Raw genomic sequence first — 244,885 nt, forward strand, 5'->3', positions numbered from 1 at the left:
TATGAGAAGTCCCGCTCCCTCAGCCAACTGAACGGATACTGGGAGGTATGTCCATCGGACCACTCTATACACAGGACCCTCTGGTCCACGTCCACGCTCTGCCGCAGGACCCGCACACTGGTGTCCAGATGGTTCCACAGCTGGGGCAATCTACTCAGTGTCTGTGGCAGATAGCACTCCTCGCAGCGGCAATTATCGCGCAGCCAAATGTCTGGAAACTGCATGTCCCGACGATCAGGATCGGGAACCTGAACCAGGCGCGACTGATCCTGCTCCTTTGGCAGAGCCAACTTAAGCGGTTGGCTGGGCAAATCTCGGCGGTCCGCTTGGAACATCTTGAGCAACCTACCACTATGTCTTCCGATTGCGGAATGATGTGCCTGATTAGGGCGGTGAGCAAGAAGCCCACGCTCAGGGGTACGTGGCCAAATTGATGGACCAGATTAAATAACGCGTGATGTTTACATAGCTACACTTAAAAAAAGGAAGTACGTACTATATTTTTCTAAGTTTTTAAGCTGTTTGCTTATATTTGCTGTTTGATATTTAAGAATTAGCTGAGAAATGACAAGAAGCCTTGCGTAATATGTTCGAATATCATATTATCACCTGATCCAATTTATTATACTATTATATATGTTATCCCTTAGATGATATACTTTAGATATATTGTATGTAGACATACTGTTTAGAATATATTTTCCTAAATACATACTAATTTATGTGAATACTTTGATATTTGTAACTTATTGCATAAATATAGATATCTAGAAACTCGCTTTTTTTTTCTTTAAGTGTTCGACCATCCAAGTCTAACCCTTATCAATCCTTTGTGAGCAGTGCAGATTGCTGTCGCAGCGTTTTTTTTTTTCTTGTTTTTAGCTGGGCTCCCCTTGCTTAAAGCCCCCGCCCGCCACTGGAGCTGTAAAATTAAAAATGCAAAATTAATTTCTGCATAAAACTGCTAACGCCAGCGATTTTGCATAATTGTTTGCCAGCTGCAGTCGAGCTGGAAAGGGGCGTGGCTGTGGAAAAGCGCGCCATCTTCGACAGCCCTTTCATGGCGCCTCCCCCCATGCCACGGCGACGCCCCTGGTCGCGGGAAGTGGCGTCAATCATTGTTAGGCGCATTGATCACTTCATTCACATGCTCACATGCCACACCCACATCGATTGTTTCACTCAAACCAGTGGTGATTGCAATGCGAACATCCTGCTCGACAGCGTTGGAAAATCATAAACAATAACCATTTCATGCCGGGGAAAACAACAACGAGCAGAGAATCGGCCGGCAACAAGCATATCTGGTAACCAGTATATATGGCGCGATTTTTAATTATCACTTTCGCATTCGCATTCGCATTCGCATTTTGTATTCGAGTGTATTGTCTGGCGCGAATACGACTCGTATCTATCCATCTACGGCGGCTCTATAACCGCCATTTCCACCATTTCCACTTCCATTTGCATTTCTCCCCGAAACAAAGAATGCGAGTGGAACAATCCATCGAATGCTCAGCTTTTAGCTGAGATTCTTCTCAGCGAGTAAATGTATCTTAAATGTAAGATATAAGGTATCGCAGATACATTGCCAACAAGTTATGAGAAGATATAGCTTGAATAAAGGTAGAACGTTTCAATGGATTGGTTTTAATGTATATTTTTAAGAAAGTATTGTAAAAAATTATATATCTTGTTGTGATAACTTTATTATATTAGTACTAGGCCTACAGCAGATTCTAAGAAACTTGAAGAGCATTAGAAATGCGGTATGCAGCACGATGCAGCGTCTACATTTCATGCATTGTTTGGAAGGAGTCCCAGTTTCCCCCAGCAGAACTTTATTGTTTTCAATTAAAAACACTCACAGCCCATTCAGCTAACGAATCCATTCGCTCGGCAGTTTTCATTGCGAGTATTCCCGTATTCATAGGCTCGAAGGCAGCGGCAGCGAAAGCCGGCGACATGACACAATTGCAGATGCAAGTGAAATGTAATGAGGTGTAATGAAAATGCATTCAAGTGACAGTTTTTCCCCATTCGCCGCGCAGCTCCATTTCGCCAGCCCACCTGCACTTAACAATAATCAGGCACAACAATAGTGACAAATATCGATGAAATGAGCGATGAGACAGAGTAATGAATTTCTCGGAGAAAAAAAAAAGGTAGATTCACTCAAAGTGTTTATTTTGAAAAGCAGCGATCCGAATAAGTCTGTTTTTATTTGTTATTTTTTAATAACATTTCAAAACAGGCAAATCCGTGTTATCGGTTTACTTCGCAACCGATCAAAACATACCGCAAATTATGCATAAACATCGAGTACAACACTTACGAAAATTAAACAAAACCCGCAGCGACCGCAACATATCCAGCGAAACATGGCCGAAAACCGAAATTGGTTTATTTATTTCGCTGGCCATCAAATTGCAAATAAATCAGTTCCAAGGCTTAAATGCCTGAAATATTCATAAAGCCAGAAAAAGCGGATGTGAACAGGTGAGTGAACCCCGTGGCTGATGATGAGTCGTGGTGGTGTGGATTCGAGTTAACAATACGCCCGTCTAACGGTTTGGCACAATGGCCAACGCTATGGGCCTAATTAGCCTCGTGGGCGGCGAGGATTTTGGATTTCGGATTTTCGGCTATCCATGACAATGCCAGCGGAACGCATAATTAGGCATAAAGCCCAGGTCCGACTCTACTCTTGAGAATGGGCCCCAAATTGGACTTGGCCGTATTGTGTTTCCATCCGGCTGAAGAAATCCTTAGCCCTCGGAAAAAATCACTATGCTTGCTGGCAAAGTGCAGTAAGTAGCTGCGGCCACTGTGGGACACATAAATAAATGTGCCCACGAAATCCGTAAATATGATTAAGTGCCAAATTTATTTACAGCTCCCTGGTTGCCTTTAAAAAAAAGGCAGCCAAAACGAAATAGCAACAAAAAATGAAAATGCCCAACCCCGTGGGCTGGCAGACGCAAGGTGGAGCCGCAAGCCGGAGTCACCGCCTTCCGGAAGTGGTTGGGCTGTGGCAGGTGGTGCCACCTGGCCAACCCGATTACAATTACGTGCGCTAATTGCACTTTAAACGCGTCCGAGCTTGTCAAGCCAGCCATCCATCCGTCCGTCTGTCTGTCTGTCCGTCCGGCTTGTTCGGTGCCCGCACAATTCTGTTTCCCATTTTTATGGCATTTCCTTTGGCACAACTTATTGTACAACTACATAAATTTGCAAACATGATGTCCTTGTGCCAGGACTCTTTTCGTCCTGCCCACGAAACTCCCAGCCCATGACTATTCCGGCTTCTGCATTGTAATGGCCCGGCTGCCAAGGCTACCAAGTCATCGTCACCGCCAGCGCCGTAATTCAAAGTGACGCTAAATTTAGTTTAATACACACACGGCACAGTGAGTGGATGGTAGTTACAAGTAAGAGAAGTTTTACTAACTAAATGTATTCTCAGAATTTGTAGTGCATTAAGTATTATACAAGTATTTGAAATTTACCAAAAAAAAACTCATTTTATTTATATTTTATTAATCTATGAAGTTTTATGTAATAAAATATATTTTAGTTTGGTTTACCAGGAAAATTAAATTAAATAACGACAGATGATTTCCTGTTCACCCCGTTCTTTATTAAATCGAATTTAACTTTTAATTCAATAAATTTAAATTAATTAAATTCCAAAGCAACAACCAATGTGCAGGTGAAATAAACACAAAGCTGTCTTCTTAGTCGGCAGCAAGTGGCCCTTATAATGGGCCAAGGCGTAAGTCCATGTCTGGCTGCCTGTTCACCTGGCTGACTTTCAGCCCACATTCCACCCACTTACATACAACATGCCATCCACTTTCTCACCTGCCCAATGGCAGCCGGTTCTTTTGCTCATTTACACCTTTTATTACGTATGCGTGCGTCGGTGCAAAAGCAAAGTTTGCAGTTTAGTTTGCCATTAACGTGGCCATAAGCGTTGGCCGCCCCGATATGTATGCCATTCCACCTGCTTGCTATTCATATGCAAATAGCCCCAGCGAGGTGTGCCACTGCAGTTTTAGCCAGCTGGCGTTTGTTATATTACGGAAGTCTGTTAGCCAACCTGGCTAAATCAGAGTGAGAGGCACGTTCATGCCTCAATGCATCATAATTGTTAGGTTGTGTGTGGAAGTGTGTTGTCAAAACTGAAGTTCGTAACGTTGTCCTTTTACTGAAACCACATATGCACTGAGAAAAATACAATTTTTGAAACAATTTCAAAGACTTGAAATTTATCTTTTGTTTTTGTACATTAAATATTAATAGAACAAAAACATAAAATATTAGAACACTCTTTTAAATATGTGCATATGTGCAATTGAAAATTAATATTTTCACTCGTTGAGAGCTGATTTTTTGCAGTGCCTTTAAAAAGTAATGCTTGTGTGTGTGTGTGTGTGGGCTAGCTTGCGGGTAAAAGTTTTTAATGTGAAAAGTGCAAAGGAGAGTGCAACCCTCATGCGAGTGGAGAAGCATGTCATTCCCTGCACCCTCCTTGCGCAGCAACCAACCCCTCCTCCCCCCCCCCCTGCCGAAACCCCAAGAAAACCCCCTTTTTGGGCCATGGCCCGCCACTGTCACTGCATTTTAATTTACTGCATACCTTGAGGCGCCATTCGCCTGCGCTCGCATGCCAAGTGGCAAAGTCCAATGTACGCTCCGTGCGCCGACAGAAGAAGCTGACTTGTTGCCTTCCTTGGCACACAGATGCACACACAGATACGCCCCCTCCTCTCACACACAAACACACACATGCACGCACCACCACGTACCCACACCAGTGCAGATGTTTCACCCCTTGTGACAAAGTGGCGCTGCGTTTTGCATTTTACTGCAAATTAAAGGATTTCTTTTGCCTTTTCGAGTTGACAACTTAAGATACTTAGGCATAAAAAGCCTGTCATACAAGTCTGCCCTCATGTGAGTGTGTGCTCGGTGAGTGTGTGTGTGTGTGTGTGTGCGTAAAGAGAATTAAGTGCAGTGCGCTTTGTTGAGAATCACTCGAAACAAAGCCACAGGATACTGCGGGCCCCTCGCCCGTTGCCAACCCCACTTTGCTGACATGCGGGGTCGTCCTGTCAATCCTCAAACCCATTTTCCGATTTCCTGCACCTTTCTCGCCTGCGTCCATTTTATTATTTTGCCTTGATTATTATTTTCCATTTGCGCAAAATTAAAATACCCCCAACAACACAATGACAACACAATTTTTTGGGTGAAAAAATAAGGGGAGCATGGAAAAAATTGCAAGCTCCATTCAACCGCAAAAAGTGTAAAAAAAACCAATGGATGGGGCAAGGCGGTGGATGCATGAATAATGTGAAACTGAAAACTTTTCATCAAAAATCAGCCAAGGGCTAAAACTGGACGTAAAACAGGCGCAACGAAGCTCCCAGTTTCCCAGCCGACTATCTTCCCTCTCTCTCCATCTCTGCCCCGTCTCCTGTACTCTACTGAATGTCCTGGCAGATAGGGAAAAAAAAGAACTGTGACAGGACGCCATGAAAAGCTCGCTTTGGTGTGACAAATCAAAGACTAACACTGAGCGCTTTGGTTAGAGCACAAAACGCACGCTCGGATGACTGGCAGTTTGGTGGCGCCGCAATGTGGGAAAGAGAGGGTCCGAGACGGCCAGAAAGAGAGGGCAGATCGGACAGGACTGGGCAGTCGCATTTGAAAGCCGTTGACAGCTGCAGTTGGTTAATGGCCAGCCAGATGGTAGACCACAAGAAACATGAGGCTTTAAGAAATCTAAACAAATGAAATACAGGAATATTTGAATTATTTATGCAAAGTAGAATAAGATTTTTTATCCTAATCATATGTGTACATATTAATTGCTAGACTGTACTCACACACTCGTTGCTCAAAATGCTTTGCAAGCATATCTGCTATTTGATTTTCATTCCCCATTTAATTGATTGATTCTCGCCCAGCGGTGTGTATAGAATTTCGCGAGGAAGCCACCACTCGATGGCTCGATTTTCCCACTCCACCATCATCGAGTGAAGCGAAAGAGTTATTTCAATTTGCAATGTTTAAAGATACTCGCTTCTTTTGATAGCGCATTTGCGAATGCAATACAGCAAAGCAAAATAAAAACAAAACATGGGGAACTGCAGCATGCCGCCTGTTATTTTTTGCTCTCTAATCAGAGCGCGCGCCTGCAAACAATGGCGGGAGTGTATCTGCATCCTGGCACTCACGCCCCCACAACGCCGCCAAGCCATTCCAAACCATTCCATGCCATTCGGGGCCATTCCGAGCCATTCCTTTCCAGCTCAGCTCTGGCCAACCAGAAACCGAACCCATTCGCAGCCCGGCAACCTGGTATCCTAGCAGTATCCTGGTGCCAGGACTGTTGTAATGAAAAAAAAAACAGGGGGGGGCAGCAGCAGCGAGCTGGTCGCTGTTGCTTTTGGCATTGTTCCTGCTACGGCGGCATGGCTTTACTTTTATGCACATGCAATTCTTTATATTTTTGCCATATATTTTGCCGGGCACAAATTTATTTGCGGCTGCAATTCCAATTCCCCGCTGCCAGGACGAAGGACGCAGGACGATGGTACTCCGGTTATTGTTGCGGCTGCAACTTTGGTTAATGCTCCGGTTACGTTGGGGGATGGCATTCGGCTTAAAGTGAAATACAGGATTTCAATTTGTCATTCGGCTTAAAGAGCCTGACAGGAAGCAAAAGCCTCTTATCCTGCGCTGTTGTACATCCATATCGTACCCCCCCCCCCCTTCCACCACCCACAAGCGACTGTGTTAATTGTTTCTGTAAAGTTTTTAATAACTCCGGGCAGCAGGCATCAGCCAGCAGGCAGCGGCTTCCATCAGTCTCATTATTTATTTGTAATTTAATAAACAACAAGTTGATGGCTGGAAACCCTCACCCTTACCCTCACCCTCACCCTCACCCATACCCCCTCCGTATCCTTAGCACTTAACCCCTTCGAGGCCGACCTCCTATATCAATTGCCGTGGGCCCAAAAATGGCAGGCAGCCATCGTCATCGACGTTAACGGGTTTCCTGACTATTATTTGCCAGCAATTTATTTTATGTGAAAACTTTGTCAAGCTGCCTATGTCGATTTTTATGGAGTCCTGGAGATCGCAGATCGCTTTGCCACTTTGCCCGCGGCGTCAGCTTGAATTTTATTGCCACCGTGCATATTTTAATGAGGCATTAAAGCCTCCGAATCGGTTGTGATTTCCATCCCGCCTTTCCATCGCAGCCTGAAAACATATACCCGTAATTTATGAGCAACTAAATATTTACTGGATGTGGATGGGCGGATGGTGGGTGGTTGGTTGGTTGGTGCCTGGTGCCTTTGGTTTTGTTTGAGTTTGTTTGGCTGCGTTTGCCGTTTTTAACACTCGATTACTTTAAATGCCATCAAGATGCCCTCCGCATCGACGCCCCTGCATTTGACTTTGCCTGTCAATATTTGCTTTTGGCTTAACTAGCACATACATACATACATACTGTGCACGCCCCAAAAGAATACCCCACATCAGCATATTTCTGGGGAGTTTTCATCAGTCCTGTGTTTGCCTGCCTCGCTCTTCTTCTACCCGCTTCCCAACTTATGTAATGAGTATTTGGTTACACAAATCTTGAAGCTGACCCTTCAACGATTTTGGCCATTCCATTCCGCTCTTATTGAACGAACGCTTAAATTACTAAGCAAATGACTCATTTATCAACTGCAGCGAACGTACTCGGGATTAGCATGGCCTGTCAGCAGTCCTTCGAGGGGAAGATTTCATTAAAAATGTTTAAAGGATGAGCTAGTGAACGGAACTGGGGGAGTAAAGAATAAATTAAAACACAAGGCATCCTGCATTGATTGCCAATTTGATGCACTGCAGCGGCGTGGACATCGATTGACATTTGAGTGGTGGTTCAATCAACTCATCAACAGATGCGTAATGCAATTAGTCAATTGAGTTTAAAGCGATTTTAAAAAATGACAAACCAGACCAAATTATATGTTGAACTGTCGTATATGTCCAACTAGACTATGTTTTCAATCACTCCAGCTAATTTCATGACACATTTCAGTATTTTCCAAAAATAAATGTTTCAAAATGCGTTTGAAAATATGTACATAATTTCTTGTATATATCTGTGTTCCAACTCTCTAGCTTTTAGATGCAGTTCCTGGCATAACGACGTTGATACGGACGGTCAGCTAAACGAACAGATAGACAGACGAATAAACGGAATATCGGAGGAATATGTGAATTTTATACCGCATATCAACGAATACAGAACAAACTATGAATAATTTAGAGACTACTAAGCTATAAAATTTAAAATTTGATATGCATAAGATAAAGCTTAAGTTATTATGTCATTGCACCATAAAAGTGAAATGATTGTTACCACTTTTAGTTCCAGGACGCAGGTGCAAGCTAAACGAATATTCGTTTTATATTCTCAGTTTGGTGATAACACTTAAGATATGGCAGATTATCTGTAATGGATATGACCATAGCCCAAAAACCAATCAAGGTGATCCTAAAAAGCGAGTGGATATATAAATATCCAGCGCACATTCTAGTCAGATTTATGATTGTTTGCATTACGCGTTTAATGTGCCTTGATTTACATTAGTTTGTGTCGCGAACAAAATTGAATTTGCCGCGCTTTTTTTGTGATTATTATACAAAATAGGGAAGAAAAAAGCGAAAACGTGCCCCTGGAGCAGACGCAATATGCAAATAATCTGCAAATTTATAGGCTTTCCTTGGATTCCCTGCCACAGCCGTACAGCTGCGACCCGGCATTAAGTTCCTGAGTGGCATGCGGCTAAGCCGGGTTATTATCTTTTATGAACTGAACTTCCTTTCGATTGGTAGTTGTAATGCTGTTGCTGGCTTCGAATGATTGATGCATGTGCAGAGATGTCAACGGTAACAACATGAGCCGCCCGAAAACTTGACATTTCTCGCATGAAGAGGGCAGATTTGCGATATCAAAAGGGGATGGGGGCATATTCAACTTTGTTGCGGAAAGGAAACGTTTGCAACGTGCATGTTCCTTGGGAAAATCCATTAAAACACTTGAGCCCGGCAGACGCGACACAATGCTCTCCAAACAAGGAAAACCAGAATGCATTTCCGTTAATAGTGAAGGCGGCTTTGAAGGCTGGCAGCCACACTTAGACGCAGCACTTGTGGTTACCCTTAAACCTTCAGGACTCCCTCCAGCACCAGATCACCACCCCATTCCCATCCCGTCAAGGGCATAAAATGTTATTGATATTGCAATTTTTAGCATTTTGTAATTGAGGCAAAAGTTGGTGCCTATCGCAGGCACATCAATTGTCTGCCAGATAACAGCCCTAGCGGATAACTGTCTAAATGCCACTTGAGCATGTGTTTAAACATGCCAAGCACTTGGCTCACTCGAACTGTGCAACAAGCAGCAGTAGAAGCAGCAGTAACAAGGAGCCCGCAGGAGCAACACCACCACACGGGTTGACACTCGCCGGCATCAAAGTTCATGGATGTCCTGGGCGGCTGGGTTGCCATCCTGTCGATGCGCTGATAAGTCCTTGTCCCCCAAATCCTTCCGCCCGTGCCCGCAACGCATCTTGTCTCGTCTCGAGAAGGCAGGCGAGTGCCAATGTTGCCAATGTTGTTGGGTAAACTCATAATTGGAATTAATTATGCATTCGCACTTTGCGGCCAACTTTTCAAGTGGCTGGAGTGGTTAGCTGGAGTCAGTTAGGTGGGCCAACTGGGTGAGTGTGTGGGCTGCTCCTTTAATTGTCCAAGTGAACATGCCTCGGATGTATGTATGTATGTAGCCACCGGAACGGGAACAGGCACAGATCCGCATCCAAGCAAACTGGCGGCTAAGGGCAAGGGTTAAGTGCAAATTGCAGTTATCGTAAGTATTTCTTATACACAGTTTAGACTTGGCATTGTCCTTTGAAGGAGGAGTGTTCCAAGTTGCAAATAGGTCTGAAATTCATACCACTTTAAGTTTAAGATTTTACATTTCAGGATGTTAATTAGAATACGTTGGTAAACTTATAGATTTTATCAAGTAGATGGTAGATTAAATGACAGATCTTATGTACATCCTTGGCTTCAGCTAACATCTTACATTTTTATGAATCATAATAATTGCTTTTGAAAGAACTTACCCGTTTATCCCATAATATATGTTCCAAATTACGTCCAGAATGACACTCCAACAATGGACCTCACCTGGACCTGGTTTGCATTTGAAAAGCAAGCGACTCGAGGTGGAACATCCCCATTTAGCAATTCTCGGCTGGCAGCCAGTCTAATTTAAGTTAGCCCATTTATCTTATGGCTTTCCTCTTTGTGGGCACTTTTTCTGTTTGCCAGCCGCTCCAATCTTTCTCCCTTAAGCAGTCCAATTTGCTGCTCCTTTATGGCTACTTATATTCCATGTCCTGCCCACACCTGAGTCCAATAATTACTGTGTGCCCACTTTGGCATTGTCCCGGCCGTTTGCAGTCCGGATTTGGACTTTTCTTGGTGCCCATTTGTGGGCAAAATGAATGCATAATGCCATGGCCAAGATGTTGCGAATTAATTAAAATTTGACAGCTAATAAAACGCAATCACAGCCATGAGGAAGCGTTCACACAATGGCCGTTTAAGTTGCGAATTGCGGACAATTGCACGCTTCATTTCGCCTGTTCGCCTGTTTTGACAAGCAGCCATTGGAATCAAGTCACAAAGGACAGCGGCAGGGACCCGCAGAAAAATGACAAAAGGATGTCGCAAATCACAAGTCCTGCAACGCAACGCGCGGCTGAAGGACACTTGAAAAAAGCGAGGCTAATCGAGAAGATATTAAATTATGAAATATGAAATATACCCTTTTTCTTGTTGATATTCAATTGCTTTAAAATAGTTTGCAGAACCTCGTGAACTTTTACCCACTCGAAAATAATTTCTGAGTCCCAACATAATAATTATTTGATTCCAAAAATATTTAAACATTTTTCTTTCGTGTGCCCAATGTCGACAATAGCGGGCAGCTAACGGCCGGAAACGATTCGACATGAAGGGACTTTCTGGGTCCGCGTCGCGTGTCATGAGCAAACAAGATAATGTTACAGCAGTCATCGCCAATCGGAGGTGGGATGGAGATGCTGGGCAGGACCACGGGCACTGTGCGGACACTCGAATGGAATTCGGTTTTGGCAGTTTGCTTTTGGGCCCCAACCCTCCCGGCGATTTGTACGAAAAATGCAAATGAAAACGTCTCAGCTTACGCCAACTTCCCCACGCCAGCAATCTGCTGAGTAGAATGGGAATGTGGATTTGGATGAGGATATGGACTGGAAGTCGAAACTGAGACGGAGAACTGAACTAGGACCAGCAGCAGGAGCAGAAAGTGGAGGAGGGTGCCAAGTGGCCGGTATCCTGTGCTGGTCTCCGTAGGCTGGGAAATGATTGATCGCCGGGCATCAATTTCGCAGAAATGTTATTGCCTTGCGTTCGACAGTCGGTCGATTGCCGGTCACCAAGTGCTTTAATTATGGCTTAAAGCGATGTCTCCACATGGGTTAAGTTACTCGAAGGAATTTATTCGGTCACAAGTTATATATAAAATGAAAAAAGAAAAATAAGCAGATTTGTAAGAGCAAGAACTAGATTAACAAATATTAGGATTTCCAAATGCAGTCTTACAAGCTTTATAAATCAGTAAGTAATATCCACTGATCTGGTATAAAAATACATAAAATGTCCTAAATTAAATGAGAATATCCTTACTGAAGAACCAATAACATTGTAAGCACAGTTCCATTTTAATTGCAACAATTTTGAAATATAGGATCTGTTACTCGGAAAATTCCTTGAGAGCCTGCCTGATCTTCGGCCAATCGGCGGCTGTGTAGTTAAGCGTTTTCATTTATGAAAATGTCTGAAACATGTTTCGCTTGCGCAAACAGAATGCGAGTGCGAGTATGCAATAAAATTCCATTACAGCAATGGCTCGACTTAAAAACTTGGCCGAAAAAAAAAGGAGGCAAGATGAAATTTCGTTGCATGAGCGAGAAGTCGTGGCAGGAGCATCGGGGGGAGCAGTGGGTGGAGCAGCAAGGGGATAAGGAACACGACCAGGAGAAGGAGCATCCTGCAAGTGTATTAAAAGCCCGCAGACATTTTCTCTCTACGTGAGTGCATCGCATGAGCTTGGCCCTGTTTGTTGGTGTGCAATGTGTGTGTGTGTGTGTGTGCAAAAGTCCTTGCATATTTTATGAAACTTGGCAAAGCATTTAACAACACAGGCACACCCACAGACAGAGGCAAACTCATTACTTGAATTTATTTAGCACTTAAACCAAATGTTTCATTCGCCTCAGCCGGCTGATTTGGTGGTGCTCATATCCGTGCATATCCGGAGTTTAGTTACCACTTTGGTGGCTTCAAAAGTACTCAGCACTCCTTGTCGCCCCTGCTAAGGATCAAAACTTCTGGTATTCTTAAGGATCCCGCGTGGGCAGCAAAATGCCGGGCACTCGGGAGCAGTAGGTACGGTGCCCTTAATCCGCTTTAGAAGCTTGGTCTTCCGCTCATTCATGGGTAACTGTGAGCAAAGATGCCCCTTTTTATGGACATAGCCACAGCGTGTGCAAAGGTCCTCGAGCGTGTTGATTAGCAGCTTGTTCTTGGCACAGGCTTCTATGGATCCGCTGGACAAGATCTCGCAGCTGGACGAGGACGACATGGAGAACGGGGTAGTGGGCGCGGGCACAGGCACCTTTACTCCACACCGAGGACACTTGTCCAGGATCATCGAATCACCAATTTTCTCAACTTGGCCTTCGCATGCCAAACACTCTGCGGAACAGGAGATCTTCTGCAGGCGACAAGTTTTTCGGGGTGAGTAGTAAAGTTCCTCGATGGGCCTAAGATCTTTGCTCCTCTTCCTTGCCGTAAAAGTGGTGGAACGGAATTTAGGACGCCTAAATTGTGCAGAGGTATACAATTCTTCGACTTTTCCCTTCATCTTCTTGTGGACCAACTGCTCCACTCGCGATTTGCGATCCAAAGCCTGAAAGAAAGAATAAAAATGTATTTCGAAGATGTTATTTTATAACTTTTTGGCGGTTGAGTATAGTTAACCCACCTGAAACATCAGCTGGTGCTGGTTCATCATGCTCCTAATGTTGTGTAGCGAGTAGCGCCACTCGATGTCCCGCACATCCTGCTCCTCGTTGGCCGCCAGATCCAAGCTGTTGTTGAAGCTTATAGTTGATCCAAAGGTGCTGCTAAAGCGTCTTCTCTTACGCTCCTCGCGCTCCAATCGTTCTGCATTGAGCTCCTGCTCGAGGAGTTTATTGTACATTCCGCCGTTCATCTTGATTTCCTGCGACTGGCGTGAGCTGTGAGATGGGTCAATTTTGCTCGTCCTTATTCCCCGCATGCCGAAGGGAATGAGCCGTGTGCTGACCCGCTTCCTAGACCACCAGTTTCGCTCCATAAACTTTTCCACCTCTTTCTTCTGTTTGGCTTTCATAGATTCGGTTTCCAAAACGTTAAGCATATTGTCCCGCGGCGGTTCCATTCGTGCATAGTTCTTCTCGGTCACTATTTCGTTAAGATACTCCAAGTACTTTTTGGCCAGACTTTCCTTAATTTGCGTTAACGTAACTCCTGCATCTGTGAGTTCGTTGTAGAGACTCTGAAGATGGGACCACATTTCATGGTTAGCTACTTCCTGCATAAGTCCATTAACATCGGCAATATACTCGATAACTTCGTTTCTTTGTATGACGTCCTTAAGGAGGAACTGCAAGTGTTTGAATTTGGCATCTGAGCGTAGATCTTTCAAATGAAACCGTTCGAATTCGAACTCTTTGACGTAGGGCTTTGGGGCATTTTCTGTTTTGTCGTGGCGATCTCGCACCGGTGCAAGGAGTTTTTCAAGATCATCTGGCAGCGCATCATATTTAAATTTATTTTTGGATGTCGATTTCGAAGATAGATGACCAAAAACTTGGCTTTGGGATTTAGTCGGATAAATACCAACTTGGGTATCGGAAGCCCTTCGTGGAAGATGCCTGTTCGATTGGTTCCCTCTGTGCAGAGCTGATTCGCTGGCTGTAATCCTAGATACACCCATATGCTCGCTGTTTGTAGGAAGGTACATGATATCCTTCTTCAAAGACTGATAGTGACTTTCCTCTTGACCTCTTGGAGGAGCAACGCGGATCTTCTTGGGTATGATGGGTGGCATGCGAATAGATTTACGGGTAAATTTTCGGTTTCGATTGCCCATAACTAATTTATTCAGTGATTCAGTGAGGGACGCAACGCTATCCCTTTTGAATAACACATGAGAACCACTCCTCTCGGCAGATAATTCGGGTCGGTCTTTGATTACGTAAACGCTGCTCGTACTGGAAAGCTTTTTGTGCTTATCCGACTTAGTGGCCACTTTTTCGGATCCGATGAAAACCTCTTTGGACGCAATCGAACTACTCGAACTAGAAGCTTGAAGTTTGTCACGTAGTTTTTTCCTATTTCTTCTCTCAATATCACGCCTCATATATAGGGGTATATCATTATATAATCTTTCGAGTACATTTTCTTGCTTTTCCAAGTCTCTTTTTTCCTTTTCCTGTTGAAAAGTTTCAGCTTCTTTAGTTTTTCCATGACGATTGCCCCTTTTCTTTGCCTTTGTCTCTAAAAGTGCATTTAATTCGTCTTTAATTACCCTATCCACATAGTGCATTTTACGCTTTCGAAGTTTAGGTCTTGTTACCTTGAATTTAATGATTTTCGGATCTGGAACATTTCTGGGAGCTCGTCCGCTTTTCACAATTCTTTTTATTCGTACTTTTGGGTTTAAAGTTGTAATATCGGAGATTTTGTCAAAATCAAATTTGGGGTTTCTTATGGCTTTTCTGTTAATTTTCGGGTTTTTAATAACTATCTTTTTCCAGTTGAAGCTGATTAGTTCCCTTATCAACATTTTCAGTTCCTCTAAAGATGGTTTTAATGGATCATGTTTCTTTGGCTTTCGAATGTCCTTCCGAATTCTTTTCAATTTTTTCCGAATAACAAGTTCATCTAAGCTGATATATAATTTTTTTCTTTTCCACAATTTCTTCTTTGATTTCCTAGTTTTATCATGTGCTGTATCTACTGGCACGTTTCTTCCTCTCATGGCCCTTTGTTTATTGATCATAGCGTTTGTTTGCAACACTTCAGTTTTCCAAAATTTAGCAAAGTCCTCGATTTCGAAATCCTTTTTAACCCTGCCACGGCTTAGCTTTCGTGGTCGCCTTCCCCGAACCTCCGATAAATAGTTTCGAACCTCCAGTGCCTCTGCCTCCCAGATCTTGTCCTGATCCTTGACGTGTTCGTAGTAATCCGGTTTCTTTTGCCACTTCCTAACTGCCTTGAACAGTCGATGGAAGCACTTGTCGACCAAGTTCTTTGGATTGCGGACTTTCTTCAACTGCCTCCTCAAGTGTCGAAGTTTGCGACGCATTCCCACTTTTACATGCTCCTGGTGCCGAATTAGCTGACTTTGTAACCTTAAAGCTTTTGACCAGCTGCGCAGCCAATGCTTGTACATGGAAAGCATACCGCCCACCGCCCTCCGTGTCTGCTCCCTCTTCTTCTGCTCCGCATCCCGCTGCCGGTGATCTATGGAGTTCCTCATCCTGTCGAGCAGATGGTCACGGATCCTTCTCATCACCTGAAGGCGGCGGTGGGCGTGACGCTTTCGCAGACGCAACTCCTTCGCCTTCCGCCGGATCTGCTTCTTCAGCAGCACCATCTGGGTGCTCCGGTGGAGCAGGGGCACTTGCATCGCGTACTAATCGAATTTGATCCCTTATCCTCTGAATTGTGTATACAAAGAATACCAATTAACTAGATTTTTAAACAGTCTTAAATGTCATGAAATGTCATAAAAAATTTAAAAGCTAACTCTATTAAAATTTGAACTTACTCATTGGCAAATATGTTATTATAAATTGAATTCAAATTGATTTTATTTTAAAATTCTTGTTTTATTATATATAAATTCATAAATATATTTAATTAAAATTGTCTTCAAAATAAACCCTTAAAGAGTTTGCAAATCACCGGCAAGTAGTTTCAAGGGGATGCACAATCTCTTATCAGACGGTGTGAACCACCTGGTCATTCGGGGATCCCAGTGCGAAACATTGCTCAGCTTACAGATAAGGCATCACAAATCTTCCATCTATAAATTGGTATTCATTGTCGGTTTCGATGGGAAGCCCCACTCAGAGATAGATTGCTATATAATTCACGGTGACCAGATCCCAGCATCGTCAGTCAACAGTCAGCCGCTTAGTCAAGTAGATCGAAAATCAAGAGATTAATACAGCAAGATGAGCAAAATTGTTCTCCTAATTGTGGTCATCGTTGGCGTACTTGGCTCCCTTGCGGTGGCCTTGCCCCAACGTCCGTATACCCAGCCACTGATCTCCACCACCGACGCCACCCAGAATCTACAGGGCACGTCGCCAGGTGTTGGGTGGATCACTCACATCCAATCCGAGTGGCGGTGCCGATGCCCGATTGGACCTAAGCAAGGCCGTTGGAACTCCCGATCACCATGTTATTGGACAAGTGTTCGCAGCGGGCAACACGCAGACCAAACCGGTATCCACTCCCGTAACCAGCGGCGCCACCCTGGGCTACAACAAGTGAGTCTCTTAAAGGATTACGATCTGAGCAATAGCGAAACTAATCTTATTTTTCATGAGCAGTCATGGACACGGCCTGGAACTGACCAAAACCCATACGCCCGGTGTGCGGGATAGCTTCCAGCAAACGGCCACCGCCAATTTGTTCAACAACGGTGTTCACAATCTGGATGCCAAGGCATTTGCCTCGCAGAATCAGCTTGCCAATGGCTTCAAGTTCGATAGAAATGAAGCTGCACTGGACTACTCCCACATCAAAGGTCATGGAGCTACCCTGACGCACGCCAATATTCCCGGATTGGGTAAGCAATTGGAGCTGGGTGGGCGTGCCAATCTTTGGCAGTCGCAGGATCGCAACACAAGGCTAGATCTGGGCAGCACGGCATCCAAGTGGACAAGTGGACCCTTCAAGGGCCAGACCGATCTGGGTGCCAATCTGGGACTCTCGCACTACTTTGGATAAAACTATATTCTTAAAAATATTTTACAATAACTAAGTGTTATTCAAAATATTTATTGACATAAATTCAAACGAATTTTGTTGCTTATTTCAAATGTGTTAAAAATATATGACTTAACTCAAACAAAGGGAATTTTTAATTGAAAAAAACAACTAATGAATTGAAACAAAAATCTAAAACGTTGATTAAAGCGGTCTAAAGACCCACAAATGCCTTGGCCTGCTGCTCGCCCGCCTCCTTATAAAGCTCCGCCGTCTTTAGCAGTTTTATAAAACGCGGTGAGTACTCGGTGGTTAGACTCTTTTCCAGGACCTCGTCCAGGCTGGTCTGTTTGAGCACCTCCTGCAAACGGGCGTTACGTTGATTGCGCTCTGCGGATTCGGCCATCTTCTGGAGATAAACCAGATCCAGGAGCAATTCATCACGCACTCCAACCGCCGCCTGTTGATCCTCCATCGGTAGATCCTCGTACTGTCGCAGTAACTTCTTGACAATTCTCGACTTTTGGCTGATCTTACTCGGATCGAGCAATCGCACATCCTGACTGAAATCCTCGGCAAGGATTTGAAGTGTGCTCTGTCGCTTCTCACGACACTTTTGTTGCTCGTTGGATGTCTTGAGAATTAGGTCATAGAAGTCCTGGAGATCCGGACGCAAAGGAATGCATGCTCTTCGTCGCACCTGCTCATCAATTATGCTGCTAATCGCCTCCATTGTGTCCCGCAACATGGTCTCCGTGTGATGTAGATAACTCTCGGTCTTGTCATTGCGGATTTGATAGAAGTTTTTGGACTGCTTCTGTTCACACTTGCGATTCCTCTCCAGAACCGCCAGTAAGCGGTCCATGCCCGGATCATTGCCCACTGCCTCGAAGACAGCAGAAACTATGTCCTCGGAGATTTTGCCCGTGATTAGCTTATCGTAACTTTCCGATCGGGAATCCGGTATTTCAATCCGAGGTCGGTGGCTAAAATAAGCAAAATTAAAATAAATTAAAAAGATGTAGAATAGAATAATTTATTAACCATTTTATTACTTACCACTTTCCCGACGATTTTTGTACTTCATTTGTAGCCACATTTGATGCATCTTTTGTACCTCCTTGTGTGGCTTCTTTGGAGACATCATTGGGACGTTCTTTTAACTTTGCCTTCGCAGCTTTTTGGCGATTTTTAAACTTTCTATTCCACTTAATACTTGGCCTTCTTATCTGACCCTCCTGCTTTCTTGGCTTCTCATTTCCAGTTTTTGGTTCCCACTCATCTCTGGACTCTTCGCCCACATCGCGTATACGCCTTTCGTCCTTGATCTTCAGATCGCTTAGATCGTTCTCCAATTGCGCAGCATTTCCATGAAGTTCATCATTCTGATAGCCGAGATTCAATTCAGAATGCAACGCCTTATAACCGGGCAACAGACTTATGGAGCCATTGCCATAGAACTGTTTGGTTTTAGGATCTCCGCACAAATTGGCATTTATGGAAACATTGAGTTTCATCGCATCCGGAGCTCGGCAAGCCAAATCCGTTTGACTCGTTTGATTGGTACATGGGGCTGGTGTGGATGACACTGGACTGTTGGGAACCGTAGTAGTTGTGCAATTGGCAGGCAAAGTAAAGGCGTTAGTTATATTTCCAACTGGAGTGGCGGCAGTAGCCGTAATGGCAACACATCTGGGATCCAAAGTAGTCAAGGTTCCTATCGCCGCCATGTAAGGGTCGTGTTTGACCTGCTTGTTGAAGAAGGGTCCAAAGTAACGATGGGCTCCAAAGGATTTAATAGGTGGCGAAATGGGCTTTTCGGGCAATTGTTGAATATTTCGTTGCACCGGCATTTGCTGTTGCGGCAACTGGAATTGTTGTGGCATTAGTGGCTGTTGTGGCATCAATTGCTGTTGCAACTTCTGTTGCTGTTGTTGTGGCTGTGGTGTCTTCATATTTTGCAACTTTTCTAACTCATTGAACAAATGGGTTAGATTAAAACTTGCCTGAAAATTACTTGATTGATGACGCTGACGGCTTAGATCGTGTTGTTGCGGCTGTTGCACTTGTTGCTGTTGTTGCTGCTGTTGCTGCTGTTGCTGCTGTTGCTGCTGTTGCTGCTGTTGTGGCTGCTGCGGTGGTTGCTGCTGCATATGCTGTTGCTGCATCTGCTGCTGCATCTGCTGCTGCGGCTGCTGCTGTGAAAATTGCATCTGCACAGGCTGCTGCCCCTGAAAGCCGCCATTCGGTCGCTGATTCACCATGGGTACCACGACCTTAGTGGGATCGTAGATCGGTACCATGGAATCGCCGTCATGAGCAGTTTCCAGTTCATCAAAGTGAGCCAGCATTTCATGGCTGGGATATGACCTTTCACCCGAATACTCTGCATCCGGTGTGAGCATACCATTACCCAGATTCCCGAAACCAACACGATTGCCATTGTGGTCTTCGAAGTCATCCAGCAGAGGAGCCAAACGTTTGGACACAGCATGTTGCTTATCATCTGATTCGTGCTGATCGTTATCCTCCAGCGATCTCTTGGATCTCCTGTTCTGTCTACGATATCTTCGATGCCTTGCTTGCCGCTTTCCACGGTCCTTGTCCATGGACAATTCATTTGCCAACAGTTTCACCACAGCATCGGGATTCACTTTCGGAGCCGATGCAGCAGCCCCTTTGCCCACCACTTTACTGATTTCCTCGCATTCTGATTTCTCTTCGACCGGTTCCTGAAGCTTAAGCTTGATGTTGACTTTGACAATGCTGTCGTCCTTCTCTGCATCCGTTTCCGACTTTTCCGCATCCTCCGACTTGCACTCCGTGTCACAATCGGGATTACTGTCATGCTTATCGGAATCATCTGACGTTGCAGAACTTTTACGTTTCTTTAAACTGTTTTGCTTTTTGGAGACGGCGGACAAATCTGTACCAGTACTTACATTGAGTTCGCTTCTTCTGGCCAAATTCGGTGGTACATCTTCTTTTAAAGGCGACTCTGCACTTGATTTAGCTACCAAAGTGGATCCATCATTCTTCAGCTTATTGCCCATTTGGTTGATTAGCTCTGCCTTGGCTTCACGTTTTACCGGTCCCAATGGTTTGTTTTCCACTTCCATCTCTGATCTATCCTCAAATTTTCCATTGATGCACGATACCTCCGAATCAAGTTTACTTTCGGGTTTAACTAAAGATTCCTCATCCAACTTTAGCTCCTCATGTAGGCCCTCTAATTTAACCTCTTCAAGTGTGTCCTTTTCTTTGGATTCCCCATCGCCGGTTGAATGTAAGGCTTTGTCATCCTTAATGTCCAATACTGCAATTTTCATGGCCATCTCACGATTGGATATATTTTCATCCTCGGACTTAAGGACCGGTTCCTCTACAGATAATTGGCCTAAACTTAATTCATTAGGGGCTTCCAGAAAAGACGACTCCGAATGCGGTTCCCTTTTGAAACGATCCAGGTCGAGCGGCATGCGATTACTCCTCTCGTAATCGCCCACATTAGACATTTGCCTTTGGTTCAGAGGATGAAAACGATCGTACTGATGCACTCGGTAGTCGTAGCTCTGTGGCAGCTCCATCATTCGATTCCCATCCATGCCGGTATTGATGGGCTGTAGGTACTCCAAGTTCTCACTCTGTGCCATTAAGTTATTAATTCCCATTCGCTGATCCATATCGTCGATATCCTCGCTAGACTCCAGTTGCTGCTGATGCTGCTGGTGCCGCTGCTGTTGTACCTCCAGCTCCCTCCGCCGGATCATGCTGTCCACCATTTGGTTACGATGGATGTCCAGCAGAGCGTTACTTGGAAGCGATGGACCTAGGCCCTTGAGCATCAGTCGACTGCTGGTCTTCAGTTTGATCTCATTCATGGGATTGAAGCCACTGCACGAGCTCCGCTTGAGCTGCTTCACAAGACCTTCGCTGATCCTGCCAGGTTTGGAGTGCTTGCTGGAGTCCTTCTCGGACGCCTCCTGCTCGACCTTGGAGAGCTTGTAGTTGGCCTCGTGGTCCAGCTTGTGCGACGTGGCATAGGGAAAGGCCAGGCGATTTAGTGTACTCTCGTAGATCCCATCCGGAATGGGGCTATCACCGAACTCGGGCAACTTGTCCACCCATTTTGATTCCTTAACCTTTTCCTGCCTCTCAGTCTTCTTCGCCACCTGCCTGGCCTCCAGACTCTCCTGGTCGGTCAGCATCTGCTGCACCTGCTTCAGCTTTACGTCTAGGTGGGTCATCCCAGTGTTATGCGTAATCTCAGGGTACTTAGTCACCTGGAACTTGCGAACAATGGTGTCATCGCCCATTTGCTTGTACTTCAACTTAACCTTCCCGACCTCGGTGCGCTCCAGGGCCTTGGCATGCTGGTCGATAATATTCTTGCCTATGGATCTCTGCTGTTTGTCCCCAGATCGCTTCTTATAGGGATTGCTCTTCGACATGCTGGCCTGAATGTCACGGAACCAAGCGTCCGCCGCCTCCTGGAGCATTCGATCTTCATCATCAGATTCATCCTTCGATTTCCCAACATCCCCTTGGGCAAAACTGGCCAGCATATTGTCGATTGAGTTCCGTCGATCCCGCTGCTTGAGAGCATCCTGCTCCTGGCGACCGCTGTAGGAAGCCTTAAGCTCCTGCAACTCGGGACGTACCAGGTCCACTGCCCGGCTGAAGCTGAGCAACTTATCGCTGCCCTCAACCGGGTGTTTCTCCTCCTCGACGGAGATCTGCTGGGCGGAGCCAGGACTACTGAACACCAACAGCGCCCACCAGAGTTGTAAGAAAATCATGCTGTCAGTTATAGTTTTGTAAAGAATAAGTCAAATGTGAAGCAGTCTAGACTGAAAACTAAATGCTTTTACCTACTTGGTTTGTGACAAGAGCGTGATGTTTGCAATTATAAATTAATTTCCAGATAAATTTTGATATGTGATCTATATTTATGATATAACTAACTTATTCTTAATATTCATTTAAGTAAACATTGTTCATGGAGTTCATTTTCCTGACCACAACAGGCTGGACTTCAATGGGGCTGCGAGTTTTCCACGCGCTGGCTGGCAACAGGTGTCTGCCGCACAACTTTGACAACGTGGCCCGATAAGAGTCGCAATGTCACCAGTCCGCCCACTCCCCGCGACAACACCCCCCCCCCCTCCTCCTCCTGAACGACCAGCGGCAACTGCTTCATTGTGTCAAGTTTTCGCACACGTACGACGACTGCGCCGGCGGCTTCCGACAGCTGTTTAACATGAGATGTCCTTTGTTGCCCACCCACAAACTACATATGTACATACGTATGTGCAGCCATGGGTATATGGGGGTAAATGATACCCATCCACCACGCCCACTCCGATTTCCCAACGGGCGTATTGTTTTCTCGCCCATGTAAATCAGATTTTTGTTTTATACCAAAACTTTTGCCAATGGAAGTGGAAAGGGAAATGGAATGGGGATGCACAGCGACAATAACATTTCCTATTTCCTTCTGTCGCTTCTAGTGTGTGTGTGAGTCTGCGTCTGTGTGTGTGTGTGTTATCCTGCATGCTGTCAATGCCAAAGTCAGCACAATGCGCCGCTCGAAATAATTGAAAATATTCAAACATTCAGCGGGAGCAACTGCAGCATCCAGTAGCACCATCTACGTGTATCCATGTGTAACTCGTACATACATACATACATATATAAGCCAACCCGCAGCATCAGGCAGAACTAATGTAATTAGCGGGCACAGAGCGCATTCGCTTTTGATTAAAAGTTTTACCATCACTTTATAGTCCCCCAACAATGCCAATGAAGCAGGCAATACGAATAAACGCATTGTTTGCTGTTTAGTTAACAAAATTATCGGGGGAATGGCTTGTGTACATATATCCTCTTGTATTCATCGAAACAAAGTAAACCGCCTTTTTTAATTGCACCATACGAAGGAGTTATACTTGTGCTTTTGATTCACGTCTTTCTTTAGACAATGGTTTGCTAACTTTATTTGTATTCGAATTTGGTGGGTTTAGGGTTGTTCATCCAGAAAGGATTCATTGTGGCAAAATATAGTTAAATATCGTTAACTTTCAGACAGTTTATAGTTACAAGTAATACGTGCTATTTTCTGTAAACAAGTGCTTCTATGCGCCTGCAAAGCTATCAATGCTAACGTTGCGTATACGCAATGTGGTCTTTCGTGATTTTGCATTATTTTCCTGAATATTGACAAATTGCGGCAAAAATCCCGCCACAGATTAGCGGATAGTTCAGGGGCAAAGAATGTCGGATTAATCTCACGCAAAATGCGTCAAGCGCCGCTGGCCAATAAACAATATTGCGATAATTTTGCGGCATGTAATTAAATTACTTAGCCAGAGTCGCAGTGACAGGACGCACGATGCAGGATGCAGGATGCAGGACACAGGACGCGGGGACTGGCAGTGGTGCGATATGCGCCCGGACAAATCCGTTCAACAGGGCCGCGAAGTACCGATGCGGCTGAGCCTGGGGACATATTTCCATAAAGCCACCGCAGGCACCGCTGTCAATATGCGGATTAACGCATCAATTACACGGACAAGGACGAAGGACGAGCAGGACGTAGTCCTGGACACGGATACATGCATATTGCGGGGAATGTTCGCGGGGCAGGCTAGCTGTTGCTTTCGGCGACAAAAATTTCATTTCGCCGGATAATTTAATTAATTGCTGGATTTCACAATCATGCCCAGATGCCGCACCGCACCCGTCCCGCACCCCAGACTGACTGACTGGACTGGCAAAAACAATTTGAATTCCGCTCCAGCTATCCGGTCGTCGTAATCGCTATAATCCCCAATTCTAGTCATTGCCGTTCGCATTTATGATGTGCATGAAGTGCAAACGCAACCATTGCCCACTTCCCGGACACTGGGCAACTAAATTAATTCGATAATTGACTTCCATTGCCTTGCCCGGAACCATTGTCATACCTTCCGGATCTCCAGCTACAGCTACAGTTCCACAAGTTCACCAGTTTACCAGTTTCGAAAACGGACATGGAGACGGAGATGAAGATGAAGACCGTGACCATGAACCGTCGCCTCCTCGGATGCCGCTCGTTTACTTTTTTATGGGCGGCGCACACAGAAAACATAAAAACGTCTATTGCGTGTTGCATATGGAAAATTGCCAAAAGTCGGACGGCAGCAGAGAAGAAAAAAAAAATTGAAGGAAAGGAAAGGAGGAGAATGCGAGCCCAAGGAAAGAAGTCGCAAAAGGAAATGTTGCAGAGCAGTAAAGGCCAGGCTAATGGCAATAGCATGACAGCCGGAAGAGACGGACAAGCTAGAATCAAGGACGCAGGGCGAAGGACACAGGACGGCGGACCAAGGACTCGGGACAGGACACGGAAGTTTTTATAGTTGTGCAAGTGCATGTGATTGCTTTATGAGCTCCAGATGAAGTTGCCGTCACGTCCGCGGCCCTGCTGTCATTTAGTTAATTATAAGCAATTAGCAACGGATGTTGCCAACGGAGAATTAAATATTTAGCGCCTAAATGCATCTAGTGCAGAAAATCGGTCGCCAACGGAATATTCTTCAAATGGCGCTGATACTTACATCATCTAAAAAGTAAAGACATTAACTGGCACTACTAAGGTCTGAATACAGATTGTAAATTAGGAGGTTAGTTGAAGGAATAAAGTCGAGTAGCGAATGTGTATATAAACACTGCCAACTGAACCAGTAATTAAAGATCAACAATTTTCGAGTTGCGTGAAAGTTGAAGGCAGGAAAACAATCTCATAGAAGGTAGCTCCTCGGGTCGATCTCTTGGCGAAGGCGGCTCTGGCTGGTAATAAAATAAAGCATTTTACTATTGTTGACTCATTTGAGAATTGTCTGTCTGTCTGCCTGCGTATGGGAATCGGGCAAAAAAATAAAGGAACGTGCAACGCGATTCCGGGGCAACGGTAAAGCTAAAGACAGACGCAACGGTGGAAAGGCAGCAAGTGGCGGTGGCGGTGGCATTAATTTGTGCTATTTCCTAGAGCGAGTGGGCGGCTTTCGGTGGGCGTGGGCCTCAAGGCAACGCGTAAGCAGATGAAGCCAGTGTTGATGATGATGCCAGGATGCTCCAGCAACCAGAAACCCACCAACCAGCTACCAGGATCCACCAGCAGCAGCAGTAGCATTTGTGGCCATGATAAAAGTTGCATGAGCTTGCACTGGGTACTTTATGCTGCTTTCCGCCGCCTGTTGCCTAGCTACTTGTGCACTGTTCAAAATTATTGGGTTTTATGTTAAGTAATGTTAAAGAAATATCCTTTCTTCTTATATCTTTTTAACTTTCTATAAAATTATTAAAAGCCAAGCAAATGAGGACTAGAGATAATCACGTTTTTGAACATTATGGTTATGTAGCTAAACTGTTATACACATAGAATGGGTATTAAAATAGAAAAGTTTGCTGTTAATAATCATATATCCCTATAAATACGAGTAGTGATTTATAACAAGACATTTAATGTACTACATTGCGTATGAATAAATCGAATCCCCTTTTGCTGACTGCACAGCATTTCCCAGAGAGAAGAAAGGTGAGAAAGCTTCGGTCTTCGGCCAGTCAGACGCGTTCCCAAGTTGCAGTCAAATTTTCATTTTTCCACTCACGTATTTCGATTAAATTCTCATTTTGGTCATAATTTTCCAGTTTTTACGTTGGCCTCGCCATTAAATTGCACCTCGGCTCTCTGGGACGGATGTGCGCCCAACTCCAAACTCGGTTTTCCCGCCAGTTGGCTTTGCTTCTTTATGTGCGTTGCGTATCGAAGGCATCAAGTTCTCTGTCGGCGAATACATTTAGAAAATTAAAAGTTTTCCAGGCAGCGGAGGTCCTACGAGCTAGAATAGATAGAATAGTAGTGTTTCTGCAATTGTTTGCGCGCTCTCCCAGCCATAAATCAATTTGCAGCGCCCAAGTTTTATTATGGCTGCATAAATCCGTTAACAAAGCCCCAGCCACCTGATGCCCAGATTTACGTATATATATACTTACATACGTATGTCGTGCGAATGCCTGGCTAATTTTGCGGCACGCACACTACCGCTTATTCCCAATGAGCATTGAACGATGTCAGGATGCGGATACAACAGGTTTATGCCACATATCGTTGGCAGCGACAGTTGGCTTATAGTCGCACAGCAAACTTTTTGCGCGTAATAAATTGATAAATAGTCCAGCACGCATACATGGCCCCAAAGTGGGGCTATACTCGTATATAGGTACATATATATATATCTGTGCAGCTGCCAAGTATGCAACAGTTTTCGATTGCCAGCGTCCATGCAGGCGACTGCAAAGTGTTGCATACTTCTTGGCTGAAACCACTTTGTATCCGGAATCCGGATTATATTCGATTTGGTTTAGACTTTGCTGACTTAAGGATTACGAGTCCCTAGAAAGCGAATAAACAATTCGAAATCGTAGTTTTGGTAGTTTTGTTACTGTTTTTATATTGTACCTTTAATTCTATTAAGGTAAAAATCTTACCAAATTTGTTTTAAGGAGTTTTAGGTAGTTCTTAAGACAAATGAAACTCTAATTAGAGAATTTGACTACCTACATTTACTATGACACTTAGTGATTAAACGCTAAGTAATTATGTGGAAAATTTATTAGTTAAATATACTATATTATATTCTTAAACAAAGGTTTGATGACTACTACTAAGTAAGCATAAAATTTTAATTAAAATACTCATATATTTATATAAACATTTAATATGAAATATAAGCATGCATAAATCTACTTTAACCAACCAGCACTAGCTCCTCCCCAACCATGAACAACACTCTGATGAAGTGCAGCATGTCCCCCTGAAATGGATCTTTGTAATCCCGGCAAGAGACGGTCTTATCAAACAGCGTAGTCAATCAAAAGTAAACATTTCAGCCCCCACAACTGGCCGATGAGAGAGGGGGGCTCCCACAATTTCAGCATAATTCACGCGAATTCATCCGTCTGTTGTTTTTCGATTATGTCGCATTGTCTTGGCTTAAACTTTTTCGGTGGCCCAACGACAAGAACTGAGCCGAACTAAGAACTGAACTGCAAAGTGATCCGAACTGGACAGCAACTCGGATGGGTTGTTGCCTGGCAATATTACAGCGATTCCTACTTATGCCTCAATTCGTTTGCCTTGTCACGGCGAGTGCTCAAAGGAGGTGATGGGTTCGAGGAAGCGAGGATGCGAGGATACTGGGATGCTTGGATGCTTGGATGCTCGGATGGCCGGATGGTTGGGTGTGCGCCATTCGAGCGACATGACAAAGGGGCGCAAAAAGGACACCCGGCGCATCCTTGGACCCGTGCATCACAAAACATGACATGGCACGAGCCATTCCGTTTGTTTTTTCTATTCCCATTTTACAGCTGTCCATCCGCTGGCCAAACAAATTTTTCCACTGTTTTTCGCTGCGATCCCTGAGTAAAATATTATGTTACACGGTGGACACAAAGAAAGCGCTGGCAGCCAAGTCGCTACGACTAAATATGGAAATGAACGAATGAAATGTTCGCCGGAGGCGCATTTAAATGCAATAAAGAAATAGATGGGTTTTTCTTTTTCCACCCACCCCCACCACCACTTATGCATATGCAACAAGCCGCACACAAGCAATTCATTAAGCGCAACGCAACTGTGGCAAATAGAAAATTACCGACAAAACACTGGCCGACAGTTTACGAGCCGCAGACACTGAACGTCGAATGGGGCAGCAGCATATTTACAACTTTCAAATGCCTCATTTTATTGGTCTCGAAATGAACAAATGGCGCACAGGCCACAGGGACATGGACCTTCTGCTACTCCTCTACACATTCGACTCCTTCGCCTTGCTGGCTGGGAAAAAATTTTGCATAATTTATGTGGGTGCCGCGCACACGGAGGTCCCGACGGATTCGAAGTATCCGAAGGATTCGAAAGGAAAACAACGCACGAGCACCACGGCCAACTGATTTAAATGCAATTGCACTGAAGTATTTTGTTTGGCGAACGAAGCTGGATGAAATAGGGGGGTGTGGGGTTTTCTATTGAGACATCTGCACGTGCAACCGGAAACATCCGAAGAGAACAGCACAGGCCGGGCTACGCCGGGCAATTTCTTTTCATTTGCCAAGGTGTTGAGTTGCACCAACATTCGACATCGACGTGGCCAGAAGCCAACAAAAGCCAAGAGCCAAACCCCTTTTTGTGGTCACAAGTGTCGTCTATTTGTCGTGGGCATCTTGGGCACCTTGGGCATCCTCGACATCCTTGCCATTTTGGTCTGGCCAAGACAAACAACCAGCAAATTTAGTGTATTTTGTGCATTTTTAAAATTGTCCAAATTTATGTGACACGCTGCGCCAATTGATCAGATTAAATAAACATGAGGCCAAGCGAATCGAATTTGGCTTCACCAAGAAGACAATGCAGTCTGTATTCAAATGGGTGGGCGCATCCACCAAGCGGTGAATACAGTGACCGCTCGCTATAATGGACGGTCAGGTGTTACTTTAACTTAAAAAAATATGTAACAAATCTTATCAAGTTTGAAATAGATTGAAATAGATTTGGTTATTGCATTCGAAAGATATATATTAAATTCGAATATTCCAAGAAATTTCATGAGAATGTCACTTATGTCATGAGATTATATTAACGTACGAATAAACAATGTATTTTCCAAAATTAAAAATAAAATTTAATTTAATTACGCAGTACCTTTACACTATCAGTCGGAGGTAATAACTCATATAATTAGATTAGCATTAGCTTTTAAAGCGAAAAACACTTAAAAGCTGAAATTATTAGACAACACTCTTAAATTAGTCGAGCTGATATATAGCCTCAAGTTTTGCTTAAATCCAAAGATAAAGGAATGCCTTCAAAAATATATTTTGTTTTATACCAAGTGACAGCAGAGAATGGGGTTGCAATATCTTAAAAGAGTTTCACTTAGCCAATATTTACTGCCATTGTTGGCCACCAAATAGTAGCAACCAGAGACTTCCAGGAATATATTCTCGTGTCAAATGCAATCCACTTTAAATGCAACTATCTGGCGGCTAAGAAAACCCGACAGTTTGATTCAAGTCGACGAAACAATATAAGCACGTGCTAAATAAAGAGACCTATGCAGTTAATACTCTTGTCATATTATAATATAATTTAGTGACATAAGTTGCATGGTATACGAGTACTGAACAAGTTATGGCAGCTTTTCCAAATAAGCGATCACATATTCCGCGGGATGATGGGTGGATTTCTAGCATATGTGGATGCTTAATGGCTTATTGCGGGTCAGGGCGGCGCAATCTGTTCAGAAATTCCCGAACGCACACCCATTTCAGATCAGATTGTGACGTTTTGGGAAATTCTTGACGATCGGTGTAAACAAGCTCAGCAACCAGATTCGATGGCTATGTGCCGGCTATAAATACTAGAAACCATTCGATTGCACTCAGTTGAAGCTGGGCTCTGGAACAGATCACAATGAAATCGTTTGGATTGATTGCACTGGCTATCTGTGGCGTTATCTGCGTCGGTAAGTAGTAACCTCTGGATATAATATAATATTTCGCGAAAGCGGTTACATAACATTATTATAATCCTTGCAGCTGCGGAACCACAACACACCTACGACGGTCGCAATGGGCCGCATGTCTTCGGTTCACCGGGCAATCAGGTCTATATAAGGGGCCAGAATGAAGGCACCTACAGCGTGCCGGGAGTGGGTGGCCAGTTCCAAAACGCTCCTCAACGGGGTGAGCATGTGTACACCGATGAGGCGGGCAACACGTTTGTTAACCGAAAGAACGCTGGTGGACCAGGTAAGTTTAAGTCTCTATACAGATTCTCGAAGATCCTAATGCTATATTCATAATTTCAGCTTCCCACACCATCAGTGGTCCCAATTTTTCCGCCAAAAATTTAGGGCCCAATGGAGCTAAGAGCGTGGGAATCCCACAACGTGCCCGGCGCAGTCCGCAGTTTCACGTAGAGCGTCCCGGTCGCACTGTTGACGTTGGAAACGGAGGATTCTACATTCAGCGTGGCCGACGCAGTCCACAGCTTCATGTGGCACGCCCAGATCGCACCGTAACCATTGGTAATGGCGGCGTCTATATTCAACGCAGTCGACGCAGTCCACAGTTCCATGTGGAGCGACCAGATCGCACTGTTGATTTCGGTAACGGTGGCTTCTCCGCTCAACGTTTCCGCCGTGGGATCAACGATGCCCGCGTCCAGGGTGAGAACTTTGTGGCCCGCGACGATCAGGCAGGAATTTGGGACAATAATGTCTCCGTTTGGAAGCGTCCGGACGGACGCACTGTCACAATCGATAGGAATGGTCATACCATCGTGTCCGGAAGGGGACGTCCCGCTCAGCACGTAAGCAATCTCACGCATTTAACCAGCGCAATCAACTAACTTATTTATGTTTTCAGTACTGAAACGGTTTCAAATAAGTGTAACTTTAGACTGTAAAATACGATTAATATGAGACTATGTATATAGCAACATAAATCACATGATATCTGAATATGAAATCTATATGCGCCCAGCGGACTTGAATTTGGTTTTGGATTACTATTTGGCTAGGAGTAATATGCATATATCTATACAAAACACGAGTGGCCCGAACACTGTGTGAGATTCTTGAGACGCAACGAATACAAAGCTCGTTCAATGGGCAGCAGATCGTAGGCAATGTTGGTCATTTGAAAGGGATCCAGTTGCAGGTCATATGCCTCCAAAAAGTTCTGAAATATTTATAAACACATGAAATATATAGAATGGCAAATGTCAAATGCTTCTTTACCTCGTTATCCCGAAATTCGCAGTAAATGCGATCCTCGCGATGGCGAATATTTCTTAAGCAGGCGTAGGTGTTGTTCCATGCATCCTGGCAATGGCAATCCGCTGCGGGGGTGCACTGCGCCAATCGATCCTTTTCTGGCCAAGGGCATTCAGGATTAAAGGTGGCCAGAGTTCCCTCGCCCCAGTACTCGATCAACAGGGAACGCTCGAAAAATGGAACCCTTCGCCTTTTGTTGAGCAAAAGCTCGTGAAATGATTGCCCATCCATGTAGGATGGTGTGTCGATGTCGGCCCAGGCCAATATAGTCGGTGCCAAGTCCACTAGACTGACGGCAGTGTCAATGTGGCTCTCAGGTGCTATTCCAGGTCCCCGGATTAGCAGCGGTACGTTAATATCCGTTTCGTAGGGCTGTCTCTTATCGAAGGGCTGTGCAAACTGCCCCACATGGTAGCCGTTATCCGAGGTGTAGATAATGTAGGTGTTCTCCAACGATTGCGTATCGTTTAGCACTCCCATCAAGGTGACGACCAGTTCGTCCACGGCCAGCAGCGTTTCCCAGCGTTTCTGGAAATACGTGTCTATGGTGTTGATGGTTTCGTTGGGCAGACGACGTGCTGCTCGCACCAACCAGTGCTTATCTAAAAAGGGTACTTATGTATATTGGTGGCATAGATATCATTTGATAACAACCTTACCCTGCTTAACTTGATTGAAGCTGGGTGTGCGCAGGGCTTCGATATGGGAGAACACACCCTCATGTCTTGGTGCCGGAGTGAAGGGTTCATGGGCTGCCGGTGGGGCGACCATCGCGAAGAACGGTTCCGAGGATTGTGTAGCATTTCTTAGAAAGTCAGCGGCGCGATCTCTTAGCAGATCGGTTAGGTAGGTGGACTCGTAGTGCACGTTGCCGCTATTTTCGCGCAGTGTGTAGTTATAGTATCTAGAGTTCCCGTGAAGGCCATAGAAGTGGTTCCAACCCTTTGGCACATCCCCAGCACCCCAGTACTGATTCAAGTACTTCCCGCCAAAGAAGGTGTTGTATCCGTGCTGCTGCAAGATGTATGGCAAGGCCCGGGGCTCCAGCGCTCGCCGCCAGTGTGGTCCGTAGCATCCACCACTTACGGAATTGTTCCGGGTGCCGTGATTGTGCGCATACATGCCCGTCAGCAGACTCGTCCTCGCCGGACAGCAGATGGGCGAGGGCGTGTAGGCGTTGTGGAACAGGGCGCCACCGAAACCCAGCATTTCGATCGTATGCTCCATGGGAAACATACCGCGCAGCTCCACATCCTGATCGTCGGACAGGATCAGCAGAATGTTGGGCAACTTCTCGCTGGCCGTGTTTCCCAGGCAAGCGAGGACTAGGATGATCAGGGGGGCTAAGCTGATCTGCAGAAATCACCTGATATAAAACATATAGGATATTAGTTTGGAATACTCACCATGGAGCAGATCGAAGTTTTCTTTTGTTTACATAAAATTTGTGCGATAACAAAGCCCGGCTTGCAAGTGCAGTGTTGTAAAAGGCAGCGGCGATCTTTTAGTGTTAGCCAATGGCCAACCGAAATAGGACAAACTCTAAACCTAATCAAATTATATTGAAAGTATCATTTTTACCTATTTAGTAAACTGCACTTACCACTTGTGAAAATACGAACATCAGCTCTCAGGCGCGCGAATTATTCAAATTCAAATATTCTTCCAGGGGTGCCATATGTCTAAACTTATTTAGCGTCGCGTTGCCAGACAACAGTAGGGTAATGGGGTGTACACACTGTACTTTTAATCAACTGTTAAGCTTACAGTTGGCGCCAAACAAAAAATTCAAAACTTCTTAGTTATTTCCAGACCCCGTATTTGAAAGCCAACAAGCCACGTTAGAGAAATATGATTTATTTCCATTAAATATCAGCGGTTCGGTGACCGAAAAATACAGATTCTTTGCTGACATCAATATGTTTTTTTGAAATTCACAATAATGTAATGCATATGTAGGTACAAATGTTTACAGTTTACTTAGAGATAGACTTTTTTAAAAAAGAATGCAAGTCTGTATCCGTATCACAAAGCTGCGCCGCGGACAAGGGGACAGATACAAAAAAAAAAAACAAAACCGAACTCTAGCCTCTTAAATGTGTTTTTTTTCCTCGCGATCTTACAAAATAAATAACAGCAAATAGAAAGATAAACTTACATATAAGCGCAATATTCAAATGTTTCAAATGTTGTGCATTTTTAAAATTGTCCAAATTTATGTGACACGCTGCGCCAATTGATCAGATTAAATAAACATGAGGCCAAGCGAATCGAATTTGGCTTCACCAAGAAGACAATGCAGTCTGTATTCAAATGGGTGGGCGCATCCACCAAGCGGTGAATACAGTGACCGCTCGCTATAATGGACGGTCAGGTGTTACTTTAACTTAAAAAAATATGTAACAAATCTTATCAAGTTTGAAATAGATTGAAATAGATTTGGTTATTGCATTCGAAAGATATATATTAAATTCGAATATTCCAAGAAATTTCATGAGAATGTCACTTATGTCATGAGATTATATTAACGTACGAATAAACAATGTATTTTCCAAAATTAAAAATAAAATTTAATTTAATTACGCAGTACCTTTACACTATCAGTCGGAGGTAATAACTCATATAATTAGATTAGCATTAGCTTTTAAAGCGAAAAACACTTAAAAGCTGAAATTATTAGACAACACTCTTAAATTAGTCGAGCTGATATATAGCCTCAAGTTTTGCTTAAATCCAAAGATAAAGGAATGCCTTCAAAAATATATTTTGTTTTATACCAAGTGACAGCAGAGAATGGGGTTGCAATATCTTAAAAGAGTTTCACTTAGCCAATATTTACTGCCATTGTTGGCCACCAAATAGTAGCAACCAGAGACTTCCAGGAATATATTCTCGTGTCAAATGCAATCCACTTTAAATGCAACTATCTGGCGGCTAAGAAAACCCGACAGTTTGATTCAAGTCGACGAAACAATATAAGCACGTGCTAAATAAAGAGACCTATGCAGTTAATACTCTTGTCATATTATAATATAATTTAGTGACATAAGTTGCATGGTATACGAGTACTGAACAAGTTATGGCAGCTTTTCCAAATAAGCGATCACATATTCCGCGGGATGATGGGTGGATTTCTAGCATATGTGGATGCTTAATGGCTTATTGCGGGTCAGGGCGGCGCAATCTGTTCAGAAATTCCCGAACGCACACCCATTTCAGATCAGATTGTGACGTTTTGGGAAATTCTTGACGATCGGTGTAAACAAGCTCAGCAACCAGATTCGATGGCTATGTGCCGGCTATAAATACTAGAAACCATTCGATTGCACTCAGTTGAAGCTGGGCTCTGGAACAGATCACAATGAAATCGTTTGGATTGATTGCACTGGCTATCTGTGGCGTTATCTGCGTCGGTAAGTAGTAACCTCTGGATATAATATAATATTTCGCGAAAGCGGTTACATAACATTATTATAATCCTTGCAGCTGCGGAACCACAACACACCTACGACGGTCGCAATGGGCCGCATGTCTTCGGTTCACCGGGCAATCAGGTCTATATAAGGGGCCAGAATGAAGGCACCTACAGCGTGCCGGGAGTGGGTGGCCAGTTCCAAAACGCTCCTCAACGGGGTGAGCATGTGTACACCGATGAGGCGGGCAACACGTTTGTTAACCGAAAGAACGCTGGTGGACCAGGTAAGTTTAAGTCTCTATACAGATTCTCGAAGATCCTAATGCTATATTCATAATTTCAGCTTCCCACACCATCAGTGGTCCCAATTTTTCCGCCAAAAATTTAGGGCCCAATGGAGCTAAGAGCGTGGGAATCCCACAACGTGCCCGGCGCAGTCCGCAGTTTCACGTAGAGCGTCCCGGTCGCACTGTTGACGTTGGAAACGGAGGATTCTACATTCAGCGTGGCCGACGCAGTCCACAGCTTCATGTGGCACGCCCAGATCGCACCGTAACCATTGGTAATGGCGGCGTCTATATTCAACGCAGTCGACGCAGTCCACAGTTCCATGTGGAGCGACCAGATCGCACTGTTGATTTCGGTAACGGTGGCTTCTCCGCTCAACGTTTCCGCCGTGGGATCAACGATGCCCGCGTCCAGGGTGAGAACTTTGTGGCCCGCGACGATCAGGCAGGAATTTGGGACAATAATGTCTCCGTTTGGAAGCGTCCGGACGGACGCACTGTCACAATCGATAGGAATGGTCATACCATCGTGTCCGGAAGGGGACGTCCCGCTCAGCACGTAAGCAATCTCACGCATTTAACCAGCGCAATCAACTAACTTATTTATGTTTTCAGTACTGAAACGGTTTCAAATAAGTGTAACTTTAGACTGTAAAATACGATTAATATGAGACTATGTATATAGCAACATAAATCACATGATATCTGAATATGAAATCTATATGCGCCCAGCGGACTTGAATTTGGTTTTGGATTACTATTTGGCTAGGAGTAATATGCATATATCTATACAAAACACGAGTGGCCCGAACACTGTGTGAGATTCTTGAGACGCAACGAATACAAAGCTCGTTCAATGGGCAGCAGATCGTAGGCAATGTTGGTCATTTGAAAGGGATCCAGTTGCAGGTCATATGCCTCCAAAAAGTTCTGAAATATTTATAAACACATGAAATATATAGAATGGCAAATGTCAAATGCTTCTTTACCTCGTTATCCCGAAATTCGCAGTAAATGCGATCCTCGCGATGGCGAATATTTCTTAAGCAGGCGTAGGTGTTGTTCCATGCATCCTGGCAATGGCAATCCGCTGCGGGGGTGCACTGCGCCAATCGATCCTTTTCTGGCCAAGGGCATTCAGGATTAAAGGTGGCCAGAGTTCCCTCGCCCCAGTACTCGATCAACAGGGAACGCTCGAAAAATGGAACCCTTCGCCTTTTGTTGAGCAAAAGCTCGTGAAATGATTGCCCATCCATGTAGGATGGTGTGTCGATGTCGGCCCAGGCCAATATAGTCGGTGCCAAGTCCACTAGACTGACGGCAGTGTCAATGTGGCTCTCAGGTGCTATTCCAGGTCCCCGGATTAGCAGCGGTACGTTAATATCCGTTTCGTAGGGCTGTCTCTTATCGAAGGGCTGTGCAAACTGCCCCACATGGTAGCCGTTATCCGAGGTGTAGATAATGTAGGTGTTCTCCAACGATTGCGTATCGTTTAGCACTCCCATCAAGGTGACGACCAGTTCGTCCACGGCCAGCAGCGTTTCCCAGCGTTTCTGGAAATACGTGTCTATGGTGTTGATGGTTTCGTTGGGCAGACGACGTGCTGCTCGCACCAACCAGTGCTTATCTAAAAAGGGTACTTATGTATATTGGTGGCATAGATATCATTTGATAACAACCTTACCCTGCTTAACTTGATTGAAGCTGGGTGTGCGCAGGGCTTCGATATGGGAGAACACACCCTCATGTCTTGGTGCCGGAGTGAAGGGTTCATGGGCTGCCGGTGGGGCGACCATCGCGAAGAACGGTTCCGAGGATTGTGTAGCATTTCTTAGAAAGTCAGCGGCGCGATCTCTTAGCAGATCGGATAGGTAGGTCGACTCGTAGTGCACGTTGCCGGTATTTTCGCGCAGTGTGTAGTTATAGTATCTAGAGTTCCCGTGAAGGCCGTAGAAGTTATTCCAACCCTTTGGCACATCCCCAGCGCCCCAGTACTGATTCAAGTACTTCCCGCCAAAGAAGGTGTTGTATCCGTGCTGCTGCAAGATGTATGGCAAAGCCCGGGGCTCCAGGGCACGCCGCCAGTGCGGTCCGTAGCATCCACCACTTACGGAATTGTTCCGGGTGCCGTGATTGTGCGCATACATGCCCGTCAGCAGACTCGTCCTCGCCGGACAGCAGATGGGCGAGGGCGTGTAGGCGTTGTGGAACAGGGCGCCACCGAAACCCAGCATTTCGATCGTATGCTCCATGGGAAACATACCGCGCAGCTCCACATCCTGATCGTCGGACAGGATCAGCAGAATGTTGGGCAACTTCTCGCTGGCCGTGTTTCCCAGGCAAGCGAGGACTAGGACGATCAGAGGGGCTAAGGTGATCTACAGAAATCACCGGATATAAAACATATAGGATATGAGTTAAGAATACTCACCATGGAGCAGATCGAAGTTTTCTTTTGTTTACATAAAATTTGTGCGATAACAAAGCCCGGCTTGCAAGTGCAGTGTTGTAAAGACAGCGGCGATCATTTAGTGTTAGCCAATGGCCAACCGAAATAGGACAAACTCTAAACCTAATCAAATTATATTGAATATATAGTTTTTACCTATTTAGTAAACTGCACTTACCACCAGTGAAAATTCGAGCATCAGCTCTCAGGCGCGCGAATTATTCAAATTCAAATATTCTTCCAGGGGTGCCATATGTCTAAACTTATTTAGCGTCGCGTTGCCAGACAACAGTAGGGTAATGGGGTGTACACACTGTACTTTTAATCAACTGTTAAGCTTACAGTTGGCGCCAAACAAAAAATTCAAAACTTCTTAGTTATTTCCAGACCCCGTATTTGAAAGCCAACAAGCCACGTTAGAGAAATATGATTTATTTCCATTAAATATCAGCGGTTCGGTGACCGAAAAATACAGATTCTTTGCTGACATCAATATGTTTTTTTGAAATTCACAATAATGTAATGCATATGTAGGTACAAATGTTTACAGTTTACTTAGAGATAGACTTTTTTAAAAAAGAATGCAAGTCTGTATCCGTATCACAAAGCTGCGCCGCGGACAAGGGGACAGATACAAAAAATAAAAACAAAACCGAACTCTAGCCTCTTAAATGTGTTTTTTTTCCTCGCGATCTTACAAAATAAATAACAGCAAATAGAAAGATAAACTTACATATAAGCGCAATATTCAAATGTTTAGTGGCGTCTACGAAATGTTTTTCAATTACTGCTGGTGTAAGACACATAGATAATAAATGTGATGTGTTTTGTGTGTTTTTTTAGTTTGGCCTACCAGAAGTGTGCTCTAAATATATACCAATGTGAATCGAAATCGTAGCTCCTTGCGTTCTCCTATATACATGTGCACCGTGAGATCCAGAGTCCCATCGTTTTCGGTTTAGTTACCCTCGGGCTTTGGCAGATTCGTATCATAGGCACGTATAATGATAGACTGCGGCACAGCTCCGCCCTCCTCCTGGGAAAACGCATAGCCATCTGGGAAGGTAAACAATGCCAGTTAGTTAGAATCGTATAGATCACAAATGGTCAAGTGATTCATGTGTGGTATCTGTTGTAATGTGTGAGTGTGGTCCCAGTGTCTCATACATATGTATGTATGTAGTTCTACCTCCAAGGGAGACCCCCTTGCCACAAAATGGAGGCCATACTCCATAGCCCAGCCCCGGGATGCGGACCTACTGCTCGAGGAGTCCTACCACTAATGGCTGGGTTCCTGCAACTGAGTGGTACTCACGCGATAGCTCGAGATCCGTTTCGACTCTCGTGTTGGCACGACGGGTAAAGACATTACGTAGCAGCCGGGCCGTTTCCGTGAATCTGTTGGGTTAATTTTTGAGCGGGTCGTATATGGTTTAGTAAAGGATTTCAATTTCGTACGGGGTGAGGTCAGGCGGGTCACTTAATAGATTAGTTTCCATTTTGAATTGTTAGCACTTTACGCAGAGTTCTTGCAATTTACACTAGAATTCAACGGAATATTGCGATAATCTGGGCTTGGGCAGAGGAGCATACATATATGTATAATCAAATCAGGATGAGCAATAAGGTGTGTACAGGTGTGTACCAAATCGATAGGGTCATGCAGAATACGTAATAAATGGAGTAGAGCCTCTACATACTTTAAAGATGGCAAATAAAAGGAATACGATGCGGTTCTGGATATCAAATTTACAACGAATCTTTGACGCTACGTAAATCATAAGGTTTTGTACCATAAAGTGTTATAGTTATACAAGTTTGAGGTCCTATCTACCCGTATATATATGTATATATCTCCCTTCTGAGGGAGGGGAACCCTCTATATCATAAAAAAAAAACAAATACCCTGTGACTGGGTGAAGTGACAAAGTGGGTGTATGCGTGTTTTTTGTGGATGGAGTGTGTTGTGACAGTGTAGATATGATTTTTCAGCAATATCTACTTTTTTTACTTACACCGAATTATCGATCCCAAGGCATACATGGTACTGCGCACACAGACAGATTAACGCAGAAAACGTTCAGAGAAATTTCAAATAAACATTTTTCAGAATTTTGCTGTTGACTCTTTGACTTTTATTAAATTATATATTGTTTTGATTAGTTATTGTTGGGTGTGTTTGGGTTCTGCGAGTAGGTGTTGGGTGTGATTGGTTAAGTCGCTTTGTTGGGTGTCGAGTAATACAAAATAAAACATAAGTACATACAACATAAGTGCAGAGCATATCGAAACAATTCGGATCGTATCGTATTCAGATCGGATTGAACAATCAGCAGTCATTGCGTTAGTATAAAGATAGATTATTGGCCGAATTAAATTGCATGCGAGCTGGGGAGGATTGTGCGGGATACATACATATATTCAAAACTGATACATACATATCATCTGGGTACCATCACATTCCAATAACGTTGGGATGATTATATATATATATCGGTTGGTTAATCATAAATTTGTTAATTAGGATCGAACGGAACATTCGTGACTGGGTTTGTTAACGTTATGTAACTTTACAACCTGGTAAGTGTCTTAGAAGTATAGTTTAACATCCAGCTAACACATACATATACGATTAAGGTACGATTAGAGATAAATAAACTCAGCTTGTTGGGAATGATGATAAGAAGACGTCTCACAAGATAGCATTCCCTGATTATTGGCCTATCCTACGTGCCTAAACACACCTGTCTACTTCTTAGACACTATCACAGTTGGCAAATAGTTTGTTAGCACATACAGTATGCGATGTAAAAAATATCCGCTTCTCGGGACTAGCATATAAACATGAAAATATGATATATATGATATGGATGCGGAATCGGGAAATAGTCCCATTCGGAATGCAATTACAATACTATACAATGCTCACTTATAAAATACGTTTTATAACTAGAAAAATAATTCGATTTGATTTGCCTTCGATGAGGGAAGAAGTCCATCGTCCACATCCTCACATGTGCAGAGTGGCCGTGATGGGTGATGTGGTGCTATTTCTCGCACTCCTTGCAACTCCAGTGGCCACCTGACCACCTCGCCACTTCTGACGCTGCCTGCTCTGCTGCTGCTGTTCCGTGTCGGCCTCCATCTCCAGGTTCTCCACCCGCAGATTCGACGTCCTACTGGATTCCGACACGGGATGATGATCGTGCGAAATCAGAATGTGGCTGGATCGTATCAACTTGCCGAGGGCGTATCCAAAACCGGAGTCACTAGTGCGTCGCATGGGTGCAGGGATTTCGAATGGGTTTATGGATCGATTGAATGCATGGATTTGGGATTGAGGGGACAATCGTCACCGCCATGGGATTGATGGGGGATAAAGGAAGACAGAGAGATTACATTTTAGGGATTTCAATTCATTAGATACTTGCTCATGGTGATGCAGTCGAAGATTGAGTAAATCTGAATCTGATTGATGCTTTCAGTTTTTGTCTTAACTCAGTTAAATTGTGTTTGTTTCTTTAAATGCGCCGATTTTATTGAATGACACAGCTAGGCGAGAATACCTCAACACAGCCAATATAATTTTATAAATATATATATATAAACCAATTTATGTTTTAATTGCATTCAAAATTGTTCTATTAAGTCTACAAAAGGCGTATCAAACTTGGGTAAATACATAACATTAGGATCTAAACATGAGTTTAAACTCGTAAATAACATTATCTAGGTGTGCTATGTTTATTATATGCATTAAATAGGTAGGTTACATATGAAAGAACACTTGTGGGTGGATATAACAAATGACAAGAAAAAATAGTGTTTAAACTTATCTTACTCTAGTCTCTAATATTATTTACACATTTATCGGCTAATACAATGCCATTTCTCATTGGTCTCAGTGGTCTTATTCATAAAGGTCCTTTACTATTTGTGTGTTCGATTCTAGTTATAGGTATATTTGAAGCTAATATTCAAGTAGATACTTTGGTTTTGATATAACAGCAACTAACATACATCGAAAGTTGAACAAACACAATTCGAGGAGGTGAAAGTGCGATAAAGTAATGATTTGGATTTAGTAATGCATTTTTATGACCCAAACAAACTCTAAATAATAGCTAAGGTTGGTTTCGATATTGGTGCAATGCAAAAACTACAAGAAGCAGGGTATAAAGTGCAGGCACATATGTTCAATCAGCCTTGTTTCGGGTTGTGGGATAGGTTTATAGAAATATCAACGTCTTTAGGGGTCTAGTTAATATTCAGCAAATGCGCAACAATTCAAATTGAAAGTAGGTATAGTTTGATTTCGTTTTTGGACAAACAAAAACTAAATACGTATGGAGGAATGTAGGGGAACCTCCGGCCCGGAGGAAAAGCGTGACTACGGGGGTCTGGTAGGCGATTGCTTCGATACTTACGAAGATCGCGGTTCGTTCATCACTTCGGAGATGTCGCTGCGTCGGATCTCCGTTTCGCGAACAGCCTCCGTCAGTGTCTTAAACACGGTATTATGTACGCTGAAAAACAATCACAATTCAATCAGTTATATTCCATGGTGAAAAAATCTCTTTTACTCACAGTTTGCAGATCACATCGATCAGCAGCGTGGTAATGGGCACCAGCATCAAGCAGAAATAGAAAACTGGCGTCGATAGCAACTGTATGTCCATGCCGCGGAAGTTGCTCGCGAACTTGAACATTGGCCACACATGGCTATAAATCAGCAGAAATCCGAACCACAGGACAATTGAGCCCCAAATGGCCAGATGGGTAAGCCAGGTCCACGAATTGGTGATGAGTCCAGCCTTCAGGCAAACGGTAACAATCACGTACTAAAATAGGATGTAGCTTAATTAAAATCAATTGAATCAATTTCGCACACGAAATATTCTTACAGTATAAACGAGGTTGCCCATCAATAGGTAATCACTGGTCTTGCCATCGCTCCAGATCACTTCCTTTGTGTATGCTGCCAGCGGTAACCAGAAAAGGAACACCGAGTGCAGTAGCGCATTGAATATCCAGATCCAAAACACCTTCACATTGAAGAGCTTCGCATTCTGTGATGTTTTATAAAGCATCGGGTACCGGATCATCGTTTCCGCCGTGCAGAATTTCTCAAAGAGTCCCATCGCAAACGGCGGCATGGCCGTGAATAGCACATTGTACAAGCCAATTGTCCAGCGTTCAAACAGGATCTGGCCCGACCAGCCGGAGTAGACGGCGAACCACAGTTCGATAACATACAGACACACGTTCTTGTAGAAGCTGTACAGGATCAGCTTGGAGATCCTAGCGTAGTTCCAAGCACCATGGACCAAGAGTAGGCGCTGCAAATAGCGAAACTGGGCGATCGAGTAGTCCGATGCGCATGCCGCCTGGAGACCCTCAACTCCAGATATGCCGATTCCCACGTTCGCTTTTTGGATCATTGCCACGTCGTTGGCTCCATCGCCAATGGCTAGGGTCACTGCATTCGTGCTCTGGGTGACCATCTCGACCACCTCAGCCTTTTGCATTGGAGACACTCTGCAGCAGATGACCACCCGACACAGAATGCACAAGTCTTGGAAATCATTGCGCAGGTCGCAGCTAAGGGCGTACTTCAGCGTAGTACCATCGATGACTAGTGCCACATTGGCGTCCTTCGCCGACGAACTCTTGAATTCTCCATAATGGCGATGAATGACTTCGCGGGTGGCCTATAAATAAATATTAAAATTTTCAGTAGAATTTCTATCAAGATATTTATAAAAAATCAACTCACATCGAGGCTCTCCTCGTTTAGTATTATGATATCCATGGAGTGGCTAATCAGACGGCAGGAGTAGCCAATATTAATGGCCGTCTCCTGCTTGTCACCGGTAAGGACCCAGATATAGATGCCGGCGTCCAGCAGAGAGGCAATCGTTTCCGGCACACCATCCTGCAGTCTATCTTCGATTGCCGTGGCGCCAAGTAGACGAAGATTGTTCTCAATCAGATTGGCCGCGTCCTCCAACTTGCTCTCGCGATTCTGAAGAGCCACCGATGCCTTGTCGAAAGTCTGGCTCCATTCTTGGTAAACATCCGGCCGAATGTCAGCAACTGCCAAACAGAGGGTCCGCAATCCATCCGATGCAAACTCCTCCAAATGACGCAGCGTCTGTTCCCGGAAGGCTTGACCCTGAGGAGCCAGACGTTCGTATATCACCGTGTCCGCTCCCTTGCAGAATAGCTTGATCTTATTTTCCGGCGTGCGAACAATCAACGACATACGCTTACGCGACGAGGTGAACTCCAGGACATTCAGAACTTCGTATCGCTTTCGCACGCCTAGCGCATTGATCTCCACATACTTTGGCGTTCGTGTATCGAAGATGTAGCCAAATTTCTGGGCACCTTCCACCAGAGCACGCTCATCCGGACTGGCAGCGTGGTAGATCATGTTGCCGTTTTCCTTGCGCTCGGGTATTACCGTATGGCACACCGATAGGAGTTCCAGGAACTCCTCTATCACGGCGGACGTCTCATGACGACCGAGGATATTCTGCACTAGCTGAGATTCCTCCGGCGTTCGCTCAGCTGTGTATACGTATCCGGCGATGGAGCATTTCTTGAACTCCATCACGTTCTGCGTGAGGGTGCCTGTCTTGTCCGAGAATATATACTTGACCATGCCCAGCTCTTCGTTCAAGTTCGAGGTGCGCGCCATGGCGGGCGTGTTTGATTCCTCGTGATACATCTCAATGTCGTAGTTTATGAAAATGGCCTGCAGGAAACGCACAAGCTCAAGCGTCACCTGTAGCGAGATGGGGATCAGGTTGTTGTACAGAATGAAGAAGGTCAGCAGGTTGTAGCCAAGGCTCTTGGTCTTGAAGTCGGTTAGGCCCAGGTACCAGTCCGTTTCCGAATGTTCCCTTGTCCAGAACAGATTGCACAAGCCGCTGATGATGCACAATGAGATGAGGATCATGAAGAGCATGAGGATCTGGGTGTTGGTCAGCTTGTCTACGGTTGAGCGCTTCAATGGCGCCGAGGTAGAGTTCTTCATCAGCTTCGTCTCTTGCCCGGAGTAGACCACGATCCCGAACACCCATGCCGTGTTCCGAAGAATGGCGCCACGTTGGAGCACCTGATCATTGCCCAAAGCAGCGGGTCTACAAAAAAAAAAGATGTTTTTATTCATTTGAAATAGCAGTAGGGTGACAAAAGTCACTTCTGAGACTACACACATTGTTTAATTAGTTCTCTTACTGTTTACATAACTATTTAATAACAAATTACTCACGGCTTTCCAGTTTCCCTGAGCACTCCGTTAAACTCGTATAAATGCCGGTTGGGCAGCTCGCACTCGATCCTGCCCTCCAATCGTTGCAGATCCTTCGTCTCCAGCAGTTCAGCGGTGGCTGGGAGGGCCTGTCGAATCTTCAGGTTGGTCTCACCATCCAAATTGGCCGTCTCTATGAAGCACATGGCCTGCGGTTCACTGTGGAAGCATCAGATTCGTATAAAGTATCAAAACAAATTGGGGTTAACTTGGGTGCGCACCTGGACGACAGCAGAATCAGATCGGCGGGGAAGAAGGTATTGATTCCCACTTTGATGATATCGCCCACCGTCAACTCCGACCAGCGAACTGTGCACCACGAGCCACTATCCAGGCGCTCTATCGATCGGTGATTGATCTCATTATCCGCCCGATGTCGTTTCTGCAAATCATGGAAAGATATCAACAACTCAACTGGCTATATGTTACTCTTAGTACTTACAATGTCCTCGATTATCTCCTTAATGGCGCTCACCGAAAGGATGAACATCAGTGGCACTAGCGTGGTGTAACGACCCGTCGGCGACACCTCCGGGATTTGTTGCAGTATGGCAATTAGCAGGAAAAAGCAGTTGGAGTAACGCCGGAATTGCTCGAACAGGAACGCGGGCAAAAAGCTGATGAAACTGCATGCAAATGGGACAGATTGTTGTTTACTTTGTGTCTAATCCATTCATTTAGGTCATGATAGTTATCAGGCGCTAAATGGCTCGTACTCACTCACCTATATTTTGCCGTCGTTATGCGATTATTACCGTACTTAGTGGGCTGTGGCCCATTTAGGTTTATGATACGCCTCTCCCCATCATCTGCATCGTACCCAGCGGACGAGGTGAAGTCCTCGTCATCTGAAAATATGTATGAAAACGTTGATTAATAGGTGATATCAAAACGTGAGAAATCGGAAAATTACACGGCATTTATTACCGTGGACAGCGATGTTTCAATTAAGTTCTCATTTTTTGCTGATTAGTAATCGGCTATTATCTTTTGAATGCTACTATATCAATGATTTGATATTATGGCTATATATACCAAGGACATACAAGTATGAAATTATAGTCGTCCCAAGAACTGTATTATAAGAACAAGACTAATTTAAAACTTCGAGCTTTTATTAATTTTCATTTCCATTTGAAGGTTCGAATTCATGTTCCGAGACGAGGTATGTTGGTGTCCATCGCCATAACCATTCCACCAGATAGAAATTGGCAGCCATCGGATTGCCAAGCGCATACTTCCTTGCAAAATTATGGCAATTGAAGGTGCCACGACCCTTTTCCTCGCCCTCGGGAACGAAAGTCTCGTCGAAATCGAGCTCCAGATACTGCTTGAAGGCCAGGAAGACGATTCGATGGATGTTACTGCCGTGGATGGTCCGCCGGTTGTCGTAGGCCACAAGCGTCTGACCCATGGCGACATCGCAGCCCGGAATATTACCGACCATCCAAATGAGCCACTCCGTATTATTGTCCGGCGGCACGTCCAAGTCGACCATCATCAGCGTGTGATAGTGTTCCGGATCGGCCTTAAACCGAATGATCGGTTGCTTCAGCGTCTCATTAATCACTACCATAATGCCCGGTTTGATGTCGATATCGCAGGGATATAGCACACTGATCACCTTCGTTGGCTTGCAGGCAAAGAGGCGGGGTATCACGTGGTGCCTCTTGAGTTCCGTGACCAGTTTCTCAACTGGACAAAGGATCGGGCAGCTCACCAGCATGGTGGTGGAATTTCAAAATTTTGGTTGACAAAACAGGAAAGAGGAGCTAGGCTTGCTATAATTGGCATATAAGCTTTTTTTATTGTTTATGGAACAACAAGAACCGCAGATGTCTGTTGTTCTAGATCAATTAAAACTGATCAATCGATCAATCGAATAAATAAATTCATTGTTTGGTTTCTATAGTAGTTACTCTAGATCGCATTTCAGTTGTACTATTTTATAGACTGTTGGTCTTCAAAGAATCCCATATTTGTGTACACAATTTCCCCATCATTTGAAAGATTTGAATATTTTTCTAGTCACTTACGACTCCAACGAATGCGCATCGCCTTGTAGACATTACGAAAGTCCATTTTGGCCCGGCGAAAAAGCGCGGGACAACGGAAGCGTCCTGCCCGATCCCTAGATGGCGCCGCTACCACCGACTCCACCGTCTCCTCCTCCGCTTCCTCTTCCTCGGGCCCGGGTAGCTCGTCGGATCCAGAATCGCAATCGCCCACGGGCACGAATGCAATGCACTCGCCAGCGGTCTCCTCCTGATTCCGCTTGGGAAACCCCAGGATGGAGGGCAGTTGGTCACTGGTGACAGCCTCGGCAAGGATAATCAGCCACAAGTGGGCGTGGCGATTGGCAAATGGTATAAGAGTAGTCCTGTGGGATGGCGCCTGCGCCTCCTCTTTTTCAATCAATGCGTATAAGAAAACACAATTTTCATCCCGTACGGAGGATTCTGTGCCATGCACATTTGCCTATACACACGGCCAATGAAGGGATTCCTACGGAGCACCATTTGACCACCTAATCAAAGTGGTTCACCAATGTTCCTTGCGTGGCCAACTGGTCGTATAACTTTTTCACATCCATCACCTGGCAACGTGCCTGCACTTTTCCGTTTCAGGTATCGATTTGTCACAATTAAGTTGAATGCGTTAAGCACGTGATTTTCCGGCCAACAGATTTAAACGATTTTGATATATTCAGTAAGTTAATTTGATTGATAATAGCTTAGCTGACACTGATTGACGAACGATTATCTAAAGTTACTTAAAATTAGCAAATATTCTGCGACACACTTTCACCACCACACACTTTTCACTATGTGCGCTCTCCTGAGCTCCGATACTACGACTGAAATGAAATTTCCACGAGCTCGAAGGACCCAGAAAGGACAACAGGGATGGGTTTCCCGATGTGCGGGGTGTGGGGTCATCCCCCCCCAGGTTGGAAACCCCTTGAGTCCAACCCACCACCCCTCAAAAGCTGCGTAGTGCATTCTCCAAAAGGAGCTTATGAAGCTTGCGATTTATCAGTAAACCCAAAACACTGCGTACCTACCACTGGGAAGCTTGGGAGATCGGGTTGGGGGGTGTTTGGAATGCAGGAGCAAAAGCGAAAGCGAAACGTGCTAGCAAAACAAAAGGTGAGAAACAAGGGAGAGCTACGTACGAAAAGAGAGCGCGAAGAGAACGCGACTGCGCCTTAAGTCAAATGTTTTGAAATGACTTGGAATTTGAAGGTCGACCAGAGCCGACCAACGAAGTACCCTAACTATCATATATCGTATTGCAAGCGAGTTAATGAATGCTAGGAAGCATATTTTCCCAACTTTATATTGAGTTACTCATATTTCCGAATAACTATGGCTAGAAAATCTGTGGACCGTAAGTTTCACTTTCTAAAATAAATATTACATTTTATGGCAAGATCATAATAACTAACCACATGGAATTTTGATAAATAATTTGTAGCGATTTAAAAAATTTCTAAAAATTTCAAGTGCGGTTCAAAAAAGAAATTTTAAAGAAATTCATTTGTTAGTTGGGATATGAAAGCTATATATACGCACATATATATTTTATATATATACTTTAACAAGTATAATGGCTTAGTTAAAAAACATATGCACCTTTTCTTTTTTTCCGGCCTGGGCGTGTTCTTTTAATATAATTTTTCACTGACTGCATACTGCCCATCACGGACGATTCGTCCAGCCTTCGATGTGGATTACTGCCGTCTGTTTCCGTGTTCCCGTCACCGCTTCTGGATGGCGCAGCCCGATCATTGTCCGAGGGAGGTAAGTCCGCTCCACCGGACGGAGCCATCGCTGGACCCGTGGTGGCTGTCCGCCGGAGCAACTGGCTCCTCAAGCGGCGAACACCAGACTTTATGCTTGGCCACAGACTGCGCACATTGAAGGTGGCTTGGCTGGGGGGCGGATTGTCCAGGAACTGCAGCTGTCGTCCTTGACTGTGTCCGTTGTGTCCATTGCGTCCGTTGCGTCCGTTCTGGTCGTTTCTGCGTTCGCTGTTCGCTCCATTGTGACCACCACTCGCGTGTTTGCCGGAGTCTGCCATCCTAACATGGCTCCGCGAATCGCTTGAATCACGCTGCAAATATACGGGTACACCTTTCACTCAATTTCCAGATCTTATCTGTTGCGACACGACACGATTCAATTAGTGGTTTCAGTCGAAGGACCGTCGAGACTTTTCGCTGTCGCGAAATTCTATTGCACTTTGGATTTTGCGTTTCACTGTCATTTTAATTCAACGTTGCCGATTTTTATAATTTATGGCTTGATTTTCAAAAGCTTGCTGTGTGCTAAGGCACACTGGACTGGATTAACCCGAGTACTAGAAGATTTAATATATATGTCCACATATTTCAGATATCACGCTAAAGTCGATTGCCAACTCATCGTCATTAGGCGCAATCACGTTTGAGTCACTTGTATTGTGTAAATGAAACATATTGAATCATTTAACAATGAAATAAGTATACCCTTGTTTAAAAACAGTTGAAACCGTAAACAGAAAAGTATTAAGTAAATAATTAAGGCCTGAAAACTCGCCTCAAGTGCTTCTCATTGTGTGTGAGAGATTTTCTATAATATAAATATAAATAATATAAAGATAGATAGTGCTTCGATTAAATCGCGTGTTTTACTTGAATTGCAAATATTTTACTATTTCTGCTACTATTTTTTCCATGGCCTAGTATTGATTTACTGACCACCCATGAGGGTAATTTAGTTGTCATTACGCGAAGAAGTAAGCCAACCAAACAATCATCAATGCAAAATGCCTCTGAAAAACGTCATTAAGATACACGATATCCCCTAGATCCGCATATATAGTCACTGTTGAGCTGGTATCCTTGATGTGATATCCTTTAAATCTAATTATAAAGCGGTTTGGCATTGTAGCTACGCTATTCTGTATATCTGTTTACACGGTTGCTTTGATTCAGTATTCCTGCAATTTACTTTGGATTAATTAGCCCTAACAACCCACCAGTTCCCCCGGGAAATCGCCTCGTGCGACCAGGTAAACACGAAAGGTAGTTTAGCCATGGATAAATTCAAATATTTATGTTTTTTTGGGGGGTGGGGAGCGTAGGTGGATAGGAAAGTCCAGCAGCGATCATCGACCTCGGAAATCGGAGGCTAATGAAGAGACTTTGTAGCTTTCTAGCTGTCTGCACTGACCAAGTGATATGAGTGACGAAAAAGTATCTATTTGCGTGCCCGCTACGTGTTTTCCGGCCATTACCACATGGTCACCCGGAGCAACAAAAACAAACCGAATTATGGCGCCCGCAGAGCCATTAAAACGACCATAGGGGGGGTTCGATTGTGAAAGGATTCTCCGGTGGCGTTGCACGTGTGGGGATTTGAGAATTGGATTCCTGAATGGATGGCGAATGGTGCAGTCAGTGGTCGTCTATGGGGTCTACTCAATGGGGTTTATCGATTGCTCCAGTTTCTTGGAATATGCCTTGCATTCTGTGAGCACATATAAGTACCCGTAATCAACTCCTGATGACCTTCGCACAAGCAAAACGCAATTACAACTGGGCTGGAAAATCGACAAAATTATATACATATGTATGTACTCAATTGGACTTAGTTAAGGTAAATTAGTCTTTAATATTTATAGGCAAAGGCTTTCCTCCACCGATTCGTTTGAATGACTATCAATTCGATTTGGTCTTATGGAGTCTGACGTAAATCGCCTCAAGTAGATCTATCTGGTAAACATATGTGGCAACCAAAATATACATATCTGCGACGCTATTAAATTTTATTCCGCCAGCCGCGACGGCGTCTAAAAATACCGACATAGACATAGGAATAAGTAGGTTTTTTTTGGATTCATTCCAAGCGAACTTACTTATTTGCGGATTTCATATAAAATTCAACAGCCGCAGGAATGCCAAATGGTGTGCATTTTGAATAAAAAAAAATTCCCTCTTTACTGGATCCAAATATGTATAACTAATTATATTTATGCAGATATAGGCTGTCATAATCTCAAAAGTCAGTGAATCCTAAATTAAACATTTGGTGCGCACTTAAACCGCTAAGTAAACGAATGGCAATGAGTTCGGAATCTTTTTACACCAATGAGAGGTGATAATTTTGACCCGACTGTAATGAGTTTAAAAAACAGAGGAAGATGTCTGTACTTGTGCTGCTTATCTGAGAAAGATAAACAGATACGCAACTCGCGATTGCCAACGATGTATTTTCACTTCTTTTTACTTTGAGGGGGGAAAAGTCGCATCCTTAAGACGACAAAGGTGTCTACACACAATCGATACAGAACTATTGGCAACCGACCAACGTTAGCGCACAGTAACATCGTTTGTTTAGCTGGCCGGTGAGCAAAAAGCCCGCATTCTCTGGAACACCTCCGTCGTTGGGTTCGGAAGTAGTAATGCTATGCTTGATTACCATTATATAAGTAGTACAGGGTGAGCCAATGTTATGGTGCATACCCCATCAATTCCCCAGACAGATGGAAAGCGCAGGGCAGCGTGACGATATTGTCAAGTCATTTGCTTTAATTTACGTTTATTTTTGGCACAACATTCTTTGTTTTCCCTTCGCCAATAATTTAATTAATTTCAGTTTGGCAAATAAAGGCAAAGGTGACGAAAATGAATAGATGAAAAAAACATTCCACAGCCATTTTGGCAACGAAACGATCACTGATCAGCTGGGAACTAACTATGCATATACTATACGAATTAAATGCAAAATGTGTCACAACGATGACGAACTGACTCAACTCACCACCACTCACTCACTGACTGGTGTTTACCTTCAAGTCTGTAGATCTGCTGGTTCCCCCAAGCGCACCGATATAACAATGACATCTCGCTGAGGACTAATCGGATGCCACTAACCGATTCGATCTGCAAACCCCTTCGATTTGAGAGGGACTAATGCAATTTACTAGTAAATTGGTTAGCACATGCACTGTAAATGCGGCTAATGCCCGATAAAAGGGAAAATGTTCGGCAGAAAAGAGCATCCAACCGATGACGCCAACGAATGGCAAAGAAAACTGGTCTGAACAGCATTTGCAATTAACAACAATTGCAATTGTTAAACAACATAGAGAAAGAGCAGTACATTAACAATGAGAAGATCGCGAGAGCAAGTGAGTAGTAGCAGAAAACAGCAGTGAGAAAGCGAATCGACTTTCCATAGCGTATCCATTGGGTGAATGATAATAAAAAAAAAAGCTTTCAAATTGTCTTTTCCACACTGAATTTTACATGTAGAGAAAATGCCACCCACTTCCGTTTTGGATAAATTGGTTCTAGCATTAATTTGGATATGTCATCAAGCATTTTGATAAATACTTGCGTTTACAAATATTCTAAGTTTTCAGTGCCGACTAAGTTATAAATAATGACATATATGTTATGCATTTTCACAGAGAGCACTTTCTATATTTTTAAAATTATTTCTTATATTTCCTATTTATGTTGCTCCTGCATATTTTTATTTATATTTTAAACTTTTTTTCACTGTGCCCGTACATTTTGTACATTTGATTAGACAGCTGCTACTCTTCATTGGTCGGTAGCATAGCCATAGCATATGAAAATCAAACGATAAATTGACGCGCTCATTTTCTCGCACATATGTATGTATTGGTATATGGAACAAATTGTACAGCTGTATGTATGGATGTTGTCCATGTAACAAATGTCCCACTGATAATTACATTTGACCTTTAGCGGCGCGGGATTTGTGGGATTATTTAAATGCCGTCACTAATATTCGAAAGCGATTTGCGTTACGGGTGACTGTGCAACACTGAGATCACCATCATCGTAAGACTCGGCTGTCGTACATTCAGACTAAATATCCGATATCCAGTATTTACTTTTGCCAGTTAACAATTCGCGTTGGCTCACGTCGACCTCGTTAACCGGTCCAAAAAGCGTCTATCCGCTGGCACGACTTTTTTGTTGGCGGTTCGAAAAGCGACTGAAATACTAAATGGCTGAAAAAATGAGCAGAGAGCGCGTCGCCGAGTGGGAAAGCAACAGAGCAACTCAACATCAAGTGCTTGCCTTGGCGGGGTGGGGCGGGTGGATTTTGATTTTTGTATTAGCGGGCGGCGGTTGGTTGCCAGACCGCGGAAAGTAAGCGGCCAAGAAATCAATTTAAGCTAGCTTTAGCCCTTTGTTAATGGGTTATCAAGATTTACATGCACGCAACACGCTTGGTAATTAGTTATCACACATCTGGATGTCAAAACTGGAAGGCCAAGTGTCAGACTGACAAATGATATGAAAGGTCTAAGGACCAAGCCTAAGGGTATTCATCCTTACGCATCTACTAAAAAACGTAAAGCATTAAAAAAAAAGGTCGACTGGCCCATGAGGGGATCGAACCCGCGACCTTCGCGTTATTAGCACGACGCTCTAACCAACTGAGCTAATGGGCCATGTATTTACGGATGCAAGAGGCGTAGCAGAGTGGAAGGCGTACTAAACTGAAAATCATAGCAAAACAAAAAACTTTGCCTAATAAATTTTAAGTGGGCATTAATTTAAACAATTTAATATACAATACTTGTTAAGTTCTTGCGCGAAATTTGTGGAATAAAGTTAATAAGTTAGTAATTTTCATACTGTAATCCCCCTTAAAAATAATTTTTATAATTATGTTATGATTGAACAACCGCAATTCTGTATTTCTTAAATTTTATTGTTAAATATATTTTTATACGTTATATAGAAAAAACTTATCAACCATTCAAAAACAAAACCACTAAAAAAAATTTTGTCAGAAGTGGGATTCGAACCCACGCCCTCAGAGAGGACCAGAACGCTCATACGCTTTCGTTCAGAAAGTAAGATTTTAAATCTTGAGTCTGGCGCCTTAGACCGCTCGGCCATCCTGACATATGCCAAACTCGTGTCCGATTCCGTAGTTGTCTGCGCGAGCACAGCGCATGTGCCAGTACTAGAACAATTCTATTCGTAATATAACAGTTGCAGTCAAACCAACATGGAAGGTATTGTTAGCTTCGCTATTTACTGAAAATCGCATTTTGTTAAAGTTACAGACATGGCCCATTAGCTCAGTTGGTTAGAGCGTCGTGCTAATAACGCGAAGGTCGCGGGTTCGATCCCCTCATGGGCCAGGTGAAATTTTTTGTATCATCCCCCACAAGGTCTTTTAAAGATACTAAGAAAAATCACCGAATTATATGATAATTTTGAAAAGATATGCTCAACGCATCATTGAAATCCTTATGCTTTTTATTTCACTTTACGGATAGAAATTTATGTCTTTTACACAACTTGTGGATAAAAGCTCAATATTGTGTTTCATTGGCGTAAATGCGTCTTTTGACAGAAACCAGCACAAGGCCCATTAGCTCAGTTGGTTAGAGCGTCGTGCTAATAACGCGAAGGTCGCGGGTTCGATCCCCTCATGGGCCAAACGTATTCTTTTTTCTTGTTATATACATATTTTTTACTGCTGAATAATATACATAATTAATAAATAATAATAATCCCTCGAAAATAGTTCTCAAGTAGAGTGATTTCAATATGCGTACTTATGAACTCAATTATTGAGACAAAATAGTTAACTTGTACATATGCACACAATTTTTGTGAATTTAACAAATGCTAAGAATACCTAGGGTATTTAAATCATCACTAGTTCTTTTTTGCCCTAGGAGATAGACAATTTACTGATCACGAATGCGTTTGCCTGGTATTGACTAAGAAATGGGAATTATCAGGAATTGTCCGACGTTGAGGTCCTATGCATCCGAATCTTTGCTTCAGTGACCAATTCTACGGCTGTTCGTCGCATTTACTCTCAAAAAGCGTTTGGCAAAAAAGAATGTATGGCCCATTAGCTCAGTTGGTTAGAGCGTCGTGCTAATAACGCGAAGGTCGCGGGTTCGATCCCCTCATGGGCCAGATATTTTTTATTTCTGAACATCCTGATTACTTTGAGGTTTAAAGTTTGATCCTTGGCTTTCCAATTGCCAACCGCGATAAAACTAAGTGTTAGCAAAAAAATTTTTTTTTAATGCACCGTGTATAACAGTGCTACAACTTATACGCTCCCAACATATTATACTACTGTTAAATACAACTGTTAACAGATCTAATAGAATTGCTATTTGGTAAAACTCGCATTTTGGCAGCTACACAAACATGGCCCATTAGCTCAGTTGGTTAGAGCGTCGTGCTAATAACGCGAAGGTCGCGGGTTCGATCCCCTCATGGGCCAGAATAATTTTTTTTTTATTACATTTCTAATGCACTTTGAAAATTAAAAAGTTAGTATAGATTTGATGAGAACGTGTCCCGCAAGCTTTTTGTACAAACCTAGATAAGCGAAGCCCAATTATGGACGGCTGCTAATGTTATCTCATGCCGTGCATGCTAGGACAGTGAGTATCCTGCGATGATGTCACATAAAGCCGACAAGGATGATCTAACGTGGTCTATTTCTCGCAAGGCGGCTGAGTGAAATGTCAATTCAATTTACCATCAAGGATGATTGAATTTCCCGTCCCTTTAGCCGACCAACTTCTCCGCGTGTGAGGTATCTTAATTTGCTTTGGCAATCAAGCTAAACGGTTTATTGAACGATCTTATCTTCGCAACGAGTTGAAAATGCTTTTAGACAATATAATGGCAAACAGAGAACATCCTAATTTATTGGTTCAACGCCCCATTTTGTATATACTTTTATGACACTAGATTTTGGGCGTTTGCGGAATCAAGTGTCAGGATGGCCGAGCGGTCTAAGGCGCCAGACTCAAGATTGAAAATCTTACTTTCTGAACGAAAGTGTTTGTGAATGAGCGTTCTGGTCCTCTTTGAGGGCGTGGGTTCGAATCCCACTTCTGACAAATATTTTTTTAAGCCCACAGAAATTAGCAATGATTTGACAAACAATGCAAAATTAATAAATAATCAAATATATATTTGCGTATACTTTTGAAAGATCTCTCTTTTGGGTTCACCTATATAAATACGTGACCAATAAATAAAATGGTAACAAATACATTTGCCATTGTATTAAATTAATATATAAATTCGTGACATATTTTTAGCAGGAAAACGAAAAACGAAAAACGAAAACTATCGTAGTAGCATTGAAACATATAGTGTCAAATTTAGTTCTTATCAATCCCTGAATCCAGATTTCAGTCAGGTTAAAAAAGTTGTATATTTTTATATCAATATAAGCCATGTCGGAAGAGCAGCCATCGAGCTCGTTGCTCAAGCCCATTCTAATCATGAAGGATATCGAATTGGACGGAGCAGGTGATGGCATCGGTAAGGAGTCCTCGAAGACAAAGAAGCATGTAACCTTCAACCGGATGGTGGAGTATTATACCTACTCGGAAACTTTGACCAGCTGGAAGAGGCGCCTTATGTCCGACAACGACTTGGTAGGTACTGAAACACCACAGACATGAATTCCCCATTGATACGGTCTGTGGGCTTTTCAGCGCCAGAGCATGCCGACCGAGTCGAAAACTTGCTTTACAAAGCACTAGGCCAATTTATGACTCCGGCCCACCCACATTGCCCATATTGAAGAACCAATACTGAACAGGAACGAAACGCTGGCGGAAGTTGTTAAACTGAACGTGACACTTTTAACCTAATTGGCAAATAAACGAGAGCCCGAGTCCTGCCAGCGAAGCGGATGTGGACTTGTCCGTTGTTTTTAATGCATTTTCCGTGTCCTGCGATGGGGAACGAAGTCGAGCAAATGACCAATGAGTTATTCATGATTTGTACCTACATTTCTATATTTTTTGTTCGTATATTAAAAGCATAAGCTAGTGCAGAGTGGTTACGTCTATTTTGGCCTTCATGCTCATTCAAAGCACGTAAGTGGTCATGCAATTTACAACGCTTTTTGCGCACCGAACGGAAGAAGTAATCTGTATTTGAAATATTTACAATTGGTAAGGCCCAGTCAATAGCTGGAGAGAACAGAGAATGGATTATAGCCAGATTAAGACGTCAAAACAAGCATTCCTACGATAAGTCTAAGCCCAGCAACTGACCTATCCCACCTATCTCACGGCTAACTAATCAATAACCAGTCGGTAATTAAAAGCACCCATATTCTCCTGCCAGCACCTGGAGACAATTGCCGGATGATGGGCCTTTTGGGTAATCAGCGATTGATACGAATGAAATATGGCCGTGTCATTTGACAACCTTATCCGCACGCGGGCAATGCCCAATCTGTGGCTATAAAAGGCCACCCATCGCAGTTAGTTAGCCATCCAAGGTTGAACCGCAAACATGTCCCTACTAATAGCAACTTTCTTAGCCCTGCTGGCCCTCACGAATGGCGCAGTCATTCCCATTGGCCTGGAACCACAAACATCATCGCTAGGTGGCCGGATTGTTGGAGGCACAGCCTCTTCCATTGAGGATCGTCCCTGGCAGGTTTCTCTGCAGCGTTCCGGAAGTCATTTCTGCGGTGGATCCATCATCAGCAACAACATCATCGTGACCGCCGCCCATTGCCTGGACACTCCGACCACGGTCTCCAATCTCCGGATAAGGGCTGGCTCCAATAAGCGAACCTATGGTGGCGTTCTCGTCGAGGTGGCTGCCATCAAGGCACATGAGGCATACAACTCCAACAGCAAGATTAACGACATTGGAGTGGTGCGTCTGAAGACTAAGCTGACCTTTGGCTCGACCATCAAGGCCATTACGATGGCCAGTGCGACGCCGGCTCACGGATCAGCAGCTAGCATCTCAGGCTGGGGCAAGACCTCCACCGATGGCCCCTCGTCAGCGACGCTGCTCTTTGTGGACACGAGAATTGTGGGCCGTTCGCAGTGTGGCAGTTCCACTTACGGATATGGTTCCTTCATCAAAGCAACCATGATCTGTGCAGCGGCGACGAACAAGGATGCATGCCAGGGTGATTCTGGTGGACCTCTGGTATCCGGAGGCCAACTGGTGGGCGTCGTCTCCTGGGGACGAGATTGCGCCGTCGCCAATTATCCCGGCGTGTATGCCAACATTGCCGAACTGAGAGATTGGGTCCTTCAGGCCCAGAAGACTGTCTAGCTTTAGTTAAGCACAATAAAATCGCACTCATAGTACGTATAGTTAAACTGCAGCTGGCAGGGCTTTTATTTCAACTGCTGCTTCCGCTCATTTACTGCTCAACAGCAGTGACTTCTGAATCCAGTCCCCAGAGCCATACATGCGGCAGCAGGACGTGCCCTTCCTGTGGGCCACGCCGCTCGTTTGGCTCATGCAATCTGGGTCAGTCCACAGGGGTTGGCTGCCGGGTGGGGCCTTCAATTCTGGCGGGGCACAGGGGCGGCAAGCCCATGGTAAGCCAGTTACAGCGTTTGCATACTAAAGTCGGGTGACATATCTGTGACATGGCTGCGAATGACATGTAAAATCTCTGTCTATTCCATTTACACGCTTTTGTATTACTAAAAATTAAAGTTATGTATGCCATTTATTTAAATATTCAAATTTTTTTAGTTCATTTGCTGGAACATTTTTTTTTTGCTAATGGTTTAACTTCCTCACTGATAGTTTAGTTTGAAATTCCTTTGAGTTCCCGTTTATGCACTGCATGTGCACTTAAAATTTGCTATCTCTATTGTTTCTAATCGGTTTAAGCGTTTTACAACTTTTGATTGTCGTCATTTAAATAACCAATTTATGGCTAACAATAAATTTTGAATGCAAAAGTGCCTGTCAATGACGTGCAAACATTCTGTTTACTTTTTGTAATTGCTCTTTTAAAGCTTTTTTAATTGTATATCAGCGGAAAAGTTGGTGCACAATGTACAAAAAAAAAAAAACTGTTGTAAATTATTAATTATACTAAAAACAGGCTATAATTTTTCATAACAATATATTGTATATCAACTGACAAAAGCGCGCCATACTTTAAGTAGTTAAGTGGAACCGAAAACTCCCTTGACCTTCCACACGCTGCACATCTAGAAAATCAGCACAGCATATGTTTGCGCATATTGAAAAGGCCAATCGAAAGTGTACGGTCTATAAACAAATGAAGTTGTTAGCAAACGAATCTCCGGGAGGCACTGCCACTGAAAAACCGCACCCTCGCTCCACTGGGCCACAGACCACGGGGCGCCAACGTTATTGATCCAAAACGACAAACGAGAAGGCGACAGGGTGGTATGGAGATGCCCCCACCCACGAGCAGCATCTACGGATGGTGTGACTAGCCTATTGAATGCCAGGAATTCTTGGAAGTCCATCATCTACGCCAAACTCGCACTCACCTTCGTACTCCGTGCGCTTCCTTCGCAGAAACGAGGCCGTCATTCGCAGTCCACGTTGTGCCAGAAGGGAAACCCGACTCTTGCCGCTCTGGCGTGATAGTATGGAGCCTTTGGAATCCTTGCGGTTGGACGACCGTCGACGGGAGGAGAGTGTCCCGCCCACGGAGGTGGATACCGAGGCAGGGGGCTGTAGTCCAGAGACAGGGGTCACCGGCGTATTAGGCGTATCCGAGTCGATAAAGCCGAGGTTGCTATTGGCACTGTTCAGGTGGATGCTGGAATGGTCCGGCGGTCCGCAAAGCGTAACACTGCCACCGCTGTGCACACTGTGCGAAACGGAGGCGGCTAGCTGCTCATCCAGGCCATCGGAGGCCCTTGGCGTCAGGTGTTCCAGGGACTCAAAGTCTCGGTTAATTGCCGGCGGCATCGAGTGTCGAAACCATGAGTCTTGCCGCTGCTGGGCGATGCGTTGCTGTCGCCTTCGCTGGCTAGCCGATGATCCCAAATGGTTCCGCAAACATCCATCGGGATCGTCCACAGATCCATGGTCTGGACTCCGGAGCTCCAGGCTCTGGCGCTGGTAGCTGCCCGACATTCTGGGGGCTTCACTCCAATCAGGAACTTGCTCCCAAGGCACTACTTGGTCAGTATTTTAAGTCTGCAGGCACACTCAAGGCACTTGTGGCTACCAAATCGCTTTCCAATCTCGTTATGTAAGTCGTTCAACCGCTGGCTTGATGGGTGGTTCCATGGTCGTCTCCAAACCGACTTCCTTTACCCAATTCCCGAGCCCAATTCGTGGGCCTTGACTCTGACAGGTGTTGAGAACCGGAACAACTGCCGCCGAACCAGACGCTGCCATTAGTCGAGCGACTTTAAAGGCCAGGAATCCGGCTAATACATCAAAAATTCATTGCAGTTCTGACATTTAGGGGTAATGGTGTTTGCTTGTCACGCATATCAAGTAAAGGCACGCTTCTGCTGGAGAAGATACAAGTATCTATCTATATAATTTTAAGTGCTTTCATTTCCTACAATCGAATCGAATGGTATCGCAATCTCCTAGCATAAATCTGTGACAGTCAAAATAATTAAAGCGTCGCTCACGGCGGAAACCTTCAGATTATCGAACTGCACTCACGACTTCAAGTGGCACAACGACTGCAGTGCTAAATTGTGAATTTACACCTCTCTCCAATTACGCTACGCCGTAATTGCTAAAAGTACGAAAAGGAGCGCAATTGCGGGGCCGCTTTCAACGATTTCCCCTGCCAAGGGAAGGCAATTGGTCCTGGCGGAAGCGCCGCGGAAAAAAAAAGCACGTCCAAACCGAACCGAAGTCAAAAGCCAACTGCGGATCCTCCACGGGAAAAAGGAAAAGGGACATCAACTCGCATACAGCCGCATTCGGTCCATGGATACGAGTGCCCGAGCCCTTTAGCCGAAGTTACCCGATTGTGGGACTATGAAAAGTTTTCAAAAATATATGTGTCGCTCAGGAATACACGCTCCAATGTGGGCCACGCTACAGCACTAAATAAACTACGAGATAAATTGGGCAACTATGAAAGTGCGACTGTTTATATTTTACATTTCTCAAGCGAGAGCGCACTAGTCTCTGCTTTTGCAGTTCAAGTTGATTTCGGCTGCAGCGTGTCATCGCGGCCCATTAGCTCAGTTGGTTAGAGCGTCGTGCTAATAACGCGAAGGTCGCGGGTTCGATCCCCTCATGGGCCAATTCGATTTTTTTTGGTTTTTCTTAAATATTTATAAAGGCCATGTGGAAGAATTGGTATCCAGGTGCTCGTAAAGTAATCTTATCGTTGTACTGTCAGAGGCCGAGATTCACCGCTTCTTTTATAAATATTTGCTGGCATATTCTATTTTTAGGGGGAGCGTACAGTGCACACTAATTGGGTGGCTATAACGAATTTGAAGAAAAATTCGCGGAGGTATTGATGTAATTCTAGTTTTAAATGTACATACAGAATATAATGTGGTACATAATACATGTAATATAATGGCTATCTTGAATTAAAAACTATGTGGACATTAGTTACAGTGACTAATTTGATAGATCGGGGGAAGTGCACTTTTCGATTGGATAGGAATTTTTATAACCTGATTAGTTATTTTAATTTCTCTTGAAATTTTGTTCAAGAGCAAAGGAGCGGAGAGCTCTACATCGAACAGCTCTTTTCTACGCATACAGTGACAGCCAACAAAATATGTCCTTCATATTAAAAGTTCTTAGACTAAGTCTATATTATTTTTGATCAATTGGCACCATGTAAAAAAATTCTTGTTTTGCATTAACTTGCTTTGGTAAGAGCTTAACTCTAGACATGAGCTTATAGCTTAAAGATCCTAGAGTCTGGAGAGCTTGAGGTTAGGGATTACTTACAGGTATTCAGGAGACCGGTTTCGGGTAACTCGCTGCGGCGAAAAGGCAGACGAAAGCGGAAAATGGAAGGCATAGCTTGCTGGTGAGCAACTGGTGACAGAACATAAACATCCGAGACAGATTCGCAGCGGGGAAAAGCCAAGAAAAGCCGCCCTTGTTTGGCTTCCGTTTGTAGTTGTACACAATCCGTTGCTCAGTTCCACGTAGAAGGCAAACTCTTTTGTGGCATCAAACATAAATACTACATAAATTAACGCACTGATAGATTGGATCGTATTCTACTTAAGCACGGTGAATAATGCATGTGTATAACCAACGTACATACATATGAATATAAGTTGATAAGGCGGTAAACAAAGCCGATAAGGAGTCAGTTTGTCTTTAGTTATAGTCGCGACGTTTATTTTTGCTTTTTGCCATTTTGTGGTTTTATTAACTACAGCTGTCTTCATTCGAAATTGAGACAGTCTGGCAGCGCTACCTCATAACAGCTGTTCGCAATCTATCGAATATCGCTAGCAGACCGTTCAAAAAGTCCGTTAAAAAGTACTTGCTTATATAAAAGATAATATATAAATTTGTAAAATATATATATATGCATATTTTTAAGTCTTGATCGCCCCAAAATTATTATCTAATTTACCTTAATGCCTTTCATTCAAATGCATCAAGCCCACAACTCAAGTTAATACAAAACGCAAACCAATAATTCTAACGCAATTGTTTATTCCATAAAACGACGGGTACAAATGACTTAAGTTCTAGATCTTGTTCTCCAGGACAACGCACACTACTTTTTACACATTGTACAAATGGATGTTTCGAACAAAAAGGGTTATTGGATGGCAACGTAGCTAAACTGTTTTGTCCGGCAAGTCAAACAATTATTTCAATATCCGTTTCGATGGTTAACTGAAATCAAGGATTAAGAGCAGTTAAGCAGCAGGAGAATACATTAATCAGGCAGTCACTACACGCAAATGATTGGAAAATGGAGGGTTATGCGAGACAAGAATCAGGTCGAGTATGCTAGAGAATATTCGTTAAAGTTATGGTACTAGGGGATATATATATATATACATTCTAATATACATGTGTCATTCAATATGAATGAGTGCGCCGGGTTAGATACATATTTTCAGCACTTCAAGTTTCAAGTTAGTTTCGTTTTGTGCTTAAAACAGGTGTGTGTGTGTGTGTGTGTGATAGTTCATTCAATGGGTTCGATTCCCTCAACAGTCTTTAGAAAATGCATGGGTATTTCGTACTAATAGCTTCGTTGTTTACGGTCTTTTTAAACAAAAAAAAAAAATAGAAGAAAACACATAAATAATTGATATCAAGTTAGCAACGAGACAACAAAATACAATGCATACAAAATATAAGAATGGCAAGAAATGGCAATTGAACATTGGGTGAATGGCCTCTCGGGTTAATGCTGATATACTGGACGTCGGCGCGATCGTTATAACTCATTCTCCATGTTTGAGCGAACGTTTCGCAGCACATTGTGCGTTTTTAGTATTTGATTTTTGATGTCTTTCTCAACTTGTGCTTTTGCTTTGTTAGCCATACGCAACTTTTCGTAGGTGTCTTCAAATGCGCGCTTGGTGCGGATTAGTTTGCGCCGCAACTCGGCGTTTTCAAGATCTACCTTGGCACAGTCGTGTACTGTGGCTGCACCAGTTGCCACGTTGCTCTTGCTGTCCGGTGATGTAGATTCTGTGAAAAAATAACACTTTTTAGTTGGGTGATCTCTTCGGTGCGAGGTTAATCCAAACATACCCTCTGACTTTGCCTTTGGACTCGCTGATCCCTCCGTTTTCATCTCTACAGTCTTAAGCATCGCACGTTGGGCGTTGGATACTTCTACGCTAGATATCCTGCCGGCATCGCTTTCTATGCCCAGATCGGGAGATGATGTGTTCACCCTCTGGCCCAAAACTGCGGCAGCAGCCTGTTTGCACGTTGTAGCCTGACCCGAAGGTGGCCCCATGGGCACCGCCACCTCTTCGGATGTGTAACCGGACTGGGAAACGTCGCTGCTGTTGGAGCGCTTCTGCAGCAGCTTTTGATGCTCTTCCTTGAGCGCCTCCAGTTGCAGCCTCAATTCCTCGGAACGCTTCTCCAGTTGCAGCTTGTCGTTGTAGGCCTTTGTGCGCTCCATCACCGCCTTGGAGGCCTGCAGAGTGCTTTCGTCTAGCTGCTTTTTGAGGGCCCGCGTGGCCAGCTCGTTCTCGACAAGCGTCTGCTTCAGCTCCTTCTCATTTTCTTGGTGATAGTCCAGGGATCGTTGCAGTTCCAACAACTGTTGAGCCTGCTCCTGGTAAGTGGTCAGTGCCACCCAGTCGCGTTCAAGAGCCTCGCGATGCAGGCGCTCGTGCTCTTCTAGCTGCTGCACGGCATCTAGTTTGAGTTTCTGTAGCTGGGATTGCAGGGTTTCTACTGAATCGGCGTGCAGCTGCTCTATTTCCTGCATTTGCTGCTGCAACGCCTGCAGCTCCATCTCGGTTATCTGCGAATCTGCCGTCAGAGTGCTGTGGGCCAGTTTTAGTTGATCAATCTGCTGGTTCTTAAGCTCCAGCTGGCGTTGCAACTCGACCATGCGTTCCTCTTCGTGTGATCCTATAGCATGCAGGTCTGCAGTCAGAGCTTCGTTGATAGCACGCAATTGCTCCAATTGTTGAGTAATATCGAGGCAGCGCAATTGCTCCTGCTTATATCTATTGTCCAGCTCCACCATTTGGCATTGCACATTAAGCATACGTTCGTCTTTCTGGGCAATCTGCTCCTCCAGCTGGGCAATACGCTCACTGTTGCGATTGCGATCCTGACGGGTAGCACAGGTTCTTCCCTCGCTCTCCGACTCGCTGATCGCCTGCTCAGGCGCTGCCAAACTGTTGGAGGTTTCGTCCAGGCCAATGCGTGCCAAGGAAACCTTGCGGTCAGGCTCTGACCAGGCCTCTGACTCGCTCTGGTTATCGAACTGCTGGGAGGGCAGCGGTAAGGAGCGGCGCTCTTTCCTCTGTCCTTCTGAGCTGCGTCGCTTTTCCAACTCCTTTTTAAGAGCCTTATTCTCGGCCTTTAAGTTCTCTACAGTCGGAGCCATCGAAGTAGCGGCGTGCAGCTCTTCGTGGGAATTGAAAGTTTTGTGGCTTGCATCACCTTCGGTGTACAAGATCTCGGATAGATTGCACAGCTGAGCGAGGCTTTGATCAGCCAAGGATGTAGCTGTTATATTCAGAGTCATATTAAGACTCTTGGAAAGATCCAAGCTGCGATCCACCGCCTTACGCATGGCATTGCGTCGATCAGCGGCCAACACGCCAAGAACATCTTTGTGCTTCAGCAGAGAGTTGAGGAAACCAGCCAGCTCTTCCAATCGGTTTGTCAGCACACTGCAGACATCGACGCATTCAAGACGCCACTTATCCGCCGTCTCGACTTCCGTGCGAGCTTGTTGAAGTTCCAAACGCAACTGCCCAATCACAGCGCTGTTCTGTTGATCGTCTGCCAGGCGCTGGAAGAGCACATCCACCTTTCGCTGCAGCAGCTTGTTTCGCTCCAATGCCCTCATGTACTCCGCCTCCGTGAAGGATTGCTGCAGATCTGCTTCTCCGGCGGATTCCTCACTTATCTGTGGCAACGTCTTCTGTTGGTTAGCCAGCAGCTTAGTGAGGCGCTCCACCTCACGATTTTTCTCCCATAGCTCCTTGTTGACCAGATTTTGCAGATTCGCCGTCTTCTTCTTTACTTCCGTCTGCAACTGCTTGATCTTCTCCTCCTGCTCGTTGATCTTTAGTTCGTAGCGCACCCTGAGGTTGGTGGACATTTCCTGGGAGCTGGCCTCGTTGTCACTCATGGAACGGCCGCTGGAGGATGGCGAAATTACCGTCTTAGCGCAGTCGTTCTAAAAGAAATATATCATTTATATAATACATTTATACTTTGTATAAAACAAAAATCAAATATGTCTTTAAATAATATTTTTCTGTGTCACGCATTATTAGCAGTCTGCAGTTGGCCGACATAAGTATGTCAGACCATTATAGAAGCGAAACATCTTTACGTATTCCTAGCAATTTTAGCGACCTAGTAGCCCACAGTGCGTTTAGCTCACGCACACGAGAAATCGAGGGTCATTGTGTTTAAATTTAAATTTGAGCACAAAACACTTTTTTAATAATTAAAGTACTGTGACAAAGCAAACACAAAAAGTTCATTAATTTGTGGAATGAGTCACTCAATTCATCTTTGCAAATTCAATTAACAATGCTATGCAAATATTTGTTTATTTATGCATTGTTCCTCTTGAAATAAGCCTTACCTCCTTGTTTGCCGACTGTTCGTTCTCCTGGTTGAGCTTCTTTATCTCCTTCTCCTGGCTGCTTAGCTTTTGCATTAGCTTTTGAATGGTGCGGCATGCCTGCTCGTGGATGCGCTCGCGCTCCTTGAGCTTCTCCTGGGCTTCCTGCAGCTCGCAAATCTTATCCGCCAGTTGGGCGCCCAGATCTCGATTGGCCTGAAAGTGAGCAGAGAAAACCGGAAATGGCTACAGCATTGGGAGGAATAAAAAAAAAAAAGACCTTAGCTTAGAATTATCTGATACGTTTAATGAAACAATTATTAAATTCAGACGGGGGGATATGTGAGCAAATTTAATACACTTTAACAAAAAATTTGTCGACGTCTGAGAGAGCAACATTGTTCTAATAGAATATGGACAACATCGGATTCATTTGATTGGATTTCTTTGAACGATCAACGAAAGCGGAACGATCAAATGATGATCAAATAGAGTACAGAATGCCAGCCAACGGCATGGAATGCCCCAGCTCAAAGGACACCCTAAGAGGGATATGGACATTCTGGAGGCAGGAGTGCAACCGCATAGCCAAGAGGATGATCTTGAGGGCTAAGTGCCCCAGCGCCAAAGGAACTGCCGAAATCCAGTCAAGCTTGGCAGCGAATAGTTGTAGAAGGCCGTACTTGGCGCGGTCATGGCCATTAACTGGGTATGTCTGGTCTGGTGGTGGCCCTGATGATAAACGTACTGCGGACACGGATACGTTGCTTGTTGCTGCAGCTGTGGACGACGACGTTTTAGGAGCTGACCACACTGTTCGCTGGATGGTAAGTGCTTCACCTGACTGCCTTTCCAATGGCAAAGGCTCTTGTGCGACGATGGTCCCTGACTGCCACACAAAACGCTGATCGATGAGAAGTTTGAATGCAATGAGGATGTGCTGCCGCTACGTTCAAGAGAAGATGTGATACCAACCCCGGCATCCGCCGTCATGCGCATCGGCTGCACGATGGCCACGCCGCGATCCAGTTGCCGCACCTCCTTCTGTTGTAGGTTTTCGGAGAGCTCACGGAAGTAAACATTCTGTTGCCTCATAGTCTCCAGTTCGGCGTTTAACTTGGCTATCAGTGCCTCATAGTTTAGCACGTTCTTCTGCATACTTCCGCACGACTTTTCCTTGCGCTTGATTGTGGCCTTTTTAAGGGGGAAGGATTGCTAGGTTGAGCTGGGTATGGCTGAGGAAGTGGAAGGTTGCGACTCACTTCCAAGAGCAGGATGGACTGACGCTGCACGTCCATCGTATTGGCGGCCTCCTTCATCGAGCGGACTTGTCGCTTCATATCATGTTTTAAGGTTCGAATGGAGGTCACCAGATCCTGATTCTCTTTCCTACAGGCTTCTAATTCAACCTTAAGAGAGTCTATGGCCTCCTAAATATACAGGGTTCTCTCAAACCCAATTACCAAACACTCTACCTACTCTACAGGGGAATTACTATTAAACGGATTTACTTACGTTGGATGACTCGGCGGATGCTGTTTCCTTTTCAAGACGCTCTACCAGTTCGGAATTCTTGATGGCCAGCTCTTGAATCTTGCCCTCACAGGCTGTTAGGGATTCTAGGCGCTCGGCCAACATGAATTCCAGCTCGTTCCGGGCTGCAACGTTACGAGCTTCGATATTCACCAGTTCCTCCTCCAATCTCTGCACCTCCGATTCAAGGCGCAACATTTTCCTGGTTTTGGCAATATTTTCGACAGGTTGACCACCAGACTCCGCCATCTAGTTAAACAAACAAATGCAATTGGTTACTGCTTTCAGATAAGTGTCGTGCTCGTAGATAAAAACTCACCTGATAGGCGTGTATTTGCTCTTGCAACTCGTCGATTATTGCCTGGCTGTCAATGTCTGCTTTGCGCTGCAATTCCTCGTGATGAGAAATGGCTCGAGCGGCATCCTTGAGCAGCTCCATCTTTACATCGACAGTTTTTCTCAATGTCGCGATTTCGATCTTGGCATCGATGAGCTGTTTGCTTAAGGATTCTGTGGAGCTGTCTGCCCGGGCACCCGGCTGACCCTCCTCGAGGAAGTAGATGCGCAGCTTTAGATTGAAGTTCTCCTTGCGCAGCGCGGACATCTGCTCCTCCAATTCGCGTACAGAGCGACCCTGTGACGGCAAGGGCGAGTTGCCGCCGCCTGGAGGTCGTGGAACGTCAAAACTGGCATCTGCAAAGGAAACAAAGGGATTGATATTGATTTAGAGTGTCTAGGATAATCCATAAGGTTATCTTTACTGACTAAGAATCTTTAGATTTCTCGAATTGTGCGAAGACGACGTTCGATTACTATTCATGATTTTATAGCTTTCTCCTAGCCGTTAGGGAGCAACCACATATAAAATATAAAACGCCAACAGTGCGGCCGAATAAATGTGCTAATGCTCGTGTGTGTAGCCAAAACGGAATCCTAATATGCAATGGTTTCCATTCTAATAAAACATAACATTAAGTTCATAGGCTGCTTGAAAAGCAGTGGAAAAACAGGCGAAATTCACAAAGATCTCTCAATTCTAACACCAGTGATATAAGCATTTCGAAAGCAGGAAATATTTGGCATATTCATCGTGAAACTTACATGAGTTCTCCATGGTGACATCTTGCAGGGCTCCCGGACTGGTGCTGTAAAAAAAAAAAGAAGAGAGAGAGAGAAATCTGTTAATTAAGCTCACTAAAAGCAACTCGCTGTGGTGACCTCGCAGCACAACATCCAATAAAACAAGTCGACTTTAAACGGTAATTAAGATTTTAATTTCGCATACATAAATTCTCATATTTCGGCAGTGATGACCTAATGGGCAGACTATCTCTAACAATCTTTGACCTCTGCCAGCTCGTCGCTGGTCATGGATTCTGTGGCGTTTCCTGGCTGGAAACACACATCGATGGCATCCAATGTGCCATTGCAGAACTCCGGATAAACGGACCAGGCCGTCCAGCCCTGTTGCTTCTGAATGAGCCGGGCGCACTGGACGGCCATGGTGATGTCGTCGCTCAGAAGGTGAGTGCAATTCACATTGCAATCGTTGAATGCATAGTATTCCGTTCGATTTGGCGGCGCACACCAGTAGCGATCGCTGATTTGGAACAGTCCGTAATCCCGGGATCCATCCGCATTGGCCTGGCCCACAACGTGCGTGTTGAATCGGCTCTCGAATTCGGCAATACAAAGCCATAGGGGTAATTCCGATTTCGGGACATCCAGTATGTAGAGTTGGCCAGCTAATTCGCAGGGCTGCAAGCGAATGGCCAGCAGGGGAATCCCGTGGAACAGGAACCACAGCAACGGGAGTACTCTCACTTTCGACCAACTTGATCGGACCATTCCAAGCGGGCTCCAGTCACGAAGTGGCTCTCCAACTCCGGCCATCAAGGTATCTCTCTACTAGTATCTAACGATATTGGCTAGCGCGCTTAATCCGATTCTATAACCGGTTTACATTATTTGGCCCGGCTTATGACTTAAATTGGCATTAAATACTGGAAAATCGACGGACAATTGCAACAAGGTTTGATGATTGCGTTGCACTTTGTTCTGAATACTAAATATCTACTATTAATTAATGACATTTCTTCCATGTACGAAAAACTAAACTGGAAACGATTGAGATTTCTATTTTGAGCATAGATATATTGTCTAATTAAGAGATTTACCCAGTTTTCACGAGATGTTCATTGTTGCGGAAAAGTAACAGAAACATTTTCAATCAAATGAACACCTACAGTGGGATACTTTAATGATTTATCATCCAAAATGATTTTTAATAGTTATTAATAAAAAGGAACTATCCCTTTTTATTCCTATCCCATTCGAAATATTTCCAGTTAAGTTTTAAAATGAAATCCATATAATCGATATAAAAATCCTTATGAATAGCGTCTTAAAACTATGATCCGCAACGTACATTTTTTCTATCAATTGTAGACACACCCAATATTTGCCCAAATCGGCAATCAACCTCTTTTTATTCGATTTCGCCCAATTGCGCTGTGAACTAAATTTCAGCTAAAGTCACACTTGAATGATCACACTTCCAAAAACCACAAGTCGCAATGGATGAGATTACACTTCCGCGCCTTAAATCCGCCGTGAATCGGGGAACAGGGAGGGGGGCTATAGATTACATACAGTGAGCCCAACTATTATAGAATACATAACCTACCAGAATGTTGAGTTGTTGGAATTCAGAGAGTATCTCTTGAATGGGGTGCCAGGTACATCCGACGAGTGATTTAGTGAGGTAGATCGAAAGATACCCGCCATATTCTATGTTTCATTTAACATTTGCGCTCTTATTAGCGTTTATTTATATTCTTTTCACTTTCCTTCAGTTCTCTTCTGTAGATATTTGCAGCGACTCTAATTTTGAGATTTAATTAGTTGCTTTTACACGGGGTGGACACGTCATTCCTGGCTGCTGCTGCGGCTGCTGTTGTTGTTGTTGTTCTTGGCTTTATTCCCTAAATACTTTCGCGGCGCACGCCAAACTTCGTTACGTATCCGCCATGTCGTCTTCGAAGGGACGGGCAGCCATGAGTCATGGGCTGCTGGGCGATGCGACGTGCGCAGCAGCAATCAGGAGCATTCAGCCGTAGAGCGGAAGAAGAGTCTTCAAAGAGTCTGGCGCTCCTACGGACGGGATGCATCCCCAACAGGACGGGGGGTTGGACGACGGCACATGTGGGCCACCGCATCGTTGAAGATACTAACCACCACATACACTGCACCACGCACCGCCTCTGGTCGTTATTTATTTTGGGAATTGAGCAAACAGCAAAACGGCGACCGCATTAGAAACAGCAATTTGTGAACGGGACAAGAAAATTCTGCCAAACATTTTCACTCATTGTTTTGTTTTGGCATTCGGCTATCGCTGGTTACTATGGTGGTAATGAAAATCAATGGTTTAAGCCGACAGCTGAGCGACCTGGTCACTGGGAACAACAGGTGTGCATTTTGAACCGTGCCGGAACATGTGTCTCTTCGTTTAGCACCTGAACTTTGCCGCGAATGCATTTTAGGGCCCTCACATCGACAGGTAAACTGCAGTTAACAGCCCATTCTCACCTCACCTGGAACGCAGACGCGACTCATCTACCTGGCTGCCTGGCGCGCCTCGAGTGGGTGTCAAACTATGGCCAACGACACACAAAGGCGCCTGCCTTAATCAACAAAGAAATACAATAACAATAAACAGAAGTGGATCGAGACTATAGCGAGTGATATGCGAGGAAAGCATCTTAAGACAATAACCATATGACGAAGGACGCACTGAATCTTGAAGGCTTTTGAACAGGATGTCAAATGTCACTCATATTCATAAATCGAATCAAAACATTCATAAAATATGCAAGATGTTTATTGTTCAAAATTAGAAAGGAAATTTCAATTGAATAAGAAATAAAATATAACATTACTCAATTAAATTATGACTAAAGTGTGTTTTTTTTTAATTCCTTATTTAAATTTAAATGAATGCGATAAAAACAAAACTAAATGAGCCATTTGCATGATAAATTCTACTTATGATCCCTCAAATTACATATCATACAAACGATACTGTACTTTACCAACCAGGATGCTTTGTTTTTCGAGGGTAGGGAAGTCAGCGTTGCAGTTTTGGAAGGGCAACAAAAGAGGTGCTCTGTTCGGTTTTTACCCCATAGGGGTTAATTCCACGAGTCCATGACCCCTGATGAATGCACATGTGTATATAACTAACTAACCCACACACACACACATGGAGCATACGACGAAACTGCAGTCTGATAAGACGACTTGTGACGAAATTCAGAGTTCCAGGAAGTGCGAAAACGCAGATAATGATATAGGTTGTTGCGGCTGTCGATTGAGCCATGGAATGCTCTATTTCACAAACAAATTAATTCGTATACTTTTTCTCCGACTAAAATTAGCCGCAGCATCGTGGCGACAAAAACGACAAACGAACAACAACAACAACAGCAGCAGCAGCAGCATCAGGGGGCACAAGCACAGATATCTTTAGTATTTCTAAGTATATATTACATTTATTGTAAATCCGAGCACACTTTGTACTTTATATATCTGTGTATTTCGATTTGGTTTTTTGTTTTTCATCCGAGAACCACCAGCATCCCACTAATCGCTTATCCACAGCAACGAATGCAATAAATTACAAATCAATCTATCACTTTTTGTATCTCGCAGTGCAATATAAACAATTGCACTTATGTACAGATATGTATGTACAATCAATCACTCACACACCCGCACAACGCTTGACCCGCTGATTGTTTCTATTTACATATATGTATGTATATATGGGTAAGTGAGTATATAGATATGTATGTATGTACATATGGCACGATTGATAGCCGAGAGGCAAGCAAAATAAACCGAAAAACGCTCTCTGCACGTCCAAATAAACCGAAAGCTAGAACATAACTGACTGAAACTGCGATGCGACCGATTCAGAGCGACCAAAGGCAGAGCAGCAAACGGGCGGAAAACTCGGGCTCATCTGCGAGGAAAAAGGAAAATGCGCTCAGCAGATGTTACGCATTTCCCAATGCCGTACACAGCGAGAAAGCGGTCAGCAAACTCAGTTCATTGGCTACGAATAGAATACAGAAATATCTGTTGTATACTTAAGGGATTACATTTGTGTTCCCAATTCTTTTTCTTTTAAATTTTCATTTTCATTAGGAATCAGAATAGTAATAGTAAATCTAAAGATTATAATAAAAAAATGTATTAAACTTTGACTCTATTCAGCATTTGAAAAAGTGATGAAGCATACAATCTTAAAAATAAAAGTACATCTTATAAGAGTACCTTACAAATCTTATTTCATTTAAAATCGTAAATTAATCCAAATCACTTAATGTTTTTAAAAAACATTTTAAAATAAATATTGATGGAAATTTAGCTTTAAAATTTTTTTCAGTGCAGATGTATTATTGTTCCTCTCTTCGAATTTTTTGGGGTGGGTAATACGCCCATTGTACGCCTGTGCTTGTGAGTATGCCTCCCCCTATGGGGCCGAGCAGTACGGATGCGGGAGAGCTCCAGCTGAGAGCGTTAGTTCCCGATCACAGTGGGCACGATCACCATGTCACATGGCGATCATCTGCTGCGCACTCGCAGTTGCCAGGGATTTCGATGGATTTGCCACACAAGTCTTATTGGTAAGCTATTGTTTATGCTAGTGTTTTGGACTTACTCGTCTATGCTTTTGGACAGTGCCTCGGCTAGTTTGCGCAGGACCCTTCTGTCGATTTCGGCGGCGCCATTCTCCTCCAGGAAACTGGTCACGGTCTCAATTAAGGTGATTTCCTTCAAGGACGATGCACAGGTACCATTGCCGTCGCCGCAATAGTCCCGCAAAACCTGTTTAGACTGGTCCATGGGAGGTCCTCAAATAGTTAACTTTCGCACACAATAATTCTAACACTTGACAATTTCACAAAGGACGCTAACAATTACACTTTTTTTCTGTTTGGAAAATGAAGCGCGCTGGAACAGCTGTTTCTGGCGTCAGTTATCGAAATGCTGCCATGCGCACTGGCAGCACTGCCGTACAACGGGAAAAAGTTAACACAGCGGTATGGCAACGCTGTTCGTCGATTTACGTTACTGCAAAGTCGATTCTTATCGATGGTAAACAACATCGACGGTTTACGAAAATTAGCATTCGCCTGATAAGCAAGTAGAACACTACGGCCACCAGATATAACGCCATGCTATAAACGCTCTGTGGGCACGTTTTCGTCAGCCCCAGCCACAAGCAGGCCAACTTCAGTCGGGGGCAGTACACATACAGAAAATAGAGCAGCGCAACAGAGAAAAAGCTCCCCCCTCGAAAAACCTAACAATGTTTGCTACACTGAAAAACAAGATCAAGGAGGAAACTGGCGATGATGTGGTCCAATCAGCCAATCAACGTTATCCCGGCAACAACAACAACAATTACCGGCTACGTAGTCGCCGCGTTAGCATTAATTCCAACTCAGCTGATGATGTGGGCGGTGGCGGATTCTACAATGAGGTAAACTGAGCGAAAAAAAAACAGTCTATTTGTGTATACTTACACATTAAACAAAAACACGGATAAACAAACACCTTCACTCTTTTCGCAGTCGGAGCAATTGTGCGAGCTGCGAAGTCAGTGCAACGAGCTCACCACGAAGCTGTCCACCGTCACGCAGGGATTGCAGCAGCTGCAGGAGGAGAAGACGCGCGTGGACAAGACCAACGAGATTCTGCTAGAGAGTGTGCGTGTGGCCCAGACGCAGAAGGACATATACTGCGAGGAGCAGGAGAAGATTCAGAATCTACAGCAAATCGAGATTGACAAGCTGAAGAATCTGCTTAGCTTTCGGGAGCAGGAGTCGGTGGATCGCATGGGTCTCATGCGCCAGCAGACCCAGCAAATCGAGTCCTTGAGCGAGGAACTAGAACGTCTGCGTCCCATTGAATCCGTGGCCGAAGATTTACGCGACGAACTAGAGCAACTGCGACATTCTACACAGCAGGAGAAGAATCTGCTGACCACAACACTGGCGGCTGTACAGGAGGAGAACCGGCACCTCAAAAAGCGCATGAAAATCGTCGAGGAGTCGCGACTCGAGTCTCTGGGCAAACTGAACTCCGAGCAACAAGTGCAAGCCCTTATCCGGGAACATAAACTGCTGGAACAGCACTTAGAGGAGGCCCATCTGCAGTTGTCGGACATCAAAGGCTCGTGGAGTGGCCAGAATCTGGCGCTGGAAACCCAAGTTAGTCGTCTATCCAAGCAAGTGGCCGAAGAGACCACCGAAAAGCGAAAGGCCCTTAAATCCCGCGACGATGCCATTGAAAGCCGCAAGCAGGTATCATTCGAACTCGAAAAAGCCAAAGATGAAATAAAGCAGCGGGACGATAAGGTAGGTTAGATAGTAATACCTATGTGCCAATACTTATGCACTTTAATTGCAGGTCAAGCTGCTGGAGGAGGAAATCGATGAACTTAGTGTGGCCCTGAAAGAGTGCCGAGAGGAGAACGAGCAGCAAGTCCTCTTTGAGCGCAATAAATCTGTGAGTATGCCTCCCGATTCTGACGATTTCCATTGGGACTTGTAACACTAATTTAACCAACAATGCAGTACTAACTCTACCAATTAAGCTCCTGGTTTACTTGGAATTTTCCAACCACACCTATTATGTAGTTTTTGATTGTAAATGTTTTCCTTTTCGTATTAAACTGATTTAATCGTTGGCAAACTTTTTGGTAAACTTTTTCCTTCAATAATGCACGCATATATATGTTTACCCTCAATATCCAAAACTGATTGATGGAGATTTTGTAAACCAATAAACCGAATGTTCTCAGCAAAATTTGGAAACAGAGGTAAAAGATCTCAAGACTCGTCTCACGGCAGCGGATGACAGGTTCAGCGAGTACTCCTCGAATGCCGAGCAGGTGGCCCAAAAGCTACGGGTTCAGGTGACTGAAAAGCAGGAGCAGCTGGACGAAACCATAATGCAACTGGAAATCGAACGAGAGGAGAAAATGACTGCAATACTTCGCAATGCGGAAATCGCCCAGAGCGAAGACATTTTACGGCAACAGCTGCGCTTGGAGCGCAGCGAAGCCAGCGACCTCCAGGAGAGGAATAATCAGCTGGTGAGGGATATATCCGAGGCACGGCAAACGTTGCAGCAGGTCAGCAGCACAGCACAGGATAATGCCGACAAGTTGACCGAATTCGAGCGAGTTCAGTTGGAAATAATCGAAAAGAATAAGGTTAGATTTGTTATGAATGGTTTTGGCAAATTTTATTAACCAATTTTCTGTCTAGACAATAAAAACACTGAATCAGCGTTTGATTGACTTGAAAAAAACAGTGCAGAAGGAACTACGCAGTGCGCAGATATCCACGGACAGTGAATCTCATCCGACAACGACACCAGGTCACAGAATCTCAAGTTCATCGCTGGAGGCATTTTCAACTGGCGACAAGGGAAATTGCGTCATAATGGACGAAGTTAATTTTCAATATTTGAAACACGTAATTGTTAAGTTCTTGACCAGTCGCGAGGTATGCAATTTCATCTGTTTCCTGTATAATTAATTCGATTTCATGTTTGTTTCTTTAGGTGGAAGCTCGCCATCTTGTTCGTGCCGTATCCACATTACTTCAATTGACAACCGAGGAGGAAAAGCTGCTACACGACACATTGAATTGGAAGATGAGTTGGTTTGGCATGAAACCAACTTAAGTAGCCACAGCAATACATCACATTTGTACTCTAATCTATAGTCAATTCATAACGTTCGTGTAATATGTACATACCAATTGCATACGCAGCACTGTGTTATTTTGTTTACCAACAACATTCCATTTTGTTGAATAGTATTTATTTCTACCGTTGTGATTTTTATAATAAACTAACATTTATGTAAAATGCCGTTTTTCATTTAGTAAATCTTAGTCATCCGTGCATTTGTCTTGAAGGAAAGAAAGACTATTCAACTATTTGAAAGACTATTCAAATCCATATCATTTTTTATAAAATCGAATTTACCATCGTTAGGTAGAATGTGTGTATAATACATACATTTTACTTTACACGATATTAACTTCCACTCTACATTACCTGGTGGCGCCATCTAGGAGTCCCGGTTAGACAATTAAAAAACCATTAATAAAAGTCAATATTTAATTTTTAAAAATACTGCATTTTACAATTAAAAATATTGTTTGTTACATTTTACGTTCACTAAAATTAACTATAAATATGAATTTACTTCAATTTGTTTATTGCAAAGACCTACGTCGTATGAATAACTAACTATTCATTTGTATTATCTATGAATAAATGATATAGGAGGATTAAAGATTAAACAAAAAACACACGTATTAATGAGGCACTTTTTGGTGTTTATAACAATTAAGAAGACAGTTCAATTAGTCGCATATTCGTCAATATTGCTTCATAATATAGTTATCTATTTACACTTTTTAAACTAAATATTAAACTAAGTCTAGGCGTTAAATGCATTTAAATCAAAATTGCGTACTTAGGTTTTAACCAATTGTGAATTTTCTGTCAGGTTTCGGAAAATTTGGCACACGGAATTTCAAAAGACTGTCTCACCTATCGAATATTACATCATTTATACCTAAGGTAATTGCTAATAATCTGCAGTCTATTGTTGCGTATGGTAGCTGCAAAGCATTGTACTGCAATCTATTTCGGGCTATCTGGCAAAATGAAACTTAACGAGATCGAATAAGTCCTTCAGGCATGGACGCTCTCTCTAAGCTATGATTAAAATTAGTTAAAGCCTTAAATGACCAATTAAACTCACATACATATTTACAAATCAGTTGTAGCAATTAGAATTGGGAAAATAATAAAAAAAAAGTTCATAAAACGAAAAGCTTTGCAAAGAAGTGATATGTTGCTCCTCCTCTCAATTTACATGTAACTCTCAAAATGTTACGTAAATCCCCGACTCGGCGACTGTACTGGTGATGGCGGAGGCGGGAGCGGCGAGAAGTACGTGGAGCTCCGCGATGACGGCGATGGCGGGCAGGAGGATTCCGGCACAATGCGCACATCGCTGTGGTAATGGGAGCGTGGTGTCGGCGGCGGCGGATACGGCTCACTATCGTAGCCATATTGCAAGCAGGCGGCCGCCGAACTGGAAGAATGCTTTGTGGCTCCCCCATTACTGTTATTGCTGTTCGATTTGCTCGTATAATTCGAGTCAGACTCATCACAAATGTCCGTTGAGCAGGGTGTTGGCGGTGGAGGCTGATTGATGATCTTGTAGTGCCTGTACGGGCGACGCGATCTGGTTGCTGGCGACGGTGGTGGATTGATTGGATACGCCACCATACTGCTACCATTCGTCGTTGAGCTTGAGGCGCCTGTGATATGATTGCGATCGTAGGAATTCATGCTGTTGCGCGAGTTCAGCGTAGACATGCGTACTGCATCCGCAACCGAAGCGATTTTGGAAACCCTTTGCGATTTGCTCAGCGTCGAGGGTGACAATGGATCAGTGGCCTGGTCATCCTTAGGCTCTGTTCGACTCTTTCCAATACGCGTGCGACAGAACTGCAGCAAATAGACAATCGAAAATATGGTGATCATGGTAGCGCCAATCAAAATCATAAAGGCACGTTTGTCGGTAGCAGGTGCCATGCGGCGTTGCAGGCAGATATCCGAGGATTCATCAGCTCCATCGGCGCAGTTCTCCCATCCATCGCAGAGCAGTGCGGCCGAGATGCAGAGCTAAAAGATTTTCAAATGAGTTAAAGCAATTCAGCTGTTTGTGGTAACTAACAACATACCTTGTTAATGGGACACTGGAACTCCCCTGGTCGCTTGCAACAATCGGCTTCATCATGACCGTTGGCACAATTGGTGGTGCCATCGCACACCAGCGACTTGTCGATGCACTCGCCCGACTGACAGCTGAACTGATCTGCCCGGCAAGTGGGACAACCCACCTCGTCTGACTTGTCCGGACAGTCCTTCTGTCCGTCACAACGCCACGAGGCTGGGATGCAGTCTTTGTTCACGTCACTGATTCCCGATACGGGAGCTGCGCACGTAAAATGATCCGGGCCACAGGCGGGAAAAGCGCCACAGTTCTCCTTGTCCTCCAGCAACATTAGATGCTTTGGGCAGGAGCAGACGTCGCGGGTTCTAGCGATTCCTTCACCGCTGGCAATACAGATGTGCGAGCACTTGGTTCGGCTGTGCATGCACGTGTGATTTCGCAGGACTTTCGGATCTGGCGTCCAAACGGCCCGGATATCGGTGATCTGAGGTAGGCGCTGCAGTTCAGCAGATCGTCTTTCGCCATTCACCGTGATACGTTCCACGCCGGTTTTATCATCCAGCCAGTAGACAAAGCCACCCAAGGCAGCGATGTTGATCACTTGCGAAATGTGCATAGAAACAAGTGTTTTTCTAGGGGAGCAAACACAATGATATTCAAATCCAAAATAAGTATAATTTTCCTTAAAACTTACTTGTTTTTTCCGTTGATGTCAATGGCATCGATCCGCTTGCCATGTGCATAGTAAATCATATCGGACTGCTGATCCAAAGCTAAGGCAGTTACGCCCTCCAGTTTGTAAGCCAGCTCCACGCGCTCATTGCCATCAACTCGGGCACGTATTATAGCCTGATGGCTACCAACATCTGTCCAAAAGAGCAGGCGCTTCATGGCATGCACTGCAATGTTGCGAGGCTTCTCTGAATCTCCCGTATCGATGACGCCAACGGATTCGCCCAGGAAACTAAAGATACAAAGTATTATTAAACCCATTTTTGTTATTCTAATGGGTATATTAGATATTTACCTAGTAACGTTGATGCTGTTAGACTGGGAGCAAGTCCAGAAGAGCAGACGCCCAATAATGTCGATGGCCAGGTCAAAAGGCTGGCCGGAATTGGCCAATAAGCTGACTTTGGTCCCATTGGCAAGTGATCGTTTGATGCTGTGACTTCTGCCTTCAATCTAGGTTTGAAGTTATGCAATTATTAAAGTTATTTCTTCAATAAGATAAACTACAAGCTTACCCAATAAATATGGTGAGTGATGGGATCATAGTCCACAGCACGAATATTCTTGCCAGAAACGGGCAGTGGAATATTTGGGCAATCCGTAGTGTTCGGTAGCAATCGCCCAAAACAGTTCCTCTGACTGAAGATAATGTAGTTTCTGGGCGGAATACATGAGACGCCGTCCTTGGCCAACTGGTAGTGAGTGGGACAGGCGCAGGTCATGCCCCGTCTTCCGGGTTGAGCCAAGCAGAGATGTGAACATCCTCCATTGTTCACCTTGCACGGATTAACACCTGTCTGGCGTTTATCGTTGAACACCAGCAGCGAGGTGATGTACGTCATGCCCGAGTGCACCAGGCTGCGATTCTGACCCGTAGTCTTGTGCACACGCTCAATGTCTCCAGTGTTCCAGTCGCTCCAGTACACATAGTCTTGGTACAAGGACACCGCATACGGCTCATCCATATCGCTGCCAACCAGTATCTGCCGCTTCTTACCATCCCAATCAGCACTTTCGATTTTAGCTGGCCGCGATTGGGTGGCCCAGTACAGACGTCTTGTCTCCTGGTCGAAGGTTAGTCCGGCGGCATGATTGGCACCCGCTACGATGGTCTGCAAGTCAGATCCGTCCATTGCCGCTCTGCGAATCGAATCTGTCGGCGATTCCGTCCAGTACATATAGCCTCGTCGCGGTTCTAGGACCAAGGAACGTGGCTCCTCCACTCCTTTCCACAGAAGCACCCGCCGACTGCTGCCATCTAGGCGAGCAACTTCAATGCGACGCGCTTCTGCATCTGACCAGTAAATATTATTGGCCAACCAATCGACAGCGATGCCATCAGGACCAATTAGACCTGAGTCCACAATTCGCTGAACGTACGAACCATTTAAAAAGGCTCGGAAAATACACTTGCTCTTCTGATCTGTCCAGTAAATCCTTCGCTCAGCCACAGAAACATCCAGAGCATGTGCATCCCGCACATCCTTGAACGGTATCCGCTCGTCGTTGTGGTTACCCTCGTTGTACTCTATAGAAATCCGACCAATGTGCTCCTGGCGTGAGAATAGTAGGAAAGCAGCTGGCACCACACATGTTCGCTTGTCGTTGGCCAGCTCGTAATCAATGGCACAACGGCAAACATAATCCCTGGGACGATTCAGGCAGAGATGCGAGCATCCACCATTACGCACGGCACAAGCATTCTGTCCCCTCACTTCCCGCAAACGTGTCACCTTTAGGCCCATCAAATCCGGATACTGATCCACAACCACTATCCGATTGTTGCCTGTTATCTTGTGGGCGCGATCTATCGATCGACGTTGCCAGTCTGTCCAGTATAGGTAATCATCCAGGATGCTCAGGCCAAACAGATGCTTCAGATTGTCGCTGATCACCACTCGTCGGCCAGACCCATCCATGTTGGCCACCTCGATCTTGTCCGTCTTGCCATCGCACCAGTAGATGGCCTTGGCCTCAATATCCAAGGCAATGCCATTGGGCCAGCCCAGATTCTCGGAGACCAGAACCACACGCTCGGATCCATCCAGCGAAGCGCGCTCCACCTTGGGCTTACGCTCGTTCCAGTCACTCCAGAACATCCAGCCCAGCGAAGGAGCCACTGCAATGGCTCTCGGCTCCTCCAAATGCTCATAGATCAGCACTTTTCTTGCCGTACCATCCAGGCGGCAGACCTCTATTCGATCCGTCACCGTATCCGTCCAGTAGAGATTGCGAGCCAGCCAATCCAATGCCAAACCATCGGGATGCCTGACCTCCGAGGTCACAAAGTCAGTCACACCGGTGCCATCGGCATGAGCTCTCTTGATCGTGTACGTCTCCACATCGGACCAATAGATATGCTCCTCCACTGGATCGTAATCTATGGCTATTGCGTACTTAACCTTCCCCAAAGGCAGCGGGAATATAGTGTAATCCGGTGAGTCCAGGGATATCTTACTAATCTGCGTTCGCTGCACAATGAACATCATCTCCTGCGAACCATTGGCACACGTATTTGCAGAGATTAGCTTCACTCCAGTGGGACAGGCGCAACTAAATCCTTGCGAGTTTGTCGCCAGCAGGCAGAGATGTGAGCAATTTCCATTGTTGTGAGCACAGGGATTATCCTCATAAGGCTGGAGTGAGGGATCCCATGCTCTGACAGAGTTCGGTGCCTTGGGCGTGTCTATTAGCTCCTTTAGTTCACGGGTTTGCAGATCCAAAGCGTTCAGGGAGCCCCTCTGCCAATCCGTCCAGTACAAACGATCATCGTAGAAGGTCAAACTAAATGGATACTTCAGGTTGTTGACTATCGTTCGCCGACTGCTTCCATCTAGTCTCATCACATCGATGAAATGGTGCTTGCCATCTGTCCAGTAGATGAGCTCGTTCTTTAGGTCTACTGCCAATCCGTTGGGCCAGAACACATGCTCCTTGACCAATGTCATGCGTGACAATGGATCTCCGTCCATGCTGGCTCGCTCAATCTTCGGATACTCCCCCCAATCCGTCCAGATGAGCAATTTTCGAGCAGGAACCACGGCCACCGCTCGCGGCTGATCCAGATCTGTCCAGAACAGCACCTTCTGGTAGCGACCATCCAGCGTGGCCACCTCAATGCGATTCTTTTCGCCATCCGTCCAGTAGATCTTGTCCGTATACCAGTCCATGGCCAGGCCCTCGGGCTTGTCCAGACCCGTGGATATCACAGTTTGCTTGGGCGCCCGCAATAGCGGCTGCAGTGCGGATGAGTTCGTTTGCGCACACTCAATGATCTCCCGTCCGGAATCCGTCCAGCAGACCAGATTCTTAGCGTAGTAGAAATCGATGGCCATCGCCTCGGCCAGATCCCTAACGATCACATCGATCTGAGGTCCGCCCGTTGGCCTCGTGATGTTCGCCACCTGGATGTCGTGGCGCGTGGTAAAGAGCAGGGTGGCCGGCGTATTGACAAACGCACTGGCTGGCGGGCTGGCGATCAGGGATGAGGAGCTGGGCATGTGAACTGCAAGTAAATGGGAGTATATATAAACTGGGTTAGTAGTGCAATATTTATGATTTAAACACATTGCTCTCGCACTTATTTTAAAGAATTTATAGCTAACAGTTCTAGTTCGGTTTCTTTCTTTCTAAGCAACTTTTAATTAATATTCAAGCATGTTGCCTTCGCCACCAACTATTAAATAAGCAACAAGATTCGCGGGCTCAAGTGGTTAACAATATGGCAGAGCCGGAATTGTTGGCGTAGTAAATGGTAAATGCAATCGCAACTATACGCCCAGGCAGGTCGGTCTTTGTTTACCATTTATGTGCCTGAACATGTGCATATGGATGTGGATGTGCCACATATGCGAGTGGGTGACTGGTTGGCCAAGTTCGTCGGCTGGGTGGCTGCAGCACTCCGAGCTTCTGTTCGCTGCAGCGCTGATCTAATTGCGTATGAATAAGCTCATGGAGGCGCACCATGTGGAACAAATTTCAGCCGCTTGCCTACTGCACTGCCACTAAAATAATAATTTGCTCATGAACTGCGTAACTTTAATGGGCGGCTGCGAAAAATATTTATTAAAAAATGCTTAAAAGCAGTGGTTGTGGTGGTCTGCAGCAACAAGTTTAAAAACCAATTAAAAAACGTATGCAGATTGGGAACTTAATAAAAGGCTTATAAAATAACAATTTCCTTTTAAAATATGGAATAAAATATGCTTCAAAATACCCCCCATTGAATATTTAAGCAATTCAAGTATTTTTACTAGACCATTTTGAAGATGGGTCCACTTTCAGCTGCTGAAAATGTTGACCCACAAGGCAACAGGAGCTGAGCTGCGCGGGATGCAATGCCTGCCCCACCCCCGTTCCCTGCCATCATCCGACCTGTCAGCGCGTCAGGCATTTGCAATATTTATGCAACCAGGCGGAGGAGCCAGCAGGCACTCGAGTAATCCATCAAGCACCGAGGGCTTTTGGCGGCAGGTGGGGGGTGGGTGGGTAGAAACTGACGTGGAGGACCGAAAACAAAAATGGTGACATTTTGCAAAGTGGGTTGGTTGCTTGCTTGGTTGCCTGCTCATATGCCATCAAGCGTGCACACGCCCACTTTTCCGCACAGCCCTCCCCCACCATCCCGTCCAGCGCCAGGCAGTTGCTAGTTGGCCACGGGTGGAGCAACAGGATTTATGTGCCAAGTGTGCAAATGCAACAATATTATTTGCATACATCCAGCAACTACACCTATGTACATATATATGCATATACATACGAGTAGTACATATGCGAGTAGTACATATGCGAGTGGGCAAATGTTTGCCTAGCTGTTTGGTAATTGTTCAATAATAGTGCTAATGCAGGAATCCTATATCATTATGTTCGGAAGTAATGTGCACCGTAATCCCTGGCTGCTGACAATGAAAATGCGTTGCGGCTAGATGACGCTGCTGTTCGAGGGATCAGCACTTAACTGCATATCCTTCTATATTATTCACATATTTTTTATGCTCCTCCGCAGACGGCAGTGAAGCGTTAAGAAATCAACATCATTACCAGCAAAAACAAAAAAAATAAAAACAAAACAAAAAAAAAACATCAACATCTACAGCAGCGGGAGCAACAAAAACAACATCAGCAGACATGCTCATCAAGTCGAGTACCAAGCCATGATGCGAAGTCCCCCAAACAACCATCTCGTTTTCCTCTGCACCAAGCGAAAAAGTGTGGAAAAACTTCAAACTTGTATTAGGTTTCCCAATGGAAATAATCGAAGTCCCTCTGTTTTGTAAGCCCTAAAGCAGCTTACTAGCTGCAGCATTCTGAGCGATTTTCCAGCTTAAAAGATACATTTCTTCAGATGATAAGGCTATAAAAGGAATCACTTTTACCTTAGATGGCTAAAAAATCGATTGATAAAGCCCTGCAAATGCTATTCACTGATTTAAGTGACTTGATTTGAACATAATATTGTATATACGTTTTTTCTTGCAGTGCAGGCACACACACTCGACCGAAATTGAAATGCAGACGTAGCCGGAGATGGAACCGTGGCGTAACCCGTTGATTCCTCCTGCCTGCACCACTTCATTCAAACTTGGGAAAATATTTTAATTATTAATGTATACAACTGGGTTTGGGTCGGAACAAGAGGCTCCAGTGGGAGCAGGAGTGCCAGTCGGCTGCCAGATGGGAATGGAAACGGGCGATGGGAAACCAGGAGCTGGCAAGGGTATTGAAATGGGCAACGGATGCGCATGTGAATGATGCGGCTTGACGATTGGCACCGACTCCCGGCCCCGGGAGCTCTCCCCATCCGCCCTACCCATCCAATGGCTTGTGGCAAAATGGCATAATTCGGATGACCGAGTCGACAATTTGAACGCGACGGCAGCACATGGCGACCCCCATGGTCCAGGTGAGTTGGCTTCCACCAGCTGGCAGCAACAACTGCACTTAAATGCTAAATGAGTGCAAGTGCTGTTATTGTTGGCCAACTGGAGCGGGGCGGGATCTCGGGAAACTCAGCGAATCCGGCGTATAGTGGGCATTGGGGATATGGTGGTGGTGCAGTAAACTTTAAGTGAGCACAACGGGAGGAGGAGGAGGAGGAGGAGGAGTAGGAGGAGGTGCAAGAGCAGGATGCTGCCACTCCATCCGCATCCCGGCACTGGCAACACTCGAGTCCTGCTGCCAACCAAAATGGGTGGCAGCTAGCCGCACTAGTTGCAACGGAAGTTGCAGCTATTTAAATGTGTTGAAGAGCCTGGCCCGGTTAAATAGGCAGCCAGCAGAATGGCAGAACAGTTCACCAGTTGGCTGCCAGGATGCCAGGATGCCGGCCATCCATCTAGTCAACCATCCGTTCGGTATGCTCACTGCTCATGCCACGGCACTGTTCCTCCATCGCTGTGGTTTTTGTCCCTCGCAAACCGTTATTATACTAATCATCGGTTTATGATAAATTGCTGCAATTTTCAAGAAAATCAATTATTATAGTCGCATCTCCAATTTCTTGCACTGCGCTGTAGAAACTCACTGCCACGCTCCATAATTAATTTCGCCCATGAATAATTTTTAATTAAATGTGCAAAAAGCAGAGGGCACAAAAAAATCTGGACTAAAATAGCATTGAAGGGAGCAATGTGCCCTGGTTTTTGTCATAGTCTTCCTTTTTTTATTATTTGGATTGCAAAACTGAAGAGCTGCTGGGTAACTGGCACTTAATCAAATTGAACAAAATATATAAACATATAAGTAACGCACGGCAGCTATCTCCCAATCCAAAGTGTCAGTTGAAAGCCACATCATGAAATGCAGCTACTTAAGGTAACAAAGTTTCCAAGACATCCCCTCCCTGTTGACAAGGAACTGTACGTGCATAAACGAGGCTGTTATCAACTGTCGTCCATTAGGCGTTCGCCACATCTCACAGCGCTCAACATGCATCATGCTGAATGTTGGATGCTGAAGTGCCGGCTGAATGCTCAATAAATTATATATGTAACATGCTTTTTATCAATTACTCGCACCTTCACAAAACAGCCAGACGACAGACGACAAGCTGCAGCAATGTCCATGGCAAATTGCGGGACAAAACGTGAAGTTGGTTACGAGGCGAGCGCAAAGAGGCAAAGAGTTGAGGCCAGCCCATGAAGACCTGGCCAGAGCAGACCAGACCAGACCAGACCAGACGACGATGCCAGCGTTGAGCTGTGACTGTGAAAACTTCGTTGGCAGCAAATGCAATTCCAGCGAGTAAATGGAGACGGCAGCTATCCGAGTCCAAAGGCGTTAACAAGTGTGGCAGCGAAAAGGGAGCTTGGCCAGCTCTGGGCTCCTGAAACTTTTCCATTAGGTTCGCCCTGCCTCCGTTCTCAGAGCACAGTGAAGCCTCTACAGCGGCAACATGCTCTTGGCATTTGTTGATTGTGATTTAAAGTTAAGATGAAGTAAATTTCTGGACTTTAAAATCATGTGAAATCAACCATTACCTAAAGTAATCTATACATATATTCCAACTAAAATTTTAAAAATTCAATAGCTTTGCATTTGGAAATCATTTATTTTTTTTTAAGTGAACTTGTCGAGATTTCGTCAAACAAGCTGTGCTCTTTTTTTTCAGGGAAGTACGCTTTTATTTAATTTTATAATTACAAGACTCTAGCCCATCATTTGCATCACAATCTGCTGGCTTTTTTTCCACATCCTCAATCTCTGAGCCCCAGCTGCATAATATTCACAACTTATTCATTGTTTCGTCAATCAGGCGTTGACATGCCAGTTCCGCCCTAATGGCCAACAAACTGAGCAACAGGAGGAGCACACTCGGCACACTGGAAACGAGACGAGAGGGAATTGGAACTGTGATGGCGATGGCGAAGGAGGAGCACCTGCCACGAAAGCCAGCCAAAGTTATTCAAGCAAAACTCCTCGAACACACAAAAAAGCCAAAGCCAAAACCAAAGCCGAACAAAGCCAAGGAAAGAAAGCAATTTTGTGAAAATTTAAGATGTGTTGCGGGCAAACTTTGGCCTCCATCCCAAACCATCATCTCCATCTCCGTCTCCATTCCATCCACTACGCTCCCTGCTCCGTGTTCTGTGCATTTTACATACAACACGATGGAAACATGAGAACAACAAGCCCACGAAAAAAAGGTAAAGAGATAAAAATGCGAAGATACCAGAGGAGACCACGTCTGGGATCCCAGCCAAGCCAAGTCAAGCCAAGCCAAGCAGCTCAGGCAAAGCAACCATCCGGACCCAGGAGTTCACTCATTTAAATTATCAACACGAAGAGGGAAGCTGGAATGGATGCAAGATGTTCTAGAGGAGCGGACAATCCTCCAGCGAATCCACTTAACTTCAAGTTAACACATATGCTTGGTTGCCTGCGTACGATAATAATAATCATGGTCCCCATGATCACCTTGATGATGAAGCTCTTCCCCATTGCTCCCGATGATGATGAAGTTTGCCTGGCTGTCTTGTTTTTTCGTCATTCTCCCTTTTTTTTTTTTAGCTTTTTTCCTTACCAGTTTGCCAAATTGTTAATGGTTATCAAGGACGAGATGGGACTTCTCTCCTTTGGCTGCAATTTGAGATCCCAGCCGAAATTGCGAACCTTTTTGGTCTGCTGCTGGTGTTTTGTTTTTTACTTCATTGCTTGGACAGAATATGCAGATTGAGCTGATTTTGCTTTCAGCTTACCTAACTACAAGCTTGAAGTTTTAATTAAAGAGGAGCGAATGTATTTTCTTTCTTACTAAATACAATACTTTCGAAGTATAAATTAAACTTATATACCATCAACAGTGTGTTACATCATGGTTACATCATGGTTAAGTACTCAAGTATCCTGCAGGCATTAAATGCTTTTCCAACTATTATGTTATTCATTTTCTTTTAGAAAATAATTTCAATTTGATTATCTCACAGCTAAAAGAGTGCAATGGCTTAAAAAGCTTTTATCCTACGATTTTAATTAAATTGCACAATAGATGCGCGTGACAACCCTGAACGCGAGCCAAAAGGGCTGTCCAAAATGTGGACAACCCTGGTTAATCTCACTACACAGCATCCCTGACAGCTTTAAATTAAAAACCAAAACCACTGACACGAAAATGTTCACACACCTACTTAAAATGTAATCGCCGCGTGCTGCGAAACAGATCGGGGCGGGTAATCCGGTGGACGAGTAGAAGGAGGAATCTGATCGGAGGATGTGGATGAGGGATGATGGTGGCTGCGGGGTGCCTGTCTGTACTCGCCCGATATGACAACTGGCCATTAACGTTAAAATAAATACGCTGCGATGGCCCCGGCCAACGCCAATTGCCAACTAAAAGACTGGAACCTGGACGGATGGCAGCGCGACCATAATGATTGTGTTGCTGAACGCTGGCTTGGCAATGGGTTTTTGCTGGGCGGGCAAGCAAGAAAGCGATGGAGCGTTGAATGAGAAAAATCAACAAACCACAAATCGTATGAACCCGTCGACGGATGCGGGAAAAATGCTAAATAATCTCTGTGGTGGCGCAAAAAACAACACACCAAAATGGAAATCAGCTCCTCCTCCTGGCCCGATAATGTGCATGGAAAATTGTGAGTAGCCAGCAGCATGGCGAATTTTGATGGCATGTCCACTGAAGCGAGTCGGACGAACGGACAAACGGACAACTGGACAACTGGACAAGCGGACAAGCGAACTCGCGGCAACAGCAACTTAAAATGCATTAAAACTCGGCTCGCAGCATTAACATTTAAAAAGTTAAACATAAACATGACTGCCTGCATCCGGATCCACATCCTCATCAGAGTTCGTTGAGGCAGTTAACAAGCTGCCAGCCACTACTTGATCAAAACAACATTAATAAAACGACGATGGGGAAAAGTGCGAATAATAAGCACTTGTATAGGAACTTTAATCTTATGCTTGAGTTCCTCGAATTCGCATTATTCTGATTGCATTCCAGGCGGCAATCTATATTTTTGCTTAATTTCATTTTATTAAATTAATTTAATTAATATATAAAAGTATATAATATAAAACAGTATTTGTTTTCTTCCATTTTTTTATAATATAAAATCTTAGGAGTGTTGTTAAATCATAATTGCTGATTGCATTAAAATTTATGCCAAAAACCCCAGTTCATTGAGAACCCGGAAGGGCAGCCTCATCATAAGCGCTGGCTAAGGCTAAAGGATGAATCTGTAGCTGCAGCCGAGATCATCAGCCCATCCCATCAGCTCGTTGAAAATTGCCCACAGCCCGATTGCTCCTCCACCAGTCCTCCCAGCAGCCCACTTATCGGGCAAACATCATCAACTCCAATCCACTCCAGTCGACGACGCGACGCGAAACAAAACGCAATGCAAGTATATAGTAGAGCAGCACTCAGTGGATGCAGCTGTGAACGGGAGTTATACAGCGATGGCTATAGCTACAGCTATGGCCGCCAGTCGAAGCCAAGTGTGGAAATTGCAATTGTGCCCGAAAAGGGGACGGGAGCATTTGGCTCAGCCATTGTTTGGTTTGCGCTCCTGGACGGAGCAACTCATGTTTTATTTAAAATCCTCAACATTATATTACAATGGGCGATGGACGGATGCGACGATCTTTCCATTTGCTTGATGGAATGGAGCATTTAAATATTATGCAGATGGATATGCCTGTTCAACCCCAAGCCCGAATTTCTCTACCAGTGTGTGTGTGCTAAGAACAAAGCCCCAGAAGACGTGCCCTCAGCCAAATAAAATATTGTGCAAAAAAAAAAAAAAAAAAAATGAAGTCATGAACTTTATTTTCTCTCAACTCGTTAGCATCAACACCCATTTTCCCCGCCCCCACACCAGGCAAATCCACAGCGAAACGCCATTAACTCGCACAGCATGCAATTTGCACGTTCGGAAGGGAAAGACTTGCCAAAACTCAACTCGTTCGCGCTTCGGGGGAGCAGCCAAAAGAAGAAGCTGGCCAGGCTAAAGCTGCACCGCAAAAAAAAAAAATAGTTCATGTATCTCAAAACTGTACTTACCATAAAGGGCTTCAAGTACAAAAAACAATCATATTTTAAGCTGATGCTATATGAAAGTTTTCTAGATAACAGCTCTATGAAATTCTCGGGAACCATCCCCCCCGATTCTCTCTGTGTACAGAGAGCTCCAGAGCTACAGCAACAAAAAGCATTCCCCAAATTGGTGCCACACAGAAAGAGATAGCTGGCTGACAAAAGAAAGAGGCAGAGAGGATGGAAGGAAGCGAGAGGCAATGGTAGGAATCGTGCCAAAACTGTTGAAAATGTTGCACAAACGATTGGGTTTGTTATCTTTTCCAAACGGAAAACGTGCTGTGCCCCCAACAGAAAACGGGGGGGGAAAAAAAACACACACACAACAGCAGCAGCAAGACGACACAACATGGAAAAAGGCGCAGACATGCAGCAGCAGCAGCAACAAACTCTATGCCACAAAGATGCTGCGTTGCAGTTGCAGCACAACGGCGCTGGAGGAACACGACGGAATGGTATGGAGTCCAGAACAAGGTACATCTATCTATCAGTGAAATCGGGGGCGGAGGAGTTACTCTTCTCGTTTTTATTCGAGAATATTTCCTCAGCTCATTGGTTTGGTTAGCCGCCGCAGGGTTAAAGGGGCCAAAGACACTCGAGTGGGCCAAGAGCTCTTTGAAGGAGATTCGGTTCTGGAAATGACAGTGGCCCAAAACCAAATCGGCGTCGTTAGCTTGAGCCTGGGGATGTGGAGATGGGGGATGGATGGGGCTCGGTGCTTCACTCTATTTGAGGTGTGGAGAGGTCAGTTGCTGCTGCTTGGCGCTGGATTTCTTTGCCAACCGTCCATCATCAGCCCTTGGGCCATAGAAATTTGCATCAATTTCAAGTCAAGGAAGACGAACTTCAATTCCCAACAAGAGGCACTCAGTGCGATGCTTGGCATATCGAAGCACTGTTATGGCTTGTAAGTGGTCGATCAACTGCGCCAATTATCATTTTGAGAAGGAAATAATATCTTGGATAAACTGCTATACTAGCTATTTGCAGAAATGTTTTCATTTAAGCCACTTTCAAATGCAACTCATTTGGTTGGTTAGAAATATTTATATTTAAGTCCTGCTCCCCTTTGGTTTGACCCAATTAAAATAAAGTCTTCACCCATTTGAAATTTAAAGTTTGGCTGCCAACAAAGTTTTAATGAAAATCTGATTAAAAGTTTTAAAATATCCCAGCAAGGCTAGCCACTGCACTGCACTGCATGGCTTAATTGAAGCTTTAAGTATATTAAAAGTTCTAATTTCTTGTGCAGCAATTTAAGTTGGTCCTGTGCTGATTTGGCGTTGGAAAAATGCATTGTTTGAGTGCTTACTTGAAGCGTAAGCACTTCCTAATTAAATACTTGTGCCAAATACGTGACAACGATGGGCAGAGGACGAAATGCAAGCGCAGCTTCTGCTCCTGCAGCCGAAGGATACAAGCCTAGTCAGCGTATAAAGCACTGCATCATTATCAGCAATGCCAGGATGTGCTGGATATGCAGGGTTTGCTGGCTCGAATCACTGGGGGGGCTGTTGGGCTGTCGAGGAAACACTGTACCCACATGTCAGCAGCCAGAAAGCTGGCGGGGAATGGGCCCTGACAAGCACATGACCATGCTCAATGTTTCTGTTCCGTTCTGTTCTGTTCTGTTCTGTTCTGGTCTGGTCTGGTGTTCTCCTCGTATCGGTTGTGTTCCCATGGTTGTGGCGCACTCACTCATAATCAAGCCGAGGTGGAAGGTAGAAAATGGAGGCGGCCCCGCCCACACAGCCAGCGACGGCACGACTGGGGCCACCACCACCATTCATATTATGATAACGATGTGGGTTGGTCAGAGGAACAGCAACAGCAGCAGCAGCAGCAGCAGCAAAATCAGCAGAAGCAGCAGCCCCAACAGCCGCATCAGCACACTGAGAGAAATAAGTGCGTGACCCAGATTTGTAAAGCCTTCTTAATTAAGGCTTCCATGCGATTTATTAAGCTTAGATTTTTCCACTTGGGAAATCGTATTACGCTTTTCTTTAATCACAAATCAAGTGCTACTATAACCATTTAGCTACTAACTTGATTTTTTCATCAAGTACTTGCTGTTAACGCACAAAACTGGTTAGAAGAATTATGAGCTTACAATGCTTACAATATTATTCAATATGTAAACATGTTTTTAATGAAGTGTATCTCAAACTATAAATTGCTTAATCAGCTCAACTTTTAATTAACGATTGAATTGAATTCAAAAGCTAACAACGTTTTGGTCTTCTTTATTAGCAGTGCAGTTCAGCAATCTCGCTTGAAAAATATCGTGTTAATATTTTCTGCAGCTCTGGCTCTGGCCCCACGAACCTTGCCACTTCCACTTCCACTGCCACTGCCCCACCTCCTGGTCTGCAGTCCCCTGGACCAGACCAGTGCCTCATCCCATCTAGGATCCGTTAATTCTATGGCAATATGCCTCGTTCGTCCGCCGTACACGAGCATAGTTGTGTAGTTGTGCAGTAGAGTAGTTGTAGTTGCTGCACTCAAGTGTTGCCCATCAAGATTGCGGGGCTGTGTGCCTCGCTGGCTATGAATTGCATTCCCGGCGAATCCGGAGGGGGGTAACCACCCAGTGGGGGCAGTAGAATGGAGGAACGCGAGGAGGAGCAGGTGGGCCATGTACTCGCGCACAGCAGGGCAAAAAGAAAAAAAAAATATATAAAAAAATGAAGAAAAATTGTAAATTTAATATTCTTGCGCGCCGGCTTGATGATTTAAATTAATTTGCAGTCAGTTGGGCACGGTCTCATTATATTCATTATGCCAGGGTTTACTTTGTATGCCATTTATATGTGTATATAGCTAGCTATCGATAACGGACTACAAACCTTATCATAACATCTCATTATCTCTCAGCTTTAAATAACAAATTTGGATTATTATATTATTTTTCCAACATATATAATTGTTTACCATATCTATGCGCATATCTGGCTATTTAAAAAAGGGAATTCCCTTGAGTTTGTTTATTTTCATTTAATCAGTCACCCCTAAGAGAAATTTAAATGTTCAACCCCGTGCTTTCCCATAACAAATTAATCCAAATTGTGGTTTACTTTAATTAAATTCCTAATTCCGCCGGAGGCTATGGAACAGATACCGATAATGGGCACAAACAGAGAGAACAGCCACCCGGCTGTACAAATATTTGTCTATCTTAAAAAAAAAAAAAACAGCAATGTAAAGGGTAAGTTGGTCACGGCGATAAATAAGTTGGGTAAATAAATGCATAAATAAGGCAATGGAAACACTGGTTGCAGAACGGCCTATAATGCAAGTTCAATATTGGCTGTGCAAGGGGCAATATGTTAATGCAGATGAAGTCTTGTGACAGGCATACGAAATGAGTAGCATCCACATTTACATTCACATTCACATTCACATTCACTTGGCAGTTGGCAGCTGGAAGCGAGGCAACAAACAAATTGACATTCAATTAGTTGCCAGCAAGTCGGGCGCGTCCTTCGAGAACACACTTCAACCAACGGCAGCACAGTGGAGCCTCCACCTTCGTGCCCCGCCGTCGAAGCTGAAGCTGAAGCTGAAGCTGTCAGAAGCAAACATTTGTGCAAAATAAAAATTTGTACACATGTACAAATAAAGCAACTACAAGTTCGTTCGAGGGCCCTGGAATTGCAAATGTACAAAAACAAAAATAAAAAAAAAGGCAAGGGGAAAATGTCTACAGCAGCAGCGAGTCTGCCAATTGAGACGACGAGTCTGCCATTGGTATTGGGACTACTCCACTTGTGGCCATTAGCACCGCATGGCAGATGGAATTGATTTATATTGAATTATTGAGCTGCCTGCCAGCCGCGAAACAAGTATTTGTGCACACTGATTGAAGTGAATTGGAATCGAAATTTCTACAGCGCCCAACTGACATCGAGATTTACTTTTGGTTAATTGCCACATGCGGTCCAAAGTCTGGGCCATGTATGGAAATATGCTGGCTTTCGTGGAGGAGCAGCCTCCAGATCCACAGAGTTGGTTATAAATTACAGCATAAATTATACCGATTCAGTCCTGGGTGTTGTAAAAGTAAATTGCCAAAGCAGGAGAGCCGAGCAGCCGGCCAACAAATCACCATTGCAATTGGCCCCTCGCCTTGGCCTTTTAGAATGAATCTCCATCTGGGATGCCCATCTTCATCTTGGCCAAAAGGAGCGAACAACCGACCAACCAGCCAACCAAAGCTTTTGCAAATTGATATTTTATTGCCATTTACCTTTTTCTCTTAGCTCGGTGTTGTGGCTTACTGCGATTGCCAGACGGTAATTTATAAATCAATTTCAGATTTATTCCATCCCAAGTGCAAAGTGCCGGCTAACTAATTGCTCTGTCACCGATGAAGGCAAATATTCAAGACATTACAAATTCATTAACCAGCAGTCAAGTCATCTCTAAAGCCATTAGAGTCTGGACACAAAACTGAATTGTTGGTTTATTATTCAAGTGTTACAGTGAGACTATGAAGCTATAATTTCGAAAGAATCAAAGTAGAATGAATTCTTTATCGCTTTCGCAGTTTAAAAATATATTTCTTAGCATTACGGAAAATCCGAAAAAATAAAAAAAGGCATACTAATTTAAATCAAATTTATGTTTACCACATTTAGCATAACAAAAGTTCGACAATCCTAGCGAGAACAAGTAAACCAAAACTAGTTGTTTTGAATTTTGGCCATATTTTGTGGCTCCTTTGTGGGCGAGATTTGCTTTTCACATGCAAATAAATCGGCCACAATGTTCGCATTCAGTTGACAAATTTAGCATTTTGAATGGAGTTCAGGTGTTTCTATACCAGCTCCTCCTCATCCTCATCGGCATCCATCCATCCATCTATCCATCCTCTTTGTAGCTTATGTGTTTTCTTTTTTTTCTGCCCGTCTGTCTGTCTGATTTCATTTTAATTATTATTCTCGCTTGTTACCCCCTACACGCTTTTATTTATACAAATTCTTTACGCTCGCCGTTGTTGTCTTGTTTGGGTTTTTGTTTAGGGACAAAGCCAGATACACAAACGAGCTTTGGCTTTGGCTTCGGCTTTGGGATTTGGCCATAAAACGGCTTGTTGTGTGGCGAGTGCGACTGCCGCCTCGAGGCGTTTTGTGGGCACAGCCCAGAAAACAGAAGAAGAAGAAGAAGAAAAAACACATTCAAAACCCAAACACAATCCTCTCCCTCCGCCACAAATCCAAGATGTGATTAGGACGGTGGAGTGGGACCTACGTACGTACGAGTATAAACTCTTGGGTTCGCCAGTAGCGTAGTCCAAATTCGTGAACAGCTGAAGGGAACTCAGGTAGCGCAGGTAACTCTGGAAAACGAGGAGAGCAAACAAGACGTGTCCCAAAACAAGCTAAGCCAACCGATTCCAGCAAGAAGAGATATCACTACAGTGAGCGAAATTAGTGTGAAGTATACTGGACTGAAAATATTCTTCCAAATATTTAAGCAAAATTATTCAACTGACAGAAAAAAGTCATGAAAAACTATAAACCATATTTTAATATATCCCAATTAATCAATACAATAATATTAAAAAAAACCTTTGAATACTGCACATGCTCCCTATACTCAGGTAACTTGGGTTAATAATTTTTATATTTTGTGCATTCTTTGAAATCTTATCTATTTGAACAGAATTTACACGACTTTTTCTCAGTGCAGACACAAAATCAAGCCATGAAGGCATCTTTTTGGGCTCGTTAAGCACTTGGAGACTGCGGCTCTCGATAAATTTGGCCGTAATCTCGATAATGATTATGTTTGCATTGTTGTTCGTTCGTCCCCCCCCCCTTCCCCTAAGCATACCCATTGTTTTAAAGATTTGCTTTTTTGGTAGGCTCTCTCTCTCTGGCACGCATGTAATCGGAGCTTATGCGATAATGAAGTTGTTCTCTACTGGTGTAAAATTACTTTGACGATATCACAATAAGTGCTGCCAAAACTTTACTCAATACTCGTATATCAACATAATGAAGTTCGACATTAATGGCGCAAACGCAACAGGTTATTTACTGTTAGCTGATTTGTTTAAACTTTTAAAGCGTCGAATTTGCTGAATGCGTATTTAAATGCGCCCCTCAGTCGCAAAACGTGTTTTTTTTTTTTTACTTCGTGCCTCGCGCCAACTTGAGTGGAGTGGAGTTGAGTTGAGTTGACTTGACACCTTCCTATGCATATTTAACCGCCTGTCCGTTGTCAAGTGAGGTGTCATAAGCGAAATTTATAACGCTCCCATTTGTGGTTATATACCCAAGTCTGGATTTTAGTATTTAAAGACTTGCTTAGCCTCTTTAAAATGTAAGAATTTTGTTTGTTTCTAAAACACACACATCTTGGGCACTATTCGCAACACAACTTTGATTTCAGCCCAATTAGCAGTGTGTTGTATCCCTTCAGAGTGAAGCAGGCAAATAGCCAGCCAATCGAGTGGCCAAGTGGAAACGGAAACTTGTGGGAGCAGCCACACATCAACGCACCCGGCTAAATAAGCTGTTTGCACCCAGTGCAGGCATGAATGCGAAATTAGTCAAGCGCGCAACTGCATTTACCGTGAAGGTGAGCGAGTGACTCTGAGTGCCACATGCAAGCCCACCAGCACCAGCACCAACACCACCACCACCACAGCCACATGCAGCGCGTTGTTGCAAGACCAGGCAATTCAATTTCAATATGTGGCAAATTATAACAATTGCCAAGATCCATCGGAGGAACTCACTCACACGCACCTCAGCAGCTATAGATGATTGCTGAACTGAATCGGAGGAGGTGTTCAGGTTCAACGTACACTGGCCAACGTGGTGGGGTGTTATGAAACAGTAAATTACAAAAAAAAAAAGTAGCTTTTTAATGCTTGAAACATTTGTTAGAATGCCATCAGTTTATTTTATTCATTTCTTATTTGGATGTTAAAGACTCTCTTAGAAATAAAACATTTTCATGCTCAAATTGTAGACTTTTTTTTATTATAAATATGCAAACTTATGCTTGTCCTTTAACTTTTGTTAGCCAGTGTAACCGTGTGCAGCACTAAAGTTATTACGCATACCAAAGGTAATAAGCTCGAGTCATGGAAATTGTTATAGCTTTTCAAGCCAATGTTGCTGTTGCTCGGCAAAAATGGTTGCAAATTGTTGAAAATTGCCCGGACTGCGTCGAAAGTTAAGGTGAGGACAGGATAGAAAGAACCGCATACAATATAAGTGTATTCATACCCCACCCCACCCTCGTCCAGATATTCCATACTCAACATGCCAATGGAGATGGATCGCTCACTGGTATGGTTATGTGCTGCATGTTGCTTGTTGCATGTTGTGGACGGGGCAATTTAGTATCTTAACACGTTACAAATAAATGTCATTATTAAGATGGCATGACATACCACAACCTCGACTCTTAATGCCACAGACATGGTGTGCGAATGAGTCGAGTAAGAGGGAAGCTAAACAGATACATGTACACTGCAGATACATCCACGTATCTGCAGAGGAAGTTGTTGTGGAAAGAGAAAGGAACGAATGCTGTGGATGGTATCTCCATCGTTTGCTGTTAATTAGCATGCTGGGCCCCATAAGGGAGAAATTAAACACAAACGGCGAACAATTTGTGTATCAACACATTAGAGAGAATGATTCGTTGGCCTGCAATGTGTACTGCAATAACCCTCTGGGACCAATGATTCCGATACCGATGCCTAATGATATGTGCCATTGGCCCCAAACCGGAACTGCCTGGCCATTGCAACAATTACAAATGGGGCCTATTGATAGATTTAAACGCACGCACTCGCAGCAGCGGTTTCAATGATTTGTTTGTGCTGCGCTCAGAAAGGCTTTTTCCCAAACAAACGACACGCACTGCAGGGCAAGAAAAAGTTGTGGCCACAAAAATATATGTTAAAAAAAAAACAAAAAGATTTCAAACGAACGAAAACAGTGTCAATATAAAGTAGTTATATACTTTTATAAGGAATTATCTATTATTATATATTATAATTGATTTGTAAAGACTAAAGATCGACTTTTCTTGCAGTGCCTGTGTTTACATTTAATTTGATGTTTACTTTAAGTGTCTGCTCATTTTCGTTGCGTTGGCGTGTTGCAGTTAAATTTTGCATTGCAGTTTTATATGAATTTATGGCAACGGCTTGATAAACAATTTACATTAGTTTATGGCTTTCGTATTCAGCGAATAACCCATTCGAATTTTTTCTAAAAAAAAAAAAACATGGTATTCCAATACCATTCTTTTGGTTGTGTTTTTTTTTTTTAACTTTGACGTTATCGAACTCTTTCCCTTTTGTCCATCAAAAACCATTAAAACTTAGCATGAACCATCTGTGTGATAAATTAGTTTTTGTGGTTTTCTGGTTTCACTTGGCTTGTTTTCTACCTATGTATAACTAATGATGCTGATGTATCCAGGAGATTGCTGGAATTCGGCATCGTGGTTTAATTTATGCGTTAGCCAGTGAATTTTTATTCTTCTCTGGCTGCCAGTCTACAAAGTTTTGATTGGCTTAGTTAAAGGATCTTCTAAAAAAAAATACAAACCAGACGAAAAAAAAATATATATAAGCAGCCTTAATTTATCGTTCGACAAAAGTTAATTAAAAAATCAATCGAGGCGTTTTCGCTTGGCCCACAAATCATCCAAAGTGTCACTTAAATTATGGAGAAGATACCCTCTCCGGGGAAAATCAAATACGATATAAAAAAAAAAACGAGCTCTGGACAAATTAGTATGCACAACAGGTTAAAAATTGACAAACGCCAGTCGAAGAGGCAGCTGCAAAAGGCAAAAAAAAAAAGAGCAACAGGAAAAATGCCAAATATAGAGAGGGTATAAAATAATAAAAGCCATAAATAAACTTTAAATTGGTTTTTTTCCAACGTCTAGATAGGAAGCGTGTTCCGAGGTACAAGAGTGAAATAAATTAGCAATTCGTCGAACGGGGAGACTGCTGGCTGTTGGACTATGAAGTCGAAGGATCTGCCAACGAGCTGCGAATTAATGTTTCCTCCCAGCAATATTAGATAACGAAACCCGAGACTCGACCATCGCCATATGGAGTTCAGATCTTTGGCCAAAAAAAATAAATATATATATATATATATGAAAATAAGAAGGAAGGAAACTCGGGAGCCAATGAAACGTAAACAAGAACGGCAGTCAGAACAATTACACGAAAACAAAGAGCAGTCAAAAGGCCAAAACAAGCCAAAAACCAGAAAAAAAGAACCGAAAAAACAAGGTATAAAGAAGAAAAAGAGGAAAAACATTTCTGGCCAGGTTTGTTGATTGTACGGATATGTGTGGTGGAAGGCATGCTGGGCCTGGCCTCTAAATGACCGGCTTGGCTTGGAAACGAGTCGCAAGTGGCCAAGTGGGACCGGGACAGGGCGACTGCGGGGACTGCTGGCGGCCCAAAAGGGTCTGGGCCATGATTTTGGGCCTGGGTCTGAGCCCGGTCTCGTCTCTTAACGATGTGCATGTTTATGCGCTGCTCTGCTGCGTTGCAGGCAACGCACGAACGCCCAGACATTTAAAGCGGCGGAGGCAGCAACGACAACCAGCAACCAAAAGGAACCCCACCAGCCACTGCGGCCGACGAAGGTGGCCAGGAGCAGCGGGATGGTGGAGCCGGGTGGGGAGCTTGTTAGCAAGGGAGACACGGCCAAGATGCCAGCTAGTGATGGGCAACTCAAGGGAATCAGAAACTATCGTTTATTCAAAGTAACCATAAGCATTTACTTTACTTATATTACTTTAGAATATTTGATCATAAAATACTATTAATAAAAGTTTAGATTATACAGCTGGCCTAATCTTAAAACTTTCTATATATTTTATATAGTTCACACTTGAAAACTGTGACTTCACCTGTGACTGCGCTGGTCGCATTTGCATCGCCACATCCCTAAATGTTTCCGGAGTCGAGGAGTCCCCTTGTTTTTATTTCAGTTTCTCGTTCAGTTCGTTAGTTGGCCAAAGCCAACGGCTATGTTAAGTGGCACCATACACACAGATACGCACGCATACAGGCGCACGGAGAACAGGGTTGCCTGCGCGCCTGCAGATATGCAAATGGGTATAGAAATTTAATTACTTGCTGACATGTTTTGTGCCTTTAAATTGGCAACTTGTTGGATAAATTATGGTCGTATTATTATTTTATTCTCACCTATGTGATATGATGGCTTTTCAAAAACTGACAATATGTTGGAGAAAATTCAAGTGAATAGCTGTTTCTAACATGGCTTTGCTAAACAAATTCTTTTGTTGCTACTCGATCAGCACTGGAGTGGTTGTGATAGGAAGTTCCTATGTAATAATCGATTTACTTCGCCTGTTCTATCACCTGACTATCTTCTATTTCCCAGGGCCTGTTTGTAAATGCAATTTGCTTGTGATCGTTAAATGAATTTTCATTAACTTTTCTTCAGTTCGACATTGGTATTTTGAAAAACACAGCGGCGACGATGTCCACGATCTAATCACTGTTACAATGATGAAGAATCGTATTCAGGTTATCCTTGTCCTGCTGGTCGACCTTTTGACGGATATCGGACTGCTATTGAGCGTGAATGTAAGTAGCTAAATTGTTAAGTTAGTTATAGTTACTTTCTCACACTTAGTTATTAGTCTGGTATAATACCCATATTGATTTGGATATTAAAATCGATCTTCTTGGCCCTCGTCTACTTGATCGTTATTCTGTCCCTGTGCTTTGCCTATGCCCACATTATATTGGCCTTGATTTTCGTTCCCATATTTGGTAAGATATTGGGGCAGACAAATTATTCGTTTCACATTAATTACTTTTCCCATCCCAAGCAATGGAAATATATTTCCTGTTTATTGTGAGCCTGCATTTAGTGGAACTAGGTCTATCGAGTGACGTGAACGACGAGAGTCCCGATGAAACAGCCGTCTAAGTTTTGGATGGTTTTATTATGCTATTAAAGAGAGTTCCTAAAAAAAAAAATAATAATAAACACAATCGTTAAATTAACGATTTGCCATGCGAACAACTCGTTTAAACTGCAAACGGCAAAGGAGTGCTGGCCGAAGTGCGAGTGAATCGAGATGGTGGATAACCAGCTGGGAATGCCCTTAGCCTATCAATGTTTCCCTTTTCGCAATTAACATTTGTGGAACACACGTAATTACAAGATTACGATAAGTGATAAGCGACGGCAACGGCAAGAAGGATGCAGAAGTTGGCCAAAAGCAGTTGGACGGGTTCGCGATGCGTTTTGTTGTTGCACTTGTGGCAGTTGCATACACATATTTGCATATGCCAACCGCGCTGCATATGGTAGCCAATTTGTTGGCAATACCAAAACCAATTAAGCAGATGCACAGGAAAATAGAATTTATATCAAATATTTTAAGCATTTCGTTAAGTAAGAAACTGTAGAAATACAAATGTTTCTACAGGCAGTCAGCCACTTTATCAGTTCGGAACTCCTTAGCATTTTATTTTCTACACCAATCCAACTTTATAAAACTAATAAATTAGATTATTTTTCTCTGTGTAATATATACGCAATACGCACAGCCGTATCAGCCAACACACAGAGGTCAGTGCCAGACCAACCCGCCCACACACACAAATCTGTGGTCGGAGTAGGGCGTTCGTCGCGTTGATGAGCAGGATGATGCCATGATGCGATGATGATGTGGATGCAACCGAACTGCCGGGCATGCAACACAGATGCATTACACAAACGCCAGACTGACCACACCACAACATTATTGTTTAAATTGCAAAGTGATACATTTGTGCCGGCGGACCGAGAGTTTGCCATTGGTTTTAGCAGTTTGCATACGGAATGCAGATGGCTCCCAGGATGATTGGGTTAGTTAAAGCCCAATTGTGTTTGCTGTTCGTTTGAAGCGTTTCATTGGGCTTAAGTTTAAGCAGATATTCGGATGCAATAACTGAGAGGAAGCTGTTTAACAGCTATGCATTTCCATAGCAAACTAAATCAACAAGCTGCCAGTTGTGGAAAGTTTAACCGAGCTTTGAATAGTATGATTAAAGGTTTAGTTGATTAATTGCAATTCATGAGCTCATTTGGTGTTAGTATGTTTATAATTATGCAAAATTAGGTACGATTTTAAACTGTAAAACAGCTCAGGGAATTATAACCATATTACATTGGCATAATTGCCATTGTACGGATTGTGAAAAGCTTTAAACAGATTATAGAAACCCAATTAAAATAATTGCATTAATCTTTGTCCAAAATCTTATTTTCTACAGACAGTAAATTTGAAATGATTCTTTGCTAAAGGCTATTTAGACTGTTTTCTTTTGGCAGCTTACTTATGAAAATCACTTTCATTTATATAATTAAACTAGTTCATGCAATAGTTAACATTCTGATAGTATGCTAAACATCAAATTAAGATTTTAATTGCAACGAATAAACTGAAATTCACGCATGACTAATTGAGTTGGGCATTTTTAATTGGATAATTGGGAAATACTAGCGACTAATGCTTCCTAGGCAAATCCCGCGAGGAAAGACAAAGTGTATCAAGTGTTGACTGACATTCCTAAGCCAATGTCAAGCTGGCTGTTGGAAAGTTGAAAGTGGAAATGGTGCACACATAAATGAAATCAAAATCAATGTCAACAACAGTGAAATGTCGAGTGTCCCGCGGGGACGCAAAGGATGTCAGCCAGGATGGCAGGATGACTGGCTGGCAGGATGCCGTCAGTGGGCGGTGGATGTGGCGTCAAAGGCGCCGTCGCCTTTGAAGTGCTCCCATTACTACTAAACTGGCGTTACTACGGCGTAGTAAATAGAAGCTAAAGCAAATAGCGCTTACGTAAAGGGACCAAAAAAAAGGGGGAATCCCCCACACGGCATGACAGCAGCGCGCAAAAACGTCAGTTAGCTGCAAAAAAGAACAAGGTTTAAAGAAGAACTGGGTGGCCGGTGGGTAGTGTGGAAGTGGTGGCATGGGTGGCATGGATGGCATGGGTGGCATGGGCGGCAAATCAACGCTGGCAAAAAACACTTTGTGCGCGCGTCAAAGTGTTAAAGAAAGTAAGCATCCAACCAGCCGCCCACACACCACCCACACACGACAGAGAGCTGGCCGGGAATGATGGAAGATGGGGTTTTTTTTCCGGAGCTTTGTGTACATATTTGATGCGCTTTTTTTCCTCCCACCCGGCTCGACAAATTTAAGTTTTCGGGCTTCCTTTTCGGTGCGGCGGCACTTGCTTTGTGGATGCCCCCATGCATGCTGGAGTACTCGCAATTCCGGACTCCGAAAAAACTTCGGATTGCAACTGAAGGAGAGAGCCGGAAAAAAAAAATAAAAAAACGAAGAATCCGAAGGCTTATCTTTCAGCCAAACACTCGAGCGTTTTTGGGGCTTAACGATGTTTGGACGGCCTTTGTCCATTTGCTATTTCCATATTGACTTGTCCCGTGCAGGTCCCTTCTACTTCAGTCCTTTGAGCCCCTTTTTTGAAGCTGCACTGAGAAAAACTTTCAAGGAGTCATGCAATATTAATCTATAGAAGAACTGTTTCAGCCCACGAAATTTGTAAGTTCCTCTTACAGACTTCATATCTTAACTTTACATATGATTCCCAACAGAACAGTTCATATAGAGTGGATCTATCGATTTACCATTAGATTTTAAATAATGTACAAGTTATACAAGATTTAATTGATGAGAACTGAACATTTTTCTGAGTGTATAATTTTTGAGCCTGGGTCAATGCTTTGTGCATTTTGAAATATGCCGGCAATTACCGGGCAACTTTGCCATATTACAACTGCTGAATTATTAGTGAGCTGCTTTTTTCAGCTCATTAGCGTCGCATCTAGTGGAAAAGTGTTTGGTGGGGCCGCAGAGTTGTAGTAGTCGTAGGAGTAGAAGTAGATGAAGAAGGGGGTACTAAATTATGCGCAGTGCAATCAAGTTGAGTGCGTACTACAGTCTAAATAAGTAGTAGTTGTTTATTCATAAAAGCATTGCGCCGAGAAATTGTCAGCCTTTGGGCTTTGACAACACGAAAAAGAGCTTAAAGGAAAACGCAAAGCGGCAAAGGAAGGGGCTAAAAGGCTGGGCGAGGGGCGGGGAGCGGGAAGCTCAAAAGTGCAGTTGAAACCACATAAACAAACGCATACAGTGGGCACTCGAACAGGCAACATGCCTGAAATGCAGTTCAGTTACTCATATTTTATCTATGGGATTTTAAGCTTTTAAATTCAGTGAATCATTGAAATAAGGAACTATACTATTAAGTAAATATTCTATCTGAATAGTAATTTTTGATGTACATATTGAAATTTTGCTAAATTAACTATTTAAAATGAATATTGACCAATAAATATAAATATCAAATATTGATTTGAGACTAAACACTCTCAATTTATAATTCAATCACTTGGGAATCACGCAACTACGTTGGTTCACATTAGCGAGCGATACCTGTAGTACAAAAGCCTTTGAGGAAAGTAGAGGAACGATATCAGCGAACCCCCATTCCCATTACAAACTGTCTATCCCTGCGGTTTTTTGAACTCAAAGCCCTCGCCACTCGTCAAATTAATCGAACTGCCATCAAATGCTTGTCAGTTCCCAGCTCCTTTGGCAAAACCGTTGCCCTTTGTTCGAAATGAAAGCACAGAACTTACCATTTTTGTACTGCCAACTGTTTGAGATGCCAAAGCAAATCAGTAGAAAGCCGATCAGCATTTGTCGCCAGCCCACTCCGCTGTTAGATTTCGTGCATTTCGTCGCTTTCGTTGTCACATCTTCATTATTATCTATAACTTGGCACAATTGAGGTTCGATTTCAGCAGACTTTGTGTATGGCTCGAGAGCCATCTTATTTTGGAAGCACTATCTCCGGAATTTTAAGACATTTGGCGCAAAAACAACAGATGACGCGACCCGATCGTGTTTGTCTTTTGTTAGGCGCACATGGTAATCACACGGAAAAACTGCAAGTGGAAGGGAGAGGGAGGTTTGAAAACAGGTCGCTCTCGAAAATCTTTCACTCCCTAGGGTATCAAATAACACCCTTGTTTTGAACTCTCGTTTGTAGTTACAACAGTATTTGCAGAGTTATGCCTGTTAGTAAATAGGTTTTAGGATTTTTGTTTTACTTTCTACGTATCTTTTTTAATAGATTAATATTGGTTCAACTGTTATGACTACAATACAATTCAAATTTATTTCAGTTTTGATCACTAGTGAGTTAATAACTTTTAGTTCCTCGTGCTCGCACTTTTGTTGCGTAGTGTAAGCTAGCTGTTGCTTATGTTGTTGTTATTTCAGTCTTTCAATTGAGTTTCCCGCTTCTTTGTTGACGAGTGTGATCGTCTTGTTTGCATGTGTGCGAGCCACCAATTGTTGTTGTCGTTAAGTAGCGAGTGATAAGCAATTGTGCAACTGTGTGAGGGCCACCACACCGCCATCACCCCCTCCGATCAACTGGTCGCCAAATTGAAATACTGTAAGTGATAAGGTGACTCTGGGTAATTAGGGAACCTCTTTTGCCGCCGCTTCTACGGCGCAACAAGCCGGCAATCGACGAATTGCGGTGCGTGCGCGTGTGTGTGCAACCCCCAGAAAGGCGCAGCGCTGCACTTTCCAGTGGAAAATTTCACGACGCAACCAAAACAAACGCCGTTTGCCGCTGGAAAATGCAGCAGCAACAGAGAGCAAGTGAGAAGAAAACACACAAACACACGCGCACACATGCACAGACGCACACACACACTGGGGGAAAACAGAACGTCTTTCAAGCAGGCCGTAAATTTAGATGCCCGAAAATCTCTTGTTTTGTTTTTAGAACCATTTGATACACATTCCAACAACAACATCAGCAACATCTCGCATGCTGCACAACAAACACGAAAAGCACGACAAATTCCACAGTATCTATGGTTTATGCCCGTTGAAAGTGTATTAATCGTCGCCGTTTCATCGCTATTTGTTGTTAAACCAACGCAATTCGACCGAGCGCAGCCATTTTGTGGTTACTTTGTTTTGTAAATATTTGATTTACTTTTCACTGAGTTTTCCGTCCGCCGTGTTGCCGTGTTTTTCGTCTCGCTCTTTCGAACAGTGTGACCGCACTGAGGCGACGTACGCAGCCGTCAGTATGGCTGCACCTAATTTGCCTAAATATTACCAATTGAGTGTTCTAAATATACCAAAAATATACTGGAAGTAGAGTAGACGTTTGGTTGCACACCTTGCTAAAAAAATTTAGAACACCATTTTGTTTGAATTATTTTCGAATAGAATTACATAATTTTACCAAATGGCGAAAAATGCACATTGCAAATATATTCAAATGCAATTTTTACAAAACCCTTTTTCAGTGGTTATAAGAAACACATAATAATACATACATACACATACAATACATATACTGAATATTATATTCTTGTATAGTTATAATTAATTATAATAGTTTTCAATTTTCAGAAATTACAATATTTGTTTGATATATGTTCTATTCTTTTATAGCAAAACTTAATTAATTTTTGCAAAATGTTATTAAATGTTATTTCAGTTGTTAAACTTGTGGAAAACTTTAAGTTTACTACTTGCACATCTAAACTGTATTTTTTGTAACGCCAACATTAATATAAAATTTCTTAAATTACATCTAGAGCAGAGCATTTACAAATGCTAGGTATGATTATCCATGAACTGCAGTTCCGACCACAGGAGCAGGGCGTTCGGGGGCAAAGGTCGCGGCTGCGGCGAAAGCAACATCACTGCCTGTCTTTCCATATCCACTTCGGTTCTGAGGATAATCAAATAACAATCATATATAACTAGTATAATATCTAGTTTAGGTTCAGCAGCACTTACACGCAACAAAAGCCGGCCACATTGGTGCCAATCACATCGTCCTCCACGGACTCGGCAAAGCTGAGGGCCAGCACATGATGGATTAGGGCGGGCGTGGGTGTAACCGCCACCACCTTGGTCTTGTTGTCCTCCGCCTTCATTCCAATTGGCATGCAGGAGTCGGGCAGCGGCGGTGCGCCGATCTTGTAGAGTCGCAGGTCCTGGAACTTCACCTCGAAGCTGAACGGATAGAAGGGCGCCCTTGTATTGCCGTAGAAGTACTCCTTGATGCGCTGATCCCTCGCCTCGTGTCGCAGTTCCTTGCTGCGCTCGACGACGCCGCCGCTCTTGGGCAGCAGTACCACATGAACTCCCTTGGGAACATCTCGAAGCAGCTCGTTGTATAGTCGCTCCTGGTCCAGAACAAAGATGGCACAGGCTCCATAGGCTTTGGCCGCGTGCAACAGGTGCGCGTAGCCGGATCCCTTTACCCAGCCACAAGTGTTTATAATAATGCCAGAGCTTTTTGCTGCAAAAAGCAGATGCAGAAATTTGCAGTTTATGAACGGGAAAATGTATTGAAAAGTGCAAAGATATGTGTTACACCTTCCCAACTTACTTCGCTTGTTGCTATTCAGAGATTGCAGTGTTACCTCTGCCATTTTGGAAACCACGGCATTGTACAGCACGCTGTTTCCGCTGGGAGACTTATGGCCAAAGTGATAGACCAGCGGCGCTGTCTTGGCGAATCCCTCCTCAACGTTCGCCGGTCGCTCGATGAGAATGGTGGCCACACTCCCGGAAATGGCAATCGAGCCCTGTCCAACATCCAGGTCGGCGTACAGCGGTCGACGACCCACGCGCACAGCATAGTTAAGCAGGATGCGGCACAGAGTGCTCTTGCCCACGTCCATGGGACCGACGACCATGGCCACTGGTCCGTAGCGATCCTTCTCCTCGGCCTCCATGCGGAACTGCTCCAGTGCCGCATGACAGTTGACGTACTGCACCATTGGCGTCTCCTTGGAGATGTAGCACACGTCCATTTTGCCGGAGACGTGGAGTACACAGCCCTGGTACGTGAAGATGGCCACCTTGGCGCCCACGCCGAACTCGTACTGCTTTTTCTTCACCAGCTCCGTGCCGAACAGCTCCGCAAATCCACTGACCAGCTGAAATCAACAATTTGATTATAAATAACGAATTTATTGTAATCCAAAAAGGTTTTTGCACTACTTACGGACACCAGCACTTTGGCATCCTTCTGCTCGATTTCAAAGCGCAGCTCGGAGTCGGACTCCAGTGTGTAGTCTTTGCCTTGGTCCTCCGACATGGCTGTATCTTCAGTGCTCTGCTAATGAGTTTTAATGGCGAAATAGGGTAATTATCCAAAAATTTAGGAGGTAAACAATTTCACATCAGCTGTGCACTAACGATGGGAATTGATCGATACCTGTATAGTAGTAATTAATCGATTTCTAGGGGTATAAATGATCACTGCAAAATAAGTTAAAGTACTGGACGTCTTTAAACAATTACCATGTATTCCCATTAATATTAATTGTCACATAAATAAACATATTTTAATTCTCAACTGCTAGAAATATATTTAGTTAGTCAGTGCCCATTCAAATCGGTATCGGTACTGGGCATTATTTGCTTTGCTTTATACGGTCACACTGTTCCAAAAAAGCGGGAATTCTTTAAAAATATTTTAAGCAAATACCGAAAATTTGAAAATGCCACGACACAGCAGAGCCAAGCGCGCACCCAGGCCGTCGGCGAACAACTCAAAGTCGCCGAACGACGACGACACGGCCTTCCGCTCGCCGGAGCCAGAAGACGGCACCGACTACGGCCTCGAATTCACCACCAGCCAACTGACGCTTCAGGACAACAATCGGCGTTCCTCGACGTTGCGCAGGGACGCCGGACGGAGGCAGCCGGCAGCGAGAGACAGCTCCACCAGTGGCGAGGAGGAGGACCAGGAGAATCGCTATCCCACAACCAGATCGCCGCAGACGCGTCGAATGACCGTGCAGCAGGAAAGCAAAACGCGAGCAGCAGGGCCAGTTGCTGCGCAAAACCAGACCAGGCGGCGCAAAGCGGCCAATCCCATGAGCAGAGCCAAGAGAATGGATCGTGAGATCCGGCGACTGCAGCACCATCCCGGCACACTGATACCCAAGCTGCCGTTCTCGCGTCTAGTGCGCGAGTTCATCGTGAAGTACAGCGACGACGAGCCGCTAAGGGTCACCGAAGGCGCCCTATTGGCCATGCAGGAGTCGTGCGAGATGTACTTGACGCAGCGGCTCGCCGACTCCTACATGCTAACCAAGCATCGCAATCGCGTCACACTGGAGGTGCGCGACATGGCATTGATGGCCTACATCTGCGACCGGGGTCGGCAATTTTAGTCCAAAAGAGAAGTTTAGGCTTAGTTTAGTTATTTGTTTGAATAGTTGTGTATATCCATTGTAGTGTTTACGTAATGAAAAGTTCAAAGAGTTTGTTACATCCCCCTTTTTGTACCAATTAGAATTAGCTTTAAATAAATATTTTTGCTCGACAAGATTGTTAATTTCACTCAAATGGTTCAAAGTAATCAATTCACTCAAATAACTCGTGATTTTTATAAGAATCGGGATGAACTTCACCAAATAAATAACATGTCATTGAGATACGTATAGCATTTCGTTTTATTTCTAGTTCTTGCTGCTTGCTTCGTCTCCATTTTCATGTACAACATAAAACATAATCCATAATAGTTTAACTATAAAGTTGCCGGCCAGCGCCGTGCGAGCTACAAACATAGGGTTTCAGCTAGGATTAGGATGCATAAGATGTAGTCACGCGAAACGCACTTAAATTATGGGCCTAGTCCAAGGTAGGTAGTGCGCTTTTTGAAATGAGTCACCATTTAGAATGTCGCGGCCCATCGGACGACCTCGATGTATAGAGAACTAAGCACTTAAACGAGTAACATGAATAGATAGATAGTTTAGATACTGGCCTCAACTGAATGTGGCAACTGCGCTCGCACTTGATCTGCTGTCTTTCGTGGGATGGATCGATTGCCAATGGGTGGTTACAGGACTTAAACGTAAGTTGAGCTTTCGTCAAGCTATTTTCTGGCTGGCGGCTCTGCTTTCTTTTTGGCATTTGCACATGTGTTAATTGGGCGCAGTAAAAGTACTGCTGTCTAGATATATTACAACTTACACAATCATACAAAATATAGGTATTTATTTTCTTTAAATATTTAGCCATATAATTGATATCCGGAGACTGCAACAGTTCTGTCTCCCAGCAGCCTTAGCCACTTTGCCTTCTTTGCTACAACGACGCGTTGTAAACTATATCCTAAAATGTAGGAGCCACATCTTGCTTCGCCCTTTCGCTAACTTCACTATCTGCTTTATTGTTTAGTTTCATTTCGTTTGGTTGTTTCTCAGTGGTTTTGGTTATGTTTATTTAGCCAAAACATCGACGGTGAATTTTGTTGGGTTTGGTTTGTATTAATTGCGCTCCCACTTCGCCTGCTTCTACGAGTATCCCTCGGTTCTAACGACGTAAATTTGTAAAATTACTAATTAATGTAGCGCATAACCGGAGCCTAGTGCGGTTTGCTCTTCGACTTTCGATGCGCGCTGCCACCGTTCTTGTCCGCACTGCTGCCAAAGTTGCTCTGGCTGCTCACCGATGCGGTGGCTGGATGCGGGGTCGCGCCTTTGGGCGTGTACGGTATCCGGAAGAGATCGATGCGCAGGTGCTGGCAAATCTCGAGGCACACCTGGGCGCAGTAGCGCAGCAGATCCTGGGTGCCCCAGATGAGCGTGAACCACAGTAGCCAGATCTCTGGCACGATGCAGTTGAAGTACTGGTTGAGGAACAGCAGCGAGGGGCCGAGCAGCGACCAGTCCAGATACTCCATCTCCGCCTTGGTCATGTGAGCGATCTGCGTGAGAATACATAGTGATTAATGCAACGAAAAACGAATACGAAAAGGTTGAAGCACTCACCACCAGCTTATTGGTGACCTTGGCGGCCACCATGCCGAACGCCATGATGTACACCGATGCGTGCTCGGTGAAGAGGTTCTGCGGCGACTTCTGGGCAATCATCAGGGCGGGCAGCACCACCAGCGTGAGCGGAATGCTGGGCGAGAGGACACTGGTGCCCTGCGGGAGCATGGAAGTGACTCAGTTAGTTACCATCGATCTTTGGGCACGTTGCACGCTTGCAAAGTGTCACCGCTGTGCGCGTGGGACGACATCAAACGACTGATGGGTTGGTTGATTGTGATCTATGGCACATTTTGCAAGGGTCACAACGAATCCGGGATTGTGCACACAAACAATAGTGAACAAAAATTGTTTTGGCTTTTGGTGTTCGGGGTGCAGCAATTTCCCCTCCAGACATGAAACCTTCACACTCGAGGGGAAATTGCGCTTACAGATTTATTTATTACATGTTTTATTTACAAGGTCTAGCGCTATTGGGCGGGTGTGTGGGTGGGTGGGTGGTTCGGTTGGTTGTTGTGGGTTTTAAAATGCAAAATGTCAGTATACGAAGCCCAGTCACCAAACGCAAGCACAAGGCCCAAATTATAACAAACTACATGCCATGCCAAACTGTCACCCAAATAAGAAATACGAGCTAAACAAATAAATAAACAAGGACGTGCATTTGGACCGAAAACAGTAGCATTAATCTACATACTTAGAGTCAAGACATTCGGGCTATCAGATCTGTACTGTGTACTGTATATTGTGTATCTACTGTAACTACTGATGCCGATTTACAGTGCGTTTAAGCCACATAAGACATAGGATACCACATGAAGTACATATGTAACATATGTATGTATGTTTCTGTTCCCAAACGCACTGCACACCAGGACATGGACGAGGCTATCACGATGGGTTTTGTCCTGCGGATACAACTTAAACGTTAGTTTCTTACAGCAACCGATGATCCGTTCTTGCCGCAACCTTCGGTCAAAATGCATTTCGTGTAGCGCAGTGCTAGAATCAAATCAACGCCGCAGGCCACATAAATTGGCAGAAATCGCGATTCGCAGTTGAAGTGCGGCAGCTGCCAATGTCAATAATTGCGGATGGTAATGGGGTTTTGGGTTCGTTTTGGATCGATTTGATTCATTGATTGATTGATTGCGTGCGGAAGAAAAGAACGACGCGCATTAAAATTTCATTTGTCATTACGAAACACTTGCGGTTTTTTCAGAATGCTTTCGTTAGCAAAAGTGTGGCTTAAAAACTTAAAGGATAACGTGTTACAAGCTCCAGATCTAGATAATATGCTTAGGCTAATAAATCATAACTTTGATAACAAACACCAATAAGTGTCATTCGATTAGTAACTCAATTATAGTATAGTACCACTTAAATAACTAGATAAACCCAAGCAGCAGCATGCTTTCAATGTCATTCAATGGTTATGAAGTTTTAGTCGATTTGAGGTGGGAGGGATTAGGATATTATATCGTGTGCTAGGGGCCAAACCAAATTCCAGAGCCCTCCACCGAACGAGCCGAAACTGCAAACCATTTCCAAATCGAAATTCAAAGTTCAAAGGAAAATGCAAAAAGGATATTAGTAGAGAACCCAAAAAGCAGAACCAAAGATTAGTTAATTATGTTATTTATGGCTGGGGCTACGGATTGATTAATGACCCGCTTTCAAGTTAGTCTGTTTAGGTTTTTCTTTTCTTTTTATACTGGTTTCATAATCGCCTCGTTTGTTGCGATATTTTGGGTGCAATGCTTACAGCAACTGAGGAGCCGTTTTTGCCACTGCCGCCTTGAGTAAACATTTTTAGGAAATTGATTATATTCAAGGTATAACCGAATGTGATAAATACTAATATTGTGTAATTCCATGAAAGGCCCACGATTGGTATCTAGTAAAGATGAAAGATTGCAAGAAAACAATTAAATTTAGAATCTTCGACTACATTCAGGGGATGGAGTTAAAGAGGATTGGTAATAAGTTGCTAAAATGTTTGAATTGCTAAAGGAGTTTGTGGAGTGTTAAGAGTCGCATCAAACTGTGAACACCCCCCATCACTCTAACTTACAAACTATGCTTACGAATATAAATACGAAATAGAGTAGATTTTAATATTACTTTTGGGTTAAATAGTTATGTATGTAGTTCCAGAACCGATAGACAATAAAGACATAAATAGTATTATAGAAGGACCAAAAATGTCAACTGGACAATTGGACAGGGCAAATACATAGATCGATATTAGGCTTTACTAAAAATTAACTTAAGTTTCGCATTCAGCAGCCTCAGAAATAGTTATTGTGTATGAGTTTTTTTTTTTTTTTTTTTCAGGCATGCTCTCGTTTTGCTTCCGAATAGATCATGTTTAAGTGGTGTCAATAGCAACAAAGCGGGAGTAAATTATGTTTGCAACAGCCGGGCCTTTCGAACCAAAAGACACATGAACACGAATCAACAACGGCACAGATTAAATAGGCAAGCAACTGGGGGTTAAAAGAGTGGGATAAAGAGGGGTTAAGGGTTTATCCTCACGCCACGCACCTTCCTCGAAACTCAGCTGAGCTGGTCAGCAAGTAGAAAGCTAGTTGAAAACTGAAAGTTCTTTCAATTTCGATTCATCTTTTCTTTTTGAGCAGCCAAAATATTTTTTGTTTTGTGTGCGTACTGGTATTAGTGTTTTGTCTTATTGTGTGTGTGTGTGTGCTTAGTGTGTGTGTGTGGGGGGGGGGGGGGGGGGGTTGTGTGTTAGGGACTTACAGCAACTGTCGAGCCGTTCTTGCCAACACCACCGGCTTTAATGACGGAAAACACATAAGTTAGGGAGAGCAGACCGCACACAATTGTCGTCACTGCCGGCCCATACCAAAGCTGTATACTGCCAATGCCGATCTGAGTGTTATATGTGCGTGTGTTGGTATTGTTTTGTTGTTTGTTAAGTGGTTTTACCGCGACAGACATTGGATTTCGGCAGGTTTGTTTAGAGAGGCGAGCGCACAGTACGCAATATGTACATAGAAGTAGAAGGTATTAGACATTTGAAATTACTGGTCGTGGTTAAAGTTCAACTAGAATCTATATGACAACTATGCATAGATATTTCAGAGAGCTGTGTGTTTCGTTCGGGGACCTCAATAACCTAACATCTTTCGTGGTTTCCTATCCATGCTAAATGAAAGAAGAAAAAAAAAAATAAACATGGGAACTCAACGATTGGGTAGCTGAATTCAAAAACTAAGCTAGCACGCTAATTCGCATTGAACAAAACTTAAGCTAGCCGAGCCGAGCTTAATCCTAAGCAGCCTAAACGAAACTCGAACTCTAAACTCTAGTATAAACGTAACGAAATAGAACTCTTAAGAATATGCTTACATAACTACAGAAATAATTAAAGGATATGCAAAGAAGTTCCGGTAACAATGATCTTCGCTGGTCGCCCTCAGAACCTCGCCTACCTTGGTGAGCCAGATCTCAGGACCCAGTGCAGCCGAAACCAAATGAATGGCTATAATTGAGAACTGAGCCTCTGTCACATCAATTCTGCCGAACCGCATCGTTCCAGACACATACGTCTGCCAGTGGGCGCAGTAGAAGAGCGCAATAGCACAGAAGCACTGCAAGAGAAGACCAGAATTTATCGCGCTCTAAATAATCATCCGTGCGTTATCCACTCACCTGGAAGAACAGCCAGTTGGGATAGTGGCCCAGTTGGCAGGAGATGCACGCCGAGAGGGCCACAAACACCGTCGATATGGAGTCACAGCCATGGTCGAAAAGTTCGCCCAACGGCGATGAGGTATTCGTGCGTCGCGCCTGCTTCCCGTCGATGGAGTCCAGACTCTGGTAGATGAACAAACCCAGCGCGCAGAGCAAGCAGGTCCAACGCGGCGGAGCCTCAACGCCATTTGGGCTATAACTAAAAAAAAGGATTTACAAAAAATAAATAGTTAAAACGAGTCAATAGTAGGAAAGCTTTCATTAGAATAGTTTCTCTTGAATTATTGATTAGGCTACCCCGTTTTTATTGATCACACGTTCTGTGTTAGCTGACTCATTTCAATTTATGAAAGAAACTGCAGTTTGAATTGAAAATACCCAATCTAAATATTATTGTAATCCGACTACGCGCACTCGCGTTTATTTATGTTGACAATCCCATATTACATTTCTGTTAAGTGTCATAATTTCTTGTAATTTATTAATGAACACAGGCACCGAGAATTAGAACTGTGCGGTCTGTCAAGCGTAGAATTTCAAACCGTTGCGTGCGTTTCCATGTCAATTAGCCCCCCAAAAGCCTGACGTCAGCGAGCATACACGATCGCCTGATGAGCAAAGTTCCCAAGCAGAGCTCCTTAATTATCACTCAGGTTAAGTAAAGAAAAAAGAAATCACTACTTTGCGGCAGCCACTCGAAACATATGTCCGATAAGCGGACTGCTATCTCCTACAAAATGTCGCCAAATCAGCTGACTTTGCGGTTCCGGCTCGCAATTTAAGCACACTACCAGCGCCTCATTCCAGCTGAATCATCAGCATGCACAGATCGACACTACTTTATCGAGTCCCACTGACCTAGACAAGGTTCAGCTAAATCCCCGAGCCGGCTGGCTGGCAACCAAAAAGAAAAGTTGAAATTATTAAAACAAATACGAATGTGCCAACAAATGTGGAATAATAATAACTATAATAATGGGTAAAGTGCAAATAGAACCGGTCTACTCTTTTGGCGAGGTTTTGTGAATGAGTATATAGATTCTATAGCATGTATTTTCATCTATAAATAACATGGACCGCCGACACGTGAGCAGCTTTTAAGCTGATTCATCTGCCGGGGACCAAAGTAAGATACTTTTCGGCCTCTTTGATTGACATGCCAGCGCTCAGAAGCAATCAACCATAATGGGGCGAAAGTGGGCACACGTGGGCTTGACCAGGTGATTTATTAATATTCCATTTCTCAAACAGTCATAGCAATATTTTCAATAATTAAATTCACATGACATTTGCCCCTCTACTTAAGTTTAGCTCACATTCTGGTGCTAAAAACAACAAGTTCTCAGTGTTTTACTATTTTCATACCACTATTTCACTTACTCACTAAGTTTGAAAGATTAGGGAATATGGAAATACGCTGCTTTCTGGGCCATATGATTAGAAAGGCAAGGTTTTCTCCACAGCCCCAGTGAAAGTCTCTTTCTAAATTTAGTTCTTGTTACGGCGGCCACTTTTGTGTTTCTCAGTTTTGGAGTAGCGAAACATGCTCAAGTGCTGTACTTGGTTGGGCAGGCCCATAAAAATCAATTAGAAATGCAAATTATCATTCTAATTCAATCAAAGGTATCCCAATTGAATGGCAAACAATTGGAAAATGCAAAATTTACCCCCGGGGTTAACTCAAGTGAACTTTGCCTTATCGGGCGGAGGCTTTGTGAAATGCTTTACTTCTGTCTGGCACCTGTTGGTTTTCAATGCAGTACTTTAGCAGTCTTGAGATGCAAAAGCGATGATTAGCCGCCTTTGTTTCTTTTTACTTATCATTAAATGTTGGCTTTTTTTGCAACGCGCTCAGGCTAAAAAAAAATTGCGTCATAAACGGCGACAAACGACAATGATTGCGATTACTTATAATTCGCGCTGTTCGTGTGTGGATGGGTAAAGTGGCGAGACGCCCTCGCTATCTTATCGCTGGCATAGTTTGTGTCCAAGTTCGGGTGTTCCACCGAATCCAGCGCCTCCCCACCACCCACTGGTGGTGGTGTAGTCAGTTGGCTAGTTAGCATGGTTATGGAATGATACGCTATCGCCACGCATTACGAAACGCAAACGAGTGGTGGCCTGATTTTCTTGTTTAGCTAGCCAGCAGCAATTATATGCTGTTTTCATATTATATGAAACTGAGTAATTGGGATTTCAAATGAAAAACCTACGAATATTGAGAGTTTGCAACTATTGTAATTGGCGAAAATATTGCTCAGTTTGTGATTGATTAAAAACATATTGCAAAAGTGGTTACAAATCAAAATGAATCAAAGATGTTAAGCATCAAGAGCACTAGGAAAAACTTTCTAAATCAGCAAAGAATTTTGCTTTCTGGCCAACAAATGCTGCAAACTGCGAACGACAAGTGACGGCTGATAGATGGACCAAAGCAGCTGATGTGGATACCCGATCCCCGCAAAATGTGATGAAATTTGCTTGCTAAAACGGTCCCAAGAAGTTGATTTGTTGGGGTAACCGGCAAATGGCGACCAGGGTCTGTGGGGCTCACCAGATTAATATCAGGGTGGTGACCACATTGAGGATCAGTCCCACGATGGTAATGAGATTGGGGGCCAGCCAAAGGGGCGTCTGGGCGACCAGCCAGTTCCACCACGGCTGCAGCAGCGGATCGAGCAGGCTGACACTGAAGCAGGAGTACTTGTGTTCGCTGAGCTTCCTCAGCTGCTGGGCACTCAGGATGTGCTTGTCCCGGTAGGCGAGCAGCGCCATTTTCCCCCACCTGGTTACGTCGTCCGATTCCTGCGTCGTCGCGCTCTCCTCACGCTTTTCACTTTTCACTTTCCTCTGACCTAGCGCTTTTCCCTCGCGCGCATTTGTGTACGTGTACTTGACGTATGCGCGCGTGTGCGTGTGTGTCCGTTTGTGTGTTCGCTTTTCCTGGCTATTTTCACACGTGGAGCGCGATGCTGGCGCAACTACGAAGCGCGTCTATGATTTGCGTTTATCAACTGCGGCGTGGTCAGTTTTACGATCGCTTGGATGCGCACGGAGTATCTGCACTTGTATGTTTACTTAGAAAAATTAACTTAATTGAACGACCGTGCCGTGGAGTTTTTTTTTCTTATTGCCTATGACCAGTGTGACCGCGATTGTGACTGCAAAATAAACCATCTGCGCTTGCAATGAAATACCAGAAAAGAACGATGTCCATTTGCGATAACACATAGCCCAGACTCAACCCAATTTAACAGCAGTCTTGGTGTTCTCTGTTAGTTGCATTTTGCGCACAGCTATTTAATATCTTAGCGATATTGTTTGTGCAACTTAAAAAAAATAAATTTTCAATATTGAAGCAACTCAATTAATGACAATTTTGTATAGACTAACAATGACACGATCATTTGCTCTGTTAATGTAACATCAACATTTGCAATTTCCTGTTAATAGCCCGTTATAAGTCTTTTACTATCGGTCGTCTATCGATATCGGCCTTTTAGCCGCCCATTCAAATTCAAATGTATATATCATAGTTTATTAGATAAATCAGTTTGTTGCTTAAACTACGTCCTCAACTTAACATACCGTATGCAATGTTTCATTTGTGTATTCGCTTGTTAGTTAATATCTAAACCTTGTCAATTGCCTGCTTTATTGTTACGATTAGAATTTATGTTTAAATATGCGGCTACTACTGGTTCTGGGCCGGGAAATGCTCGCCAACGCCTGCAAATATGCTCAAAAAGTACAAAACTGTCGTGCGTCCAGCTGCTGGCCAATATAAATTGCGGCTTATGTAAACTATGGCCTATCAAAAGTTATTTTTGATGTGTTGTTTCCATGAGGCATCGTCGTCGTGTTTCTTAGTTTGGTGGATATTAGGAAAATGTATAAATGTATTTGCTTCGATATATAATATTTATATATAGATAAAAAAATAGGCTTAAAATGTTTCGTTTTAGCATTTTGTTGTTGTTTAAATTACTTTATATTGGCAACTCTCATTACATTTGTTAATGCATATAGTTATGTAGTTGAAAAACGCTCGAACGTGCAACTATTTCGCTTTGCTGATGACAAAAATGGTTACACACAGCACACTCAACCAATTATATAAATAGTAGTAGTAATAATTTATAGCACAATATGATATAGCAGCAGTTTGAAACTTTTTACACATGTCACAAATGTTTTCTTCCCGTTTGCAAGATTCATTTTTCGTTCATGGAGTTTTTGTGGTCAGAAGACAGAGTGCAAATTATAATTACTGACAATTTTCAACTTTAAAGCGAAGGGACAAAATTTCACATAATCAATTTACAGTCGCCGCAAAAGTTGCATGTGCAGCCGAGGCCTAATATCGTTCAATTTGCATTAAGAAGATACATATTTATTTATAGATGCGTGCATGTATGCATATAGTAACCAGCGATGCAAAAATTAATTTAATTTATGTGGTAGGCATTTACGATAATATAATATAAATTTTGTTTTAATTGTCTTCAGCTTTGAGACATTTAGGCAAAAGTTTTCTTTTCATAGTGAATTTGTTTTGTTTTCTATAAAACGTGTTAAGCATTAGGTTGGTTGGTTGGTAATTCGTTATCATATAATCATAATAATATAAGTGTTCACTCGCTGCGAAACGCACTCCTTGAAAACATCAAAACATAAACTAAAGAGCACATGTAGGGCAAAATCCTCAACACACGTTCAAAAGCACAGGACAGAACTTCTCTTTATCGAACTTAAATTATATATTTATATCAAAAATCCGCTTGTTTACAATAATAATAATAGTGCCTGGTCTGGTATGTAGACATACTTGCATATGCCTATAGTTGCGGTCAAGATTGTAGCAAGTGAGTTTCGTCCTCTGTGCGGAAGGATTGCAAAGGAAAACTCCGATCAAATGCCTTTTTCTTCGGCCGCAGCTATAAATACACAAATAAATTTACATATCTAGTTTAAAGTGTCACTCAGTTGCTATTAAACGATTTCGTAATGTTATCGTAATGTAATTGTTTTATCAAAAAACGTCAAAACGTAAAAAATGCATTCGGCTTAAAGGCTTAAACTTGTGTTGTTCTATACGTTGTCTACAGAATTTATGTCCACGTTTCTTGTATATAAATATTTAAAATTTGTGTTTTTTAGTTTCTTCTTGTTGTTATTCGCAATTGCTGATAATGCTGCCTAATCGTTATGGGTGTGTGTTGTGTTTTTCGCGTTTCCCGGAGAGGATTGTGTGTGGCGTCCCTCCTTAGAAGTTATCTTATTATGAATGATATGGCGTCACATAAGTTGCTGGGAAGATGCCTTTCCTATTGCCGATCTCGCCGTTCCACCAGTTCTCATCGGAGCGATCTGTGACGGTGATGACATCGCCGCGTCTGAAGTCCAATTCCCCGGATTCCTGTGGCACAAAATCGTACAGCGCCTGCACGAGCATCTGCAATAAAAAAAATCGTTCGGACATAATGAATCCAATCTAATACTCTTGGCATCGCTGTTTGTTTATAGTTCAAATGGGTGGGCGGTGGCGGCGGCATCGTACGCAAACATGACCTCAATGTGTTATGCGAAATTTGTATTTTTAAAATGAATCTGCATGTTTGCTGAGCAAACTCATCACATCAAAATGGAATGGAATGGACGGCACACCCACCTCTTCAGGTATCATATCACGCAATTTGACATCCTGCGACCGGGACACGCTCGCCGTCCGATGATATTCGACCAGTTCGTTGAGGGAGTTGAACTTGACCACCCAGAGGAAGAATTTGCTTTGGGCATCGCGCAGAACCTTGAAATGCTGAACGCCATCGGGGCATCTGAAGGGGCAAAGAATTTCGATTATATACGGTTTTCAATCATAAATATGAAAGCTGAAGCCATTCAAGCGCAACTCACTTGACTGATAAGGAGAAATCGCCGGGACTGGATTCGCTGATGCGTATCAAGAAGGCGCCTTCGTGCTTATTTGACAGCAGCTTCTCAGCATCGGCGCGTGTGATGCGTCCGTAATACCAGCTACAATAGAAATGATCATTATTTGGGTCTCGATATTGGAAATTTCAGGCTCGACTTACTCGTGATTCTTCATTTCTATGTAATTACTAGGTATGAGGCCTTCCTTTCCATCCAGCTCCGCGCGATACCAATTTGAATCGTCTTCCATATTTAATATCTGTGTAAAAAGAAGGGATGTAAGTTAATTTAAGCAATACAAATCAATGGGTTTGTAAATGTAATGAACCATATTTTTGATTAAATAACTAATAAAGAAAGCTTGATTTGTGGAAAAAAGGATCTTAATGGGCATAAAATTACCTAAATCTTCTACCCCTGCCTAATAAAACAATCATATATTCAGCTTCATGAGGCTGAGTTAAATGTTAAATATGTTCTTTGGTTTTTCCATGAAGTTATTAAAACCGGAGCATCTGATTTTAATTCCCATTTCTCACGAAACCAAAGTACCAGCTGCACAGTGAGTAATCCGATCCCCGAAAATTTGTTGTAAGAACCTGCCTCCGTTGTTTCCATTTTGAGGGCCACTCCCCTTTAATCCCAACCCCCCCAGACAATGGCGATCAATCGAGACATTCTTCCGCTTTGTTTATTGGCGACTGGCCCGATTCCCCAGTGGATTCGATGAACAGTTTTCAATTGTTTGTTGATTGAGCGTTGTCCCAAAAAACTGTGTCAGTGCGCAATCAGCGAAGATAGGCTTATGGTTTGGTATGAAACGTACATATTTATCTATTATCTCCACTATTCTCATATCTTTTTTTTCTTGCGAAACGCTAAAAATAGGCAAGCATTATGGCCGCGACATGTGATAAGAATGTTAAGTGAAACGGAGCACTCACTCGAATGGACGAATTTCACTTTTGTCTATCTAATGAACTTTTTCCTAGCCCATTTCGCATGCCAATGACACAACAACAGGCTGCTGCCTACGTAATCATCGACTACTTTTATGATATCTTACGATTGACAGCCGAAATTGAAGATTGTCTATCTGCAAAGGTCTCGCCATTTGCTTGGCCACTGGGAATTCCCAGATTCGAAGGTGCTGAGTTGAGCTTTTATGAATGAATCTCGTCGCTTATGACGGCGCCCAGCAGCCTTCAGTTTTCGGAATCTGTTTGCTTTTCTCAAGGAAATCGGTTGCACAAATACCCAGGAAATGTGTTTATTGTGCAAAGGTCAGGATTTCGACTTTTAGTTAAGTCTTAAGTAAAGCATATTCCTATCTTTATGGATTTCTGCCATTTTTCCCTTGAGCAGTTCAGTGTTTATTTGGTAGCTTTGTTGTTTTCCAATATAGCTTGTTCGTCAAGTCGGAATAATGGAATGGCATTCAAATGAGTCACCCACAAAAAAAACCCCTGTTGATACTGTGTAGTTGAGGGTTGGTTACTTTTCTGAAGTTGCAACTTGTAATTACCCCATGAATGTCTCATCGTTAATTATACACGCTACTAACATACGAGGTTAATAACAAACATAATACCTTAACCCACAGATCGATTTCTTGTTAATTAAAGATACAAATATATATATATAAATATGAGATATATCATATTCGATTCGTATAATGATGTTTCGAGTTTTTTGGTTACATTTTCGCACGTCGGAATGTGGAGGGGATTTGGGTGATGTGGAGCTGGAGGTGGATGGGGTGTCAATGTCGTTTCCAGCTTATGTAAAACCCAATTATTGTGCTCACTGTTGGCTGTGGCAGTGGGATTTTGCCCGCTCAGCTGGATCTGGCCGACTAATTGGCATAGCTCCATAGTTCTAATCCACCCCGCGATCACCGACCATCCCGCCCGCATCTGTCACCCAGACATTGTTCATCGTATATTTATTTTATTTTTAGATTGTTTCATTCATTGAAAACAGCCGCCGAGAAATTCATTTCCACGGATTCGTCGTCTATTACAGAAAGTTTTCTCGCCGCTCAGCACTGGGAAAAACCAGAGGGTTTAGAAATAATATAAACTTAAATATGCTGAAATGCTTCAAGAACATAAACTTTCCAAGTATTCCATGATCGCATATTTATTTTCCCAACTGCATAAGGAAGTGCACCATTTTTTTTTCAGTGCAGGCAATGTGCAATGTGCCTGTTGGATAATGCATAAATATTTAGCGGCGCTTTCGGAAGGCAGGCACGTAGTGGCCATGATTGTTATTATCAATTGTTTATACTCGTATGCTTATGTAATTACTAGAGAAAAAATTCTATTGTCGTTTCGGAAATCCGACGCTGAAAAAAGTGTCAAAGCAACACGAACGTTCACTTTTCGCTGTTTTCGCGACAAGCGAAAGTTGAGCACAGAATCCCATTTCGTGTGTTTCACATTGTTATGATAAAACGTGGCCACTTTTGGTGCCCACACAACAAGGCCGTTAGAATTGGAGGCATTTTTTTTTTTGGAAAATGGAGCTCCAAATATCCAAGAAATACGCTGACCTGTAAACCAGTTTTCTGGAAAGAGAACGAACCCCAATGAAATGTTTGATGATTCACAGCGCTCCTCTCTCTATCGCCTTCTATGCCTGCTGTATGTTTGCTGGATTGGGGCATCTTTTCAGATAAGGCTATCGAGAAGTGACTAATCGCTGGCAAACAAACAAATGCGCTGGGAGTTCGAACAGATATGCGTAACATACATATCTCCAATGCGAGATAATCGTGTATTTCTATTTATCCCCCGCATCAATGGAGCCCAGAACTATGGGCTATTAAACGAACTATGACTATCAGTGCGGATTGTTTACCCATTGATAAGACCGTGCAGCTGGACAGAGGGCTCATCTACGGCGTAGAAGCCCCTCTAATGGACGGGAGCAGCGCACACACTTGACCTTCGGGCGGCGATAAAGAAGCCTCTTCGGCGAGTCATTGACACCATCAATCAGCAGCAGCGGCAGCAGCAGCAACAAATGCTGCAAATGCAGCGGCGGCATATGGAAAAGAGGCGCAAAAAAAAGAGGCACAAAAAGGGAGAAAACCTGCCACGGGCCTGGGTTCCTGCTGTGACTAACCTACGACAAGGTAGACACACAGCAACGAAAATCAGCTTACATCGCGCCCTGGCAACAAGAAACCGGAAAATTCGCCAGCCAAAACAAAGGGTTTGGCCTAGGACAGCCAGCCAGCCAGCCATCGAGCCAGTGAGCCAACACAAACACAAACACCTGGAAGGAAGCAAGGCGGCGAAAAAGATCGAATCGCAGCCTGCCAGCAGCCTTTTTCTTGGCCAGAAAAGCCAGCGAATACAAGCAACACGGGTAAGCATCGGATGTCCCCCACAAAGTTCCGCAAAGTCAAAGGGGGCATCGAATATATCATCACTACAAACTGTTGGAATTGTTTTTCTAAGCATTCGGAAGAAAACGAATAAGGAAAGTTGAAATAGTATATATACTATAGGAATGCTAACAATAAATAAGTTCATTCAAGGAAACACAGTGAAAAATGCTAGATTTGCAAAGTATAGTATATAGATTAAATCATATATGCATGTTTATAGCTTTAGAAACCCCCTCCTCACATCATTTTTTAAACTTACTTTGTAATGCTAATCACAACTATATGCAGATTAAATGGGGTCAAAAATATGGTCTTGATAGATTTGAAGTGCAGTTGAGAAATGAAAAAATGTAGAGTAGAATGTACAATATTTCAGTATGTGATGCTTCACAAGGATTTTGTACTGATAGTGGAATATATTTGACTGAATCTTTTCGTTCTAGTAAGAGTATTCGGGCTGCGGTGGCTAATGAGTCGTAATCCTTTCGTGTTGCCTTCTGCGAATGCACCTTTTGAAACTCTTTAGCCAGCTTTTGCGACTGCTGTCTGTTTGGTCGCGATTTAGTAACAAAATCTGTCTGGGGATTGAACCTAGGATGTGGGTTAAGGCAACGACCTGGACGGCGGCAGCTGCATCGCAGCGGATTATGCATGCAGGACCTGCCACGTCCCCCTGTGCACCCCCTTACACCCTTGCGTGCCCCCATTCAGTGTGAAGTCTATGAATAAATGCAGATATTATGATTTGAGGTGGGAATTGATGATTTTGGAACAGCACTCACCTTTAGAATCTGAGTTTTGCGAAAACTCAGCTCGTCGTCAGCCGTCGCAGAGAAATCGTGTTTGGCAATCGCTTCCATTTTGCTGTGTTGTTTTGTGCGCAGTTAGAAAACGCTTTCGGAGTTTGTTTTAAAATTTAGTTGCAATTGTAGTTTTGGATTTAGTTCTATCAGCCTTGATGCACCACACACACGCACACACAGAGGCACAGACACACACGCTCGTTCTCTGCTCTTTCTCTCTAACTCTCTTTGAATTTCTCTCTCACTCACTACTCAGTGCTGTGGAAATGAAAACGAAACGAGACGAATCCGCGATTAGTTAGCGCACATTATATAAACGATAAATCATGGATATTCGGCAGTGCGCTTTTCTCAGTTCGGTTAATAATAATATATCTTGTGCGAAGGCAAGGGAAGAAAGCGATTAAAAATACACCGACGACGACGACATTCCCAGGCGGAGCAGCAACAGAGAATGAACACAGACACGAGCCGCTCTCTCCACGGCGGCCACTGTGTGGGTGTGTGTGCGTGAGCGTGGCAGCGTTGCCAGCAGCTTGCGATTTGGAATTTCGGGGAAAAGCAGGTACCGCAAAAGCAATTAGACGATGTTTGGCTATTACTTGTTGTTATGCGAAGTAATTTGCCTTAAATAATATGAAATGTGTCGCTTAGAACACAATTAACATTTGGCAATCTAGGGCGTGGGTGCTTGCTGTTGGCAATGCTGCCGCGGTGACGTTGTTGTTTGTTTTATTTTTTGTAACCCCAATAAACACACACACACACACACACGCGGCGCTTATATTTCTATATGCGTAAGTTGCGGCTAACTATTTTCGAGTCTCTGGCACGTGCAAAGAGGCCGCCGGGCTTACAATTTCAAAGGGCTAGGGTGGCTGCAAGCTTAAGCGACACTAATTAGGCGCGGGAGCGGTTTGGCTAACATATTACTACTGCTAAATTTGTAATTCACTTTTATTTTCATAGCAGCGTGACCGTGGCCGGGTCGCTTTATTATTCCAAGAAAATATACTGAACACAACACTGTGGGAGAGGCATACCGCAGGGCTTTCGTAGTTTTCCTTCACCTGGTCACACCGCAAGACGCTTCGCCATTTTAAAAATCAAAACAGGAGACGCTTCGCCGGAAAAGTCAGCATTACGTTTCATTCCCAACCGGACACTTCAGTTTGACTCGCCCATCCGTCACAGCAGTCGCCATGCAGCGCCACAAGGAACTGTACAAGGAGCAATCGCTGGTGCTGAGTCCGCGCAATCACTGCCAGGAGAACAGGGATCGGTTGCAGGCGGCGCGCGCCAAAAAACGAGAGGATTGTTTTTATCAGAACCGCATCATCAGCGTGAGCCCGACGCCCGTCAAAATAAAGCAATTGGCGGCGGCCCAAGCTGCTCTGACCCAGGAAAATGTGGCACCCAAACTGGAGAGTCCGGAGCGGCTGGACACGAAGCCCGCAGAACTGCTGAAGGAATCCAACCCGAAGGTCTCCCGCCAGAAGCTCTACTTACAACGCTACATGGAGTGGAAGATAGCCAAGACCAAGGAGCATAAGCAGCAAGACCAGAAACGTCGAGGCGCAGCCATCAATGTGCCGACAGTAAAACAATCAAAGGCCTTGCCCAAATCACAAACATTTCGGGTTCCCGATAATCTGGCTTCTGCAAAGCAGAAGGAGGCGGCTCCCATGTTCCAGCCTCCCAAGCGGTGTTCTCTCTACATGATTGCCAATCCGACGGGCAAGGGAAAAGCCGCAGAACCGATTAAACCTTCAATACCCAAGCCAACGTCAGCAGCAGCTCCTCCGTCATCCAATACCGTGGCTGCATCTTCCGCCTTGGCCAGGCATAAATCAGCTGCTTCTGCAACAAAAATAGTGCCTGCAATTCGTCAGAACAACAATCCAGTGGCCTTGGCCAGGCAAAAAGCAGCTGCACGACCCATTCCCAACACAACGAAGCAAACTACCAGTGTAAGGCAGCCTGGGATTGAAGCGAAAAAGATCACTACCACCATACCCAGACCCACCCCAGCGACAGTCACGAAAGCGAAAACGCCAGGCATACGACAACAGCCACCAGTGGTCAGCACAAAGCCAAGATTACCTGAGCCGCCAGCGCCACGGACAGCTAGACTGCCCAATGTGTTGTCCAAGCCGTTCGAGAAACCTTTAGGAAACAAGGCACCAGTGACACGACGGGCGAATGTCGTGAAACCACAGCCTATACGTGGCGGAGGTGGTGCCGCGGCCAAGTTCAAGGACACAGCTGGAGCGACCAGCAAGGCAGCAAGTCACTCCATACGAATGAAGGCCACCAAGATAAAGAGCCAGTACACGAGGCTTCAGGACAACGTGCGAAAGCTTCCTCAGCTCAAAGCCGAGTTGCTGCACGCAGCCACGCTAGATATACCGCCTCTCACGCCGCTAGACGATATCCATAATCCCTTTATCGACCAGGCCACATCAACGCAGTGCAAGTCGAACAATAGCAGCGGTCATCTTTTGGAGGCGTTTGGCGACACCATCTTGTTGAGCCCGGTGGCACCGGTCAAAGCTGAAGGAGAAAGTTCGGTGAAAAGGCAGTTGCTGCCGGAAGGTAAGAAAGAGGCGTCAGGTCCGGTGGCAAAGAAAAAGTTCGACTTTACGCGTTACTCAGTGGCGAATTCGCCGGCGGAGGACTCGCTCATCTTGGATCCTCAGCAGACGACGGGTGAGTTTGGGATACGCCTTCTCCAATCTTAAACTCAAACTCACATTTTCCTTTCAGTTAAAGAAGACACTGGAGATTCCACTTTGGTGCCAGAGGGTACAAAGACACCGCCACGTCGCGAATCCAATGGAATGCCCAACTATCTCAGTCCGTTTGTTAGTGTCTCGCGGGGAAAGGTGAACTCGCGCTGTGAGAAGGAGAAACGCAATAGCTTCTACCTGTCCAATGAGGAATCGCCCTTGGAAGTTCGCCGTGCCATTGAATCGGTTCTGTACTTCCGACTGCAGCTGGAAAACGAGATCACGCGCCTCCAAGCGCTTTGCGCTGAATGGGAGGCGTACAGCAAGGAGAATGAGGCACGGCTGCAGGAAACGGGCGGCATTGACATGATCAACGTGACCATCGGTCAAACACGTCTGCTGACCACAAAAAAGATGATGCAGTTCAGCGGCCTGATCGATCGTTGCGAGGCTGGAGCGACCGGCAAGAACAGTCAGCCAAACGATGGCAGTGAGGATTCGAAACCGGTGCAGGCTGAGGATCTGGAGGGCTGGTGGGACATGCTGCGCCTGCAGAGCGAGAACGTGGACAAGCGTTTCGATAACCTGAAACGTTGGAAGGCCAACGACTGGCTGGATCCGGATGCCGTGGCCGAGGAACCCAAACAGCCGAAGCCCAAGCCCAAGATAAGTCGCAACATGAAGATCAAATCGAAGGCCAAGCCGAGCAGCAATCTGCAGCAGTTCCTCCGCAAAGCCCATGCCAACATGAAGAAGACCAAGGTGGAGGAGCCAACGCTGGAGGATGGCCTGCCCGCCACGTCCTCGCGCCACAGTTCGCCGCGAGTAATCGTAGTTCGCAACCGCCGATCCTTTTCGCCCGCCCGCACAGTACTCCGCATGTCCACCGGCGAGGGCCGTCAGTCGATTGCGCCAAATGCGCTCCTGAAATCAGCGATTCTTGCGGCCGCCGAGCAGAACGCTGCCAAGACGCCGCCGCCTAAGCCGCGCACCTCCATCCTCAAGACGCCCGGCACCACGAAACGCCAGAACCGTGGCGTGCTCTTCAGCGCCAAGAAGAGCGTACGACGATTCCAGTTCACCTACGAGGAGGGAAACATTAGCAACGACGAGACAGTGGGCGCCGACAAGTTGGAGGACTGCGAGGAGGACATGTCGCTGGAAGCCTCCACGGAAAGCGGATCCCTGGAACAGAATCCGGGAAGGGATTCCAATCAGGAGAATGAAGCAACTCCTCGCACGTACACGCTGCGCAATCGGCGGGTGAATCTGCGTCCCTCCTCCGAGTTTATGTAGTTTTGTCTATTGACAGTAATTGTCCGTTGTGGAATTGTTTATACTTTTATCTTCTTAGTTTAATATTTTTTTGCGGATGCCATTAAGTGTTAATTTATTAAGATGTTGAAAATTACATTTGGCGTTTTAAATGTTCGACGAGTATGTTCTGTGAAAATGAAAGCTTATTTTATTTTTAATTATCTATCTTACCTTGATTATAATTTAGACATAGTTAAAGGAATAAAAAAGAGAAGAATAAATAAATTTGAAATGCTTTTCTTATTGAAAGGGGATCGAAATTTAAAATTAACAATTTAATATCACAACACAGAAATTTGATTACGCGACTCAACTAGTAAAACTTGAATTTTGGAGTTCCAGAAAATTAATATTAAAATATTTGCATTTTTCAAGTTGTCTAAATAAATTTTAAGAATTTAGTTTTGGTATGAGTCTTTGCTAACATATTACCCAAGTCATTCACCTTCATGGCTCCGTATAATTTTGAAGTATTTTCCAGTATTTCCTAAGGAAATTTCAGTATATCTGCGTGTGTATGGCGGTATAATTTAACGGTAGCGACACGGTCTCACCCTGATTCATAAAAGTAAAGGAAGACCACTCGACGGCAATTTAAATTGAATTTTGAATTTTGCTGTTGCACTCGATTGTAAATACTCGTTGATAAGGCCGCCAAATGAAAGTGCACATAGCTGTGATATCGCGACGCGCATCTCACCGCAGTGACTAACCGCCTCGCGACCGTTTCGTTCGCCCGCGACGCCCTTTGAGTTCAACGCATTCACATTTCCCAGTGTGCAGATTTTCTTTTTGTTTTGTCCGCAGTCACCGCGCACTGCATTCAAAACAGCGCCCAACACACAATACGCGAACCACAGCGGCACAGCATACACAATACACACCCAGCATGGACACGAGTGGCGGAAATTTGGGTAAGGATCTGGTCATTTCGTATTTCAAATTGAATTTTCAACCTCTGGTACAGCGTGTACTCGCCATGGCAGTTGGGCCATTCGCTGGCGCGCAAATTGATCTCCTCGATTTGCGGCTCCCCCTTCGCTTGTCTACCCCCCTGCCACAACACCGGCAAGCTAACTTATGAGTGCGTATTGCATTGCGGTGTGCATATATCTGGCAATGGGTCTGAATTTAGATTTTTCGTAAGTTTGTGCACTCTGCTGACGAAACGAAAAAGTGCTTTTAACGATCTGGGAACATCCCATGGCGCTGCGTTGCCAGACAGCTTGTTACACACATGGGCATTTGTATGCTTGTGTTGGTGTTTTTAGTGGGGTACAGTCTTGGGGGCAAATGTTTTTACACTGTAAAAAGTATGCTAACGTGCAATTAGAGAATTGGCAAGCACATAAATTTAATTAGCAAGTTATATTTGGCATTGGTGTGTCCTATGAGTTTAGACGAGTTGTTGAGATGGGTGGTTAATGGGTGGAAAAAAACGCGCACAAAATAATAACGTCAACAAGGGGCTGCCACCCCTTTCAATGTTCTTATGCAAAAGTAGCAGTCAAATATATTACTCTATTTCAAAGTAAATATTTAAAGTAGTAGCCTGTTTTAATTAATGTTAATGTTTTATAATTATTTTACCATTATAAATTTTTTTTTTTTTAAATAATTTAACGTATCGATAAGTGGGTGGCCTATCGGACAACCTCCACCATGTGGCAACTCTGGCGCACAGCACATTTCAGGGTTTACGCAATTTCGAGCCGTAAGATTTTCTTCGACCTGTGAAAAGGCTTTTTACCCCCTGCCAGGATAGCTAAATCTTCACTCGTAAGTGCAGCAGGAGCTATCCATCGCGTAGCTCATATTCTAATCCACACATTTAGTTAAAAGCGCCAATAGGAAGCCCAGAACCATGTCACATGCATTTGCCGCCGCCGTCTGCCGGTCCACCGCATCCATGTCATTGGCCCTGCGCTGCAGCCGGCGCGCCATGAGCTCTGCCAGAATGCTGCGTATGGCGGGTGCCACTGCCACCTCCACGGCCTGCAAGGATTGGCAGAGAAACGGACTACTTGCTGCGCCCAGAACCGGCAACATGCAGCAGTACCTGCGCGAGTACGCCAACGAGAAGAAGGTGTTCGAGCGAACCAAGCCCCATTGCAATGTGGGCACCATTGGCCATGTGGATCACGGCAAGACCACGCTCACGGCGGCCATTACCAAGGTCCTGGCCGACAAGCAGCTGGCCGAGAGCAAGAAGTACAATGAAATCGACAATGCGCCCGAGGAGAAGGCTCGTGGTATTACCATCAATGTAGCCCACGTGGAGTACCAGACGGAGACGCGTCACTACGGCCACACAGATTGTCCGGGACATGCCGATTATATTAAGAACATGATCACCGGCACAGCCCAGATGGATGGCGCCATTCTCGTTGTGGCCGCCACCGATGGCGCCATGCCCCAAACTCGCGAGCATATGCTGCTAGCCAAGCAGATCGGCATTGATCACATCGTGGTGTTCATCAACAAGGTGGACGCCGCCGATGAGGAGATGGTCGACCTGGTGGAGATGGAGATCCGAGAGCTGCTTACCGAGATGGGCTATGATGGTGACAAGATCCCTGTGGTAAAGGGCTCGGCGCTGTGCGCCCTCGAGGACAAGAGTCCCGAGATCGGCAAGGAGGCGATCCTGAAACTGCTCCAGGAGGTGGATAGCTTCATCCCCACGCCTGTGCGCGAGCTGGACAAGCCCTTCCTGCTGCCTGTTGAGAATGTGTATTCGATTCCCGGACGCGGCACCGTCGTCACTGGTCGCCTGGAGCGCGGAGTGGTCAAGAAGGGCATGGAGTGCGAGTTCGTGGGCTATAACAAGGTGCTGAAGTCGACGGTGACGGGCGTGGAGATGTTCCACCAGATTCTGGAGGAGGCGCAAGCCGGTGATCAGCTGGGAGCTCTGGTGCGCGGCGTTAAGCGAGATGACATCAAGCGCGGCATGGTCATGTGCAAGCCGGGCAGTGTGAAGGCACTCGATCAGCTGGAGGCCCAGGTGTACATCCTGTCCAAGGATGAAGGCGGTCGCACAAAGCCCTTCATGTCCTTCATCCAACTGCAGATGTTCTCCCGCACCTGGGACTGTGCCGTGCAGGTGCAGATTCCCGATAAGGAGATGGTCATGCCCGGCGAAGACACCAAGCTCATTCTGCGCCTCATCCGGCCAATGGTCCTGGAGCAGGGACAACGCTTCACGCTGCGTGACGGAAACCTGACCCTGGGCACTGGTGTCGTCACCAGCACTCTGCCCCCATTGACTGAATCGCAGCGATCCGAGTTGACGGAGGGCAAGAAGGCGCGCGAGAAGAAGGTGGCGGCTAAGAAGTAGATCCCCGGAACGCCGTCAGTCATTAACTAAAATCATATTCTTAAGCGATTTTTATGCATATTGTATAAGTTGTTGGCGCTCCAATCACAATCGAGTAAAATATAAACAAACACCTATGGACAACGAAGTTTTAAAACTTGGAATATTAGTAGGGATCTTAAAATTGATTTAAAATAGTACGGCTTTTAAGTATTACTGTTGTTGCCTGACATTTCGGCATTTCAAAGGACTATTTGTTATATAAAGTTATGTAAGTAAGCATTGATCATTGATAAAGGGCAATATTTAATTTAGGCGCCACTCATCGATTGCTTATCGCTCTATGTTAACGGCATCCGAAATAGAGTGGTATCGAAATGGAGCCGATAAAATCAAACAAGGCCGATAATAACCTGACTACGACATTTTACAACACTGCTGCAACCGCCTTGAACGCAGCTGATGATAAAGAACATTTTGAAATTGATTTGAAAATTGGCAAAAATGAGTACCTACCGCGTAGACTACTTGACCGGTAGATTCAAGCACCGTAAACGTTTGTTTGCAAAGTAATTAATAACTTATTTTGTCCGCAGATTCCCTAGACGACACGGAACCATTGCCGGAGCTGAGTTTTGAAGACTTTTTGGAGCCAACGTCGGAGAAGAGTTCCCAGCACATGGAAATCGAAGCTCTGGACTCAGAGGAAGACAATATCGGCGGTGAAGATCTGGCCGATCCGGCCAACGATTCCCTGAACACGCCGCAGTTTAAGAAGAACGTGGTCCACATACTGGAGGACAAGAGGTTAAACTCGTCCGGACTAACCGTTTTGAAGTCGCACGCCATTAAGATGGTGACTGCCGGAGGTACTCCTCCGGCCAAGGCGCAAGTTACAGACGTAAAGATACTAAACAAATTGAAACCAATACCCAGCAGTACGCTAAAGATCGGTAGCACGACCATAGCGACCAAATCCACACCGGGCAGCATAACCAAGACTTTGGGCAACTTGACCCAGATTAGGACGAAAGATGGCCAAGTCATCTTTGTCCAGAAGTCTGTTCCTGGAACACAAAGCAGCACTGCGGTGACAGGGTCACCAAGCGGTGGAATAAGACGCCTCGTGGCGCCTTCTGGTATCCAGAAGGCAGTGCTTTCTAAGGGCGTGACCATGGCAAGCACGGGTCTGGTCAAGGCGGCTGTTCCTGCCAAAGCAAGCACCTCGGTACCCGGCTCAGCCATAACCTTAAAGGGCATCCAACCGCTGGCCGGAGGCACTGCGAAGGCGTCGACTTCCAGCACGACGGCAACCACATCCCCATCTTTGGCACAGCCCAACAAAATTCAGGTGGTGCGCACTGCCGATGGCAAAATTATCAAGATCAATCAGGCTGGTCCCTCACTGCTGGTGAACGCCAAACAGGGAACTGGGACCACAGTCACACCAGGAGGTTCTGCCGCCACTTCTGTCAAACTATCTCCCTCCACGGGAAATGTGGTGCTCAACAAGCCCGTTGGCCAGGTAGTGGTGAGAACAGAAACTCCTGTAAAAACGGCGACGGGCTCCGTTGCCAGTGCATCCGCAACACCGGGCAAGATGTTGGTTCAAAGTGGCGGCAAACAGATTCTTGTATCCAACAAGAACATCATTAAGCTGTCGCCGAATGCGAGTGCCACCAGTTCGACAACCCACACGACGGGCGGACAGACACCTTCCACCTCGAGCGGATTGCACGCTATTCAGCTGCCTGGCAAGGGAGGAATACAATATGTACGTGTCCTGAACAACAATAAGAGTGCCGCCGGAACAAGTGCAACAGCCTCAATCCCGAAAACAGTGCAAACTCAGAAGATCACTGTGGTGCGGCCACCGGCTGCTACTGGTGTTCCTGCCACATCTACTACAACATCCGCAGCAGCAGCTTCACCTGCAGCCGCATCGAAGGCAAACCTTGCCATGGGCAACACTAACAAGATTGTAATGCGATCAATGGGTGGCAGCATTGTGCCGCTGCCTTCCGTGCAGACGTTGGTCTCAAAGGTTGGTACTTGTGTTGGTACAAATTTATTTCATTCTAACTCAATTTCCATCTTTAAAGCGTGCGCTGGGCGCCATCTCCAACGCTTCAAAACCAGCCAGTGCGGCGAGCAGCAGCGCCACGCCGAGTGCCAGCCAGGAGTTGCCACGCAAACACCGTCTTACTGATCTCAATGTGCAGCTAAAGCAATCGGCCTCGGTCAGCAGTGAAGCTAGCGACAGCAGCGATGCGGGTCCTGAGGCCAAAAAGCCGCGTTACGTTATTACCATGCAGCAAGGATCACAGAAGGCAGCTTCCCAGCCAGTTCAGAAACTAATTAATCGGACAGCGAATGTACAGCGTGTGGTGTCTAGCAGTACAAGTCCCAGTTCCAACTCCACAAAGAAAATCTACAACTATGTTCAACCGACTGGAAGCAATGGGGCCAAGTACATGATCTGTAACTCGGGTGTGCCCCAATCATCGACGAGTGCCATGCGACGGGGATACACTGGATATGTGGAAAACAAGACGCGACGCCCGCCACCCATTTCCCCGCAACAGCACCGCTTTAAGCAGATGGGTCCCCAGCAGCAGTCCAAGCACCAGCAACTTCAAGCGCAGGCCAAGCAACGGATTAGACAGCAGCAACTGCCTACCGAACAATCGACGCCGATCAAGGTCGAGCCAAAGTTGCCGACACTGCCTCCGGGGGTGAAGGCCAATGTACCTGCCAAGCCGCTCTTTGAAGTCCTAAAACCTCCAGCAACCGCGGCAGCAGCCGGAGCCGTCGATCCATTGGGCGGCATGACTTCGCGGCGAAAGCACTGCAACTGCAGCAAGTCGCAGTGTCTAAAGCTTTACTGCGATTGCTTTGCAAACGGCGAGTTTTGTCAGGACTGCACCTGCAAGGATTGCTTTAACAATCTGGACTACGAAGTGGAGCGGGAGCGTGCTATTCGCAGCTGCCTCGATCGTAACCCCAGCGCCTTTAAGTAAGTTTATTTGAAAGGAAAAGCTTATGAGGTCTATCCTATGTTTCTAAAGATGCTAATCACAACTACTTTTTTTTTTTTTAAACAGACCCAAAATTACGGCACCCAATTCAGGTGATATGCGTCTGCATAACAAAGGTTGCAACTGCAAAAGATCGGGCTGCCTCAAGAACTATTGTGAGTGCTATGAGGCAAAGATTCCCTGCTCCAGCATATGTAAATGCGTTGGTAAGTGAACTGATAAATCTGTTTTATCTATGATCAAACTAACTGAATCAATCAACTTATTATTTAGGGTGTCGAAACATGGAAGACCGTCCGGACGTGGACATGGACTCTCTGGACGGATTGATGGGTGTCGAGGGTCAGAAAAAGGACAAAGCTAAAAACAAGCAATTGAACGAGAATCGCGCAAATATATATTTTACGGACGATGTCATTGAGGCGACCATCATGTGCATGATATCGCGGATTGTGATGCACGAGAAACAGAATGTGGCCGTGGAGGACATGGAGCGCGAGGTTATGGAGGAAATGGGCGAAAGTCTGACACAGATCATCGCTTTTGCCAAGGAAAAGCAAGAAACCTCTCAGATAGACGAGTCCAAGCCTTCTTCTTAGGCATGCAAATATAGTCACACATTAATTAGTTTATAAGTTCAAAGAGTTCTTGACCTTTTCTCAATCATATTCTAATTTTGGCTTTCTAAAAGTTGACCTTAAAGTAAAGTGTTTACCCTATTTAAATAATTTAAACACAAAATGTATATATCATACATAGCAAATTTCAGATATAAGGCTATTTTAATTTTTGGCCGAGCATTGTAATTGTGTTGTAAACTTTTCCCTTGGATTGAATGTAAATAATTTAGATACCTAATAAAGTTTAATGACCATTGAACACAAATGAAAAGAGACGTTGTGTTGTTTTGTAGCTTGTTTATTCACCAACAACTTCAGTTACATATTTGTATTTTGCATTTGCATTGTTTCAAATTTATTGATGGGCGAGTATATTAAACTCAACGCAATTTAGTTTGGTTTTTCACAATATCGGTATCAGCTTAGTTAGCAATATCTCTATAAAATAAACACATGTCGAATGACTACAGTATAGGTAATGCATATATTAGTTGATTGTATTGATAGTAGGTATTTAGTTTTGTATATATGTAGTTTTTTTTGTTTAAGTATAGTTATATATTCTACTTGGTCACCATTGGTATGTATAAATAGCATATAAGTATGTTTGTGTTCTGGTTTCTCCCGGTTCTCACCCTATAAACATGGCATGGCATGACATGAGTACATATGTGTGTATGTATGTAGTTTCAAGGTTTGAGTAAAAATGTGATAATCGTTTAAGGACTATAGTACATATACGTGGTTAGTAATGCTAATATATATATATATATATATGCCCTGTTATACATATTTTTCATACACTGTTTTGACTAATATGCTCGCGCTAAACTATACGTTTTATTTGCGGTCATTCGAATACGAACTTTTTCGAAGAGAGAGTATGTGTGTGCGATTATCTTAAATAGCAAATACATACAGTAAACGTTGAGTATATCGATTTAAGGATAGTTTTGAATATTTGAATACTGTGCACAAAACGCTTTGGTTAGTTGCATTAGCATTGTTTGTTTGTTTGACCCCATACCAGCTTTTTTTTCTTGTGAATTGTTAGTTACGTAACACTTATGCAACATTTGAACATAGTTAGGCAACAATAACGATTTGATTACGCATAATATATATGTATTTGTATTGAGAGTATGCTGAACTATTCAGTTAGAAGCTATATTGTCTAATTCACACGTTTATATTGAATGCTGGGCCCCCAGAAGGGGAGCTAAAGCATAAACTTACACAACAACTTTATGAAAACCGAACAAAACCATTTGCTAAATATCGTATATGTACGTTGGATTTGCATACCCTGTACAATGTCTTTTTCTTAGGTTGTCGTAATATTGTATATGCAATCATTGAAGAGTACCTTAATTGTTAAACGCGTGTTGCATGATTGAATTCGGCAATTCTTCAAAGCGTGAAAAGTCATAACGAACACAGCGTAGAATTTATGGATATTAGTTGAGTAATTCATCTTTCACAACAATAGAACAACGATGATAATCAGCAAGTATTTCAGCTATTCGTATATACAGTTTGTCAATATAACCTCATTGTATACCTGCGATTAACTACATTTTGTCGGCTTTCTTTAAACTTTTTCGACCATTACAGAGCTATAGTTTACTTTACACTACTTTCGATTAGAATTGCTGGGACTATATGCGTTCAAAATAATGATTTTCATTGCCCAAATGAAGAGGAGCATTAGTTTTAAAGAGGATTTTACGTGGTGATCACAACGCTTAAGGACACTTGCAGCCATTCAAGTGCCTTGCGGCAATATCCTTACGATCCAATACGATCTGGTTAAGTGACGAAATAATGTCGGTAATATTTATGGGCTAAGATCCGAAACTTTGGGTGGGAAGAATTGAAGTTATAATCAGTGGGTACTAGTCTAAATTTTGTAGAACACCCAATTTAGCGACTTTATTCCTCACTAGATAATTGCAAACTAAAATACAACTTAAGACTTCTATTCAAAATTGTGAACGCTTATAGACCCTGTATATATTTTTAGATTCTATGGAATGGTGTTTATATTCCACGTACCATTTGGCACCAAAAGCCTATCAAATATTCCCTTTTTTTGTCAGATAACTTGTGTGTGTGCTAATGTGGGCAACAATTTTACAAGATTCAATGATTATATATATATATACTTTATTTAACTTTAACAACTTGAAATATGAAATTGATTTACTTAAGGAAGGTGGGCTTCCGTTGTGGAGTAGTGCCCATTAATTCCGTCCAATTTCTACGCCGTATTGCCAAAAAGTTTTAATGGATTTCAGTAGCGAGAATCATATAGACAGAACCGAAAACCAAAGTTACCTGGGTTTTCGGTTCTAGACCTATGAAAAAAAAATTTATTTATTTGGACTCATTTGAATATATTCTAAAAAATAAAATCCAATTTATATGATTGGCACGCTAATTTCGAACTCGCATACCTTGGAAAACTCAAAATTATCAGCCCCAAATGAATCGTATATCGAGTGAGTTGCTGTTCCAGGTTCAAAGCACTGTCAAAACTAATTCCCAGGGCCTTCTTTTGTCCCAGATCCTTCGCGTCGCCAGGCGAGTGACGTCTTCATTGGTGACCCCTTCAAAATTCACTCATACAACTTTCGCTATGCCGACAAGCCATTTTATCCGGTCCAGAACTATCAAAGACCTCCGGCGGCACCGACTCCGCCGGCACTGGTGAAGAAGGCCTCCTTCCAGACCTTCTACCACAATCCCAGATTCAGCCAGGATCCCGAGTACATTCCGGCAAAAAAGAGTCCACAAACTAGCTCCTATAGGCGTCGCCTTTTGCTGGAATCTATGGATATGCCCTTGGGATCTACGGTGACAACGCCGGAGAGACAGAGTGTACCGGTGGCTCCGCAGACGAAGCGTTCTCCCACAGCCACGGATTCGCCGCTCCTCAGGACATGCTGTCAAAGTGTGCGCTACGAGGCTATGAGACGGGGTCCAAGCAACACGACTTTGTGCCAGAGTACCACGAATCTCATACGATCAGCTGGCGGCGGTGTGCCTTCTACTTCAACCACCACCTTCTCCATGGACTCCAACGCCCATCTGCAGAACAGAAGAAGCGGCTGCGGTATCAGCATCGACATCTGCAGTGTGGGTTCGCAATCTGAGGTGGACAACAATGTGAGCATCCAGATCGCAACGGATGCCTATCTGCTGAACAATACGGACAAGGTGAGGACCAAGTCCAAACCGGTGCGCTGTACGCCCAGATCCAGCGGCACCTTTGGCATCGACAAGCGACTGTCCAAGTTCAATGTGAGCGAGACGAAACCTCGGACGAGTCCGGAATGGGAGCTCCGGCAGAGAGAGAAGGCACGAGAAGCGGAGCGCCAACAAAAACGGGAGCGGGATCGACAGTTGTTGGAGGACCGACGCTTGGAGCAGGAGAGGGAACTTCAGGAGGAGCGAGAGCGTGCCCGCCAGCGGGAGCGAGATCGTGAGCAGCTCCGCCAGTTGGAGCGCATGCGAGATGAGGAGCGACTCCTAGAGTTGGAAGTGGAGCGCGAGAGGCAGCGATTGCGGGAACTAGAGCGGGAAAACCAGCGGCACAGAGAATACGAGCGGCTGTGTGCCCTCCAGGAGCAGGCGCGTCGGGAGCAAATGGATCTACTGTGCCAAGAGAACATACCTCCCCGACCGTCAGTTCCAATGACCTCGCACTTGTACACAACCACCTCTGATGATCGTTTGCCCGGAATGGCCTTTTGTGATCTATCGTCCCGAAGGTCACGTCGATTGGAGAATCCGACCAGACCGAAAGAAAGACGGAAGACTAGAGTATGTCAGGATCCTAGAAGTGTCTCGTCCGCTACCCGTTCACTTACTCCCCCGCCGATCCTTACCCGGAATAGCAGCTCCCCATCACCCTCTTCAGAAGCGCCGTCTTCTACACCCACCTCCCGTTCCTCATCTCCAAATCGCAGGTCAAACCGCTGCTTCAGTTCAACACCTAATCCCGATTCCCAACGATTCCCTCCTACAATTCCAAGAGATCTAGTTCGCAGTAGTTCGGGAACTTCGAATGGCAATGTCCATGTCACAGTGACCACCACCGGGCGACGGAGCAACTGCAGCATGAGGCGTTCATCCAATGACCGGGCTAGTGAGCAAAAGCAGCTAAATGGAAACCAAACCTGCGTCGCCTGTCTGAATAATATGCCCATTAGGATAACCACATCTCGGTCCAGGGATACGGATCTAGCCTTCAGTCTGAACCATGTGAGGATGAGGGGATCATCACCAGCGCCCACGGAAAGGAGCAGCAGTCAGGAAAGCCAAGATTCCTGTCAGGTTAACATCAGCGTGTATGCGGATAAACTGCGTTTGATGCGTTTATAATAATATAAGGGAAAAGTGGGGGATTATATGTGTGATTTTTGGAACAGATCATCTCTAGAATATAGAGCTAAGCTGTTCCAGAAGACGCTCATATACTCCCCTAACTTTTCTATATTAGAATAGCGCCAAAATTAGTTGTATCATTGCTGTTTTTTTGACTTTTAAATGTTCTTAACTAAGCTAAATCCGAAAATTATATTCCAAACTATAGTTTCTATATGTTCCTCGCTTCTTGGGATTCCTCCATTAAATCATTGCAATTGCGGGCGTCTGCTTGTTGGATCGGCAATTAATCCTTCCCTGCTGGGAGTAGAGTCTTCCAAAGAAGGACTCTCACAAGCTCATTAAGCTCTTCGTACAGTCACATCATGCTATATCTGTACTTAAAAAAAAAATACATTTTGAGATAGTTTCCAAACCTTTTGGCCACTAAATTGCCTCCAATATGTAGTAGGGTTCTTAGGATCCTTACTTATTTTTATTTCTTTCTACCCGTCTCATCGAACTTCTGGCTCATCACAGAGCCCTGCTTTCACTCAACTTTCTCTTTCTTTATCTTCACAAATTTGTGTGCTCTACTTTAACATGTGCAAAGTTTTTGGGGGAGGTTACTTCTTGATATGGTATAATACTATAGTGCAACTTGGGTAAAACATTGAACAAGAATAACGATTTGGATTGGATTTTCATATGATATTACTGATATTGTTGGTTGTGGTTACGGTTACTCTCTGATCTTTTCTTTTTTTTCTTGATTTTATTACCCGTTTTTTTTTTTTTTGATTTTTGGTTGCACTTTTGGCAACATTGCGTTGTAGTTAAATCGTTTGCTTATTCGTCTTCCTCGTAGTTTTGATAGGTTACATAACGTACCTGAGCCCGATCGCGTCCATAGATCAAAGACTGCAATCACAGAAATGAAATGGAAAAGGGTATGGGTTAGTCTAATGCATTTCCTAGAATGATTTTGTATCGTGCAAAATGAAACTCAGGCAGCGCTTTAAATAAAAATTAATAGTTTTATTACAAACAAATTAAGCTGAACTTAGGGCTAAAAACAATGATAATGACTAAGTATACGAAAAATAATAATAAATTAAAATTAAGCAATGTATCGAGACTCAAAGCCTCTCGCTCTCGTACGCCTCGTTCGTCCTGCCCGCCTCGGCATCCGAATCGGGAACAGATGCACCATGCATGATGGCCGGGCAGGATGCGGTCATCTGGGGTATTCCAGAGAATTCCCCTGAAGCGGCAGCAGCGGCTGCAGCAGCCTCAGCCGCCTCTCTGGCCATACGTACCTTCTTCTCGTCGCTGGTCGGCGGATTCTTGAGCAGCGTCAGCAATGGAGCATACATAAAGCAGAGTATGGCAATTCCAAACAACATCCACTCGAAGCCGATGCTCTTCACCAGCGATCCAGATAAGGCGGGACCCACGGCGAAGCCAACACAGAAGGCCACATCACCCAGGGCGTAAACGCTGCCGTAGACCGCCGAGTGTCGGATGTCCACCAGATAGCCCAGTTCCGGCATCATCGACGAGTCCACCATTCCAATGGCAAAGCCAAGTCCTGCATTCGGGATGATCAGGTGAGTGATCGAAGTGGCCATGGGTATCTGAAGAAGTCAACATCAAAATTATATTATATGACGCGAATTCTTGAGCAATTCTTAAACCACTTAAAATTATGTACATTTTTTTATTGATTTTAAATAAACTAAAGATTGTTATACTTACAAATATCAAGCATCCCCCGATGATAATCAATCCCAAGCACGCGGCAAACCATCGTCCAATTTTGTGTCCCAGCGGTCCGAAGAGATTGGTGCCAATCAGGTAGCTAATGGAGGCGGGCAGGAAGGCCACGCCCTGCTCCCAACGAGTGGCGCCCATGTTGTCCACCATCCACAGCGGTAGCGATGGTTCCAGCATGGCAATGCCCATATTGGCGAACGTGATGGCACCAGCAGCAATCAGGATGTAGGGATCACTGATGAGGCTCTTCAGCGAGGGCGGTTCCGTTTCGGCCTTCTGGATCGATGGCTGCAGCATGAACAACTGTAGCAGGCCATCGCCCAAGGCCAGGGCAGCCAGGATCAGGAATGGAGCCGACTTGCCCACAAACTCGTACATCACGCCACCGAATGGTGGACCGATGAGCACGCCCAAAGCCAATCCTCCCAGTGCTATGCCCATGGCATTTCCACGCTCCTTGTCGTCCGTAAATCGATCTGCCAGCATGCCCATTCCGGAAACCGAGGAGCAGGATGATCCAATGCCCTGCAGTGCCCTCGCCACGAACAGTACCAGGTAAGATCGTCCAAAAGCGAAAACTAAGAAAAGGTTATGGGTTCAATACCATTTCTAGTGCAGAGGAGCCAGTGGAGCTTACTTATCGTTGAGAGGAACATTATCACAAAGCCAGCGAACATGGGAATACTATAGCCAATCCTGCAGGAGTATAAATATGTGATCAGGAAAGTAATAAAGATAAATACTTAAAAGTCACTTTAACATGCCAGTTTCATCTTCTTGCAAGCTATTTATGTAAGGCAAGGATAATCCCATTAGTTCATGAAACTTACCTGTGAGTCAGGGGTCCAACAATTGGGTTAACCAGCAGCTGGACAAACGCCTTGGAGGCAAATAGAAGTCCCACCTCGACGGTCTCGCCCACCAGCTCGTTGTGCCGCTCCTCCAGTTCCCGGTAATAGGTCTCGTTCTCTGTGAATATTCAAGGACTTTCGTTGCAGACTGTTGGCCAATTAGCGGCTACCGAGACACTTACCCTCCGGACTAATCGTGGAGATCTCGAGCGGAGCCGCCTCGCTGCCATCCTTGTTGCATGGACACGGCGTCGGTGGCGGCGGAACGTTGGACGTTAAAGGTGTGCGTGGAAAGCTGTCGAGCGGCGCATCCGGATGTCGTATGTCGTACAGGAACTCGGGTATGATGGGCACTAAGCGTTGGGGTTTGGGCAAAATGGAGACCATTATAATTTGATTGCAACAAAAAGAATTTGCTCACAATTAACCTAAACGCTCTTGTGCGCCCTGGGCGCAGTTTTCACCAGGCCGCCGGTTGGTAATTGCGTTCTCCGGGCACCAGAAAGTTTTGTAATTGCCTTGCCGCTGGCAGAGATTTTTCCCCCCCCCCCAAACCTCCTATACCACCCTACCTCGATTCTAATTGAGTTGCAACCAAAAATTGAGGGGAAAGAGTACAAAATTGCGCATACGCCACGTTTACAACGATGCGTTTAATGGACTCTGCGATGTCTAGCATAAAGCCGCATGCAACTTTCGTCTCCGGCGGGCAAATTCAATTTGTTTATTGCATGCTTCGACTCTGTTTATATTTATTATCAACACCCGGAGAACTCGGGAGCTCCACTCCAACGGGCTCCACTGTAATTGCATTTCCTGCCAAAGTGCTAGGCCGAGGTCAGAGGTTGGCTCCCAACGGAGTGGCTCTTTCAATTGAGTGAGTGCCGAGTTTGAAGTATTGTTGGGGTAATTTGTTTGCTTGTGCAGCCAGTTATTCGTGGTTATCGCACTGACAGCCCATAACCATATATGTAAGGTCTGCCAGCCAGCCTGCCAGCTTGGAGGTTTTGTTTAATGAGTGCCATTCATGCTCGATGGGATTGGGGTTGGGGGCTACACAGTTGTATAGATAGATGGTTAGTTGAACTCCAAAGTTTGGTATTAGCTCGTGCCCGTTCCTTGTGCCTCGTGCCAAAGTTCAGCGAAAGTGGAAGTCTCAACTGACCTGGAATCCCACTCAACTGTCACATATGTCGGCCATGTGGACGAGCCAACATCATGGCAAACATGCCATTTGTGCCATGCAACCGGAAATATATGCAAATTTGGCAACATCTAACTAATTGGGGTTAACCACTTGCCGATTAAGTAGCGAATTTAGTGCTGCCGTGAAAAAAAAAAAAATGTTGCATAGTAATTCCCCAAGCTGGCAGCCCCAACAACTCATTAAACTGTCTCCCGAGTCTTTTTTGACATAAAAATGATAATTTCGGAAAAAGCACGTGCAGCCGGGGTCAGAAAGTGGATGGCGTGGGATGTTAGGGGTTAGAAGGCGGATTTTTTGGGGCAGGTGGAGCAGCCAGCGGAAGTCACTCGGTCGCTTCGGTTGCATTTCGCGTGTCGAAGACACTTAAACCGCAATGCCAAAAGGAAGGCGACTCGGGCAGCTAGACAAACCAAACATTCCCCATCGACGATTCAGGGCTACGGGAAATGTGATAGACTCATGGGATATCAGGGATTTAGGTGGAACAGAAAACTATATGGTATTAGGATTCTAATCTGTTACTACATATAGAGACTTATCAAAAAAATAAAGATTATTATAAATCCAGTACGAAGCATATATATATATATATGCTTATATGCTTCCTTTATTCAAATATACTAGCTTTTGCAGCTTCTTTGAAAAAACTTCTACCCTTTTTAGAACCATTTCCCGCAGCCCTGTGGCTCCGTCCGCAGGTCACCCAGATACATGACTTCGACATGCCGGGCGACACTGGCGTCGTCGTCAAGCCAAACAGAAGCGGCAGTGAGGCGGCAACTGGCGAAGCAACCAGTCATCCACCGGCGACGAGGAAGAGGACAACTCAACGCCCAAACTGGGGACGCTGGAGTACGCTTTTGTTTATCCGTTTAATATGCACAGGATTTAATTAGCCATAGAATACGCGGAAGGAGCGGGAGAAAATGCGACCCATTTGGGAGTCGGCCAGCAGGCCGCTGTTTGTGCGCTCCGTGTGGCAGGAGGCGATCGGGAGGCGTCACTTCATCCTCGACTACGAGCCGCGACAGAGGCAGCGCTGGAAGCGACAGAAGACCAGACTGAGAGGTGAGTGCTACATAATCTTATGTCGAAACGGAATCGAGTCCTTTCAAAAGTTACGCCCATAATTGGACATCGATTTTGATACAAAAAGTTTAGAAGTTTAGAATTTAAATGTTATACAACATTTGAAGTTATCTTTGAATCCATCTATAAGGATAAGGAAAAGAATAGCTAATATAACCATCATTTGTATTCCAGGCAACTACCAGCAGTCGGAATCCTACGAGATTCTCGAGCAGTCCGTGGAGGACAGTGTGGAGTACCTGGACGAGTACCTTTTGCTGGACGCCACCAAGCTGACGCTGCAGCAGCAACAATCGCTGCCCACCCTTGGTGGGCGTCCGGGCCCCGTACCCTCGACGGGTGGAGGTCAACGAGGAGAGCAGCGCCAGCAGAGTCGCCAGTCGAAACGACGAGCTTGGCTGCTGAGTCGCGGGCGCACCTATAACATGGAACACCACCACATCGACCATCAGTCGCGCAGGAGTTCGCTACAGGATGCAACTAGCACGCTCTCCACGACGGCAAATAATCCCGAGGAGCGTCTGGCCGAAAGAGTGCTGCACTGGTTGGACTTGGCAGGACGCACTGATATAGTGAAAGAGAAGGTGGTCACTCCGCCGGCCAGTGGTAGTGCCCAGTTGGCCAGATCAGCGCAGCGGATGCAGCGCAGTCACCATCGCAGCATAAGTCTCAAGCGCGTGGCGGCTGCGGCAGTGAATCACCACCGATCGGTGGCCAGGAAGCCCAGCGCCAAGCCAGCACCCGTTGCCCAACAGGTCACCAGCTCCTCCCTGACCGCCTCCAATGCCAAGCCCATAACGATTATCTTCAACAAGGAGGGCGTGCCCGTGCGCCTCAATAGACCCGCTCGCAACATCGATCTCTGCACCCTGAGCAGCAGTGCCAGCACCACGAGAAGATTGGCTGGTCAGTTGGCCTCGGCGCGCCTGTACAGCGGAGCCACTGCATCCCCACTGCCGGAGGACAGCCGTACGCCACCGCTCAGTGGCCGGGGAATGGGATCATCTGCCGCCTCCGATAGCCGGAAACAGCTGCACATCTTCATGCCCAGTCTGCCCAAGAAGGGTTTGCTGGCAGCGGGCTCCACAACGGGCAGTGGCATGGGTGGCTCTGGCGAGGATAACCTGAGCACCAGCTTCAGTGAGCTGTGCCAGTTGTAGACAGTCTTACTCATTAAAATGCCTGTCCGAAGGTCATCGATAAACAAAATGTCTTAATTAAAAATTTAATTTAATTTGTAGAACTTTTTAGAACGATTTTAATTTACTATGAATAAAAGGAATCATTATTTTGTTTCCCTTTTAATGCAAATAGTATATCATTAAATTTAGGAATGGTAAAATAGGAAAGACTTTCACTTCTTTTGTACTGCCTAGTTTCACTGACTTTTGCGTCGTTTGTGCGATTAATTTTGGAAAGATATTGTTTGATATATTTCTAACCTGTCAAACTTCTAATTGTTATCCTTTCCCAAAATAACAGTACTAACAAAAGGTTGAGTTTGTCAAGAACAACTTAATAATATAGTATATTAATAGCTAAACTACTAAAGTAAACTAAATTAGATAATTTCGTTGACTTTGTATACTCTAACCGCAACTAAAAAATTTTCAAAAATCTAATACCAATTAAAATGGATACAGCTATGGTAGAGTACAGTGTGGAATCTGTAAATGAGCCATAATTTTTTGGCATTATTAAATTCAATTATTTTTTTACAAGTCAAGTACCTTTAAAAATTCGTCTTGCCCCATTTTTCTAAGGGTATTTCTTGTGCTTCGGAGGACTACTTATTAATATCACACAATCTTTTCTTGGTTTTATTGATTTTCGTTTTTGTTCCGTTGCCATTGAAAGTTTCTTTTGTTTGTTTTTTTTTTATTCGTATTTGGTGAGTTTATTTTTGGATTACCCCGAAAAGTCGGCGGCATGTGCCACGCCCATTTCCTTTTGTTTTGATTTCGCTTCTGACTTCATTGTTGATTCTTTTAGCCAGCGGGGGCGGTGATCCTGCGGGGATTCCCACGTGAATGGAGCGTAATCAATGTAATTGTGGTAATATTGCATGTTTAACAATGGCATAAAGTTGAAGTTAAAGTTTTACCCTAATGAATGTGGTAATTTTGCGCAGAAAGGCAGAGAGTTTAAGTTTGGAACGGAATCGAGGCATTACTTGTAAAGTTAATTCATTAAAAAAAATGCAGAGGAAGTATTATAACCTTTAGTAGTGCAAAAGGTCTTAAAAATGTACACTTGTATTAAAAAGAAGAGGTGGTTAATGCTATGAAAATATCTAGCTTAGTTCAAAACATGTTTGCATAGCTCGACTTATTTTCTTGAAGATCCTTTTTTTTGTCAACTATTTTTATGGGTCTTACGACAGTTAAAACCTAAGCGGTCATAAGCTAATTATGGACATTACATATCCATCAGTCTGATGGGATACAACAACCGTCAGCCGTTGCGAAGGAGATGCCTTAAATATCCATCAAGCATCATGCAAGCAACACCCAAATCTAAACCTGCCACACGTGGCAAGTTGTCGTTGTCGTCGTCATTGTATTATTTTATGATTGACGCGTCGGTGTTTAGATTCGATTTCAATATTACCAGCGATACCTAAATACAGGTAAAAAGGAAATCCAGTAAAGCGAAATTATAGAAAACAGAGGAAGATTTAAAAGATATTCGATCCTGAAGAATTCGCTCTATTTTTAAAGCAGACGATATACAACAGGAACTGCTGTCTTTCGTTATATACCTCCTCTTAAGATAGTAATACTAACTTATAGTTATTTTCTGTGCATTTTGGAGATACATCGCAATAGCTATAGATGGTGGGGGATAAGCGCAAGGCTCAATGAGTCATTGCGTCTGGCATGACAGCGAAACGACACCGAGAAAGCCGCACGTTTGTGACCTTTCTGGAAATGGGTCTGGTTGGGTGGTAGCCACGGCGGAATCCGAATCCGTGGCCAACGGAAAAACGGGGAAAAGTTTTCGACTTCAAGGCAAGCGACAAAGACAAAGGGGGAGCAATTACTTTTGGAGGCAAAAAAAAAAAAAAAAACTTTGGCCCGCCTGACGTTTGACTTTTGCCCGCTTCGTTCACGGCAAAAGAAAATGCGCAACAATATTGGGTGTATTTTGGATTGCACACATAACAGGCCTAAACGGACTTATAGACAAGTCGTTCCGCCTGCCGTGACTTATTCGCGTTTCTGCAACGGACGCGGCAGGTTCTCGCGGCGACTGGAGTTCCACTTTTCCCCATTGTTGGCCACCTAACGAGCAAAGTTTTTTCACGGCACACATTAATTTTCCGGCCATTAGTGGCATGTCCACCGACGAGGATTCCCTGGGCAGTCCCCTCAAGCCGGCCACGCCCACACCCGGCGAGCGCGAACCGACGCGAGAACGCCATCGAGGCGGTCGATCTGGAGCCTCGGATCTGCTGCGCCATCAGCAGAGCTTTGAGGCTCGCTACAGCGGGATCATCCAGAAGCAAATCTGGGAGACGAGCATCAACAAGGATGTGCTGGAACGTCAGCTAAATGCGTACTTCCCTTTCTCCAGGAGCGCCTCGCTGACCAAGGACGCATCCGGCGGATTCGATCAGCTCCTGGCGCCGGCGACAAGTGGAACTGGTCCGAAGTCTCGATCCCTGGCCACCACGCCCACCAGGCGACCGGCGGGCGTCTGTCTGGAGAAGCTGGAGACGGTGGATGTGGCCTCCCTCGATCAACAGAAGCAAGCGAAGTAAGGATGCCCAAGGATTATGAGTATTCTATCATTGTGATGTCCGTAAGGTTGAAAGGCAGTTTTGAACATTTTTAGTCTAAGTTAGGATAGGTTGGATATTTTGGATAGACCCCAACATATAATTCAGTATATTTAATATATAATATCTGTGAAAAGACGGAACTAGTGTTTCTTTTTGGTGCTCTAAACTGAAAAATTCTACATTTACTTCAAATGTTAGATTTAAAAATCTAATGAACAAAGCAAAGAAAAAATCCAAGCTCCCTAAAAATGAAAAAAATTTCTAATATACGTAGTTTTAAGATTTATTACTAACGTGTAAGCTGCAAGTCCAGTCCAATCATCCTGAAATCTATTGTTTATTTGGCACCCCTACAAATTGTCTACAACACTAAAAACAATCAATTTGTATAGTTCAACCAATTTCGATGCAAAATACTCCTTTTATTGGCTAAGTTTAAGTCCAGAACATTCCCGGATCAAAGTAAGACCCATTTAAGCTACTATTATTCAATCTTCTTCAATAAAACGAGAGCTTATTGCATATTCAATTTGTTATCGAGTCAAACGGATAGCACCATGGTCCATATAAATCTCCACAGGCTCACTGCTAAATCTAATTTACGACAATATTATGCGAGAAAAGAAAATGCTGCGGGGGGGTGTGGAAAAGCGGGGGAATTGCGTAGGGCAGAGATCAAATGTAATAATCAAATGTATTTGCAGCAATTTTCACTTCAGCACCTTGAGCGCGAATCGGGAAAGCACTTAAGTGGAAATGCCGCCAGTCAAACGCTAAAAGCCCAGCCGCTTTTCCCCTTTTCCTTTTTCCCATCCGTTTATCCTGTCAACTGGGGGGTGGGAAACTTCTCCTATGGAGCTAATAGTTTTTCCACTTTTCCTTTGACTTTCACTTCCGTGCCATCTCAACAAGTTGCTCGAGTGGTTCGGCTATTTCCTCTTGGTTTTTCGCCCAACTTGTTGATTTAAATTCATGAACGTTTGGCACAAAGAAAAATCTCGCCCCACTTTTTTTTCGGGTTATTTGTTTTTTTTTTTGATTCCTTCGCCCTGCTGTATTTGTCAGGCTGGAGGACCGGAGGATTCCCACTCAATGTCCATGTGTTTGGCCAGACACTTGACACAAGCACTTGGTGCTGGACACATCCACCACTGACTGGCCCCCATCCACTTCCGCTGAGTTTTCCCCTGGTGGGGTTTTAGTGTCAACTGCAGGAGGGTCTTCGCCTCCAGTGCGTGTCCATTTAATTGACTGTCGACGGCTCGGCACTTGGAGCTGCCCAACTCAGCCTGCTCCATTGGCCATCGTATTGGCATCTGATAATGACTAAGCAGGGGCACTTCAGCATTGATTAGTTGCTGGCTGGTATTTGATTTAATTGCACATCTTCCCACATAAATTAAGGGTGCACTAAGCTCTTTCTGAAATATCAGAGCAACTACTGCAGATAATACTTATCCTATGTCAGAATGAATGCCTTACGCTTTGCTAATTAATTAAGCTTGTGGGAAGTATTATACTTAATTCGATATAAGATATATATAATATAAAGTTTAAGTATTGCTCTCTAAACGATATATTGCTTGTACTCAAGGGATATGCTTTCTTTCAAATACGGAATACTATTTTCAATGAAGTTCTAGCATAGAATCTAAGAATCCTGATAAAATCTCAGCACTCAGTATCCCTGGGATTGATGAACTGACAACCACCATTCGCATTGACAGGAAGGCGTTCATTAGCTTAAGTGCCGCTCAGTGGTAATTTTATGCCACCACTTGCGCCATTCCCCAAGGAAATGGACAATTTCCAGGCGATTGACTGGCAAGGATAACCAGCTCCCGGTAGATAAATGCTCATGAAATGCTAATGGCCAGCAGGGAATAAGATTTATGCGTCGTAATATATGTATGGTATCTATCTTAAGGTATCCCCATCAGGTATAAGTGTAGTTAAACTCACCCACTGTGGTCAGCAGCATGTTGTCGAGGAGCAGGGCTATGGCCACGATGACGAGCACCAGGCGATTGGATCCCCGCCAGCTGACCATCCAGGATTTGGCGGCGGCCCAGGACCCGGCAGCGCGTGGATCCTCCTCGCGGTACTGATCCGCTGGCGGCGGAGCCTGTCGTCCTGCGTAGGTCTGCGACTGGTAGGTGGGCGGCGGCGGTACCGGTGGCTCCTTGCCGACGCCCATGATGCCGCAATCCGGCTCCATATTGCCATTCTGTTGATTGCTGTCCAACTGCTGCTTGAAGGGATTTTTGCTGGGCGTATTGCTGGCGGGTCCGCCGGGAATCTGTTGCTGCTGGCTGTTGGTGGTGGTGTTTGCGTTTACGGTGAAGGAGGTGGTCTCGCTAATCTCCGACTGCTTCTGGGGGGCTGTGCTCTGCGTGTGTTTTCTTGGTCCACCATTGCCCGCATCGGTCGATGATTGCATTGCGTCGCTAGCCGCTGGTTGCTACGAATGGCAAGGCAGTAAGCCGATTGTCTTTTTAAAATGTAATCAAATCAAGAGTAAGCAGCTTTCCCATACCAATTCCCATTCCCAATCGCATTTCCATGCCCATTCCCCTTCCAAATCAAATCCAAAAGTCGCACGCTCGCTTTATGCCCCAATGATTTTCGCTAATTAAAAGTAAATTACAAGTCTTGGGGCTGGCAATTAAGAAGCGTATCTTTCACACGGCAACACGACTCTAATTGAATCATACGCAATTTAAATATTTATTTAATTGCCTGCCACCCCGGAGCACTACCAGCAAACACACGGGGCGTATGCGCAACATTTGTAATTTTGACATTTTCTGTTGCCTATCGCCAGGCGCAAATTCAATTTGCCAGCATAATTCGCTCGCAAAGTCTCACAAAAGGGAGTCGAAAAAGAGAGGCAGAGTTCTTTAAGTTTTCGGTTGTAAAATTGAATTAACCCACTGCTTTTAGCAAAAAAAAGAAAAGGTCTCGTAATTGAAGGCGTAGATGAATCAAGTCTTCCGCCAATAGTCTTTGCATAATGCCTTCTCAATTTACTTTGCAATTGATCAAGTTTACAATTGATGCCTGTCCCGTCGTACAATTGATTGTTTATGACGTCTTCGTATTGATAAAGTGTTGACATTGAATGACAAATGAAAATTATCTGACAAATAGACGAGGAAGCTGCTGAAAGTTCATACAACTGCAACACGTTTGGGGGCGTGACAAACAAACGGCAGCAAATTTTGTCATTTCAATTGATTAAATCAACTAGAATTGGCTGCCTAAATACAAAGCTGTTGCGTTAGTTATAGTATTGTACAAGGGAAATCTGGCATCGTTTTAATTAGCCCGTATATTTGTCCATTAATCTCTGTTTTAATTGCGCTACTGTTGTTTATGGGAAGATTTTTTAATGGCTAACAAATGGGATAACTTTTTATAACAAGGGATAAGTTGTATTCATATAAATAAACAAATATCGGCTCTGTTTTCTAGGATATATAGTATTCTATTCTTTCTCATCCCTTTGCCAAAATGCACTTTCAATTTAATGTGCATTCTTTAGAAGAAATTATATGATGTTAGATATGAAGTTCAATCATTTACCTGGCAGCTTTTCCTGATTTAATAGATCTGGAGATTAATGCTCCACAAACTGAACTCTCGCCCCTAGAATATCACGTGCACTAATGAACCTGAATCTGCTTTAACGACCGATATTTATATGGCTTTTGGCTAATCACTGAAAGCCGCCAGAAATGCGCACTGAAATCCCAATTAGCCGATGACTCTGTTGATCAAAATCAAAATCACAAGTTAAGGCTGTGTGTTTTGCATTTGGGAAGTGCTGATGTTTGTCTGGATTGCACTTTCTTTTTCACAATTGGTTCACTTTGGAATCTTTTTCGGGGTGGATCGTTCATTCCGCGGATTCCAATTCTACCGACAAGTCGGCGCTCTGAACTCAAACTAAAAACTTTAGCGTGCCGCCGGCGGTTTATTAAACGAATTAATTTTGAGCAAGCGAAAAAGATTCGCTTAGTTTTTTTTTCTATACAAAAAGTGCTGGAAGCGTAGTAAATGCATGGGTCTTTGCATTTCAAATGAATGCACAATGAAAAGTGTGTAAAATACATTTTAATAATTATTAATTAACAATTGGCATGCGATTTTGGTTTATGGGCGTGGGAAAATTCGATTCAAACAAAAGATACTGTTTTTTTTTTTTTAGATTTCAAATTATGCTAATTCATTGGATTTTCAAGTTTGACTTTCAGAGCCTGAAAGTTGAACTTTTTCATTTCGATTTGATTCAAATCGAACTTGATTCAATTGCTAAAACAATTCTTGAGTACATATCGCGTGTATGTTTTTATTCCATACCAGAATAATGCATGTAAACCAGGAGAATTTATTGCAATTTTTTTAATTCAAAGTTTTAATACTCTTTCAAAAGCTGAAGTACCAGTATACCATTCAAATTTTCAATAATTCAAGTTTTAGAAATACAATTTTTTTGAAATTTGTGTGAAGTTCCATATATATTATCTTTAGAATAGAGAATATAACATAGAATTCCTGCATTGAATTAAATTGAGCTGCATGTGCGATGCGATGTGACGAATGCGATTGTTTAATTCTTTATTTATGTTCCCTCAGATATTTATTTTGATTACTGTTTGTCGTTGCTTTTTTGTTTAATTGTTGTTGCTGCTGCAGCTTGTGCTAATTGCCCAAGATTTTTCAAATGGCGACGTTGGTTTAAAATGTAGTGGCTTGCTGCCTCTTCTGAGCATCGGCACGCAACTTTATTTAAATTGTGCCCATTTTTCAGTTGTGTATTAATTAAAACGTAGCTCATGCCTGCGCTTAGTCAGTGGATTTGAGCTTGACATTGAGGCAGATGGAAGAGACCTCGGTTTATGGAAGGCCATAAACTGGTTTTCCCGTATAATCAACCAGGAATTGGCAGCCCTTCAAGTCGGCTTTTTATCCAACATTTAATTGCTGTACAAATTTGCACCGACGCCCGAAGGTGCAGCTGATTATACTTTTTTTTTCCACCAACTAGCTATAAATTGCAATTTTAATTGGAAAACGGTAGCGAGATACATAAATATATAGCTGGGGCGTGTAAATGAGGCCCCTTTTAAGCTAATTAGCACAAATCTATTGAAGCAAAAAAGATCGAAACGTGCCAATAGTAGGCTTCAATTGAAAACTTTACAAAAGTACCATTTAAAAACAATTCTTTGTAATTTGAGCTTAAATTGCAAGATTTTTTAAGCTCTGGAATATGTACATATTTTGTTTATAAAATTAAAATCAATATCTTGATATGCGAGTTGGAACTTCTGCATCTTAAAAAATTGAATGCATCCCTCTTTCATTCACAATTTAGGAAACTGTTACAATATTTTAGAAATATAATGTTCTTTAGGTTCTTCATGCGTTTTTCAAAATCTTTTCTATATAAACACCACTTTCCCACTTTTGCATTTTAACTTACCTGAGTAATTTCTTATAAGCGACTCGTTTAGCTTTCTTTGGGGGAAATTCTGCGGAAAAATGGTTTCGTTGGGCGAATGGGTTGGGTTTTTGTGTCTGTGGTCTGCTAAATGCCAATGAGTCTATTGCAAATTGCCAGTTGATGAAGTCAGGTAGTTGTTGTAGCCGGATTTTTTTCGGGTGAGGTTGTGCGTTGTTGGAGTATTCCTGTGGGAGAATCGACAAAGGAAAAAAAGAAACGAAGTCATTTAAATAAAGACGCTTAAAGCGGATTTGCAATGTCTCCGGTGGCCCAGAGACTTCTGCTGGCGGTGGCCACTTGTGGATTCAGTGTTTTGTGATGCCACTCAAGAGGTTTTCCTTTGAGGGGAGTGTTTGTTCTTCGCTGGGCTGGCGGCAAGGTCGTTGGCCAACAAAAGACAAGCAAAAGTGGGCATTATAAGAGATCTTAAATAATAATACATTAAAATGTTGAGAACCTTATGCAACGATATATACTATAACTGTACATTAAACAAAATAATGTTAGGAGTAACCACCGAGTGCTGAAAGCAAATACGATTGAATATATTTGCGGATTTATTATTCAATACCCAAATATGCCACAGTCAAATGAGATTGCGGCTATTTGCGGAGAGGGCACATAAAGTAAGGTAAATACTATTTACATCTATATTTGTTAATACTTTTATTTGTCTTCTTTTTTTCTGTGCACCAACACGCTGTCGGTTGTCGAACCGAGCGAAAAATTTTGTTTGCCTGGCAGGCCCGATTCAAATCGATTAATAAATAAACACAAGTAGGTCTAAATAAACAGGCAGTTGTAGCCGCTTTAAAATGCAAATTTCGATTGATTTTTGATTGATTTTCATTAATCGCTAGCGGGGCGAGGGGAGATTTAAAGGAATTAACTCTTTAACAACTTTATAATATCGTTGTCATCCCATCTTGTTATATAAACATTACAGATGATAATAATAATTGCAATAATACTTTTAAGTACGTTTTAATTGCTTTTTCCCATTGCAATGTAATTATAATGGGACTATAATTTTAATAGAAGAAATTAGCATTTCCATTTTGTAGCTTGTAAGCAAAGTTAGCAAATGAATATAATTTTTGCATTTTAATCACTTAAAAATGAACTTAAAATTACTTAAATTTAAAGTAAGCTTTATATGTAAATCTGTTAAAATATAATATAAAAATTAAATATCACTTGAAATTAAATTTCGCTTTTAAACTTACACCCTTAAATCTTTGAAGTTTTCACATATTTTTAAAAGATGCTTGCTTGCGTGGTGCTTGCGATTTAAACACGGATTTTGACGCACATTTGTTGGAATTGCCGCGTGTGATTTTGTTGCTGGAAACTAAAACTAAACTAGTGCTAGAACGGCAGCTGACTGCGAGTGAGTGCCACAAGTGTCTTTTCTGGTGCTGAGGCTGCACTGCGAGCGTGGGAAACGGGCACGTCCATCAGCCACGAGATCTCATCTCGCACTGAACGCAGTTGCGCTGAATGCCGCTGGCCAGCGGCGCACGAGGCGCCTGCGACGTCGACGGCGAACGACTGCGTCCAGGATGTGGCCGGGTGTCCTGGTGGCACAAGTGGTCGTGGCGCGGGGGTAGGTGGTAGGTAGAACGAAGCTGGCAGCGCTGCCACTTGTTGTCTGCTGCCTGTTGCAGCACCAGCACCAGCCGACTCCCCCTATCCTTATCCGTTCCTGCCCACTTCCACACCCACACTTGGGTGTGCTCCTTCCCATCCTGGCATATTGATGGAAACTGCCAACGGCAATGATTCTGCTCAATTGCCTTCATTGTGTTCGCTCTCTCTACGTACATACATATTTATCTTTTTGTATGTGTGCGTTGGGGTTTCCTCTGTTTGAATTTATTTTCGCTACGCCTGTAAGTATGCAACGCATTTCGGGGTTGCCTGCCACATATATGTACATAAAATGGAGGGAGGCGGTGGCACACGCATATTATGCCTAATTGATTTTCGCCTCCTAAGTGGCAACTCAATTTTTGGGGACCAGAAAGGACATCTTCAATGGGTTTCGAATTTCGCTAAAGTCAAATACTGAATGTCTTTAAGGAAAGCAAAATGGGGTGTAAGCTTATTTTGAAAATATTCGGCTGGCAGAAGAAGTGGATTTTAGTCTGTGTCTGTTTAGTAAAAAACAAATTTAGATGTTTTAATTTTTAATTCTCATGTGGAATTAAAAAAAATCGCTTCCTACAAATTTTTTTGTAATCTTAATATCTCTTTATATCACAAAAATCAGCACTCTTAAAGAATTTACCATATTATATCTATCTTAGTCACTAAATATTTCAAGGACCGACGGCAGTATTTCATTACATTTTGCATTTACAGTTTTGCATTTCCCGCATTTTTCACAACATTATCAACACTCGACAAAAAGAAAACCCTCTTTAAGTCGCACACGACCCTTATTTTCGCATAACGAGGTCACAATTTGCGTTTTCTTGTCGGGCGAACAGGTGTAACAGGTGTATTGCATATACCCCAGGACATTGGCCTTATGGTAAATATGAATTGAAACGTGTTGATGCACTGATTTAACCAATTTCCGGTGTAAATTCCCTGCGGGCGGACAGTTTGTAGATACAATCAACCACCTGATGGATTTTCGAGGTGAAACCGAACGAGTACACACTTACTCATAGGCCGCTTCAATTAATCCATTTAAGCTGTTGTAAATTTATGCAGCTAGCCGGATGAGACACGCGACGAATGGCAAAAGTGAGATAAAGATACGGATGCGCAGATACAAAGACCGCTGCGATTGGAAAACGACACGCGACTGAATCGAAGATTGGGAAAGAGGCAGAAGCCACCGGTGGCTTCGGTTGACGGGCCCAGAAATATTTATAAGCATTAACGATGATGGTGTAGCTTTGGCGATCACGTCTAGGGTCCGAAATTTGCATATAGAAGTCGATGATATTAAACCGGGCATCCGCAACGAACTGAAATAAAATGTCTAGAGTGGATTGTATAAAAATATAAACAGATTGAACGGCTTAAGCGGTTAAAAATGGGTATGGGTATCACCTTGATATCGAAAAAAAACCTACCTTTAAGTAGTTTATATGGTAAAGAATATTTAACAAATTAATAAGGTGGAAAATATGGTAATTTATTTTAATGGGTATTTAGCACCAGCACCAGTTCCATTTAGAATAAGAATTCGTTCATTTAAACAGTTTAGTGACCTTGAATGAGAAATGAAGAATATTAAAATATCTTATCAGCTGTGTAACTTATGAATAAAAATCAAATTGCATTTGTAGATATGAAATTGTTTTACAATGAATATATTCATATAAAACTTCCATTTAATTAATATTTTTTTAGATGAACCTAAGCTATACTTAAGTAAGCTCAGCCTTTAATTGCATGCCGCAAACTAAAAACATTTCCCTTAACTTAAAAAGAAAACCAATACGAAACCATGCCACTCACAAATCGATTTCAAGCACATGCTTTGTGTAAAAGTCTTCGATGGAAAATCGGGGGAAAATAGCATTGGCGGCAACAACTACAATGGAGCTATAAAAAAAAGGTGGAGAGTTTCATCGAAGTGTTAAAGTGGCGACGCCAAAATAACTTCAAAGTTAATGGACTAGAAATCGACCAGGACTGATGGCATTAAATAATACAATAAATGCAGAAATGCTTTTGGGAGCGGATTAAAATGCGGCTAAAAAGGACCGTTTCGGATTTTTTTTGTGAGCCTGACAAATTGAATTTGCCACATATGACAGCTTAACTTCATATGCTCTATATGTATGGGGGTTAAATCGATGACAAATGTGCCTCTAGAACTGATGCGGGTCATTCCGATGGAAATCTCTGGCCTCTGTGGTCAAGTTTTCATCACAATCGAGAATAAAAAGTGGAGGGAAAACGGAAACTGGAAAAACCCATTCGGCCGCAAATGTTTAATTTCCTTTTGTTTTGAAATGCTACACACAATCCTCGAGCCCGAGCTGTCATTAGCATTTGCGAAATCTATTTAAAAGGACGAGTGCCAGTAATTCCCCGGCCAAAGTTCAAATGTCACCCGGTTCGTGTGGGTATGCCTGTGGTGGAGATATATTTTCCGATTCCCCATGCTCTGGGGATGATACGCCGAGTCCTGTGTGGGTTCCGCATATTTGGTGGCATTCAATTGGAATATCAACACGTGCCACATCATCTTCAGCAGCATCGGAAGCTTGTGAAGCTGCCTGCTCCTCCTACTGCTTTCGCATAGTTCAGTTCGCCTTTTCCGCTCGGCATTTGTCTTAGTGGAGAACGAGCCCGACTTCATTAGAAAATTCCGCAAATATTTTGAATTTATTATTGCGTTTTTATATTCCAGCCGAATGAAAAGGCTTTGGCTATGCTGAATGGGATTTTTCTTCTTTGGCAGTGAAAGTGAATAGCTGACTGGCTCATTGAAGGACTTAAAAGTATTTTTACTTTTTTTTTATTGAACGTAGATCTATAATATGTTCTATTTTGATTAATATACGTTAATAAGTATTAGTGAAATATTCTAGGTTATTATATTGAATAAAAAATTAACATAAAATAATTATAAAAAAGTGTTTCGCCCAACGTGGGGCTCGAACCCACGACCCTGAGATTAAGAGTCTCATGCTCTACCGACTGAGCTAGCCGGGCACTTGCAAACTTATCGGGCAGATAACTTATAAGCAGTACGCTATGGTGAGAAGTTATTTATAGAATTTTCAGAAAGATCATTTTGTAAAAGGATTCCAAAAATAATCTTACAACTTAGAAGGTTTCCAAATTATAAAAAGAAAACTATAAATGAAGATAGAATTTTTTATAATTAATAATATTCTACATATTGGGTACTTTTTGAATGTTACAAAAATATTGATCCTACTTTATAATATTCATACAACTTGAGTAATGTGTCGATGTTGAAAACATTGATGTTCTTTAATTTCTTTAACTTATTTTAATAGAATGCATTTAAATAAAAGCGGTTTTTATTTGACCCGATTAAGCGGGCTTAGGCCAGAATATAGAGCAAACCATTTAAGACGGCTAACGAATAAAAGAAAAATTAAATTAATGTGCTTTCAGCCGTTTCTTTTTACTTTGAGGAACCACTAGCATAAAATTGAGGCAAATGACTAGTCCTGCGCAGTGTCCAAAAAGGGGGCGTGGCCAAGGACGACCAATCGGATGGCTCGGATAATACGCATTGCTTTTTATCCGCCAGTCAGAGGAAAATGCCGAAGCGATGGGAAGCTGTGGAAATCACTCGGCTCCACACTTGTTGCTCGCCAAGTGAGCAAGTGGAAAGGCGCCGAGGAAAAGCGTGAAAATTGATAATAAACGCACTTCGCACGTACGCACACTTTCGCACGAGCATTTAGAGGGTGTGGTCGCATAGGACACTTCTAGTCACATTTATTGCCAGCTTTTATTTTATGCTTTTGATTTATCGTGCGGCTTTTACACTTAAGAAATCTTTGGAAAGAAAAGTTTTCGGTCAGCTACAGAATTGAAATCATTCACCATTCTGCAGACAATGAACGATGACATACTTTTAGGCCCAGTCCATAAATAATTCGCAATCCAAAGCAATATAAAGATGTACTTGATCATAATCTGATGACCATATTCAATCCGTTACATTTTCTAACTTAGAATCCTTTGGTGATTTTATGATTAATGTGCACCACTCCCTTCTGCACTCCATCCATCTTCTCAGTTAGCTCTCTGGACATTGACCAATTGCCGAGCCATTAATTCCCCTTCTATAAAAGCACTTGTCGTCTTAAGTGTCCTTGCGGATTGCTACTGTTCCGGCCATTCCACCCTCTTCTTATCTAGTTAATTGCATTTTTATTTGCCTGTTGCGCGAAAACAAAACCAAAAAAAAGAAACACAAGTGGAATGGATTTTGTGGCGCTTTAAGTAAATAATACAGTTTTTATTACCTCCATCGAATTGTACAGATAACGCGAGTCAGCTTAAGTACTTAGCACTCGACGCAATTAGTCGTATGTTTTGTAATAATAAAAACTTAAGAGCTAAGCGTAAGCTGTAATTTTTTTTTTTGTTCACAAGAATCAACAGAATAGGTCTAGCTTAAGCAAACATTGCGATCGGAATCAATTAACATTTAACATTTCAACCAAGCGACTTAAAGTGTATATAGTACAACAGAGTATTTTTCCTACATAATTAAGCCTACCAAATTGCACACTAGCACACAAGCCCTAAAAACTACGACTACAACTAGTCTAATTGGCCACGCTAACAAACAGTGATTGGGTTTGGCTGCCATTACGCATCGTAGATCTGAAGATTGTCAAAGTCATCGAGCGTGTCCTCCGACCCCGAAGTGGTCAAGTCCGACAGCTCATCAAGGCACTTCTGCCGCTTGCGGACATTCCAGTGCAGACCCTCGGCCAGGGAGTCAAACCAATCGGAGATTTGGTCCTGGGAGCAAATGCTGGGCACGGGATAGATTGAGGTGGTCACTCGCAGGCTGTCCCCATGGTTCAGCTCCTGGTCGTTGCGTCCGTCGAAGGAAACGCGTGAGGTGTTGCGGCTATCAGGTGAAATTGATATCTGCAAGGTCAAGGGAAATCTGTTAGTTGTCGTGCTATTAATCGCGATCTAGACAGCCAAAGTCCGCATAAACTTTGTTGTCATAAAAAGTTGCTTAATTGAAATATAAAATTTGTAAAGTGGCGGATTTAATTATAAGCAAACTCACCTTTAGCTCCACTCCGGCGGGCACCACAATGGGCCTGAAGCTCAGCGAGTGCGGGCAAATGGGCGTCACCAAAATGGCCGGCACGGAGGGATGGATCATGGAGGCACCGGCTGCTGCCGCATATGCTGTACTTCCCGTGGGCGTCGATACGATCAGGCCATCGCCCTGCACCGACGTAATGTATTTGCCCTCCAAGAAGATATCAATGTTGCTCAGGTACGGCGAGGGTCCTCGGTTGATGACCACCTCGTTAAGCACCAGGATGCTATTGTTGTGGCCATTGTTATTATTGCTGCCAGCTTTTCCTGTTTGTCCGTTGTTAAGCTCCACGTAGTTGAGCTGCCTTTGGAAACTCGGTATCAGGAGATTACCACCCACCGAGTGCAGAAGCGATTCCTTGCGGCGTTCGCCCTTGCGGTGGATGGAGCAGCGCAGGCGACTACGTAGCGTTAGGGCAGCATGACCCTCCAGGACATTGGTCACCTGTTCCTGGAAGTTGTCGCACTGGAAGGGCGTAAGAAACCCAAGGGAGCCCAGATAGAAGGCCATCACCGGTGGGACAGATTGCTGGAACAGCTGTGAGGCGTACAGCAGAGTGCCATCGCCTCCCAGGCAGACGATAAAGTCAATCCGATCGGTCAGGTCATCGCGGCCATCTCTGCGGATTCGGAAAGGGAATTTATAAGCTTAATTCTTCCTAGAAAACTACTCTCATTTGCTGGTGCAATGAAAAGTAACTTAAAAAACTCTCATTAGCTACGTAATTGTACTCACTTAAAGGTCACTAGCTTTTCACGGAGATCCAGGAAACGCGCTCTTACTCCGGCGTACTGTTGATGCACTTTTTGGAACTTGGAGCTCTCCTGCTCCAGCTTAACATCATCCCGTAGCAGCTTGTCCTCTAAGACGGCTGACTCCACCCAGACGACCATGTGCTTCTCCTGCACCAGCCACTCCACCAGCTGAACGAAGGGCGGCAGGACCTGTGAGTCCTTCTTTTTGATCACGAGTACGGTGAGAGGTGGCTTGTACCAGGTCAAACGCTGACTGGCCGGATCCTGAATCTGCATCACCATGGCGGAGTTCTTCATAATGCGACCACATGGCCCGAAATGCTGGAATGGCGACGGAGCATTCAGACTTCTAGTGCGCCTGGAAATATTAAAAGAGAAGAATCACATTAGAGATCAGATACACAAAGAAGTTTTGCCATTACGAGTACACCTCAAAATACGCGGATCGGGCGCCACTGGGGTCACCTGTTGCTCCTCAGTTTCGGAAATCTGGCGCTGCATGGCCGAAGCTAGTCTTAACTTTTGGTGCTGCATAACGCCAAATTCTTAGCTAATTTCGATGGTCACGCCCTTTTTATTATCGGTTTATAGACAGGTACGTAGTGCTCAACACACAAACTTGTTGGGAATTCCGATGCGAGCGCGACTGCTGCTCGTTCGAAGGTTACAAAATCACTGACAGGCCAATTTGGTGTTCGAAAACACAAAATAAAGGTATGTGTATAACGAATTTATATTTTTGTTTTCATTACAACAACACGTAGCAGCGCAAATAAACTTGTTGATTCTGCGGCCCAAACAAACAGGAATTGCACATGCCAACAGAGAGCGGAAGAGCGCGAAAGAGAACCCAAAGAGAGCGGAAATGGAAGTGGTGGAGCAAGAGCAATGCTCAGATTCTGCTATTGAACTTTGTGCGTGCGAGTGTGTGAGTGTGAGTGTGTGGGGGTGCTGCTAACGGGTTTGATTGATGTGCTAATTCACAGTGACTCAGCACAAAGAGACTCAAAGATATCAGAGAGAGTAGAGTAAACCAATGAGCGGTGAGATAGAGATAGACTGACAGGAACTGGACCACTGCACCATGGGCGCTGTGGATGCTGAACAGTGGGATGCATCGGGTTCCGAAATTTAATTAATTAATATTTGTATTTATGCAAATTGGAAGAGATAATTGCTCTAGCTACACTTAATATATTGTGCAAATGTATATAATCGCTGGTTTCCATCACGGCATTAGTTATTAACATTAAAATATATGAATAAAATAAAATCGATACTGAATTTCTTTTTCCATAAATCATGCGTTCTGATCTTTAGAAAGCATCAAAAAGCACCAAACAGTAAGGTAAGATAACGCAAAGTGCTAATACTATATTTTAAACACGTTTTAATATATTGATACAGTCCACATCATTTTTCATCAATAACATAATTTAATCGCATTGCACTTTTTTCATCAATCAATCACGGACATAGTGCCATTGTGATTATAAAAATACGAACTGACTCACTTAAAGACAAAGCACAACCGACAAAAAACTTGGGCGAAAGGAGCCCGTCAAGGAAATTACGTTAAGATGACGCATACGTTCTGAGGCAGGAGGATGTGATGACAGAAGGTGATCTTGTTTCTCCAACGACTCAATCATGATAACGACTTCTGAGGAAATGCACATTCATTTCTTAACTTACGCGACTTGCTTCGCAGTAAATGCTCGTTAAACGCACGCGTTCTTTTGCTACTAGACACAGACTAAACTTAATTTCCAGGTGAGAGTATCGATCGGCACAAGAAGAAACCTAATTGCCCATGGAACGTCAGCATGACAATGTTTTAAATTTCGTTAAATCACTGGCATATCGCAAGCGCTAAGTCCGGTTCATTTTCAATTTCCCGAGGGCTTTAATGAGGGGTCTACTACATGTACATACATATGTATGTATAATCGATTTACCGTCCAGACAAGCCATGCAAATGCGGTTAAAGCCACCTGACCTGCACACCTTTGGATTTCGGCACGGCGAATCGGTCACGAGCGACTGTCAATCCGATTTCGTATGTTTGTCTGTCTGTCTACCTGTTGCTCTTGGTTTATGACCGGCGCCGAGCACAAACTGGCACCGATTTCGAATCTAACTGGCATCTCAAGTTCTTCGAAACAAACTGTAAAAAAATAGTAGCTGTCAAAGAGAAAAAAAACCTACACATAAATTAACAGACGGCGCCAACGTAGTACCAATGATTGAGGTGTTAACAAACTCGTTTTTAAGTGGCCAAAAAAATGGAAATATGAAAACACGCAGCAGCAAACGCTGAACTATGCAGAAAGGTCAAGGACTTGTTTACCTGAATGAATTAACTAAAAAATAAAAAAAAATTCAGCCCAAAGGAGCTTATTTACTGATAACTTGCTTGCTTAATCATGCTGATGGCGAAATATCAGTTGTGAAATTGATACAAAGTTCGATGTGTACTATTAACCGATTTGATCTGTGTAAACAATAAACGCCTAAATGCACACCACACTTCTCACACCTGATAAGCACCAACAAAATGGTAAACACTTGATTACGGAGCTACACTTCTTATCGCGGACATGCCGCTAACAAATGCTGCCACGACCTGATAACTTTCAGACAAACCCCACTGAGCAAAAATACGTCATCTATGATTAATTATTTATAATTTTTTGTTCTTTTTCTTATTATTGGTTGCTTTCTGACTTTCAATAATTTGTTTATATCGAAAATAATTTGTTGACTGAGAGTTATTTCTAGAACTCAAGGTCTAGTTGTTAGTAATTAAATGTATATATTTTAAGACTTCATTATGAAAATATATAAAAAATTCAAGGTCATGGAGTAAAACAAAATATCTTGGGTGAATATTACTTGGCTTTTAAGTTAGCTCATACCAATAAAAAAAGTTTCACTTTGTTAAACAAATATTCTTGGTGGATTGCAAACATTCTTTTAGCTTTCATACGTTTCTATTCTTAAGCTAATTTGGCTTTTGGGCATGAGCATTCAAAGTCCATCACTTTTTTATTTAAATTGTGAATCATTTTCCCATAGTTTTATCTAGTTCATAACTATTCTTTCTGTCTTTTGCTTATCAGGATTTTTTCGGGGTTGCCGTGAACTGTGATTAGTTGGGATTACTTACGGCCAAGTGCCACTACGCGTGCGTCGTGTCGTGGAATCGAAGTAGCCGTCATCCGGATCCTGTTCGGATTTGGCCTGAATGTTTCCTGGACTGGTGGCCACACAATCATCAGTGGATGCTTGATCCTTGGCCCTTGTGCTGGCCCTATTGGCCGTGTGTTGGATGATTCTCTGTCGCTTTAGCGACGCATTGTGGCGCACGAGGAGATCATTGTACTGGGTCTGCTGATGGCCAGTGCCACTCCAAGCCAGCTTGTAGCTGAAGATCTCCTCCAGGCGATGCTGGTGCAGGGTGGCCAGGTCAATGTCCGACAGGCACGTCATGTTCAAGTCTTTTGATTGCTAATTATGAAATATCACTCAAAATGTTCACAGGTGATTCGCGTTGCTAAAACATTTTGCCACTATAAATTTGGATTGGAAAATTCAGCTTAACATTTCGCTTGGCATTTCTTGGAAGCTCACACCCTTGAAATGGCCCTGATTTTGAGCCAATGGTAAAATAGACGAGTTAACCTTGCTCCCTTTTGCTGGAGGTGTTAACAAAGCTAACATTTTTTGTAACAAAAGAATGCAATACATTTTTGTGGGATATAAAAACGGTAACTGCTTTGGCGCGTGGTAAAAGTTTATAAACAAAAACGATCAGTTTTTTTTGTATTTTGGGGGGAATTTTCGTATTTGAACCGGTTTTGTGTTTCTTGTGAAATTTGTGCAAAATAAATTTGTTATAAGCAATCGAATAGTTTGTTTTGGTTGCTTTTTTATTTTTGTCCAACCTAACGGACCAGCAACGTAGTTCCGGCTTTGACGAAAGAGCCATACAAATCGAGGGAGATGCGAGTCATTAGGAGATGGCTAGAAAGGAGCGACACAAGGCCTCATATGCGTCATTAGTCAGCTTCCGTCAGCGGGGAATTTGGGGTGGTTTAGCGGTATTTGGACTTGGCCAACTTTTATCGCCTGCTTTAGCCAGCACCACGACATAACGATGTCAAGTATAAATCAATTGGCAAGAAATCCGCTGGCAAAGCGGCACGAAAAAATAACTCGGACGTACTAAACACAGTTAGCTTTATAACGAGAAATATAATTAAATCTTTTTCGTTCGTGATCGCGTTTGCGTTTTGGTCAACAACCTTTGAGCAAGCCAAAAATCGAAAAAAAAACGTCCACTTGGACCACAATTAAACAGTCTTCTCTGCAGCTCTTTTGAAAACAACAACCCACTTGGGCATAACAGTATCGCCAGCCATTAATCTAGAAATCGTGACCTGTGTGTGCGATCAGCTTGAAGTTCCCCATCATTTCGGTTTCTTTCCGAAAGTGCCCCATCAGCAGTTCATTAACAGAGGTCGTCCCAAGATTCTGTTGAGTGGCCTGATAAGATGGAGGCCTTAACAGACTGGGGAAGTACCTGTGGAGGAGGTCTTCTTGAAGCTTGGATCCTTGCTGAATTAGCAGGAGTACAGAGAGAACATGGGAAATAGATTCTTCAACTGATTTTATCAAGAATTGCAACTATTATTTGAGGGGCGTATTTGTTATTAAGCTGCACAACAATCCAATCATCTCTTCCCAGTCGTTTCAATCGAGTGATCACTCGCTTTTGGAATTCTAATTAACTATATAGTTATTATATTGCATAACCAAAATGTTAGCATCGCGTGATCCAAAGCCCGCCCGCTCTTCTATTTTTACCCAGATCAGGAAGCAACAAGTAAGCACAAGTCATTGAAACGCTTCTGTAAATCAAACAAACAAACAAAGGAAGGCACAAGCCACCAGTCGCTATATAGCCAGTTACATCCGTAGTAATCGGACTATGACAATAGAGCGAATTGTAAATGACTTATGGACATGAGTTATACAAAGAAAACTGAAACAAAATAGGCGGCGAGCACAAATTAATTAATCAATAAACGGACGAAGCGAGCAGCGCTAAATGCGCAGCGGCATCGACTAAGTGCAGCGATTATCATTGAATGGATCGGCAAGTGGACAAGGGAACTGCACCTACGAATTTGTGTAACCACTTGGCCACAACGTGCCCACATGTCAGCACGGGTTTTGCCATGATATACATAATTCAAATGACGCCTTTCGTTATGAATTCATAGGTTCCAAAGTTGCAAATGCAGGTACTAACGCTGAACTTTCATAGTACACGTGCAACCTTTGTTTTTATTATTAAAATGTAATCAGTGGGAAATTGCTTTGCATAGATTATTAAACAATTAACAAGCAATTTTCACTTTAAAAATAATACATCGAGCTATGGACCGGGCTTAGTCCATGGCTATCTTAAGTAGTAATAAACTACAATATTGACGCTTTGATTTATATAATTTATATATTCCAAAAATGTACTATATTTATAACTAATTTGTTTGAATTATTTTATGAAGCGCCCAGCTAATACAGTGAATACATTGCTTTACTTTCAGTTGTGTGTTCAAACTTTGTGCTAGTTTAGTTTGAATAAATAATTAACCCCCTTTGGGTTTATTTATTCTGGCCAGCAACATTGCTTTATTGTTTATTTAAGTGAGTCAAAGAATGTGACAGTCCAACTAGGTTACTAAATTCTTTATGATCTGTAGTAGATTGGACTCTTTAGAATAAAGAATTATGATCTTTTACACAAATTTGGCTTTAATTAAGTTCAAGCATAAGTTTTTAAATAAGTGCACGATTCAAGGTAGCAACATTTAACGATAGCAACTTATTAGAGGTGATAAGCTCTTATTAAGCAACTAAACTGAGAACCCGACTTGTATAATTTGACCTCCAGTTCTTGAGTGGATTCTACAGATTGAGCTGAGTTTAATGCAGAACCATCTAGCAAAGTCTGCAAGAAGTTGGAGTGTATCTGCAATATCTAGTCTCTGTAGTTAGATGGATTGCTAGCCAGCTGGCTGCAGACCGTAGAAGGAAATCGAAAGTGGGCTTGCGGCTCGGAGCCCAGAAATGCCAAGTCATGTGTGCGCTAGAAAACAGCGTTAACGTTAACGTTAACGTTAACTAGTGGCATGCCAACAAAGTGCTCTAATTACACGTTATATAATCTGTTTTATTTTCTCCTTAGCACTAGCTCGAGCCAAGGCGAAGCTTCCAGCATTCCGGCGGCTTAAACATTTAAACTGACCAGCGATCGACGGCAAGCGGGTAAGGTAGGTAAACGACCGAGTCGAAAAGCGAGCAACAAAACAACGTTCCACGATCGACAGGTGAGTTTCAGTTTGAGAGCGAACACGACCGTGCTGTCCGGTGAATATGCGATAACTGAGCTGCGACGCCGAAAAGGTGATTAAGTTGGACGATTTGTGCGCGATTCCGATTCGAAAATAAAAGTACGCGAGCCGAGCGATTGTAAACAATGAACGGCCAGATCGTTTGGCGGGTTTTTGCCGGACATCGCTGGTTGGAAATCAGCTGAGCGCAGCCACGCGTCATGCATATGTATGTATGCTTTAGAGCAACAGGTGCTCTCACTGTTATGTAAATGTAATCAGCGGCCAGTGGCTGTTTAATTGCTGCTATCAAAATCCCACAAAAATATGATTGATGCATGCAGTCAGCGGGTAATTCCGTTTTATAGCGCCATAAGAACAATCTAAGCACGAAATTATTACTTTTCGAAAAGCTGGCATAACAAAATGTACAGCCCTGTTAACAGAGGCTTTAAGCCTATAATTTCCGACACTCAAAGGAAAAAATCGGAAATTAAGTGCAGAAAATCGATTTTAGTGGCCTGCATCTGGCACATGTCACACATTCGTCACACGTGTTAACAGTAGTTAAAATTCGCAGAAAATTACGAACCCAAACAACATGTGTGGGCCACTCGAGAGGCAAGCATTTTCCCGCCAGCTCTAATTGATTGCCAACAATTCACTATATACTGTATGTACATAGTGTACGTAGGTGGTACATTTCCTTTGCTGTGAAAAACAGGGCTGTACTTATTTGATAACAATTCAAATTTCGTCTCCGTTCGTACTTAAGTTTTGTTTTTTTTAAACCAAACCTCTAATCTCGAGACAGGTTAAAAGGAATGTCTGAAATGAAATGTGATGGTTCAGCAACTGGAAAAGAATTGTATTCCATTTATGTTTAAGACATTATGTTTCTTATATAGTTGTCAAAACAAATGATTTTAAAGAACTAGCAATAACTAAAACATCTGTTATAATAACCGTTTTTTAGACGGATCGATAAAGCAAATGCAAATATAAACTGCAACAGCCTAACAGCTGATCACGAAACAGCTGATCCTCAGCTAGCAAAAAAAAGGCCAGATCTGGCGTGAAACCGCAATCAGGTGTTGTCATCACTTTGAACCGCCCACTTACCACCACATACGCATCTGGAGGTCATCGCTGGCAGTGCCGTTATTCAGGTCAGGACCCGGTGCTGATGATGCTGCAGTGCCTCCTTGTCCCTGTCGTATGCTGTTCACATGGAGCAGCTGATTGTCGTGGTCGTCGTAGTAGGATCCATTGCACTGGGAGGCCGACTTCGGCACCGTTTGCGCGGCCGACGGGGTGGTCGTTGGGGCTGGGTTAACCGTTATGGAGCTAGAGGACTTCATTGTTTTGGCCACCTGCTTGTAGCTGTATGTGTGTATATCTGTGACTGCGCACCTATGTGTGCGCCAATGTGAGTGATGTGTTGTGTTGGCCTCAACTTGACCCACTAACGCGTTGCACCTGCCGACGACACCCACTTTCGATGGACAACTTCCCGATTTTGGGCTAGGCGGCGACTAGCTCCTGATTTGCAATTTCACGAACGCGAGTTTCAATGGGTCCATGTTATTTGTTTTTTTCCTGCACCAATTCACGTCTGTGTGGCAGTTGTGCGCGTAGCAAAAAATACCCATATCAGCAGTTATCACCGTATGGTCACACTAAGGCGCGAGAGTTTAAATTGGTCTTTCGCTTATTATCAGATTTGTTTATAAAAAATAAACAGCAAGTGTTGTTGGGTTTTCAAGTTTACTGGCTTATATGTTTAAATAATAGGTATACCAATGATTTGCTTGGCAACCGAAATAAAACCATCTAGGTTCGTACAATTAAAGTATTTGAGTTACACTGAATATAAAAAAATGAAAAGCTTCCTAAAACTATATACAAAACTTAATTTTTCTTGTTCATTAGCACTTCATAAAAGTATTCTTAAGTTATTTTAAAAACTTTTTTTCATTTAAAGACATTACACCTCTACTCAAGTTTAAAATTGAAAAATGCCTGGCACTTCAAGGACATTTTTCGCTACAACTTACCGAAACTGAGTTCGCTTTTCCAGCAAACTGATTGGCAGTGCTTTCCTTAGCGGAGCTGGCGAACTCCCAGGCGTAGAGGCGTCTCCATTGGCCATTTCACGCGCCCGCTGCATATCTTCGGGATTCATTTCGAACTTAATTACAACCGTTCGCTGGCAACGTTCGCCATCAACTACGCTCAGATTTTATGCAGTTCACACGACCAGATAGGCACGCATCGCACACCTGCCGCACGCACACGCAAAAAAAAAAAAAAACGGCGAGCACACCTTGAGTTCGGCGGGCAAAAAAGGCGAAAACATGCGGCTAAAACACGATCGCGCGCATTAACACAATGGCACAAGATTTTAGCCGCGTAATGAACATGGCTCGTACCGCCTGAGGGCGCAAAACATATAGCCTCAGCATCGGCGATAGCAACATACACTTTCGATTCGCACCCAAATCGATGCAAACTAATGCTTTCTGACAGGCCCAAGTGCGTGGCAACCACGTGAATCCAATCCAATCCAATCCGATTCCGATTCGATTGGATCCAAAGACAGTCGCGAGGTGAACAACATGCAACAAGTGGCCTGGGAGAGGCGCTCTAAAAACCAGTCCAGATGATCTGGGTGTGCCGGCTGGAACTACACTAATGCGAAATCTACAAGGCGAAGCTGGAGGAGAACACATTTCAATCAGTTTGCAATCAGGCTTAATCTACAGCACAACTTGACAATGTTTTATAAGTTATGTTCAAGCTAAATTTGGTAAAATGCTTGAAACATTCCATTAATTTGCGGCTACAAGCTGAATTTACAGGTATTATTTTATTAAGTAATATATAATTCAATTGCTTATCTTTTTAGAAGTGGGACTTTTTAATGTTAATTCTCAAAGATTTGAGATTCATTCATTCAATGCTCTCTACAACTTTTTGCTACAGTTTGCAACTGCATTTATATTTAACTAGCTGAAATGTACAATATTGCAAGAGCACTGGCGTTTCGAACAGTAAAAGTTATAAAATGATTTCCATACATTTGGCAAATGTGTTTAAACAATTTGTTACCGAAAATACTACAAAAATTACACACTAAGCAAAGGGCGAAAGCATTAGAACTACAACTAAAAGCCCTAACCTACGGTTTCTATTAGCTGCAGGGACTTACGCACTACACATCGTACAATTTCATGTTCTCGATCTCGTCCAGCGTATCCTCCGATCCGGATGCCGTCAGATCCGACAGCTCGTCCAGGCACTTCTGTCGCTTGCGCACATTCCAGTGCAGTCCGTCGGCTAGGGAGGCGAACCAGTCGGATATCTGATCCTGGGCGCAGATGCATGGCACGGGATAAATGGAGGTGGTCACGCGAAGGCTGTCGCCATGGAAGAGCTCCTGCCTGTTGCGTCCATCGAAGCTAACCCACGATGTGTTGCGGCTCTCGGGGGATACTGATATCTGAAAATGTAGCAGATGTTAGAAACGGATCTATGGGAATTATGAGTAAAGCGACCCACCTTCAGCTCCACTCCTGCTGGCACCACAATGGGTCGGAAGCTAAGCGAATGCGGGCAGATGGGAGTCACCATAATCGCCGGCACGGAGGGATGGATCATGGACGCACCGGCCGCCGCCGCATATGCCGTGCTTCCCGTGGGCGTCGATACGATCAGACCGTCGCCCTGCACCGACGTGATATACTTTCCGTCCAGAAACAGATCAATATTGCTCAGATACGGCGATGGACCACGATCAATGACCACTTCGTTGAGCACCAGTATGCTGTTGGCTGCAGGTCGCGCCTCACCATCTAGATCTGCCTCCAGAGTCTTAGCCTCGTGTTTCCTATCGCTCCTGCGATGCATAACACAGCGCAAACGACTGCGAAGCGTTAGGGCAGCGTGACCCTCCAGGACGCTGGTCAGCTGCTCCTCAAAGTTATCGAAACGGAAGGGTGTGAGAAAGCCGAGGGAGCCCAAATGGAAGGCCATGACGGGGGGCACAGATTGCTGGAAGAGCAGCGAAGCATACAGCAGGGTGCCATCGCCACCCAGGCAAACTATAAAGTCTATGCGATCGGTCAGATCATCTCGGCCATCTCTGCGGGCATAATGAATAGGTTATTTATATTATATACACATTCTCATTAAACACCGACTCACTTGAAAGTCACTAGCTTATCCCGAATGGCCTTGAATCGCACATTTTCGTTGAGCTGGACATCCTCCAGCACGGCCGACTCCACCCAAACGACCATGTTCTTCTCCTGCAGCAGCCAGTCCACCAGGTAGACGAACGGTGCCAGCACCGAGGCATCGCTGACCTTCTTGATCACGAGCACGGTGAGTGGTGGCTTGTACCAGGTGAGACGTTGACTAGCCGGATCCTGGATCTGCATCACCATGGCGGAGTTTTTCATGATGCGACCACATGGTCCGAACTGCTGGACAGGCGAGGGTGCATTCAAGCTGCGAGTGCGCCTGTAAAATAGAGTTGGGAAAACAGAACAATTAGTATGGATAACTTTGTTGTACCTAGCTCCTTAAAGACCTTAAAATATGGCGATTGGTTTTGGGCCTTAGAATTGGCTCCTCCCGAATGCAATTGTTATTGCAATCATTTATATCCTCCCACTTCACATTGTTGAACTCTTCGATGCTCAAGGAGCTGTGGAGCGGAAACGAGGCAACCGCCTGCGGCTGATCAGGACGCAGGGGAAACATTTGTTCAATATTTCAACAGGATTTTCAGAATATTTGGCTTGTTTTCTCCACCTTTGCAGTATGCAGACTAAGTTCTCTCAACTGTAAATCAACCTTATGCAAATGGCGACTGCGAAGGCAGACAGAAGTCGAGAGAAAAACATTGGGGAACATTGGTGGGATACGATTCCCCAGAATCGCATTTCCAATTCCCCTTCCTGCTTGCATTCGTAGATGCACTAAGAAAAACAGGGGCTTGGTTAAACATTCAGTTGTAAGGGAACTTATGTACAATAAAGTAAGCAACAATAAAGTATTTGATTTAAAAGATCTACTTTAAATGCTATAAAAGTTTTGAAATTCGAACATTTGGAACAATAAATCTTTATTCCACTTGAATATGTAAGTAGGAACCATATTTTTGCCAGTGCACTTATTGCGCCATCGTACCGATTTGGATTTGGATTACGAATTCCATGCTTTTCGCATGCAATTTCATAGCTAGGGGAACCTTTCAGCTGTTTGTCCACTTACGGCCAGGTGCCGGAACGCCTGCGTCGCCCACCACCTGACGACGACGAATCAATGGCATTGGCATTCTCCCGGGAACGTCCCCGTGCCAGACAGTTTCCGTTGTGGTCCGGCTGCACTTTCCTCTGCAGATTGCGCTCGAGACAGAGCCGCGTCATGGCACTGAATCCGACATGATGATAATGATGCTGATGGTATATGTGGTGGCTATTGGGCAATCCGTAGTGCCAGCGCTGCTCCAAGCGATTCTCGTGCAAGGTGGCCAAATCAATGTCCGACAATGCCATTTCTGCGATTGTAACTCCACTTTTGTGTCCAAAAAAGAATGCGGTTTCATACACTTGCGCTCATGGAATGCAGTCGGACGGCATTGTTTTTGGCCAGCGGAAAAGGGACCAAGGTTAGAGTTTTGTTTTCACAACACGAGAGTCGGTTGCTTTTAAAAATAACACGCCCACGCACTTTTCATCGATGAGCCAACAAAATATGAGCCCAAAAAATGTGAATGTGTCGGCCGTAAAAGAGAAAGTGTTTTATCAGCGAATGTGACACACAAACTGGTAATCAGAAATGCATTACGCTGATGGAGTGTTTAAGAAAAACTAGGCTTTATGCTTTATGTGTTCACTTTAACTTTATGCCAAGGGTGAGATAATTTTCCAACGATTTTCCACCACTGATTATTGCGCACAAATGGGCGGAAAATTGATGGCCATAATGGAAATGACGGAGGGCCCTGAATTTGTCAACCGGGCGATCGCGAGTGCGAGCAACAACTGAGCGCCTGAGTTGACCACGTTGGTCCGCAGCGGACTGGGTTTTCTACTCCGCACCATTGACAGCTTCCCGATTCCAATCCAGATCGCACTTAGCTGAGCGCAGGCGCAGAGGCCTTGGCGATCAATTAGCAGTTCAATTGATAACATCGAAGCTATCAAAGCGTATCAATTGCCGAAATTGGCACAAGTCTAGACCAAATCGCTTTTCAATTTCTTTCGTTTAAATGGAATTAAGAAAACTATTTTAAGATGGGTTATTCAACTTTTACGAGGAAAACATGAGTGAAGAGGTTATATCTATGAGTTCCTAAACTTACTTAATATGGTTAATTATTTATGCTTACAAAATTCCTGCCAAGAACCTAGTACATGCCTTTTTTGCCATTGTACTAATAAACTTAAGCAACATAGCACTTTTGTTAGCCTAAAATCGATGTCAGCCTAGTTAATTAATAATTAGTAAGCTTATAGTAATATATTAAAAACAAACAAACAAAACATACACTGAATGCTAGTCGCGTGCCAGGTCAATGGAATTATCGCTTAAAGCACCTATTCGTACGGCCACCACTGTGTTGTTGCATGTGAGATGGGAATCCGATAAGAGTTGTGTATAAGACCGCATGATTACAAATTCGGGCAGGTGATTGGGACCTTACCACCACCAGCTGCTGGTCATGTGGTTGCCGCCCAGTCCCGGAGCCGAGGTGGATGCAGTTGCTCCATCCACCGTTCCAGGGGCATGCAACAGATGACTTCCATCGGCAGCGGCGTCCTTTTCGGTGCAGAAATATTCCTCTTGGTCGGAGGAGTTTAGGTCCTCTGGTGCTGGCATTCCACTTGTATGCCTGCAGATGCTTGGAGAGATCAGGGACACATCTGTGCCCTATCTGGAGGAATGCCGTGCTATATATGCCGTTTAAATGCAGTACACCGCACTGATTGTTAACGAATTCTTTCGATGCAAAAAAAAAACTGGTCAAAGTTTTGGCTAGGGCTGTCAATAAGTCGATTAAATAATCGATAGCATCGATTTCTTGGCCCATCGCGAAAGTAAGCGCGAAATTTAAAAACCCAACGGATGTCTTCACCTTCGTCATTCAGAAGAGCATTCGTCATTCATAATTAATGTCGACAAAGGAGTGTACTTGGCATTGCAAATTAGTCAGGCACGTGAAAACACCATTTTTATTTTTAGCCTAATTTGTACGTGTTTTTGAGTGCTTTTAACCTCTCAAACAAACATTTTTGTTGTTTATTTTTAGAACCGCTTATAAACAATATACAACTATATGGCGGAGAAATGGCATTGTGTGAAAAACTTTAATTAGATCTAAGAATATCATTTAATATATTGTTTTTTAATGTGTTTTTATTGCACAGATAGCTATTAATAGCACTTGGAATCTTTCTTTAATAGGAAATCTACTATAGACACTGTTGAAACTAGCTTTAGCTGTAGTTTTTGTATAAAACCTAGTCTAAACTACATGTTTACTATGTTTACCTCTTTATTTCCCTTCCTGTGAAGCTTTCTTAGTCCACCCACCTGAATTGTTTACGCCTCTCACTCAAATCCAGGACTCTTCTCAATGGCTTGGGTGAGTTGCCCGGCGACGTGGCTGCCGCTCCATCATTTTCCTCCTCCAGAGAACTGGACACCGAGGTACTTGCCACCATTTGGAGGGCCAATTGGAGATCCTCCTCACGCATTTTTTGTTGTTTTTTTTTATTGGAAAAGTATGAAAAAAAAACCGAGTTTTGAGACGACAACCTCGTTGTTCCGGTGGCGAGATCCAACTAAGTGACTTCTCGTGCTTCGTTTTCCAAAATATATACAATGCATGCGCATATGTAATACTTGGCAGTGCGATCGGAGAGGTAAGTTGTTGAATAGATGCTATGCCCGCCTCGTACACTCGTACTTTGAATTCATTAAGAGCCTTCCGATATTTACATTTCCAGAGCAACTTTTTTCGAGCGGTCCATATTTTGGCGGCCCCGGGGCGTGGCCGATCTGGTATGAGATCGATTTATAAGCTATGCGTGGATTAATAGCCGGTGGCGCACTCTTAATAATATATGTCCGAAGGTAGCGCCAAGAATATAGGCCCATTTTTGCATTAACACCGATCGATTTTAAGTGGACCTGCGCCTGCCAATATTGTCGATACACATTTTCACATTTTTATATGCCATTTGCATATTCCGTTTGTCCATTTTATATAAGAAATATTTTGTCGCTTTAAATTTGTATTTATGACCAAGGTGAATTCTCAGGGGTGTCAGGAACTACTGATCAAGTAGGGATTTCTTTATTAATAATAATTGTTTGTTTATTGCATTTTTGGGTTTAAGTGTGTAAAGTGGTAAAATTTCATACATTTTTGATTTCATTTTGGTAATATTGATGCTATTTAAATATTTATTTATTACTTGCACCGATTTCCTTCTTAATTTATTTTTAAGTATTTTAGTTATATAAAGAGATTTTCTTTGGATTTAATGTAAATAATTTTTTACATGAATGAATCCGAGCTTACATCTATTCTACATCCGACTTGACTGTTGCATTCTACAGCTGCGCTGCGGTCACACTAAGCGGCAACACCGGGTGGAATCGATAAACAATTACTATCGAACACACATCGATTGTTGAGAGAGCTGTGAAGCCGACGATTTTACGTCAAAAGCGGAATAAGTTTATTTAACGTACGAAAAAGCTAAGCATAATGTCAGCAAAGGCAGCCTTACCACTGCAGATGTTTGGCCGGCGACTCGTCCACCTGAGGTCATCGGTCACTTCTCAAAATATGAGGTAATTCCGGTTGCATTGCTTCCTCTTATCTGTGACGTAATGAGGGCGCACGTTTGTCGTTTCGCATGTAATTCTAACATTGCCTCCCGTCTCACTCCCAATCGTCTACCACACAACCAGTGCCCTGCGTTTGTACAGCACAGAGAAACAGCCGGAAGAAGCGACAGAGCAGAAGGCCACCGAATCGTCGCCAGAAGTTGAGAAACTCACCAAGGAACTGGCCGCCGCCAAGGAGCAGAATGCCGAGCTAATGGACAAATACAAGCGTTCGCTAGCCGACAGCGAAAACATGAGGAACCGACTGAACAAACAGATCAGCGACGCCAAGATCTTTGGCATCCAGAGCTTCTGCAAGGATCTGCTCGAGGTGGCGGACACACTGGGACATGCCACACAGGCGGTGCCCAAGGATAAGGTACAAACTATCTTATCTTAAGATTTAAGGTTTAAGGTATCTTAAGGATTCAGACTCGCAATGAAGTTGCATATGTTGAGATAAGAATTTCGTAATTATTTGTTGCCAATACTTGAAAATCTTCATAGCATTTTAAGGTGTATTTTCCCGATCTTTCCATTTCTATCTGAGAGATAACAAACCCGATTGCATTACATACATCTAATTGTACATATAGATTTGTTGGGGTATTTTAAATTGAGATATTTGGATAACTTGTTAGCCATTTTAGACTTAATAGATAGTTTAATCGTTTTGCATTAACATTCTTAAAGCTACCCTTACTAATGATCTTAATTATTGCAGCTCAGCGGCAATGCTGATTTGAAGAACCTGTACGAGGGCCTCACCATGACGCGCGCCTCGCTGCTGCAGGTGTTCAAGCGACACGGACTGGAGCCACTGGATCCCATCAACCAGAAGTTCGACCCCAATCAGCACGAGGCGCTGTTCCAGAAGGAGGACAAGACCGTCGAGCCCAACACCGTGGTGGAGGTGACCAAGCTGGGCTACAAACTGCACGAGCGTTGCATACGTCCGGCCTTGGTGGGCGTGTCGAAGTGTTGATAGCCATGCGGCTGCCCAGAGGCATGTAAAATTCCCAGTACTCCCCCCCCCCCCCTAAACCAATTTACATGGCGTGTGTCTCTCAATTGTTTGCAATTTGTTTTCCGCTGCAAAATTCATGTACGTAAACCCTGTGTAAATACAACCTATCCCACAAACGCATCCTTCGGGCAAAGCTTGCGAATTTAGAATTCCTCCTAGTTTCTAAGAGATCTGTGACTGGATTTGATGGCCACAATTTGTACCATACGCGTGGCCATCGAGTGTTCCACTTTAAGGTTTAATTACGATAATAAAACATGTTTTAGTTTGTTGAAATATACCACGGAAATTTGTATTTCATCCTCATCTGGAGGAGACTCTGTTTATCTAGGTCTCTTTTTAGTTTCCTTTGATTTTCCCCGTTTTCCTTAGCCCTTGAAATTCGAATCCCTCATGAAAAACCATTTCTTTTGTTAACAAAAACCAGGTAGCGAAGCGTAATCGCATTCCTGCTCGTCGCGTAGGTGGAAAATTCAATGGAAATGCGTGATTTTCTATGACCCAGCAGGTAGGCTTCCAAGCACGTTCCCATGAATTCAGAGGTAGCACAGATGGTGGGTTCCCTAAAACGAGATTTGCGCCAGAGTTGAAAGTCTACTTCAAACGGTTTTGAACTATCTCGTTGGTTAGTTGTCCTTAAACATTTGAAGTGAACGGTATGATTGGTGTGCTAATGCGTTTTCTCTGGTCCTTGGCCATGGTGCAGTGCATCCAGGCTAGAGTGTCGATGCTGCCTCGTTTTTATGGACAAGACAGCGCTGTTATAGTGGACATCAATAGAAAATTCCCACCTAGAATGGACTCCAAGCTGCAGAATGCCCTGTACTACAACCTGCCGGTCTACAAACTGATAAAGCCAACCACAACAACTACGACAACCACGACGGCTGCTCCAACCTCTGGCTATCCTGCTGATCTCCTGAACATTGCTCACAACAAGCTGGGCCTCAAAGATCTGCCCAATCTCGAGGAGCTGGGCGAGATGATTGGTACGGATGGTGCCAGCGAGACCATAGACTATATACGCACGCTAACTGGAACGGAGGAGGGTTTGGCCCTGATGAAACAGTATCTGGATGCCCTGCACTTCGAGGAGGCGGAGGAGGAGAATGTGGCCGAGGAACAAGAGAAGGCTGAAGACGACGACGACGATGATGATGACAACACCATGGGCAATGCCAGCTACGATGAGATGCCGCAGGAAAAATCCACCACCACTGCAGATCCCCGTCCTGAGCTGAGTTTAATGCAGCGTTTCGGTGACTTTGTGAAGCAGTACAACCTGTGGTCTGGTCAGGTCACCACTACCACCACTCCTGCTCCGTTCATCGCTCGGCCAAGTGGCTCTTTCCAGCCCGTCTTTGTGGCTCCTCCTCCTGCTGGCTTGAAACCTTTTCGTCCCATCCTGGTTAGGCAGCCACTGCCGTATCACTATCCCATTCCCCTGCGTCCCGTATCGCTGGCCACCACAAAGCCAATCCAGGTGACCACCACCACCACGACCACAACCACACCTGCCCCCGTGACCAAGCCACATCTCAACACGCCCAAGCTGATCATGCAAGAGGATGCGGAGGGCAAATACTCAACATTGCCTCCGTACATCCAGCAGTTGGCCAAAATGGCCAATATTTCGCCGCAAGTCGTGGAAATCTTTCTGGAGCGGCAGCCCAAGTTGGCGGAACTGGCCAAGCGCCTGAGCACCCTGGCACTCAGTCCCGAACAGACCCAGGCCATGGACACCCAGGTGCTCAAGGCCGTGCAGCACGCACTGAGCAACAACGATGATCTTCAGCGGCTAATCGAGGCGTCCCAGGCACTTAAGTAGGCGGAATGTGTGACTAGTCTTAAGACCATTTCAAATGAAATACATTTTCCATAAACCAACTAGCTTAGTGATCTCATTTTGTAATTGATTCCATATATAACACTAAAAATCAAATGAGTTTTAAAGTAATAATGGGGGTTTATTTCGAATGTGTATGATCTTACAATAAATCTATTGCAGATTGTATTTATGAGTACATTCATATTATTATGTTTAAATCAGGAATTTCATAAGAAAATTGGATATGATATTATTATGGGTATACATGCAAGCAGATTTGAGAGTTTCCCTTCAAAAAAAAGTAATTTTAATAATATGTGAAATGCCACATGGGTTTTTAATGGGTTAAGCACGTTCCATAGCATTTAACATAGATTTTCATACTGTGGTTAGTACCTCAAAACGCAAAGCTTCTTATCCGCAGATGTTAGTCAACACGTTATTAAATACTACCGTTTTTTTTCTAGCGTTTATTGCATAACTGTGGCCTATTTTGTGAATTCAACCACAGTTTAATATCTAACGCTTTTTGGTTAATAGAATTCATAATTGTTCAACAATTTAAATGAAAAGCAGTGCCAAAAAATTAGCAAAACGTTTCGGTAAGATTGTTCACATGATTTCTATATGTCCTTCAAAAATAGCACCCAATTACCCTGGAAAATGGGCAAATGGGCGTGCATGGGACAACGCACATTTAATTAACCAATTTATATACATATACGTATATGTATATATGTATGTATGTATACCTAATTGTTTGACAATTTAAAGGAAATGCAAGGCCCACGAAATAGGCCAGACATTTGGTAAGATTGTCGATGGGTTTTCTATATGTCCTTCAAAATAGCACTCTGCTACCCTGGAAAATGGGCAGTTGAGCGTGCATTGGACAACACGTGGTTCTGAAAGATAAGAGATGAGGCCATCTCCACGAGCAATAAACCGAATTGGATTGAGACGAAGTGAAAAATTAATGTGCGGCCAGCAGTGAGACCTTCAGTCGTATCCGAAAATATGCCCAACTTATAGGGGGTGTATTCCATAAAACTAGTGTTATAAAATACCAAGAAAATTTAGCATTTCCTAACCTATGCCTAAAAGTATGCTTTTTAATTCATATAAATTAAATACAAAAACATTCTGTCAACTTATTCGTAACATAACATTTTAATTATAACATAAAACTTTAATTATAACCTAAATAACTCATATAAAAAATAAGAAATCAAAAAAGTTGGTAAGCATTTTGCACAAGTTAATCCAAACAAATATGTAAGGATAAAAACTAATCCAATCTAATCAAAACAAAGAGATAGCAAGTACGTATCTTAAAAATGCGATACTAAAAATATCCGTAGGCTTAGTTCCAGTATTCCTTTTTCGGTTTCAAAATTCAAAATTAAAAAATGACACCAATTCAGCTGATACGACTGAATATGCCGCATTTCCGGGCCAAAACGTGGAATACTAAAGCCATGTCCACCAAGTCGGTCAAGTCCTGCTTCGCCAAGTCGATGAGGCCCATGAAGGAGTTCAAGCGACCGCGAATATCGAAGATCAGTGTAGTTGGCGCCGGTCAGGTGGGCACGGCGATCAGTGCCATGTTGTTGCTCCGGAATCTCACCAAGAACCTGGTCATCCTCGATATTAACTACGAACTGGCCAAAGCGGAGGCACTGGACTTTCAGCACGCATCCGCCTTTCTGAGCGATGCTCGGGTGGTGCCCTGCGGCGATAGTACCAACTCCAAGGATTCCGATGTGGTGATTATTACGGCGGGAGCTCGGCCCTCCGGCAAGGATCGTTCTCGCTTGGCTGCAATGCAAAAGACCGTCGAAATCCTGAAGAAGGCGGTGCCCAAACTGGTGGAGCTCAGTCCCAATGCCACCTTCATTATCATCTCAAATCCCGCCGATGTTATGACCTATGCTGTCCAGCGAATAACCAATCTACCCAAGCATCGCTGCTTCACCACTGGCTGTCACCTGGATACGGTGAGGTTTCGCAATCTGATCGCAAATCGACTTCGATTGCCACCGTCTCAGGTTCACGGCTATGTGATCGGGGAACACGGCGCCAGTGCGGTTCCAGTGTGGTCCAGTGTCTCCATTGCCGGCATTCGACTGAATGATGTGGTCAAGAACCTGGCCTGCGGCGATGATCCGGAGAACTGGGCGAAGATCAACAAGCAAGTCACCACCGGTGGTCTGGCGGTGGCCAAAACCAAGGGCTATACCAATTGGGCCATTGCCCTCACCTGTGCGGATATCGTGCAGGCAATGAGCGGCGGAAAGGGAAAGATCGCATGCGTGGGCACGGACATGAAGGGCCTAAACGGAATCCAGGACAACGTGGTGCTATCGCTGCCCTGCTTGGTCACCGCGGGTGGCATTAGCCACGTGTTCGAGCTGCCCCTCACGGATGTGGAGCAAAGCAAGTTGCTGGCCTCCGCCAACATTCTTCTGGAGGCCCAATGCTCTCTGAGTATTTGATTCGCGGTTTGGCCAAAGTCACTGGATTTTAACAAGTTTTAATCCATGAATTCTTTAGTAGCTGAGCTACTGAAGAATTCTATGGATGAACTTATACTAATGGTTTATTTGTTGTTCCGAAATATTTATATCGCAAACGAATACCTTTTGGAAATGTACATATTCTGGAAAATGTATATGGTATGTACATATACAGATAAGAAAAAAGAACTTATGCCTCCATTCAATGCATTGTTCATGGAAATAGCCCATAAAAAACACACCCAAATCTCAAGTGGAAAATGAAAACCCGGAGAAGACCAGCTGTGGGAGTGAGTAGGCAAGCCCTTTGCCCTTTCCCACTTTCAGCTAGAGCAAGTGAGATGCACACACACACACACGAATCTTTTGTAGAAGAGCTATAAAAATGCAGCGATACAAGAAATCTTTGCTAGCATTTCTGTGACCCTGTTCGTAGACGTCTAAAATTTTGTAATTTTTCCAAAAAATATGATTTATATCGCTTGGTTAAGTGACAATTCTTTTGAAGATTTTGGATCCCCAAAGGCCTTGGGGCAGGACGATCAAGAGAAATCGAAAGTCAAAGGTCTTGGAAAAGAATAGGTGAACAGCGCAAAGGAGAAAGCAGCCGATGAGCTCCGGCAAAGAAATGCGGAGTCTTAAGATGTTTGGGGCCTTCATTGCGCAACTTTTGGAGCCAAGGTCTACGATTGTAGCAGGCGCCCACGAATCTCAGCAGCGATCAGCCGATCGCGTTCCGCTCGCCACATTTCGTTTGTTTATTCCACCATTATTTTTATTATTTTTGATGGCGATGCGACGAAGCGAATCAAGTGGTTGGTTGACCCGGGGTTGCGACACGCCAAGATTATGCAGCATCCCATCATCCAATGGATGCAAGTGTAGCCAAGTGTAACACGCCACCAGGCGAACAGAAGTTGGGCACGTGGAACTCCCACGAAACTTGGAGATTTTCAACGCCTCGTTGCATCGTCTGGGAAAATGTTCCGCTACGATTTGATTTTTTTTGGGCTATTGTTGCTAGTAGACACGCCCACGCAGGCCCTCATGCCTTTCCCTTGAAATTTGTTTAAATAAATGGAGAATGCTTAGCACAATTTAGCAGTTTGTTTGGCTAATGGAAATTCATCAGGCGCACAGTGCGTGAAGAAAGTAAGCACCATCGTTTGATTTTCCAGCTACCTGCTAATCGATTTTCGGGCCTTCATTTTGTTTTGTTTATTCCCTTATGTTTGCCTGATGGAAATGCTATAGTTTTCCCCCAAAATCACAAACAAATTTTATGGAGAGACCCCCACGGTGCATGACAAATGTACATTTGTTTGTTTTGATTGTGCAACTTATGAATAGGCCTACATAAATTCTAGACTGCGTGCCGTAAGATACAAAAATCTTCGAAAAAAGAGTAACCTGCTCCATTTGCTGTTGACCTATTGAAATGCGACAGTTTCACATGTGTTTTCGGGATTGCGTGGGATGATCGTGGAGCACGTGTGTGTTGACATACTGACCGCAGAGAGTGTACTTGAGCAAGGGACTTCCCCGTGAATCTGCCCGCCTGCTCAAGTGCTACGTAATTTGCATGGTCTGGATTTTTTCAAATTACATGACATTTTCCCACACTGATTAGCCCGCACATGCCATTCTCTATTTTCGATGTGCATCCGAGTGCGACCTTCGAACAGGCAAACAGCCAGTGCAGCCTGCATCCGATGCACATCCATTGCATCCAGTGCAACGAAGTGCAACGCCATCATTTTTTCCCACAGCCGAGGGCTCTGGGTTATATTTAACAAATGCATGAGAGATTTGGGTGCGCTACGTTTTCGTTTTCGTTTCGGATGCTGGATGCAGTTATCCGTGGCACGAAATACACCTACTATCAATTTTGTCAGCCTGTTTGGCTTGGCTACACTTCAGTGATCTTCTGAATGGGATTAGCTTAGATTTATGGCCCATTCCATTGCTCTTTTGTAGAGTTAGGCACATTCGCCTCCTTGATTTGCTGTCAACCTGTTTCAATGATCTGTTTGGTCACGATCCAGTGATTTTTTTCCTAGAACTCTGCCCTTTGACCCCTGAAATTGTTTTCCGCATAGATTTTCCACCGAAATCTGGCATTGGTTATTGATGCTGGCCTGGTCGCCTAATCCGTTTGGTCACAGCTCAGCGATTTTCAATGATCTTAGGGATTACCGATGCACCCACACACTTCTCGTGGCTGCATTCTACAATTTTTGAAAACCTGTTCGAATGCTATAGTTTTTGTGGCTTTTAACTCTTTTTATGGCATTTCATTTTCATTTTTGTGGATTTAAAATCCAATTTATTCGTTGGATCCTTTTCCATATCTTTGCTTACCTGGTAAGTTGAACCATTTCTTTAAGCCTGACTGATTTCTTGGAGGCGGATTGTGATTCTTCTTGAGAACCAGTTCTTGTATGTTTTTAGGCTATTGATTTTAGGCCTGCGTTTGATCAAATGTATATATAGCTTACTTACTTACTTTGAATGCCTGGTGTTTTGGTGCAGGATGTTGCACTTCAGTGATTTTCTACCTGTATTTGCTAAAATCCATTGCATATATAAATGAAAAAATTGTTCCTAAATGATGTGAGCCTGTTGAAATGATACATATATTTGATCTTATATAACCATAATGATGTTCCTTCCGTAAGCCTATCTCAAAATTTGTTCTCAAATCAAAGGGTTAGGATGCTCGAAACTGTAGCAATGTAACAGGAGAACAAGAAAAAAGGACACGAATGTGGAAAAACTAATATCTAACTACCAAGGTAAAAGGGAATTATCTACAGGTATATTCTGTGGGTCCTTATGTGTTTCAATACAAATCTGGTTCTTATTCAGGTAGTTTTTCGTTGAGATTTCTGCGTGGTATTTATGTAGGCCTGTTCGAATTTTCTGGCTTGGTCACGATTCATTGGTTTTTCACATTTTCATGAAAATTTTCAAATATATAAACACATCTTTGAAAAGTTAAAGATTGCTAGAAGAATAATTTTCCAGCGACTATTTAAGAATTATGTTCACCTGCTATATTTTGGAAAAATTTCTCCGCTTCGCTGGTTTTCACGATCATCTTCATTAAGGGAAAGGAAAAATATTTCCACAACTGATGCTGCACACCACTCGGCCTGACCTTTGCTTGTTTAGAAATTAAGTCAAAGGTCACAAAAGTGTAGCATTTGAACAGGTTCTCAGAGTCCTGGGGTAAGGCTAGAATCTAGCAATCCAAATACATTCTGTACCATTCTGTAAAATTCATCATAAACCACCTTTCTCATAAAACAATTTACATGTGATCAAGTTAATCAAACTGCCATCAGTGCACAAGATGAAGATATAAATATTTAAATCGTAGCATTCGAACAGGCAAACAACAAATGTCGCAAGCAGACGGCAGGTCAAAGTTGAGCCCCGAAAAGGTCATCTAAAGGTTTCTTTCGAAAAGATGCTGCACATTCAGAGTCTACATTTCATGATAGCCTATTCGTCTGTTCAGCAATGGTTACGGTTCCTTGATTTTCATCCAGAGACAAACACATCCGTGGGAGAATCCCACCAAAATGAGATCGCACTTGGAAATTCTCATCTTCGGCGGGTGTAGATCTCCTGCTGCGATCGTTGGCCTAAAACTCTTGCTAACCTGTTCCCTGGATACAGACGATTGCGCTCCACTGATTTTTCCCATCATCGAGCGATGCTCCCTGCCTTTGGGCACTTTCTTCATCTCCTGGCTGGCCTCCTGCAATTTGCTGTGAACCTGTTCGAAAATTATGCATCGATGCGCATCAGTGGCAATCATGGATGGCAACATAATAATGGGATGCTGCTGATGAGTTTGCTCATAAACTGATGAGGGTACCTGGCTGTCTACCTAGCTACCTGTACCTGTGATTCATTTCGATTGCCTAGCTGCTGATTCTGTTCACCTGTTCGTTTGCTACACTTTATGCATGCTTCGGCAGTTTTCTAATTATGACTTATGATCTCTGGGATTAGACAAACAATGGATCGTGGCACGTGGTTCCCAAGATGCTTTCGCTTGTGCCTGACCTTTTCCCACGATCTGTTTGCGGTTGAGCGCTCGAGGCCCATGATCACCGCAAATCCCCTGCAGACAAAACAGCCAAAGGCTTAAATCTGTATCATTCGAATGGGCGAACAGAACGGCGAAGATGGGCTCCTACAACTGTACCTTCACTCCGCCAGGTAGGCCAGGTAAATGCGCGGAGAAATCCCTCTATACACACATATTCCTGGCCCAAAATCTCAGCTGGCTGGGATGCTGTTGCCCTGATCGTGAGGTTCGGCTTGATTGCACTTTAAGCCGCAGGCGTTGGATGGCCCGAGGCAAATGTCGGAGTTCCTGGAAGTCAGCACAACAAAAGGCTGGATTTGATGGATGGGTTTTTTGTTTGTTTTGCTAATTGATTTTGATCAGGTCAGCAGAATTGGTACGTAGGCAGTTAAAGAAACCCAAGAATTGACTTCCTATTCTTAAAGAAACACTTTGTATTCCTACACACGCAAATTGCCATAATCGAGACAACTTCCTGTTTATTTTAATGCGGCGTGAAATTGGAACAGGCTGTCAGGAGGGGAAAGCAAGCAAATCTGCTCTTCGCACTTGAATGATTCTTGGGCCCAATCATGGGCTATTGTAATTCGATGCGTGTCGAAGACCATTATGCGGGTCTTTGGTAGGCGGCTGGCAGCACTGCGTAGACTCCCTCCTTTCGTCGCTGTGAGCCTAGTGAAAAACATGAAATTATCGTGACAAACATCAGGGTTCATTAAGTCGCTTAAACACATGTATGTTTGTACTTGTACTTACCACACACCACGATCGCGTTTCATGTCGATCCATATGAAGAGTAGAGTGCGGCCGAGGGGCGTTTCCTTTGCCGCGGGCCATTTTTGAGACCCTATAATTTTCCAGTTGATAATCTTGGCTGATGATCGCTAATTGGCTGTCAAAGGGACAGGAACGCAGGGTAGCCTAGCAAGCAACTGGTTGATGATTGGAGAGTTGTACATATGTATGTGGAAGGTACTACTCACACTGCGGGGTTGAAACTCTGTGGCACGTGCCACACTTTCTTAAGGTCTTCGAGCTCCTTTTGTCTGAAATTTGATGCTTGTAAATGTCTTGGGACCGAACAGGAAAACAGAGTTTGTAGAACGACGAGAAGATGTTTTTGGAACTCGTGTTTCTTTCAGTTCGCTTATTGCCGGTGGTTGGTTGAAGTTGAATTTGATTTCGAGCTGGGAGGGGAAAATGATTGCTGGCTTGTGCGTAATTGAATTACTTAATGATGCGGTCGAATTGGAATGCATTTTTTTCAAGACTTATGAAATATACTGATATACTTGGGCGTTTATAGTTTAGTCTGAGATTTGAAAGAAGAGAATAGCACAACACACACTTTTTGAGAAAAAAGTCCACAACCGGATTTTGATTTAACTTGAATAATACAAATATTTGAATTATGCACAAATTAATTGTTAACAAGAGAGAATGCTTAAGCCTTCTAAGTCCTTCTAGCTGTTATAAACCGCAGTGATGGACATGGCCAGACCGACTTGGCTAGTGACCCTGATCAAGAATATATATATATACTTGACATGGTCGTACTCGCAGCCCACAACCCGCACCATATATAAAAGAATATGTCAATAACACAATTATATAAATTATAATAGTATAACTTTTAACACAATTATATAAATTATAAAAGTATAACTTTTAAAGTTTCTTTCCGTAAAACTGGTGTATAATATAATATATTTTAGTTACTTGCGCAGCACAAAATGTTGTAACTTTGGTTACAACCTTTGTAGTTCCCAGCGAAAGTTTTGTATTAATTTGCCTAACTTGTGCCTTAAGTCGGTTTCATCTAAACCTCTGCTGACTTTCTGTTTTCCTGCTCGAGATCTTCGCTTGAGCATAAACAGTTCTCACGATCACTCGATCTCGGCAGAGAACATTCGTTTTTGTAACGGATAATGGCCAAGAATTTCCCACACGATGTTGACACAGCGAACCGCGACCAGCCAACCAAACAGACCTTAAAGCCCTCCGCAAACACTCACTCACACTCACACACACACACAGCCGTTCCACAGAGTCCACATCCGCTTAACGTAACGATCGAGGATCTCGTTAAGAGCAACTGCGACCAATGTGGAGTGGAGTAGAGCGGCAACACCGCTGGAAAGTGGACGCAACCATCATATTCTTCTGCGCTCCTGATCCTTTTTCCAATACCTCGATTCGGAGTTCTCACGCGAGCACATGCCAAAGCGAAAAAAAGGGACAGGGAAACAATTAACAACTAATTTAGGCCTCTGCATATAATTTTATGGAGAGTGGTGCGGAGAGTCGCAGTCCCACAGGGAGATGCCTATCTGCAGGAGCTGTGGGAAAAAATACGTTACATTCCTTTCCTTTGCTTTCCTTCTCTCTCTGCCTGTCGTTGCGGCATTTATTCCCACGCGATCCTCGACTCTCGTTTTTGTTGGTTTTCGGGGTTTCGCTTTCGTGGAGTACCCAGTATTATTAAAATGCAGGGGTATATGGGTGGTGAGCAGGTGTAGGATCCTGTAAGTTCTGCTATTTTTCAATCTATATTTTAATACAATTTTTGTTTTAAGAATAAGATATTCTACAATTATACTCGTACAATTTCTTCCTTAAGGCGTACGATTAATATTTTGTAATTCACGATTAGAACTCGGTAACTGATAGTCGGTATCTCATTCCAGTGCAACGTTCTTTCTCGTTTTTTGTGGGTCTTCGTTCACACGCTCTGTGCGTAAAAAAGAGAAAATGAAGATATGGGAAAGGCAGGGATGCTGGCACTTTTTGCTGGTCGCCTGTTGCTAGACCAACAAATATTGATTGAAATTCTCACGCTCGAGGCAAGGAATTTTACCTGCAGCGAAAGGATTATGCCCACATTAGCTGAAAGATCTTCGAGGTATTTGTTGAATATGCTCTTAAAATTGGTTGTCTTTGGTTTGCTGAAAGCCGCTTATAGAAGGTGACAGTTTCAACCCTCTTTTGGATTCAATCCAGTTGAAGATGCTCTTTGGGAAACGTATGAATCTGCTGTTCCCCTAATGGAAGCCAAGACTTGGCACGACTTCTTATTTTCTTATGAATGAAAGCAGTTCAACCCTCATTTATAAGGTGTTGTTGCGTAATCTTCGCTCCTCCTGCTTTTTCTGTCTTCCTGGTAAGGACAAGACGTATTTTTCAAGGCAGTCCAAATTACGAGGGTTGCAAACGTCTTAGGAAAGGAGAAAGAGAAGGAATAACTTCTCCGTAGCTCAATAGTTTGGTGGTAGTTTTGCACTACCCAAAGGTAAGACGGCGGTAGCTAATCCTGGAAAGGTGAGATCCGCTTTCTGGCGAAACTGTTTGCCTGGTATCCGATTTAATTGAAGCGATGATGCTTTAATCCAATTTGCATATAAAGTTCGTTGGAAGAACAAGGACTCCCTGAAGGAATCCTAACCAACTGCTGCTCGCTGCTTGCCTGATGATTCAGAAAACTAATTAGTATTCCATAAATAGCCCGCATTCTCACGCCTTCGTGGAATCGGAGAACATGCGGGCCAAACGAACCCAAAGGAATCCATAAAAAGATCAAAGATATCCTAAGGTTTCGCGTATCATGTGACCATCATCGTGAATGTCGAAATCTGTTCATTGCCTTACGGATGCTGTTTGCCTAGTAGAAACCGACTAATTAAGCCGATTTCGTTCTCACGCCTATCCCAAAAAATCTTAGCATGTGGCATGTGGAGTTCCAAGAAAAAGGCCGCATAAAAAGATGTGAAAAAAAACGTGTCATAAAAAAGAACCCACATATTGTATGTCAAATAATCAATGTTTATTTTGCAAAAGAAACGGAAGCTGGTACAGGAAATGGAATCCGTAAGATCAGAAATCGATTTCCTGTTTGAAAAATTGGGTTTCAAGTGGTTACAAAAGCCATTTCCTACTTCCGTTATCCTGCATGTGTTCTTTAACATGCCATCCGGCAAATATTTCACCAGATTTAGGTCATGAGTATAATCATTTTAAAACACGTGCCAGTTTCCTGCATTCCTGTTAGAGAATCCACAGATATAACCACCACCGGGATACGTTTCCCACGTTCTTTAATTTTCCCAGGAAAATTCAGTCTTGGTAGAGTGTGCTATTTAAAGATGTTCCGGTTCCTTTTTTTTTAACAAGTTTTCTTGTGTTGATGCAATCAATTATTCCCATTGTGGAAATGACCTTTAGTGTAAACAAAGATAATTTCCGGTTGAAAATAGGCGTACCCTAAGATTATGATTCCGCTGCCGTAGTCCTGCAGGTGATCCCTCCAAATGGCATATGTTTTTCCGCTTGGCATAGAATACGTTTTCAGCCTGGGAAACCTTTATGGACACTTATCAACTGTCCTGTAGTCCTGTTAGAAAATCCCTAATCTTACAGTCACTTGAGCAATTTTCCCACAACATATTTTGGGAGCAATTTTCCCACAACATATTTTACATATTAAACAACTAATTTCTAAAGATTTTTTCCCAGGATCCTTTTTTACAGATCATTGCCTGTTGCTCTTCTTAAATCTTGTTGAATTTTACGGATCTTAGTTTCAATTAACTAAAAAACGGAAATGTAATTTGAAGTGTGAGCCATATCACTTCCGGTTGATGATCAATGTTTCCTAAGGAAGCGATCTTTTCTCAATCCTACAAGTGGTAATTCCTTGGCCTGTTCTTAGAAATTAGTTGGGACTGATTTTAAATTGCGGTTTAGGGTGCGTGCTGTCATTTCTGTTATCCTGCTGGAAAATTGTTAGCCACCACCACCACTTAAAGTTTGTTCCCATAATGGAAGATATACGATTTTCCCATGAAATATTTATAGCTCGCCTTGGTTTGTTTTAAACATTATTTTGCTTGCACCTTTTGCTAATTCTGTTATCCTGGTAGGATTTTCGTTAAGGGGTTAAATATTCTTTAATTTCATACACGCTCGAAATCAAAATTTTCCAAGGAATGGAAGTCAGAGTTTTCCTCGGAAGTCAATTTCCATTGTGTTGCATATATTTATGTTCGCTTGGTCTTTCAAATTTCAATTTTGCTGATTAAATTTTTAAATTGATACAGTTGAAAAGTATGCTATAACTATTTGCTTTAACTATGCACATTTTCCAATATCTTGTATGCAAGACGCGTTCTAAATTGTGTTGAGAGTCCTGTAGGTTTTTATGTTTGCCTGGTGAATGAATATTGATTTTTTTAAATTTATACAATTTTTCACACGATCAGACTATAGTAGGTTTACAATCTGCATAGGAAAAAAATAAACGATCGTCTTTTATTTTCCCATGCAACAGGTTTTAGGATGAAAATTAAATATCACAATTTTTCCAGGACTCAGGTAACATTCCTTTAAAAAACTATTTGTTTGGCCTGAGCCATGTAAGGTCACACGAAACATGAGAATTGATCACCATCGACAGATTTTCCACGGTTTTCCAAACAAAAGGCAGCAGGAATGTAACATCGTGTGCTCCGTGCCACTTACATTTTCCCAGGACTCGTTCTTAGGTAGACTCCTTTTCGGAAAACTATAAATAGCAAGCATCCTACAAATTTGTATGTTCGCCTGGTATTATTTAATTAATTTTTTCCGAATATCTTGAATTTTCACACGGTTAAGTAAACAAATTTTCCCAACAACCTTTTAAACTACGTAAAATGTTTGATTATTTTCCAAAGCAACAGGTCAAATGCATTTTCGTGTGGCTTAATCCATCTTCACTTTCCCAGGACTCCACTTCAGGTAACATTCCTTCGGAAAAACTCTCTGGAGTGTGCTGCTGTTTTTTATGTTTGCCTGGTGCATGAATATTGATTTTTCTTGATTAAGCTGCAATTTTCACACGACCGGCAGATGCATTTTCCCACATCTGTCCAGGCTGCATTACAAATGTATTTAAAATGCATTTATTTTTATTCCCATGCAACAGGTTGCAGGAAAAGTCGTATCATCGTGTGATTCGTAACATCTGCTGGTTCCCAGGACCCTTCAGCAGGTATAAGGTCGATCTCTCTTCGGAAAAACTCAGTGGCACGTTCTGCTGTTTTTCCTGTTTGCCTGGTGGCAATGTTTACATTGTAAACATCTGGACCGGAAAATTCACACGGTTGGTGGACCAAAAGCAGATGAACATTTTCCCACAGCTGCAGTGGTTGCAACTGAATAGATCTTAATTTGTAGAAAGACCGTTTTTTAAACAAAGGACGTAAGGTTTCCATGTGAAATCAACAGGTTTCTTGGAAAAAGGGTGCTCCTTTGTACCGTGCTGCATTTTCAGCTGCATTTTCCAGACTCGAGCAACAGGTAGAGATTCTTTTGGGAAAACTCTGTGGTAATGCTACCATTTTCGCTGATGCCCTGGTAGAAGAGTTTTCCATTTACACAACAATTTTGGAAAATTCACACGATCGGGACAGATGTATAGATTGCATTTTCCCACAGCTTCACCAGCTGCATCTTCAAATTCTTAGGGCATCCCGCTTTTTTATGATTCTTTTTATGTGGGAGGTCTTCTTTTTCGAAAAGATTTCAGCTGCACTTTCCCATGCCGCGTGCAGGTAGAATTCTTCGGCTTTTCTTCTTAAAATGCTACCGAAATTGCTGTGGGCCTATTACATGATTCTTCAGGGGTGTCTTCAAATTTTAAGAATTCTCACGATCTTTAAAAGATCAAGGATCAGAATAGTTTGATTTTCTTCTTATGCAACAAGTCCTGCCTGCAGTTCTTTGAAGATTTCCAGATTTTCCAGCAACTGCTGTTTTCGTTTCTGATTTCCTGATCGAAAACTTAACAAATTATAAGCAATTTTGAACATTTTCACACGCTGAAAATTCATTTTCCCATAACGTCCCAAAGGGCCAACAATGAAAGGATCAAAGACAGAAAATTCTCACGAATTTTCCCAGTGCTTCCACATGTGCTAGCTACCTGCTCTATCACATTTTCATTCGATTTCCCGTAGTGGCGTGCTAATTTTACTGTCAGCCTGTTAGATATTTTCCGAGGTTTCCCAAGCATCTCTAATATTTCACACGGTCAGCCCGTGTCAAGAGATCTTTTCATGATTTTGGGACTACACCAACCACGATTTTCTTTAGCCTGTGCCGATCATTGTTCTCACGCATCTGCCATCCAGATTGTGGAATCGGGACGGGGAATGTGGAAACGTTAGAATGAAAACCCACACACAAAGCGATCTCTGGTTTTATGTGACTCCAAATTCGAGGAATTATTTCTAAGGCTTGGAATGTTGCAGCGGTCCCTTTGAGTGGCTCAAATTCCAGAAATGGTTCGTGCGGGTACCTGAAAAAGGTCCAAATCCAGTTTGTCATCTTATTTTGCGTTGGTACTCAAGAGTCCACTGAAATGATTCTGTGCTCCTGGTGAATTGGTTGGAACTGGCATCTTTCCTTTTTTACTTCTTTTTTTTTCAAAATTGATAAACCAAGTAATAAACCACGAGGCTTTATAATTTGGATGGAGCAGGTGGTGCTACGAATTCGCTTTATAATCTTCATAAACAATACAATGTTTACCCAGCTGGCAGTTTTTGGTGCTAATTAAAGAGGCTATAAAATCTTTTTAACTATATGTACTTATTTATCTTGGTTTTGCTTAATAATCTACTTAGTTTATATATTTTTATTAATTCGCTTCTGGAAACAGCACTTCAAGTTTTCTTATCAAAACTTTATAGAGCAAAGTACATATTTATAATGCTGGTAATAGTATTTATATTTATTTAAACATCAAAAGCTATACAAATTAATAAATGCTGTAATATTTTCATTGACTCGAATGAATTTGATTTATGTAAGGATACTTTAACTGCTGATCAGGACCTCTACACAGCTCATAGCATTGGTTACAAACTTGAAGGGATTCCGGATGGTATCGTTGCGAGGATTGATCTCCGACAGAGAAACATATGACTTATTCGGACACGATTGCTCTTCAAAGGATCCACAGATCACCTTATTGGAAATGCAGGAGTCGATGAGTTGCAGCGCCAGTTCCACTTTGGAGGTAATAGAGTACACCTGGCCAAAGGAGCACTGCCAGGAGTTCCTAATGCGATTATCAGCCGTGCATTCCGAACTCTTCAGGTTGGTATTGAAAGTATTCTGTGTGGTGATGGTATACTTATTGGCATCACCAATCTGCAAGTGTAAAAAGAAGTCTCAGGATTCTGCTCTTAATAATATAGAAAGTTGTAATACTTACCACCTTGGTTACACAGAGTGTGTAATTTAACTGGGCAGTTGGATGAAGTTTTAGGCATTGTGCCAAACCATTCTTCACGTTATTTTTATAGTAGTTATTCAGGGTGTTGTAGGTGCTCTCAGGTGCATTTAAAATGCCACTAATACTTTCCTTACACTTGATAATGGAGTCCCTGGCCACGGTGATCGTTGGTATAGTAACACTATAGTTCTGTACGCATTGTTTGCTCCAGGAATCGATCAGGATAATGGGATCCAGGTGAGCGGAGGCTTGTTCCAATTTTAGCTGCATCGAATCTGCTTGCACATCGAGCGCATTGATTTGCTTCTGAAATAGCTGCTTAAAATTGGCTAATTCATCTGCCAGCTGTTTGATCTTCGCGTCATATTGCCGCTGATTCTGGAGTATATAGAGATCCATGGACTGGGAGCTGTTCTGCGCCTGGCTAGCCACCAGGCTCAGAAGAGCCAGAATGATTGCTACTCCCAGAAAGCTCTGCATCTTGACTGTGTGCCGAACGATTGGGAAGCCTCTGTTTATATATACTCTCTACTTTCTTATCACTCTACGTACTTCCCCTGCAAAAGTCGTCGTATCAGCTGCGGCTCCCCCATAATGAATTTTATTTGCAAGCTCCGAAATCCGCCTCTATATTTAATTGGCTTTCATTTACTTTTCAACTCAAGAATTGTTTACATAAGGTTTGGCCGTTGTTCCTAAGAATTTGTGTGGTTATCCTCTCTTATCGGGGCCTTTTATAGGCGAAAAGTTAAAAATTAATTACGTGTGCCAACTTAAAGCTCTAAACAAGGTTATTTAATGGGAACGTCAACGTGTGTCAATAAGGAAGTTTTTATTGATTGGGGACTCACACAAAAACAGTTTGTATGAATGGTTCAAAATATCATATTACAAAATGGCAAGAACATTCCTTCTGTTGGGTCTGGTCAGGAAGTGAATACTATGCGAACATTTGTAATTGTTTCGTAAATTGTATTTTTTAACAACCTAATAAGTTGTGCGATAACTTTGAAATACCAGCGTTTTTTTCAACTCGAAAAGGTTGTTCAAAGTGTAGAGCAGTTTCGAAAATGAGTTCCTGAATGAATGTTCAATTTGCTTTCCAAAATTTTATAATTTAAAAGTGTTTGTATTTTCAATGGACAAATCAGTGGGAAGTCACACGGCTTAATCGCGACATAATGAATGTGAGTATTATCAGCGAATGATGCATATATGTAATTTGTAATCTAAATGCTGTTTTCCATACACCTCATAAAAGGCAATCCCCATTTGTTGTTGATCTCAACAAATACTATAATAACAATTTTTAAAAACGCTTTTTCTTATTTGTTTTATTATTTTGCTTGCAAATTTTAATCGAATCTCAATAAAAAGTTTGAAAATTCTTTCTCGCACTTTCACTTGCTGTAATGGATATCTGATTAACAATATGTCGATATACCTTGCTATTTAAATGATTTTGCAAACCTGATCGAATTATTGTCCATAAAAGGCCACTAATTATTGCCACCGCCCACTGCAAATCCACCAAGGCGATTGCGGAACGGAACTTTCTAGTATTTCAGTGTTTTTTTTTTTTGGTTTATTAAGTATACGAATAAATATCATAAAAAATAAAATACAACAAACGCTTAGGTTAGGCGACAATTACAATGCGAAACCGAAACAAACGCAACATTTGCAGGATTAGTTTGATTGAAACGGGCGGATCGGGATCTCACTCAGTGCTGGACCAGTTTGAATCGGGATGCCTCTGCATAATCCCTGGCATCCGAGAAGTTGCGTTCCGGCTTAATGCGCACATCGTTGGGATCGTTGACGAACTCGCCACTCCAAGTGGTGGGCAGTACCGTGGGCTCGGTGTTGTAATCAAAGTAGTCCTGGTCATCGGATCGATTGCGCTCCTGTTTGATGCGGGTCTCGCCACTCTTCACGAAGGTGCCATCCCATTCGGTGGGCAGGACAATGGGTTCCGTGTTGAATCCGTAGAAGTTGTTGGTATTGGTTACGTTCTGGTTCTGGCGACGTATCTTGGACACATTATTGACAGCTCCATCCGGATACACGAACTTGCCGTTCCAGCCCTCGCACTTAATGGGTATGTAGTCCTCTTTCTTGCGCAGCGGCATTTTTGAACTCTGTTTTTGTTTTTACTTTTCCAACAGTTCGATCTATTCACAACGAGATTGCAAACACGATTGAGTCGCATTCGAGCAGGTCTTATTCTAAAATATGATTTCACCTTGTTTGAGCGCAAAACTCGTCATGTAAATGATTGTTATTTGCCGCAGAGAGTCGACCCCCGCGATTTCCATTTGTTTTGCTCGTATTTTGAATCGCTGACGTCAGGGGCGCGGATCTTAACGCGATTTCTTCCGACAGCTTCAAACGGGTTCAGACACTCAGACACTGGCAGAAAATGTTCGATGTCAAACGGGTGAAAAGGTTAAAAAAAGAGGATAAAAACTTCTACATTTCTACTAGAAACAATTTGTAAATGTCTTTGCATGACTAAGAAGTCTTTTCTTTTAGAAGCACTTTTTAAATACTTTCAGTTACGTTCATATGTACATATATTGTTGTCTCGGACCTTTCAGGAAAAGTTAGGAACTCCGACAGCAGAACAATTTATTGTACATATTTCGAAAACTAAAAAAATAACATTATAAAATGCTTACTAGCTTATTTTGTATCTCAAAACTGTTTAGTCGCTTATTATTTATTGCAACATATGTTAGAATGTAATTTTCGTCTTGCAATATTTATTTTCTCTCAGTGCACCTCCTCCGCAGGTTCGCACTTTCGACGGCGCGTCGCTCGGCGCTTGGCCATATAAAGTCATCGCGTCTGGGGCGGCTCAATGGCAGATCGGAGCCCGAAGCCTCGGAGCAGAGTTATGGTGGCCTAGCTGTCATAGGTGTCTTATGTAAAATACAGAGGTATATCTTGATTGCCAGCAGATTAAAGTGATTCATTCATTCGACCCGGCAGCGAATATGACTTTTTCTGGGGGCGGATCGCAATTAGAATGTGTATCGTATCTATGCCGCATTCTAGTAGTATGAATATTTATTTTTGGAGTCTTGCCCATCTATTTGTGTAGATAAATCCCACTTATAAGTACGGCAAAATAATTGAGATATTGTTGCCCGTTTATGGGGCAAATGTATTAATTTGCATTTTATTATTTTTACAAACCTTTAAAGGTAATTTATTTACTTTCCAAGTACAGCAAATAATCAGATAAGAAATATTTATTTAGCTTTACTTATTTATATATTATAGCACCTTTTGAATATTTTGTATTCCCAGTTTCGGTATGCATTCTGTCTAGACGTTTTCGCATCCGAACTAACTTAATTAAAACAAAGTTATGAGTGTTCGGGCCATTATTCATTTTCGCCATGGGTTCGTGTCCAGGCTAGTTGCTAGTCTCATCATCAGTTTTGCCAATTAAGCTTCGCACAGGCAAACAACGAAAGGTTGTTCCGACATAGAAAAGTGCACTGCAAAATAGTTACATGCAAAATGTCGAAAGAAAATTTTTGTCAATTTCTTTACAGGTATGCGTAATTAGTCGTTAAATTGGTAAATATTTGTATATTCATCTAATGTTCTAAATAAATATTAATAGTTTTAATATTAGAATCTTTCGATATTACTACTACCAACATTCTTAGTAATATTTAACTTTATACAAATATTTAAAGAATTTTATACTGTAATTACCACCTAATAACCCATACTGCATGATTACATAACACAAATAAAGAATAACAATAGCTTATTTTAATTGTAATTGTAATATATGTTTATTATTAATGTACAGATTGAAGACCATCGACCAGGATCAATCGATCCTAAACCTTTTTGGATCTTGGTGCTGTAGTTTTGTTATCCGTGTACCTTCTGCACCTCCAATACTCCTCCATTCCCTCCTCCATCTCTTCCGCTGGATGCGTGGCTGGCTTACCTGCGGCATGGACTCCCTCGCCGGCGACTCGACGTCCACCTCCTCCTCCACGTACAATTAGTGTCCCTCCGCTATCTGCCACCACCTCCTGCGGCCAACTCCTGCGCCGCTGCCTCGTTAGAAGCAGCAGCAGCAGCAGCAGCGGCAGCAGCGACGGCAGAGGTAGCAGCACCAGCAGCAGCAGCGACGGCAGTGCCGGCAACAGTTTGAAACTTTCTCATTTCGGCTGGGATGGAAGAGCAGAATGGCCTCCAATGTTTCTGGCCTCGTCGTCGTCTGCGCATTTGCTGAGCGCCTATTCGAAAATCCAACTAATTGCTTATTTTAACCCCTTGAAAACTGAGCGCACAACCAGACAAACACTTAGTTACACACACACACACATGTACATGCACACAATGGTCCCCAGGCTTCGTGTTTATTAATTAACAACACAAAAACCCCGAACCAACAAAAGGCCCCAAACACACACACACACACACACACATATACACGCATACACAGTGCCAACCGGGCTTAATCCAAGTGCTGTCTCTGGCATATTCATTAGTGTTCATTAGTGGAACAAAATGCTCATTTACTTAACTACTCCGGGACAGTCGGCTGTGTAGACCCATAACGAGCTCCCCCATCCCCCATACACCCCTCCCCCCGCTATTCCATAGTACCCCACTAGCCCCCACCACCGATTCCAGTACCACTCCCTTGGCACTTATCGGCACTCGGCAAGTCACTCGGCTCCTGCCTCGTTGGCCATCTACATCCCAATCCCAATCCCAATCCGCATCTCCATCTCGCTCTCGTGTTGCCAATTAAAATTCCACTTATGCCAAGTTAACTCACTTGGCTCGTTAATTGTTGTGGCTTTTTAATTGGACCCTTTTTTTCTCCTCCTGCTGGCTGCTTTCCCGGCCCCAATTCAATTGAACAACAACGAAAGCAACTACAACAACGGCGTTTTTAATGAATAGCGCAAAACTTGTGGGTGCTATGCATCCATTTAAGCCCGAAAAAAGCCCCTAGACCCGATCTCTCTTGGCCCAATCAAAACTTCCACTATATGCGGACCCACCTCCTCCGCGCACTGACCAGGCTTTTTTCTTTTTCAATGTCCCATTTGGATTGCTTATCGTCTGGGCTCGTCAGGGTTGTCAAGTCCTCGTGATGGCAAGACTAGAAAAATATTCTGACAAATGTAAAGATTTATTTTAGAGATACGAACTAATAAATATATATAAGCATAAAAACGTGTCTTGCTTTTACAATGCTAAACCTTTTTTGTATGAATATTGGAAAACCTAACAAGAAATAATTCACAAATTTAAATAAATAAAAATAACAAAATTAGCTAATGAGCAATTAATACGGTTTAATTTTAATTAATTATAGCTAGCTATCCCTTTTGGCGTGCTCGACAACCCTGTCGAGTTGCTCTGGCTCCATTCAACTAATGAATGAAACCGCAAGCAGTCGAGCAGCGGCAACAACAACTCGAAACAAAAACCCAACAAAAACCCCTAATTAAAATGCATTTTCATTTGGGACGTCAGTGTGCTGGCACCACCCCCCTTAACCCCCGGCCACCAACCGATCCTGTTGTGTGCCTCCCTCCTGAAACTGGACATAGGCGTCATCCAACGGGGGTTGTCATGTTGTTAGTGCTAATTAGCCCCCGCTGGTGGCGCCACTGTGCGCCTCATGAACCGTTATGCCATTGTACGTACACACACACACATACATACGCATAGTTATAGGCCAAGCCCCTCCAGCCCGAAAGCCCCAAAAACCCCAACCCCGCTACCGTTCGGTCTGAATGGCTGCGGGCATATTTAATTACAAAAGCTGCTAATTAGGAAACGTACACACCCACGTTGGTTAATTTGTTTGCAAACCAATTAACTCGGCGCATAGTAGCAGGCGCACAGAAAACCGCAGACAGTCGACAGGCAGCAAAAGCAGCAGCAGCAGCAGCAAATGGAATATTGGTCGCTTAGCCCAGTCGGTCCCTCAGTTCAATTCTGGGGGTCGTCGGAAGCCTTACGTGGCCGGGATGGTTCGGTGGCTGCTGAGAACTTTCCAATCCAATCGGTGGTTGGCGAACTTAACTAATGCCAACTAACTAACTAACCAACAACAACTGTTAACGAGCCACAAAAGCCTGGCCACAAAAGATAAGGGCCCAGATGTTTTCAGGGGTGGCGCAGGGATTGATAGAGAGAGCGGAGGCGACGGGGTTGCCAAGAAGCATTTCTAATAAATGAAAGCGAAACTTTAATGAAAAAGTTACGTTTCATTAACGTGTGCGTGCGTGTGAGTGTGTTAGCACTGTGAGAAAATAGGTATATATAGCAAAGATTATTCATTAAAATGAAGTCACCTGTGCACTGCAATGAATTTAAATCTAGCTATATGATATTTTTCCATTTTGAAAACTAGCTTGTTATAACAAGCAAAACACAAAACACAAAATCTTCAAAATCCTAGATCTAAATATTTATTTGAACTACGTTTTGTTCTCAGTGCATGTTTGTTCTTAATAAATGAGCTAGAGTTGCTGCAAAACTTTCTGTCGCTCTGGTTTGGCACGTTTGCCTTTGTTGCTGGCTTCTGGCTTCCGCCGTCAGACGGTCGTGCGTGCTAATGAGTAATAAACCAGCATTGTTGTTGCCGGGGGTGGGGTTGAGCCAGCCGTATCAACACCGCCACCCCCATCCCCACCCCTGCCACACCCGGTGGCCTAGACAAGCGGTAGACTTGAATGTCAGGCGAACAGACCCATCGAGCAGCATTCGCTGTCCCAAAAGAGAGAATGCGAAACCGGGGTGGGGTGGGTGGATGATGGGTTGGTTGGGTTGGGTTGGGTTGGATGGGTGGCTGGGTGTAGTGTCAGTTGCTGGGGATGGTATCTGTGTGGATGCCCTCTGTTCCGCCTCGGCTTTCGCGTTAATTAGTTTTGAGCGCTTTCATTATGCAGCTTCATGTGGCAGGCGGACGTGGCGCATGGACTTTTGTTCGGTGAGTGTGAGGGGGGCGAGGGGGAGTACAGGATACGCCATGTCCATGTCCATGTCTCTGCTCCGGAGCGATTCCATCTTTCGCCATTTCGCTAATGAGCTTTTTAGCTGACTAACCAATTTGGCGTAATTACATTTTTCTGATGCTCAGATTACTTTTTAATGGTATTTCTCGAAATGCAGCTGTCAGCTACATGGAATTTAAATTTAAAAAAACTGCTCGTTGAATGTATCTTTACACTGAAACAAATACTTTTTTAACTTTTGAGAAATAATAAATATATATGTATATATGGTATGTATAACAAATATTTTACAGGGAATAAGGAAACATATCAAGGAAATGTATTACTTTCAAGACATTTCTTAGCTTCTATAACATATATACACATACAAAATAATGACATATGTATGTACATATGTACATATGTATAAAAAAATAAAAAAAAATTACAGAACCGTTTGTTTTATTAGTAAATGCCATCATTGGGAATTGCATTAAAGAGTAAGTGCATGGTGGAAATCAGAGTGAGTAAACCTCATATGCAGGGTATTTCCCAGTCTCAATTGAGAAACCCCAGAATCGAAAACCATATTGCTGATAAGGCAAAAAGCTAAGTGCGATTGCATTGCGTTACATGCGGCAGCCACCTCTGCCCATTTGCTGGCCGCCCGAATGGCAGCCAGCTACAAAAACATTGTGGCTTATCACAAAAGAGTTAACAGACACTACAACAACAAGCGAATTGAACAAAAGGCGATGTGCAGGCACGTATGTACACCCCCCGCAGAGCCGACTACCCCACTCCCCTCTCCAACACCACACTACCAATACCCTGCCAGCACGTTTGAGTTGCCCGTATTTTTGGGTTATCGCCCGGTCGTATTTGTTTATAGAGAAAGAGAGAATTTTTTTTTTTGTCTTTTTTGACCTGACCACCTGTTGCTGGGCGCTGAGCGCCTGTTGCGCTAGCAAATAATCGATCGTCAGTTATTTATTGATTTCTGATTGATGGGCCAACCAAGTCCCATCCAATTTGAATCCAAACGACGTGGCTTAAGGGCGGGGGATTAGCGTCTGCTACGTGGGATCTTCGTGTGTGCCGGGGCGGATTAGCTGGCTTTGGTCATGCGGCTAACAGAAAAACGGCAGCAGGCAGAGATCGCGTCGCCAGTGGAAATTTGAATAAAATTAACATTACAACTACAGTAGTCGGCGGCACAGAATGCTGATAAGCGCTTAACTTATCAAATGCATACATAAGTGGTTTTCGTTTGGTTAACTTTAGTTTATTCATTTTTGAAATGTCTATAACAGAAACCCAAGAAAACATATTTAAACATAAACACTTAGGAGTCTAGGAATCAGGGACGAAGGTAATTTTGGGATATACTCGTATATGTAAATTGTTTTTTTTCTAAGTTTTTTAATTTGTTTTGTTTTTTTTTTTGTAGTTTTGTGACTGTTTTAGCAAAACTTATTTAGCTACGCCCTAAGCCTAGGCAATATTATCAATTTTTTTTTTTTTTTTTTTTTTTTTTTTTATTTTACGATGATGTTTTTATTATTTGATCAACGCACTGTTACCCATGCGGCAACTTAATTTGATCTGCTTAAATTATTTTATTTTACAATGTGTCTTGGTTACTTAAGACTAACAGATTTTTAATCCTAAAAATGATAGGGAGAATTATAATAGTTGATATAACATAGTAATTATTATTTATTTGATTATTCTAATGAATTTTAAAACTAAGACTTTCTAGGTCAAAACCAGGTTAGGGAGGTCATGAGGGTGGTGAATATTATCAATACGATCGTTGAAAACCCAACACCCGAAAGTATGCTATAAGTACGAACGCCTACTTGCGACTGCCCTTGCGACACAATTGCTGTACCGCCTGCGCTGCCGCCAGGAAACTCTTCTCGGCGCAGCGCTTGGGCCAGTCCTAGGACTCGTAGAGCAGCCGCTGATAGTGTGGCAGGACCTCGTGCCGGTTTACATGCAGGCTAAACTCCAGAGCCACAAGCACAGCGAACTCCGACGAGATCAGCTCCTTGCGATTCAACCGGAACACGCTCTCCGTCTTCTCGATGAGGCTCTTGAGTGCGTCACCCTTCACGTCATTCATCTTGGCGCTGAGCAGCAGACAGGCGCCGGCGCACAGCTTGCGGTTGCTCTTGTTAATCAGATTGGCCAGGATGAGCTTCTCGAAGTACACGTACGCCTGCGATATGGTCACCAGATCGATGCGCGAGTCCAACTTGTTGATTCGGCGCATTTCGCGCTTAATGCTGCAAGTGAAACGTAAATGGATAAGTAGTGTTCCTTTAAATGGTTACTGAAAGAAGGTTATGGGTTCACTTTCTCAATATTACTTTCTATTGAGAGTAACTTTTTCCATTCCTTTTAAAAGTGAAACCATAGTCCTTCAGATTCCTTGTCACTTACCTCCTCAGCTTACTCAGTGTGAGCTGGATGGTGGGGAACTTCTCGCGAAACTTATCGTTCAGCTCCTTCTTAAGATCGGATGGACGCACATAGTCAATGACCGAGGTCATGTAAGAGGTGAAGGTAAGCAACGTGCGATGCTTTCCGGCAATCAACTCCGGATCGTCCAAAATGCTAGCGGAGTACTGCGGATTACGCAAGACATAACTCTAGTTAGTAAGGATATACATTCATAGAGATAACCATTCAACTTACCACCTGACCACGCGACGAGTCTCCGCCCAGGATAACACTCTCTATGTCCATATCCAGTTTCATGTCTGGCGTCGGACTGGTTGCACTATTGCGATTGTTGTTCTCATAAGTGAAGCACCTGCGAAGTCAATTTCGATTGATTAGGATGCACACTAAATACGAATTATATGCTAAGATAGCGCGTGATAGAAGGCGGGATTGGGTTAGTCGAAGCATTGCTGTTCGTCGGATGTGTGCGAGAGTGGGTGGCTGGAGGTGTGTATGTGGGGATAGGTGAACTTGGTTAGTGGGCTAGAAGCTTTTGGCAGTCGACCAGGCTTTGAAACTACAGCAATTCAACTACTGAAGCTAGTAGTAACATAGCTAGGTTGGCTGTTTTGTTTTTGTCATATTAGCTGTTTTTCAAAATTTACCATTTGCCTTGACGTTTGGTTATGGTTTTTGTGCTGAAACGAAGTAGTGCAAAGCGTTAAATGAATTAGCAAAAGTTAATGGCACATAATGGTTTTATTTTTGTTTTGTTTTGTTTTTTTTTTTTGGGTCAACTATTACCGAACCAAAGCAAAGAAAACAATTGAACATTGTAGCTTATCAAGCGATAAAAATATCTTTCGATTTTGGGGATTATATAAATGCGAACAATGTGCTGAGCTTCAGTAAATATATAATTATTGGTTTGGGTAACATTCGCGCTCAACTCTTGATGAGTCAGATTTTCAGGTCTTGCTGGGTCAGCTTTATGGCTGTTGACAAACACGAGCTAAACCAGTGTCTCCACTGGCAACCGAGTAATGCGAGAAGGTAACAAAGAAGCATTATGTTTACTTTTCGTTTTAAACGGAATGGCTACTTGCTCTTCGATCGGATAAAGGAATTATTAGTTTACAGTGGTCGTTCGGTATGGCTAACCATGCAATATGACGCTCAATGAATGTTTAGAATGGTTCATGGGCATGACATGACATGAAATGGAGCTGATTGAATGTGTTCAACAAAAATGATACGAAAGATGATCCAAAATATGCTGGCAAACAGGAAGCCGGCACCAACCTCGCAATGCCATGATTCTTAAGCGCCGCTGTGCTCGTGATCTCCATTTGGTTCTCAAAGATGGAAGGATTCGCCGATGCATTGCCATGCTTCTTGCGCTCCTTTTCGTACTGACGTGAAGGTATCAGCAGGTGACCATATGATATGTCCTGTAAAAAACAAGTTGTAGTTAAGATCAGTTACAGTTGAGCTAAACTTATTGACTTACCTGACCACTTTCGGCCTTCTGTATACCCAGCAAATCAAACGGATCGAATGGCGCATCGTTGATCGAGCTCAAAGGACGCGAAGTGGATGGATTCCGACGACGACGATCCTCCTTGCGAAACTCAGCTCTGCAAATTGGAACATAATTATTATAATACTACACTAATAATTAGAATCTAGTTTTGCATGTCACCTTCCATTCTTGCCCTTGTAATAGGGAAGTGAAGAGAATATGAAGAACGGAATCTTGCGCGACACAAGCACCATTCGCTCATCCCGTGCCTGTCCAAGTCCCAATGGCTGGCCGGAGGTTCCACGCCGGCTATCGCTGATCTGGACCGACTTGCTGAGGCTGTTCCGGAAACTGCCCGCATAGTTTCCCGCCGGAGTCAGGCTCTCCGTGCTGCTGTCGTCGGTGATGTGGCTAACGCTCGATCCACTCAAGACATAGGTGCGCTTCAGACCGCCGCCCATGGCAATGCTCGAATTGGAGCCCACCCGCATACCCGGCGCCGTGTTCAAACGTGCCCTCCGCTCCGGCTGCAAGTTCTGATCGCTTGCCCCATTGCTGAAGGTGCTGCAAGCGAGAAGCAGGAGATCGGTTAGAATCGTAGCGATCTAAGGAGCAACAGGCGCTCAACAACTCAAGTAGCATGAAAAACGCGCAGAAAACGATACAAAAACGCGCTGGGCTGGACCTTGAAGGCCCCAAGTTGTTGCTGCTTTAAAATACGATTTTTTTTTGGTATTTATAAATTCAATGACAAATGTTAGCGAAGAGACTAGTGATGTCACTTTAGCTATTAACCAAAAAAACATACTTTTAGGATACTTTCTTTAAAGAAATTACTTTTTAAATTTTTAAAATAAAAGCATTGATTATAATGTAACATTACTATTCATAGTTCTACTATACTTATTATAGCCTAACTAGCTATGCCTACGTTCTTAGCTCTAAATTGTTTAGCAATCTGTTTTAGTTTATAGCTAATTTTAGCCATTTTATGGGTATCTTGTGGGAGCATCATCTCTGGAACTCTCTTCATCGCGGGGGCCCATTGTCACACCCCTCACGCAATGATCGATATTTTCACAGGCCCGCAGAAACGGAGAGAAAAATCAGCGGAGGCAGAAAGATTTTCCCTTGTGCATTTAAAGGGCGATCAGGCCCGCTGCTTATCGCTTGTGTATTTTTGGAAATCAAACAAACACATCAACACAAACACACACACGCATACACATTCACACGCTCGTTGGCACACACATGTGCAATGCCGAAGGGCAGCCGCAACGCAAGTCAATTAGCCAACTGAAGTCAACATCTTCACGGCATCTGTGCGCCTGGTTGATTACCTTGGGATAATTGGTCTAGGTCGAGGTTACAGTCAAAAAAAGTGTGGTCTCTTGAAGCGGAAGGGGGCATGGGGCAGGGGGGTCTGTGCGCAAACTCCCCTCAAGTTCGTCGTGGTGACGATTCTGCGTTAATTAGCTGGATGAAGTGCAAGGCAGCTCGCTTTTCATTAAAAAACCCCTTGCAAACCCAACCCCAAAAATATGATGGAAGTGGCGCCTAGGCTGTCATAACCCGTTAATTAGTTGGAGCATTTTAACAGGCGCACAGAATTAGCAGCAGGAATTTAGTTTTACATGCTTACAACAGCAGTGAAGAAATGAAGAGGGTGGGGATAGCTCCAAAATGTGTGTGTGTCTGCGTGTGTATGTTTGGCCGAAGAAGAAGAAGTAAAGGGCCGAGCAAACATTTATTTTTGTGCGTTTGCTTTTGTGTTTTCTGTTCGTCTAACTATTGACTCGCTAATGAGTTTGTGTGCGTGTGTGTGTGTGTGCGTTGATAAGAGGTTGGGCAAAGTGCGTGTGCGAGCGAAAGGGAGTCTATAGACCACCACTGCAACTCAAACAATAAAGCAAGTGAGCATGTATAGGTCCGGTATTTATAGTTTTTCTATTTCAATTTCGTTTTTCGAAACTCCGTCTATGAAGTGCTGTGCCCCTGTGCCAAAAGCAAACAATATTTAAATTCTAACAATAGATTTGATGAATTGAAAGAAAAATGATTCAGCATTTTTTGAACCGACAAAGAATTGGAAGAAAGTTCGACGAATTTTTTCAATTCTTCATGTTACATAACATTCGAATATGTACAGTGCTATTTATAGATCGCCAGAAATGCGTTAGAAAATTCTCATAACAGAATCACAGTACTGTAATTTTAACAGAATGTTTTACAAAATTCTTTACACATTCTGCTAATAGCATAATGTTTAAAACATGAACAATCCGACTTGACTTCTGTTGTTGACATAACCGATATGTTAAAAATATAAAACTCAAATCACTTAGCAAATTTGCATGCCTTGTAGCATATAAAGAAAGAAATCCTATAGCTCTTATCTCCCAGCTGTGCAGATCTAAAGATATGTACATATGTCTTTCTCCTAGAGACTATCTCTCTGATTTTATTTTGATTGCAAATATTGACCAAGAACTGCTACTAAAAGCTTTGGTAAATATACTTTTCACGTCTGCATGCGAGAGAGCGAGCAAATAAATCTGCCCAGAGTTTAATCGAAGAAAACACAATATTTTAATTGCAATATCTTTCCATTTTAATGGCTTTTTCTTTGTGTGTATGTGTGTGTGAAGCAATCAAATCAACTGAGTCAATCGCGCTTTTATCAGCAATCGCTTTTGTTATTGTCATCGTGCCTTGTTGTTTTTGCTGTTATCTGCTGGCTATGTGCAAACAGATGTTAATGGAAGTAAGTTTTATTATATAAGTTTCCGTTTGACCAGATCACGTGCCCATGAGCTTAAGCATGCAGCTCTGCTGATAAAAGCTTTCAGCCAGACATAAACAAAAACTAAAAAATAGACTAAATTAAATATGCAAATTTATTAAAACATGTTTGACAACACCACAACTTTTAAAAAAAATTTCTAAAAACGCCCGCAAACCGCTTTCGAATCGCTAGAGAAACGCTAGCAAACCGCTAGCAAATGCAACCAACTTCCATAAAAGTATGTACTCATTTCTTATGTTCATAATATTTTAACTGGAAATAACCACTACTCTACTATTATCTGAAACAACCCTAGTAGAAGATACACTGAAAGTAATAACTAGCAATTGCCACTTGAGGCTTTGTTTTGGCGGGCAATGACGCAAATTGATTCCAACATTATCAATACTAGCTCCCTTTCACCTCGAAACAAAAGTGGATTTCGGAACGAAATGGTGTTCTAGATAAGGTGGAAACACATCCAGCGAAAACCGCCGACAAGCAACAATAACAATAATCGCGTTAGGAAAGGAAGGCGTAACCGAAGAATAAGCGTTTTGTAAACAAACAGTGGGAGCAAAACGGAATGCCAAAAAACGCCAGCGATTTCGGGCGAGACGGGCAAAAACGTCGAACGAAATGTTTACACAAGCCGAAAGTAATTACATAAAGCAAATAGGCAAAAAAAAAATAAAAAATTGCCTATTTACAAGTCCAATTGAAGGCTGTCGATAAAAAGCACAAACAAAGAAACACAATGATGTGTCGATATGAAACGAGTACATTTGTGTTCCATTATTTGATTTCAATACTTTGTGTGAATTAAAAAAATTGGATGTTATAACACGTTCCTACTGTTTTCCTCTTCTACTGACAGATCTTAACTTCAAGAGCAAAAACTTTGGCAAGAGCGAAAACCGAGAAATCAGTGAAACGGGAACCCATTTTATCCGCTTTTAACCGCTTTTACTACCTTCAAATACAATGGAACAGATAAAACATAATAAAGCGACTTGAGAATGACGTGGAGTTCGGGCATGTGTCGATTAAATATATATTAAGTCGCAGTTACTAGCAGAGAAGAGCATTAAGTTTAGTCGATACGAAGTGCATAGAGCTTTATTTATCGCAAGGGGTTCTTTGTTTTGTGTACTACATATGTGCAATGAAGTCCACAAAGGCGGTGCAATAAGTATATTTACGAATCGGATTAGGTGTGTCTATGTCATCTTTGGGCTTATCGTTCATTTCTTCACCGACGAGAGAGACAATGGAGCTTTATGGCGGTCTGTGTTGACTTTAGCAGAGCTTACATATGCACAGAAAACAATTGGATAGCTTTTTCACAAATTTTTAAAAAAAAAAGTTTAAGAACAAAGTTTTTTCCAGTGTTTATTAACTAATTGTTCTCCGTGTGTACTGAAAGCAAATCAAGTTCTAGGGGTTGGTTGCATAAACTGGGATGCAGTGGCAAAATGCAGCATGCACTTCAAGCTTTTTGCACCACTGACACACATTTCGCAACCCGCCGGCACAAAGGAACCCCTTTTTCGAAACGGCGTGTCCTTGAACACAAGGATTAGAACCCCTGAAACGCACAAGTAGTGCGAATAAAAATAACGAAAACAAACAAGAACAGGGAAAACCGGTTCCTATTACGTCGTCGATTGCATAAAACTCTGCCTCAAGGTTACCCAGTTTGATGGAGTGAACGGGATGGGAGGGGGTACGCAGAGGATTTTCTCGCTGTTTGGACAGGTTTGCTGGCTGGCTGGGGCGACATTGACATTGAAATTGGTACGAGGCAGGGAGCAGGATGAGGCCACAAAAAAAGCTCAAGTTCAATGCTAAGCTTTGCCTTTTGCCGGCTGAAGGTCCTTGGTTGACTGTTGAATGAACAAAAAGGGCCGGGCCACTCCCCTAAATCAAGTTAATTGCCATGACGCAACCTTTGGCCAAAGGAAGTGAAAACTGAGAATGAAAAAGAAAAAAATGATAGATGGGGCAATAAAAAAAAATTGTTTACGTTTTCGGTAGAGTTGCGGATTTTTTTTCAGTTTTTTTTTTTCACTCTTCCATATTCCCATTCATTGGCCAACTCCACATAAAGCAGCTCAGGTTTCAAAACAAAAACTGGACATAAGTAGTTTGTTTTGGTTTTGCCAATTGCGACGCAGTTTGTTTTTGCGCCTGCGCAGCTTTTTGTGGCAAGATTCCCACACCGAAAAATGCGGACGATTCCGCATAGCACAATATTGTTGTTTGCAACAATGTGCCTCTTCAACAAATTCTGGCATCAACAAAATTGCTATCCCATTCCGGAGCGGAAATAGTAATGAAACCCTAGATTGGTGGGTAAAAAACAGAACTTGCTTTTTGGATTCAACGAAGAGCATAATATTTTTTTTTCTTTTGCTGCGAAATGAGCGAAACTGGGAATACATATTTGAAATCGCTTAAAGACTTTGTAACTCGATGATGTGGCAAGAAATTCACATTTATTGTTCACGAACTGAGTCATGATAAAGGGTTAATATATAATTTTAAAATCAGCTGACACAAAAAATACCCCTTAATTAAAGTCTTTAACGTCACTGAGATATCTCATCGAGTGCTTTTATAATCTTCGAGGCTTCGATCATTTCCACATGCCAGATAAACCTGCTGAGTGTAAAAGATCTCATGATAGGACTATCCGTCATATATCAAGATCATTCTAACCAATCTTATCAGTTGATTGCTTTGTGTATATACATACATATGTACATATATGATCTATTGCTAGTTCATCGCTACGATAAGGTGCAAAAATATCAAAATTTCAAGCTTTCGACTTTATCAAAATCGATCAAAGAACTCATTGCAAGGAACCCTGATAAAAATGTGTACATTTCACTATTTGCGAAGTATATATTTCTAGTTTTCCCTATGATATTCATTGACTATTTGCTATTCAGCGTGCTAAGTGTTATGAATTTGCATTTTTATAGCTCGTTCGATAGTTTAGCTTTCATGGCGCAGTTAGATCGTATATGTATAAATGTATATGTATATTAATAAACGTTTTATGGTATAATTAGAGTTATAGTAATAGCATCCTTCTCAAGCTTTTGCATAGTCATTGCCAAACTAAAACCAAATCCCCGGGAATTTGATTTGCCACAGCAAATGGCAATGACAGGTCGCTGACAAGCCAATTGGCTGCAAGCCAAATGCATATCTACAAGTATGTAACCAACGGATGGATGACAATAAGTCCCCTTCCCCACCCCTGCGGAATCCGAGGAAAAACGGGTTAGCCACCAGTTGAGTGGCGGCGGCATGCGAAAGAAACCGAAAACGAAAACGCTAGGCAAAAATAGCGAAACGCCAGCGGAGCACGACTGCAAAGCTGCATGTGGCAAACAAGGTCAGTTAGCCAAAGCGCATCCAACGAGTTCAACGAAACTTGTATCTGGCATTGGAAGTGAAAGCTCTGAGATGCACCTTAGCTTTGCCCAGCTTTATGCACGGAGAAAGACAAAGAAAGTCCCCCCGAGTAGGGGGGGGGGGGGTAGAGTGGGGCGTAAGTTCAAGGCAGTTTGCGAGCGGTTTACGAGCGTTTCGCTAGCGATTTACGAGCGATTCGATGGCACACGCATTTGGACATTGCGTAATTACTTTGCGCTAATACAACCAGATATAATGCCCATGATTCAACGTTGACAGGCCGTTTAAGTGCGTGACAAAATGACTGGCGCCTCGGACAAAAGTTCCGAATTAAACGAACACCGCGACGCCCCTCGACATGCAATTCAATTCAACTTAATTCAAACAATTGTTTGCACAGCTTTCGGCCGGGCACGCTCTCTAATTTACGTTAATTGAGCCGGCACACGTTGATGAATGAAGCCGATTCGATTACAGGCCCCACCCTCCCATCCAACGCCCAACCCCTTGCCCCTCATGAGATCAAAATATTTGATGTGTATTTTTGGGGTAGGCGATATTTTTAGCGCCAAGCGACCGGCAACAGACAGACTCCTAATTATGCAGCATCAGGCGTTGAAAACGTGCAAATAGTCCCTCGCCATCTGCGAAAATACGTCACAATCGGAAAAGCGCTCTCTCAATTTTCACAAGCTTATGTTTATAAATAATTTTCGATTTCAGAACGCCCAGCGAAGTGTTTTGCTTTCGCGGTACTTTCGATCAAGCTGAGCCTTTTTCGTAAGCAAATTAGAGAACCAGTGTCAATTGGCTAACGTAAACTTAGCGGAAATTTCAATTAACAAATTTGGGGAGGGGAAAAATCGATGCCAATTATGACGACAGCTTAATTGAACTCAACAAAAGTTCAGTGATCAAGCGGAATGATTCATTCATTCTCGTAGCGTAGAAATTATTTATAAATCAACAAAGAGCAAAGGAATATTAAGCGAATTTCATTCGTACGTGTATGGTTGGAAAATATTGCGATTGGACTAAGGAAAACTGTCCACTTGACGTCACGTGTCAATCTATTTCTGAGTGTCTACAAGATAGAAGATCGTTTAATTGGAAAAACATAAATTTGAAGCTGCAATAACTTAACACATTTCCTGTTTGAATATTTTGGTAGGTTCCCTTATAGTCGATCTAATATAACATTTATAATATTATATAAACTTATGGTAAGAATCTTTACAGTTGCCTCTTCATACAGCTAATTTGATTACAACTTCTAGCAACTGCTTAACAAAATGCTGATTAGAAACCATAATAAGCTAAGATAGTTCACTGATATGACAAACATGAATTGTGCATTGATTACTCACCGTTCCCTCAGCGGCAATAGCTTGCTGCCCGCTCCGCCGGCCACGCCACCGCCGCTGCCCAGATTGGACACCTTGAGCGGTATCTTGACGCTGTCCGAATCGCTGCCACTCTCGGCACCCGATCCTCCGCTGCCGGCGGCGCAACTTCGTGCCTGCCGCTGTTGCTGCTGCAACTTGTGCTGCTGCTGCTGCTGCTGTTGGAGCTTATTGCCCATATTGCCATTGCCCGGTGCCTGGTGGTTATGACGACCCGACGAGGTCGGGCGCTTTATGTTGCGTCTCTCGGCCGGCACAATGCTGCTGCGATTGTGATCGGCGGCCGGCAGGACGTTCATCAGGTATTGACCCATATTTTCAGTTTCACTAAAATGCCCGTCCCCATCGCTGGCACCGGTGGTGCAGTCCTCCAGTCCCAATCCCAGCCCGATGCCGCCATCGATGCCCATGTGGACATCGGCGCTGCAGAGGAGCGGCGAACAGAGGGCGCCATTCTGGTGTTGCTGCTGCTGCTGATGCTGCTGCTGATGTTGCTGCTGCTGCTGCTGCTGTTGGGTGTGTTGCTGTTGTTGCTGTTGCTGCTGCTGCTGCGTGTGATGCCGCTTCTGGTGGTTGTGGTGCGTCGCCGAGTGGCTGCGCTGATGGTGGTGCTGCTGATAGTGCGGATGAAAGCCCCCCGAGCCGAGTCCCAGCGAGGATGGGTTCTTATTCTGGTTGCAGAGCAGGCTGCTGCCGAATGTTGCGCCGAATTTGGTGTCCCGATGGGTGCCATCTAACGAGATATTCGATAGGAACGAGATCGCAGCCAGTCTGCGCCTGTGTCTCGTCTTGTTGAGCGAACTTGCCATTAGGCGATGAACCCTTAATTACCAAGCGAGATTAACCGAAGTGGGTGCTGTGGGTCGTTTCCCTGGATGCTCCGATGTTGCTATATATGTACCTATATGTATATATAGTGTGTTTGTGTGTGTGTGCATATACTGTGTGGGAATGTGATGTTGCACTTTTCTGGAACACTCTTCGCGATTCTTTACGAAAAAACTGGTTTCGAAAGTGATTATGCTGCTGTTGTGTATTTTCACTGCTGGTTGCTCACTTTTCTTGATCGAATCAATTAAGTTTTTTAGTCTCTAACTTGGCAGCCGAATTAAAAAACAAACTACTTGAACGCGACATGGTGACGAATTTTTAGCACTTTAGATGACGGAAGATGGTTGGAATACGAATAATTTTATGCACTTTTATTATTAACTAGCGTTTATGCGTCGATGCGTTGCTTTGGCTGCAAGTAGAAATAAGAACAGAAGAGAGGAATGGAATCAATAAATGAGACTATAAAAAGCGGCAGGAAAGCTGCTTTTGGCCAAGAGAAGCTTTCTCCGAGCGTTTCTGGAATATTCGTTGAAGTGCAGTGGGTGGCTTAGGGGAAATTGTGGTCAGCACATTCTCATTCTCAGTGGGCAAAATATTGAATATGATATAATATTGTTAGCAGAAGTCATCTCAATATGATATTTTATAATTAGCAATGTTTTTAAGCTATTTTTAAGTGAATATGCTATGGTTTTTTCAACTCTTTTAGATTATTTACAATTTTTAGACATAATAATCATTTTAAAAAATCTCATTTGAAAACAACGGGCATTTTTAATTTTAAGAATTAAAAGTTTTCCTTGAAATAAACCCGAATCTTTGCTGGGATTTTAGCCAACTGAATTGATAAAGCTTTTCCGCTGGCAGTTAAAAAAGCTGCATGCGGCTCAAAGCTGCAGTGGTTTTAGCCGCCTTTGTTGTTGCTGTTGTTGCTGGCGGGCGGCTTAGTGTGTCAGTTTAGTGGGTGGCAACAGTGCGAAGAGAGGGGGTGGCAAAGAGAGAGATATTGGGCCACAGCCGGCAAGGAAAATCTAAGCGCTTTTCCGCACTTTCGTGTGTGTTTTCTGTTTACATTCAATACGGGAGGCCCTAAAATGCCCAAAATTTTCCCTCGGGCAACAAGAGCGAGTGGAAAATTTTTGAGAACCATCATAAACAGCTGTTCGGGAAGCGGGGAAATAGATTTTCCGGTGGTGGTTTTTTTTTACCTAGGATCCAGTCTAATTGGATTTACCTGGACCAATTGGAGTGCGGCGGCACACACAAGTTTGAGCCTGTGCGAAAAATATAAAATCAATGCAGGAACAAGTGTGTGCGAAAATATTTATGACACCCACCCACTCACACGCTCGCACACACACACTTGCAAGCACACGCACACGTGTGACGTGTTTTTTCGTGTTTTCCCCTCGTCTTTTACTTACCACTGTGCTTGGTTTTTCCACGGTCGTTGGGTATTACTTAAAACTTAATTCGATTGATAGTCGTTCTATGCTGAGAAATGTTTCAAGCGCGTCATTTTGATCTATTTTTATAGTGTTTTTTTCGATAGACTTTGATTTTTTGCCTTTGGCTGCCAACTCGCCTGCGCTCCTCACTCTCTTTGGCTCTCTTTTGCACGGCTGTGTGTGTGTGTGTGTGTGTTGGTGCACTCACGCAGTTGCCTTCGTTGCGTAAATTATGCAAAATGCAGGCCAATTGCAATGTGTTTACAAAAACAGAACAAACGATCGCGTTAAGTGTGTTTTTTGCGATTTTACGAGCGCGTTAACTGGTCTCTGCGAAATACGCAAACGGTATGAACGTCAAAATATTGGCAGCAGCGACGAAAACATCTGCAGATGGGCTTACGAAAAATTCACAAACTGAGGCCAGTGTTGGGCAGCGGACGAAGGGCGAAATACCAATTCAAAGGGAGGCAAAATATACCGCAATGGTACTCTAGAAAATTCACGATTGTTTTGGTTTGTCCATAACTTCAACGTTTAAATAAGGTGCACTTAGAAAATTCTAGATGTTCACAATTTGTAAAAAAAATGTACACAAGCCAAAGTTATCTTAGTTTTATGAACAATTTTTCTGTATTCTTAAAATATTGTTTACATGTTAATTAGGATTTAATTACTTTGGTATTAGCTGCGGTATCTTAATACCACTACTTTTCAAACCTTCTGGCAACGCCATTTCGATCAGCTGTTTTCGTGGGACGCGCATGAGAAAATTATTGTTTGCGGCATTTCATGAAAATCGCGAAAAATGGTGACAAAAACGATAAAATCTCTGAATTTAGAGATCAATTTCGTAAGTACCATGAAATATATGTAAATCACAACTAACCTATCAAGTTTTTCACACACAGGAAGTGGAGGATGTGCCGTATGAGGAGGAAATCCTTCGAAACGCCTACTCCGTAAAACATTGGCTGCGCTACATTGATCACAAAGCGAAGGCGCCGAATAATGGTGTTAACATGGTCTATGAGCGTGCTCTGAAAGAGCTTCCTGGCAGCTATAAGATCTGGCACAATTACCTGAGAACTCGCAGGAAGCAGGTGCGCGGCAAGATACCCACGGATCCCATGTACGAGGAGGTCAACAGTGCCTTCGAACGTGCACTGGTGTTTATGCACAAAATGCCACGTATCTGGATGGACTACGGTGCCTTCATGACCTCGCAATGCAAGATTACCCGCACCCGGCACGTTTTCGATCGGGCTCTAAGGGCTCTGCCCATCACGCAGCACGGCAGGATTTGGCCACTGTATTTGCAGTTTGTACGCCGCTTTGAAATGCCGGAAACAGCACTGCGAGTCTACCGTCGATATCTGAAACTCTTTCCCGAGGACACAGAGGAATATGTGGACTACCTACAGGAAGCAGATCGGCTGGACGAAGCTGCCCAGCAGCTGGCGCACATCGTCGACAACGAGCACTTCGTTTCCAAACACGGCAAGTCCAATCATCAGCTGTGGAACGAATTGTGCGACCTCATCTCGAAGAATCCACACAAGGTGCACTCCTTGAACGTGGACGCCATCATTCGCGGTGGGCTGCGTCGCTACACCGATCAGCTGGGCCACCTGTGGAACTCTCTGGCGGATTACTATGTGCGTTCCGGCTTATTTGATCGGGCAAGAGATATATACGAGGAAGCCATTCAAACTGTGACCACCGTAAGAGACTTCACCCAAGTCTTTGATGAATACGCACAGTTCGAGGAACTCTCGCTGAACAGACGTATGGAGCAGGTAGCTGCCAATGAGGCGGCCACCGAGGAGGACGACATTGACGTTGAACTGCGGCTCTCACGCTTCGAATACCTCATGGAGCGCCGTTTGCTGCTGTTGAATAGTGTGCTTCTGCGCCAGAATCCGCACAACGTGCACGAGTGGCACAAGCGGGTGACACTGTACGAGGACAAGCCCGCCGAGATCATCAGTACGTACACCGAGGCCGTGCAAACAGTGCAGCCGAAGCAGGCGGTCGGCAAACTACACACTCTCTGGGTGGAGTTCGCCAAGTTCTACGAGGCCAACGGACAGGTGGAGGATGCTCGTGTGGTCTTCGAACGCGGCACTGAGGTTGAGTATGTTAAAGTAGAGGATCTGGCGGCGGTGTGGTGCGAATGGGCAGAGATGGAGTTACGGCAACAGCAGTTCGAGGCGGCACTCAAGCTGATGCAAAGGGCGACGGCCATGCCAAAGCGAAAGATTGCCTATTATGATGATACGGAAACGGTGCAGGCGCGCCTTCATCGCTCGCTAAAAGTGTGGTCCATGTACGCGGATTTGGAGGAGTCATTCGGCACATTCAAGACGTGCAAAGCCGTCTACGAGCGGATTATTGATCTGAAAATCTGTACGCCACAGATCATTATCAATTACGGAATGTTCCTCGAGGAGCACAACTACTTTGAGGAAGCCTACCGAGCCTATGAGAAGGGCATCTCTCTGTTCAAGTGGCCCAATGTCTACGACATTTGGAACTCTTATCTAACCAAATTTTTGGAGCGCTATGGCGGCACAAAACTGGAGCGAGCCAGAGATCTCTTCGAACAGTGCCTGGATCAGTGTCCTCCCGAGCATGCTAAGTACTTTTATTTACTGTATGCTAAGTTGGAAGAGGAGCACGGTCTCGCCCGGCATGCCATGTCGGTCTATGATCGTGCCACGTCTGCTGTCAAAGAAGATGAGATGTTCGACATGTACAACATATTTATAAAGAAGGCAGCCGAGATCTATGGCCTGCCACGTACCCGCGAGATCTATGAGAAGGCCATCGAATCGCTGCCCGAGCAGAATATGCGCCACATGTGCGTTAAGTTTGCTGAGTTGGAAACGAAGTTGGGCGAAGTGGATCGAGCTAGAGCCATCTATGCTCATTGCTCACAGGTATGATAATATATATAGATTTCTAATGCATCACTTAATCTAATTATTGTTTGCATTCTTCAGGTTTGTGATCCCCGCATCACTGCAGACTTTTGGCAAACTTGGAAGGAGTTCGAAGTGCGTCACGGCAACGAAGACACAATGCGCGAAATGCTGCGCATCAAGCGCTCTGTGCAGGCCACTTACAATACGCAGGTGAACATGATGGCCGCCCAATTCCTGAGCACAAACAACGGAGCGGCTGCGGATGCTGGAGCAGGAGCTGGACCGGATGCCATGCGATTGCTGGAGGAGAAAGCTCGCCAGGCGGCAGCCGAGTCCAAACAGAAGCCCATCGAGAAGGCGGCCTCGAATATTATGTTTGTGCGCGGTGAGACTCAGGGTGGTGCTAAGGATAAAAAGGATACGGTCGTCAATCCTGATGAGATCGACATTGGAGACAGCGACGAGGACGATGAGGAGGAGGACGACGATGAGGAGAACGAGATGACGAACGAGAATCAGGCCAGTGCAGCGGTCACGAAAACCGACGAGGAAGGCCTGGTCATGAAGAAACTGCGCTTCGAACAAAAGGCCATTCCAGCCAAGGTCTTCGGCAGCCTCAAGCCCTCAAATCAAGGCGACTCTGATGGAGAGTAAATGTTTATACATATATATGACTTTTTTCGGGGTAAATACATGTATGTCGAAAGTTTTACAATTGTAATTGATCGGTTTTTATGTTCTGGCCTCAATTAGATTCTTAAATGGTACTTTGATATTAATTGTTGTCAAACGAAGGGGGCCTGTTAGATATTGTCTCCGTTTTGGATGATCTAGTTAGTATAGCCTTAGGCCAAACAGAGGAACACACTTTCAACTGTCATTCCAAAATTGTTAGGCACTTCGTGATCTAAAAAAGCTAACCAGACGTGCGCAAGGGCGGACTAACCAGGACTAACCACACACCGTGTATCTCGAAGATGGCATCCACACGCATGATCAGTGCTTTTACGCGCAATCCAAGATTATATCAACAGGTCACGGCACCCTGGAAATCGTACAATCTGTTTGGAACACCACTTTTTAACCACAGACTTCAGCCAGCGGATTCTCAAATCTGGAGGGGATTAGCAGACAAGTGTGACAACAAGACTGTTATCAAGGGCGTGGTGGTGGGCGTCTACTCCAAGGAGGGCGACGGTAAGGAGGTCAAGATGACGTCCAGCGGCGAGAAGTTCGACGACCGAACTCAGGGCAAGGTCTCGGAGCTGTTGCGCGAAACTGGAATCAAGGGGGAACTGGGCAAGGGTAAGGTCTTCATGAACGTGGATGCCGAATTCCGGGCAGTGGCTGTGGTGGGTTTGGGCCAAGAAGGTGCCGGCTTCAATGACCTGGAGAATATCGACGAGGGTATGGAGAATGCCCGCGTTGCCGCTGGCGTCGGAGCTCGGGCATTGCAACTGCAGGGTTGCACGGAAGTCTTTGTGGACTCCATGGAATATCCGGAGCAGGCGGCGGAGGGCAGTGCTCTGGCCATCTGGCGTTACAATAGCAACAAGCGCAAGCAGGATCGCACTCAGGTACCCAAACTGGATCTGTACGACTCACCGGATGTGGATGCCTGGACGAGGGGTCTCTTCAAGGCGGAATCTCAGAACTTGGCTCGAAGATTGAGCGATTCGCCGGCTAATCAGATGACCCCCACCATATTCGCCCAATCGGCGGTGGATGCCCTGTGTCCGTGCGGCGTTTCCGTGGAGGTGCGATCCATGGATTGGATAGAAATGAATCATCTCAATTCGTTTCTAATGATAGCCAAAGGCAGCTGCGAGCCACCGGTGGTCCTGGAGGTCAGCTACTGCGGCACAGCACCCGAGGATCGGCCCATTCTGCTGTTGGGCAAGGGTTTGACCTACAACAGTGGCGGATTGTGCCTGCGGCCAAAGGATTGCCTGCATATGTACCGCGGCTGCATGGCGGGAGCAGCCGTTTGTGTGGCCGCCGTTCGAGCTGCGGCAGCCCTTTCCCTGCCTGTAAACATCACGGCCGTACTGCCGCTCTGCGAGAATATGCCATCGGGAATGGCTGTAAAGCCGGGTGATGTGGTCACCCTGCTCAATGGCAAGACGATGGGTATTGTGGATGTGAGCAAAGCTGGAACGGTGGTATTGGCTGATCCCCTGCTCTTTGCCCAGACGACGTACAAGCCTCGTCTGGTGGTGGACTTGGCCACCGTTGGCTATGGCGTCTGTGCTGGCCTTGGAGAATCGGCTGCCGGATTGTTTACCAATTCCAATTTCATAGCCAAGCAGTTCGAGAAGGCTGGCGGCCTGACTGGAGATCGTTTATGGAGGCTGCCCTTGTGGCGCTACTTCAAGCAGCTGGTAACCCCGAATCTCACCTTCGACATCAGCAATAGGGGCATTGGTCCCGCCTCCAGTTGCATTGCTGCCGCCGTGCTGCACGAACTGGTTCCATGCGCGGATTGGGCCCACATTGATATCCGGAATGTGGGCATGCTGACACGCCACAATCCGCTGCCGTATCTGCTCAAGGATCGGATGACCGGCCGACCCACCCGCACCATCGTACAGTTCCTGTATCAGATGGCCTGTCCGGAAAGCAAGTAGTCTCCGGATCTGGATCGTCCGCACCTGTGGCGCTAGTTACCACCATTGCTCGTTCTATTTTACATTTGTTACGTGTCCCGTTTTTGGTGTTTGTTCTTTTCACAATATTGTCTCCATGTCCAAATTTTTGGTTTAGTGTTCCGTGAGCAGCTGGGTAACGACACATTGAAGACAGTTTTACGGACAAATGGACCAGCTCAGTTATTAATGGTGGAAGCAGTTCGACTGGCTTCTATGGATCGTCTCCCAGCTGCACAAAATTAAATGATTTTAAAGTGCAACATTTATGGTTACTTCTAATTTATTTAATAATCGTATAATCTCATTGCATAATCTCGTTATTCTAGTGGAGGGTATAGATCTGTCTGTCCGTATAAAAGGACAGTGATCACATTGTAGTAAATTATTTAAGTTTTTTTTAAGCATTATAATTATAAAAGCTTGACCCCTCCACACATCAAATGCTACTTACTTCAGTTAATTGAGCGAGAATGCGAAATGGGAGCGCAGGGAAAGTGTTTTATATAAACTTGACAGCCCACTCCACGCCAATCTTGCTTTTGGCCCTTTTTCTTGTTGTTGCAGCACTGTTACGAGGGCGGCTTATTAGCCTAATTGCGTGAAGTTGGCTTTAATGAGTCGCAAAAGGGGCCAAGCCTGGCCCACAAAAGGCCACAAAGCAAAAGGCGCCTTCTGTTTGTTGCTGCTGCTGTCCTGTTGTGGCTTTGAATTTATGACACGGCTTTAATGGGTTAACTGGGTTAATGCTCATGCCTCAGCTCATCAACTATCACCCCCCTCCCCCCTCACCAACGTTCCATGGCTCGAATTTTTGACAATTAAGCCGACATTTGCGTTCCCAGCTAGAATTCCTCGAGGATTCGGGAAAGATAAGGGAGGATGCTACTTGAAGGATCCCCTTGGCAGCTAAAAGTGCGAAGAGCGCGAAAATCTTAATACGGCGACATTTTGCACAAGTCATTAGGCCATGCAAAGTGATAATTTTTGAACCATTTTAGCACTTTTCAATTTGGGCTACACTACACTGCATAGGGTCGTAGGGAATATTTGCATATTATATTAATTAGTTAGTAATAAGAAAAAACTTGTTAATGAGCATTACATATACATATATGCTTGTTACTAAAAAGTAGAAAAGAACTAAATATATCTGATGAAATATAACCAGTTTAATAACCTTATAAAATCCATATAGATTTGTAGGTGTGCTCAAGCTGATGCTCAATAATTGACAAGATCATGTTTCAATTACTTAAGAAAATCTTCAGCATAAATGGAATTCTGTGAAAATTGAACGACTTTGCCACCTCAGAATAGGGAATCTGCGCCATCGACTTTTCTTTAAGCGCTTAACATTTGCCCTCCGCACTTAATGCCAGCTAACTGATAAAACTCGGGGACTTCCCCTTTTTGGAGTTGGAGTGCAGCCAAATGAATTCGCTAATGAGCAATCAGGCTTGAAAATATGCAAGTCGAAGGTGGTCGGGGGTGGGGCACTTTAAAGAGTCTTCCCCGACCATTAACCCTCGAAATCCAACAGCAGCAGCAGTAGCAGCGTTAATCATTTACAGCACCAGTAGTAGTCGCAACACCAGCAACAAAAAGCGCCAAATTATGATTATTTAAAGGCATAGCGCGGAAATTAGCGTTGGGCATTTCGAGATTCGGGATTCGGATTCGGACAGTTGCCAAGGCAGCGGTGGGTCTGGACTCAGATACAGATACGGATACGGATGCGGATTCAGGTTTGGGTTCGGTGTAGGGTCCTTCTCCATCGGCCTGGTTTGGCTGCAGCCCAAAGGGCAGCGAAGAAGGGATGGCAAAAAATAGATGAAAATGAAATCCTTTTTTGGCGGTCGACGTTTTTCGGCGGGGTGTCCTCGCCTAGAAAGAATTGCAATTGTGATAAAATTCAGCGTAACTAATGCCGACCACAGCAAAATGCGATAAATCGCTGGTTGGGTTCATGTTTGTACCCTTTTTTTTTTTGCGAAAGGAGTCCATGCGCTATTTGAATCGAAATGGAAATTATTAGATAGATAAATGTATCACATTGATTGAACCGTTTAGAAAGCAATAACATTTTTATAACACATAACGTAGCAATTTGAAACAGAACTTGAAATTGATTTAAAGAAAGATTCGTGTGTATAAATAATAAGGCAAAGAATTTAATAACACATAACGTAGCAACTGAAAACAGAACTGGAAATTGATTTAAAGAAATATTCGAGTTAATTGCTTATACATGATTTTTTTGTTACACATCGGACACTTTTTATAATCTCCGATGGCCTTCTGAATGCAGTCGTAGCAAAAGACGTGGCCACATGGCGTGGCAGCTGGTTGGCGTCGTCGCACATTCTCCATGCAAATTGGACACATGTAGGGTTCATCCGAATCTCCGAGATCACTGCGTAGTCGCTTCACTGGCTGCTTCTGTGGACTGCACAGGTCGATGATCTCGTTGGGAACATTGTGGCGGCATGCTCGACAGTGACACTGCATTTGCGAGGACATTTTGTAGTGACTATGCTGACTGCTGGGTATGAAGTGTTACTGAGCTCTAAGCTCTGTTTAAAAACTGACTCAAAACACACAGCCCCTAAATGTAATATACATGTTTTTTTGTTCTATTTAAGCGAATAGTTCTTATTAATTTATAAGGAAAAGCAAGCTTAGTTCAGGGCATTCCCTCTTCTGTGCAATGAATTAAACCGATTTTCGTCTATATATGTACATATATTCCTTGGATATCACACCACCCGCTCGATTTAAGATCCTAGTGGTTGGGATGGCTATTGCCTTTTGCGGTTGCCTCGGACGGTTTGTCCCCGTCTAAACTTTTGTCGACTTTGTGCGGCTTTCCATGCCCTCAGTTCTTCGCTTCGCTTCGCTTCCGTACCTTTTAGCATTTTACTTTCTCTTCTTTCTCATTTGCGGGTTGTCTGTACATTTTTCTAGCAATGCCTTTTGCTTTGTTGCCTTTGGTGTTGCGACGTAGATTTAGTTTCACGGCAAATGATAATTTTCACTTGAGCGAGCACGTGGAAATGGGCTGTGTAGCAAGGTGGGCGGGGGGGGGGGGGGGGGGGGTTGGGGTGGTATGGGCGTGGCAGCGGTTGGGTATCTGCTATAAATTGCCAATTAACGGCAGGTCCTGCGCTGCGGTGTTTTTCATTTGCATTTCGATTCGATGCCACATAGTATAAATGACCAAAGAAATGTCATGTGCCACGCTGCGTATTCTTGATATTTGTATGCGCCTTTCGCTACTAGCGCTCTCTTTCTGCCCCACCATAACCTCCCGCAACCCCCGCGACCTGACAGGCTTCACTTGACCGTGCGGCATTGAATTGAAATGCATTCGATCTAGGCAACACCAATACCCCTACCTCCCTCCACCCCCCGCAGAACGAAATCCATCGCTTTTTCTGGTCAAGCACAGTGCTAAATTCGGTGCGGTTTTTGCGGTTTCCTTGGCTCGTTCTTGCCCAGTTGTTTTTGTCCCTCAAAACACTCACAATAAATACACACGGCCGGTTCATTTGCAAATTGCAATCGCAGCTGCACCAAAAAAAATTGCCAATGAATAATTGAGCGTGTGCGGTGAATATGAATGAGTGCGCGCATGGAAAATAATCTAACTGGTTGAATTCCATCTTGAAGTTGGTTCGAATGTTTCACAAAATGTGGCATAGCTGCAGTAGAAGTTGTTCAAAGGAACATACTGATTCTTATGATTCACGAGCAATTACTAAAAAATAATTGATGAAAATATTTCTATTGCCACACCTAAGCCAAGATTTCAATTAATTTTAAGCAAAAGCCGCAAATAATCCCCAGCTTTTTGGTCATTTATTAGCGAATTACGCCCTGATAAATCAAAACATAAACCTATCAATTTCCCAAATCCTCCTATCTCCACATCAATCAGTCATTACCCCTTTCGGCGCTTATCACATTTCGGTTATCATTAGTTTTATTTTTGCTATTGCTTGTTAAACAACCAATAAAACAGACAAATAAATTATAGCCCATCTAACCCTCGCCGTCGAACTGTGCATTACGCATACGACGCGTTGGCCACTGGCCACCCTTCGTATCTATCGGTACATAAAACTGTCTGGGCAAAATGCTAAACAAATAGCCAACAACAACTTGGACACTGCATAAACATGGCAAAATATTGGGGATACTTTGGAGTTGGGGGAGTCTGAGTCCTGCTGCCACCATCACCACCACCACCTACCAATCAACGGCAACTGCACAAATTATGTTTATTTATTTATTTTTAACACTGCCTCTCTTTAGTCGGCTGGAGGATAAGCCCTGGCATGGCTGGCAATCGGTTGATTCGCCTAATGCATACTACATATATGCATAAATCCAAAATATTAGCCATCGAGAGGACAGTGCGTTTCTAAGCTGTTAGTCCTTCCAAGTCTACTGCAAATATTTCAGACTTAAACATAATCAAACCCACTAAAGTTTCAACTTTCTATCATTATTACTAATTACTAATTTTCTAAAAAAAAAGCCATTGAAGTTCTTTGCAAAGATGCCGCACAGCTTATGAGATTATTTTGGCTGCTAGTTAGAAATATATGTGCGAAATTAAAGTGCAAGATATAAAATAAATATGTTTTATTTTTTCATAGCTCAATTGCAACTGGTGCAAATTGTGTTATTTTGACATGCTCATAATCAGTTTTGCTTCTCAAAGGAATAATTAAATAATTAAAGGCTTTTTACTGTTTCTTTGAAAGTAAAAACTGCTTCTGGGAACAGGATTTTTAACGAACTTATTTCAATAAATATTGTCAAAAGGCGTTGGAAAAAACAAATTCTGAATTTCGAGTGTTAATACACAAACGCATAAAGGCATAATTTACAAATGGCTGTTGAAGTTTCTGCACTATTTTTTTTTGGTCATTTTATGTATTGCATTGCAAATTGACAGTCGCGATCAAATTAATAGTGTTGAAAGAAAATGGCAAGCATAGATAGAATTTTACAGAAAATATCAATAATAATATCGAACTATTTAAAAATATTTTTATTGAATAACTAAGCCACAACCTCAGTTAATATATGATATATATGATGATATATATGATATTGCCTTTGCCTATAACTATAACTATAATATATTGCAGACACTATTATTTTGGCCTAGCCTGTGAGTTGAGCTGAAAAATTTAAATAAATAAATATTCGAATATCTTGTGCAATTCGGGAGATGAAACCAGTTCCGACCGACTCGTTCCACATTGCCAATCTGGCGCTGGCAGTCGCATCCCAATTGAGCCGCACTGCGTGCTCTGGCCACAATGGAAGGCATTAAAATTAGTTTATTTGAGCCCGATGGTGCCACTGGGGTGGCATTCCCAATCGGAACAGCCTGCCGCCCCCCACTCCAGTAGTTCAGTTGCCATTACCCATACGCCCCGGTGGTTGGTTGTTCGCTGCATTTCTCATACGCAGTGTGTCCCATCAGCAGTTGTGTTTCTGGTTTTCCGTTTATCGCCTGCATTGTTTACCGACTCTCGCCCCTTTCCACCAATGTCTGGCCATTTGTTATTTATTTAAAGTAATTATTGAGGGAAATTTAATTGTAATACAACTTGATAGGATTTGCCAAAATCTTATCTTTCGAGAGGATTATGAATGCAAACTGCATGCACTTCATACTTTCAAAGTAACTGGGCTTAAAAAGGGTCATACAAAAAAAAAAAAAAGTAGCTTAAGTCCCATCAAAATGAATGCCCGGTAAAATTTGTGGCTTGATTTATGTACAGTATTTTCATTTATTTATTTAACAAAATTCCTATACTGAAATGCATTTTGCACAACGGACGTCATTGTCATCATCAACCATTGCCATTGATTAATGGGCGAGCTAATAAATTATGGCAGTTTATTTGGCCACATCGAGGGGCGTTAAAAAAGTCGGCTGTAAAAAATCCAAAAAAAAAATACATGGCCTACAAAAGAGTGCACACATAAATTGCGCAAAAACTTGTCAAAATCAAAAGAGCGGAAATGTCACATTACATAAAGGCAAAATCGTGTGTATTTGCAGTTCAAACTATGCGATATTTATTTAGCCATTGATAAAGGCCGTACAAACAAAGTGCCCAGCCCAGCACAGCACACTGCGACTTCGAGCAGCCATTACAGGGTATCAAGCCCACCCGGGAGGTGCAGACACATGCCTCCACAACCATACCACTTGGGTGGGTCTGTCGATAGCATCCGTTGGTGCTGTTTACATTGGCGCACATGTACGTGATGTTTTGTACTAAAAGATTTCGTATATTATTCGGCTGGGATATATATCTTTATTATGGAAAGGGGTGTGGACTTACTTCCGCCTTTGAATATGTACGAGTATTTCACACATGAACGACCCGGCGACATTTGGCACAGATAGTTGTCGCGATCCTCGGTATTATTCTGCCACAGAGCCTTTACATCCGGCACTGTATCTTCGGCTGATTAAATGGTACATTAAGTAAGGGTATTATAAGAAGTTATACGTACGTGTTTGCAAATGGTCATACTTACGTGTCACAACCAATGGTTCTGCGCAGGGTATTTCATTAAAGTCACCAACTCTGGACTCACAGGTTTCCGTGTGAATGTTCGAGTGATTCGAGTAGGCACCAAGCCAGGTGAAGTGAAAGCACTGCGGAACTGCAATAACATGAGGATTTGGATAATGAAATGCTAGGTATGCTCATATATGATCAATCCAAGGAAAACAATTCACTTTCAGCCAGCAGTTGAGAAGCGAACAGGAGCAGCGGCAGCAGCAATCTATGAAATTTCAGTGGCATTGCCGATAAGATATAAGATTGTTTATTTTCGGCGAATATATTCTGCTATATTTTTCGAGTGGACGGTTCGTTGTTGCCACTGGAAGAGACAAACTGATAATGCCGCGATTGCAACCAAAACGACGCATCGATGAAATGAGATAGCGTCTTATCAAGGTTTTCTATAAGTATTTGTCATTCACTCTGACAAGGTGTTCTTGTAATAACTTAACTTTTAATAACAGAGTGAATCAAAAGGAGTTTTTCAGTGAGTTTTGATTAATTAAATTAGTTTTTAAGCCAATTGGGCATTATAGTTGCTTGTGAATGAAATTTTGGATGGGCGAACTTAAAGTTCTGCGATTTTTATAGTCCACACACTTATAATTATCACATTTTTAGCACTTCCGAGTGTTTTGATTGCTATCAGCGATCGATAAGCAGTCTTATCTCGATTCTCCCGCCTTCCCTCGCTGGACAAAGAAAGTGTCATAAATTGTATATAATTTTGTATTCCTTTGACATACGAAAACGAGGCGGGATGACGAATTTATGCAAATGGCATTTAATTAAATTCGAACAATTGAGGCGAGGAGCGGTCGTCGGGGAAAAGTGAAACAATTAAATGGGAGCAGTTGGTAAAAATTTTAACTAAACTCTGCAAATTGTATTTGTTGTTAATTGTTCAACTGTCTACAGAGCCGCCCCTGCTGACATTTTGCGAAAAGTCCAGCCCACAGCCTTTGCTCTCGCAAAATGAGTTTGAAAACAAATAAAAATGTCAAACGAATGAATAAAAGTTGTCTAATTTAATTTGTTTAGCAGGAGCAACGGCAGGAGTGGTGGTAGTAGTAGTAGTAGTACAGCCATTGGACACTGGGTCGCAAAAGTACTCGCACACTCACGTAGTTGCCAAACATTTGCGCAAATTGAATAAGCACGCAAATTTGTGTGCAGCATTTTGTTGGGGGGAGGGGTGAAGGGGAATGCTTGCCTCGCTCCTTGCACTATTTTTAAAATTTAATTTTTAATTGCTCAAAACAATTAAAATTTATTTGCAATTTTGTTTTTACGTGTTGCTTTCGCATTTGTTTAGACCAACTTTTTCGGCTAAGCAAACCAGCTGCCATCGCAATACGTGTCCCGCAAACTTTTGCCGCCACTGTAAATTGGAAAATAAAGCCGGAAGCTACTCATATATATATATATAAATACGATATATGTATGTGCTTAACTCACAATTCGGTGGCTTTAATTTGCACTTGAGGCACTTGCCAGCGTTTCGCATCCATCAAATCAAAGGCGAAACCTTTGAACTTTTCCAGTCAATTCACCGTTAACCGTTACATGATAAGCGCATTTCCCAGCGTTTCCCTTCACCTATTTCCCCATTTTCCCCATCCCCCCCGCTCCACCACGATGCCCAACCATTGTCTTCCATGATGGATGACGTGTGTCATTGGCCCGGGGTCTCGTATCAATCACCAGACGGAAATTAGCGTTAGTCGTACATTTTCAGGCCAAGAATCCTCAGACATGCGGAAAAAATGCCACGTCAAAAGCGCAACTATTCTGCGAAGGATTATGGGTGGAAAACTTTGATTTATTCCAAAGGGTTTCGCAATTCGCCAAATTATTATATAAATCATTTTTCAAAGAAATACTAACTTAAAAACAGCTAGATATATGTCTTAAGAGTTTGATCGTTAAGTGTGGACTGTGTTGTTTGGAAAGTCGAAAGGAATCTTTTAAATATTGAAATGAAAGAAATGAAATGTTAAAATAGATAAAGAAATAAATTCAAGAAAAATTAATATACTGAGACTCTCATCAGCTTATGACTAGTAAAACTACGCACTAAATGAAAGTAATGTCATATTTGGTTTTGCCATGGCTTACATATTTAACTTGAACTTTCTGCCAATTTCTGCCAACTGATAGTTTCGCTTGCGGCTCACCAAGCATTCCAACACACTCATTAATTATGCAAATGTTTTGATTTGGCCATGTTTCAGGCTTAGGCACTTCGGAACAGCAAAAATTATGTTGCCAAAATGCAAATGTTGCGCAGGATGGTTAAGTTCGCAATCACAAAGAGTGCCATGTGATTAGCAGAAGCCATTTCAGCAGCAGCCCTTCGTCGAATGGCCCAAAGTTGTTAACAAAACTGAGCAGCTGAGAACTGAGCACACACACTCACACACACTCAATACTCCTGCCACATTTTCTTGGAAATAATATTGTGTGCCCAGCTTTAGCGAAAGCAAATGTCACTTGGGTCTTATGGCGGCCTGCATAAAATTTGCATGCGATTAAAATTGATAAATTGCCATGGATGGGATGTGTGAATGGGAATGGTTCGCTCGAATGGTCCATACAAACACACCCATGCCACCCGACAATGGGATTCAATTAAAAGCCACACTCAGAGAAATTCCTCTACCAGTTGCATATTATTAAGTTTATTATTAACTATATATCATATATGTACTACGTAATTGCTTGCAAACTGAAACTAAATTATAGAACTGTATTTAATTCGATCTTTTATGTTCTTAAAACGAAAGTGAACATATATTATTTCTTACCTCTTTTTTCATTTAGTTGTGTTTCATATGAAAAATGATATAACATTTCTAAATGAAAATTTAAGATCTACCCAATTAAACTTATTTTACTGTAAGGAAACCCTTTTCGCTTATAAGAGACCCATTCGAGTATTTTTGGTGATATATTTTCACTTAGTTAGGGGCTCCTGCCTGACATCCTTTGACCACCTGGGTGCGCCAAATCTATGAACATCGCCTACAAGTGTAAGTAAGAGGCTAATGGCTGTAGATTTAATAAGGCGTGTTGTCGCTGGAGCTCCATTTCCCCACGGCATCCATGCCGGTTATTCCCGATGAGTTGCTAAACCGATTTGCTAAATTACAAGGTGCACCTGCCCCCTTTTGGGGCCATCATCGCATCTTTTGTCCGACGCACACAAGTCAGGCGCCGCTTTCAGCTCCGCGACTCCCTCTAATTACGCCCGCGAGGCGCCGGCGAGTCCGAATCATTATGTCACCTGTGCGAAGAATGCCGCACGTAATCCGGAAACTGCACGACGGACACGACGAGCAGCTCATTGTGCGGAAATCGCATTTGGGGCAGATAGCACCGCCTAACTAACGACCAGCCAACTAATACGATTAGTGTCATAAGGCGGCATGTCACCGAGCGGAGGAGCTCGTACACTGAGCGAAAATAGTGGGTCAAGCATATTTCGAGAACAGAAATTGTTCTCTATGGGCTGGAGATATTATTTGGCTCATAATTTGGATGATATGTAATAATGCTTCATGAAAATACTTCTTTTTCGACAGCTATGGAAAATAAATATTACTTTATTAATGAAATTTCTTTCAGTGCTTCTAATTTGGTGCGTCTTGTTATTACTTCTTAGATGATTGCTTCTTTTTAATGGTATCCACGATTGTCTTCAGCTCGTAGTACGAGTAGCGATAATAGCTGTAGTACTCGGGATTCTTGTACGTTTGCTTTTTTCCTGCCTTGGGTCCAAGTTGCTCCTTTTTATCCACAATCCGATAGGTGGATGGGTGTATGAAATCGGGAGTAGTGAAGGCAGTTGTGTTCAAAGTTTGGGGCGTACATCCTTCGGGGTGATCGCGTACATTTCGCGGACTGGCGCCCAAACGCTTGAGGGTATTGACATCCTTTGAGTAACCATAAGCGATCTTCAAGCGCCAAAACGTTGGGCGCCATAAAAGCGGAATTCTTAAAGGAGCACGCATGGTGGGGCTGTATTTCATACAAAATAATTTAGATTGAAAACAGATGCTTTTTTGGTTTGACAAGTTTGTCAGCTTAATTTGGAGCACTAAGACGTAGTGCTAAGCTGTTTCAAACAATCATTTTTTAAGAGAAATCTCTTCACAATACGCACTGCCATATGTCAGTAATCCCTTTGAACAAATCAACAACAAATCACTATGCGAAATCCGAATATGTTTAGGTTGTTTAGAGCTAGATAAACTTGGAACACACTTAGCAGCACTAAGCCAAATATGTTTATTTTACCAAGCCCCAAAACTTCAGCCTGTCATAAACATGGAACTGTTCCACTTTAAGCCGAGCATAAACCAGGCACAACTGCCAAAACACAAAGCACACGTTGAATAATTTCGATCATTAAACTTATTCCACTTAAAATCCATTCAGGATTCGAGGGGACCAAATGGCGGAGATAAATGCCCCAACAGCCCCCAATGTTAACCCTCGACAATCAGCACACCCAACCCATCAACCTCACAATGGACCTCCGGGCGGCGGTAAAGTTTTTAAAACTAACGTTGAACAACGCCAACGATGGCAATAAAAATCAACAGCAACAACAACAACAAGAACCAGAGCTGTAGAGCCGGCAAAATAAACGCTCAAGTGTTGAAAATTGTCAGGTCCTGGACAAAAAAAAAAAACAGGGACTGGGACAGGTGGGTAACACGTAGGTGGTTCACCTGAACGCTTTTTAATACACTCTCAAGCCCACACGCACATAACACGAAGGCGCCCCTGATTGTGGCTTGTAAATTTATAGTTTCACCAAGAAAATCGCGCTGGCAAACTTTTTACTTTTACTGGGTCTCTGCGTGAAAACTCACACTGCCACACACACACACACACGCACGTAACTACACCCACACACTGGCAACAGCTCTTAACCCACTCGTTTCAACTTCCTGCGGCACATCCCCATCCCCATCCCCCTTCCACATCTACAATCTCCATTCACAATCCCAGTCAGCCAGTTGGCGACATCTAATTGCTTTTGTTTTCGGCCCAGAGACTGGCATTGCCGCACTACAAGTGGCTTACAAGCGGGTACAGTTGGGTCGCAAAGGTTGCAACCGTGCCCCAAAAGTCGTAGTGCTGCGGAAGCCCTTTCGTTAAGGTAATTTTCCGCCATAATTTCCATTGCTCTGTGTGCGTGGGTGTGTGTGTGTGTGCGTGTTTTCAGTGTGTGCGAATGAAATCGTAGAAAGTTTTGGCCAATTTTTCGAGGTTTGGAGTTAAAAGAGCTGTAAAAGTTGATTGTAAGTGGGACTAAACTGGCAGCGGAGAAACATTACGACATTCTTTTGGCCATAAGTGGGTCTTTTGGATTTTTCTAAAAAATTAACTACTACTACATTAGCCATTAGCTCAAGGTTTTGAACTAATTTGTAAAGCTGTTTAGAAGTATGCTGTATTATATGGTTCAAAGCCCATTTTAAAATGAATTGGTTGCTTTGCCAGTTTCCAAGTTTCAAATGTATGTTAATCAATACTGCAACCTTACGCATTCGAAATGTGCAACATCTACATATTCATGTTTAAAATCCAGCTGCAATTTGTTTCACAGCGTATCCAAGTTGCCTTATTTAAAGCCAGATAATTTGCCTGACACCTCGAGTTCCTGATAGCTTCTGAAGACATTCGTTGACTTTTGTGGATGGAATCAAAAAGCCGGCGAAACAAAGCTGCAGCTGCAGCAAAACTTTATGCAAATGCTACGGGAATTCGGGATCTCCAGTGGTGATGAGCACCACCAGTGCCACCAGTACCACCACCCAGCTTTTGTGCCATTTTTCGCACGAAGGCGACAACCAACAACGAACAACGAACAACGAACAACCGGTGTTGGTGGGGCAAGTACATGGTGGCACTACTGCTATTTGGCTGCTTGCTTAATTAAAATGCGGAGGCAGTGCGAGCGCTTCATTTGGCCCGCTTTATCGCCCAGCCACAGATTTGAATCGGCGAGGAGGCCAAGAACCGAGATCTGAAGGGCTGAAGGGCTGACGACGGGCCGAAAAGCATTCCGGAAAATCTCGACCTCGCCATCGCCGTTGTTCTTGCTGTTGCTTTGCATGTAAAGTGTCAAGTTTTTCATTATAATTTGCATATTTTTCGCCAACTTTTCGTCGGTCCCCCACCACACACCCGCGCCAACTTGGAGCGCCTGGGCAAATGACAACAATAAGCATTATGGTCTGAGCGTCGAGGATACCGAGGCATATACAGTTCGGTCAGAGGACCTGGGCAACATGCTCATCGTGTCGCCTATCTGCTGGATACACAGAATGTATCTCTTAAGCTATTTTCAAGTTTAATTCCTTGACTTCGCACCATGGCCGCCTGCCTGCGTGTTTGCCCAAAAACTCGCAAAGATGTTGCCGAGCCGCGGCGCATAATCACGCGAAATCTGAAAACGTGTCTGGTATAATAATGAGCACTGATTATAACTTGAAATTGTGTGTGAAAGTACAGTTGTGTGCGCCAGTTATGCTACGTGGAGCGTTCGTTGTAATAACTGTTGGAAAAAGTATTTTCCACCAAGTTCTATGAGCACAAAAGGCATGGTGCGATAAAACAATGGCAAGGCTTGGAAAAAAAGGTACTTTCAAAAAAAAGAGACTATTATATCGTAACTTCATTAAGCTAAAAGCGTAACGAAAATTCACAAATGATACAAGGTTCATAATAGATCTTAAGAACATGCAATTAAAAAATTTTGTTGCATAATTTTACACACCTATATATAGGTTTTTAAACTTGAAAACACCTTTAAAAGATGTACGCTTACAATGGGAAATTTCTTCTCTCACCCACTGTACCCACCTACACCTCGACTACTGTGTGTATTTAAACTCAAATGATGTCTTGTTAATCAACTACCAAGTTGAAATGAAGCAACGGAGACAGGAAAGCCACGTGGTAAGACTGAAGTCCGAGCGGCATGAACATTTCCAGCCCTACGGCTACGTTGTTATGTTCGTATTGTGCCAACATGTCCTGCCGCCCACTTTCTAGGAACTCCTCCTTTCATCACGAAGAACGTGTGGTGTGTTGAGCGCCTGCAGGATATTATATAATGTGTAGTAATTTGAATTTGAAGTGTGCGGCGGCGAATGAAGCTTATAAGCCGCAGACAGTAGACCAAAGGGGGGGACCGACGTGTGGCTGGTGTCCTGTGAGAATATCCTTTCTTCTTTTCATCGCCCACTTCGATGGGGGGCACATCAAAAATGTTGATGTCTCGGGGGTCGGATTAATGGGATTTTCTTTCATGGATTTATGCCGATTACTACGACATTATTAGTTTAGAAGCGTGACAGTCGGTTCGACATTTTAAAGTAATCCATTGATATACGACTTGGCGACGAGGGTCCTAGATGGCATAGCTTTGAACCCAAAAGCCCCCACTAAATCACAAAAATTGCATGGACCGCGCCCCATTAGAGCGACTTATTTATGGCAACGCGACATTCCAATGGCAATTCAATATATTTTGCGTGGCGAAGAACAAATAAAAAAAATCAAAAAAAAAAAAAAACGGCGCAATCAAAACGAATTTGTATCTGGCCGTCGGTCATTTTTGGTTGGCTGGCTTGGCCGGGACCGTTTTGGCCTGGCCAGAAAACAGAAAACCAACTTCGCCATCGCCGCACACAATAAACCATTACAGACGATTAATTTCATTATCCGCGGCGAGTGAAATCAAAAACAGCAACAGATTTATGCGTGCGACCGCAGGATCTCCATCGAAAGCGAATGCAATTGTCCAATCTTGTCTCGTTTTTTTTTTGTGGCAACCCCCACTTTTGGTTTTTATAATTCCCGCATTTTTTGTTTTGAGTTTATCAAATGGTATTTTAGTCTGGGATGAATGGGTTGTTTGATAAAACTGATGATGATTTGGTTTTGCGGTTTTAGGAGCGCATACAAAAGTTCTATTGTGCCATGTGCCTCGTGATGAATTGTTTGATTTCGAAGCGTAAATGTTTTGGGATACGCAAATCTGATCAAAGGCACGATAAACAAATTGCCAAGAAAAAACGCTCTTTCATTGTGTCCCAAAACCATAAAAAACGGAATATTTCAATTTCTTGTGTCCATTAGAAGACCGAATTTTGTGGTCAGAAAAGATAACTTTCTTTATGGCCAAATAATTTATGATTAATTTCAAAAAGATTCTAAGCAAAACTTAGTTACCATTTTTGCTCAGATCAGTTAAGTTGGACTTACAAATCTTTTGTTTAGGGCTCTTATGGACTCGACTTCTTAATTTTTTTTGGCATTCCTAAATGTCTTCGTTATTGTTTTTAATTTTGCGAGGGCATTGTCAAGTTGAGACTACGGTTGTAAGCTTTTTTCCCCCTCGATAAGGATTTTTTTGCTTGCGACTCCCAAGGGTGCATTTAATTTTAATTGTTTCATTTGTTTGTTTTTTCGCTGTCTATCTGCGTGTATTTCCTTTTGTGTTACAAAAAATAATAATGTTGAAATAAAAAATGAAGTATATAAATAGAAGATTCAATTCATTAAGCAAACATCAGCAGATGCTGCACATACAGCATAGTGAACTGACGCATTTCTCCGCTTTCGTTTCCGTTTCCGCTGCGAATGTGTTTCCCTTGGATACATTTTGACTTATTTCTATTTGTATTTGCCACGCTTTATTTTCGTGGTCGATGGCCGCCACAGGAGACATGAAAGCCAGCAGTATCCTTCTCGCAGTCTTCTCCACCGCCTTTGCAGCACTATGGCCCAGCCCACTATCTGTGGATCCGTGGATCGCTGGGGGTCATGTTTAGCTTATTCACCCCTTTTGAATTGCTTGGCTCTGGCAGCCGACCCCCGAGGGGGTTGAGCAACATCGGTCTCTATGGTGTTGCTGCTGCTGTTGCCGCTTGTTTGTTTGTGTCTCATTGAGCATGGATGCCAAATGGCACCGAAAGAAAATCCATAGCTGTTATCATTCATCTACAAATAAATGTTAAGCAACTTAAGTAAAAAAAAAGTATAGTTTAGTAGCGAAATATTTATATTATTTAATTACTTAAGAAAAAAGCATGCTGGTTCAGAAATTCCTATTAGCATAGCTGTCCAAAAGTATGCAACGGAATTTGTATGCGTTTTATAGGTGTTTTAAGTTATGCACAGTAACTTTGTATGTCTGCTGTTTAAAGGATTCTTTGAATTAGAAACACCACTGCTCATATATACCTAAATGTGCATTTTTCAGTACGTTCACAAAATTTTCTTTCAGTGTAAGGCAAGTCTAACAAACACAGAGGAAAAATGAGATAGAATGAAGCAAGGCGTGGGTGGAATGGAAACCGTTTTCGGACGGATTTATTTGCTTAAACCCAAAGTAAAAAGTTCGCTTTGGCTGCGTGGCACGCGGTAACTGTAATTGTCATTATGCCCCCGGGCAGTCAGCCCAGTTACTTACTAACCCCTTGCTGCCACCACCCACCGTCAACCGCCCACCGTTCACAAATCGCGCCATCTCTTTCTGCACCGCTCCAACTGCCAGATGCGGCATCTCTTTCCGTCGCCGTCTGGTTGCCTTTGGAATGTTTGTCTTTGGCTTGGCAGCAAAGTGAAGGCGACTTGAATCATTTTTAACCCCTTCGCAACCCCCTTTGAGCCCAACCAAGTGCTTTTCATATTTAGACGTGCTACTTATTTTATCCCCGCTGCCAACGCTTCTCGTGCATTTTGCCATCATCATCTTGGCCATAATAATCATTTAGAGGAAGTTCGCCTGAGTTACTTGGCACACTCAACAAAGTATCTATCAATATTTGCATTTAGAAGTTCTTTGCCTTCTGGCTTATTTGTTGAGTTATTAACTGGAATTAGGAAAATTGAAATGCGTTTTCCGCATAAGAGCGTGAAATTAAGGTTTCCACCCGCACGCAATGGCAATGCCAATGGCCAACTTGGGTACACTTCGCTACTCTTTTCGGCCAGTCGCCTTAACTTTTCTAATTATGCGACACGATAATTAACTCAATTTGCTCTGATGCGACAACAACAAGTTAAAGAGCGCCAGTGGAAACAAAAGGCCAGGAAAATGTCAGAATATCTCCTACCAATGTGCAATGGCCATGGCCCAAAACAGTTGGCAAGCCGCCGAAAGAAGTGACGGTTTGAGGGGGGAGGAGTGGCCATAAAATGCCATAAAAACCGCCGAGTTGAGCTGAAGTTTCCAAATTGCTGCTCGATGTGGTCGGCTGGAAACGGAGGTCCTTTTTTCCTGTTCAAATTTAGCCGGAAAAGCCAATGCCCATGGACCGAAGTCAATGGTGTATATGTCCTTCGACTGATATGTCCACCAATGTCAATTTTTGATGGCCTTTTTTTTTTGTGATTTTATTAGGTGGAAATGTTTTGCTAAAGCAAGCTACATTTTACTGCGTATATCTTAAAAAAAAAAAAAATTGTATAGAAAAACAAAACCTGTTTCTAACAAGGTGAATCTCTTAAATATACATTTCTGTAACAACTCTTGATGGAAAGACATTAGGTTCATAATCTCAAGAACATTTGCAATACATTTACTTTACTAGATTTTATTGGCTATGCCAAATATAATACGAAACAAGTAATTAATTTATCTTTGATACATTTTTCGCAGGCTTATCCTGCATTGAAGGAGTCTCAGTAATAAACTACCCAACTCATTAGCAATCACACGACCCAGGGTAATCCCCTCAACCGACAGACATATTCGAGGGTTAACCTCAAGTGCCTGTGCCCCCATCGGATTGAAGGGCTCCCAAATGTGCGATTGTCTCCGCCAAACTCCAGAAGCCCGAATTTGCGTGTGGCAAGACCCCGAAATTAGCCCAGTCACGGCGCCAGCTGAAGCTATTAAAAATTGTGAAATAATTTCCAAGCACGCTCCAATGGAGCAATTGGGGATTGTCGCGGAGTGTGGCTGCAATTACTTTGATGATGACTGCGGCGCTGATGATTATGATGATGATGACGCGCACGTTACTCGCGGCATGCAAATAACATGCTAGCACCCGAAATCCTCGACTTTTACAATGGATAGCGAAAGTCAGCAGATCAAGGAACGCACCCCCAGGATTTCCCCAGGATATCCAAGGACTAAGCCTCTATCAGCGGGTGGGCGGGAAATCTCTCGTGTCGAGCCTTTAATCAGGCCGCATTATTATTATCAGCGAGCTATGATATATAGCTATTTGTTTGATGACTTCGGGTGTGTTTTTTCTTTAGGCACATCTGGCGCAATGTCAGGTTTACCAATCGTTGACAGAGCAAGACAGACTCGATAAGAGCTCTCTAGGTGGTGCTAAATGAGTGTCAAGGGTTGGTCAATTGTAATTAACTTTGAGCATTTTGAGCATCGCACTTGTAGCACTTGCTCCTTTAGCTAATGAATCCTTTTGCAAGTTGCAAAAGGGGTATGAAAAGCGGTTTCATTCTTAAAAACACACACTGCTATCGAGTTTCAAAGGGAAATCTTTACATTTAATTCAAGCTAGATTGTGAATTGCAGCCAGTTAGGCTGTTTCGTTAAAGTAGAGAACATTGGAATTACAACTAAGCTGATAAGTAAATCGACTTATGATAAGTTCCTGCAACAAAATGTCCAACTACCCAGGAGCTCACAACAACTTCTTGTAATGGCAAAGAAAGCCGGAAGTAAAAAGTTCCCAAGAAAAAAAAAAGTTCGAATACGTAATTATTCGTAAAACACAAAGGCTTGATAACAGTCAATGTATATGTATATGTATTGTATGCATACACCGAGCAGAGCGGAGCCTTTGATAACTTAACCAAAGTCTTATGTTGCAATTCCTTCGCAACATAAAGCTATCCGATGTATGAAAATCGTGGGCAAATATTTGCCGATAATTATTCGCGCACAACTTTAAGGCGCTTTAAATGGGAAAACCACGCAGATATCGGATCACAAAGGCGAATCTTCTCACACTCGTCTTGAATGGATGAGCGTGGCTGTCGAAGGATGAGGACGAATGAGGAGGGTTTGGCAGCGAATGGGGAGAGTAGGTAGGTAGGTAAGGAGCAGGAAACCCCAAGGAAGCTGTCAAGCGTTGAATGTAAATGCCAAGCAGCCAGGCAGCCAGGAGATAAGCTTTTTGGCCCGGGTGCGGCAAACAAGCCGAAGAAGTGAGAAGTGTCCTTCTCATCGCTCCGCCATTGTCCTTTCGCGCGACTAAAATTAAAAAGGGGACGACAAGCCAAAAAGAAAAAATAAAAATTTCAAAAAAAAAAAAAAAGAAGAAAACAAAATGATAAGGAATCGGCGCTGCCAGCTTGACACAATGAACTTAATATTAATATGAAGTAAATAAAGGCAACGCCAAGTGCTGAAGTCGAGAGCGTTCTGGTGATTCTGTGGGCTGGGGTTTATCCATAAAGTGAAGTAAACTCGCCGAGTCGAGTGTATTATGGAGTGCCCTGTGTGGCTTGTATGTGTTGAAAAGATTTACGAGCCCGAAATTCGAACAAAACTTTAAGAGAGTGAGCCATAAATTAGCCGTCGGCGGGGGTAATAGCGCCGAATACGGCCCAGAGTTGTGGAAACCGAGAATCGGGTAATGCGGAAACCCCCGACTTCTAGTCTAGTATTTTGACAAGGCCCGACCAGCCACGCCCATCCCTCCAGGCTCAACCCCTTTCAACGTTATCCCTTATCCTTTATGGTTATTGTGTGCAATTCGTGGTGGCTACACCTTTTTATTTTGATTCTTTTTATACCCCTTACTGGTCTACTAAAAGGGGTATACCTGGTTGGATGTGAACTATGTATGTACATATTAGGATCACTAACTTAGTCGATCTAGACATGTCCGTATTTTCGTCCTTATTTCCATCCGTTTTTATGGCTATAAACATTTTGGACACGATCATTCTTAAATGACTAAATTAGTTTGGTTTTAATTTCTATCGATATTTAAAAGATAATATTGCAATTTCAGTCTGACAATCCTATTAGCTGTTTAATGGGTATCCGTTGGTCGACCTAGTCGACTCTATTGTTTTATTTTTATTTTATTTTTTTTTGGATTTCTGGATTTTGCTCGGGGTAGCGTCGCTTATTGTTATTGATGTTGTTATCAGGCGCAATTATTTTTTTGATTTACACAATTCGATGGCCGTCGCATTTCGGTGACAATTTTCTCGCCTCGTTTTGCGGTTGGCAAAAAGGCTCATTTGGCCTGGCTTAGCGAGGTGGGTGAGAAGGTCCTTTTTCGTCGAGGGTTTCGGGTTTCCCATTGCCCTCGCCGTTTGCATTATTGACAGTTGTTGTGGAATAATCTGATTTAAAACGCTAAATGTCGTCGCTACTTGGGCGGTTTTTCCCAGTCTCTCCCCGCTTTTCTTCCCAGTTTCCCAGTTTCCCAGCTTCCCCAACTCCATTACCATTTTATTCGGGGCCCTTGCCATATTTTGGCCGCGCCATTGTCTTCGGCTTTTATCTTTTATTTTCTGTTTGGCTTATTTTTGAAAACATTTGCCAACACAGAGATTGGCTTTGAATTTAAGTAGCAATTTCCTGTTTTGTTTCTGTGCCCGTTGTTGTTCATGTCATGTAATGAATGTGGAAATATGCTGGGACTTTGCAGAGGTTTTTTGAAGGGATACTATCGAGTACAGGCTTACCGGTGATAATTTGGGATTTTAATTTAAATTTTAATTGGCGAGAAGTAATATTCTAATACATATTGCGGATTGCAATGCTTTGTGTACATTTCTGGCGACTTTCTTTAGTCAATTCCCTAGTTTAAATAAAATATAAACAGATTAACTCTGATTGAGGCGATGCAAATGTGACCCAAATGAATCTTTTTAAACCCAATCGAACCCAGATTGAGTAGGTCAAGTGGTAAGCTATATAATTATGGAATCTATCCGCTAAGGAACCCACCCAAGGTGGGCATAATAATGCGTTCAACGGTTAATCCCCGGCAATAACATATTCCGGCATAATTACATCACTAGTCAAATTACAAGCAATCCTAGTTCGCAGCATACGATAACGTGAGGTGTTGCCTTATTTCACATAAGCCGCTTACCACTTCTCTCATCTATGTTTATATGGGCAAATCCTTGGCTTGGCCCGCCCCCCCTGACTTAGACCCCATTACGTAATGCATTTTAAGTTATTTGCGAAGGAAGGTGATGGGCTGATGGGTGATGGGAATACGAGACATCTATGCACCCATACACGAGCATAATCAAATTCAATTGCTCATTCAAAACATTAAACTGTTTATTTTTGGATGGGCGCAGTGGCAAAGTGGGGCGAGACTGGGGCAAAGGACGCAGGACGAAGGACGAGCTGGCGGCTCAAGTGGCAAGGCACTTCATCATGCCGCCTAATCATTTGACCCACTTGAGAGTTGTGCAAATACTTTTTACGTTACGAGTCCCGGCTTGCCACCCACTTGCCACCGCCATCTCCATCGCCATACGACACACGAGCTGGTCTAATCCTTTCAAATGTCGGAGTCACAGTTGGAGACGGAGACGGAGAGACAGAGACGGAGACGGAGGGACGGCGGGAGGGAGAGAGAGACGGGCATAAAGGTGGCGAAAGGGACGGGTAGACGGGTAGACGGAGTCCTTGGCAGTTTTGCATGCATGCAGCGGAGGAGTTGGCGGGGCAATGAGGAAATGTGGAAATGGGGGTGGTGCACAAGTGAAGACAAGGAATTTGGAAAATCTCAGCTCAGTGTCAGGTTGCACGTTGAAAATTTGTCGTCATCGTGTCTCGCACACAAAAATGGCGTTAAGCATAGAATTTTGCCCAGGCAAAAGGTGGAAGGGAGTGCGGTGGAAATGAATGGCTCCGATGGGCGGAAGGAGGTCCTAAAGGAAAGGACTCAGGATTCCCAACTACGGACTATGGAATACTAGGAACCGGGGGCCAAAGACAAACACATCATGGAAAAGGAGAGAAGACGATGCGCCTTGGCTGCGGCTCAAGGATAAGGCAAGAAATAATAAATTATATTTTCCCTGATTTGTGTTCGTTGCCTTGAAGCACTACCTCACTGTCTCCCTCTCTCGCTCTCTCTCTGTCTATCTCTCTGTCTCTTTTCCCACTCTTTCTGGCAGTTTTCCCTCCTTGGGAAATTATTTTGCAAAATTTACTTTTACTCAAAAGCCGTAAGACAACAATACGAATTATTTAACTACAAGCACTTTGAGGCTGTCGGTTTTTTGAATGAAATTTCTGTTGTTGCTCAACAAAACGCAAAGAGAATTGGCACTTCGTTCTTGGCTCGCTGGAAAATGCACTGCGCAGAGAGTGAAAAGTGCCGGGAAAACCCGGAAGAGAGTCGCTCCCTTAAGCGATTCCAGGGTTGCCAGCTGTCCGGGCAATTAAACATTGATAGATGTTGTCTAAAAGGTGTGTGTTTTTCCAAATTCGTTCGCAATGCAGGGGTAGTTCAATATCGAGTGACTGCAATATTTCCCATATTTCCACATGACTTGCCAGTTGTGGCGGCAGCCTTATTAGTTGCGCTTTTGAGAACGTTTAAGAACGCTTAAGCGACGCTGCCGGGGGGTCAGAGTTCATTGATAGATAAACATAAACTCTTGAACAAACAGCAATGTGAACCGAACGCGTGGCAAAATTTAATTTCAAATCCAAGTTTTCAGCTCAGTCATTGGGGTTTGGCACTCTGGCGCTGCAAGTCACTGTCAAGGCGAAAACGCAAACAAAATTGCATTTGCAGCGGAAAATTGTACGCGTTGTGGGGTTTTCCATTATGCACGGTATGCGTGGCGGTTGGGGCTATAATGGTTGCGATGCAATAACAGAACTTCTTGTAAGTTGACATGACATAAGAAGCTAAATGGTATAAGATATTATTATAATACCATATTATAACTTGCATAAATTATTTGTGATTTTTTCTAAGTTTTTGTTGTAAAAATATTGAATTAGTTTTGATAATCGACCATCTGTTTTGATTATAATATAATATACATTAGTTTTGAGCATAGCTGAATCTCAACATAAATAACGGGTATTTTATGTGCGCTTCAATCGCACGGATACTCTTCAGATTTTCGCCAGTTCCTCGGGATTCTGGACTCGGGATTATCGCAGGAAAAAAATCGCATTTAAGTGGCAACAATTGTCAGGCAGATGCAGCAGCATCAGCAGCAGCAGCAGCAGCAGCATCAACCCCCGGAGTTGAACCCGAAATCTGAACCCGTAACCCCTCGAGTCCCTCGCTCCCTCTCGCTCGCTCCTGTGGCAACCGCAACAATAGCAGCAACAACAACAATAACAACACCACTTTTATGACAATGTGTGACTGCAATAGCAATGTCATGGCGTGCCCCCTCTCTGTCGCACCCATTGTTCTCTGGCCAGCTCATTTTTCACATATTTTTCGCAAGTTGCAACTATTTTCGAAACGCACTGGGTAGTTTTTGTGTAGTTTTATCTATTGTCAGGAGGATGCCAGGAGGCGACAGCCACTCGAAACCTTTAATTGGATATATACTTTTAATGATGTTTAGGCGAGACTGGGCTGATTTTAGCCCAGAATCCCAATCCCAAATGGGATGCCACTCCATGCTATCCCTCGTCGACTGCCCACGCTCGCTGGCAATTATTTATGTAAATTCTGGGCGTTGCATTGACGTGATTTATGTCGCCTTTCTTTCGTCGCCGCTTTTCCAAGCAGTCTACTGTAAAAACAATTAAGCGGCTAATTGACTGAAGGAGTACTCTAAACTATACCTAACTAAATATATATGTACACATATAAATATATAAATATATACAAAAAAAAAAAAAAAAAAAACAAAGTGAGTTTGAGTGGGGAAGACACTTTACAGCAGACCAATTGATTTGGGTTGCTTCCTTTGTTTTTAAAATTCTTAAAGTGTTTCCTAATGAAGTGCCGGAAGAGGGTGCTAAACAAATATTTTTAATTGAAATTTATATTGGAAAGTCAGTTTAAAGTACCGTTGGACGTTGAGTTGATAAGGTATACCAAATATAGAACAGGAATACAGGAAAACATATTAAATCAGAGATATTAATGTATATATATATATGTATATATATA

The 244,885-nt window shown here is 43.5% G+C and overlaps 42 protein-coding genes, 2 long non-coding RNA genes, 12 other non-coding genes and 1 pseudogene across 113 annotated transcripts in view, besides 3 other annotated features; 27 read left to right on the forward strand and 30 right to left on the reverse strand.

Moving 5' to 3' along the window:
* CG10814 (uncharacterized protein) overlaps positions 1-378 on the reverse strand; it is a 1,757-nt gene extending 1,379 nt beyond the window's left edge. Inside the window, exon 1 of the mRNA NM_137024.3 lies at positions 1-378. This exon is cut by the window's left edge and continues 558 nt beyond it. Within this exon, the coding sequence (NP_610868.1) occupies positions 1-335 (335 nt within the window). The 5' untranslated portion in view covers positions 336-378.
* Positions 379-12,141: 11,763 nt separating this feature from the next.
* CG43691 (uncharacterized protein) lies at positions 12,142-16,008 on the reverse strand. 2 transcript variants are annotated; one of them, NM_001299457.1, is made up of 2 exons: positions 13,172-16,008; positions 12,142-13,096 (listed from the first exon to the last, which is right to left on the reverse strand). In NM_001299457.1, exons 1-2 carry the CDS (start codon positions 15,863-15,865, stop codon positions 12,500-12,502), a joined length of 3,291 nt encoding a protein of 1,096 aa, NP_001286386.1. In that variant the 5' UTR covers positions 15,866-16,008; the 3' UTR covers positions 12,142-12,499. The 2 variants fall into 2 exon arrangements, with proteins under 2 accessions (NP_001286386.1, NP_001260953.1); NM_001274024.2 differs by having other exon boundaries at positions 12,320-13,096.
* A 343-nt stretch (positions 16,009-16,351) lies between these two features.
* Positions 16,352-17,314, forward strand: AttC (Attacin-C). The gene is given in 2 exon segments (NM_079005.4): positions 16,352-16,733; positions 16,797-17,314. Coding segments are annotated over 2 exon segments (718 nt in total). The 5' UTR covers positions 16,352-16,415; the 3' UTR covers positions 17,197-17,314.
* Positions 17,262-22,015, reverse strand: CG4744 (uncharacterized protein). Its single transcript, NM_137027.2, has 2 exons — positions 18,235-22,015; positions 17,262-18,161 (listed from the first exon to the last, which is right to left on the reverse strand). Exons 1-2 carry the CDS (start codon positions 21,972-21,974, stop codon positions 17,390-17,392), a joined length of 4,512 nt encoding a protein of 1,503 aa, NP_610871.1. The 5' UTR covers positions 21,975-22,015; the 3' UTR covers positions 17,262-17,389.
* Positions 22,016-29,657: 7,642 nt separating this feature from the next.
* On the forward strand, positions 29,658-31,005 carry BaraA2 (Baramicin A2). Of its 2 annotated transcripts, none has more exons than NM_165981.3 (4): positions 29,658-29,741; positions 29,815-30,027; positions 30,087-30,589; positions 30,646-31,005. In NM_165981.3, exons 1-4 carry the CDS (start codon positions 29,690-29,692, stop codon positions 30,649-30,651), a joined length of 774 nt encoding a protein of 257 aa, NP_725287.3. In that variant the 5' UTR covers positions 29,658-29,689; the 3' UTR covers positions 30,652-31,005. The 2 variants fall into 2 exon arrangements, with proteins under 2 accessions (NP_725287.3, NP_725288.1); NM_165982.3 differs by having other exon boundaries at positions 30,646-30,750.
* On the reverse strand, positions 30,689-32,534 carry CG18278 (uncharacterized protein). The gene is made up of 4 exons (NM_165983.2): positions 32,462-32,534; positions 31,715-32,408; positions 31,020-31,657; positions 30,689-30,960 (listed from the first exon to the last, which is right to left on the reverse strand). Exons 1-4 carry the CDS (start codon positions 32,462-32,464, stop codon positions 30,817-30,819), a joined length of 1,479 nt encoding a protein of 492 aa, NP_725289.1. The 5' UTR covers positions 32,465-32,534; the 3' UTR covers positions 30,689-30,816.
* A 381-nt stretch (positions 32,535-32,915) lies between these two features.
* CR45470 lies at positions 32,916-33,238 on the reverse strand (annotated as a pseudogene).
* A 1,147-nt stretch (positions 33,239-34,385) lies between these two features.
* On the forward strand, positions 34,386-35,732 carry BaraA1 (Baramicin A1). Of its 2 annotated transcripts, none has more exons than NM_206108.2 (4): positions 34,386-34,468; positions 34,542-34,754; positions 34,814-35,316; positions 35,373-35,732. In NM_206108.2, exons 1-4 carry the CDS (start codon positions 34,417-34,419, stop codon positions 35,376-35,378), a joined length of 774 nt encoding a protein of 257 aa, NP_995830.1. In that variant the 5' UTR covers positions 34,386-34,416; the 3' UTR covers positions 35,379-35,732. The 2 variants fall into 2 exon arrangements, with proteins under 2 accessions (NP_995830.1, NP_995829.2); NM_206107.2 differs by having other exon boundaries at positions 35,373-35,477.
* On the reverse strand, positions 35,416-37,267 carry CG30059 (uncharacterized protein). The gene is made up of 4 exons (NM_137028.4): positions 37,189-37,267; positions 36,442-37,135; positions 35,747-36,384; positions 35,416-35,687 (listed from the first exon to the last, which is right to left on the reverse strand). Exons 1-4 carry the CDS (start codon positions 37,189-37,191, stop codon positions 35,544-35,546), a joined length of 1,479 nt encoding a protein of 492 aa, NP_610872.1. The 5' UTR covers positions 37,192-37,267; the 3' UTR covers positions 35,416-35,543.
* Positions 37,268-37,624: 357 nt separating this feature from the next.
* Positions 37,625-61,698, reverse strand: ATP8A (ATPase 8A). 14 transcript variants are annotated; one of them, NM_170624.4, is made up of 13 exons: positions 52,403-52,542; positions 48,160-48,886; positions 45,249-45,372; positions 44,967-45,150; positions 44,746-44,906; positions 44,486-44,683; positions 42,983-44,354; positions 42,111-42,917; positions 41,794-42,047; positions 41,634-41,732; positions 40,183-40,475; positions 38,522-38,604; positions 37,625-38,262 (listed from the first exon to the last, which is right to left on the reverse strand). In NM_170624.4, the coding sequence occupies exons 2-11, from the start codon at positions 48,605-48,607 to the stop codon at positions 40,217-40,219; spliced, it is 3,906 nt and encodes a 1,301-aa protein (NP_725291.2). In that variant the 5' UTR covers positions 48,608-48,886; positions 52,403-52,542; the 3' UTR covers positions 37,625-38,262; positions 38,522-38,604; positions 40,183-40,216. The 14 variants fall into 14 exon arrangements, with proteins under 14 accessions (NP_725291.2, NP_001137654.1, NP_725290.2 ...); NM_001144182.3 differs by lacking the exons at positions 40,183-40,475; positions 48,160-48,886; positions 52,403-52,542 and adding exons at positions 61,254-61,470; positions 61,575-61,698; NM_165984.4 differs by lacking the exons at positions 48,160-48,886; positions 52,403-52,542 and adding an exon at positions 61,254-61,698.
* Positions 45,625-46,294, reverse strand: CG30060 (uncharacterized protein). Its single transcript, NM_165987.2, has one exon. The coding sequence runs from the start codon at positions 46,248-46,250 to the stop codon at positions 45,642-45,644; it is 609 nt and encodes a 202-aa protein (NP_725293.1). The 5' UTR covers positions 46,251-46,294; the 3' UTR covers positions 45,625-45,641.
* On the reverse strand, positions 52,929-53,002 carry tRNA:Ile-AAT-1-3 (transfer RNA:Isoleucine-AAT 1-3). The gene has a single exon. It is a non-coding gene; the product is annotated as a tRNA-Ile (tRNA).
* On the reverse strand, positions 53,342-53,462 carry tRNA:Leu-CAA-2-1 (transfer RNA:Leucine-CAA 2-1). Its single transcript has 2 exons — positions 53,425-53,462; positions 53,342-53,386 (listed from the first exon to the last, which is right to left on the reverse strand). It is a non-coding gene; the product is annotated as a tRNA-Leu (tRNA).
* tRNA:Ile-AAT-1-4 (transfer RNA:Isoleucine-AAT 1-4) lies at positions 53,631-53,704 on the forward strand. The gene has a single exon. It is a non-coding gene; the product is annotated as a tRNA-Ile (tRNA).
* Positions 53,932-54,005, forward strand: tRNA:Ile-AAT-1-5 (transfer RNA:Isoleucine-AAT 1-5). The gene has a single exon. It is a non-coding gene; the product is annotated as a tRNA-Ile (tRNA).
* Positions 54,424-54,497, forward strand: tRNA:Ile-AAT-1-6 (transfer RNA:Isoleucine-AAT 1-6). The gene has a single exon. It is a non-coding gene; the product is annotated as a tRNA-Ile (tRNA).
* On the forward strand, positions 54,740-54,813 carry tRNA:Ile-AAT-1-7 (transfer RNA:Isoleucine-AAT 1-7). The gene has a single exon. It is a non-coding gene; the product is annotated as a tRNA-Ile (tRNA).
* tRNA:Leu-CAA-1-1 (transfer RNA:Leucine-CAA 1-1) lies at positions 55,315-55,441 on the forward strand. Its single transcript has 2 exons — positions 55,315-55,352; positions 55,397-55,441. It is a non-coding gene; the product is annotated as a tRNA-Leu (tRNA).
* CG30065 (uncharacterized protein) lies at positions 55,675-56,407 on the forward strand. The gene is made up of 2 exons (NM_165988.2): positions 55,675-55,987; positions 56,048-56,407. Exons 1-2 carry the CDS (start codon positions 55,784-55,786, stop codon positions 56,093-56,095), a joined length of 252 nt encoding a protein of 83 aa, NP_725294.1. The 5' UTR covers positions 55,675-55,783; the 3' UTR covers positions 56,096-56,407.
* On the forward strand, positions 56,854-57,692 carry Ser8. The gene has a single exon (NM_137030.3). It carries the CDS (start codon positions 56,859-56,861, stop codon positions 57,639-57,641), a length of 783 nt encoding a protein of 260 aa, NP_610874.1. The 5' UTR covers positions 56,854-56,858; the 3' UTR covers positions 57,642-57,692.
* tRNA:Ile-AAT-1-8 (transfer RNA:Isoleucine-AAT 1-8) lies at positions 60,513-60,586 on the forward strand. The gene has a single exon. It is a non-coding gene; the product is annotated as a tRNA-Ile (tRNA).
* Positions 60,990-61,168: a mobile genetic element.
* A 262-nt stretch (positions 61,699-61,960) lies between the features above and the next one.
* On the reverse strand, positions 61,961-73,122 carry cnn (centrosomin). 12 transcript variants are annotated; one of them, NM_001259364.2, is made up of 11 exons: positions 72,821-73,122; positions 68,194-68,237; positions 67,412-67,785; positions 67,075-67,341; positions 66,822-66,989; positions 66,535-66,753; positions 66,400-66,463; positions 66,101-66,339; positions 65,581-65,775; positions 63,039-65,163; positions 61,961-62,975 (listed from the first exon to the last, which is right to left on the reverse strand). In NM_001259364.2, the coding sequence occupies exons 1-11, from the start codon at positions 73,003-73,005 to the stop codon at positions 62,719-62,721; spliced, it is 4,137 nt and encodes a 1,378-aa protein (NP_001246293.1). In that variant the 5' UTR covers positions 73,006-73,122; the 3' UTR covers positions 61,961-62,718. The 12 variants fall into 12 exon arrangements, with proteins under 12 accessions (NP_001246293.1, NP_725298.1, NP_001246295.1 ...); NM_165991.4 differs by lacking the exons at positions 68,194-68,237; positions 72,821-73,122 and adding an exon at positions 67,858-68,021; NM_001259366.2 differs by lacking the exons at positions 66,101-66,339; positions 66,400-66,463; positions 66,535-66,753; positions 66,822-66,989; positions 72,821-73,122 and adding exons at positions 69,779-69,975; positions 71,955-72,047.
* Positions 68,347-68,956, reverse strand: CG30062 (uncharacterized protein). Its single transcript, NM_165992.3, has one exon. The coding sequence runs from the start codon at positions 68,938-68,940 to the stop codon at positions 68,425-68,427; it is 516 nt and encodes a 171-aa protein (NP_725299.2). The 5' UTR covers positions 68,941-68,956; the 3' UTR covers positions 68,347-68,424.
* A 110-nt stretch (positions 73,123-73,232) lies between the features above and the next one.
* On the forward strand, positions 73,233-76,040 carry Golgin97 (Golgin 97). Of its 3 annotated transcripts, none has more exons than NM_137031.3 (6): positions 73,233-73,645; positions 73,737-74,522; positions 74,575-74,673; positions 74,969-75,382; positions 75,438-75,677; positions 75,736-76,040. In NM_137031.3, the coding sequence occupies exons 1-6, from the start codon at positions 73,472-73,474 to the stop codon at positions 75,856-75,858; spliced, it is 1,836 nt and encodes a 611-aa protein (NP_610875.1). In that variant the 5' UTR covers positions 73,233-73,471; the 3' UTR covers positions 75,859-76,040. The 3 variants fall into 3 exon arrangements, with proteins under 3 accessions (NP_610875.1, NP_001246297.1, NP_001246298.1); NM_001259368.2 differs by having other exon boundaries at positions 75,438-75,653; NM_001259369.2 differs by having other exon boundaries at positions 75,438-75,647.
* Positions 76,041-76,286: 246 nt separating this feature from the next.
* Positions 76,287-105,876, reverse strand: arr (arrow). The gene is made up of 7 exons (NM_079998.4): positions 105,802-105,876; positions 104,423-104,731; positions 79,183-82,172; positions 78,963-79,120; positions 78,630-78,899; positions 77,943-78,567; positions 76,287-77,883 (listed from the first exon to the last, which is right to left on the reverse strand). The coding sequence occupies exons 2-7, from the start codon at positions 104,613-104,615 to the stop codon at positions 77,083-77,085; spliced, it is 5,037 nt and encodes a 1,678-aa protein (NP_524737.2). The 5' UTR covers positions 104,616-104,731; positions 105,802-105,876; the 3' UTR covers positions 76,287-77,082.
* On the forward strand, positions 99,989-100,726 carry CG43192 (uncharacterized protein). The gene is made up of 4 exons (NM_001259370.1): positions 99,989-100,141; positions 100,196-100,338; positions 100,395-100,527; positions 100,587-100,726. Exons 1-4 carry the CDS (start codon positions 100,006-100,008, stop codon positions 100,685-100,687), a joined length of 513 nt encoding a protein of 170 aa, NP_001246299.1. The 5' UTR covers positions 99,989-100,005; the 3' UTR covers positions 100,688-100,726.
* A 282-nt stretch (positions 105,877-106,158) lies between the features above and the next one.
* cbc (crowded by cid) lies at positions 106,159-108,038 on the reverse strand. The gene is made up of 4 exons (NM_137032.4): positions 107,839-108,038; positions 107,218-107,770; positions 106,620-107,127; positions 106,159-106,551 (listed from the first exon to the last, which is right to left on the reverse strand). Exons 1-4 carry the CDS (start codon positions 107,929-107,931, stop codon positions 106,434-106,436), a joined length of 1,272 nt encoding a protein of 423 aa, NP_610876.1. The 5' UTR covers positions 107,932-108,038; the 3' UTR covers positions 106,159-106,433.
* A 225-nt stretch (positions 108,039-108,263) lies between these two features.
* cid (centromere identifier) lies at positions 108,264-109,278 on the forward strand. Its single transcript, NM_079006.4, has one exon. The coding sequence runs from the start codon at positions 108,338-108,340 to the stop codon at positions 109,013-109,015; it is 678 nt and encodes a 225-aa protein (NP_523730.2). The 5' UTR covers positions 108,264-108,337; the 3' UTR covers positions 109,016-109,278.
* Positions 109,279-109,280: 2 nt separating this feature from the next.
* bbc (bb in a boxcar) lies at positions 109,281-117,509 on the reverse strand. 4 transcript variants are annotated; one of them, NM_001259371.2, is made up of 6 exons: positions 116,898-117,509; positions 114,302-114,542; positions 114,082-114,240; positions 111,564-111,695; positions 110,621-110,779; positions 109,281-110,556 (listed from the first exon to the last, which is right to left on the reverse strand). In NM_001259371.2, exons 1-6 carry the CDS (start codon positions 117,116-117,118, stop codon positions 110,215-110,217), a joined length of 1,254 nt encoding a protein of 417 aa, NP_001246300.1. In that variant the 5' UTR covers positions 117,119-117,509; the 3' UTR covers positions 109,281-110,214. The 4 variants fall into 4 exon arrangements, with proteins under 4 accessions (NP_001246300.1, NP_725301.1, NP_610877.2 ...); NM_165993.3 differs by lacking the exon at positions 111,564-111,695 and adding an exon at positions 113,387-113,518; NM_137033.4 differs by lacking the exon at positions 111,564-111,695 and adding an exon at positions 112,389-112,520 and having other exon boundaries at positions 109,829-110,556.
* Positions 117,510-117,868: 359 nt separating this feature from the next.
* Positions 117,869-125,488, reverse strand: drk (downstream of receptor kinase). 5 transcript variants are annotated; one of them, NM_165998.2, is made up of 6 exons: positions 125,338-125,488; positions 124,460-124,571; positions 120,439-120,536; positions 120,260-120,379; positions 120,015-120,180; positions 117,869-119,798 (listed from the first exon to the last, which is right to left on the reverse strand). In NM_165998.2, the coding sequence occupies exons 2-6, from the start codon at positions 124,535-124,537 to the stop codon at positions 119,625-119,627; spliced, it is 636 nt and encodes a 211-aa protein (NP_725306.1). In that variant the 5' UTR covers positions 124,538-124,571; positions 125,338-125,488; the 3' UTR covers positions 117,869-119,624. The 5 variants fall into 5 exon arrangements, with proteins under 5 accessions (NP_725306.1, NP_476858.1, NP_725304.1 ...); NM_057510.4 differs by having other exon boundaries at positions 124,460-124,738; NM_165994.2 differs by having other exon boundaries at positions 119,088-119,798; positions 124,460-124,738; positions 125,407-125,488.
* On the forward strand, positions 123,268-128,658 carry mars. Of its 4 annotated transcripts, NM_001299459.1 has the most exons (4): positions 123,268-123,655; positions 124,121-125,045; positions 125,450-127,189; positions 127,247-128,658. In NM_001299459.1, exons 3-4 carry the CDS (start codon positions 125,683-125,685, stop codon positions 128,503-128,505), a joined length of 2,766 nt encoding a protein of 921 aa, NP_001286388.1. In that variant the 5' UTR covers positions 123,268-123,655; positions 124,121-125,045; positions 125,450-125,682; the 3' UTR covers positions 128,506-128,658. The 4 variants fall into 4 exon arrangements, with proteins under 4 accessions (NP_001286388.1, NP_001286387.1, NP_001163142.1 ...); NM_001299458.1 differs by lacking the exon at positions 124,121-125,045; NM_001169671.2 differs by lacking the exon at positions 123,268-123,655 and having other exon boundaries at positions 124,723-125,395.
* Positions 128,659-129,076: 418 nt separating this feature from the next.
* mip120 (Myb-interacting protein 120) lies at positions 129,077-135,759 on the forward strand. 2 transcript variants are annotated; one of them, NM_137035.2, is made up of 5 exons: positions 129,077-129,440; positions 132,436-133,883; positions 133,942-134,855; positions 134,944-135,083; positions 135,151-135,759. In NM_137035.2, exons 1-5 carry the CDS (start codon positions 129,416-129,418, stop codon positions 135,474-135,476), a joined length of 2,853 nt encoding a protein of 950 aa, NP_610879.1. In that variant the 5' UTR covers positions 129,077-129,415; the 3' UTR covers positions 135,477-135,759. The 2 variants fall into 2 exon arrangements, with proteins under 2 accessions (NP_610879.1, NP_001163143.1); NM_001169672.1 differs by lacking the exon at positions 129,077-129,440 and adding an exon at positions 132,265-132,374.
* Positions 130,204-131,979, forward strand: mEFTu1 (mitochondrial translation elongation factor Tu 1). Of its 2 annotated transcripts, NM_080013.4 has the most exons (2): positions 130,204-130,305; positions 130,362-131,979. In NM_080013.4, exon 2 carries the CDS (start codon positions 130,391-130,393, stop codon positions 131,858-131,860), a length of 1,470 nt encoding a protein of 489 aa, NP_524752.1. In that variant the 5' UTR covers positions 130,204-130,305; positions 130,362-130,390; the 3' UTR covers positions 131,861-131,979. The 2 variants fall into 2 exon arrangements, with proteins under 2 accessions (NP_524752.1, NP_001163144.1); NM_001169673.2 differs by having other exon boundaries at positions 130,204-131,979.
* A 19-nt stretch (positions 135,760-135,778) lies between the features above and the next one.
* On the reverse strand, positions 135,779-156,898 carry Vmat (Vesicular monoamine transporter). 4 transcript variants are annotated; one of them, NM_001274027.2, is made up of 9 exons: positions 156,754-156,898; positions 154,061-154,266; positions 150,535-151,033; positions 142,675-142,845; positions 142,472-142,610; positions 142,279-142,337; positions 141,624-142,219; positions 141,185-141,502; positions 135,779-140,786 (listed from the first exon to the last, which is right to left on the reverse strand). In NM_001274027.2, exons 3-9 carry the CDS (start codon positions 151,010-151,012, stop codon positions 140,715-140,717), a joined length of 1,833 nt encoding a protein of 610 aa, NP_001260956.1. In that variant the 5' UTR covers positions 151,013-151,033; positions 154,061-154,266; positions 156,754-156,898; the 3' UTR covers positions 135,779-140,714. The 4 variants fall into 4 exon arrangements, with proteins under 4 accessions (NP_001260956.1, NP_001014526.1, NP_001014524.1 ...); NM_001014526.2 differs by lacking the exon at positions 156,754-156,898 and adding an exon at positions 155,308-155,636; NM_001014524.2 differs by lacking the exon at positions 156,754-156,898 and adding an exon at positions 155,308-155,636 and having other exon boundaries at positions 140,634-140,786.
* Positions 137,906-140,099, forward strand: CG13330 (uncharacterized protein). The gene is made up of 2 exons (NM_137036.3): positions 137,906-137,998; positions 138,064-140,099. Exons 1-2 carry the CDS (start codon positions 137,983-137,985, stop codon positions 139,881-139,883), a joined length of 1,836 nt encoding a protein of 611 aa, NP_610880.1. The 5' UTR covers positions 137,906-137,982; the 3' UTR covers positions 139,884-140,099.
* CG13331 (uncharacterized protein) lies at positions 144,416-146,022 on the forward strand. The gene is made up of 2 exons (NM_166000.2): positions 144,416-144,767; positions 144,963-146,022. The coding sequence occupies exons 1-2, from the start codon at positions 144,626-144,628 to the stop codon at positions 145,946-145,948; spliced, it is 1,128 nt and encodes a 375-aa protein (NP_725310.1). The 5' UTR covers positions 144,416-144,625; the 3' UTR covers positions 145,949-146,022.
* Positions 148,024-149,095, forward strand: CG13332 (uncharacterized protein). Its single transcript, NM_137039.2, has one exon. It carries the CDS (start codon positions 148,126-148,128, stop codon positions 148,549-148,551), a length of 426 nt encoding a protein of 141 aa, NP_610883.1. The 5' UTR covers positions 148,024-148,125; the 3' UTR covers positions 148,552-149,095.
* A 1,793-nt stretch (positions 156,899-158,691) lies between the features above and the next one.
* tRNA:Lys-CTT-1-10 (transfer RNA:Lysine-CTT 1-10) lies at positions 158,692-158,764 on the reverse strand. Its single transcript has one exon. It is a non-coding gene; the product is annotated as a tRNA-Lys (tRNA).
* A 1,253-nt stretch (positions 158,765-160,017) lies between these two features.
* Nadk1a (NAD kinase 1a) lies at positions 160,018-170,224 on the reverse strand (the record flags this gene model as incomplete). Of its 5 annotated transcripts, NM_166003.3 has the most annotated exons (5): positions 160,018-160,696; positions 160,845-161,502; positions 161,619-161,996; positions 164,808-165,210; positions 167,955-168,096. In NM_166003.3, 4 exons carry the CDS (start codon positions 165,128-165,130, stop codon positions 160,409-160,411), a joined length of 1,647 nt encoding a protein of 548 aa, NP_725314.1. In that variant the 3' UTR covers positions 160,018-160,408. The 5 variants fall into 5 exon arrangements, with proteins under 5 accessions (NP_725314.1, NP_001163145.1, NP_610884.1 ...); NM_001169674.2 differs by lacking the exons at positions 164,808-165,210; positions 167,955-168,096 and adding an exon at positions 170,097-170,224; NM_137040.4 differs by lacking the exons at positions 164,808-165,210; positions 167,955-168,096 and adding an exon at positions 169,162-169,659.
* Positions 170,225-170,890: 666 nt separating this feature from the next.
* Nadk1b (NAD kinase 1b) lies at positions 170,891-175,887 on the reverse strand. 5 transcript variants are annotated; one of them, NM_001103832.3, is made up of 4 exons: positions 175,645-175,887; positions 172,246-172,563; positions 171,601-172,183; positions 170,891-171,541 (listed from the first exon to the last, which is right to left on the reverse strand). In NM_001103832.3, exons 1-4 carry the CDS (start codon positions 175,806-175,808, stop codon positions 171,254-171,256), a joined length of 1,353 nt encoding a protein of 450 aa, NP_001097302.1. In that variant the 5' UTR covers positions 175,809-175,887; the 3' UTR covers positions 170,891-171,253. The 5 variants fall into 5 exon arrangements, with proteins under 5 accessions (NP_001097302.1, NP_788345.1, NP_788348.1 ...); NM_176165.3 differs by lacking the exon at positions 175,645-175,887 and adding an exon at positions 174,755-175,076; NM_176168.3 differs by lacking the exon at positions 175,645-175,887 and adding an exon at positions 174,599-175,076.
* Positions 175,888-176,723: 836 nt separating this feature from the next.
* Roe1 lies at positions 176,724-178,253 on the forward strand. Its single transcript, NM_137042.4, has 3 exons — positions 176,724-176,913; positions 177,034-177,328; positions 177,674-178,253. The coding sequence occupies exons 1-3, from the start codon at positions 176,828-176,830 to the stop codon at positions 177,932-177,934; spliced, it is 642 nt and encodes a 213-aa protein (NP_610886.2). The 5' UTR covers positions 176,724-176,827; the 3' UTR covers positions 177,935-178,253.
* Positions 178,254-178,595: 342 nt separating this feature from the next.
* link lies at positions 178,596-179,989 on the forward strand. Its single transcript, NM_137043.4, has one exon. The coding sequence runs from the start codon at positions 178,635-178,637 to the stop codon at positions 179,802-179,804; it is 1,170 nt and encodes a 389-aa protein (NP_610887.1). The 5' UTR covers positions 178,596-178,634; the 3' UTR covers positions 179,805-179,989.
* A 196-nt stretch (positions 179,990-180,185) lies between these two features.
* On the reverse strand, positions 180,186-180,333 carry snoRNA:Psi28S-1153. The gene has a single exon (NR_003793.1). It is a non-coding gene; the product is annotated as a snoRNA:Psi28S-1153 (small nucleolar RNA).
* Positions 180,334-180,346: 13 nt separating this feature from the next.
* snoRNA:2R:9445205 lies at positions 180,347-180,497 on the reverse strand. Its single transcript, NR_048103.1, has one exon. It is a non-coding gene; the product is annotated as a snoRNA:2R:9445205 (small nucleolar RNA).
* Positions 180,498-180,551: 54 nt separating this feature from the next.
* On the reverse strand, positions 180,552-180,702 carry snoRNA:2R:9445410. The gene has a single exon (NR_048104.1). It is a non-coding gene; the product is annotated as a snoRNA:2R:9445410 (small nucleolar RNA).
* A 489-nt stretch (positions 180,703-181,191) lies between these two features.
* On the forward strand, positions 181,192-183,415 carry CG13334 (uncharacterized protein). 2 transcript variants are annotated; one of them, NM_001259372.1, is made up of 1 exon: positions 181,192-183,415. In NM_001259372.1, exon 1 carries the CDS (start codon positions 181,214-181,216, stop codon positions 182,297-182,299), a length of 1,086 nt encoding a protein of 361 aa, NP_001246301.1. In that variant the 5' UTR covers positions 181,192-181,213; the 3' UTR covers positions 182,300-183,415. The 2 variants fall into 2 exon arrangements, with proteins under 2 accessions (NP_001246301.1, NP_610888.2); NM_137044.1 differs by having other exon boundaries at positions 181,192-182,752.
* Positions 183,416-187,906: 4,491 nt separating this feature from the next.
* Positions 187,907-187,975: a mobile genetic element.
* A 5,266-nt stretch (positions 187,976-193,241) lies between these two features.
* CG42807 (uncharacterized protein) lies at positions 193,242-195,406 on the reverse strand. 2 transcript variants are annotated; one of them, NM_166009.2, is made up of 2 exons: positions 194,677-195,406; positions 193,242-194,612 (listed from the first exon to the last, which is right to left on the reverse strand). In NM_166009.2, exons 1-2 carry the CDS (start codon positions 195,175-195,177, stop codon positions 194,277-194,279), a joined length of 837 nt encoding a protein of 278 aa, NP_725321.2. In that variant the 5' UTR covers positions 195,178-195,406; the 3' UTR covers positions 193,242-194,276. The 2 variants fall into 2 exon arrangements, with proteins under 2 accessions (NP_725321.2, NP_610889.1); NM_137045.4 differs by having other exon boundaries at positions 194,171-194,612; positions 194,677-195,191.
* Positions 195,407-196,264: 858 nt separating this feature from the next.
* CG42808 (uncharacterized protein) lies at positions 196,265-196,904 on the reverse strand. Its single transcript, NM_001201991.2, has one exon. It carries the CDS (start codon positions 196,827-196,829, stop codon positions 196,422-196,424), a length of 408 nt encoding a protein of 135 aa, NP_001188920.1. The 5' UTR covers positions 196,830-196,904; the 3' UTR covers positions 196,265-196,421.
* Positions 196,905-197,559: 655 nt separating this feature from the next.
* lncRNA:CR44365 (long non-coding RNA:CR44365) lies at positions 197,560-200,192 on the forward strand. The gene has a single exon (NR_124543.1). It is a non-coding gene; the product is annotated as a long non-coding RNA:CR44365 (long non-coding RNA).
* Positions 200,193-200,682: 490 nt separating this feature from the next.
* Positions 200,683-202,273, forward strand: lncRNA:CR44366 (long non-coding RNA:CR44366). Its single transcript, NR_124544.1, has one exon. It is a non-coding gene; the product is annotated as a long non-coding RNA:CR44366 (long non-coding RNA).
* A 686-nt stretch (positions 202,274-202,959) lies between these two features.
* CG6191 (uncharacterized protein) lies at positions 202,960-215,986 on the reverse strand. 3 transcript variants are annotated; one of them, NM_001274028.2, is made up of 9 exons: positions 215,541-215,986; positions 213,247-214,525; positions 205,846-206,229; positions 205,654-205,780; positions 205,446-205,594; positions 204,809-204,841; positions 204,396-204,513; positions 204,141-204,325; positions 202,960-203,983 (listed from the first exon to the last, which is right to left on the reverse strand). In NM_001274028.2, the coding sequence occupies exons 2-9, from the start codon at positions 214,089-214,091 to the stop codon at positions 203,638-203,640; spliced, it is 2,187 nt and encodes a 728-aa protein (NP_001260957.1). In that variant the 5' UTR covers positions 214,092-214,525; positions 215,541-215,986; the 3' UTR covers positions 202,960-203,637. The 3 variants fall into 2 exon arrangements, with proteins under 3 accessions (NP_001260957.1, NP_610890.2, NP_001260958.1); NM_137046.5 differs by lacking the exon at positions 204,809-204,841 and having other exon boundaries at positions 203,233-203,983.
* Positions 203,225-203,489: a mobile genetic element.
* Positions 203,233-215,986, reverse strand: CG45088 (uncharacterized protein). The gene is made up of 8 exons (NM_001299460.1): positions 215,541-215,986; positions 213,247-214,525; positions 205,846-206,229; positions 205,654-205,780; positions 205,446-205,594; positions 204,396-204,513; positions 204,141-204,325; positions 203,233-203,983 (listed from the first exon to the last, which is right to left on the reverse strand). The coding sequence occupies exon 2, from the start codon at positions 214,417-214,419 to the stop codon at positions 214,354-214,356; it is 66 nt and encodes a 21-aa protein (NP_001286389.1). The 5' UTR covers positions 214,420-214,525; positions 215,541-215,986; the 3' UTR covers positions 203,233-203,983; positions 204,141-204,325; positions 204,396-204,513; positions 205,446-205,594; positions 205,654-205,780; positions 205,846-206,229; positions 213,247-214,353.
* Positions 215,987-216,290: 304 nt separating this feature from the next.
* On the forward strand, positions 216,291-219,204 carry fand (fandango). The gene is made up of 3 exons (NM_137047.3): positions 216,291-216,417; positions 216,476-218,506; positions 218,570-219,204. Exons 1-3 carry the CDS (start codon positions 216,373-216,375, stop codon positions 219,143-219,145), a joined length of 2,652 nt encoding a protein of 883 aa, NP_610891.1. The 5' UTR covers positions 216,291-216,372; the 3' UTR covers positions 219,146-219,204.
* Positions 219,205-219,323: 119 nt separating this feature from the next.
* Positions 219,324-221,397, forward strand: S-Lap5 (Sperm-Leucylaminopeptidase 5). Its single transcript, NM_137048.2, has one exon. It carries the CDS (start codon positions 219,469-219,471, stop codon positions 221,116-221,118), a length of 1,650 nt encoding a protein of 549 aa, NP_610892.1. The 5' UTR covers positions 219,324-219,468; the 3' UTR covers positions 221,119-221,397.
* Positions 221,398-223,291: 1,894 nt separating this feature from the next.
* Positions 223,292-223,746, reverse strand: CG43058 (uncharacterized protein). Its single transcript, NM_001259373.2, has one exon. The coding sequence runs from the start codon at positions 223,657-223,659 to the stop codon at positions 223,357-223,359; it is 303 nt and encodes a 100-aa protein (NP_001246302.1). The 5' UTR covers positions 223,660-223,746; the 3' UTR covers positions 223,292-223,356.
* A 3,395-nt stretch (positions 223,747-227,141) lies between these two features.
* Positions 227,142-228,302, reverse strand: CG34236 (uncharacterized protein). Of its 2 annotated transcripts, none has more exons than NM_001299461.1 (4): positions 227,915-228,302; positions 227,710-227,838; positions 227,511-227,636; positions 227,142-227,443 (listed from the first exon to the last, which is right to left on the reverse strand). In NM_001299461.1, the coding sequence occupies exons 1-4, from the start codon at positions 227,979-227,981 to the stop codon at positions 227,226-227,228; spliced, it is 540 nt and encodes a 179-aa protein (NP_001286390.1). In that variant the 5' UTR covers positions 227,982-228,302; the 3' UTR covers positions 227,142-227,225. The 2 variants fall into 2 exon arrangements, with proteins under 2 accessions (NP_001286390.1, NP_001097303.2); NM_001103833.3 differs by having other exon boundaries at positions 227,221-227,443; positions 227,915-228,082.
* A 3,017-nt stretch (positions 228,303-231,319) lies between these two features.
* Positions 231,320-231,825, reverse strand: CG12464 (uncharacterized protein). The gene has a single exon (NM_137049.3). The coding sequence runs from the start codon at positions 231,770-231,772 to the stop codon at positions 231,395-231,397; it is 378 nt and encodes a 125-aa protein (NP_610893.1). The 5' UTR covers positions 231,773-231,825; the 3' UTR covers positions 231,320-231,394.
* Positions 231,826-244,885: the final 13,060 nt, after the last annotated feature.

The sequence above is a fragment of the Drosophila melanogaster genome, chromosome 2R, assembly GCF_000001215.4.
Source record: "Drosophila melanogaster chromosome 2R".
NCBI classification, from domain to species: domain Eukaryota; kingdom Metazoa; phylum Arthropoda; class Insecta; order Diptera; family Drosophilidae; genus Drosophila; species Drosophila melanogaster.

Excerpts from the sequence above, each read along its gene's own strand:
- cid (NM_079006.4), top strand. The coding sequence starts at position 108,338 with ATGCCACGACACAGCAGAGCCAAGCGCGCACCCAGGCCGTCGGCGAAC.
- bbc (NM_001259371.2), bottom strand. The coding sequence starts at position 117,118 with ATGGCGCTGCTCGCCTACCGGGACAAGCACATCCTGAGTGCCCAGCAG. Across the intron at positions 114,543-116,897 it reads ACCACCCTGATATTAATCTG|TTATAGCCCAAATGGCGTTG; the intron begins GTGAGCCCCACA and ends CCTTTTTTTTAG. Across the intron at positions 111,696-114,081 it reads CTGAGATCTGGCTCACCAAG|CTGCCGCACTTCAACTGCGA; the intron begins GTAGGCGAGGTT and ends TGACATTGGCAG.
- CG13334 (NM_001259372.1), top strand. The coding sequence starts at position 181,214 with ATGACACCAATTCAGCTGATACGACTGAATATGCCGCATTTCCGGGCC.
- Nadk1b (NM_176166.3), bottom strand. The coding sequence starts at position 173,603 with ATGGCATTGTCGGACATTGATTTGGCCACCTTGCACGAGAATCGCTTG. Across the intron at positions 172,564-173,319 it reads AGGCGTTCCGGCACCTGGCC|GCGCACTCGCAGCTTGAATG; the intron begins GTAAGTGGACAA and ends TCTATTTTACAG. Across the intron at positions 171,542-171,600 it reads CAGCAGGAGTGGAGCTGAAG|ATATCAGTATCCCCCGAGAG; the intron begins GTGGGTCGCTTT and ends CTACATTTTCAG.
- CG13331 (NM_166000.2), top strand. The coding sequence starts at position 144,626 with ATGCGACCCATTTGGGAGTCGGCCAGCAGGCCGCTGTTTGTGCGCTCC. Across the intron at positions 144,768-144,962 it reads ACAGAAGACCAGACTGAGAG|GCAACTACCAGCAGTCGGAA; the intron begins GTGAGTGCTACA and ends TTTGTATTCCAG.
- CG12464 (NM_137049.3), bottom strand. The coding sequence starts at position 231,772 with ATGAAATACAGCCCCACCATGCGTGCTCCTTTAAGAATTCCGCTTTTA.
- fand (NM_137047.3), top strand. The coding sequence starts at position 216,373 with ATGGTGACAAAAACGATAAAATCTCTGAATTTAGAGATCAATTTC. Across the intron at positions 216,418-216,475 it reads TGAATTTAGAGATCAATTTC|GAAGTGGAGGATGTGCCGTA; the intron begins GTAAGTACCATG and ends TTTCACACACAG. Across the intron at positions 218,507-218,569 it reads TCTATGCTCATTGCTCACAG|GTTTGTGATCCCCGCATCAC; the intron begins GTATGATAATAT and ends TGCATTCTTCAG.
- CG43691 (NM_001299457.1), bottom strand. The coding sequence starts at position 15,865 with ATGCAAGTGCCCCTGCTCCACCGGAGCACCCAGATGGTGCTGCTGAAG. Across the intron at positions 13,097-13,171 it reads AGCACCAGCTGATGTTTCAG|GCTTTGGATCGCAAATCGCG; the intron begins GTGGGTTAACTA and ends TCTTTCTTTCAG.
- CG4744 (NM_137027.2), bottom strand. The coding sequence starts at position 21,974 with ATGATTTTCTTACAACTCTGGTGGGCGCTGTTGGTGTTCAGTAGTCCT. Across the intron at positions 18,162-18,234 it reads CAAAAATCGTCGGGAAAGTG|CCACCGACCTCGGATTGAAA; the intron begins GTAAGTAATAAA and ends TGCTTATTTTAG.
- CG34236 (NM_001299461.1), bottom strand. The coding sequence starts at position 227,981 with ATGCCACTGAAATTTCATAGATTGCTGCTGCCGCTGCTCCTGTTCGCT. Across the intron at positions 227,637-227,709 it reads AGAACCATTGGTTGTGACAC|CCGAAGATACAGTGCCGGAT; the intron begins GTAAGTATGACC and ends CCATTTAATCAG. Across the intron at positions 227,444-227,510 it reads GTACATATTCAAAGGCGGAA|TACAAAACATCACGTACATG; the intron begins GTAAGTCCACAC and ends GAAATCTTTTAG.
- Roe1 (NM_137042.4), top strand. The coding sequence starts at position 176,828 with ATGTCAGCAAAGGCAGCCTTACCACTGCAGATGTTTGGCCGGCGACTC. Across the intron at positions 176,914-177,033 it reads GTCACTTCTCAAAATATGAG|TGCCCTGCGTTTGTACAGCA; the intron begins GTAATTCCGGTT and ends CCACACAACCAG. Across the intron at positions 177,329-177,673 it reads AGGCGGTGCCCAAGGATAAG|CTCAGCGGCAATGCTGATTT; the intron begins GTACAAACTATC and ends TAATTATTGCAG.
- mEFTu1 (NM_001169673.2), top strand. The coding sequence starts at position 130,391 with ATGTCACATGCATTTGCCGCCGCCGTCTGCCGGTCCACCGCATCCATG.
- CG30065 (NM_165988.2), top strand. The coding sequence starts at position 55,784 with ATGTCGGAAGAGCAGCCATCGAGCTCGTTGCTCAAGCCCATTCTAATC. Across the intron at positions 55,988-56,047 it reads TTATGTCCGACAACGACTTG|CGCCAGAGCATGCCGACCGA; the intron begins GTAGGTACTGAA and ends TGGGCTTTTCAG.
- CG30060 (NM_165987.2), bottom strand. The coding sequence starts at position 46,250 with ATGCTGGTGAGCTGCCCGATCCTTTGTCCAGTTGAGAAACTGGTCACG.
- S-Lap5 (NM_137048.2), top strand. The coding sequence starts at position 219,469 with ATGGCATCCACACGCATGATCAGTGCTTTTACGCGCAATCCAAGATTA.
- Vmat (NM_001014525.3), bottom strand. The coding sequence starts at position 151,012 with ATGCAATCATCGACCGATGCGGGCAATGGTGGACCAAGAAAACACACG. Across the intron at positions 142,846-150,534 it reads CATGCTGCTGACCACAGTGG|TGCCCATCATACCCGAGTTC; the intron begins GTGAGTTTAACT and ends CCCAACGCTTAG. Across the intron at positions 141,503-141,623 it reads TCGGGGGATGCTTGATATTT|ATACCCATGGCCACTTCGAT; the intron begins GTAAGTATAACA and ends TGACTTCTTCAG.
- BaraA1 (NM_206108.2), top strand. The coding sequence starts at position 34,417 with ATGAAATCGTTTGGATTGATTGCACTGGCTATCTGTGGCGTTATCTGC. Across the intron at positions 34,469-34,541 it reads CTGTGGCGTTATCTGCGTCG|CTGCGGAACCACAACACACC; the intron begins GTAAGTAGTAAC and ends TAATCCTTGCAG. Across the intron at positions 34,755-34,813 it reads AAAGAACGCTGGTGGACCAG|CTTCCCACACCATCAGTGGT; the intron begins GTAAGTTTAAGT and ends TCATAATTTCAG.
- arr (NM_079998.4), bottom strand. The coding sequence starts at position 104,615 with ATGGCTCTCGAGCCATACACAAAGTCTGCTGAAATCGAACCTCAATTG. Across the intron at positions 78,900-78,962 it reads AACAGCATCAACGTTACTAG|TTTCCTGGGCGAATCCGTTG; the intron begins GTAAATATCTAA and ends TTGTATCTTTAG. Across the intron at positions 78,568-78,629 it reads GACATCAACGGAAAAAACAA|AAAAACACTTGTTTCTATGC; the intron begins GTAAGTTTTAAG and ends TTGCTCCCCTAG.
- CG42808 (NM_001201991.2), bottom strand. The coding sequence starts at position 196,829 with ATGCCGCTGCGCAAGAAAGAGGACTACATACCCATTAAGTGCGAGGGC.
- cbc (NM_137032.4), bottom strand. The coding sequence starts at position 107,931 with ATGTCGGAGGACCAAGGCAAAGACTACACACTGGAGTCCGACTCCGAG. Across the intron at positions 107,771-107,838 it reads ATGCCAAAGTGCTGGTGTCC|CTGGTCAGTGGATTTGCGGA; the intron begins GTAAGTAGTGCA and ends TGTTGATTTCAG. Across the intron at positions 107,128-107,217 it reads TCTGAATAGCAACAAGCGAA|CAAAAAGCTCTGGCATTATT; the intron begins GTAAGTTGGGAA and ends TGCTTTTTGCAG.
- link (NM_137043.4), top strand. The coding sequence starts at position 178,635 with ATGATTGGTGTGCTAATGCGTTTTCTCTGGTCCTTGGCCATGGTGCAG.
- CG18278 (NM_165983.2), bottom strand. Across the intron at positions 31,658-31,714 it reads CTTCAATCAAGTTAAGCAGG|ATAAGCACTGGTTGGTGCGA; the intron begins GTAAGGTTGTTA and ends TACCCTTTTTAG. Across the intron at positions 30,961-31,019 it reads GCGAATTTCGGGATAACGAG|AACTTTTTGGAGGCATATGA; the intron begins GTAAAGAAGCAT and ends TAAATATTTCAG.
- drk (NM_165998.2), bottom strand. The coding sequence starts at position 124,537 with ATGGAAGCGATTGCCAAACACGATTTCTCTGCGACGGCTGACGACGAG. Across the intron at positions 120,537-124,459 it reads GCAAAACTCAGATTCTAAAG|ATATTAAATATGGAAGACGA; the intron begins GTGAGTGCTGTT and ends CTTTTTACACAG. Across the intron at positions 120,181-120,259 it reads GATTTCTCCTTATCAGTCAA|ATGCCCCGATGGCGTTCAGC; the intron begins GTGAGTTGCGCT and ends TTGCCCCTTCAG.
- Ser8 (NM_137030.3), top strand. The coding sequence starts at position 56,859 with ATGTCCCTACTAATAGCAACTTTCTTAGCCCTGCTGGCCCTCACGAAT.
- Golgin97 (NM_137031.3), top strand. The coding sequence starts at position 73,472 with ATGTTTGCTACACTGAAAAACAAGATCAAGGAGGAAACTGGCGATGAT. Across the intron at positions 74,523-74,574 it reads TAAAGCAGCGGGACGATAAG|GTCAAGCTGCTGGAGGAGGA; the intron begins GTAGGTTAGATA and ends CTTTAATTGCAG. Across the intron at positions 74,674-74,968 it reads TCTTTGAGCGCAATAAATCT|CAAAATTTGGAAACAGAGGT; the intron begins GTGAGTATGCCT and ends GAATGTTCTCAG.
- ATP8A (NM_001144179.3), bottom strand. The coding sequence starts at position 59,444 with ATGTCGGGCAGCTACCAGCGCCAGAGCCTGGAGCTCCGGAGTCCAGAC. Across the intron at positions 45,373-58,849 it reads GAAGCGCACGGAGTACGAAG|ATGACGAGGACTTCACCTCG; the intron begins GTGAGTGCGAGT and ends ACATATTTTCAG. Across the intron at positions 42,918-42,982 it reads TAAACGAGGAGAGCCTCGAT|GCCACCCGCGAAGTCATTCA; the intron begins GTGAGTTGATTT and ends ATTTATTTATAG.
- BaraA2 (NM_165981.3), top strand. The coding sequence starts at position 29,690 with ATGAAATCGTTTGGATTGATTGCACTGGCTATCTGTGGCGTTATCTGC. Across the intron at positions 29,742-29,814 it reads CTGTGGCGTTATCTGCGTCG|CTGCGGAACCACAACACACC; the intron begins GTAAGTAGTAAC and ends TAATCCTTGCAG. Across the intron at positions 30,028-30,086 it reads AAAGAACGCTGGTGGACCAG|CTTCCCACACCATCAGTGGT; the intron begins GTAAGTTTAAGT and ends TCATAATTTCAG.
- CG42807 (NM_166009.2), bottom strand. The coding sequence starts at position 195,177 with ATGCAGAGCTTTCTGGGAGTAGCAATCATTCTGGCTCTTCTGAGCCTG. Across the intron at positions 194,613-194,676 it reads CACTCTGTGTAACCAAGGTG|ATTGGTGATGCCAATAAGTA; the intron begins GTAAGTATTACA and ends TTACACTTGCAG.
- mip120 (NM_001169672.1), top strand. The coding sequence starts at position 132,344 with ATGAGTACCTACCGCGTAGACTACTTGACCG. Across the intron at positions 132,375-132,435 it reads CCGCGTAGACTACTTGACCG|ATTCCCTAGACGACACGGAA; the intron begins GTAGATTCAAGC and ends TTTTGTCCGCAG. Across the intron at positions 135,084-135,150 it reads CAGCATATGTAAATGCGTTG|GGTGTCGAAACATGGAAGAC; the intron begins GTAAGTGAACTG and ends CTTATTATTTAG.
- CG30062 (NM_165992.3), bottom strand. The coding sequence starts at position 68,940 with ATGGTCCGATCAAGTTGGTCGAAAGTGAGAGTACTCCCGTTGCTGTGG.
- CG13332 (NM_137039.2), top strand. The coding sequence starts at position 148,126 with ATGTCCACCGACGAGGATTCCCTGGGCAGTCCCCTCAAGCCGGCCACG.
- CG30059 (NM_137028.4), bottom strand. Across the intron at positions 36,385-36,441 it reads CTTCAATCAAGTTAAGCAGG|ATAAGCACTGGTTGGTGCGA; the intron begins GTAAGGTTGTTA and ends TACCCTTTTTAG. Across the intron at positions 35,688-35,746 it reads GCGAATTTCGGGATAACGAG|AACTTTTTGGAGGCATATGA; the intron begins GTAAAGAAGCAT and ends TAAATATTTCAG.
- CG43058 (NM_001259373.2), bottom strand. The coding sequence starts at position 223,659 with ATGTCCTCGCAAATGCAGTGTCACTGTCGAGCATGCCGCCACAATGTT.
- cnn (NM_001259364.2), bottom strand. The coding sequence starts at position 73,005 with ATGGACCAGTCTAAACAGGTTTTGCGGGACTATTGCGGCGACGGCAAT. Across the intron at positions 67,786-68,193 it reads TGTCACCATGGAGAACTCAT|ATGCCAGTTTTGACGTTCCA; the intron begins GTAAGTTTCACG and ends TTTCCTTTGCAG. Across the intron at positions 65,164-65,580 it reads AACAGTCGGCAAACAAGGAG|AACGACTGCGCTAAGACGGT; the intron begins GTAAGGCTTATT and ends TATTTCTTTTAG.
- CG43192 (NM_001259370.1), top strand. The coding sequence starts at position 100,006 with ATGGCTTTGCTAAACAAATTCTTTTGTTGCTACTCGATCAGCACTGGA. Across the intron at positions 100,142-100,195 it reads CTATTTCCCAGGGCCTGTTT|TTCGACATTGGTATTTTGAA; the intron begins GTAAATGCAATT and ends ACTTTTCTTCAG. Across the intron at positions 100,339-100,394 it reads GACTGCTATTGAGCGTGAAT|TCTGGTATAATACCCATATT; the intron begins GTAAGTAGCTAA and ends CTTAGTTATTAG.
- mars (NM_001299459.1), top strand. The coding sequence starts at position 125,683 with ATGCAGCGCCACAAGGAACTGTACAAGGAGCAATCGCTGGTGCTGAGT. Across the intron at positions 127,190-127,246 it reads GGATCCTCAGCAGACGACGG|TTAAAGAAGACACTGGAGAT; the intron begins GTGAGTTTGGGA and ends TTTTCCTTTCAG.